The following is a 288,358-nucleotide window of genomic DNA, read 5'->3' as shown; positions in this document are numbered from 1 at the left end:
ACTTTAAACTTATACAGCATTGTATGTCAATTACATCTCAATAAAACTGTAAGAAAAAAAAGAATTAAAGCAACTGGAGAATGGATCATTAATTTACTTCCTGCCATCGCCCAAGTTAAAACATCCAGCCTTCCAGTCTGGGACATGATATTCCAAGTTAGTACATGACAGAATGTTGAAAGTAGCCTTCAATGAAATATCTCCCCATCTTGCTGGGCTCTTCACTGATTTCAATACCCATAATTATCTGACAGAGTCACCAAACACTTGCTCCCATATCTAATGACCTATAATTGTAAATTAGGATTTTTTATTTTCATTTTGTAAAAAAATTAAGAATACAAACCAAGCAGATGTGAAATGTGACCAGCAGCTCAAGGTATATTTATCATAGAGCCAGGTGTCCATGTACTGATACTTTGGTGAAGGATAGAAAACTATATTGTCCATTATACTGATATGAAACAATTATTATGAACTTTTAGTTATTATACTTTATGTACTATTTACCTTATTGAAAAGATGCTTATAGAATGTTATGTATGCACCGATATCCATTAAAAGTTTGTTGATGCTAAGATGAAAAAGACACAGCTTCATTCTGCTTCAACTCTGGATAAACAAAATCACAAGGAATTACACTGAGGTTTGGAATAAAACAGTCCTGGTAATAAAGCAGGTAACTTTGACCTCTGCCTGCAGATCCCTGGGGAATCTCTACAGAGAATGGGAAAGATGGGGGTGGGGCTATAAGAGGTTAGGGTTCAAGGATCCTGGGTTTCTGGCCGTTTCCCCTCCTCCATCATAATTTATTAGGATAATTTTAAATTTTGTTCGTAAATATCAGTATTTTTTGAAAAAATTGTTATCTAAGGGAAGCTTTTGTAGCATTTATGCTAACTAAAAGTCTTTTTTACTCTCGTGTTTTAATATCTAATGTTATTGCTTATTGCAATTTAAATCATGACAATGCTTCTTACTCTCATTGTCTACTGAAAGTTGGAATTTCATAATCATGCAGTTAAATTCTCACAATGATAATAATTGTTATACAATTGTATATTTCTGGGCAGACCATTCTTATTGCATATGTCTTCATTCCAGTAATGCAAGGGTAACCATTTGTTTCCGATAGAGTTGCAAGCTGTTCTTAATGTAAACATCAGTATTCCATCAACCTTACAAATCCACAAGCAATAGCACTTCAGTGAGCATGAGCATTCTTATCTCTATTCCTCCAGGGAATACATTTTCTCTCTGGTAATTTTGCATGTATTTTTAGGATTAATCATATGCTTCTCTCACACTGGAGTGAGGAGAGGCATGCTCATTTATCATTAAGCACGCAGTCTGTCTTCTAACATTTAAAAAAAGAGAGGAGAAAAGGGAAAAAAAAAAAAAGAAAAAGAAAAAGAAAAGACCCTGCTGTCCAACTTCACTTCTTACAAGAAGTTTTCTAGCATTTTGGACCAACCCATGAGGAACAATTTCATCTCTGTCCATGGTAGCACGTTCCAGGCTGTCCTCTTTTAGGTGACAGAATGAAGAGTAGAGAAGAAAGATATTATTTCTCCTGTCAAGTGACCAATCTAGTCCTTGGTCCTACCACTACTTTAGTATCTATAGTCAGCGTTAAGGTGTTAATTTCTAGAATAGGATGGGAATCAAAGGGATTGGCCAGGGCAGGCAGCAGCAGGTGTTAGAATAGAGCCACTTGCTTTCTTTTATTTTGTCTCTGTTTTAAACATTTGAGCCCAATGCTCTTGGGCTCTTTTGTGTGTGTGTGTGAGCCCAAGAGCTCAGCAAACCATGTTACTAACACTACCACTCCCTAATAGTAATTAATAATAATAAAGATAATTTAATAAGAGCATACCATATGCAAACAGCTGTGCTAATTACTTTCATATATTACTTCATCTCAAACAGTGATAACCCCTATGAAGTAGGTGTTACTTCCTCTAATGTTCTGATAAGGTCATCAAGGATGGAGTTAAATAGCTTGCCTGAGACATACAGCAACTAAGTGTGGAACTGTCATCCCAATATGGGTCTTTGAGATTTAAAAGCTTTAAGAAATGTAATGTGATAGACCAGTTTCCTAAGCCTTTATATTATTTGTTACACACACACACACACACAATTTGTGAGTCCTTCAAGAAGAAAAGCTATATAATTTCCTTCAATCAACCTTAACTAAATAAGTTATTTTATTAAGCCCTCTAGGGCATGCATATGTTAAGACATGGATCTTTTCCTCAAGCAACTCAGGATCTAGATGTAGAGATTATACAGATGCAAAAGTAATCATAACCCAGCAAAAAGTAGTAAGTATCACAAAAGAAGTGCAGATGAGGCTTGTTTGGTAGAGAATTAACTTGCAGCTAGGGAGATGAGAGAATTTTTATAATACCGACCAGATATACCCTGATATAGAAATGTAAAAGTGGAGATACATATTGACAGGCAAACATGGATACCCCACACAACTGCACAGTTTAGAAGGTTCCCCCAGCCTCCATCATACACAGGGCTGGCAGATGCTGTGTGTCTTTGAACAAATTATATTCTCTCTCTGATCTTTGTCCTTACCTATAAATTGAAGGGAATGGTCCATAGGACCAACACAAGGCCACATGCTATGGCTCTATATTCAGATGCTGAGTGGATTGGTTGCCAAAGGGAGAAGCAATCCAGGGGAGGGAGGAGAGATCTGTTATGTATTCTTGAACAACTATTGCAAAGGGAGGGCAAGGTGGACTTTGTAGAGCTGAGAGAATATGGAAGCTCTCCAACAAGCCCACAGAAAGGCCTGGTTCTGGGAAGAACCTGCCAATAGTCACGAAAGGATAACGCTTGATGTTCATCTTGTCCTCACCCTTTGGGGAACTGTATTCTTGCCTTTCCTTTCACTTACATGGTTTACATGGTAAAAGAAGTTACAGAGTAGCCTTTGAACTCAGGCTACTTCTTGGAGCTGGTTGGTTGGCTGCTTGGACTCAGATGACCTCCACCATTTCGATTTCTAGCGGGGATTGGGATGATACTAAAATTCAAGGAATATAAATGAAGCACCAAGCACAACACTGGTATGTAGTAGATATCCAATGAATATCTACTGAAAATCAAGAAAGATGTGCTTGAAACAAGAGAAGGGCATTTTCCAAATGATCTATCACCTCTTTTTCTGGTGATAACAATTCAGAGATTTGAGACTTTCTCTCCCATCAGTCACCATTCTTTTCACATATTATTGTATAATTTCCAAAGGGAACTATGCCATAAAAATAGACATTGAATCAATGGACAATTAAGCATCCATTAATAAAAATATGCAGACAATGTTCTTAGAAAATGCAAATGAAATAACATTAAGTGGAAAAGTCAAATAAAAGTTATTCTATACCCTCTATAATTACTATAATGGTTACACGTGGAAAGATTTAAAATAGGCCAAGGAATAATGTAAATGGTTAAGTAAAAAGAATTAAGATAGAATTCCTTATGAAACTGACAATATTAAATTCTTTTTCTAATGAAAATATTATTGTACTTTTTTTCTCATTGCTAAAAACCCGAACCATGCACAGAATGTAAAAATCCCTGAATAATCTCACCCCCCAAAGGGGTAACCACTTTTAGCAGACAGCTGGAATGTGTTCAGATTTTTAATGCATATATAAGCTACTTAAACGTATTTCTCCATGAAGGGAACCATATTCTGCATTCTGTTTTATATATTTTTTATTTTTAATATCAGTAGTTTTTTACGATAGTAAAACAATATAAGCTTATAACGTCTTCAAACAATAAAGGGGAAGTAATCAATTTTGATATAAATAATTCTAGAAGTGCAAACACAAATAACGAGGTGTAGTCTTTTCCTTAATTGGCATCAAGATTCCAATCAGGTGGAGCCCACAGTTCCTAAAGGCAGCAGCCTAGTAATAAGACTGTGTCCTCCAAGGTCGAGAGAGAGGGCAATAGAGGAATTCTGATGGGGTGGGGAAAAGGGAGTGAGACTTTAGCCCCATCTGTCATTTTGTGTCTGACCTGTCAAGACAAGGCTCCACGGACTTCTCCACAATGAGGAAGGAAGGAGAAGTTGCCTCTTTTGTTAATTAAATAGATGTGGAGCCCAGGGAGTTCATAAGTGAACCGCAAAGAGGTAACTGGTGAAAAGCTGCCACATATGTGCCAGTGGAACCCACAGGTTCAGTTTTGATTTTCTGGGTTTACCCCTACTTTCCAAGGAGACCTGCAATCCGTATGCTCCGGATCTCGAGTCTGTGTGCCTTCTCTCCCGAGGGATGTTTCTCAGCTAACAAAGGTTATTATTCATTATCCTCACGTCGTTCTCGCTAATAGGACTGAGGTTTTCCTGAGGTCACATGGCAGAGCTGCTCCGTCTTTGAACCAGCAGGCTGGAAAAATGCCTTCTCCTTCTGTTCTGTAACTACGAGAGTAATGAAGTAACTTGAACTTATGCAGCTCAGCATACGACATTTCCTTGGAGAGCAGATTGCAGGAACAGAGGCCTAGGAAGTTAGTCTTTAGGTAAGACAATCTCACTGAAGCCTCCACGACACACTAGAACTGCTATTTTTAACACAGGCCTTGTGGGTTTGGGGACCTATGAATGCTCACTAGTGTAAGCATTTGCATTTTTTTTTGAGGCAATAGTCTAATGCATGCATCAGACTCTTACAGTGATTTGTGATGCCCTAAAATGTACGACCCCACCCCTTTTTTTAATAAATCCTAGACCTGCCATGCCAGACACTGTTGGTGCTCTGGCCACATTCCCTTGGATTCCTTCTACTGTTTCAGCACACTCTTCCCCTCAGTTCCATTGTGCTTTTGCTTCTAAAGAGTCCCACCTGTGACTCTTTTCAGACATACCTTGCTTACTCATGCAGAAAGCTGAATATCTATAGTTTACATCCCCCTGGGATGGCCCTTGGCCAATGCCAGGCTGGGGAAGAAGTATGAAAGCCAGCTCCCCTGCCCTCAGTGGGACAATCTGATGTGTGTTACCCTCCAGTGTGCCTATGGAATCAGGCTGGGGTTGGACGTGGCCAGAAATTTCTTCGCTTCTTCAGCTTCCACGTCTGAATTCCCTCGCTACCTTGCTAGGTTCTCCTGGGATCACTGTCTTAATAACTCACTTACACACACTCCCGGTCTCAGGGTCTCCTTCTGGGGAACCCACCCTAAGACAGCTGCATACAAAATGCCAGCAGATGGGGGTCAACAGTCTCTTTGCCCCTGAATCTCTTAAAAATCACAGCCTGGAAGTGAGATAAGGTGTCACTGACAAGTTACAGCCATAGTAAGAGGCAAAGAAAGACTATGGATAATCATAGCAATCACCTAGGGAACTTGTTTAAACCAGACCAACCTCCTGAATCAGAATCTTTGAGAACTGGGCCCAGGAATCCTAATATTAACAAATGCTCAAGGGATCTTATGAAGCCAGCCGGGACCTGGTGCAGGTAGAAGCATTTGGGAACCAATGGAAGAGATGATCTCTGTGGTCTGCTCCAGCTCTCAAAATTTGATTTACGAATTTAGTTCGGTGATTCCTATGTTAGTAATAATACAAATAGTCATATAAATAAAATCTTTATGTCAGAATATGCCAGCCCAGATTTTAAAGGGGGCAGTGGGGCAGGGTATCACTAACAATGTAAAGATTGTTTCTCTAACTCTACCCCTTTCTGCTATTGTAGATGCTCCATCCCCCTCTTTCCTGGTATTTTGGGGGTTCGCTGAGGCATACACTCATAAACATCCCATTTCAGTTGCAGTGTTTTTCTGCTCTGCTTCTCAGGTTCTAGCTCCCATGTGCGCTCCTCTTCCCTGGAGTGACGCATGTGTCATCTCTGAAAGCCAAGGATTCCTCTAAGAACTATCACGGAGCTACTGTTCCCACTACAGCCTGCTGATGGCAATTATACTACGTTGTGCCAGCAGTGCCACCCTGAGTCAAAGCCACTAAGCCTGCTGTGAGTGCTGCTGAAAAGGACCAGAGACATCACTAAATTCCAAGTAGGTCAAATGGCCTTCCTCTCATCTGCTAATTCAGATCGATTGCGGTTGATAATTCTGAGGCTGCACCAGAGTTGGGGGAAATGCCATGACCAATCAATGATGTCTGTTACGGGTACAAGAAGGAAAAATGATGGTCTGCCATGGATTTACCATCCAGTCCAAATCCCCTCTTTTATTTTTGACTGTTTGTTTTGTTTTACAGATGAGAAGCCTGAAGCCCAGAGAAAGACTTACCCACATTTCTACAAGTACGGCAGAGACTCTGATTCTCCCAGGCAGAATTTTGGTTGGAGGCAGCTGGCCAGTGTCCAGAACTTGAGGCTTGTGGTATCCTTCTGTGTGTGTGTATGTGTGTGTGTGTGTGTGTGTCCCTTTAGGAATCCAGGCAATAATCCACATTACAATGCAATGCCTCAGCGCATAGTCTGTGTGGACTTTCCAGATATTTATCTATCCTTTCAAAGTTAAAAAAAAAATCTCTATAAGGATTTATCCAGCAGCATAATCCCAGAACAACTACTTACTGCATTTACTAACAGTTGCTATTTCCCCTTTGATAAGGGGGCAGCTATAAAATAACACTTCCTTTGCAGAAAGTCTGTGCTGCTAGACAGATTAGGTAACTCAGGGGATTTGCAGCAGACGGTAGAGCCTTTAACCCCTGGGTCACTCTTTCATCTCTCATGCGGATTAGGCCTGACAGCTGTTCAGGAGCCTCTTTGGAAGGGAATGCCCAGCTGCTTGTCTTCAGACAATCAGCCTCAAGTAATGGAACTTTTTTGAAAGTCTTAAAATACATTTTGTCATCTCTTTTACTCCATTTGTCTGTCGTTCCACAAATCAACAGAGATCCACAATGTCTGGATGAAGTTTAGTGGGCACAGAGCAAGGAGGCCCTGACCGCTAAAGCAGGTACTCATGTCTGGCCCCAAAGCTCTGTCCACGGACCACATGCAAAAAAGTTCACCACATATAATCCTGGGTCCATAGTAGGTGTTAGAAAAGCATCACTTCTTGAATTGAAGAAGAGGTTCCAAGAGAACGCCTTCTTCCCCACTTCCCTGAGTGATGCCCAGTGCAGTTAGCTGCTCTACAACTTGTGGGTTCAAGTTGTTCAATGTCTTGATTGAGTTTGACTCACTCAGAAATATGACAAAGAATTCACTTCAGAAAATATCAGTTTACATGGTGATTACTGTGACTGTTGACTTTATCATAGGAATGGAGACTTAAGTGGAAAAGAATATATCATAAATGAGATTTTTTTAATATTATGGACCTAGAGCAATAATTCACATCTTTTTATGTAAAGGACACTTCATATTCAGAAACCCCTCCACCCAGAGCTGTGGTCATGCTTTAGTATTCATGGAATAGCAAGATCTTTATATACTTACAGATCTCTGGAATCCGTGTCATATCTCTCAGTCTCCCCAGTTCTCCATCCACCTCCTCCAGACTTCTCACAGATCAGGAGGCTCTGAGCGGGAGGATTTGCACATGCGCGTGTTTCTACAGGTTACAGTCTCCGTTCAATAGCTGGTGGAGTCTCTGTTCCTACAATTATGCTTTATTTTCATAAATGTACAACAATCCTAAGAGTAGGGTGTAGAAAAAAAGCAAATCAGTGACAATTTTGCAACCCATAACTGTTCATTTATATTTATTTACAACCCAAATCTTTCCACAGGAGACTTAAGACAGCTCAGATAATCCCCGTGAAATACTTGCTCTCCGATATTGCTGCCGTTGTTATTATTATTATTCCTTCTACTTTTATAAGTATCATTAATAAATTGGGGATAATCATAGACTCTTAGACTCTTCTTTATTGAAGGAAGTATTTTGGAGAATTGTGGTATAATCGAGCAATCATTGGATTAATAGTAGAAGATCCATTCAGATTATTAGGCTGAGTATTTGGCCATGTGACTTAAGCCCTCTAAGCCTCAATTCTGTCATCTATAAATTGAAAAATGTAATTCCTGTTCTTACTTCACAGTATAGTGGCAGAGCTCAAATATAATATGTTAATGTACACGAATGAGCCTGCAAGCTATTCAAGTTTTTTTTGTGTTACTTATAATACATCTTTCGGATTATAAAAATAATGGTAGTTTATTATGGAAAATCTCAAAGCTGTAATAATGTATGAAGTAAATTAATGCAACTCATAGTCTCACAATTCAGAAACATCGCCTGTTAAAATTCTGACATGTAAACGTTCACATTATTTTTTCTCTGCATACATGTTTGTGTGTTTTAAAAATTGAAGTCATATTATAAACATGGTTTTATGATGTACTTTTTTCGCTTAAGATATTTTGGGTGTTATGGAGTGAAATACGTTCCCTCAAAATTCAGAGGTTGAAGCCCTAACCCACAACGTGACTATGCTTAGAGAAAGACCCTTTAAAGAGGTGATTAAGGTTAAATGAGGTCATAAGGGTGGAGCTCTAATCCATGCATGATGGTGTCTTTTATAAAAAGAGGAAGAGACACCAGGGATGCACACACTGAGAAAAGGCCACATGAGGACCCAGGGGGAAGGCAGTTATATGCAAGCCAAGGCCAGAACTGTGAGAAATAAATATCTGTTGTTTTAGCCACTCAGTCTGTGGCACTCTGTATGGCAGCCCTAGCAAACTAATACACTGGGCATTTCCCAGTAAATATTCTTAAAGGATTTGATTTTTAATGGCTACAGATTCATTATTTTGATAACATTGTGTAATAAATTTTCTATTTTGTAATATTTAGGTCATTCCCAATTTTTTGTTATCATAAAGAAATCTTCTGATATCTTTGTACTTTGGCAAATCATTTTTTAGATGCAAAATAGCCTCCAAAATGCTGTAGTATAAATTAATGGGAATAAACTATGGGAATTCTTTGTACTATTTTTACAACTTTTCTGAGTTAAAAGTTATTTTTAAATAAAAGTTAAGAAAAGAGAGAGGGGGAGACAGAGAGAGAGAGGGAGAGCACATAACAAGGCTAGAATAGCTCTAAATATTTATACGAGTATTATTCTGCAGCCAATATTATTTAGGTACAAGACGAGACAAGCTTTCTTGGAGATCAATATTCTGATTGCAAATCCATCAATCAAACAGTGACCCTAACATAAATACTTTCCGTTAGCAGGAATTTGACAATTTGGTACAGAAGTAGGGGTGGGGGAGGGGAGAAGGATGTTCTACAAGAAAAATCTCTCTAAACAGTATCGCTCCTGCACAGAGAAGAGCAAATATAGGAGTGGAGGTAGGGTTCCTGTCTTTGGTGATCTCTTCTTTGATTTTATAAGCAATGACATGGGCACCTGTCTCCCTATGTCCCCCATATTATGAAAAGATTTACCCTGTCTCTATAATCAGGGTGGTGTTTCCTGAGGTTTTCTGGAGTTGTGAAAATTCAATTAAAGTCAAATATTTACTAAGCACCTAACGTATGCAAAGTTTTGTTGGAAGTTACGGAAATTAATAAGGATGAGTTCCTACCCTCTAGGTGGACAAACTAGTGAGACAGAATAACAGAAAGGAAAACAAAGAGCTATCATAAAAACTGAAGGAAATAAGCCCACCGGTGGCTGGGAAAGTACAGAATAAACATTAAAGAGATCAGAGCATCAATTTTTCAGCATCACTAATTTTTAGAGAAATGCAAATCGAAACAACATTCACACTGGTTAGGATGGCTATCACCAAAAGTCTACAAAAAACAAATGTTGGAGACGGTGTGGAGAAAAGGGAACCCTCGTACACTGTGGGTAGGAATGTAGATTGGTGCAGCCACTATGGAAAACAGTATGGAGATTCCTCAGAAAACTAAAAATAGACCTACCATATGATCCAGCAATCCCACTCTTGGGTATATATCCAGAAAAATATGAAAACACTATTTCAAAAAGATACATGCACCCCAATGTTCATAATAGCATTATTTACAATAGCCAAGACATTGAAGCAACCAAAGTGCCCATCAACAGATGATTGGATTAAGAAGACGTTGTATATATATACAATGGAATATTACTCAACCACAAAAAGAATGAAATTCTGCCATTTGCAGCAACATGGATGGACTTAGAGAATATTATGCTTAGTGAAATAGGTCAGACACAGAAAGACAAATACTGTATATCACTTACATGTGCAGTCTATAAAATAATACAAATGAATGTGTATGTGCAACAGAAACAGACTCACAGATATAGAAAACAAACGTGTGGTTACCAAAGGGGAGAGGGAAGGGGAGGAGGGACAAATTAGGAGTATGGGATTAACAGCTACAAACTGCTATGTGTAAAATAGATAAGCAACAGTGATATATTGTATAGCATAGGGAACTGTAGCCATTATCTTGTAATAACCTATAATGGAATATAATCTGAAAAAATACTGAATCACTCTACTGTACACCTAAAACTAATAAAATATTTTAAATAAATTATAATTCAGTTTTTAAATTTTTAAAAAAGACATCAGAGCGTCATTAATGGAGGAGGTGTCATTGAAGGATACATAGGGTTTTTTGCTAAGCTGAGTCAGAGGAAAATTTGCTAAAAATACGTAACATCTGAAAAGGAATGTCCAGGGTCAGATGAGATAGGGTGCATGGGGTGCGTTGTGGGAGATGAACCCTGGTGTGGGAATCATATGGATTTGGGATTACTAGGAAGCCACCAAAAGTTTTTTATTCAGTTTGTATTTAAAGATTGCTGAAAAAACTGTAAGGGATAAAAAGAGTAGAAGAAAACATATCTTGCCTTGTTCAAGTGTGATAGAGGAGAAGGATTTGGTCCCTACTTCACTCCACCAAAACCCAGTTCAGGAGGATACTGTTGTACTGGGCAGAGCCAGAAAGTGAGAGTTATGTGTCCATCACATATTATAAGGCTGTGATATGAGATGATTAGACAAAAGAATCCACACATTTCTGCTGAATGCTTGGCAGCTATGATTAATGTTTGTCAAGGCATGGAATAATAGTTCACTCTTCAATTGTGTTAACATATAATGCATCTTCACTTGTTAGGTTTAATTCCTGCATCTGCCAAACACTCTGTGACTTTTTGAAAGTTACATACCCTCTCTGAACCTCGATTTTTTTTTCTCTGTCTAATATGGGTAATGGTACCTACCTCATAAAGATCTTGTAAGCATTAAATGAGTTAATGCATGTGAAAGTGTTTAACTGTAAAGCTAATACTATTGTTGTTGTAATAATTCTTCCTTTCTTTGTTCTTTTAGTGGAAAGAACAGAAAAAATATTCTGTACTATTTTACCAGAAGGTGGCAGTATGTTGTTTGCTAGGTATATCTTAACCCTAGGGGGGTATGTTTTTAGACACTTCTTCAGGCGACCGTGAAAAACTCATGGGGAGGTATATGAGTTTGAGTCTTCCTTTTTGTCTTATTTTGGTTTGTTTTAGACTTATAGTCTAAATATATAATATATAGAATATATATATAGAACTAATATATAGAAAAAATCACAAGAAGCAAATTCTTCTTAGATGCTCAATTAAGGAGAAAGCATTTGTTCCCTGGACCCACCCCTGCAGGGTATGTGACATTCCAGGCCTCACATTTGTTTGTGGCTTTTTTGAATGCCATCGTCACTGCCTGGTATTGGAAGCATGGACTTGTCCTTTGGTTTTATGGATCTGATTAACACTTTTATCTGATTGCCTTGTTTCCTAACTGCTAATCCACATCAACATACGCAAACATGCGTCAACTGAACACTTTCTGGCTGCAGAAGTGATCTGCAGAGCATTGCAGAAGTGATCTGCAGAACCTTTCGAAAGTGATCATATCCTTCAAGATCTTACAGTCAGTCTTGTTGGGAAGACCAAGTATAAAAGGTCTCGAAAACAGTTACAAAATAGCATAGCAACGTGAAGAAAGGAAGGTGCTACCTGCTGAATATTAGAGGCCTTGTAAATGCAGAAATGGTCAGAGTGAGAAAGGTGACAAGGCTTCTGGAAGAAACGTGGTCTACATATGATTTCAAATCAAAATTTCTTTGCGATGGTTCACAACCTATCCCACCCCACACATACCCCAAACAAACCCAACACACCCTGCACACCACCATTCCCCAAAATGCTCTATTTATGTACATGATGTATATTCTTAGAATAATGTTTTCTTTTGATGTTGTTAAAATATATTATTTCTCATAATAATATAAGACAACTGTATGGATATATTGAAAAACTAAGGCTTCAGAGAACAGAGAACATCTGTCCAAATATCTCTGTAGTATGTCTAATAAAACAAAATAGCTTGGTGGCAAGTAGTTTTGTTGATAATGTAGAGATTTAATATATGTCAAACCTAGGAACAGCTTTAACCATCTTTTAAAAAAATTGCTTTCCAATTCTCAACGTGGATAACCAGTGTTCCCTAGCCTTAGATGTGCTTTCCATCCTGACAACAATGATAGTACAATATTGCTGGTGCTATAAAGAAATCCAAATTGACTATGAAGTATAATTTGATTGATGCTTTTTTTATTAATCAAACGTTGGAACAGTGAAAGATTTTTTTAATTTTAGGAATTATTTACCATGTGGCATGCAGCACATAGTCTTGTGCCTATGAGTCTAAAGTTGACAGTACATTAGATTTGGTTTCATCAGGGAAAGACATAGACCTCATTCATAGTTCAATCTAGGAAATATCCAAGTGTATAAAATTTTTCCTGCAGTACATGAAATGTGTCATTACCAGTGCCACTATTTTCATTTCCAAATTTGTTTAAAAATGTATCTGCTTTTTGCCTAAGATCCAGTTTAAGTGGCCTGATATTGCAAAATAAGGAGCAAAGATTTATTTAGCCAGGCATTTCTCTTGATTGTGAGATTAAACAAATAAGTAAACCATATTGAAAGAGCTAGTTCTAGACCACCTGAGACATTTGCTAATGCACAAATTGACTTGTAAAAGTAATTTCTTTTTCCTGAATCTCATTTTATCCATCTGTACATAAAGGAGATGGCATAGACTATCTCTGAGGTTCCTGCCAGCTCTGACCTTCTGTGATTTTGGGAGAAGTCAAGTTCTGGTACTTGACCTGGTTTCGGTATCGAGCCCCTGAAAGGAGCAGTGAGAGCCTTTTCCATGCAATCCTTTTTGCTGTATGTATTTATATCTGCACCTGAATTAAGCTAGTTGACTGTTCATATTATCTGCAAATAATGACACTTAGTGTTCACTTTCCTTTTCCATAGTTAATACATTGGCTTGGCCCTTTATTTTGTCTTATGCCACTGGGTAAGATCTCTAGCACGGTGCTGAATAAGAGTGGACTGTGGTGTGTGTCTGGAACTTGTTTTGTATTTAACTGGGAATGTTTCTAATGTTATTATAACATTTATCTTTGTTTCCTGGCATATGGTCTTTTTCTAGCTTGGGAAGTTTTTTGGAAGTTTTTTGAAGTATTTTCCGATGGATTTTAATCAGGAATAGCTGTTGAATTTTATCATTATTTTTTTCTCTGAACTAGGTTATTGTCTGTTGAGATTTTCTTATGCTTTAACTTCTTTTCTGTTAATGCAGTGAATTACATGCATGTTGTCTCTATGCCATTTTGTACTCCTTCTATAGACTTATCAGTTGTAACCTTTTTTATGTTACTTTTTTTGCATGCCTGCCACACTCTTGTTCCCCCCCAAACAACCTGAAGTGTCCTTGAAAACCATATCACTTTCTCATTGTGGATTCTCAATTAATGTTGAATTTTATAAATATCACCTTTATCATCATCTTTATACCAGAATAAATCATCTTTATAAAAAAAAATCACATCTCTTATGCCACCTAAGTGAGGAACACTGGAGCCAGTGCAGTTAGGTGTTATTCTTAAATTTTAAATATGTGTAAACCGAAGCTCAGGTTCAAGAGCTAACACCAAGTTAGGACCAGAGCTAGGTCTCAAATTGAAGCTCTATCACTCTAGGGCAAATGTTTTTTTTGCTGACCCATGGGTGATAGTTGCCCTAGCTTGGTGACATCCGTCATCAGAGGCAGCATTCTTTTTTTTGTTGTTTTTTTTTAATACTCATTACTTTTTCTTTTTTTTTTTTAATTTTTAACATGTATTTTTATGTACACGAATACAAGTAAATGCCTAGCAAAAACTGACGTGGTTACCTCAGGGAAAGAGGCATAGGAAGGGATTCAGCTTTTTCTATTCCTAGAATTTTTTTTTAGCAATGTATATTTCTGTGTCACTTGCGAGAGGTATTAATACCAATGAGGAAAATAAGGGGAAAATGAGGGAAAGGAATTTCTTAGAGCAGCTCTTTGAAAGATGAGGAGGAAGTTTTCAACAGGTGGAGACAAGTGGCAAAGCATTCCAGAACGGAGGAAAAGCCACGAGGAAAGGTGTGGGAGCACACACACAAAAGAGCCAGAAGTTTTGCCAACTCCCAATTCATACTGCGCACATTTACAGTTTACAAAGCACATTTCACCCAGCGTCTCTTGTGAGTGGCACTCTAATGTAGAAAAACATCAGTTCTGCTATATTCAGTATCCTATGATAAACCATAATGAAAAAGAATATGAAAAAGAATATATATATGTATAAAGGAGTCACTTTGCTGCACAGCAGAAATTAACACAATGTTGTAAATCAACTATACTTCAATGCAATTTAAAAAAATAAGAAAAACATCTGTTCTGGATTTGGACCCCAACTCTGCCACTAGCTAGCTGTATGACCATGGGCAAGTTACCCAACCCCACTGAGTTTAAATCTTCTCATCTTTAAAGTTGGGCTAATAAATGTACCTGACTTATAGTGACATCCTAACTAGAAAGCCAAAACAGAGAGGAAAACTTGAAGTATAGCTATGTCTTTTAGGGCATTCTACCTCTTTTAGGGCATTCTAACCTTTTCTAGTCTTCTCTGAAATTTTGGATAATTTCTTCCTCCATATGAAAACATCATATTTTCCAATTTTCTATTGTGGAAATCATTATTGTTTTTAATATGAATAATATCTTTACTGGCCTCTTTCCTTTAGAGGCCATGTGATGAAATGGCAATGGACTAGCTGTGTTTTAGAATCTGCACTAGACAAACACACACTGCACTGAGCAGGGCTGTTCCTCTAATGAAGAGGAAACTGGTCACAGAAAATACTATACAGAAGATTCCACAGCATTTCTTTTCTCTCTGACTGTTATAGATCGAGACCTTTCTCTCCTCCGTGAAAGAAATGGTGAAAAGGATACATGAGAATTTGTAAAGCAAGTCAGCTTCCAAAGAAAAAAAAAATCATTCCCAGATATGAAGGTAGACCTCCCCCAGCCCAGCTGCAGGTGAGACAGAAGTCAGTCACCATGTTTAATATTTTAACAAGGACACAAGCATAAATAACATTATGACAAAATGTGATTCCATAAACCAGAGAGGCTGTACCTGTGAGTTTTTGCATGATTAGGCTTTGGGACAATGATGAAGAAAGGAGATAGAAATGCAGTCACAATTTGATCTTTATCATCTCAGAATTACAGGAAAGAAATGGAGAGCCAGTAGAGCATAAGAATTAGTGTTCAGTCTCCCAAAGGAATTCTTTATGTTTGGAAAAAACCATACAGATTGTATACAATTAAGAAAGTACCTTCCATGAATTATGCATGTTGTAACTGAATCTTCCAAAAGCCAAATGGGAGATTCACTGATCTATAAGAACACAGGTTAAGTTCTGAGTCAGCATCAGTTTACTTTTCCCATTGCTGTTCTTATATATTCTGCCACATCCACTCCTAGGTTCAGGAAAAACTTCAGTGTTCTCTACAGCTCCTTTTTAACTTTAAAATCTCCTCAAGGGCCTATCTAGCCATTATATAGATAAGTTGATTAATTTTCAAAGATGTTAGTTAAGAATATTAAATGAGGAGCTGAACGAGTTTACTTTTCTGCTCAAAATCCCCCAAATACATACATCAGGTTGTTCTCTTTGACACTAAACCTTATTGTTAAAAATTTCATATCAAACTCTTATGAAAAAAATAGCATATTATGCACTAGAGTAACAAAAGATCTGTATCTAATACTCTTAGTCAGTCCTTTCACACTTGTCCTGAAACTTTCTCTTTATTCCTCTGCCTCTGCTTTCACAAGCCCGGGAGGTTCTCCAATAGCCTCGAGTTGCTCAGAGGGTACCAGGTTCCAGGAGAGGCTGGAGAACTCTTTCAGACTGTGTCTCATTAGCATCCCTGACTCCTGGCTTCATCCTGTCACAAGGCCCTCTGTGAGAATGCCAGGGCCAAAGCATGAAAGTCCCCCAGAGGCAACGGTTACATTATACATTACACTTAGTGACAAGCTAGTCATGCCATCATCATCAAAAGCATTTTTGAGAGGCTTTTGCCAGAGGCAGTATGTGATACAGAGTGCTTGCTATATTGACCTGTATTTCAATGGCTGGCTTGGGAAATTTTTCTGGAGCAGTAGAGTCCTTAAAGGAGTTGTAGAGTTAGTAGATTATCACAGGTCTGGGTATCACCAAGTTGACTGATGTGATCAATTCTGAGTCCAGCCATAACGTGGAGTGGCTGATGTTCGATCTGTCCAAATCTAGAACTAATATGATAGAGGTCAGGTTTGATCTTGTTGGAATCAGAGAAAAGTTCTACGTAGACTCAGCCGTGCACAGTAACACTGGGTCCAGCTTGTCATTTACAGATGCCTCTTCTCGCTCACAATGGGGATAACTGAGAGTGTACGAGTGGCTTCGTGGAGTCTCCCGTCACTCCTGAAGACAGAAGCAAACAAACTCACAGCATGCACTCTACCAATAATAAGAAAGGAATACCGGGCTTGGAGAGAAAAAACATGAGCTTGAGTTTAGGTTTCATACTGACCTGCATATATCATGGGCAAAACTAATAACCACAACGAATTTCAATTGCTTCAACTGTAAGATGAGAATAATGATAACTACCTACTTCGCAAGGTTATCGGAAAGCTCAAGCTAGGTAATCATTGTGAAAATGCTTCTCATCAAATATAAAAAATTATACACGAATATTTGGAATTATTTGTGTTATATTAACATCTTTATTACTGGTGCTGATCAGCCCACTTAATGTGTCTAGGAACCACCTGGAAAGCTTGTTAAAAAGCAGATTCTAATTCAGCAGGTCTGAAATGGAACCCAAGAGTCTGTATTTCTTTTTTTTTTTTAATATTTATTTATTTATTTATTTTTTGGGTCTTCGTTGCTCCATGCAGGCTTTCTCCAGTTGCGGCGAGCGGGGGCTACTCTTTGTTGCTGTGTGTGGGCTTCTCATTTCGGTGGCTTCTCTTGTTGTGGATCACGGGCTCTAGGCATGCGGGCTTCAGGAGTTGTGGTTGTGGCTCGTGGGCTCTAGAGCGCAGGCTCAGCTGTTGTGGCACACGGGCTTAGTTGCTCCGCGGCATGTGGAATCTTCCCGGAGCAGGAATCGAACCCGTGTCCCCTGCATTGGCAGGCGGATTCTTAACCACTGCACCACCAGGGAAGTCCTGTATTTCTAATAAGCTCCCGGGTGATGCCAATACTGCTGGTCTGGGGACCATACTTGACATTGCAAGGACTCAGGACAACTTAGGACCCTTAAAAATGATGCAAGTCTAAAAAGCTTCCACATACGACTCTAGGAATAAGGATCTGAACATCTTAGGTTATTTATTCTGTTTTGAACATAAAGGCGGTGTTTACTTGCACGGATTGCGTGTGCTGAAGGTGCAGGAGTCTGACACACAACCTCAGTTGTGGACTGTTGGCTTCTATTACTATAACCATTAATGCAATAAACGGAATATTGATGAACAACTTCTATACATTTTTTTCCCGTTAGAGATTTTGCTTGGCCTAAATACTCAGCTACCCTTTAGAGAAAATTCAATTTGGCACCTCGCTCTTGGCAGTCCCAAGAAATTATTTCCAGTAGAGAAGAGCTATGACTGGATGACCTGAGATGGACCTTTCCATTACACGCATCCACCAGGCCCAGCAGCCTCTCAGCAGCTGTGCTCACTGTGAAATTCATCTTTGTCACAAATAGCAAATCACATGCCATGGAATATCACAATCTCATTATGGGATGTCATCTCACAGCACAAATACATTATTTTCACCAGATTTACAGACAGTGCGACCCATGTCATCGCCAGCCTGTGATGCATGGGCTTTCTCTGGACATATCTGGATGCATGATTTACACATGGCAGGACCCTGATGGACGTGGACTGCAGCCAGCCCCAGAAGTGCTCTGGAGAAGGTTCCTCCTTCACGGTCTCTTAAAAACAAAACCTAGTGGTTGGAAAATGTTGTGGCACTGACGTTAAAGGAAAGAAATAGGGAGCACATCAAAAGTCGTGCTGTAACACTTTCCTTTGCTTCTCATGTATTAGAATTTAGACCTCACAACAAGGGGACTTGGTGGAATTCACATGAGACCCCACTGGATGGGCCAGCAAAGAAACATCTGGTACTAAATTCCATTCTGTAGGAAAACTGTTATTTAACAAGGCATCGCGTCTTACACGAGAAGAAGCCTGTGCTATAGCATTTTGGAATTTCTAAAGTGAGCAAGGAATCTTACCAAAGAAAAGACTTAAAGAATTATGTGTAATCTTTTACATGTGGCTACTTTATCTATTTGGAAAGAGAGGACCAAATCTCGAAGATAAATGGAACAGTGTAAATCTCATGATGGAGAATTTCAGTAATAAATGCATCTAACACCCCTTGTATCTTCTATTCAGAGATTTAATCTCTTCCCCACGTTATAGTTGGCTGAACTCTGCTTGAATACCTGGGGTCCTGGGCAGATCATCATCTCCAAAAATTTTTCTTTTTATTTCTGAAATACTTGGACTGTTAGAAAGTTCTTACACGTTGTGAGTCTGTGTCTCCAATTCCCACCCGCCGGTCCTGGTACCAAGTCTGGGTGGCTCACAGAATAGGTTTACCTCATCATCTTCCCAGCCCTCACCTCTCAAGAGTCTGCCTTCCACCAATGAGAGCTCTAACAACTAACATCTCTAATGCTGTTGGTCCCTATGAAAAATTAATTTTATGAAGGCGTAGCATCATGTTCATATTGAATTTTAAATTTTTTTCAAAGTCAGTTGCATGTGCTTATCAGAAAGAGAGACAGAGACAGTGACAGAGACCGCGACAGAGAGAGCAAAACAGAATACCAAGCAAAAAGGATTTACCATCCTAAATAAAGCTAGTGATTGTCTGCCGTTTGCCCCAGTGAATGCACACCCCGGGATAATTTGAGAATCAATTTTCTCTGTTGGCTCAGTTCCCAGGTATCTCCTGCAGCAGAGGCAGCTTACCACAGTGAGCATGCTTTAATTATTTAAGATGACTTGTTTTGGTATAACATGGCAGCTAAACATGAGCCAACTACTTCATCTGGCAAACTACTAATATTTGGCAGGCAAATAATAATTTTAAACTAAGTGTAATAGTTTTCTATTGCTGCTATAACAAATTACCATAAGCGTAATGACTTAACACAAATCTATTATTTTATAGTTCTAGAGGATCAGGAGTCTGAATATGGGTCTTATGAGCTAAAATCCATGTGTCAGCAGGACTTCGTTCATTCTGGAGGCTGTAGGGGGGGAAATCATTCCTTGCTTTTTCCAGCTTCTAGCAGCCGTCTGCAGTGCTTGGCTCACGGCCTCCTTTCAACAATGGTATCATTTCAGCCTCCACCTCCATGGTCAAATCTCCTTCTCTGACTCTGCCTGTCCAGCCTCCCTCTTTTAAGGACTTTTGTGCTCACATTTGGCCTGACTGGAACATTCTAGACTCATCTCCTCATCTCAAAGTCTTTAACTTAATCACATCTGCAAAGTCCCTTCCATGTAAAATAACATAGTCACAGGTTTTGAGGATTAGGATGTAGGTTTCTTTTGGGAGGTGAGGGACATTATTCAGCCTACTACACTAAGTTAAAGAAGAGGCAATTCTGCACTTTGTAATGTGTGTGCATTTCCTGACCTATAAAGATGGTGGGGTGAGGAAATCACAGGTGCCCCAGATTCTGATCTTAACATCTCTCCTCCCACTGCCTAACTGTGTGCATGGGGGTAACTCACTTTCAGAGCCAGGAGTAGAGTGAGATGAGGTACCTAGGGAGCACAACATTACGTGGGATTCACACCCAGGTGCCAACCTGTACTTGCACAACCCTGAGAATGAGGGTCTCCTTCAAGCTCTAGGTGCCTTGTTTGACTCATCATAGGCCCTGCAACCCTTTATCTACCTATGGGGCCTACAACCCTTTATCTATCTATGCCTTAGTTTCCTCACCTGTAAAACTGGAGTATAAAGTTAACAGTCATTACTCTTTTCTATCTCGCTTTCTTTGTTTTGCTTTGTCTCTTAAGAAACAATTGAACTAGTGGACATGAAAGCACTTTGTCAACAGTAAAATGCTATGCATATACTTGTGACAGCTAAGGTTTTTTGAGAGCACGAGGGTAGAATAAGTGATACTTCTTACTTTTCACCCAATTAATGTAAAAGTTAACTCATGCAAACAAAAAGAATTAACATATATGTTTACAAAGATAAATCAGGAATGTCCAAAAGGAACTACATCAATTTAGAACAATGGTTCTTCAACCTTGGCTGCTCACTGGAATCACCCAGGGAGCTTTACAAAGTGCTGATGCCTGGGTCTCGTCCCCAGAGACTCCCATTTAATGTGTGTGGGGTGCAGCCCAGGCACTAGGATTTTTAAAGCTCTGCAGCTGACTCTAATGGGCAGCCAAGGCTGAGAGGCTCTGGTTAATGACTTCTTTAGAAGCCTCAGAAATGTGTTTTGAATTGATTTAAATTTTATGGAGAATAGAGAACATACATTTTCTGTTTGCAGAATGTATTCCATAGAATCAACGTGACAGGCAAAATTCACAAAATCATATTCTGATTCATACACAAAATTTTTCTGTTAATATATAGGAGGCATCTAAACATCAAAATGTGAGTAAATGCTTATTTTTAACAAGAAAAAGTATTGTGGATAAGTTAAAAAACAAACAAACAAACCCAGCCTTCCACAGTGTCTCCTTTAGAGATTAAATCCTGTCTAATAATCAGTTCTTGATCTTGGCCCAGGCAGTAGTTCTAGATTTTGGTGGCACTTTAGAACCAACTAAGGAGGTTTTAAAATCTTAATGCCCTAGCTGCTCATTGGATCAGTTAAGTTAGAATCTCTGAGAGTGAGACCCAGACATCAGATTTCTTCAAAAAATTTCTCCACGTGACTCCCATATGCCAACAAAGCGAGAACTCCTAACCTAATTCACTTAAAATCAGAATCAGTATGACTAGCATTTATTGAGAACAGGCCATTTATTATCAGGAACTGCACAGAGCTTGCTCCCTACCCTCAAGAGGCACCCAGCCTACTGAAGGAGAAAAACATGGCAACACATGGTCATTAAAGGTAAGAACAGATGCAGTGAGAGCATTGAGGAAGGCAAGTATGCCATTGCTTCTTTGACAAGACAGGGGAAAGAGGAATCAAACAGACCACTATGAGGTTCAGCAACGGATTTTGTGAAGGTGAAATCTGAACTGGAGCCAAGGTGAGAAGGGCACTTCTAGGAGATGATGTGGCCTGTGCAGAGGATCAGAAACCCTAAGGAAAGTAATTGACCATATCATATAGGATTCCTAATTTTCTCAGAGTTAGCACAGAATTATCTAAACAATGCCTTCTTCTTGAATAGAGAGCATTTTAGCACTCATCAAATTATTTAAACACAATTCTTGAAATACTTCTCAGCAATAAAAAGGACGCAACTACTGATAAACACACAGAAGGATAGATCTCAAGGGAATTATGTCAAGTGGAAAAAGTCAGTCTCAAAACACTCTATACCGTATGATACCACTTATATAACATGCTTAAAATGACAGAATTATAGAAATAGAGAACAGATTAGCAGTTTCCAGAGGTTAAAGATGGGCAGGAGGAGGAGGTGGGGTGGAGAGGAGAAAGGGGTGTGAATATAAAGGGGTAGAAAGATGGAGATCATTGTGGTGATGGATTAGTTCTGAATCTTGATTGCAGAAGTTATATATCAATCTCAAATGTGATAAAATGGCATAGAACTACACACTCACACGGTACCAATGCCGATGTTCTGGTTCTGATATTGTGCTCTAGTTATAAGATGAAACCATGGAGGAAACTGATGAAGGATGCACTGAACCTTTTCACACTATCTTTGCAACTTCTGGTGAATCTATAATTATTTCAAAATAAAAAGTTTTTTTTAAATGAATTAAGAAACCAAAATAGATTGTTTCAAAAGAAACCCCATAATTCTAATGTTACTATGATTCAGAAAGCAGTGTAGGGCCTTGAAAAGAGAAACAAAACATGTCTTGGTTTTCCTTTTATTCCTTTACTCCATTTCTCTGTCCCTCCTCTTTGTTTTCCTTTTTTTTCTTCCTTCTGTTCTAATACTTTCTTTTCTTTTTTCCTCCTGTCCTAATCTCTTTCCCAAAACTACATCTTGAAAACTACATTCTAAGATTATTCCAAACAATAGAAAGAAGAGAAACAATAACAAAGGGCCTAAATGATAGAGAAAAGTTAGTGATGTTCCAATAAGTCTCAGTTGTTACTGGGCTACAAGCCCATTCTGAAAATTTAGTTTATAGTTTACACAGCAGGACACTCATATGCTGCTTTATTAATATGCTAACTTCGGGCTAAAATAAGAACCAAATAACATCTCAATTACAATCACTTTGGCTTCTTTAATCTAATGGTGACCTATTAACAGCAAAGAACAAACTTTGGGGATGAGAATGAAAAATGCAGCTTAAATTGTAGAGTTTAGAATATTTATATATTTATAAAGGTAATTATAGATTGATATTTAAAACTATGTTTTGCTTAAAATTTGTTCATATAACAAAAATAAAATGGGTTGTTATGGCAAGAATTCCTATACTAACCCCACTAATATATCGAATAAAGATAGGCACCTCTGTTGCAGGTAAGTGCTCTTGAGAAACTACCTATAAAGCAAAGCACATTTTCCTTTTGATTTCCACGTTAACAACAAAATATGTTTTTCTAGCAGTTCTTGCCAGTGGGAAGTGGGGTGATTAGAAGTTCCCCCGAGAATTGGAAGCAGGCTCAGGCCTCAGTCTGAACCCAAGCTCCAAGGTAAGGAGGCCCTGCTACTGACCTTAGACAGATGGTGAAACTCAGAAGTTTTGGCACCTTCTCCGTGAGATACCAGTGCTATCAATAAATCATTCCTTGATCTTTTAATGTCATAGTTTATAGTTCTAAGTAAATAAGAAACATACACCTAAAATAATTCAAAGGGATAAGTGGGTTTTGTTCAAATAACAGAAAGGAAACAGAGCTTTTTCTTTTACAAAGGAAATCACATACTCCATAAAGCCTAAAAATATGTTTTAACTGAAATGCATCTGAATATTCCTTAAGGAAAAAGAAGTAGCTAATTATACTAAGAAATTTAATGAGATTATCACATACCTTAATGGTTCTGGAGTCACTGTAGACTTTTTTTTTAATTGTTAGAGAAATCCATAACTTTGCTGACTTAAAGAAAATGGATAATGGCCCACTGGATTATTGGAAACCATTTTATTAAGTTCTTCCAACTCAAAGCGATCAAATGAAGTCAAGTCATGACAAATCTAGAAAAACAAGTTGTGAATTTAAAGAGGTACTGAGCCTTCCTGAAAGTGAAATATAAAGCAGATGTGCCAAGATCTACGTTCAAAAACTGAAACCGTGGACCAAGTTTCAAATGCTAGGATGCATGGGCAGCCCTTCGTGCCTGAGTCTCTTGCTGACAGCAGTTTAATGTGATGTGATGGGGAGCCAACCTCAGAAGACCCAGAGGATCAATTCTATCACTGGAGATCTTCTGTAACCTGGTGGGGACTTTCCTTCCAGCCTTTTTCTTGTTATCTCCTGCCCAGCTCTCCTCACTCAATTACCCTGGGTTCTCTCTGGTCCAGATCTCTCCCAGAGCCCCCTGTTTTCTGTGCCTTTCCCATAGCAGGTAATACCTCTGCTGGAAAGGCTTCCTCACTCCCTCAGCATCCATTTGTTGAGTATCTGCTATGTGCCCAAAGCAGAGAAAAAGATAGATAGTGTCCTTGCCTTGGTAGAGTTTAACTGTAAGTGGGGTATACAGGTAATAAACAAGTAAACAAAAAAACAAGATAATTTTGGATTCTGATAAGAGCTGTGAAGGAAATCAACAGAGCAATGTGATAGAGAGTAGCTGGTGCAGAGAGGCAGGGTTTCAGGGAAGGCGTCTCTGAAAAGATGACACTAAACCAAGAATTGAAGAATTAAAAGGAGCTTGCAGTGCAAAGAACAGAAATAGAGCTTCCAGGCAGGAGGAGAGAAAATGTGATGGCTCTGTGGTGGGAGTGGAATTGGTAAATTTTGACTCAATTGTCAAAACAAAATGGCCAAAATATAATAAGTGATTCCAAGTGAGGTCGAAGAAGTGGGATTGCATAGGGTCATGTGGGATCTACAAGGCCATGAGAAGGAGGTTATGTTTTATTTTTAGTAAGATGAAAAGTGATTAAAGAATTTTAAACATAGGAATAATATGATCAAATTTATATTTTAAATATATTACTTTGGCTGCAATATAGAGAAAACATTTGAATTGGGGGGGGGGGGAAATAAAAGCAGGAAGATGTTAGGAAATTAGTGCCATAGACCAGGGATCTGTTAGGAAATTAGTGCCATAGACCAGGTAAGAGATAATGTTGCCTTGCACCAAGGTGGTAATGGTGAAGATTGAAGAAAGTGAATGGATTCTAATAATAGTTTGAAGGCAGAACCAACAACACTTACAGAGTGTTTGGTCATGAAAGACAAGAAAAAATAAGCAATACAGGATGCCTTTTGGTTTAGAGACTTAAAAACTGAGATGATGGTGGCACCATCTAATGAAGTGGGGAAGACTGGGAAAGAGAAAGGGTTGGGGAGGAAAATGGAATCATATTTTGGGCATTGAAATACCTGTGGAACACCCACATGTAAATGTCAAGGAGCAGTTTGATGACTGAATCATAAAGCAGAGAGTGAGTTCCAATCACCACTGGTGAAATCCCACCCATTCTGTTTTCTATCTACATTTAAATATTTTTACACTTGGAGCAAAAATTCCACTCTGGGTGTCTCTCCTCCAGGAAATACTTACATAAATGTATAAAGAGGCATGTACTAAGATATTTATTGTAGCATTGTTTGTGATAGCAAAAACCGAGATCAACCTAAATATTCACAAAAAAAGGGAGTGCCTGATAAGCTACAGTATATCCATAACATAAAGTCTCTGACAGTAGTTGATAGAGAGTTCTAGTGTTGTGAAATGAGATCACAGTACTATACTTTCTAGTATAAAAAGAAGTCAAGGGACTTCCCTGGCAGTCCAGTGGTTAAGACTTCACCTTCCAATGTAGGGGGTGTGGGTTCGATCCCTGGTCAGGGAGCTAAGATCCCACATGCCTCGCAGCCAAAAAACCAAAACATACAACAGAAGCAATATTGTAACAAATTCAATAAACACGTTAAAAATGGTCCACATCCAAAAAAATCTTTAATAAAACAGAAGTCAAACTATAGAATTACATATAATATAATCTCATTTATGGGAAACAGTGGTATAGTACAAAGATGAATACATATATAAACAAATCTATAAAAATAAACTTACATCTGGAGTGGAGAAGAGGGTGTGGGTGAGGAACAGGACTTGGGCTCTTTATTCTTCTCAAATATTGTTTGAATTTTTACCAAAAAATGTATAATGCATAATTTTAATATTTTAAATAATACTTAAGCCAGTAAGTCCTACCCACTGACTTCAAAAATAACAGAATCATACTCCCTTATTTTATAGAAGAAACAAGGACCAGAGAAGCTGAAGTATTTTATCAAAATTGCACAGCTGGTTGAGACTGAACTCAGGTTTCCTGATAGACTAGACTAGACTAGACTGCTTGGCTCTTACAGACATTAACTGTGTCTCAGTCAGCTCAGGCTGTCAGGCTGCTATAACAGAATACCGTAGAATAGATGCCTTATAAACAACAGACATTTATTTCTCACAGTTCTGGAGTCTGGAAGTCCAATAGCAGGCTGCCAGCGATGTCAGTTTCTGTGGCGGCACATCTTCCCAGATGCAGACTGCCAATTTCTCATTCTATCCTCACACGGAGGAAAGAGGGTTAGGGAGTTCCCTGGGGTCTCTTTTATAAGGGCACTGATCCCATTCATGAAGGCTCTACTCTCATGACCTAATCAGCTCCCAAACACCCCATCTCCTAATAACATCACATTGGGGGTTAGGACTTCAATGTATGAATTTGGGGGGGACAAACGTTCATCCATCACAACATGTTAGTATATTTTGTTAGCACATGTGCAGGTTTCGTTTCATTTATTAAGCATATATCTAGCTGTAAGCTGTGGATTTTGAGGATAAGGTGTATGCAGGTATTCTATATACAAAGAATAGATGTGTATTGCTCTCTAGCTATAGGAGTAAGAAAGGAGGGATCCAAGGAATTTAAAGTGAACCAGAGAGTTCTTGAATAAGTAGGAATTCCACTAAGAACAGGAAGGGCTGATCAGAACCTGGGATAACACATAACACCAGGTAGAAAGAGAATCTAACAGTTTGGGGTAAACTGATGGACTAGCCTCATACCCCAAGGAAATGATTGACTCTAATGACCCACTTCCCTCTCCATCACGTCCTGAGAGATGATGCCTCGCATGATAACTGCTCATTAAATGAGGACTTGAAGGGGCTTCCCTGGTGGCGCAGTGGTTGAGAATCTGCCTGCCAATGCAGGGGACACGGGTTTGAGCCCTGGTCTGGGAAGATCCCACATGCCGCGGAGCAACTAGGCCCGTGAGCCACAACTACTGAGCCTGCGCGTCTGGAGCCTGTACTCCGCAACAAGAGAGGCCGCGATAGTGAGAGGCCCGCGCACCGCGATGAAGAGTGGCCCCCGCTTGCCACAACTAGAGAAAGCCCTCGCATAGAAACGAAGACCCAACACAGCCAAAAATAAATAAATAAAGAACTATAAAAAATGGTTAAGATGGAAAAAAAAAATTATTAATGAGGACTTGAAGGTATAATGAAGCAAATAGTAAACGGAGGCAGAATTTTCTTGGGACCTTGCTGGGGCATAACCACCTGACACCTGTCTACCAAGAAGTGTTCCAAATCAGAAGAAAATCAGCATACGTTTTAAGGTTTATTGAACAAATGTCACTATAGAAATAAACATTCTGTTATTAGACATTTGTATGCACTTAATGTAATTAAAATATTTTTATTGCAGTGAAAATAAATCTTACTGCCTGGATGGTTTTAAGCCTCAGAAATATATCAGCTCAACCACTGAGTCTTCCTTGCTGTCACCAGCAAGATATGCTTCCTCCTGCCTCAATTCCTAAAATGCATCCTTTATATCATTCAAGCCACTTGCCACAAACAGCCGTCTACGGCAGCAGCTGTGAATACGTCCTCTCTCCCATTTCTGGTGTTGTTAGCTTCTGCAGCCCAGGAACCTTATCTTATTCACGGCTGTGTGCTTCGCAGCATCTATTATAGAGACTCGAAATGTATAGAGAGCAAGGAAATGCAATTTTAAAATGTTTAAAAGCAAGCAGGTCGTAAACTGAAAGGCTTAGAGCTGATGGCAAATCATACCATATACTTATCCTCTCCATAACCATTTAACTACATATTTAAAAATCAATGGACAGCAAGGACAGTCTTGAAAAGGAGAAATTTCTAAAAAGCAGCCTTGGGCAGTTGAGAAAGGGAGAAAGAGGGAGGGGCAGTACCTCTTCATCCTATGTTATTTCATGTTTTTCACTATTTCTTAACCTTAATAACCCATATTTCTCCGTCTCTTACATCTACAAGCGTGATATAGAAACCCACACCCCCTACCAAGTCCTCCCCTCCCCATCACCATTCCCAAACGGGTATCTCACGTGAACCCATAAACATTCCTATCAACGTAGTCCCCTGCCCACAAAGCTCCTTGATTGTCTCGTAGAACCTCCCTCTGCCACAGCTGCCTCAGTCCTTGGCCAAGTCTCCTAAGCCCTTTCTCTTAGGACTCCCAAAGCTGCATTTTCAAGCTACCAGATGCATAAAGAGATAACGGGGTCCTCATAGACGCTGAGGAATCTACCTCATTTCTCCACTACATTAGTTGGATTCAAAGAAATGATGCTTATATTCATTGGTCTCCTGCAGAACTTCAGAAAAGCAGTTCCTTCAGCTTCTACCTGGAGGCCTAACATTTCTCCTCATCCCTCCACCTGCTAGATGCCTGTGCAAACCTCTTCCTCATTTTCTTTCATAAGAAAGAATAATCCCTTATGAAAATTCATGCTTGGAGGACATGCTCTTACCTCAGCTATGCCCAAAAGCTCTTAAGACCTCTCCCTACATCAGCCATTCAATGCTTCAGGTCTTGCCTTATCCTACGCTGATTGGCTAAAGAAGAAGCAAAGAGCCTCAAAATCCTCCAAGAAGTCGTCCCAAATTAACCATACACTTCCTCCAGCTCTGACCCTAAGGGCTGAGAAACTTGCCGCTTCCGGTCCCTTCTCAGTGCTCACGTAGGCAAGTCATCCAGCTCCATCCGCAGTTCAGGCTCAGCCATGTGGAGTGGGGCTTGAGGGGTGTGAGAGTATTGAGAGAACCCTGCATGGCTGCAAACTCCACGGTCCCTCGTTCTTGTTTCAGTTGTGCTGGGAAAGTAAATAACTCCCTAGTAATGCTCCATGCTCCTTGACAGGCTTTCTGACAGGTCTAGGAGTAGCTTTTTTCCCCTAGGCCATATCTTAAACAGCCTTTTCATAGGAGTTCAGGAATTCAAGAAATACCATGGGTTGCCCATGTTCATCTTCTTTCCCCAGCACAATTATTCACACTTTCTTAAAACTTCTCTACGTATCATCCTACTTAGGGGAACACATTTCAGTGGCAGGGAACTCATGACTTCTTCAGTCAATCCCTTTTGTTTTTGGATAGCTTCAATAGTCGGAAAGTTCTTAAGAAGCATGAGTCCAAGGGACTTCCCTGGTGATCCCCTGGTTAAGACTCCATGCTTCCACTGAAAGGGACACAGTTTCAATCCCTGGTCAGGGAAATAAGACGCCGTGTGCTGCACGGCACAGTCAAAAAATAAAAATGAAAAAAATAAGCATGAGTCCAAAATCTGTCTTCCTACCTAGGTTCCAAAACTTTACCTTAACTTATAAACTCTTAGCCTACTTTGTCACATAGTGAATACTTGATAAATAGTAAGTCTGACATGGGTATCATTCTGAAATAGTTCACTAAAGTATATTAAGATCATGGATGTTGAAGGCAGGCAGACCTGAGGTGAAGTGTAACCTGGGGTAAATTATTCCCTATACCTCAATTTCTTCATCCATAAAATGTGGAAAATAATAGCTCTTACCTTACAGTGTTGAGAGGATTAAATGATATTGTGCAAGCCATGCACTTAGTACAGCGGCAACAGTAAGCTCTCACAATATATTGTTATTATTAATATTACCATCAGTAATTTTTTTCTGGCAATCCTCTCTTTGATTGAAAAACTATCAGGCATATCCACTAAAACGAGATGGACAGAAATAATCTGTTGTGAGAATTAACAATAGAAAACCTCCAATTGTTGGCAGGGACTCTATCTTAGTCCAGCTCTTGATCTCTTGTGCATAACATAGTGCTTTTCTACATCCTTTGGGATCTTGGGCCTATTTCACTATTGCTTATGTAGATGGATATCACAACCTATCATTTCTACCAGTCAGTGGTCATAGAGTTGGAAAGGTCTTGGTGACCAAGTCTCTCCTCTATAATTTACGTACATTGAAGCTAAGACTTATAGAGAGGGAATAATATGACCAAGGCCATCTGGGTTTTTATTAAAACTACAACCAAAAAATAACTTCTGACTCCCAAGTTAGGATTCCTTAAATATCAAGAAATGTATAAATATTCAACATCTTTGGATTTCTGAGCTCTGTTCTGTGAGGGTGACTAGATGTGTAGCCTCCCTTTATTTCTGCTAGAGGCATTTAGAGAGATATTGGCTATCCTTTCCTCCCCCTTCCCCACCCTCCCGCAAGTTATTGCCATAGATTTTCTACTGATCACCTTCTTAAATCATATCACTTAACTGAATTGGGCCTCTTTAAATGCAGGTGAAAGAAAACCAATGCAAACTAATGAAGGCAAAGGAAAATTATTAGGAAGATTGGTAAAAGACTTCCAGAACTGAAGGAAGTGTTGACTTTGAATTTATTTATTTATTTATTTATTTATTTATTTATTTATTTTTGGCTGCATTGGGTCTTCGTTGCTGCGCACAGGCTTTTCTCTAGTTGCGTCAAGCGGGGGCTGCTCTTCGTTGAGGTGCGCGGGCTTCTCACTGCAGTGGCTTCTCTTGTGGCGGAGCATGGGCTCTAGGTGCGTGGGCTTTGGTAGCTGTGGCATGTGGGCTCAGTAGTTGTGACTCACGGGCTCTAGAGCACAGGCTCTGTAGTTGTGGCACACGGGCTTAGCTGCTCCGCGGCATGTGGGATCTTCCTGGACAAGGGCTCAAACCCGTGACCCCTGCATTGGCAGGCAGATTCTTAACCACTGCGCCACCAGGGAAGTCCCAGGAAGTGTTGACTTTGGAAAGGAAAGAAACTTCTGGGGTTCATCGACCTTTTGCCCAGAGTACTGCCATTAATGCAATGTGATTACAATGACAGCCAGCCTCTGTTTTTTTTGTTCTTAGCTTTAAATGAGACATTGAAAAAGAGACATACAGACAGAGAGGGAATAGATGGGTCCAGCTTGGATCCAGTGTCTACCCATGGACCAGTTTGCTACTGTGAGAGTTGGAAGGTTACCCACATTGTGTAAAACTCCACTAGAGACCTCCTTCCCCTGGGCATGAGGGGCTCTAAATAAAAAGTATAGAATCATTGTGAGCAAAGCAGCTGCCCCAAGAAGTATGTACTACATTCCACTATGTGTTTCCCCAAGCAGATTGTGAGTTTCTATTAGTCAGGGACTCTGTCAATTTCACCTTTATTCAGTATTTTCAAACACCTTCCTAGCCTGTGTGTAATAAGTATTCAATGAACATTCATGGAATTGAATGTATTAGATCTGCAGTTTTTCTTGATCCAGACATACCAGCCCAAGCTGAGAACACTATGGTCTCCAACTAACAAAAAAGAGGCCTCTGCGTGTTTTTGGTCCCTTGGAAAACATACATCATACCCAAGTACCCAACTAACGCCACCTGGCTCATACATAAGTAATATGTGCATCTTGGCTCTAAGAAAAACTGTCCTGATTGTGCTTCTCTCTCCAGCTTCCTGGAAGGATAGGGCACTTTTTCCTCAGGCTACTTACCTCCTGGAAACGTCTCTTCCTGACAGCCTGGCACTTGCCCACAGTTCTGTCTTCTGTGGTGGAAATGGAGCCCTGCTGTGCTCTGGTCATTAGGATTCTCATCTTCCCTCCTCATATGACAGACATCGGAGGCCATGTTCTCTTCTCCTGAGAAAAAGTCCCAATTAAATATGCTCATTAAAGCCCTGTGATTCTAGGCTTTCTTCAAATGCATAACAAAAATGAATCAATTTCTGCTGACCTGAAGCCTGGCCAGGGAGTGCTTGGCCTTGGCTGAGGTGTGGGCTGACTGCCAGAACCTTGTGGGATGTACTAGGCAGTTTTCACTGTCATATGCCAGACCTTCACTGCTGCCCCTCCAGCTGGTTATTAGATGCTGGCAAGCAACTGCATAAAGAACCCTGAACAGAATATCACAGTTTACCCAGAATCAAAAGATTGATAACAAATTAAGGTGAAATTGAGTGCAAATCTGCCCCTTCTAGCCCCTCACTGGCCACATCTACCATGCCTGGCAGTCTAAGTATAGGCTGTGATGCGGTGTGGTAGGGAGGAGGCATAAGACAGGAGGTCAGAGCCCCCAGCTGGCCCACAAACCCCATCACTAACAAGTTGTATAATCTTTCAGCTTCAGGTGCCTCGTGTGAAAAGAAGATGTCGCTAAGACCTTGCAGTTCACAGGCTTCAACTTAAGGTATGGTCCCAACTGACTTTACTGCCATTGACACCACCACTAGTAGCTAATATATACAAAATATTTACTCTGTGTCAGACACTCTGTACTTAATTACTATGCATAAATTCATTTAATCCTTATAACAACGCTTTGAAGGAATTTAGTAATATTACTGTTCCTATTTTACAGATGAAGAAACTGAGATTTAAAGAGTGAAGTAACTTGGCCAAAGTTACATCAGCTAGTCAATGACAGAGCTCCAGAACTCATGTTCTTCACACCTAGGGTACCCCAATAATGTCTCAGGTACCAAAACCTCTATGGTCATGCTTAGCTTCCTTTTGGTCTCCTCTGCCTCAAACACTTGGTTTCTCGTCCTAAGTACATGATTTCATCTCCTGCAAGTTGGTTCACTATTTTTGGACTCACTGACCATTTCTGGGGAATTTATTCCATTTAAAAATCAGCCCATCTTTGCCTTCTAATAACCACCAAAGTATAGCTAGTCTGTATTTGCTCTGATCTCTATAAATTCACCCATGTATAATTCTCATTGGCAGTGAATGTGTTGCCTCATTAGGTCATTACTTTTATTATTATCATTTATCTCTTGGTCATTTTTGCTATTTATGTCATATCTTACCAATCAGATTGAATACCTTGAAGATGAGGACACGGATCATACTTCTTTGATCTACTCTTAGCCCCTGGCACAACGCCTTGTGCCAATCTTTAAATGTTAATTGGGTTTGCTGCAGCTTCTCTTCCAGCTTCAACTATACTCCTCATTAGGCGGTATCTGTATGGTTGTAGGAGCCCTCTTTGGAAACTATGGTAATGGAATTGTCAGCCAGAATCCTGGTGACTTTCATTGTGCAGGCAAGACTGGGAAAGGGCACCCTGACCTATGCTTATGCCAGCTGAGGTGTGTTACTTGTGCCAGAGCCTCACTATGTCCATATACCTCCGTGTGTCTGATGGGATCAGGGCAAGCTTTTCTGGTGATGCCAGCCAAGAAAAAAACAGCTGGCAAATGTAGAAAAGCTGGTACCAGGCACCTGGCCCACTTAGATCAGCTTTATGTGCCAGCTTCACATTTTGTATCAAGTCCTAAGTTGAGAGTAGGGAGTGACTATATCTTCTCTCCTTGCCAAAAGCTGGTCTGTGGGTGCCAGGTTCATAATGGTCATCTGTTGGGCTGTCTGTCCACAGCACCTGCAGCTAAAACAACCAAATCCAGAGGTTGCCAAGATCTTGGCACTCCCAGGGTATAATAACAATGCCAAGAGTTGAGGGGGTAATGAATGTCCAAATCATCTTGTCCCCTCCTCTTGGAGTTTCCAACACCCTAGTGCTGAAGGAAAGCTGAAAGGTTTTCCAGGTGCATTGTATTTTACAAACGTCATGTATTTCAGCAAACAGAAGAGATACAAAATGATTTGGCAAATTGTGAAGAGCTCAATAATTATCAGGAGGGATGAAGTCCTTTTACTGCTTCTACAATACTGAGTTATAAACAACTCCCAATGTGCTTTGAATAGTCAGCTGTTCCCCAGTTTCATTGACAAGGCAGGATAAGTCAACTCTGGCAACAGCAAGAAGAGAAAATTCTAGCCAAAGTTTTTAAATTCCACTCCTTCTACAACTGCTTTAAGGAGGTGGTGAGAAGGGAGGGCTCTGAACAGGGGAAATGATAACACAAGGAGTAAATATAAAAACATATCTATTATTATTTAAGCCTCTGTAAAGATAATTGACATTTTAAAACAAAAATAATAACAATAAACTGTGTGACCTATAACATATATAGAAATTAAATGTATGACAACAATAGCACAAAGGCCAAGAGGGGAGAAATGGAAGTATACTCTTAAAAGTTTCGAATACCTGATGTGAAATAGTATAATATCATTTGAAGATAGACTGGAAGAAGTTTAAGATAAATACCATAAACCCTAAAGAAGCCACTAAAATAAAACAAGAGTTATAGCTAATTTGGCAAAAAAACATAAAATAAAATGGGATCTTAAAAATAAAATACTCATGTAACCCAAAAGAAGGCAGAAAAAGAAGAAAAGAGGAACAAAGAACAGATGGGACAAATAGAAGTGAAATAGCAAGGTAGATTTAAACCCAATCATGTCAATAATCATATTAAATGTAAATGGTCTAAACACCCTAATTAAAAGGCAGAAATTGTCATACTGGATTTAAAAAGCAAGACCCAATCATATGCTGCCTACAAGGAACAAGTGTAAATATAAATACATTAAAAGTAAAAGCATGGAAAAGATAAACCATGCTAACATTAAATGCAAAAAAAAAAAAAAAAAAAGATGGAGTGGCTTGATTAATAGCAGACCAGGAAGATTTCAAAGCAAAGAATATTACCAGGGATAAAGAGGATCATTTCCCAGTGATAATGAGACCAACCTTTATAAGAGCTAAAAAACGGACAGAACTGAAAGAAGAAATAGACAAACCCATAATTACAGTTTAATCATGGAAAGTGTGTTCTTTGCCCACACTGTAATTAAATTAAAAATCAATAACATAAAATTCTGGAAAGTCTCTAAGTATTAGGAAACTAAATAACATGCACCAAGTTCTTTCTTGCCTTAGTGCCCTTGAACGTATAGTTTCCTCAGTCTCAGATAATTTGCCTTTCACATAACTGACCTTTTCTTCTGTTTCAGGTCACCTCCTCAGAGAAGGCTTCCTAGACCCTTATAAAAAAGGTCACATCCCCACTTCATCCTACTGCACCTCCAGTTACTGTCTATTACATACCTTGATTTTTCCTTTCCTAAAAGTTCATCACAATCTGTAATTACCATTTTTTTATTTGCTTACTTGCCTACTGTCTGTCTTTCTACAGCATATAAACTTTTTAAAGGTATATGAATATTAGATCAAAATTTTTTTTTAATTGTGGTAAAATATACACAATATAAAAGTTACCACTTAACAGCATATAAACTTTCTGAGGGCAGGAACCTTATCAGATTTTTCTGTACCCCAGTGCCAAGAAGAGTATGTGGCAGGTCCTAAGAACTCAAAATCTATTTGTTGAATTAATGAATAGAACATTAAAAGGAGGATAATTCCTACACCACCTACTTCACAGAACTCTTATAAGAGAGAAAAACGACTCTGAAACACTACCCACTTAAAAATAGAAAGGCATTGATGTTTTTATTATTTTCAGTGGGTTGCAGCTCAGAGTTCAATGCTGATTAGATAACGAGCACAGTTGAAATTGGGCTGGACGATCAGGACAGCTTCCTCATAGGGGCAGAGTCTAAATCGCTGCAAAGAATTGTACCTTGCATGCCTGCACATGTCTGGATCTAACTTTGAGCTCTTTCCCCTCGTGGCTTCACAGGTAATAATTTCACTGCCGTCTCTTATTAAGGATGTTCTTTCCCTTCCCCTCAGAAGAGCAGGCGGGGCTGGCATTTCTGACGGAGCAGCCAAGGAGCATAACTCTAGGCACACTGAGAGAATTCTAATGACTTTGTGTCTTTCCTCAAAGGGCTGGCAGTTTTCAGATCTTCTCTGCATTTAAATAATTACAGCATTCAGTTATACATACATACATATTCTTTTTCAGATTCTTTTCCCTTATAGGTTATTACAAAATATTGAGTAGAGTTCTCTGTGCTATACAGTGGGTCCTTGTTGGTTATCTATTTTATATATAGTAGTGTGTATCTGTTAAACCCAAACTCCTAATTTATCCCTCCCCTGCCCCTTTCCCCTTTGGTAAACATAAGTTTGTTTTCTATGTCTGTGGGTCTATTTCTGTACACCTAAAACTAACACAACATTGTAAATCAACTATACTTCAATGAAAAAATTAATTAAATTTTAAATTTAAAAAATTTTTTAAATTAAAAAAAATAAATAATGACAGTATTGAGGCCAAACTAGCAATGAACCTGTGGAAGGAGGAGCCCTCAGTGTTGCTGAGAATAAGGGATCTTGCTCACCGCCTTGCGTCCTTGAGGCTTGCCAGAGAAAACTGGCTTTCTCTTGAAGCCTGAAGAAGGCAAAATACCTTACCTAGGCAAATGCAACTTACAGAGATAGGAATATTGGGGGTGGGGTAGGAGGTTAAGTAAGAACCCTGGATTCGTAGGTGCAAAAGACAGACTCAAACTGAAAAAAAAAAAAAAAAAAGTAAACAAAATGATGTGCTAACCAACGCACAGTTTGGATGGTAAGAAAAATCCTGAAAAGGGTGTCAGAGAGACATGGGTCCCACCTCTGGACCTCACTGTGTGATTCTATACAAGTTATTTCCCATTATAACTGGGTTTGGCCTTCTGAAAAAATGAGAACATTTTTTGGATGAAACTTGGATGAAATCATTTCTCAGTTCCTCTCTGGTTCTGCTGTTCTTATGAAACCCATATTCTCCCTGTGAAAATCACAGAGCAGGAGTCATAGAGAGCCTTTGACCACATCTGTTTAATCACCTTAACCACCTTGAGAAGTTAAGACTTAGGACTCTTCCTGACCTTGTTTAATCCAGCTTTTCAATCAGGGTTCTTATTTGCAGAATTGGGGTGGGGCATCACGTGACAGATTAAGTTAAAAAGGAGCTCATTGAAAAGCTAGTGAGCACAGAATCACGGGAAGCCTGAAGAAGCTGGAGGGGACGCCAGGCCTGGGACCAGTCAGGGCTGCAGCCATCATGTAACCCATCCGGTGCCCTGAGGACCCTACACTCGTGCCATGAGCACTGGATGCCAAGTGGGCACCACCATACCCTTCATGTTTGACATGGGAGATCACAGTGTCAGCCCTGGAAGCTCCAGCAGCTGCTGCCACCACCTGCTTCTGGATTGGACTCTTGGCCGCACCTGAACCAAGCCAAGTCACAAGCTCCCAACTGGGTCTTGGTGGCTGGGACAAATGGCCTTTGCTTCCATCATGTAACCTATTCTAGGCCCAGGAGAAATGGGAAAGTGAATATTTGGATTTTTCAACGTCTGCAGCGGAAGACAAGTTCCATCTCTCACCAAGATTTATGAGGTGGAAAATTCCACCACAGATGCGGAGGTTCAGATATGTTGCAGTCACAAAAAAAGATAAATATTTAAAACATCTGAAGTATTTATCAGTAGGAGAAGAATATGTCTCCATATAGTGCCCCATATCATTTAGAACTCCAACTTCTAAAATCTAGACCTGGAAGATAGACTACAAACCACTTCATCCAGCTCCTTTTGTTTTCCAGATGAGAAAGCAGGGCTTTAGAGAGGGATGGTAACCAGCCCAAGTTCACAGCTGGACCAGAACTCAGGTTTCCTATTTGGGGGGCCAATTGTCTTTCCAGTAGATCAGGCTGCCTTCCAAGACAAAAACCGGAATCCTTTCTTTGTCAGATTAGATTCAATGCCAAATGTTCACAAAACATATTTATTTTTGCACCTTAGCTTGATTTGACTTACTGCAAAGATTTTGAGATTAAACAGATGTAGCCATGATTCCTCCCCCTCAAGTTTCAGATTCAAGTCGTATTTATTAACCACCTATCACAAGGGCAGACATTGAGCTGGTGTTTTCCTTAATGTTGCAGGAAGTTCAGGGATCTGTTTGGGCCTGAGGAACACCTGGTGATGGGAACTAGAGCACTGCAGAGCTTCTCTTGCAATCTGTCACCTCTGCTTCTCTCTAATCATCATTTTATTCTTTTCGATAGATACCTCTGCATCTGGTCCTGTTGGCTGAAAACAAGATCTGCAACAGCTGTGAAGAGTTATGTTACAGCCATAAAAAGGAACGAAATTGAGTCATTTGTTGAGACGTGGATGGATCTAGAGACTGTCATACAGAGTGAAGTAAGTCAGAAAGAGAAAAACAAATATCATATATTAACGCATGTATGTGGAACCTAGAAAAATGGCACAGATGAACCGGTTTGCAGGGCAGAAGTTGAGACACAGATGTAGAGAACAAACGTATGGACACCAAGGGGGAAAAACCACGGTGGGGTGGGGATGGTGGTGTGCTGAATTTGGCAATTGGGATTGACATGTATACACTGATGTGTATAAAATTGATGACTGATTAAAAAAAAAAGTTGTATTAGTGTCTAAGGGCTTAGAATGCTCTGGAGACAGGTGAAGGGAAGTTAAATCCTGGATATTTGGTAATTTGAATACAGGATTCCCAGAAAAAAAAAAAAAAAGAGTTATGTTAAAGTGTCAGTAAATGGCCTGGCTCCCTTGGTCCCAGTACCATATTACCAAGGAAGAGACAATCGGCCCAGGATGTCCATCCCTAGACCATCAACTGTAGCCAGGGGGTCAGAACCACATTGTACAACACAGCTGCTCCCAGAGTAACTAAAGGGACGTGGAGGACACTCCAGGAAAACCTGGGAAATGCTCCGACAAAATATTGACTTCGGGACATACATACGAATTAATTTAACACTCACAGTAGCCCCATTCATTCACTTATTTCATTAAATATTTACTGAATGCTGCCGCTTTCTAGGTCCTATTTTAGATAAGAGGGGTACAGCAGTGAGCAAAATAAGCAAAGAAGACAGAAAAAAAGGATAAACAAGGAACTATACTGTACATCAGACAGGGGTAAGTGCCACATAAAAAATAAAACAGCGTAAGGAATAAAGATGGAGGTGGATGTATGTGCACACATACACTATTTTAAGAAGCATGGACAGAAAAGGCCTCATTTAGAAGAGGATATTTGAGTTGAATTTTGAAGGAAGAGAGAGCAAGTCATGAGGCTATGGGGTAAAAGCATTCCTGGCAGAAAAACAAGTGCAAAACCCTCAGGCTGAAACGTGCCTTGTGTGGTCGAGAAATAGCCAAGAGGTTGAATTGGCTCTATCAGAGAGTGAGAGAAAGAGTGTCAGGAGATGACGTCCATGAGGTGAGAGGGACCAGATGATGCCTGGTCTTGGGCACTTTAAGGACTTTGGCTTTTATTCTGAGTGAAATGGAAAGTCATTCAAAGGTCTGAAGACTAGAAGTAACAGAATCTTGCATATGTCTATTGTGCTGAGAGGGTGCTAGCAAAACAGCATGGTAGGGAGAAGGCAGTCAGATTTTGGATTTATTTTGAAGGTGGAACTGACAAGATGTGTTAATTGATTGGATATGAGAGATGAGAAAAAGAGAAGATTTAACAATGAGCAACTAGAAAGGGAGAGTTGCCATGTACTATGGTGGACAAGACTAGAGGAGAAGCAGGTCAGTGAGGTGAAGGAAATTAAGAGTCCAGCTGGGGTCATGTTAAGCCTGAGATGCTGCTTAGACATCCAGGTGGACCTTGAGGGGGCAGTTAGCTGAACGAATATTGAGTTCATGTGGGAGGTTCTGCTAGAGACACAGATTTTGGAATTGTCAGTACATAGATGGTACTTAAAGCCTTGAAACAGAATGATATCGCCTTGAAAGTGAATATCAGTAGAGAAGAAATGAGGGCAGAGGAGTGATCCCCAGAGCAGTCCTCAGAGTAGGTCAAATCAGAGAATGAAATATGTATGAGATATTGAAATCAAGAGTTATGATTAGGAATAGGCATAAGTTAAATAATTTACCTCCGATCTGGTGAGTGGAGGAGCCAGTTTCCATTCCAGTCTATCTGATTGCAATGACTTGGCCATCATCCACCTTCTCCTGGTTGATGATGCTCATATCTTCTCTGCCTTCTGGCCTTCATTTTTCCTCCCATTACCGTTTTTCTCCTAACTTCCTCATCATAGAACACTTCCTACATTCATAACAGGAAGCTGAGGCTCAGAGAGGCTAAGAGACATCGTCTAAGATCAAAAAACAGCTAGAAAGTGGAATCGTTTGCTACACAAGAAGTAGGATGAGAAACATGCCAAAGAGTCAAATGCCCGAATCAAGACGAAAATGCCTCCTGTGAAGGAAATAATAGTGGTGAAGGATTCAGACAGGCGAGAGCAAGGTTTTATGGCAGCCCAGATGTCTCCGAACCCCTTTTGGTTTCCTCTCATTTATTCACTGAATATTGTGTGATGAGGGGTTGGCAAGGGTGGGAACCTTGAAAGATTTAATAACAGTTTTTTTAAAGGTCATTACAAAGTGCTTTACAATTGTTCATCTTTATCTTTTAATTCCTGATTTTGAGAAACAGGAAGAAAAATAAACAGGAAAAGTACATGAAAATCCCCGACAGGATCCCACTGAATAAAAATAGTGCTGACAGGAAACAAACATCTTAAAACTTTAAAGGGGACAGAGGACGATATGGATTGAGAAATCCTACAGGACTGATTACTTTTCATTGCTATAAAAGTAATCAGTTACTGTTAAATGGAACCATGACCGACATTTTGGCAACCACTTATCACCTACTTGCACCCCTTTCTGCCATGTTAGACATTTCTCCCCAAACTGCTATATGCTGACACCTGTAAAGGAAAGAGAATCAGACTTGGCAGGGCCTCTGTTCTGGTGGCCAAGTTATCCCACCATTTCTTGGCCTAGTAAGCAAGTACCTAAAAATAATAGCTAACATTTATTGAGAGTTGCTGTGTGTGCTAGGCTATGGATTTTACATGTAAGATTTGAAAGGGGTTAGAAAAATTGCCATACCTGAAAAGTTTCTGCTTCATTCAAATTATTTCTACTTTATCAATTCTAAGCCTTGATGAGCTTTTAGTGCCTCAAATGTAAATTAATTAATCAGATTACCCATAATTTATATGAACTTTTATAGGATGCTACTGTATACGGGGTGTCACTGTGAACGCAGAGATGGGCAAGACAGAGCCCCCCAGGAACTGATAATCTGGTTAAATATTGCAGTTAGGATTTGTCAAACCTGTACTATATTGCTGTCTCTCATGTGTTTCTTACTAAAAAGGACACTTGAATGGGAATCAGGAGACTGTATTCCTACTCCCTCTGCCATCGACTTAATCAACTGTGAAGACTACAGGTGAATTACTCCCCTCTTTGGAACACAACTGCATCTCTTAAAAGGAATGCTTTGGCCCCTTGTCCCTATATTCTCCTCCAAAGCTGACAATTTGTGAGTCTAATGCTATTTTAGTTTTATTCATTCAACAAACATATATTTAGCACATGTGCCAGGCACTTCACAAGTATTAACCTACTTATTCCTCACAGCAATCCTATTATGTAGGTACTATTATTATCCCTAATCATATAGTTATATTAACCCTATAATAAAACAATTATCCCCTTTTACAGATGATGAAACTGAGGCACGGAGTCATTTTAAAATACTTAAGGTATATTTTACTCTTAAGACACTTAGAATTTTTTACTTTTGCTTTGCTGAGGGATTTAAAAGAAATCTTTGAAATTTCATCCCAGGTACAATTAGGATATCATTTCTGTTTCCTACTTGTAGAACAACTGCAGTTATCCAGCAGAGACCGTGGAGCAATGAGGAGTCTGTTTCACAGTCACAAACACACGGGAACAACCAGTGGGGAGCCCCTTTTTGTCCTTTCTGTCCTCTAGCACCTACACTCTCTCCTTCCCTCTCTGGAATGAAAGAAAGAATGTGGAAGTGCCTAACAGAAACCAGCTCATTTTACACTAAAAAAAAAAAAAACAAACCCTTGCCTCTTTCCTTTTCTCTCTCCTTCCCTCCCTCCCTCCATCTTTCCTTCCTCTCTCCTGCTCAGCCTTTCAATCCCACCACTTCTATAGTGATGTTCTTTTCTGCCTTTCTAACCATTTCCTACACAAAAGTGATCGCTAATTTCCCCCCTCAAACTATGTACCTGAACCACGTGATTCTAACCTCCTCTCTGCTTCTCCTCCCACCTACTTTCAAAGTCCGTTTATCTACAGTACTACTGCTGTGATCAGCCCGCCACTGGGTCCTCCACCACAGCCCTGAAATCTGATCCCCAGGGCTCCCCTTTCCTGCTACCATAGGCTCCCTCTCCCCACCTCCCTGTCTCAGCCATTCCATCTCTCTATGTTGCTTCTGTGCTTTGAAATTTTTACATAAAAGAACCCTGTAAGCACCAGGCTTGATCTGATCTAAACCTTCTCAACCAATTTGACGGCACAGAGTAGAATTTTATCATTGTGGGTTCATTGATATATTATCAAATGATGGTCAAAAGACAGCAGTTTTAGACACAGCAGCATGTGCAAAGCAACAGTTTTTTACAAGTCACTTGATACTAATAATATTTAAAGTACTGACATTTGCAACTTTTCAAAAATCAAAGAGGAGGCAAGATGATACTTACATGACTGTGACTCTCACTTGCATTATGACATCGTTCTTGAGCGGTAGGGATAGATGACGCTGTACCGCTCTCTCCAGCATTGTAGACAACCTGGCTATGCCCAAGGGAGAGCCTCATTCGGGTGAACATCGTCTATCAAACGTGTCACGGTGGGTTTCAAACTACTGAGGAAGGGGAAGGAGCGTGGACTTCAAGTCAGAAGACTTGGGATTAGACCCAAGTCTAATCTTTTCATGTACATATAGTTTAACTTTGGGCAACTCACTGCTTCCATTTAAATCTTGGTTTTTTCATCTGTAAAATGAAGATTATGGTATATTAATCCCTGAGGTCCCTAATGCATTGAAGTTCTAAGATTGCATGATTCTATGCGTATTGTGAAAAATATCCAAGTATCCAATTTTGTCACATTGTGTTTAACAGCAATAATTTCTAAACTCCCTACGAAGGGACCCTCAGTGATGAGCGTCACTGTACTAGGCAGAGTCTGAGGATATGAAGAGAAATATAAAACATGGGTCCTGCCCTCCAGGTGTTTTGATCTATGTGTGGAGAGAAAGATTGATAAGGATAACTAGCATGAATAAGTGGGAAATAAAAGTATTCTAACAACTGTAGTTAGACCTAATATTCAGAATCATAGTTGAGAACTGGAGTGATCATGATATTGGCTCTAAGCTGAACTTTACAGAGTGGGCAGATTTTCACTGGAGGACAAAAGAAAAGACTTGGGTGGAAGGAAGGCAAATAATGCATGTTTGAAAGGATGCGTGGAAAATATGTTTGGATAGCAAGAGTTGGACTATATTAAGAAGGGTTTAGAGAAAGCTAGGCCAAAAATTTCAGATTTGTTTCCATGAATGATTGGATGCCATTAAAGACTTTTTTGGGGCAGATAAGTAATATAATAAATGTACAAACCAAATAACAAGTAAAAATGACAAAAGATACACCTATCCTGGAAGTCTTAAATTTAGCAGTTTCCAGATGCAAGGGCTTGTTAGAAAATTTTAAATATAATAAAAGAAAGAAAGAAAAGAAGGAGTGAAAACCTCCTGCCTCTCATTTTCTGGTGCTCTGATCTGAGATCCATAAGCTGGAGCATGGGGAGGGAAGTGATTACTAAGGTGACCAGGTCCCAAGCCATATGGGGCATTGCATAGTCATTCCAACTCCTTGAGCTACCCTTGGAAATGAACAGGCAGCCCTGTTAGGCTGGTCAATCCACGGCTGAGAGTCTGCTCCCAACGTTCACCCAAAAGAAGGCAGGACCTTCATGGGTGCCAGCCGACACTTCTGGGTGGTTTTAAAAGAGAAGTTTGATGCTGAAATCTCATCAGGAGATGTGAAAAGATAAATGTGTCTCACTGAGCCTCAATCTCTCTGCTAAAACAAAATTAAGTTAAAATTTTAAACTAGGGCATCCGCGAAATTTTTCAGCAGAAATTTGTAGCCACAAGTGTTAGACCTGGAATTGCTCTTAGATGCCAACACTTTCATTTGTCAGATGGGGAAATCAGTCAAGTGGAGAAAGAAATTTTTCAAGGTCAAATTTTAATTAATGACCCCCCTGGGATTAGACCCCAGTTTTCCCGGCTCCCAAGCAAAGTGTCTTTCCAGTTCATCAGATGGCCTGTCACATTGTTGCTTGTTGAATTAAAGAAGAAATTCCAGGCAATCTTCGAGATCAGTGTGGCAGTTAGTAATAATGAAGGTGGGAGTGGGAGTGGGACCTCTGGTTCCTCGAAGTTCCCGTACCTGTAAGGTACTGTTTGTGAAAAAGACTCTCCAATTCTGCCAGTTCACTACCTATTACTACGAGGTTGAGGAAGACCTTAGCTTTGCTGATTATTCCTTGACAAATCAACCTCTAGACCTCTGGATATTGTGATAAAACCATCCTATTTAAAATCCAATTTTCAAGTTATCCCTCCTTGCTCCCTATCCTCCTTTTACACTGCTTCTTTTCCCCATAGGACTTAGGACTTTATAACTTACTGTGTGACTTTGTTTTTTTTTTTTTTTTTTTTTTAATTATGAATTTTTTCTTTTTATTTGACCTGGAAAAATTTAGGTTTTTTTTTAGTTTAGTTTTAGTTTAGTTTTTTTTTTCATAGAGTGTTTGTAGAAGGTAAGATGGTTCCAGGGCAAAGGCCTGAAGGCTGGGCTGGATCTGTGGCATTAATGCTCTCCTTTGAGAAGAATCATGTTGGATATAAAAATATTGGTCCCCAAAAGCAACTCTGGAAAGAGTGGAGAAATACGCTTTAGGCAGAATCCATCCTTTTCTAAGGCCAGAGGAGTTTAATGATGTGACTTCCTGGCCTTACCGTATTGGTTCTCACTAGCCAGTACTGGGTGGGGTCATCTTTAGTTGGCACAGGTGGGAGGACTTGTTTTGCCATCCTTTCCTCAGAGTAATGGAAAGAGATGAGTCTTGATGCTGGAAGACGTAGGTTCTAGTCTCTGCCAAGACCATCTTACTAAGAGGCCCCGGGTCCATGGCTCGATTTCTCAGAGCCATCATTGTCCTCATGTACATGATGGCAGTAGTGCTTCACAGCGTCTTCCTTCAAGATTTGGTGTCATCCTCAAGCCTTTCCCTTTTTGGTGTTGTAGGTGTGGCCCAACTTGGTTTGGTAAATGAAACCTTACACTGTATGTGATTTCTAGGTCACAGATTCTGAACTTCCTTTTCTTTGTAGCTGAGATTCTGTCTGCGTTCCTCAGAGGCATTCCAGATTGGGTTAGAAATTTTGCTTTCACTTTGCTGGGTCGGGGAGTGCCTCAAGGAAAGGATACCCCTAAATTCTCCAGCATAACAATGGCTTCAGGGAAAGGGTGGAGGTTCTGAATTTCATACTGATATTGACATCCCGGTGTGCTTGAGGTCAAGAATATGTACAGGATCACTGGACACTGGACAGTGCTCTTAGGACTTTGGTAGGAGATCCAGAAGGATGCTTCCATTTTGTTCGAATACAGCACGAAGGTGGAGACTGAATGCACAGACTCTGTGCAGGATCGGGGTGTGTGTGAGCATCCTTTTAGGTCAAGTTCATTCCCTCTTTGTCCCTATCCTCCCTTCTTCAACAAGTCAGTGCGCCCAAAGCCTTCTCTGGTGAGGAGTAAAGGGAATAGCTTCCTTCTAGGCCTTTCTCTTGGGGAAATGACTGGTTAATGATGGATTCACTTCCATTCAATGAACCAAGATTTTAGCTAAGAAGAACACAGGCCATCTTTCCAGCCTCATTGGTCTACTCACTGTGCTCTCTTTGGAAAAGGATCATTTTAATGGCATTGCCAATAACAGAAGTATTGTCATCTTGCCTTTCCAGAGGGCTGACTTCTTTTTCTTTGTGGCCTGCTCCTTTGTTATAACTCCATGTTCTCAGATCTGTCCTTATAATCCAGGTTGATGCTGAGCCTTGTCTTCAGTTTTGGTTTTGCATTCCTTCGTCTGGTTTTAGAACCTTGAAAAAGTCATTTAGCCTCTCTGAGATCCAGTATCCTCATCTGTGTTGATCTGTTTGGTAGTAGAAAGAAAAGCTTGAACATAACGTAGAGGTGCCTTGGGTGTGTGCTGGGGGAAATCACTATTTAGTTTTGTTTTTCTTTTTTTTTTTTTTTTTTTTTTCACACACACACACTGTATTTTATTTTTACAAGAGATAAATAGACTGACACCAAGCATTGTACATGGATGACCACAACAAAAGCAACAATGATTGCAATTACCAAACATGAAACACACTCATACTATGTCATAATATTGACATTCAGTCCAGTAATCCTCCACTGTAACAGCTCCTTTACTTTGCAGTGAAAATTGATTTGTATATTCTTTGCCTCTGAGTCCTTGTGGGATTTTTTTTTTTTTTAATTCAGACAGAAAGTCACAAAAATTATACTCATCCTCATCAGTTCACTCAGTCCCATGTAATTAATTGTTTTTTTTCATCTTGATCTTTTGTTAGCACTTTTATGAGTTCATCAGTTTTTCATCAGAGTTCTGAAAATGCTTATTCATTCAGTTCAGCAGTACAGTCAGTTACCAGAAACCTGTACTTGTCAGAGTCTTTTCCATGAATTTCTTGAAGATGAAACCCTTTTATAGGAACATATTTGCAAAATCATCAGAGTACACCCAGAACTGTCTGTAAATGACAAAAGACTTAAAAATGACCACGGTAAAAGATTTGATGAAAGTTCATAATAATGCAGTTGACAAGAAAATTAGTTATTTCTGAGATATACATTTTAAAGTAATAACTAGGATTATGACTTATAACATTATACCAGAACATATAAGATTTTTAGAAATTTCATGTAATGTCTGAAACGTTTATATTAACATATTTCCATACATATTTCCATACAAATACAAATATAAGATTTTTAGGAATTTCATGTAATGTCTGAAACATTTATATTAACATATTTCCATACAAATAACCCAATGAAAGTTTAGTATTAGTTGTTTTGTTTGTTTTTTTATACTGCAGGTACTTATTAGGCATCAATTTTATACATATCAGTGTATACATGCCAATCCCAATCGCCCAATTCAGCACACCACCATCCCCACCTCACCGCAGTTTTCCCCCCTTGGTGTCCATATGTCCATTCTCTACATCTGTGTCTCAACTTCTGCCCTGCAAACTGGCTCATCTGTATCATTTTTCTAGGTTCCACATACATGCATTAATATATGATATTTGTTTTTCTCTTTCTGACTTACTTCACTCTGTATGACAGTCTCTAGATCCATCCACGTCTCAACAAATGACTCAATTTCGTTCCTTTTTATGGCTGAGTAATATTCCATTGTATATATGTACCACATCTTCTTTATCCATTCGTCTGTTGATGGGCATTTAGGTTGCTTCCATGACCTGGCTATTGTAAATAGTGCTGCAATGAACATTCGGGTGCATGTGTCTTTTTGAATTACGGTTTTCTCTGGGTATATGCCCAGTAGTGGGATTGCTGGGTCATATGGTAATTCTATTTTTAGTTTTTTAAGGAACCTCCATATTGTTCTCCAGAGTGGCTGTATCAATTTACATTCCCACCAACAGTGCAAGAGGGTTCCCTTTTCTCCACACCCTCTCCAGCATTTGTTGTTTGTAGATTTTCTGATGATCCCCATTCTAACAGGAGTGAGGTGATACCTCATTGTAGTTTTGATTTGCATTTCTCTAATAATTAGTGATGTTGAGCAGCTTTTCATGTGCTTCGTGGCCGTCTGTATGTCTTCTTTGGAGAAATGTCTATTTAGGTCTTCTGCCCATTTTTGGATTGGGGTGTTTGTTTCTTTGATATTGAGCTGAATGAGCTGTTTATATATTTTGGAGATTAATCCTTTGTCCGTTGATTCATTTGCAAATATTTTCTCCCATTCTGAGGGTTGTCTTTTCGTCTTGTTTATGGTTTCCTTTGCTGTGCAAAAGCTTTGAAGTTTCATTAGGTCCCACTTGTTTATTTTTGTTTTTATTTCCATTACTCTAGGAGGTGGATCAAAAAAGATCTTGCTGTGATTTATGTCAAAGAGTGTTCTTCCTATGTTTTCCTCTAAGAGTTTTATAGTGTCCAGTCTTATATTTAGGTCTCTAATCCATTTTGAGTTTATTTTTGTGTATGGTGTTAGGGAGTATTCTAATTTCATTCTTTTACATGTAGCTGTCCAGTTTTCCCAGCACCACTTATTGAAGAGACTGTCTTTTCTCCATTGTATATCTTTGCCTCCTTTGTCATAGATTAGTTGACCATAAGTGCGTGCGTTAATCTCTGGGCTTTCTATCTTGTTCCATTGATCTATGTTTCTGTTTTTGTGCCAGTACCATATTGTCTTGATTACTGTAGCTTTGTAGTATAGTCTGAAGTCAGGGAGTCTGATTCCTCCAGCTCCATTTTTTTGCCTCAAGACTGCTTTGGCTATTCGGGGTCTTTTGTGTCTCCATACAAATTTTAAGATGATTTGTTCTAGCTCCGTAAAAAATGCCATTGGTAATTTGATAGGGATTGCATTGAATCTGTAGATTGCTTTGGGTAGTATACTCATTTTCACAATGTTGATTCTTCCAATCCAAGAACATGGTATATCTCTCCATCTGTTGGTATCATCTTTAATTTCTTTCATCAGTGTCTTATAGTTTTCTGCATACAGGTCTTTTGTCTCCCTAGGTAGGTTTATTCCTAGGTATTTTATTCTTTTTGTTGCAATGGTAAATGGGAGTGTTTCCATAATTTCTCTTTCAGATTTTTCATCATTAGTGTATAGGAATGCAAGAGATTTCTGTGCATTAATTTTGTATCCTGCAACTTTACCATATTCATTAATTAGCTCTAGCAGTTTTCTGGTGGCAGTTTTAGGATTCTCTATGTATAGTATCATGTCATCCGCAAACAGTGACAGTTTTACTTCCTCTTTTCCAATTTGTATTCCTTTTATTTCTTTTTCTTCTCTGATTGCCGTGGCTAGGACTTCCAGAACTATGTTGAATAATAGTGGTGAGAGCGGACATCCTTGTCTCGTTCCTGATCTTAGAGGAAATGCTTTCAGTTTTTCACCATTGAGAATGATGTTTGCTGTGGGTTTGTCATATATGGCCTTTATTATGTTGAGGTAGGTTCCCTCTATGCCCACTTTCTGGAGAGTTTTTATCAGAAATGGGTGTTGAATTTTGTCAAAAGCTTTTTCTGCATCTATTGAGATGATCATATGGTTTTTCTTCTTCAATTTGTTAATATGGTGTATCACATTGATTGATTTGCGTATATTGAAGAATCCTTGCATCCCTGGGATAAATCCCACTTGATCGTGGTGTATGATCCTTTTAATGTGTTGTTGGATTCTGTTTGCTAGTATTTTGTTGAGGATTTTTGCATCTATATTCATCAGTGATATTGGTCTGTAATTTTCTTTTTTTGTAGTGTCTTTGTCTGGTTTTGGTATCAGGGTGATGGTGGCCTCATAGAATGAGTTTGGGAGTGTTCCTTCCTCTGCAATTTTTTGGAAGAGTTTGAGAAGGATGGGTGTTAGCTCTTCTCTAAATGTTTGATAGAATTCACCTGTGAAGCCATCTGGTCCTGGACTTTTGTTTGTTGGAAGATTTTTAATCACAGTTTCAATTTCATTACTTGTGATTGGTCTGTTTATATTTTCTGTTTCTTCCTGGTTCAGTCTTGGAAGGTTATACCTTTCTAAGAATTTGTCCATTTCTTCCAGGTTGTCCATTTTATTGGCATAAAGTTGCTTATAGTAGTCTCTTAGGATGTTTTGTATTTCTGCAGTGTCTGTTGTAACTTCTCCTTTTTCATTTCTGATTTTATTGATTTGAGTCCTCTCCCTCTTTTTCTTGATGAGTCTGGCTAATGGCTTATCAATTTTGTTTATCTTCTCAAAGAACCAACTTTTAGTTTTATTGATCTTTGCTATTGTTTTCTTTGTTTCTATCTCATTTATTTCTGCTCTGATCTTTATGATTTCTTTCCTTCTGCTAACTTTGGGTTTTGTTTGTTCTTCTTTCTCTAGTTTCTTTAGGTGTAAGGTTAGATTGTTTACTTGAGATTTTTCTTGTTTCTTTAGGTAGGCTTGTATAGCTATAAACTTCCCTCTTAGAACCGCTTTTGCTGCATCCCATAGGTTTTGGGTCGTCGTGTTTTCATTGTCATTTGTCTCTAGGTATTTTTTTATTTCCTCTTTGATTTCTTCAGTGATCTTTTGGTTATTTAGTAACGTATTGTTTAGCCTCCATGTGTTTGTCTTTTTTACGTTTTTTTCCCTGTAATTCATTTCTAATCTCATAGCGTTGTGGTCAGAAAAGATGCTTGGTATGATTTCAATTTTCTTAAATTTACTGAGGCTTGATTTGTGACCCAAGATGTGATCTATCCTGGAGAATGTTCCGTGCGCACTTGAGAAGAATGTGTAATCTGCTGTTTTTGGATGGAATGTCCTATATATATCAATTAAATCTATCTGGTCTATTGTGTCATTTAAAGCTTCTGTTTCCTTATTTATTTTCATTTTGGATGATCTGTCCATTGGTGTAAGTGAGGTGTTAAAGTCCCCCACTATTATTGTGTTACTGTCGATTTCCTCTTTTATAGCTGTTAGCAGTTGCCTTATGTATTGAGGTGCTCCTATGTTGGGTGCATATATATTTATAATTGTTATATCTTCTTCTTGGATTGATCCCTGGATCATTATGTAGTGTCCTTCCTTGTCTCTTGTAACATTCTTTATTTTAAAGTCTATTTTATCTGATATGAGTATAGCTACTCCAGCTTTCTTTTGATTTCCATTTGCATGGAATATCTTTTTCCATCCCCTAACTTTCAGTCTGTATGTGTCCCTAGGTCTAAAGTGGGTCTCTTGTAGACAGCATATATATGGGTCCTGTTTTTGTATCCATTCAGCCAGTCTATGTCTTTTGGTTGGGGCGTTTAATCCATTCACGTTTAAGGTAATTATCGATATGTATGTTCCTATGACCATTTTCTTAATTGTTTTGGGTTTGTTTTTGTAGGTCCTTTTCTTCTCTTGTGTTTCCCACTTAGAGAAGTTCCTTTAGCATTTGTTGTAGAGCTGGTTTGGTGGTGCTGAATTCTCTTAGCTTTTGCTTGTCTGTAAAGCTTTTGATTTCTCCATCAAATCTAAATGAGATCCTTGCCGGGTAGAGTAATCTTGGTTGTAGGTTCTTCCCTTTCATCACTTTAAGTATATCATGCCACTCCCTTCTGGCTTGCAGAGTTTCTGCTGAGAAATCAGCTGTTAACCTTATGGGAGTTCCCTTGTATGTTATTTGTCGTTTTTCCCTTGCTGCTTTCAATAATTTTTCTTTGTCTTTAATTTTTGCCACTTTGATTACTATGTGTCTCGGCGTGTTTCTCCTTGGGTTTATTCTGTATGGGACTCTCTGCGCTTCCTGGACTTGGGTGGCTATCTCCTTTCCCATGTTAGGGAAGTTTTCGACTATAACCTCTTCAAATATTTTCTCTGGTCCTTTCTCTCTCTCTTCTCCTTCTGGGACCCCTATAATGCGAATGTTGTTGCGTTTAATGTTGTCCCAGAGGTCTCTTAGGCTGTCTTCATTTCTTTTCATTCTTTTTTCTTTAGTCTGTTCCGCAGCAGTGAATTCCACCATTCTGTCTTCCAGGTCACTTATCCGTTCTTCTGCCTCAGTTATTCTGCTATTGATTCCTTCTAGTGTAGTTTTCATTTCAGTTATTGTATTGGTCATCTCTGTTTGTTTGTTCTTTAATTCTTCTAGGTCTTTGTTAATCATTTCTTGCATCTTCTCAATCTTTGCCTCCATTCTTATTCCGAGGTCCTGGATCATCTTCACTATCATTATTCTGAATTCTTTCTCTGGGAGGTTGCCTATCTCCACTTCATTTAGTTGTTTTTCTGGGGTTTTTTCTTGTTCCTTCATCTGGTATATAGCCCTCTGCCTTTTCATCTTGTCTATCTTTCTGTAACTGTGGTTTTTGGTCCGCAGGCTGCAGGATTGTAGTTTTTCTTGCTTCTGCTCTCTGCCCTCTGGTGGTTGAGGCTATCTAAGAGGCTTGATGGTAGGCTCTGGTGGTGGGTAGAGCTGACTGTTGCTGTGGCGGTCAGAGCTCAGTAAAACCTTAATCCCCTTGACTGTTGATGGGTGGGGCTGGGTTCCCTCCCTGTTGCTGTGGCGGTCAGAGCTCAGTAAAACCTTAATCCACTTGACTGTCGATGGGTGGGGCTGGGTTCCCTCCCTGTTGCTTGTTTTGCCTGAGGCAACCCAACACTGGAGCCTACCCGTGCTCTTTGGTGGGGTTAATGGCAGACTCTGGGAGGGCTCACGGCAAGGAGAACTTCCCAGAACCTCGGCTGCCAGTGTCCTTATCCCCCCGGTGAAACAGAGCCACCACTCGCCCCTGCAGGAGACCCCCCAACACCAGCAGGTAGGTCTGGTTCAGTCTCCCCCAGGGTCACTGCTCCTTCCCCTGGGTCCCGATGCACACATTACTTTGTGTGTGCCCTCCAAGAGTGGCGTCTCTGTTTCCCCCAGTCCTGTCAAAGTTCTGCAATCAATTCCCACTAGGCTTCAAAGTCTGATTCTCTAGGAATTCTTCCTCCCGTAGCCGGACCCCCAAGTTGGGAAGCCTGACGTGGGGCTCAGAACCTTCACTCCAGTGGGTGGACTTCTGTGGTATAAGTGTTCGCCAGTCTGTGAGTCACCCACCCAGCAGTTATGGGATTTGATTTTACTCTGATTGCGCCCCTCCTACCGTCTCACTGTGGCTTCTTCTCTGTCCTTGGACGTGGGGTATCCTCCTTGGTGAAGTCCAGGGTCCTCCTGTCAATGATTGTCCAGCAGCCAGTTTTGATTCTGGTGCTCTCGCAAGAGGGAGTGAGAGCACGTCCTTCTACTCCGCCATCTTGGTTAATCCCCCCTGTGTGACTTTGTATTAAGGTTTTTGCATATTGCCTGACTCCTCACACTAGAATATAAGGATCCCCCAAGGATCTTTGTCTGCTTGGTTCACAATGTATCCCAAGGACCTGGAGTGCTCAATAAATATTTTGACCTAGTGACTGAATAACAACTGGATCTACCACTTACTTTGAATAATTAGCATACTGTTAAGTAGTGGTTTCTTATCTGTAAAATGGACAGAATAATTCCCACCTAACCAGGGTGTTATGAGGATCAGTAGGAGAAATATCTTGCACAGTACTAGACCCAAGGCCTAACTCTTTGACTGCTGGTTCTCTTCCACGAGATGTTTGAAATCACGGTCACCCATCTCTCAGCCATCTTACTCCCTCACCAAATCAAACCACACCAAGTACTGTATATCTTCCTGCTAGATGCCTTTACATTCTTCCTGTGGCTTTAGACAGCAGGATGGGGCTTGGTGGCATACTGGGTAGAGGCAGTACTGATACTGTGGGACCAAGGAGGAAGCACTGGCTTTAGAAACAGATCCAGTGTTGAGTCTTGCCTCTGCCACTTTTTAGCTATATGACTTGGAAAGTGATCTCACTTTTCTGAGCCCCAGTTTCCTCCTATGAAGAATGGGGATAATACTTCACAGCGTCAATGAGAATAGCAGAGCATATAATGTTTGTAAATTACCTCTATAATCATAGATGCTTCTGAAAAAAAAATAAATGCACCTATTAGTCCTGGAAAATAGATTGATTTATTAAAAAGCTGTCTTTCAGAAAGATGATATAAATCAGCATATCTGAATTCCTCTGTAATTGTGTGTTGACATATATCTCATCAGGGATTATGTATTAAGGAATTATAGAATTTTACAGCCAGGTTTTCTACTTACATTTCTCATTTTGCAAATAATGAAACATTGCAGAGAATGCTCATTTGAAAAACTCTATTTACTGAGGATTTTTTTTTTAATTGAAGCAATTCATAGATGTGAAAATCCTTATAGTTTTCAAGGCACTTTGTAGTTTACAAAACACTTTCATATCCATTGTCTCAACCAATCATCTTTGCAACCCTGTACATAAGTTAGAACTCTGATTTCATGCCTTCTGCACCATCCTCCCTATTTTACTCACTATATGTCCTTATACTCCAAACATACTGGACTTCGCCCCATTCTCAGATCATGATTTATACTTGGACTCTTTCTTGTTCCATACCTTTGCTCAAGCTGTTCCCTCTGATTGGAATGCCCTCTTTTTTCTAGTCCCCCAAATCTATTCTTTAAAGTCCTATCCATTTATCAAGGCCTAACTTGAGCCCTTTCCCTTCCAAAATCCTCCCCAGTTCCTTTTAGCAAATGTCTACAGAGGACAGCTGTAGCTTTTGCCCTTCTTTCTTTCTTTATTTATTTCTTTCCTTCTTTGTTTCTTTCTTTCTTTCTTTCCTTTCTTTCTTTCTTCTTATGGTATCAATAAACCTTTGCAGAATGGTTTTAGTGGGAAAATAAAATGCAATGCCCACTTTTCCCTCTCTATGCCCTCCTAAGGTCTACATCACCACTACACACAAGCACCAAATTTGGACATGTGGTCCAAGCCAAGCAAAAAGGCTCTCTGCTGAGAATGTGAATTTGAATCATAGGGCAGAGAGCTGTTCAGTTGTGAGCTCTTGAGTCTCCTGTTATTCCAGTAGTAGAATCTTAAAGATATTCCATTTCTGTCTTTCCAAGACCTTGTCATTATCAACTCTTCCTTCCGTTCTGAGAACCATCCAGTTTCCCTCAATAAATTTTCCATCTTATTGATTAAAGTTTCTGTTGTAAGTTACCAAGGAAATGGAACTGGTATGTTTTCTCAAATATTTCTAGAGTTCTTTCTTGGTCACCCTATTCTAACCCTCCCTTTTCTGCTTTAGATATAAGTTGTTGAGACATGCTCCTGCCTCTCCCATTGAATTATATGCTCCTCACTAGGGTCTGTATCTCCTTCAGTTCTTACTACTGTCACTGACACACTTGAGTCCTCCAAAAGTGTCAATTGAATTGAAGTTGAGAAAACGTATATTTTCTTTAGATTGGAAACTGATTCAAATCCTCCTATATTACTTAGTTCCAAAAGAGAAAATTTCTCAAATGCTGGTGTTAATTGAATCTTAGGACTGGGAGAGACCAGTAAGTTTGATAGTTGTGATTTGATTATTTTAGATTTTTAATTTTTAATAAAGTTTGCATTTCTTACTTTCTTTGACAAACATTTTATCATCATAGATAAGCAAGAAAAGTTTATGGAAAATTATATAGTACTTTACAGTATACAAAATGCTTTCATATACATTATTATATGTAATACATCTAACTTCTTACCATGTCAGATGATGGAAGGTCTTATGGGCATTATTTTACAGGTGTGAAAACTGATTATTCATAAAAGTTCACATACAAGGTCACATAGCCATTATGTTGTTAGGATCTGTCCTATAACTCGGGTCTTACAAATCCAAAGCCAGTGCTTTTTCCAGAAGGACCATGTCCTTCTTCCCCTCCAGCTATCATGCATCACAATAATTACCATGCTTATTGTTTGAACAACTAATCACATCTTTTACAGATGTACAGTCTTCTTGGTTTGTTTCACAAGTAGCATAACTATCTTCTCCCTACTTAAAAAATTAAAAGGAAAAAGACCTATGATTACAGCAGTCAGCAGAAAATTATTCAGTTAAGAATACTCATTAAATTCAACTGACTCTTTTTTCCAAGTAAGTTGCTCAAGATTTAAGCTTTTGGGGAAGTGTAAAGTTAAGTTTTTCCAAGAACTGTGAGGTATATTTCATACCTCACCTATTAGAATATTTTGAATATTACATCTTTCCCATTAATGTAGCAATATTAAAGAACTTAAGAATCCATACTTTTTAATGTTTTAAGAAACCAATAATTCAGTACATTATAAACTATACCCACAAATAGTTTTATAGAAATCTTATTATTTTATATTGTTCTGGATGAACTACCTTGGCGTTCACTAAGAAATATTTCCTCAAACACAGTCCTTAATGGAAAACTAACCAAGTTGATTAACTAAGTTTCTCATATATTGCTGGAGTCTAATATACATAGCTACAATTTGATTTTTATGTCCTTATCACCTCATCCATGTGAGGAATGAAGTACAAATAGATACCATTGGAATCATAATGGGCAAAGTGACAGTCATCCCACTCTGGGAGAATTACTCTTTCCCTCCTCCAGTGATCAAGGGCCAGACCAGAGGCAGGATTGGTATAGACAGGAGCAGGGAAGGAATAGAAATTTTCAGTCCCTGGAAGAAGCAGGATAGACCAGAGAAAGTTGTGGAACTGGTAAAGGCACTACCAAGATTTTAACTTGCTTATAGGGTTTTCACTCTCACATACATTTAAAGATTGTTAAAATACATCTCAGCTGTGTGTGAGGGAAAATAAAGAGCAGGGCTAACAGCTTCAGATGGAGCCAAGAGTCTGGAGAACTGGATTCCCCAGAGAGGTCTCTAGTCTTAATGGAGCCTGTCCAGCCTTTGCACCGGGGTAGAAAGCAGGATGCATTTAATGTTTTAATGGGATTTCTCTGTCTTTTCTGCTTTTCTTTACAACTTTATTTCATTTCAAGCTTCAATTATCATCAGATGGCATTTCTTTGTATTTTTCTTGGATTCTCTGTTCTCTTGATATATAAAACCCCAGATGTAGCCAACATACATTTTTCAAACATTGCATTAAAACTTCATTATAACAGAAATAGATCCACAGACATAGAAAACAAACTTATGGTTACCAAAGGGGAAGGGGGGGGGAGGGATAAATTAGGAGTTTGGGGTTAACATATACACGCAACTATATATAAAATAGATAACCAACAAGGACCTACTATATAGCACAGGGAACTATATTCAATATTTTGTGATAACCTATACGGGAAAAGAATCTGAAAAAGAATATATATATATACATATATATATATATATATATATATGTATATATATATATGTCTGAATCACTTTGCTGTATACCTGAAACTAACACAACATTGTAAATCAACTATATTTCAATAAAAAAAGATAACATTTGACAACTAAAAAAAAAAATTACAAAATTTCATAAACTATGTCTCTCAATCTAATAAGTAAATAAATTTGTTAATTGGACTCGAAAATAATCCTTTATATGTAAAATAGATTAAGATATAAAGTGCATTTAATATTTTTAAAATAGGGGTATGCTGTTTTCTAATATATAAAATAGTAAATTTATCCTAAAGCATATCTGACATATGAAATGTAGGAAGGTAGAAAGGAAAGAAAGACAAGGGAAAAAAATCATATTTATTTAGTTTCTGATGTATGTGGTACATCTTTATTTTACAAATGGGGAACTGACCTGCCTTTTATAGGGTGGTTGAATGAAGCCAGCTAACAGATGCTCTCTTACCCAATCATTTTTTTGTTTGTTTTGATGTGGACCATTTTTAAAGTCTTTATTGAATTTGTTACAATATTGCTTCTGCTTTATGTTTTGGTTTTTTGGCCCCGAGGCATGTGGGATCTTAGCTCCCAGACCAGGGATTGAACCTGCACCCCCTGCATTGGAAGGCGAAGTCTTAACCACTGGACCACAAGGGAAGTCCCCCAGTCACATTTTAATTGTTTGTTTGTTTGTTTATCAGGAAAATGCTCATAATCAGCCATGAAACAAGGGAGGGAAACTAACTCCAGGGCATTAATTCAGGAAATGACAACCAAAGGAAAGAAGCAAGTTTCTGGCACAGAATGGTGCAGCTTCTCACTCTGTCCCATTCCCACAAACCAAAAAAGACTGAGGAAGGATGCCAAGCCACAAATCCCTTCTGGTTTGGAAGAAGCAGACTAAGAGGACGAGGATTCTGTCCTGGGAAAATTCATGGAAACATCTTGTAGAGTGCTCCATATACCTCCCATCGCCAGGGGCTCAATCTCTGCACAGGATGGGCTACTGAGGCTTGCAGCCAATCAGAAAGCCCAACATGTGCTGAGTTCCGGTTGTGAGGTGCGGGTTTACAGGGTAGGGCATGCCCCTGACTGGGTGGAGAGGACCCCACACTCCAATTATGAAGAAATGAGGTCAGGAAGGAGAGACTGTCTTCTTTTTGCCACTGCCTGTAGGTATCCAAAACAATGGATAGAACCTCTAATTTTATTAATAAATTAATAGAACCTATGAGTTCATTAATAAATTATCATGTGGAATCATTTACAAAAGAAGGATCCGAATGGGGTTTCTTGTGTGTTTGATCAACAAGAGTTGATCAACAAGGGCAGTTTGTCTCTGCACCCCAAGCCAAACTGCCCTTGTGTGAATGGATTGAGAAAGAAATTACCCACGGGTGTAGCTGAAGATCAGATGCAGGCAGAGGAGAGGCTGATCAGGACACCATAAATCTGTCTTGGTGCACTGCCCATACACCCACAGTTAATCTACCAAATGCTAACAATTCAATCAAAAGTATGGGAATGTCTACTGCCCTTCATCACCCAACTAATACAATGTATTATCAAAAGTTTTGATCTTTGCCTTTTTCGTAGGTGAAATTTTATATATCACTGTGCTTTTAAACTGTATATCCTTATATAAGTACTAGGAAAAAACATGGTGAACTTATAGAAAAAATAATTTTGAGATGGGAAAGTTCTATTTTTTTTTTTATTTTTATTTATTCATTTATTCATTCATTTATGGCTGTGTTGGGTCTTTGTTTCTGTGCGAGGGCTTTCTCTAGTTGCGGCAAGTGGAGGCCACTCTTCATCGCGGTGCGCAGGCCTCTCACTGTAGCGGCCTCTCTTGTTGAGGAGCACAGGCTCCAGACACGCAGACTCAGCAATTGTGGCTCACGGGCCTAGTCGCTCCGTGGCATGTGGGATCCTCCCAGACCAGGACTCGAACCCGTGTCCCCTGCATTGGCAGGCAGATTCTCAACCACTGCGCCACCAGGGAAGCCCGGGAAAGTTCTTTTGAAGCATGAAATGAAACCCAGAATTATAAAAGAGTGACAAATTTAAGTACGTAAAAATTAAAATTTCTGATTGTGGAAAAATAGCATTAAGAAGGTCAAAAACAAATGACAAAGGAAAAATATTAGCAAAGCACATAAAATACAAAAGACTAATTTTATTAATTTAAAGAAAGACTACATAGAAAAATGGGGAGAAGGGAATAAAAATATCTCTGAGTGCGAACTCTGTTTCTCCTCCTTTAACAGTCAAATAATTTCACACCATTCTTGGAATGAAAGTCAGAATCTTTGTGTGGCTTACCATCCCATGCGTGATCTGGCTCCTCTCCAGCTCTCTAATTTCATTTCTTATCATTCTTCCCGTCACTTCCCTGTTCCAGATAGACTGGCCTTCTTCCAGTTTCTTGATTTCTTCAAGCATTCTCTCCTCTTGGGACACACCCTCCTCCTTAAAAAGTAAAAATAAAATAAAATCTTTACCTTCACAGACATTCAAATCTTACCTTAAATGACACTTCCTTAAAGAAGGCTTTTCTGAACATTGCAACCCCCCCATCTCAAACTGGATGAAGTTCCCTGTTATTTGGTCTCACATTTCCCTACCCTTTCCCTTCATTGTACCTATTGTCCACTATCATATATCTGTGCTGATTCGTGTATATCTCCTCCACTAGATGGTAAGTTCTCCAAGGAGTTGATCACTCTATGCCCAGGACTTAGCATACTGCCTGGCACAAAAAGCAGTTAAACAAATACTTGTTAAATTAATGCTTGTTTTAATGTTCTTACTCCTCAGATCAGATTGTTAAACATTCTCTACACAGTTCCTTTCGGTATTATTGCATTATCTCCCACAGTGATCGTCAAAGTATGGTGAATCAGCAGCATCAGCATTACCTGGGAACTTGTTAGAAATGCACATTCTTGGACCCCTACTTAGACCTACTGAATCAGAAACTTTGGACTGGGGCCCAACAATCTGTGTCTTAATAAGCCCTCAGGTGATTCCAATATACCCCCAAGTCTGAGAATCACTGCTCTAGGGTGTCACCAGCTTCAGTAACCAACAAACTGAAATACCAAATGGCTTAATCTTTCTAAAAATTTATTTCTCACTTGTGTTACAGTCTAACATGGGTGGTCCACAAAGTCATTCAGGGACCTAGGCCAACAGAGCTCTGCCAGATTCAACATGTGGCTTCCAGGATTGCCCGGGACATTGTCTCCAATGGAGGCAGAAAGAAAGAGAGCATGGAGATGGTGCACCAGCTTCTTAAGCACCACGGCCTGGAGGAGGTGAGGTTACCCTTCCATTTACACTCCACTGGCCACAACCAGTCACGTGGCCCCATTTCAAGGTAAGGGGGGCTGGGAAATGTAGTCCTCTACTGGGCAGCTGCTTTCAGCAACAGCTCTATACCATGGAGGAGAATACAAATGTCTGAAGGACAGTTGGCCATCTCCACCACAGTTATAGTATAAAGATGTCACTTTTAAAACTTACTTTTATATGACTAGAATTTTTGAAAGGCATATCAGTAACTCCCTGTCTCAGTGAAATCCTTGGAGGGCAGGCTCTAAGTCTCTCATTCTGGTTCTCATGGTGTGACTCACACATGCTAGTAAGAGCCAGGTCAGCCATTTCACCCACATGGTGGTATTTGCTCCATCTCACACGCGATCCTGGCTATAGTTTCGGTTCCTGATGCACTTCTTGTCATCTGGCAAGCTGGATTTTCCATAGCCACTCCCCCATTACATTATAGCCACCATCACGGCAGAAAAGTAGGCTCCTCCAAGCCCCCAAATGTTCCCTTCCCCCAGGCGGAGGAAGAAAATGGTTCATGCTGGTCAAGAAGGAGCAACAAGCAGGACACAGATTTCCTTCCTCTTCACTCTTCTCATCCAGCTCTCCAATCATAGGCCACCAAACAGAGATGCATTTGGTATTTAGGTTTATTGTTTTGAATTTTTGTTTATTTATTTATTGTTTTGTTAAGTAATTTCTAAAGTTCTGACATACATGCCCAAAACACTAGTTTGAAAGATAATCTCAATGACCCATCCTTCTTACTTTTAACTGTTTTCCTCTTATCAAGCTAGTGTAACTGTCCTCTCAGAACAGACTTGTTCCCTCTCAGGTGTCTTATCAGCAGCTGGCAGGGATGGGGAGGAGGGCAAGGGAAGGCCTGTTACCTACCTACCAGTGAGAACCAGACTTTGGTTCTGACCTGCTCAGTCTCTATCTACCCCCATAAAGCTCATTAATCCCTCATTTAAAATTCTCCCATAGCATATATATGTACACAAAACCAAATCCCTGTGGTGAGCTATCCACATGCAAAAGAATAAAGTTGGAACCCCTACCTCATACCAACTACAAAAATTAACTAAAAATGGATTGACAACCTACATATAAGAGCTAAACCCATAAAACTCCTAGAAGAAAACATAGGAGAAGATCTTCAGGACCTTGGATTTGGCAATGGATTCTTAGATATGACACCAAAAGCAGCAAAAGAAAAAATTTTAAAACTGTAGTTCTTAAATTAAAAACTTTTTTGCATCAAAGGACATTGTCAAGACAATGAAGAGACACAGGACAGGATAAGATATTTACAAATCATATATCTGATAAGGGTCTAGTATCCAGAATACATAAAGAATTCTTACAACTCAACAACAACAAGACAACCCAACAACAAGATGGGCAAAGGATTTAAAAAGACATTTCTCAAAAGAAGATATACAAACAGTCAATAAGCACATGAAAAGGTTTGCAACATTATTAGTCAAATGAATTGCAAATCAAAACCACAATGAGATGCCATTTCATACCCACTAAGATGACTATAATTTACAAAAACAACAACAACAACAACAGAAAATAACAAGTCTTAGTGAAGATGCAAAGAAATTGGAACCCTCATACACTGCACGTGGGAATGTAAAATGGTGTAGCTGCTATAGCAAACAGTTTGACAGTTCCTCAAAAAGTAAATATAGAACTGCCTTATGATCCAGCAATTCCCAGGTATATATCCAAAAGAACTGAAAACAGATGCTCGAACAAATACATGCATATTCATAGCAGTACTATTTACAATAGCTAAAAGGTGTAAACAACCCAAATGTCTAGCAACAGATAAATGGATAAACAGATTGTGGTATATACACCAATGGAATATTATTCAGCCATAAAAAGAAATGAAGCACACTGGAACATGCTACAATGTGAATGAACCTAAAAAACATTATGCTAAGTGGAAGAAGCAAGACACAAATGGTTACGTATTGTACAATTCTATTTATATGAAATATCCAGGGTAGGTAAATCCATAGAGACAAGAAACATGTTGGTGGTTGCCAGGAGCTGGGACGAGGAGAGGATGGGGAGTAAGACCTCAGTGTGTACACAGTTTCATTTTGGGGTGATGGTCACACAACAATGTGAATGTACTAAATGCCAACGAAATGTTCCCTTTAAAATGGTTAATTTTATATTATATAAATTTCATCTCAATTAAAAAAATATCTGGGGCCCTCATTCTTAAATCTCAACTACATTTTTATGAGGCCCTATTTAATCATTGGTTTATAAAAACTAACATTCAAACAAAAAAGCATGCCTCTTTTTAAACAAAATTGCTTGTTAGCTGGTGCTATGATCTGAGCTGTTGGAAATAAAAATTCTGGCACTAAAGAGCTGTAAGAAATATTTTCAAACAAAAATAAATAAAAGTATATTAATAAATTTGGATTTTTTAAATCGCGGGTTAAAAAGTTTCCTTTCTTGGGACTTCCCTGGTGGCTTAGTGGTTAAGAATCCGGCTGCCAATGCAGGGGACATGGGTTCGAGCCCTGGTCCAGGAAGATCCCACATGCTGAGGGGCAACTAAGCCCACGTGCCACAACTACTGAAGCCCGCGCGCCTAGAGCCTGTGCTCCGCAACAAGAGAAGCCACCGTGATGAGAAGGCTGCCCAATGCAACGAAGCGTAGCCCCCGCTAGACGCGACTAGAGAAAGCCCACGCACAGCAACGAAGATCCAACGCAGCCAAAAAATTTAAAAAATTTAAAAAATTAAAGTTTCCTTTCTTCTTAATGCATGCTGTAAAAATGTTTAAAAATAAACTTACAACTTATTACAAGATACTGAGATAAGCTGAGACCTTATCTTAACCGTAAGACATAAATTATTACAAAACTATGAAAAACCAAGAAAAATCTATGACGACAGTTGGTGCAGGGCTGTGTTTGGGTATCAGAGGTCTACTATGAGCACAGTGAGAGATCTGAATTAATAGAGGCCTTTTGGATGTCCTGGAAGTGTGTCTGAAGTATATCAAAATCAAAGTCTGTGTTACTGGGAGCAGTTCTGCAATGACTGGGCCCCTGAGCAAAATAACTGACAAATCTGATGCTTACATTGCGGTAGGTAACAGCTAGTCCTCAGCTACACCTGGACTTGTGATTGATCAGACATAATGATACCCACTGACTTGAACTTGAAAGGATGAAATTTACTGAAGATTGATATTTCTCCTCAAATCCTCACTGACTCTGTGGGGACGCAGTGTACTCGGCTTCATCAGAAGTGCTGATATATTATAACATTATCAGCAGCATTCTCCAGGTCATCCTTGTATCCTCCATTTATTTCTGAGCTTAGACTGACAGAATCTTTTTCACGACCTTCATCGCTTACCACTTTCTTCCTCCCCTTTCTCCTTCTTCTCCCTCTAGTTCAACAGATAGTTTTGTTGCCAAGGGTTGAAGAAGGATGTGTTCTAGTTGGTACCCATTGTTCACAAAATCAGACCCGAGTAGGGAGTCAGGACAGATCTTAAAACAATATGGGAACTTTTTTTTTTCCCCACCAAGTTTAAGCTAACTTTTATCCGTCTATGATAATTGATGAAGATAATCTATGATAATGGATAAAAGAAAACCCAAAAGTTACCACTAGAATTTATCTTGGGTTCTCATTTTGATGCACTCTTTCCCAAATATTAAAAGGGATGAATTTTAGAGTTTTGCTCCTTGCAGCATCTGAGAAATATAAATGAGGTGTGAAATGAAAAGGGAGAAAGGTGAGAGAAAAAAAAAATAGCTTTGGTCTAACCACAGGTAGAATAATCAACTTCTGAAAGATTCAGCATGAATATTTTTGAGCTCCTATCTTAAGCCAAGCAGTGACCTAGACCCCTGGAGTGGGTGGGAGAGGGGATGCTAAAATGAATAAAGATAAAGAAATCATGGTCACTACCTTCTAAGAGAATTTGAGCTGGGACTTAAAGTGCATGATTTTTGACAGTTGGCAAGGTAAAGCGTGGTACAGAAGAACAGTAGTAAGCATACAATACCTGGCATAATAGACTCTTAAACATTTAAGTTTGACTCTGGCTCATTTAGAGGCTGAGTACCTAGTCTGTTTATAGTCTTTAGTCATCTTAGAATTTAAGCTTTTCTTTCACTGGGACAGATTTTCACCATTCCAGCTTTGCACATATTTTGGAAATTTTGTACGGTCTTAAGTACTTTGCTGATTACAGCTGAAACTGATTCTTCCAGGCAGAGTAATTCATTCCCTCTTCTGAGTTCCCACAGTGCTCTGTTCACACCTTTATGGAGCAGGGATTACACTGTATATTAATTATCTGTCTCCTTCACAAGAGTGAGAGCTCCTCATGGACCGTATTATATCTTGTTGAGACAGGGAAACATAGCAGTTAGGCATTTGGGTGCTCAGCTCGTTCTGCCCAAATTCAAATCTCTGCGCCTTTTCCTACCTTGCTGTGTAACCTTGGACAAGGTATTAGTTAACCTCTTTAGGTTTCAATTTCTTGCTGCAAATCAAAATGAACCTACCTCATGAGGATGTGTTGTGAGCATTAGATTAGATACATAAGGTACTTTCTACAGTGCTTGGCACACCGGGGGGCAATCAATAAATACAGGCTCTTATCCTGTAACCCACAGTTTCTTGCATGCAGTAAGTACTGAATAAAGTTCGTAGAAATTTGAAATGAATAAATTATTTTCCAAGAGCTGCCTAGATTGGGGAATAGTTTTTAGCCTATTTTTCCTGCCTAATTTCCTTCAGGTGAAAAGAGAAATCCCCTTTCAGACTCCATGTTGCTGGGGTGAATCACTCATTTCCCTTTGGTTTGGTGGGGAAGTGTCAGTCTCTGTTTCTTCCTCATCCTGCCCAGAAACTGCTGGACTCAGCTGAGAACTGAAGAAGAGAGCAATGTCAGAGGTACAGCTGAAATAAAAAACAAAAACAAAAGCGAAAACATCCGTGGCCTTTCAGTTCTCTGAGGGCTGCTTCTGATCATTCTCATGGAAGAACATACTGTGGTCTGGTAAAGAGGTTCCGGATCTCTGCAAGAAGTTTCGCCCACAAGAAAAGTTGTTTCTATACATCTCGATTTTGTGAATAAATGTAGGTCACCACCTGCTCCCGAGATGAGTTAATGCTCCTCTTCTGTGCTCCCTTAATACCTAAAGCATGGCCATTACTAATCTCAATTGAGCCCACACTACATGCTAAGTGCTGTTCTAAACACTTCACATGTATTAACTCATTAAATCCACACACAAATCTATGAGGTTGGCATTACCCCCATTTTACAGGTGAGGAGACTATGATACAGCAAGGTGAAGTAACTTGCTCCAAATGACACAGCAATAAATGGCAGAGCTGGGACGTGAACTGAGGCTGCCAGAGTTTGATGCACACGAACAGTATATGAAACTGCCTCTGCACCTGCTCTGTCACTTATTCCCTTGTTGTGTAGAAATCCTTCAATGGCAGGTTTCCTTATCTGCCTCTATAACCCATGTGAGCCTCTTGAGGGCACAGCCCATATCCCCACTGATTCCCCGGCTCCTGTCACAGTGCCTGATGCACAGTAGGTGTTCAGTATACACTGAGTAAATGAATGAACGATTAAGCACATTGAGGCAGCGTTTTAGGCAGAAGATAATTTGTTGGATTTGAGTAAAGGATGGGAAGCAGAGGAATCGTGCCTGCCTCAGGCTCCTGTAACAGGTTGATATCCCTTCAGAAGAAACCTTAACTCTTCCAGATACAATGGCTCTGAGACGGTGAAACTGGAGCCCTCCTTCTCATACCCTCAGCAAAACATTTCATACAAATCAGTAGATAGGAATTATTTAACTGACCTTTCGCCACATTGGTTTCAGATCTCCATACGGAGCCTTCACTACAGGCTCTGAACGGTCCCTTGGCCTGTTCAGTGCCTCCTGGTTGGTTCCATTTCTACATCTGCCATAGTAACTGAGATGCCAAACATCTGCCAAACTCTTTCAAGGGAAATAGTCCTCAGTGGCTGGAGATACAGTATGTCCAAGAATTTGGCTTCTGACAGTCTCTGAAGAAGGCTTCCTGCACAAGTCTTCCTTCCTTCTTTTTATCCCGAGAATTGAGCTCCTTTTCCTGCCTTTGGTGGCTTCTCTCCACAGATGTCTAAGGGCAGAACTGGGCCCTTCTACTAAGCTGCCCAGCTGGCTACAGATTTCATTAAGAATTTGATGAGGATTCAAGATCCCAAGGTATTATGCTGAAGAATAAATCTTGACTTGTTGCCAGGAGTCCAAGCGTTTACAGCAGGCTTTTCGCGAACTGAAACCACATTTTCTCAACAACCTTCCTCATTTCCCTCTGGGAGATGGTGCCCCACTCGGGTTGAACTTTCATTTCTTTCCAAATTCCTATGACCATACAACTGTTAAACAGAACTCCTTTCCTCCAAACAACACACACACACACACACACACATACACACACACACACACCCCATCATCTGTTCCAAAAACAGCTGCATCCCGGCCTGACTCAAGTGATTTTGATACACATGTAAGTAAAGTGAAGAAGCCTGGCACAACAAGCATCTTTGGGTAGCCATGGGAAACCTTTCTAACATTAACCTTCATAAAACTGAGTTCATTTAATGCAACATTCTCAGAAAGTATCTCAGTGTTATTTAATTTGTAAAGAAAAAAGACAAATTACCAATTCACCTAAAAAAATTTTTTTTACCCTTCTCCTCCATGGTTTACTGACAGTAAAAAATGAAAATGACCCTTTCCGTTCACCTGGTATCATCAACCTCCTTTTGCTCATCAAGTATTTATTGACCCTCAATATGCAAAGCACAGGATACTATAGTGGTTCTTACCCATTGTTCTGAATAGCCAACTTAGAGATAAAACTAAAGATGAGTTCATATTAATAATGGATGATAACTAAAGTTCAGTGGAGAGGTGGTACCCTATCAGGAAAATCTAGAGAAACTCATGAGACCATCTATACCAGTGGTTTTTCTAAAAATTTCTTTAGCTTCAAAAACTCCTCACATAAAATTCTGTTTGGCAGTCTGCTACATCAAATAAAAGTCATTTCCTAATTGAGACAGCTGATGTCCAGAGAGGATTCAAGATTGGCCAGCACCTCCAAACCAGTTCATAGCATTCCATTAGGTCTAGTCCTCTTATCTGTAGTCATGAAAGGTTGTGCTTTCCTGTTGAATTGCAGGCTCCATTATTGCAATAAGCTGAGTCTTACAATGCTGTTAATAGACTCTGGAGACTTTAAACTCTGCATCCTGACTCCTGGATCTTGGCCTCAGTTGCCAATAAAATATCTAATTAGGTTGAGCACTATTCTTCTCAGAATTTAGCAAATGTATCTATGGTTCAGGAAATCTTCTGGATTTAGTGGAAAATATTTAGATCCTAAAGCATTTCAAATGAGACTGGAGTGGAATGGAGGTGAAAGAATGGATTGCTTAGATGGCAGTAGGAAAACTGGAATAGTAGTATTATATGAAGAAATATAAAACTGTAGCCCTACCTTATACCATATTCAAACATGGGCTTCAGGTAGATTAAGGACCTAAATGCTAAAGATAAAACTATAAAGCTGCCAAAAGAATATGTAGGATATTTTTGTGAAAGGTAAAGAAAGTCTTCCAAAGGGACATCCCAAAGGACAAACCATAAAGCTAAAAGTTGATGAATTTGACTCCATCAAAATTAAGAATTTCAGCTCAGTAAAAGACACAATAGACTGAGGACAGACTGGAAGAATGTATTTGTGACATCTGTTAACAGTCAAGGGATGAATATCTAGACTATGTAAGGAACTCCTACAAATCAACAAAAAAAGAAACAGAAAAACAAATAGAAAAGTACTCAGAGGATATGAAACAGTAATTGGTAAAAACGAAAGACCTTAAGTAGGTCATTTAAGAATGAAAGGAAAAGATGTTAATAATCAGAAGAATGCAAACTATAGCAATGCAATTCCACTTTACACCCACCAAAATGGCAAAATAAGAAGGGAAGATACTAGCAAATGTTGACAAGGATTTGAGGAGATGGGAAAAATCAGGAATTGCTGGTTTTAGTGTAAAATGTATGGCCTTGTGGAAAGGAATCTGGCAATGCTTAGTCAAATTAAGAATGATGTATCCTATGACCCTATAATCCCACTAATGGGTGTACCCAGAGAATTTCTCCCATGAGTTCACTAAGGGATACATAAGAGGAGGTTAATTGTTGCGTTGCTTGCAGTATCGAAAATAGAAGTTACCTACAATCCACAGAGGAGAATAGATAATTAAAATGTAGTTAATACTCTGGAATACTAGGCTATGGTCAGAGTTATTTAACCAAATAAATATATAGCCACATAGCCCAAAAGCATAATGTTGAATGAAGATTTATAGCTCAAAATAATTAAGTAAAATACATACATAATACAGTATTTGCATAGCTAAGAAAATAACAAATACAGTAGAATGAGCATCTAAGGGAAAGAAAGGACTAGAAATGACAGCTGTGAATGAAGGAGAAAATGTAGAAAAAAAGAGAGAGCCTTTGCATGGACTAATGATGATAGGTAGTATTCTATGAACCAGTGACTATAAATTAAGTAAATTCTGCAAAACTAGGGTTAAAGAATAGAAAAGAAAACAGGGAGGGCTGTTGTTGGAGAGTTGATGATAGAGCCCACTAGCCCATCTTGTGGGCAGGACACCTGTGTTCCCATCCTGACTCAGCCTGTCACTTGTAGGTCACACGTGCCCACGATGCTCTTCTCTAGAGTTCCGTTTTCCCCATGGATGGAATAAAGATACTAGGCTAGAATTTCTAAGATCTTTTCCAGCTTCGTGCTTCAAGTACTCTGTTCTTCCCTTCCCACCAGTAACCTCCATAATGTCATAAGCAACAATAAAACCATATCACCCATTTCAGAACATTTTTATTAACATTGAAAAATAATCTAACATGAGAAATGTCTTTGGCTGAAGGTGTGTTTTTATACTCCTGGCTGACAGAGTGACTTCATTTCTTTGAATGTGCGGGAGTTATCTCCTTAAAACAACAGTTTCCTTTTTCATAGATCAATGAACAAAGGAAGAAAGTAAAAATAATAATAATTAAAAAAAGACAGGGCTTCCCTGGTGGCGCAGTGGTTGAGAATCTGCCTGCTAATGCAGGGGACACGGGTTCGAGCCCTGGTCTGGGAAGATCCCACATGCCGCGGAGCAACTAGGCCCGTGAGCCACAACTACTGAGCCTGCGCGTCTGGAGCCTGTGCCCCGCAACGGGAGGGGCCGCGATAGTGAAAGGCCCGTGCACCGCGATGAAGAGTGGCCCCCGCTTGCTGCAAGTAGAGAAAGCCCTCGCACGAACTGAAGACCCAACACAGCCAAAAATAAAAAAATAATAAATAAATAAATAAAGTAGCTATAAAATTAAAAAAAAAAAAAAAGACAAATAATATTCAGGAAGATTGGAGGTGCTATAGAACCAAAGAGTGATTTTTTAATAACCTGAGCTTGGCGAGTGATGTTGATGATACGACAGTGATGCCAACAGTAATAATGACTATGAGAGCAACCTAGAAAATCATCAGTCCAGAAGAGTTTCGGCTTGTCTCTGGTCACCTAGCCCATAGAGGCCACTAGGCCCCTCTAGCTGACTCTAGGTTCCTTTGGATCCTACTTTACTTTGAAACACACCCATGAGATGAGATTTGGAAAGTATTATAAAATGAAGGTCACTTTATAGAACTGTGGACTCCATTTGCAAAATAAAATAACAAAATGGAAAAATACAAACTATCAGAAAATCTATTCTGCATTGTGCTAGAAAAATCTTTTTGCCCTTTTAAGAGCTCATTAGAATGCAACAGTGTTCATTTCAACCAATTAATATCTTGGCTATGAATAGGAAAATATGTATGAATGGCCAGTCCAGTACAAACTAGAACATTTGCATAACATCAGCTCTTTCTTTGGTTGCATAATTAATCATTGCAGATTATCCATTTGTAAGCATAATTTTTCACTGTCAGGGGACATTATGTTTTACTTATTGAAACACTCTAAATCATAATTACAGCTATCATTTATTGAGCACCAACTAAGTTCCAGGTATTCTACATATATTAATTGTTATGCTTACCACAATATTATAAAGTGAATATTATTATACTTGTTTTTAGGATTAGGAAGCTGAAGTTCAGAGAGGGTGATTAACTTGTCCAAGATGATAAGTACTTCAGAGCTAAGTCTGACTGTCCACAAAGCTCATGTTCTTTTTACCATGCTGTGCAACATCCTCTAAAGATTTATTTTCTGAAAATTGAGACCCTATATTGACAGCTAATGTTTATTGTGTGCTCACTATAGGGCCACTGCACACACAACTTTATATGCATTGCCTCATTCAGTTCACCAAACACCCCTATGAAACGTGGATACTCATATATGTATTTGAGGTAATGAGAAAACTGGGGTTTAAAGAAAGTACCTGGTCCAATATAGCACACCCAGAAAGCAATGGAATCTGGATTCAAGGTCTCAGTATCAGTTCACATTTTTCTTAATTTAATTTTTTTAACTAACATATAATGAAACTGACCTTCTTGGTGCACAGTTTCATGAATTCCAACACATGCATAGATTCATATAACCACTACCACAGTCAATCAGTATACAGAACAGTTCCATTGCCCTGAAAAACTCCCTCATGTTCGCAGCCATACCCTCTTCCCACGCAGACCTCTGCACTTACTGATTTGGTCTCTGTCACTATAGGCTTGTCTTTTTGAGAATGTGATATAAATGGAATCATGCATCCTAGAAACTTTCAAATGGGCATCTTTCACTCAGTATAATGCTTTTGAGCTTTATCCATGTTGTTGCTTCCCTGTCTGTTTCTTTTTACTGCTGAGTAGTTTTCCATTGTATGGATATATTGCATTTGTTTATCCATTCTTCTGTTGCAAGAAATTAAGATTATGTTCAGTTTGAGGTGGTTATGAATAGAGTTGTTATAAACATTTATGAACAGGTTTTCGTGTGAACATAAGTTTTCATCTCCTTAGGGTAAACACCTAGGAGTGGGGTTGTTGAGTTACATGGTAAGCTTAATCTTATAAGAAACAGCCAAACTATTGTCCAGAATGGCTGCCTCATTTTTGCCTTCTCTCCAACAATGCAAGCGAGTTCCAGTTTTTCTACTTCGTCATCAAGACTTGGTAGTGTTTTTGTAAATTTAAAAAAATTTTAGCCATCCTAATAGGTGTGCAATGGTAAGCTCATGGCGATTTCATTTTCATTTTCCTATTGCATCCTTTTATATGCTTATTTGTCATCCATATTTCCTCTCTAGCAAAGTGTTTGTTCAAGTTTTTTGCCCATTTTTAAAATTAAGTTGTTTGTTTTCCTACATTTGAGTTTTAAGAGTTCTTTACTAGTCTACACAAAAGTATTTTGTCAGGGATAAGATTTACAAATATTTTCGTTCATTCACTTGTCTTTCATTATCTTAATAGTGTCTTTCACAAAGTATGAGTTTTTTATTTTGATGAAGTCCAATTTATTTATGTATTGATTTTTTTTATGGATCGTGCGTTTGGTATCATGTTGACAAATGAACTCTCTGACTGAAGGGGCAGGGGCAGAGAGAAAGAGAGAGAGAGATTGGAAGATGCTACAGTGCTGGCTTTGAGGATGGAGTAAGGGGGTCACAAGCCAAGGAATCTTCTAGAAGCTGGAAAAGGCATGGAAACAGTTTCTTCCCTAGAGCTTCCAGAAGCACTGCAACCCTGCTGACACCTTGATTTCAGCCCAGTGAAACCCAGATTTCGACCTCCAGAAACGTAAGATAACACATTTGTGTTATTTTTAACCACAATAAAAAGGACTCTACCTAACTCCAGGTCAAAAAAAATATCCTGACTTCTTCTAACGGTTTTATAGTTACATGTTTTATATTTAGCTCTACGATTCATTTTGAGTTTTCCTTTGTATAAGGTATGAGGTTTAGGTCAAAGTTCATGTTTCTGCTTATGGATGTGCAATTCTTCCATCATCGTTTGTGGAAAAGACCCATTCTTTCTTCACTGAATTGCCTTTGGAACTTTGTCAAAATCAATTGGCCATATTTGTATGGGTGTTTCTGGGCTCTCTGTTCTGTTCCATTGATGAATGTGCCTGTCCTATCACCAGTCTATACCACACTGTCTGAATTCCTATAGTTTTATAGTAAGTCTTTCTTTAAATCTGGAGCTGTGTGTGATTCTTCAGCCAGTTCCTATTCTGAGCCAACAAACTGCAAGGCACAGGTGGATCAGCCTTGGTGCCCTCCTTTTCTTTGCCACCTGGAAGGTGTTAATAACATATTTTTTGGTGTACAAAGGGGTAGAAAAGCAATGTACCTGGCCTACTTTCCAGCTCAAGAGAGAGAAGAAAGGCTGTCATTTGCAGCTTTTCCTCTGCCTGAACCACCTGGAAATTGCTGCCAAACACACTTACTACGTATTATACATTCAGGCCATATATTTATCGAGTGCGCTGTGTTGGGCACCACTATAGGCTCTGAGGAAGAACAGGAGAACAGGACACACGTGGTTCTCCCTCCTGTGAGGTTTATGCCAAATGGTAAATGAATAACAACACGAGAACAACACTGGATGGCTATTCTCCAAAGAACTGCAATTGGGCCATGCGTAAAAGAGTGACTCAGGTATCTTAGACCACATGGCAGCGGAATGCTTCTCTTGAGAGGTCTGAATGACAAGAGGAAATCGAATGGGTGAACATCGAGGGAAAGAGTATTCTGGGCTCTTAGTCTGAAGAGCCTTAGGTGAAGACAAGCTTGATGCATTTAAGAAACAAAAAAATGACTGGTAGAGCTAGGAGGGGGTGAGCCAGGGAGAGAGGTGTAAAATAAGGACTGAGAGGTAACAGGAGCAGGTTGAGGAAGGGCTTTGTAACTGAGACAAGAAATTGGGTTTAACTCTAAGTGCCTTGGGAAACCATTAAAGAGTTTAAACCAAGATGGGTCATGTGACCAAAGACAGACCTGGGCTCCCAGACAAACAAATGGGGAAAGGGAGTAGAATGAGTCTCCCCAACCCCCATCCCCACAGAAACATGTTCCCTGCTCACATTAACCTGTTCTCTGTGCAAGGGTGATGTGCATGAGATTCTAAAGAAGCCAAGTTCAGGGCTTCAATCCTCATAATTTGCATATCACCATTTCCTAGCCTAGACTGCAAGGGGACTGAGAGGGGAGAAGTCAGTCTCTCGTTGAACTGATGACTTGCCGAGGAACCCACTACGGAGGAGACTGGTCCCTGAGTCGGGGACAGGAGCCTGCTGTGCCACAGCCCTGTGAAAAGTAGAAACAGAGACCCCTGTTCGCGGGTAGTTGTTTCATCACAGCAACTGCCTCATGGTGTCCAATCTTCAGAAACAGTGAATTATAGGAAATTGGCTTGAAACTGCAGTATAAAAAAGAAAAGACCTGCATGGAAGGGTTTTCCAACTATGAGGAGTTATAAGCACTGGATTGAATTTCTGAGCAGAGGTGTGTGCAGAGTCTCCAAGAGACTGTGTCCATTCTGTTTATTTAAACTCCACTTTGGATAAATAACCACCTCTGGGGAAACATAAACATAGCACCTCTTCCCCATTATAGAGTCACAATTCCAACTCCATGTCATCCCTTCTACCATCAGGGGGTATATATAATTTTTATAGAGCTATAATCCATGTGATGCTTTCTTCCTAGTGCGGTTTTTTGCTTACCATTGTTTCACATACATTTTTCCATATAGCAGCACCATCTAAATATTTGCCATTTTACAGAGCTACACAGTGATGCAGTAGATAGAAATAGCTCATACTTACAAAGTAATTACTATAATGTCAGGCAGGGTTCTAAGCACTTTACCTATTTTTACTCATTTAATGTTTCTTCCTTTTAACCCTCCAAGGTGGGTACCATCTATCTTAGCCTGACTTCAAAAGAAAGTAGAGCCTGAAGCCAAGGGTTCCATAGACTACTTTATTCAGGGTGCAATCCCAAGGAAGCAGGGGTGAGGGAAAAGTGAAATGAGGTAAGGAAGTGGGGAGAGTCCATTTGAAGGTGCGTTATCAAGCTGGTTACCATCGAGTGTGATCAATTGCTCCGTCTAACAAGACGGTCTTCCCATGAGACCATCCTGCAAAAAGCTGCACAAATTGCATCTCAGACGGTCATACAGGGGGAGGAAGGAGGAACTGTTTATCCACCAGTTCCCGTCTGTCCCATGAGACTTTTTATTGCAACACACTTTGGGGTTGGCACATGTCACACTTGAGTATCAGCAGGGAAGCCTTGGGGTAGGTGACAAGAGCCAGGCTTAATGCCTCTTGAGGCATTAAGGGCTTAAGGCTAGGTACTCTGAGGGCTTAAGGCTAGGTACTCTGTAGTTTGCCTGCACAAAGTCACGGAGTCAGTCAGAGCCTGCATAAACCTGGTGGGGCAGCAATGGTGGAATATATAAGGGATTCACTTATTGCACTGGTTTGGCTGATGGAACACAGAGATTAAGTACCTGCCCTAAACCACTTAGCCAGTAACTGGTAGAGCCACGATTTGAACCCAGAAAGCCAGGCTCTTAACAATATGTTAAACTAGCTCTTTGATTTGGGGAGATCTGGGTTGTATTTAGCTTTTCACTGAAATGCCTCAGAGCATAACAGAAGGATTCTTGGACTGAAATCTTAGATTCCAACCCTGGCTCAGAACCTTGGATAATCATTTCTCTATGGGTCTCCACTTGCTCACATGATTTTGAAAGAGCTCAGACAGCATAATCTTAGAGGTCTTGAATTCTGAATCACACTTCTAAAAATCTTTGAACAAATAATGTTCATCTTTTAAAATTTACAAATCTTTAGGATGTAAGGATTACACTACTGGGTCACAGGTTAGGACCATTTTTATGACTCATGGTTTAAATTAGCAGATTGCCTTTGAAAAGAATCTTATCAATTTAACACATTTACTATATCTTCAGTGGATGAATGTGCCTCTTTCCTTGCCTGATCATCGAGATAAAATAAAATTATATATAAAATATTGAATTTTTGGTGACTCGATAGATGTGAAGTAGTGTCACTAGATTGCTTTGTTTTCTATTTCTTTAGTGACTAATTAAGCCAAACATGTCTCCAAGTGTTTTTCAGGTCATTTCCTCTTGTGTTAATTTACTTTTAGCCAGTCATTTCCTCTCTCTGGGGGATCAGCTTTAACATCTCTCAAATGAAAAGGTCGACTGAGATCTTTAAGGTTGCTTTGAGAATTAAGTGAGACAATACCTACCAAAGTCCTACTTCAGTTCTCCAAATACATAAGGGAAGGCTTTTCCATCTTCAGTATTTGTACAAGTGTAGAAACCAGTAAGCATGTCCTTTGACCAGACTCTAAGACATGTCTTGGTCAACCAGATCTCTTCTTGCTGGGATGGTTCATATGTTAGTCCTTCCTAAAAGAAGGACAGATGAACTTAAATGACCAGCATGGTGTTTTTTTCCCCCAAATCCGAACAGTTTGTAATATTACTGTATGATAAGAACACATATCATATGCCTTTCCCAAGGTAGTGGTTATCTCCATTGGCTAGGACTTCTAGTTTTTCTCTAAGCCTAAAGCTTCTGAAACACTCGACACATTTGTTATGAACTTGTGGTGACCTACTTATTCTAAGTTTCATTCTTTCAGCAGCTGAGATTAAAATGCTCAAAGCAATGAAGTCATTGTTGTCATTCTTTGGAGATTTAAAAGAAATAGGACAACACTCTCAGACACTAGGGGAGTTTGGGGCCTGGGGATTGGGAATCTGCGAGCAGATGACCATGTTTCTATTTTGGGACAGAATTAAAAGAAAAAAAAAAAAGCAGGGGCTGATTCTTGAAGAGCTCCAGCCTCCTTTTTCTAAGCCTCTTCCTCCATTCTGCCATGCTCCTCCTCTTCGCTTTTCTCTCCCGTGAAAATCCGTCTTCAGAACTAAATTAGGAGGCAGGAGAGATGGGTTCAAGCCCATTACTGCCACTTGATAGCACTGTGGATTTTAGTATATCCGTTCTCTCCACTGAGGGTCAGTTTCTTCATCTGTTCCCATGATTACAGTCTCTTTTTATTGATTATTCACGATCTCCCATCAATTAGTATGTAAGGTTCTTGAGTTAGATGCAATACCTTGTTTATCTCTGTGCTACTGACAAAGGCCCACTATGGAATTTGTCATAGAAAGGTGCTCTCTCCTTGTTAGTACATTGAGTTTTTATAAATCTCTCCTTGACCCTGACGGTGATCACCATCATTTGCTCTAAGGTTTACCAGGTGGATTAATTTCCTAGAGCTGCTGTAACAAATTACCACACAGTTGATGGCTTAAAACAACAGAAATTTATTCTCTCATGGTTCTAGGGGCTAGAAGTCCAAACTCAAGGTGTCCACAGAGCATAGCTCTCTGAAAGCTCTAGGGAAGGATCATTCCTTGCCTCTTCCTAGCTATTGATGGTTGCCAATAATCCTTGGTGTTCTTTGGCATGAAACAACATCACTTTAATCTCTACCTCCATTGTTACATGGCCTTCTTCCCTCTGTGTATCTGTCTTTTCATGTCTCCAAATCTCTCTTGTCCTTGTAAGGGCAACAGTCATTGGATTTAGGACCCCACCTAATCCAATATGACCTCATCTTAACTTAATTGTATCTGCAAAGGCCTTATTCCAAATAAGGTCACAATCATGGGTGCCAGGTGGATGTGAATTTTGGAGGAACACTATTCAACCCAGCACCTCAGGACATCTCTGTATCCTTACTCCTCCCATCCCATAGCTTTGGACCTTGTCTCCTGCCCTCATCATGAAGAATCCTTCCCCCAGAATGACCCCTCTTACTGGAGTCATGATGAGCATGTTCATTGTTCTCCTTGACAATCGGCTCTCCCTCCTTCGATCCGTTTCCACCGGAGCCTGCTGTCAGACTAACCTCATGAAAAGGACAGTTTGGTTGTCTTTGATTCCCAGCTCAAAACCTTTTTCATGGCCTCCATTACCTATAGCATAGAAGCTGCACTTCCTCGGAAAGGCATTCACAGACTTTACCACCTGATGCCAACTCTCCTGTCCAGTCATAACATCACAACTCTCCCCCACGCACAACTCAGATTATCCTTTCGCTCTACCATCTGCCCTTTTCCTCCTCCATCATCATGTCTTTCTCTCCATCTAAAAGCCATTCTCTTGATCACAGGATGTATTATTCCCTTCACTCTTGACAATCTACCTCTTTTCCAAAGTCTACCAAGATCCCCACCCCCCACACCCAGGCAGAATATCACTTCTGCTCCAAACCCCCATAATATTTTGTACGTCAATTGACACTTTTCATCCTTACATTATCTGTGATCATGCTATTTCTCTTTTGATTAAAACATGAGCTCTTAAGAGCAGAGTTCCTTTCTCATTCCCCGAGTTTCTGGTTCTTAGGAGAAGATTGTACATTTTGAAGAGAAGAAGGAAAGATTCTAAAGTAATAATTTTCAGAAGGTGCTTTAGGGGGTGTGCAAATATTTAGTCTTTCATTAATAGTCAAGCTGATAAAAAATTTAAATGCCATCTTTACTCCTAATTTCAAATTTTCATATTTATAAAAACAGCTCATTTCTTTATACTAAGCAAATGCTACACATTTGGATTTACCATATAAATAGACATTAACACAATGTGTTTCTACTTTATAAGTGGGTTCTGGATAAGATTATTTTTGCATTTAAAAAATTATGAAAACCACTGTAGCCTTGGGGTCCTGTATTTCCCTTGGAAATTAAGTATTTGCATTTCCTCTTAGATGCTCTTAGTCCCCGGAGCCATAATGATGCTTGAGATTTTTTTAATCCTACGTGTGAGATTAAAGAAGAAGGATGCTCTAAGGCCAGAGAAGAAACGTAATGGACTTTGGAGTCACAAAGACCGTGACAACTTTGCCATTTAGTAACTGTGTGATTTGTGGGAAATTACTTAACATCCCCAAACCTGGTTTTTTCCTGTTCACATAGAAATGAGCTCTGACTCATAGGGTTGTTGAGAGGATTAAATAATATACCTAAAATGAATAACATATGAAACACTCAATAAATGACATCTACCTTAATGACAAAGATTAGTTCTGGTGAGAGTTGTCTTTTGTTTGCTTGTTTGTTTTTTTGTTTTTTGTTTTTTCTTTGCCTGGTGAAATGCTGCCGTAATTCTAACATCAGCTAAGAGAGTGGATGAGAAGGGCCTCAACCTCTAAATTGCCCTAAGGGAGAGTTAGCTAATGAAAAGCCACAGGAGTGAATTATCTGCTGATTACACCCTTTTGCTGAGGTAAAGAATTACTTTTGTAGAGATATCCGGTTTGCTAATTATCTTTTAAAAATCAAATGAGAGCGCTTTCTAAAGTCCTGGTAGTGACCAAGAAAATGTATTAAAGGAGAAGTATCGAATTTTACCCAAGAATCAAGAAGAACTCATTCTGAAATAAAATAAGGACTCGAATACTTAATGTTTGGACTGGCTCTGGAATAGATAAAATATTTTCTTGATGTGGTCCCCTCCTGTAAGATTTGGGTGGAAAAATTTGACAGATGACTCTGGGAAATAGAAAAACCCACTTCCTGAATTAATTTGGATCTTTAAGAGGAAATCAGTGACTGATTTCTTCTCTTACTAGCTGGGTTTCAGATTGTCTTTTTCTCCTTTCATGAGGCTGCCCTTCTCTATTCTTTTGTGGACATTGGTACCTGTGGATGTTGGAGCCAAGAGTCTGTGTAAGCATATGCTCTGCTCTTTCCTGTAAAGGTCTGTCTTCTTAGTCTCAGAGGCTCTTACCCACACAGCCGGCAACATCCATGTGCCTGTGGATGTACTTTCACTTTTATGACCAGAGTATCTGGGAGAAGTATTCATGCCCTTATAGGGTTTTTCAGGAACCCTCCCCCTGCTACATGTTTTTTTCTCACAGTAAGTCCTCAGACCCAGGATCTTTTTCATCTTCAATGCCTTAGACCTCAAAGAACTACTGTCTCTCCCTTTCTAAAGGTTCCCACCACTTCCCACTCTATCCCTTGGACAAGCCACCAGAGCTCTGATTTTAAATGTTTTACTACCAAAAAAGAATAGGGAACAGATATTAGCTAAGAAAAATTATTCAGGAAAGATGGAAAGTTTCTGGCATCTTGCAAAGTACGCAGAGCTAGTGTCCAGAGTTAGTGTTGATTTCTAACCCTTTGCTTTCTATCCTTTGCTTTCATTATTCCAATAAATCATGATCCAATTTCCACACACGGAAATTACCCTGCCACACTTACATTCACACACACACACACACACACACACACACACACACACACACACAGAAGAAATCAGACAAAATAGATGTTCCTGGCTGCTATGAGTATACCTTTTGTGTCCAAAAACTCCAGATGGGGTGTCTCTAAATTTTCCTAGGAATGGTTGACACAGGGCACTCAGTGCTATGGAGGTGACAAGACTAAAATAACTAGTGGATCAGATTATTTAGAGGGACTTTATTCTGCTCATTCTTATACCCAGATCTCTTACCATCCTGCAAACCCCACCATCAAGTTTGATTTTGAATCAAGCCAGCCCCTCCCTGGTGGTTCTTAAGTTGCCTAGCTTGGTGTCTCTGAGAAGTTTGCTGCTTTTTTCCCACCTTCAAACTGCCAGAGGGTACTCAAATCACCAGCTGAACACGACATACCTTCCTGGTCCATAAATTCTACTCAAAGATAAGGAACTTAAAATTCTATCTTTAGATGAAAATAAACACATGTATGTTGTAAATAGAAAGTAAAATTCTTATATTGGACTTCATGCAATTGCCAATATTCAACCATTTTTGACCTATAAAAATGGCAACTGCATATGGTTTAACCTAACACATTTTAAAGGTAACAAATGTTTTCTTTGGGCTTTATCCTCAGGCCCAGGGATAAAACTTCTCTTTCCATTGACATTAGGGATATTTCAAATAAAAGTTTGAAAAGCAGCATTTTGCACAGCATAATTTATTCAATGATTTTTGGAATATTTAGGGATGGTTGGAATAATTGGCTCTAACTCAGAAATGGCTGTCAAACTAATCAGCACTGGATTCTGAGAGCAAACGGGAAGTGATAGGTTTCACTTTTTGAATTCTCTGAGAAGCATCAGCTTCTTTAGAGTGCTTCCATCTCTCACCCCACACCAACATTTTCCCCTTTTCTCTTTCACGGGCCTTGTTCGTACAGATCTATTCAGCTTCTCTCATTTTTTCCCCATTACCCAGAGCCTAAGAATTGATGAAACAGACAAATCCACATCACATCCGATGTGTCTCCAGGTGAATCTCTCTCTACACTTTCTCCTGGGAGTGAGGCAAACATAGTATTTTCTTAAAGGACTGAGAGGAGAAGCTGTGTTGGAGAAAATAAAATGTCTTTATGAAATGTTGGTGGGGCAGACTGGAGGGTGTGCAGAAAAACCTTCACTTATGATTCAAGTCTGCTTCTCATTTGCATTAAAGTTTTAGTCATGTGATCAGGAATCTCTTTCTCCCCTCTCAACCGCTCTCTTCTTTGTGTGTGTAGAATGTAAGTATTTAACTGAATGAGATAACCCTTCTAGGTTTGGCATTCCAAGACTCTACAACCTAAGAGCATTCACACCTGTTAGTAAAGCCAAGAACAGTGTAAAAATATATCAGGTGGGCTCACCATCAACAGAGGACATCAGTTGTTGTCTTTGGGGTGGTGTCAACACATTCTTTTTCATATTCTGCTGCATATTTGCTTTATGTGCCTAGGTTTCAAGCTGTTTTGCAAAGATTATTAATCCATAATATTCACTAAATGCAAAGGCAAGGAAGGTATTGAAAGTGCTAATAAGAAGAGGCACATGATAATTATGTAAATGAGGTAGAATATATTTAAAATTTTTAAGTGGCATAATTCACGAGACTGCAGAACATTTTCTGAAGACAAAGAGCTATTCACAAAGCAGGTGCAAGGATCTGTGTCTACCTGGGCAATCAGCAAGCATCATTAAGAGCAACAGAAAGTGACTGATGAACAAAATACCACTTGAGCGTAGGACTCTAGTTTCAGTGGCAATGTGTTTATTCAGAACAGAGAAGGCCATGAGTTCGTAAAAGAATTTAAAGGGGAAGCAGGGTAAACTTGCTGATGAGATCTGTTACAAGCTACGAATAGTGTGTGGATGAAGGATCTCAGTGAAGAGGGAGGGAGTGTAGGCACAATAACTGCTGAAAGATTCCCCATACTTAGAGGGATTATCAAGGAAGGAGGTGGCCTGACTCAACAGATTTCCTTCATATGAGATAAATTGGTTATTTTTGGAAACAATGTTGGAGGAAAGGTAAGAAGAAGTGAATACTTGGCTTTAAATTTTGAAGATCACACTCATGATCGTATGTGGTAGAAATGAGGATGTGGACGATAAGTTTAAACCTCTTCTGTATTTGTTAAGGTGAGTTGCTAATTCCTGTTGGTTTAACACAGTAAAGGTATATTCCTCACTCATGTAAGAATTCAATGTGGGTGATGCTTGTGGGATGACATTTCAGGTGCAGAGAGCCAGAAACTCTGTTTCTCATGACTAAGCTCTCCTTTAGATCCTAGAAGCCTCTCCATTCACCTAACAGATACAGACAGGGGCTCTGGAAAAGGCACGCCCGCCTCTTAACCATCCCACCCAGAAGAGACACACATCACTTCCTCACGCTTCCCATTGGCAAGAACTAACCAGATGCCTTCCACTCCAGACGCACAGGAGAAGGAGCAAGAAATATAATCCCAGGCTGGGCATCACTTCCTAGTGACAAACTTACACTATGAAGGAGTCTTTGGGGGTCAATTATCTAGCTTTGCTACACCTACTGATTCAGTTATGAACAAAAGTATTTACAACTAACTTTCAGAACCCAACCTATCTATGTATAGAGAAATAGGAAACTTCTGTGGTAGGTACTCAAAAATAGGAGCTATGACTCACAGCATTGAATACCTATAAAATGAATGAATACAAGTAATTTTTAAAGGAACAAACTACAGTTTAAAGAAAAGAGAGGTGCTCTATTTTAGACTGTAAATGTCTTCAAGTCAAGCTTGGGTGATACCCGTGTGTGTGTGTGTGTGTGTGTGTGTGTGTGTGTGTGTGTGTATGTGGGCACAGTATCTCTTCCTTTGAGAAACTACTCCACCCTCATTCTGTAAATATCTTACTCACTTCTTGCAGTTAAAGGAGGTGGGGCAAGGACTGACCAGAGTCACTTCCCTACCTCCGGGCTTGCACGTGACCCAGTCCTGGCCAATCAAGCAAGTTCATCCCTCTGGTCACAGTGAGTTTTCGGAGATGAGCATGTGACCTAAGCTGGGCCAATCAGAGCTCACTTTGGTGCCTTTTCTGCAGAGGCTCTTTCTCTAGGGCCATAATCTCTAAAACCCATGTAAGCCTGGCAAACATTTTAATATTACATGGAGATAGACTAAGAATGAAGCCAATCGAGAGAGCTGATGACATTATTTGAATGCCTGGACAACCAAGATCAAAGTCCATTACTTGAACTTCCTGTTATATGGGCCAATAAATTTCTCTACTTATACTTTTTCTTACTTTGCTTAATTTGATTTGAGTTATTTCTGATAGTAAAGCCTTCAAAATTAAAAATGTCCTAACTATGACACTTGGTTGGGATTTTTCATATCTTTTCATCATATTACTATTCTAAACCTTTAATGGCCTCATTAATTGCCCACGAAGCCAAATTAAATCTCCTCTGCTTCATTTTCAGAACCTTCCATAAAAAGTGTTCACCTTCCTAATCCAAGAACATAAACCTTAGAATGCCCAAGCACGTCTTTCTCATATTGACATCTGGTTTTGGTCAGGTGTTTTAACCTGTCTCAACCTCTAAAATTCCACTTGTTAGCACAGCTCCTGTGGAAATTATTACAGCTCTGACGTCAGGGACCAGGTCTCACAGACAATGGTAGTCAACATCGCCATCTACACCCTTACCGCTTGCAACAGTTCAATTCTTAGTGTGGTACAGAACCCATAAAACACTCAGCAAATACTTGTTGAACTACTTTTCCACAGTGATATTTATTTGGGATGCAGACATTAAAAGTTTGAACAGTCTACATTTTTTTTTTCTTTCTGAGAAGGAAATAACTATCTAAGTAGACAATTTGGGGAGTAAATTTACAGCTTGAAAAAGGTGCTGAATTGACTGAAGCCTTCTTGGAGGTTAGCATTAGGGTGACCTTTTTCTTTATTTCATTTTGAACACAGTTATAGCTCAGATAGCAATTCAGAGAGGGTTTCCCAGTAACTTATCTAAGCGGTCTTTTAAACATGAAAAAAGAAATCAAGTTCTTCACAGATCAGCTATCCTGAAGCTGTTAAATGCCTGTTCTTCATTATTCTTGATGTGCCATATGGTATAGTGTATAGTATTTGTTCAATGAATAAATGATATCCTCCTTCCATTGGGTTTTTCCCCCCAAACCCAGATCTCATTAATTCCTGAAAAATATTAGAAAAGTGTAAAATTAAGGTATAACAGTTCCTTACATCTTTAAGTATTTTTATAGTTTTTATTCACATCCTATCATTTTTACATGCCCTCTATAAAAACTTTGTAGCTAAGAGGGAAGAATAATATCCATTTTGCAGGGGAGGTAACTGAGGCTCAGAGGTCCTAAAGGTCATACAGCTGGCAAACAACAGACCCAAGGTATCAGGTCTCCCAAGGCAGCTGTATCACTTCCCACCCAGTACCTTATCCACTAGGTCATCACATGTTTTGGGAGGCAACCAGGAAGGCAGCCCAGTGTGGTGGTCAAGACCATAGCGTTTTACTGAAGTAGATACAGGTGAAAGTCCAGGTGTGCTGCTTACACAATGTGGCCTTGGATGAGTTACATGATCAATTCAAACCTCAGTTTTCTACCCTGACAAATGGGAATAATCCAATAACCTTTTATGGAGATCATGAGGCTTGAATGACATGCTGTCTGAGACTCAACAAGAGCTTGGAAATCACTAGCTATTAAGGACAAAGTTGTTGGGGAAATGAAGAGTCACGCAGGTACAGAGAGTGGTTACCACAGGTCTGAAAACTGGACTTCGATCTCCATTTGGATGAAATCAACTAGTTATCGTGTCTATTTAAGGCACTGTAAAGGACTGGACCGCTACTGTGGGAAATGCTCCCTCTCTGGAGAACATCAAGAAGAAGTTGCTGGCATTCACCCTCCCCCTTCCATGACTTTATCATTGAAATATTATCCCTCGGTGAATATGCAAGGGAACCCACCTGAACAAACTCAAAGTAAAGTCTCCCAAGGAGGGCAATGGCAGGATTAGAATCCTGGGGTGGAGGGGCTGGATCTCCACTAACCCCATGCCACCTGAAACTCCCAAAGGAATTGCTTGCTAAAGCACTTGTTGCACTCTCCCCACGTGACAGCACTTCCTCCTTTAATGATCAGCTACATGGGCAGCTTTTCCCACCCAGCTTTGTGGTGTTCTCAAGTCCTGGAAGAAACAGATGCCTCCCCCAGCTGCCACACCCCTGCCCACCCCACAGATGGGAGCCTGACCCATCCGGAAGTGACTTTTGACTTTTCATACTCTTCTACTTCCAATATCAAGCAAGTGAGGCTTCTTATTTTCTACCTACCTCAGCCCTGCCTTTTGTACTTTTCTGAGGCCCTCTACCCTGATGATTGTCTTTGAGAATGTACACTCTTTTCAGGGGATACTCTTCTCTCTATCTGAAGGGATGTGACCTTATCCTGAGACCAGAGTGAAAAACAGTAAGCTAAACCTTGTTACAGTAGATTAATACCCACTCTTGAAGGAGAAATTTTATTTAACAAAGACCGTCAGTTACTTCGTGTGATTACCATTTATCTTCACCAAGATGCTCCATGTCTATCTCTCCACACCAGCCCTTCTGAAATACACACAGGTACCTTCCTAGACACACAGCTAACCAGGTTGTTCACGTGCTGTGGAGGGTTGAACTCTGCCCTCCAAAATGTAATCCAATAGTCTGTGAGGCTATGGTGTGCCTGTCCTACAGGATTGCTGTGGAGATTAGCAATAATATGATATCGTACACAATAAATCTAAAGCATTGTGTAAATTTAAAGTAATGGGATTCTGAATCTTTAGACACTTTCTGATTCTCCCCACCCTTGGAAATAATAGGACCTCGTCACAAGACAAATGTCCAGCTATCCACTGAGGAAGTTGAACTTTGATCCCCCTTGAGCGATCCACACATCTGTGAATATCCACTCCTTGGTGATGTCCATTTATCTAATACCTTTGATTAATAACCTCATTTCCCCCCAGCCTCCCTTTTACTAGCCTCTTTGATAGATTTAATTAAAGTAATGCACTTTATGGAGATATGAAACCAGACACTTGATGATGTCACTTCCTGGTTTGGGTCCTCAGCTTCCGTTTCATAAAGAGGAAAGTAGGAGGGGCACAGGGGGAAGATAGGTCTACTTTGCTTCTGCTCAATTCACCGTGATATGAAACTGAGTAAAGACTTGCTTGACAAATGTCTGGAATCCTCTAATTCCTCTAATTCTCTTAATTTTTTAAAATGTTATACTAGTCTCAAAACCAGGCACATTGTTTTGAGTGCCATAAAACCATCAGTTTGGGGAGCAAACCCATGGCTGGTGAGGTCATTAGTAGAAAACATGAATTCCTAGGTTAGCAAAAAGATGACTGACTTTAATGCAGGGATGGGGGAGGCTGGTAGTGGAGTAAGGCACAGGCAAAATCTATTTCATAGTGACTTGCTAGACCAACAGCTAGTCCTTGAAATAAGGGACGGGCTTGGGGCATGGAAACGTGATGGCTGAAAGGAACCGTAACAAGTGGAATATAAAAAGCACACCACTGTGAAATAACTGGAGTCCTGGGTGAACTTGACTTTCTGGTGAACACGGTGGCTCCTATATGTACTTTCTTTCTGCATACCGTTCCCCTGACCATGGCAATTTAATTATAGCACAAACCAAGAAATACCCTCCACTGAGTGCTAAAAGCAATAAGTTTTAATTTTATGATATATAAATCCCTGACCATCTTGTTCGGGGCATCGATCCCTATGTGCTCATTGAAAGCTAGGACCTAATAAATTTCTTCCGCTTATCAAAGAATAACATGACTTTTTCAAAGATAAGTAAATTGAAATAACAAAGATAAAGTATAGTCTCCTTTCTTAGGGATGGTAAAAATCATTTCTGAAGAGTCAACTGTAGCTTCTGAAAGAAAATGGCACTGACTTGTATGTGAAAGTTTTCTGTGTGACTTTGGAGGAGCCTCTTGATCTCTCTGTTTCATCTGCAAATGTTTGAGTATCTTTGGAATAAGTACTTGAACAAGTACTGGGTAATCACTAGCTAAACAAAAGAGGTTTTGATGAATGCTCTATATTTCCAGCCCAACTGAACCACTCCATGTTTCTATATACATCACACATTTTCCTGACTCTACACTTTTGCTTTTGCCATTTCTTTCACTAGGAAGTCACCCTCCTGTTTTCCTTGTTCTAATTTTACCCATTCTCTAAGGACAAGGTCAACTGTCTTTTGTGTTTTCAGCTTTTCCCAACTTCTTTAACTAAAAGTACTGTTTCTTTTTGCAGACCCTCAAAGTTAGCACTTGTCCTTTATCTCTCTTATAGATGTATAGAGCTTCATATTTTTATGTAAATGGTTTATGCCCTTCTTTCAGAGGGCAGGAACTGTGCATGATGTATGTCAGAGCTTGGAATGTGATCAGCACTTAATAGATTTATAGGGTAGATGTGTGATGGTTAGTGTTATGTGTCAGGTTGGCTGGGCCATAGTACCGAATTCTTTTATCAAACACTAATCTAGCTGTTGCTGAGAAAGTATTTTGTAGAAGTGGTTAATATCTATAATCAGTTGACTTTAAGTAAAGATTACCCTCAATAATGTGGATGGGCCTTATAGAATTAGTTGAAAGGTCTTAAGGACAAAAATGAGGTTTTCTAGAAGAAATTCTGCCTCAAGACTGCAGGATCAACTTTTGCTTGAGCTTCCAGCCTGCCAGGCTGCCCTACAGATTTAGGACTTGCCTGCTGTACAGATTTTGAATTTGTTAGTCCTCACGATTGCATAAGCCAATTCCTTGAAATAAATCTCTTTATGTACATATACACTATTAGCTCCATTTCTCTAGAGAGCCCTGACTGATATAGATAAAGAGGTTACTTGCAGCACAATATATCCAGTTTATCATTTAAATTAAGTGACTTACAAAGAAATCTCATCTAGATCCATATAGACCGTTATTCTCCAAGTAACATTTTCTACTCAACCTGGAAAAAAAATTTAAGTGACTTCCATGAACTGTAAGCTCCAAGGGGACATGAATTTTTGCTTTGTTCAATGCTGTATTCCCAGTGCCTAGAACAGTGCCTGACACATAATAGAAGTTCAAGAAATACTTGCTGAAAGAATGAAGGAATAAAAAAGACAGCTTTATGGAAAATACCACTTTTGGCTATGTAGTAGGTTTCAACTTGTCCTTACATACTTGGGCTCTTGTGCTGACATATATGGCAGAAAAAATCTCAGTCCTGCCATTTGGCGTGTTCCCATAGGCAAGTCACATGCATTCTTTGTATCAATGCATCATGTTTTTATCTGAATGATTAGGATTTTGATCTGGTAGAATTCTGAACTCCCTCCTACCCTTCTTTAATACCTGTGATTTGCATACCTGGCTATAATATCGTTAATTTTGCATCTATTTTTGTTATCATACACATTTGAATATTATTTATTATGTGATGATTGCTGCTTCTTTCATGGCTCATCATGCTATCATCAATTACTACCTGAGATTTAGAAATTTGCTCTTCTCCAAAGTACCTAAGGAAAACTTCAGCCTACATTTCTGGGACCAGACTTCTTTTATATCTTGGTTGTAAAGAAATAAAAAGCCTCCTTAAGGCTTTTTGCCAAAACCACAATTCCTTGTCATCAAGCGCTTTATAAACCCGCTATAAAGACCCATATATACATTCATCCTGCACCTGAGCTTCAGAACATCAAACCTTTGCTTCTCATTTTAGGGTCAGAAAATTATTTTATAACTGTTTTGCAGCCTCTTGTAAATACTTCCTGGGGTACTTTCTTTGGGTACCTTTATTTCCTCTCATCTTTAAGGGAAAATTTCTAGAGTCTGAACCTACCTGCTGAGCCCTGGTTGGTCCCTCAGAGCCCAGAGGCCATCTCTCTGTGCCCCAGGGCCAAGCTGCGGAGTGAGTTTCCACAGCAGGCTTTGCTCTATCCCGCCCCCCAGCAGAGAATAACAGGCTATTAGCCAAGACATGCCAAGGAGGGGTTCTCCATGCACTTACAAATTCTCCTCTCTTGATTTCAGGTTAATTCTTTTAAAGCTAGGAACCTCAACAAAATTCTTAGGACGTCCAACTATGGAGTGTCCAACTGTGCAGGGAAAGACTGGGGAAACATAAACAACCAAAATGTGCTAGAAATTGTACTGAGCACAAGATTGCTTTGCTTGTCTTTTCCTGTCAGAGTCACAGTCTCAGAACGTCACACCTGGATGACACCTTATTCTATTCATTTACACTTGAGGAAAAGGAGTTTCAGAGAAGAGGAGAGGATTTTCCTCTGATAATGGAACTAACTAATGGCAAAATCCAGATTCACATCTGTCTCCTGACTTCTGGCCCTTTGCTTTTATCTGAATGTATTTATCCATAATGTGTATCTATATGGCTCCACCATCCCCCGCAAAAATTCCGAGGCACAATAAGGTGCTCATAACTCACATTCGCAGGGTAGTTTAAATAGACATGATTCATCAGAAATTAAATAGAGAAAGGGGGCTGTGGGGTTTTTTCTGTTCTTTTTTATATTTCTTTCCTTTTTTTCCCTGTTTTCTTTTGTTTTTCCACTAGATGATGTAGAAGCACTGGATAATTATTTAAGAGGTTTGAGGGTTTGTTTTTTTTTCTGCTTAGAAACTACTAACAGAGAAAGTAGAATGAGAAGACATGGTCCAGGAAGTATATTTATGGTTGTGTGTGATAATGTTGTCAGAGCTGAAGGAGTGTCAGCATTTTCCTTAAATGCCCTCTCTCCAGGTTTTGCAACTTGGAATTTAAAATGAGCTTTGGACCACAGCTAAACATGCTGGGTCTCGGACAAGGGGAAACAACTCCTTCTGTTCATGTACTGTGCTGGGCATAGTTGAAGGAAAAAAAAGCCAAGGTTTTCAAATAAACTTGTTACAGTGTAGGGCTTAGAGAATCATTTTTTGACAAGCTTTAGAAAACAAAACAGTCATCATTACCATTCCCTGCTCAATTTTACAGGTCCGCTCAGAGAGCCAGCTTCTATCATTATACGAAGTGTGTAAATAAATGTGTTCAAGGAAATCCCTTTCTTTTCTTTTTACTGAGAGCTTCTCTGAATGTGAATTTGGGTGTGGAATTTGTGTTTGATGTGTGGGACAGGTGTCTATACCAACAGAATTTCTTTGTAGGCAGTGGAATGAAATTGCCTGCTAGATTGGACAGTAGGAAAGCCAGAAACAACAAAATCCATGGATATTTTAAGCCGAGAAAAAGAAAGACACAATCCTTTATTTGGGAACTTATGTGAAAACTGATATAAAACACCTTGTGTTCAGAGTGCAGAATATAGTTCTGTTTTGAGGTGGATCCTTACAGGACACTAGTTCTCAGCTATTGCATTAACTGAAAAAGTATCACAGTATTAGGTTCTCAGAGCTGAAAGGCACCTCAGGGGTCAAAGCCTATGCTCCTTACCAACTCGGTAACCTCTTCTGGTGTAACCCTGACAGATGGGTACAGGGCTCTCTGAACACCACCCATGATGGGGAGTTTACTAATTCAGAAGGCAGCATATCCTGTGCAGAGTGGCTCACATGGATAGAAAATGCTTCTGTATCCTGAGCTGGAGCCTGCATTTCTGTAACTGCCACCCATCTCTCCTGGTTCCATCCTCTGTAGCCACGCAGAAATAATATAAATTAATTTCCCCTGTGACACGCTTCATTTAATTGCTCACAGCAAGCCAAACTGAACATCTCCAGTCTTCACTGATAAGGTATTGTGCACCCTCCCCCCGCCATCAGTACCTGACCCAGCACCCAAGGTACATACAAGACAGGATATGGATTGGCGTAGAGGACCCAGAGCCTGGCCTTTTGGCAAGTTCAAGGGCTAGATGGGGATGGTTCAGTGTCCAGGGATTGCTAAGAGGGGTCCCACAGTTTCCCCAGAGCAGTGGATGAGGTTAAGTCATTTGTAAAGAAATAGGATTTCTAGGGCAATTATTCCATTTGCTTTTTCTTGCCTGATGTGTGGAGGTCAAGGAGGCTTAAGTTTCCCCAAAAGAAGGACATATTGAATATTTAGACTTAATTTTTTGTAAGTTCTTTTGTCATAAAATTTATTCAACAAAGGGCCTTCACTCAGACTTTAAAAGACAGAGAAGAAAAGGTTTTGCTTGCCATGATGGAACTTGAGCTTTGGGAGCCGATTGTGTATGTGAAATGCTAGGTAAAGTGTAAAGCTCTCAAAAGCATAAGAGATGGTTGGTGTTTTTCTGGAGGCTCGGTGGTTGCTGATAACAGAGCCAGGGAGGTTTGATGGAAAGAACCTGGGTTGTAAATCAAAGACCTGAGTTTGGGGCCTGAGCCAGCCACATGGTTCATTCATTTACTTTCTTCTTTATCAAACTTGTATTGAACACTTACTGTGTGCCAGACACATTGGTGATCAAGAGAGACACAGTCTCTGCCCACATAGAACGTACACTTTTGTGAGGGAGACAGACAAGTTATGAGGCAGCTACAACGAAGTGATAGAGTCAAAGGCAATGAGTCTATAAGGAGCCTCCAGGACCTACCCGGGTGTGGGGAGGGGGCGGAAGAGGTTCAGGAAAAGCCCTTTGCAGGAGATGCCGTCTAAATAGAGAGCTGACAGCCAACAATTAGTCAGATGACTCCACAAACATCACCATCTCTCTGAGCCTCAGTTTCTTATCTCTAAAATTGGAATAATAATCACAATCCCGACCAACCTGCTTTATTCAGTAGGAGGTTGTGAGGATAAATAGATTTATGTGATAAGTGTTTTGAACCGGAAAGTGTTGCATCATTGGAAGGAAGACAATTGTTAATAATTGTTATCAGGTATTGTTATCTCCCATCCTAGAGTCCATTTTCTTCTTTCCACAGGTACAGATTTGGCTTCCTGGGGCACAGCAGGAGCAGAGAATAGAAGGACAGATTTGGGTGATTTATATGCAGTTTCTACACAGCTAGACCACCCAGGCCCCCGGGGCTATTAGGGCACAGGGTTCAAGGAGAGGGTGAAACGAGCCCCCATGAACCATGTGAGTGTCAGAGGGGTGGGGCTTCACTCTGGGGTCACCTTGTTAGAACTGAATAGACTAAGTCATGACTTATCCACCCTGCTCTGGGGACCTCACTAACAATTCACTGGCCTAATCTCACAAGAGGTAAAATTAGCAACTTGCCCCAGACGGGGTCATGTGCACCTGAACGACTTTGTGAGATACCCAGGAAATTCAGCTCTAGTCCTGATTACTACCTATTAGTGGCAAAAAGCTGTAGCTAAGTAATTCCAAACGTCAGCAATTCCTGATATATCGAAATTTAAACTTTCAAGATCAATGAGTCCATTTTGCCCAAGGGCCACTCTCCTCTTGTTTTTATTGCGATTCTGGTCCAATTTCCTAGCATTTTCCACACCCCCTCTGGTGGTCTGGAAACACAAGAAATATTTACTGAATTTGAAGTTAGTATGAGAAATAGAACAGCACTGCCTCTACTATGTAGGCAAGCCTCCTCTCCTTTTCTGTGTCCCAGTTCTCCTATCTCAGAGTGAAGGTGGTGGATGGAATTTATCCCCCAAGTCCCTTTTGCTGTCAACATTCCACGTGTCTGTGGTGTTTGCCTCTCTTTTTCCTGACTACGTTTTCAAATCATAAGAAGCTTGGGCTACCTCCCCTGGTTAGACTTTTATTGAAAATGGAACTGCCCAAGGAGGCCAGATCTTGTAGCCTGGGCTGCTCTCAGAGCAGAGAATCTTTGTTTAAAATTAAATTTTGTTAATCCATCATGTGGGTGTGGAGCTTGCTATTTTTAATGCATGGGCTGCACAGCCCAGTTATTCATGGCTGAGAGTTTGCCACAGAACTTGAGAGCCATATTTAAAAACAAACAGCCCCAGAGAAGCAAGCAGTAGGCTTCTCTCACAAGCTCATACAATTTGGGTGCGGGAAAGTAAGGGGCCAAGTTCTGCCTCTAAGTGGGACAGCAGCTTGAAAAGGCAGTGAGTTTCTTTGGTCTGTTTGATGCCACACAAGCAAGTAAAGGAACGACCTACCTTAGTGTTTATTTAGATGGTACGCTCCATTGACCTTTCCTGAGTCATCTGTCAAAACTCTAGAAACCTGCACTTTTATTACAAGTCCGAGACACTCTTTAGTATCTTCTAATAATTTTCTCTTTCTCTTTCTCTTCACCTTCCTCTCCATTTCCCTTCCTTCTCTTAGGCCATATAACATACACAGGGAAAAATAAAAGGCACACAAATAGAAACATTTCATTCAACTTAAGCAGAAATATCTACATTTATAAGAACTCAAGTGATGGTCGGGAAACCATAGATAACTTGCATTGAGAAATTTAATTGCAGCAAAAATCAACTAAATGTTGACTTCCTGGACTTTGAGAGATGGTATTAATTTGTTCATTCATTTATTCATTCAAACACATTAATTAAGGTCATAAGATGAGCCAGGAAATGTATTAAATGTGGTGTTTACAGAGGTGAAGAGACAGCACTCCCCCTTGAGGAGTTCACAGTCTACTAGGACTCGGAGGTTAAAAAGTCTCCCAAAAGGGGAGTCTCACTATGAGAACTGTCCTGTGACTGGTCATCGGCCCTGTTACTACATTAATTTGGAAGGATGTTGGATGGAAGCTGGCCATGTAAAGTGGTCCGGACCTTCTGAGAGCTTTCATTCTGCTATACAGCCTAATGAGGGGAGGCTACCCAGTCAGTGATGGGTTTTTCTTACAGCTTAAGTAATTCCAATTTGGTGGATGAACCAGTCTTTGGCAAAACAAGATACTTCAAAAGAGATCTTTTCTTTTGGTTCTGTGCATTGTGAAGGACATCCCAATCTTTTAAAACTAATTATTTTAAATTAGAAGAGTAATACAAACACATGTAAAGAATTGTAGAAAGGGAGTAATACAAAATAACCAGTCACTCATAGGTGATCACTGTTGAAAGTTTCTCTCTTTAACTCTTATCGTAGTTACCATTACAACTTCTACCTGTTGATTTATCAACTTTGGGTAACATCTATTGACTCCTCACTATGGGATATGAAGTATTAAGTGCAATTGCAATATCCTTCATGTCCCATCTCCCACAACGTTCTCAGTTTTTGTTAGTTATATTTAATTATTACAAAGAATATCTTTGTAATTTTAATACCTCTACTTCTTGATTTATTGAAATTAGACTTCTATTTATTTCCTGCTATGTTTTGTTTTCCTGTTTCCTGTTTTGTTTTATGATTATGATGTTTTTGGTATTTAGTTTGTAATTTGATTTAAAAAAATTTAAAACCAAAAAAAAAAAAGTCTCCCAAAAGACCAATTCAGGAAATTCCGGTCTGATCCTCTTTCCCTATTTTGCTAATTGGACAAGGGATAGTTATATCATCTTATCAGAGTTGTATAAGAGCATATAAAAGGTATTTAGTTTACTATTTAGGACAGTCTCCAAATATATAGACTCACTGAATGTCAATGATTCATAGAATTCGGATCTGGCTGATGGAAAGTAAACAGAAAATGTAGAAGAACAGAGAGACCATTTGTTGACTCCCTCATTCAAAACATCCAAAACCCAGGGCTGAGGCACAATAAGGCACAATTCCTTCTAACTACTTGTTTTATCTCTATGAATATAAGTATCACAAGGGAGAAGCATTGCCTCATTCACACTTTTGGAAATTAACAAAGAAAAAGTGTCTTGACTTTTTTACCTGAATTCTTTCAAACTGTATTAGGTTGGAGGTTGTTGCTTGCATGGGTGAACTAGGATCATTCTGATCCATGAAATGACTGTGCCTCAGCCAGCTGTCTCGCAGATGCCTACCATTGATCATGAGAGAAGCACTGACAGATGGGAGTGGATGGATTTGTGTTGGAGTTCCAACCGCTTGCATAGCTTATCCCACTGCCCAGTTAATGGTAATACCCTCTCAGATGAGAAGTCAGGGCAGCATAGCAGACCTGCAAAAGCCAGAGTTTTAAGTAGCTCCCTCATCAGTGCACCAGCGTTCATGTGGACATGTATCCTCCCTCTTTAATATTGAGTAGGTAAGAAAGCTTGTTTCAAAGAGAAGGAAACCAAAAGCAAAAGAAATTAACTGGTTATGCCAAAGTTCTTCACTCATCACTTGGTTCAATAAACATTGAGTGCCTTCCTGCAGGGACAAATCTGAAGATGAGTAAGATGTAGTTCTTATCCTAGGGAAGCTCATAGTTTGAAACTTGCATTAACAATGATAAAGTAGGGCCAAAATTCATCAGAGGCATATGAAAGTTTCTGAAAGGGTGCAGTGGAGGTTCTAAGGAGGAAAATGTTGCCATCAGCTTGGGGGAGGGTCTTAGGGAAGGCTTTCGAAAAAGGCATGTTATGGAATTGGCTTTGGTATAAAGTTGGGAAGGGAGTAAAGAGGAGAAAAATCCAGGAGGATGTCAATACCCAGATCTGTGTTGTGTAAAAATCACCATGGCAACAATGTGGATAGGTTGGAAAGAGGAAAGAGTTAAGTTTATAACAACAACAATAGTAGCAGCTAACATTTAATTAAATGTTTATTATGTCAGGTATTGCACTTAGTGCTTGACCCACTTTATTTCATGTAATCCTTGAAACAACATATGAGACAGGAATTATCATCTCTATTTTATAGGGAAAGGCACCACAGAGCCTGGATGAACAAAAGAGTTTGTATTATTGGCCATGAGAACCCAGGTAAGAAAAAGCTTTTATCTCATTTCAGGGACTGTGGGATACAGATGAGTTGGATTTTGGAGAATTAGGGAGGAAGATAACGTTTTTTTCTAAGAACAAATAGGCCTCCTTCGTGTCTGAGTCAAAAACCTCATAAACACTGAAAACACCTCTGAGATCCTATTCTGTCTAAAGGACCATGACTTAGTAGAACCTGCCTTGTCAAGTGAGTATGACTCCAGCTCAGGAACCATGTCCTTTGGCTTATCCCTGTCCACTGAGATTCTGGCATTCCGCCTGGCAAACAGTGGGTGCTCAAATTGTATTTGCTGTATGAGAGAATTTTCACCTGTCATTCAACATTCATTGGAACCTGGGGCAATTCATTGTTCTTCCCCCTCCCCCACACCTACCCTTGAGTTTTCCTATCTTTATATTGGAGGGGGCTGAACCGCATTAAGTCATTGTATGTTAAGTTTAATAGGCTGTTATCCAGGAAAAATTAATTACCTCGGGCAAAGGTTGGGATACTTTATTGGCTAATGGGCGTGTCTCTACGGGACGGGGTGGGTACTGTCTCTTTTTTTTTTGATACGCTTAATCTTATCATATTTGGCAATCTGTGCAGAAACGGCAGAAGATTGGTTTATATTCCTTAAGGCAGGTTCCTTCACCACCTAAAGGCTTTGGAGTTCTAGAGATGGAAACGCTCCCATAGGGATGCCCTCGCCCAGGACACCGCCCTTAAAATCAGACAGAGGAAGGCTCCCTTCATGAACGCGCTTGGCAAGCCCTGCCCCCAAAAGGGGTGGAGGTAGAGAAAGAATACGTCTACACCTCTCTCGTCTGCCCGAGTACAGATTGGCAAGTGGCACAGGCGCGCAGACCTCTGTCATTTATTTATTTTTCTTTCCTCTGGGTGCGCTGTCCCTTTAAATGGGGGACGCTGGTGCTGGCTCCGTAACACCGGAGCCGGCAGCTTGTTGATTTCAGAGCTGGTGAATTTCACATTGTTTCCACTTCACTTTCCTCGCCCGGGGGAGGTTCGGGTTGGCTCTACAACCGCTACCGCAGTTGCCAGCTAGGTCCAGGGGAGGGCAGAGACCTGCAGCATCTGGGCCGGTGTGGGGCCGCAGGGAAGGGTGTCGGGGCCACACACGCACTCTCGCTGCAGTCCAGATCCTTCTGAAGCCCGGACGCCCGGAGCGCACCGAGCCGGAACCGCCCGCCTAGACGCCCGCCCGCCAGCCCGCCCACGGGCCGGGGTCACAGCCAGGGAGCCGGCGAGGGGAGGAGGCCCAGGGGGGCTGGGTGGGGGGGCGGGGGTGGGTGCTGCCGCCGCCGCGGAGCTGCTACTCGGCGCGTTTTGTATGAAGATGGCGGCTCCCACCGCCAGCAAGGCAGCCTCCCTGGGCTGTAACAACAAGCCTGCGTTCCCGGAGCTGGATTTCAGGTCGGGAGCTCGGGTGGAGGAATTGAACAAACTCATCCAAGAATTCACGAAGCACGACCAGCGGGAATATGACGACCAGAGAGCACTGGAGATTCACACAGCCAAGGATTTCATCTTTTCCATGCTGGGTAAGGAGGAAAAAGAGGGAGGGATGTGTGTGTGTATGTGTGTGTGTGAGATGGGAAGCGGGGTGAAGAACCCATTCCCCCTTCTCGCGCGCTCTTTCCTTCTTGATTTTCTTCCCGGAGCCGGGTGCCTGGGGTGTAACCCATCTCTGTTCCGCCTCTTCCCTTCTTTCTCCGCGGCAACCTGAGCTGCCTTCCTTCCCCTCCCTACTATACTTTGTGCCGGGTCCCTTTTCCACCCGAGTTCGCTGGCTCTTTTGTTAATTTCTCACCGACGGGAGGCTGGAGCGCAGGTGAACTGTTCGTGGTGAAACGTCTCACTGTTTGGGGGAAGCCCCTGGAAGCCGCGCGGTCCAGGTGAGAACCGGCTGCGCCTTTCAATTAAGGGATTTGTCTCCAGAGACACGGACCTGCTCCTTCCCAACGCCGAGTCTCGGGTCATCTCCAGAGCTCGGGGCGCGGAGACAGCCTGGGGCTCTGGCTCGGCGCCCGAGCGACAAGTTGCTCTCTAGTCTCGCTTGCGGCGCGGCGCTGTCAAGCCGGGCCCCCGGTGGCCAAACTTGTTGGGTGTTCCCTGGTAACCCGCTCAAGTAGGCTGGGCGCAGGGAGTTCCTGCAACTTTGATTTGCAAATAGATTTCCCATTGAAGCGGTCGGAAGCGTTTCCGGTGCTTCTCCGGGCTTTTCGCTGAGCTCGTAATTCCTAATTCCCAGCTCGAAGACGACCACGCTCAGAGCTCTGACCCCGAGGAGCGCCAGCCCCTTCCTCTTTGTGTGCTGTCTATGCACCGGCCGAGAGAGGTGTCCTGGGTTTCGAACCCTGGCGACGTCCGGGTTTAGAATAATGCCGCCCTCCCACCTACAGGCACCTACAGGTCCTTAACAGATTGTTGAATGCTTTGTAAATGAAAATAATTGAGTCAGGCCGGGGAGACCGAACCCCTCCCCACGTGTCCTGTCGTTCGGATTAGTGCTGTGAGTGTCCGCTGCTGGGAGCCTCCCGCGTAGCTTGCGCTCCACCGGTGCAACTCTGGCTGCATGCAGTACGTGGCCTGGCGGTGAACACTCCGCAGAACTGAGACTCCAGTGTAACGCTGCCCTACTGCGTGTCTCTGTGCGCTCGACAAATACATTCTTAGGCAATTTTCCAGGTAGTGGGAAATTTAATTGAAAAAGGTCTTGGACCACAGAGGAAGACTGAGCTTTTGCCTTCCTCCTGCCGTCTACTTGGATTTCAGCCGGCTGTCTGCTGTCCTTGCTGGTTCTATCATCGGATATTACCTCTCGGTTGGCTTCCTCCCCACAGCCCAGGTTGGGGGTGATACAAATTGAACGTGTGCCGGCGGTGGGTAGTAACGCTTTGGGAAGTTGGATGAAGCATGTTAAAACTTGGGGCTGGATTTTACTTTTTGCTCCACAGTCCCTAAGTGTATCCTAGGTTGTGTATGGGGTTGAAAAGCTCTCCGTTGAGAGATTCGACCATTCAACTAATATTCAGATGAATTAAATGTGGGGTGTGTGTGTGTGTGTGTGTGTGTGTGTGTGTTTAAATAACTCCCTAACCTTGCGGTGGGAAGCTTACAAAGCTTTCACATCTGAAAACCAGCACAGTGATTGTCAGAAGGGTGGGGATACACAGAGAAGGCTCAGGGCAGTTATTTAAGTTGCTTAATCATGGCCTTTCTCTTTGACGTATATAATGGAAGTCTGCCATTGTGTTGTTATAGCACCGGCCTCAATTCCGATGTCTCCTGCCCTAGGTCGTTCACTAGGAAAAGGTGCTGGGTCACCATCAGTTGGGATAGTCATGGAACAGAAAATGGGAGGCTGTGGGGAGGGGTAAGTTTAAGTGCCCAGCTCATGAGGAAATCCTGTGCTAACCCCACGGCTGATACACTGATTTCGCAAAGCCTTTACGAAGGGTGAATTATTGCAGGGTGCTTAATTTATTTTGTGTTTAATGTCATGAGTGGCATGGTGTTGACAGGTAAACGAAATTCCCTTTTATTCCTTTTTACCCAGTTGATCTTGCAAGAGAAGTCTTTCTTGCCCCCTGGGAATTTGATGTTTCCACCTGCGGGAGAGAAAAGTCAGGAGCATGTCGTTTAAGCCTCTTGCCCCTCTGGACACTGGAAGGCAGATGGCGAAATGAGCTTGCCTGTCTGTGTGTGGTGCTGCATTCATTTGTGAGTTGCCTGCTTTCCTTTAATGAGGTGCTGGCGGCTCTAGACAAGTGAAGGTTTGGCGACAGCAAGGGTCCCTGTGTGGATTTACTTTTCCTAAAGCGGATTTTCGCTTGGCTTGAAAAAACAAAATCTCTTTTTGTGCACTTTGTTTCACTTGCCGCAGTCCACAGTCTTTCATGAATATGCGAATGATGTGTCTTAATGACCCTCAGCTTGTTAAGGTGTTCACAGGGGTGGCGCCAGGCCCTTATTTCTGGGAGTTTTTGGGGGGCTGGGTGTGAGTCCTCTTGGCTTTGTTCTGCTTCTGTATGAGCGGCACCTGAGGATCGTCAGCAGCCTAAAAACATTATCCCCTCACACAGAACGAAATGGCAGAGGAGTTTGGTGCAAACCTCTTTAAGGGAGCTGTGGATAACGCTACCTCTGTTTTTAGGCAGCTGGCAGGGGCAACCACTTTCTGTATGAGATTGTTAGCCTGGACTAAACGCCCCGCCCACCGGCTTCCCAGGTCCTTTTTGTTTTATCGAGATTGGAGGCAACTTTACGCAGAAGGGCAAAGTTGTGGTAGGCTATTGTCATAAACAATGACCTGTCAGCACCGGGAAACTCCACTGTCCTATCAAAGCAGGGGTCTGCATAGGCTGTGTAGTTGATCTGAGCCTGCTACCGGTCACCCAGCTGTCCATGGTCTGTCCTGACCTCCTCTGCTTGTCCGGAGATTCTGATTCCTTCGGAGGCAGGTATTTGCGGGAGTCATCTAGACTCACTTTTTATTTCTCTACACCTTGGTCTTTTAGGAGAATGATTGCTGGTATTATCTAGTTAATATGTGAGAGCCCAGATTGTGGGAGAGGCTGGCAGTGCATAATAAACACCGTTTATCAAAATTCAGGGAAATTGCCAGAGTTCATTAATATTTTAATAATAATTGGTATTTGCATAATGTCTCTGCCAGCTCTTTTGTTATCTTCATTCCCTGGTGAGGTCAAATGAAGACTGGTTGTGTCCCCATTGAACAGATGCAGAACAGGGGTTATGAAGAAGCTAGAAGAGCCAGGAAGAAATAAGAAGTCGCTTCTCCTTCAGTCCAAATGGTTGGTACCATGGTGTGGTCATTATAGAGTAGTTATCACTTACTGACTGCCTTCTCCGTGCCAGGAACTTCACACAACCTTAGGAGTGGTATTGCTTTCCCATTACCCAGATGAGGATATTGAAATTTACTAGGGTTAAGAATCATCCAGGGTCCCATGGCTAATAAATGGAAGAGATGTTGCTAAAACTCTCTTGGCCCGATTCTAAGTCTTTTGCTATCAAGAATTGATGTATTAAGTCCAGAGGAGGGGCTTTGTTTAAAAAAAAAATATTGTCTCTTCTTTCAGAAATTTGTTTCTGATTTCAGCTGTTTTAGGGTAATCCAGTCAGCATTTGACACGAGTTCTGGAGCAGTCTGAGTTGGAGTATTTTATTCTGTAGAAAGATCATTTGTTTGAATTTCAGGTTAAGAAACTGATGGTCATTAGGATAAAATGTTAAAATCTATAGTTCCTGTCTCAGTCTGCCTCTTGCTGGCTAGGTGGTCTTAGTTTTTTCATCCAGTAAACACAGATAATAGTATTTTCATCTATTAAACATGGAATAATAGTAATGCACTGTTTCAGAATTATGTGTGTGAATATGAAGTGACTTTGTAAACTGAAAAGGAATGTATACATGATTTTATTATTTATTTAAAGAAATGGGCATTGTTAGAAAATCTAGTGAACTTACACTGGAATTTATTTCTGCAGCTTCCTATCAGAAAGACTATAGAGTATAATTAGAGGTGACCTAGGAGAATATAGGCTCTGGCTGGAGAGGGCATGATTAATTCCAACCCACATTGCCATTTGTTAAGTTCATACTGTATGCTGGCCCTTGTGCTAACTACTTTGCATAAATATATTCATGTAATTTTCTTCCAGAAACTTTGTAAGGATAAATACCATCATGCCTGTTTTAGAGGTGAAGTAGGTGGTATTAATCCCCCTTTAAAGATGAAACACTGAGGCTCAAAGAGGTCAAGTACTTATGCCAAGATCATACGGAGTTTGAGTTTGAACCCAAGTATTCCTGACTCGAAAGCTCATGTTCCTTCCACTGTATGGGCAATCAGTTTCTATCGTTCTTGGGCCAGACAACCAAAAAGGCCCCACCCCGTGAGGAATGCTATACTCAGTACCCTGCTTAGCCTGCAGGAGCAGAGATGGTCTCTTTTGGCCTGTCTTTCTTACTTTCATGCGTTCAACAAATATTTACTGAATGTTATACTGTTTGCCAAGCAGTATGCAGGGTCCTAAGGATAAAATAATGAGCAAAAACTTTAATTCATATGGGCCTGTGGAGACCCCTCCCTCTTCTGCTTTGCCCATCAACTTTAAGAGAATAGTTAGCTGACTCTTGTCTCCTTTCAGGCCCGTGGTTGTGGTGTTTCTGAGTGCTGTCGGAACTACCGTATTTTTAGGTACTTTCTATATCTACAGAGTAGGCCATTTTGAAGCCCTGTCTTTCGAGTGTTTGAATGTCACTTTTCCTTAATGAATTCGTCCAGCAATCTTTACTGAGGGAATTTATTGTGAATCTTTGCTTTGTGGGTCTCCAAGTCTTGGTAGGTTCCTTAGTGTTCTAGTCACTAATCTGCTGTGGTATCTGTATAATGGATGTCATCTTTGAAGTCTGTTCCAGCTCTGAAAACATTATGCATCTGGGGCAGGGAAGTCCCTCTGAACATTTATTTTTGCTTCTGGTTTGAGTTGGTTTCAATTCTCCCTCCAGGGTTCTGGGTGTTTGCTGCCCTTCATGACAGAAGAGCCTTGGAACCATTGATGATCCCTGGTCTTCCTATGATGCCTTGTTGGGCCATCCATTGGATAATGCATTGCTTGTGATTAGACTGCGTCCCTTTTGTATTCACAGAAATAGTAGAGTCTCTCATGTCAAACTAGGAACTTGTCCTTGATTGTTAGCTCTTTAGATTCTCCTGGAACTTTTTAACAATTTGGAATCTCTGGTCCCGTTTCAGACCTATTGAATCCGAATCCCTAGAGATCCCAAACTGGCTGCTCAGCACTCTGACATTCTGTCCCGTGTGTTAGGCCTGATGTTGTTCACTTCCTGTCCAGTAGAGCTGCTTGTGCGTACAATGAGCTGATCCCAGTTGACTTTTGAGACTAGAACCGGGCTGCTGTGTCTAATGAGCAGATGTGTCTGCTGGCTTCTGGTAAAGCTGGAGTCCTTCCCCCTGGGACGGAGACAGGGAGGCATAGTGACTGAGATGATTATTAGAATGTTTCCTCTGTGTCAGAGGTTGTAATAGGGTTTCACATCATTGGATCATTTCCCAAGGACACCATAACCCTTTGAAGTAAAGAAGTACGGAGAACTCTAGGATTAGAAAAATTCAGGAATTTATCCAAGTTTACTAGCGAGTAAGTGGTATAGCTGGGACTTAACCAAGGTCAGGCTGATGCAAAACCCTTGCTTTCAACAGTGATACTATTCTGCCTTCTAGAGGGGCAGGAGAACTGGGTTCTAGCCCCAACTCCTCCAGTTAACTTGCTCTGTGATTTTGGGCAAGTCACTTAACAGACTCTTGAGTCTCAGAGTCTGAATATGTAAGTTGGGGCAAATAATTATACCTACCTCCTGTGTTCAGATGCATTCAGTTCTGAAGATGAAGGTACAAAAGAAGGACATTTCTGAGTTCTAGTAAAGCTCTGATTTGAACTGTGTGGAATGTGTGTTACCCTAAGTCACCTAACCTTTTTTGGGCTTCTTTTTTACCCACTTTCCAATTGTAGAAAATGCAAAGAAGAAAGTAAAATCACCTCCAAATTCTAATTACTGTTAATATTTGATGTACATTTTTTCTGGACATCTATGTTTATAAAACACGCTTATACCCACTCATACTTACATGCATACAGTTTTACGTACATAATCCTATTGGATATGTGGGGTTTTTTTAGTAAATTTATCAATGTGCTGTCATCTACTACACATTTGGAAAGGAGCTATTATAACCTGTGTTAAGATGTTTTCTTGCTTCTTTCATTCATCTTTTATTTCAAAAGAAGATACTGTTCTGGAACTTAGAGCACATTCTGTGATTTAATGATTGGGGAATGAAGAACCTTCTTGTTGGTGACTTCTGAGGGTTTGGCCTGCCTTTCAATGCCATCTCCTATTTGTGTCTTTGCATGTTCTACATGGTCTCATAACATTACCCGAATTTCTCACTTTCTTCTTTTACTTGGACTGTTCTCTCTATCAGGATTTCTTAACCTGGGTCCATGGAAACAAAAACTTGGAATCTGTGAACTTGATTGGGGAAAAATTACCTCTTTATTTTTATTGACCGCTAACTGCAATATTGCATTTCCTTTCATTATAAAAGTAGGTAACAAACCATAGTAGTATTAGCAGTACCTATGTTTTTTGCTTTTGTTGCCAATAGAAATCACAGATATTTTCACTTCACATTACAGATATTACAGACGTCTCAAAAAGCCATTCACTGCTGCTTTGAAATTATGGTAGATGTTAGACTTGCTGCTAGACTTTATTGACTGCATTAGTAAAGAATCACATATGGTACTCTATCACAAATTTGTTTTTTAACTGCATTTTGTGTTTTAATACCAATTTTCTTTGAAGTCCTGTGTAATTTTATCATTCATTTAAATATACTTGTTTTTTTTTTAAATTTAATTAATTAATTAATTAATTTATGGCTGTGTTGGGTCTTCGTTTCTGTGCGAGGGCTTTCTCTAGCTGGCGGGGAGCGGGGGCCACTCTTCATCGTGGTGCGCGGGCCTCATCGCGGCCTCTCTTGCTGCGGAGCACAGGCTCCAGACGCGCAGGCTCAGTAGTTGTGGCTCACGGGCTTAGTTGCTCCGCAGCATGTGGGATCTTCCCAGACCAGGGCTCGAACCCGTGTCCCCTGCATTGGCAGGCAGATTCTCAACCACTGCGCCACCAGGGAAGCCCCAATATACTTGTTTTTTTGCAGAGGTCGCTAGACTTTCCAGCCTGTCAAGACATCTGTGTCACAGAAGCAGTTAAGAGTCTCAGCATTCTGACATCTTATCTCTGCTTTGTTTTCTTCTCCCAGCTCAAATGCCGTTTGACTCATGAAGCTTTCTTATATCTCTCCAAGGAGAAAGGAAACTTCCCTTTCCTCTGTGTTCTTCTAACACCTGGTCCCCTTTCATAGCCCTTACCACATCTTTCCCCACGCTGTAGGCTAAATAATCCCTGCTCATTTACCTTTGCAGCGCCCAGTGGGCTTACGTAAACAGTAGGTGCCAACAGAGTATTACGTGACTTGATGCATTTTAAAAGAGCCTTTCCGTGCACAGCTTCTTATTTCAGGCTCTATTTAAGGCATGAGCGCTTTCTGACATTGTCTCTTTATGGTTGCTCCCCTCATTAAGCCATATTCCATCATCTTCTCTGGAGTCAAGAAAATCTTGATCTGATCTCCTCATGTGGTAGGGGAGTTTTTTTCCTAGATTCCAATAATAACATCCTTAAGACTTATCATAGGGCAGTTTAAGAAATGTCCCAATTAATTGCTGTAGCTTGTTGACCAAGAGCGGCAAACCATGACTTGTGGGAAATACCCCTTTCTTGTAGACCGACTTTTCTTCCCTGGGCATCCGGGGTACTTGCGAACCTCCTGCACTCCCACACTTGGGGCTTTAAAGGATGCATAAAAAGCATAAGTCATCTTTCTCATGAAGGTGTTCCTTGTGCTTATCAGTCAACCTCCAGGTGTTTGGATGCCTATTCTGGAATCCTAATTGCAGCAATTATTTATGATTATAAGCTAATTTGCCATCAGTACTTTATCTTTGAGCAGTGCTTTATAGATTACAATACATATTAGCATCTGATATGGTGTGGTATTATTCTTTGGACCAGCCTTTGAGAAAGGAACTAGTAACCCCCATTTACAGATGGGAATACTGAGACTCTGGGAGGTGATATGACTTAGTTGGAGGTTATAGAGTAGGTTGTAGAACAGGACTCAACCCAGATCTCCGGTGTCTTCTGCTCCGGCACATAGCCTGCAAAGAGCTTGTGGCTTTTCTACCCAGATATCTTTCATGGTTGCTGGGGTGAGTCTATGTTCCCAGACCAGGCAAGGGTAGCAGCTTTCATACCTCTCTGGCTTTTCTACTCTCCACTGGGCCAAGGGTACACGGTGGGTAAGGCTGGCTGAGGGCGGCATGGCTCACTACATACCCTGTAAGCATGCACTCTCCATGTCTGTTTGTTAGCCTCGCATATCTGAGGGCCTGTGACAGCATTTACAGTGGACTTGGGTGACTACTTGCCAGCTGAGTGATCTCTTTAAGGGCAGTTCATAATTATGCCATTATGTGAGGCCCTGTCTCCAGGAAACAGCTATCTGTTTTTCGTCCACTTAAGTGCCTTTTCATGAATTCCCTCTGCACGAGATAAAGAGACAGATTACTAGGGACAGTGCTGCTATGAATAAAGCTGGCACGGGGAGCTGTTGTTCAGTTTGTTTATTTTTTATATTGTTTTTCCTCAACACAGGAAGACATGATTAATACTTGTGAGTTAAGTCAGTAGTGGGAGTTGGTGTAAGGCTTGTTGAGGTTTTTGTTTCTTCTAATGAGTATTTGAATATCTACAGTGTGCATAGAATTAAGCATTCATTCATTAATTCATAAAATACATTCAACGTATGCTGGAGTGCCTACCATGAACTAGTGTAATTACTATGGTGAAGTTACTGTATTGTAAGAGCACAGAGTGGTGAATTAGAGAAACAAGGTCACTACCTCCATAGGACTTACGTTCTCTGGGGAATTCAACAAGATTTAAGCACATGAGTAAATAGGGATGTGTACTTAAAAAAAAAAAAAAAGCACAGACCCTTATGATGGAAGGTCACTGGGTAGGATGGAGTGAAGAGTGATAGAGAAGGCCTCTCTGAAGCAGACACATTTGAACTGGAAAGATAAGAAGGACCTGGCCACCTGAAGACTGATGGAAGTGTATTCAAGTAGGTAGAACAGCATGTGCAAAGGCCCTGGGGTAGGTCCATTTGAAAGCAGCTTTCAAGGCTGCTTAAATTATAGCAAGTCTGATTTGGTCTCTACAAGGAGGAATGGTCTGTGTTTGGATTAGGCCCACAGTGGAGGGAATGGGCTGCCTGCCTTGGAATATAGTGAGTTTCCTGCAGGTGGAGGTTTTCCAAGTGGGGCCACCCTTTGGCTAGGCTCTTGTTGATAGCATTCAGGGACTGGAGGAGAGGGGGACAGTGTAGAAAGGCTGGGTTACAGGTCCTCAAAAGGCCCTTTGTAGCCATGTGATTCTCTGATTTCACCTGTGATAGCCCTAAGCTAACAACAGTGAATTCTGTATTAGATGGTTTATGCGTCAAACTGCAGTTTTCATGGGAAAATGATAAACCTGTATTTTTTCATCTGGACTTCCACAGTCTACAAAATACTTTCATAGGCATAATCTAGTTTTGACTTCTCACAACAACCATATAGAGTAGGTATTATTATTGGCTCTATTTTAACATAGGAAGAAACCCATGGTCAAGAGAAGTAACTCACTCAAGGTCACTGAATGGTTGAGGTGGAATCAAATTGAAATCCTTTGAAGTTCACCCCAAATTCTTTGTATTAGGCTGATTCTAGAAACCTCCCTTATCCCACGCCACCTCAGGGTATGGAAGAAGGAGGATTTCTGGTCCAGAGAGAGGCACTGAGGATCGGTAGGAAGAACCAAGCCAATAGACTGCAGGTCTGCATGTGCCCGTTGTCGGTATGCCAACTTGGAAGCACTTTTCTAGGCTGCTTCAGGATCACCCTTTTAGCAGCTGCAGCTGTTCCTAATAGCAGCTGCTTGTACGGATGGTGCTGTGATTAATAAAGAAATCTCAACTGTCTGTTCTCAACTGTGCCCTTGGTGTGCGCAGCCTGCTTTAACACAGGCTGTGTTTCTGATCTGGAACAACAGAATCCTGCTGGCATATGGTGCCCCAGGGACTCATAGCCCAGTTGTGAGAAGGGGCGGTCCCTCTAGATCCGAACCAGGGAGCCAAAGGCCCACCAGGGACTGGGTAGTAAGGAAAGTACGTGCAGTGTGCCGCGTGGTAAATGCCAGCTGGTTCTTGATGTCAGAGTCAGGGATGCCGGGCAGTAGGGGACTGCACTGGTGAAGGAGATCACCTCTCACCTCCCTTGTAGGTCAAACTGTGGCTGCCAGTTTATCACCTCTGATTTGGAATCTGAGGCCCCAGAGAGGGGCCATAGTTCATCCACTACTGTACAGCTAGTTTGGGGACAGAATCATGGTTAGAACCCAGGTTTCCCATCTACCTGCTGTGTGTGTTTGTGTGTGTTGGTGTTACTTCTAGCATGCCATTTCCAAATAAATTTTCCCTTTGAATGAAAAACTATCTGTGTAACTGAAAATAATAATAACCACACTCAAATAATGTCTACCATGTTCCAAGAATAGTTCTAAGTGCTTTATACTTTATGTACATTATCTAAATTAATCCTAGCAACAACCCTATGAGGAAGGTATTCTTCTTATTTACTGATGAGCAATCCAAAGCACAGAGAGATTAAGCAGTTTGCCCAAAGTCACAAAACTAGTGGTAGACTGGCAATTTGAACCCAGGAAACCTAGCTTCAGTCAGAAAATAGCAAATAACTATGGATCTTTTTTTACCTCATTAGGAAAAAAAACCTTTCCTCCTGCAAAGTGGAAATCATTGATGGAATACTACAATTTTTTAAAAAAATTTATTTATTTATTTATTTTTGGCTGCGTTGGGTCTTTGTTGCTGCACGTGGGCTTTCTCTAGTTGCAGGAAGTGGGGACTACTCTTCGTTGTGGTGTGTGGGCTTCTCATTGCAGTGGCTTCTCTTGTTGTGGAGCACGGGCTATAGGCGCACGGGCTTTGGTAGTTGTGGCACGCGGGCTCAGTAGTTGTGGCTCCTGGGCTCTAGAGCGCAGGCTCAGTAGTTGTGGTGCACGGGCTTAGTTGCTCCGTGGCATGTGGGATCTTCCTGGACCAGGGATCGAACCCGTGTCCCCTGCATTGGCAGGCAGATTCTTAACCGCTGTGCCACCAGGGAAGTCCTGGAATACTACAGTTTTAATGCTGTTAGGAAACTTGGAAGTTAGGTGGCCTGAGTTCCTCCCTCCTCCATTTTACAGAAGTGGAAACTGAGGCCCAGAAGGGAAAGGGGACTTGATCATCCTGAACACTGATTTTACTTTTGGGCAGAGTGGAGGTGAGTTAGATGTCTGGCAAGTAACTGCTTCCTGAGAAAGGTGTTTGCACCTAAGACTGTCCACTCAGTAGCATGTGCTCCCTGGGGAGCATCTGCCTGGGTTTAAAGTGAAGGGGAATCACCTTGAGAGGGCTGTGCTTCTAGATAGGGAACATTTCCCTGCTACAGAGCTGCCTTGTAGTTTGACGTTTTTTTAAGCTATTAGGTGAAGAATGCTGAATAAATAACCTGGTGGGCACAGTGTATTTCTGGTGTGTCACGTTTGCTTTTTGTCTTTTGATTGTTCCTTGTCTTTCTCTCCGGTTCCCCCTGCTGCCCACCCCGTGACATGTGTCATTTTCTCACATCTCTGCTGTCTACACGGCTTTGAGTATCACAATGAATATTTTTGTCTCTGAACAGTCTGTATCTACAGTAAGGAAGGGAGCTGGCTGAGTAGACTGTGGGGCGCTGGGTCCAGCCTATGTTTGGGAGGAGTTGAAGCTCCATGGGCTAGTAAGACGCCTGGCAATGGACCTTCCCTCTCTGCTGCTGGTCTGAGAGCTCAGAGCCTTAGGAGGATTTAGAGAGTTGTAATAGGATTCAAAGAATGATAGAGGAGTTAAGCTAGTGGGGATCTTCCTGAGATCAGTTCATCCACCCCCGTCATGTCACTGGTGGGGAAATTTAACCCCACGGTGGACGGTAACTTGCTCAAGGTCAAGCTGGTGGTGGCGATGACAATGACTGTATTGGGAAACTCTTCCCTGCTGTTTATCAGGCATTGTTCCAAGTGCTTTGTAATCAGTAACCCATTTAATCCTCACAACAATACTGCGATGGGGGTGCTGCTACCATCCCCCTGCTTTACCTGTAAAGCAATTACAGCAGTTAAGTCACTTGCTCAAGCTGGTGAGAGGCTGGATTCAAATCTAGGCAGTTGAGCTCTTAACCCCGTGTACCTTTCCATAACATGAGCGCCGTCACCATGGCAGGCCCTGTGCTCGTTGCTGGCATAAAACATGAGGTGATGCTGAACATTGAGGGAGAGGATGGAAGTGAGGGAATAGTGGGCAGAGCGGAGAAGAGGTTGGTTTGATTGTCCGGCGAGCCAGTTGCTAATTTGATTCTTCTGGCTCCTGGTCCAGACTCTTTTCATTCTATCATTTGGCCTTTCTTGGCAGCCCTCAGGACAAACATTCTTTTGATGCTTGTGGTTTATGTTTATTGAAAGTTCTTTGTGTGAAATACCATCTTATCCATGCCATCTCTTCATTTTGAAAGTAAGAAGGTGTGTCTCAGCTAATTGATTGATTTAAGGCTCTATAAAGGTCACCTGGGCCCTTGATGCTAAGTAAATTAGGGCAAGTCTTATGAAGGTACAGGCTCTGCCCCCCTCTTTCCCCCCATGTCATTCCAGATTTAGAACATTTAATTAGGACATAGTTAATGTAGTCTATCATTGTGGGGGGAATGGGAGCTCATCTTTTTTCAGTGAAAGGCAGATGCCAAACGTACTCTTAAGACAGTTACTGTGAAATCAAAATTTATAAATCGAATTGGGTTTTAAGTGAACTAAGGGATCTGACTCTTTAGTGCAGTAAGTGACTACTTTTGGAAAGGGAATAATTCTTTAAGTAAAAACTGGATCTAGTTGCCCTGCTTTGTAAGGGCAGATGTTTGTACGTTGACTTGACTTGAAACACTGAAGCACATTGGCTTCATGCTACAAAATCAGTCTTTGGGATGAAATCACTTGAAAATCTGGTGCTCATGATGCAGAGGATTGGAACTGGAATCCTCAGAGAAGCCTCATCCCCAACCTACTTACTCATTTTTTCCTGGAATAAAATCTCAGGGGAATGGAGCATCCGGGATGGGCGAGCCCATCTGGACAGTGTAGAAACTCATGGGAGAGAATTTTATCGTCTCTGGTTCTTGGGGAAGAGGATGGATGGGAAATGAGCTTTCTGAGTATCTTTGTGTCATTCAGGACCAACCTACCTCTGTTCCCGTCTCCTGGGTCCCATCCTCTCTACCGGCCCAGCCTTCTTCCCTGGGGATTATTTCTGCCCCTTTTATCTGCAGTTTCTCCTTCATTACTGATTCCTTCTTAAACACTCACACGTGCATTCTCCATATTCCTTCAACAGCGATCTTTGAGAATTTCTGTGCAACAAGCCCTCTGTGAACAGTAGGAGTACGGTGGGGAACAAACCTTCATATTGTTGGTTACACGTCTTAGATAGGAGATGGACAGTGAAAAAAAAATGTAGGTTATGATTAATGCCCTGAAGGAAACACCAACCAGAACAGAACATGGTGCTGTGATTTGTCTTTCCTTCTCCAACTTGACCTTGTTGACCATTCTCTCCTAAACTCTCTTCCCTTGGCTTCCATCCAGCATACTCTTGCTGGTTTTCTCCTTTTCCTCAATCTCCATGTAAGGGACAGATTTGTATTTCTTTGTCCAGCCCTTGGTGATCCTTCTGTCTTTTCTCCCCTCACACTCTCTCTGATCCTCCCGTAGTATCATTTTCCATCTCTCTTGCTGCTTTCCGAGCCTGTGCCCCAGCCTGGACTTGACTGCCTCTTGCACAAGTCCACTTGGTTGACCCAGAGGTGCCACGAATTGAGTGTCCAAAGTGAATCTGTCTGTGCTTCAAGCCTGGATCAGCCACACCACCTTTCACCAGAGTCATAAGATGGGAACTCGGGAATCATCCTGAGCCCCTCTCTCGTCCTCCTACCCCGAAGCTGAAAAGAAACTGAGGCCTGTCCATTCTGCCTCATCCTTTAGGCTCTGTTTTCTTCTCTCCATTCCCACTGTCACCACCTTAGTTAGGGTCCCTACTGTCAGTTTCCTGGGTTACTGCGATCATCTCCCTGGGTTTTCTGCTTCCAATCCCTTAAATCCATTCTCCACGCTGAGTCACCTTTTAAATAGGCCTAAGCCCTCAGGGACAACCCATCATTCTTCACAGTAAAGTTAAACTCCTTAGTGTATTTTACAGTCTTTGGAGACCCAGCTCCTGCTCACATCTCTGGCTTCACCTCCTGCCACCCCTTCAGTTTCACTGTATGTTTCTTACACACCTGCTTTGAGATGGGCGCTCTGTGAGGTACTGACACTGCAATCTCTCTTGAAGTAAAAGCCTAAACGTTCTGAACAGGATTAGAAGGACTCAGTGCTCTGTTTCCTAAGGCCTTTTCAAGCCCCATCTCAAACCTCAGCTGTCCTCACTCTCTTGGTTTCAGCCACACTGGCCTTTCAGTTCTTTGGAAATACCATATCCCCACCACTGAGGCCCTTTGCTGGAATGCCCCATCCCTCCTCCCACACACCCATGCAACCAACGCCTTAACTTCTACTTCCCTAGATGATCTCAGCTCAATCCAAATGTCACTCCTCGAGGAGGCCTTTCAGGCTAGCCCAGGACAGGTCACACTCTCCTAAACCTGCATTCTACCTTCATAGGTGTCTTAGTTGCACTGATCCGTTATGAGTTTGCTGATGTCTGATGTTTCCCATTGTCATGAAGGCTCAATGATAGCTTATCTCAGACCTATTCTTGCTTGTCTTTTTCTACTTGCCTGAAACACGGTTGTTCAATAAACATTGCTAGTGTGGTTGGCTACTTTGCTTTTGTTCTTGAACAGTTAGGTAGAACACAGTTCACAACAGGCATTGAGTTAGTCATTGTGTGCCGAGTTTTAAGGACATACCTTGGTGTGTTCAGGAGACTTCTCTTCCTAGACTCCCACCTCTCTGCAGCTTATAGCCATGGAATTATAAAAATGTACACTTTAGAAATTATCTAGTTCAGTCATTTCCAACCTTTTCTAAACATGAGGGTCTTTTTTTTTTTTTCAATTAAAAAATGATGAGAATTCAAATGGTAGTGGTTATATTTTTACTATCAGTTTATTGGAGAAAAATGAGTAGTTATAGAAAGCTACTATGAATTTAGCTAACCATGTGAATTACTTTGAATTTTTTCATAATAGCATCTATATATTCTTGAAAAATAGTAGTATGTAGGCTTGAGAGGTAGTGCTTGGTGGACACGTGGATTTATAGCACCAATAACTCCATGCCCTTGTGGTCCCTTGGTTAGGAAATAGCCGCTTGGTCTTGCCCTTTATTATGCAAATTTACATCAGATTTAGAACTGGTTACCTGTGGGTTTGGTTTCCCCTATATGTGTTTGATTTGACCAACATGGTGTTTTTAAATATTTAGAGCAAACATTTAAAAGTTGGGAGATTTTTCACAAAACCAGATTTCCAGCTTGAAAAATGAGAAGGACTGCCTTTATTTCCTGTATGGCCATAATCTCCTGGGACTGAATAGCAGCTGTGTCCTTTCGAGGCACCACACTTTCTCCAGTTTGTCACAGTCCTCACTCTGTCTCTGTCGCTGTATAGCAAGTTCATGGTAGAATGGGGACTAGAAACCCAGTGCCTTCACCCGACATGAGCGAGTGAGGCCATCTCCATCTCCGCAGAGGCTTATGGGCAGAGAGAGCCCTGGGCCCAGAGTTAGGAAACCTGAATCCTTGTCTCCTCGCTGTTACTGACTAGCTTGGTGACCTTGAAAAAGCTACGTAACTTCTCTGAACCTCAGTTTTGTCATTTGTCATTTTGTAGTAAATACCTCTTATGGCTCACAGAGTTGTTGGATGTCTGGACAGAAAGTTGTTTAGTCTAATGGAACATGTTTGTTATTAACTCCCTCATCTTCTCTTTCCTTGTCTTTTTTTTTCCCTCTCACTGTTATAGAGGAATCTACCATTTATTGTTGCACCTCGATGTTCATTTTAGAAATATGAGAAGGGAGCTATTGATTTCTCTCCCCAACCCTTTCTTATCCACATCATGCCTGGAGGCAGCTCTAATCCTTTCATCCCATGCTGTCTGCTCCTGCTGGGGGTCCCATGGCCATAAGCAAGCTCCTGCAGTGACTTCCAAGACACCCCAAAGTTGAACTCCAAATATCAAAGAATTGGAGCTCACTGATTGCCTGTGGAGATGCTCAGTAACTAGCCAGCTCTGTCATTGCTCACATGTATGAAATACGACCAGGATACCAGGCTAACATGGAGGATTTCGTTTTTAGTGGCAATGTCCTTGTAGCCAGATTTGTGGAACAAACAAATTTCATTGTTTCAGAGGAACCATACTGGTTATTTTTGTCCTTCTGGATCTGGAAGGGAGAGTAGGCATCAGTACCACAAAAGAGGAAATAAATAGGAGTGTCAGCCTCGGAGATTACAAGAAGCAGGGTGGATCCTGGAAAACAAAAATGGGGACTTTGGAGTCAGGCAGACCTGAGTCTGTTACTGCATAGCTGTGTGACCTTGACTAGCTTGTGTGACCTTGAGCCAACTAGCCTTTTTGATGCTTTTCTTCATTCATAAACCAGGGATAAAAGAATGTATTTCATCTTTTAATTTTATACTCAGTTTTAGTTTTTAAGGATGTTGAAGAGAATGCCAACTTCATAGGGTTGTTTTAAGGATGAAATTAGTGCATGTTTAATATGTTAAATGAGCAATACAGTACACGAAACTGCCCTTCTCTTCCAACTTTTGGCTGAAAATCCTTTTTTACTTCCTTTAAATAGGATTAATAGGTCAGCCTGTGAACAGGGAAGCAGAACATAAAGTTGCCTGAATAAAGGTCTAGTGTAATTCTTCGTGCAAACCTTTTGGTTTAACATTTTACGGAGCAGGTAGAGTGGAGCTCCTACTGATTTTTTTTTTTTTTTTTAAGTTTTGTAAATAAAAAGCTAGGTTTTCCAGGAAACTAAAAGGAATTTCTTCTGCCTTTATTAGTTTCCCAGACATTTCCAAAAGTGAGGATGCTTACTGTAGCCACCCTGTGAACCCAGCCCGAGCGGCCTTTGGAAGGGGAACAGAACACCTCTTGCTTGGCTGGATTAAAGTAATTGAAGTAGAGCTGAGGTTTTCAATCTGATGCTTATATGAATAATGTTCACTTAGAAGAGAAGGAGATAGTTTAGGGGAGACCTGACTTGGAGATGGTTGGGCTGTGTATTCAGCTGTGGGAGAATGTGAAACTCTCACTCAAAAGTCTGCATATGGAGTTTAAGGTTACACTAATCCTTTTGAGAATTTAGGGTAGTGCTGGAGATTGCGCACCTGCTGGTGAAATGAAGAAGGTGGGCACTGGACCGGAAGTAAAGGTATTAAGAAAAGACGTCCCCACCTGCACGTCCCTTGAGAAGTGAGGGCCATGGCAAGATTCCCTAGCAGGTCCCCCAGTCCCTCACCCACCCCCCAGTTCTCTTCATTTCCTGCATCTGTAGGAAACCCCTGTGACCAGCTGGTTGTGTGGAGTGGGTTGATGAAATCAGAGTTGATCATGAGTTGGATACCGAGAAGAATCTGTTTTTCTTTTTTTACTTGAAGTATACTTGATTTATGATGTTGTGTTAGTTTCAGGTGTACAGCAAAAGTGATTCAGTTATACATATACATACATACATATATTTTTTTTCAGACTCTTTTCCATTATAGGTTATTACAAGATACTGAATATAGTTCCCTGTGCTATACAGTAGATCCTTGTTGTTTATTTTATATATATTAGTGTGTATCTGTTAATCCCAAACTCCAGTTTATTCCTCCCCGCCCCTTTCCCCTTTGATAACCATAAATTTGTTTTCTATGTCTGTGAGTCTGTTTTGTAAATAAGTTCATTTGTATCGTTTTTTTTTTTTTTTAGATTCTACATATAAGTGATGTGATACTTGCTTTTCTTCGTCTGACTTACTTCACTTAGTATGATAATCTCTAGGTCCATCCATGTTGCTGCAAGAGGCATTATTTTACTCTTTTTTAAGGCTGAGTAATATTCCATTGTATGTATATACCACATCTTCTTTATCTGTTCATCTGTCGATGGACGCTTAGGCTGCTTCCATGTCTTGGCTATTGTAAATAGTGCTGCTGTGAACATTGGGGTGCATGTATCTTTTCACATTAGGGTTTTCATTTTTTCTGGGTATATGCCCAGGAATGGGATTGCTGGGTCACATGGTAAGTCTATTTTTAGTTTTCTAAGGATACCAAGAAGAATCTTGAAGAGACTGAGAAGGGCTTGGGAATGTGCTCCGAGATTTCAGACAAAGAAGAGATTGCTTACCAATCCTTATCTTTCTTATTAGTCTTACCTTTTTGCATTGTGGTTGGATGAGAAGCCTAAGGGAGTCTTCCCCTTGAAGGAGAGCTGCCTCATGAAATGGGGGCATCTCTGGTCAGAATGCTTGCTCCTGTTGCTCAGGTGGGAGATGGAGGGGTGGGGTGCTGGTGGGGGGGAGGAGAAGAGGGCTTCTTAAAGAACGGAGAGGTGGAGCTTCATCTCCAGTTTGAGGAATAGAAGGGGAAACTCTAACAATGTTCTCAGGAAAAAAATTAGACTGTACTTTATGGACCATGGGCAACAAGTTTATAAGATTCTGGCAGCTTTTAAATGTTCTTGGGTTTGGTGTTCTATTTACCTGTTGTCTCTCTGTTGTGATGAGAGGTTGAGATCTTCCAGGATGAAAAAGGTCATGTATTTGTCTTCAGGGAAGCCGGGTAGAGGGTTGGTCAGAAAGCTGGGCGGCACTATGCTGTACTCCACAATCAGCTGGGGAGAGAAGAGCCTGGGCTGGGTTCTGAGAGATGGTCAGCGAAGCCTGCCTCAACAAGGCTAAGGATTGTTAAGAACGTTTCCCAAGCATTGCAGGGAATGGAGTATGGTTTTATATGACCAGCGTTGGATACCTCATTCTGTTACTGTATATCTTCATCTTCAGCAAAGCACTTCCTCTCTCCAACCCTGACTTTCCCCAACTGTCAAATGAAGAAATTGGGTTACCCTAGTCTGTGATGCTAGGATTCCATAAGTAGAATCATCTCTCTCTTAACTGATACCAAAACTTACATCAGATAGCTCTACTTTTGAATCCTGGGATAGACATGGAGATTTGCTGCAGTGGTTGGTTTGGGGGCAGTTATTTATTTTTCGAGGGAGTGTCTGGAGGGCAGTTTCTGTTCTCATTTGAGGCAGTCCTGGTGTCATGTCACAGGACACATGGGGAAGCCCAGATCCCCTCCTGTGGCTCTCAGAAGAGTCACTCATAGATTCCAGGGGAGTTTGGCCCCTGTCAGGGTTTGTTCACTTGGCCCCTTCTGCTGTCAGTGGTACGAAAGCTCAGGGCTTTCTCCTGAGCAGCCTGTGTCGTTGCTATGGAAGGCCCCAAGGAGGCAGTTTACACTGAAGGTGACAGCCAAATCTTTTTGTGCAAAGTAAGTAGGACACCAAATGGGAAATTCATCTTAATCTTCTTTAAATACTTCCTGCTCACGTGCCAAGGTTCTAAGTAATACAATTTCAAAGGTTCAGAGGTGTCTAATATAATTTCCCCCCCTCTGTACATAATTCTGTGCCCATTGTGTAGCTCTATTGGAAGCATTAGGGTCATTATAGAGCAACTTTCTGCTTTTCAATTGCTGTAACATTAGCCCCGAGTCTGCCCAGACTGGCCGTATTAATAAGCAATGACTGCAAATTAAAAGAATTCAATAGAATTTTCTGAGGCTTTTTCCCTCAGAATGTGCTACTACAGGCAGGCAGTGTGGTCCATGGGGATGCACTTTGGGTGAGGAGTTCAGAGGCTCAGTTTCTAAATCTTCATCTGTAAAATGGAGACAGAAGTCTCTGAACTCCGAGTCACTGGTGGGTGTGAGGACCAGCGAGCCTGTTGGGTGTGAAGGTAGGTACTTTGGAAGCTCATGATGGATCATACACGTGATAAGCAGTGGGGGTTGTCTGAGCAACAAGGAGCTGCCACTTTCTCATGTGCTTATGTGTGTATTTTGTGGAATAGAAATTTTATATTTCATATTTGGGCTAATAATTGTAATATTTGTTTGGCACGGAATAGTGTACAAAGTGCTTTTACCCCCAAACCCTGTGAGGTAAGTGGTTTTGTTTTTTCCCCTCCTACCAACCCAGCAATTAAGGTGTAGATGGGTTAAATAATATGCCTAAAATCAGATTAAACTATTGGAAAGTAATTTGTTAAAACTTCTGCCTTGCGTTCACAGCTTTTGGAGCTTTTCTTTTCTCATGTAGCGCATTTTTACTTTGGGAAGGGCTTCCCATCACCTCTGTAACAATAACAATAGCTGACATTTCCCCCATTTTACAGATGGGGAAGGTGAGGCACAGAGAGGTTAACTAGCTTGCCAAAGGTGACACAGCTCATGTGGAAGACCAATTCGAGCTTTTTCTATACTATCACTACAACTACTAAAAACATTAACATTGACATTTCTCGTTAACTCCTGTCTTTGCCCCTCTCTCACAGTCGATTTGATTTTCAAAATCCCTCTTTTGCTTTTCTCTTACTGATTTGGAAACAGGAAAAGTCAGTGCTTTTCTGACTCTCCTATTAGATTTGTTATTCTAATCCAGATGTTATATGTCAGCTGTCTGCAGCCTGAATTTTGGTTGTTAGACCTATTGTGTTTGGCCCTGATTGTATTAAAAACAAACACGCAGTTGAGTTAGATGACAACATCTTCAGGCGACTGTTTAAAACAAATCTAGTAGCTAGTGGGAAGCAGCACAGGGAGGAGATCAGCTTGGTGCTTTGTGACCACGTAGAGGGGTGGGATAGGGAGGGTGGGAGGGAGACGCAAGAGGGAGGAGATATGGGGAGATATATGTATACATACAGCTGATTCACTTTGCTATAAAGCAGAAACTAACACACCACTGTAAAGCATTTATACTCCAATAAAGATGTTAAAAAAAGTTAATAAACAATATAAGGAGAATCCAGAATTCAAAGGTGTAAATTCAAGCATAGAGGTAAAATAAAGGGAGCGAATTGGATAAATTTATTGCTACTGCCTAAATGACCTGCCTTCTATTACCAAAGTCAAAGATTATGTAATAAATCTTTTGTGTAACTAAAAAAATAAATAAATAAAGCAAATCTAGATGTCTGGTTTCTCATGTAAAATTGTGGCAATATGGGATCTGCTTATCCACACACTACAAAGGGAGTAGCATCAAACTACTCTCTTTAGCCTGGAAATGATCTTCATTTTTTTCTCCCTATCTCCTTTCTCCATCCCTCACCTAACTACTAGACTGAGATCCCTAGGAGTATATACTTTATGTAAGGGAAAAAATAAGTAAATTTTGGCATAGAGATGAAATTCAGTAAGTGTATGTTGAGTTGAATTAAAGTGGGTGGCTTAAGAAATAGGCCTAGTTTGGTAACAGAACATTTGCTATTTGTTAGGTGACTTGTTCTTATGGTACTTTTTGCGCAGGTGGGCATATAGGGCTTAATCTGTTATGTAAGGGAATAAGGGCTCTATCCCTCTTCTTGAAGGTCTGTGACTCATCAAAAGGTGATATACTCAGACCTGTTTTTAATTGAATGCAGACTAAGACCACTTGACTGTTACTGAAATGAATAGCCCAGTTTGCTTTTTTTTTTTTTTAAAGAAATTCACGGTCTTTTATTTATTTATTTATTTATTTATGACTGTGTTGAGTCTTCGTTTCTGTGCGAGGGCTTTCTCTAGTTGTGGCAAGTGGGGACCACTCTTCATCACGGTGCGCGGGCCTCTCACCATCGCGGCCTCTCTTGTTGCGGAGCACAGGCTCCAGACGCGCAGGCTCAGTAATTGTGGCTCACGGGCCTAGTTGCTCCGTGGCATGTGGGATCTTCCTGGACCAGGGCTCGAACCCGTGTCCCCTGCATTGGCAGGCAGATTCTCAACCACTGCGCCACCAGGGAAGCCCCAGACCTGTTTTTAATAAAAGTACTTGATTATACTGCCCAGTATTTTGGAAATATGAGGAAACTTTTCCTTAAAACAAACGGTAGAATTGATGAGTTAAATGAGATAACATATGTGAGAGCCCTTTCTATATTGTTGGGTATGAAGCCAATAAGTTATTGGAGATGTTTGGAGAGCATTATCCCCTTATTACCATTTCAAGCTCAAGATAGCCTTTGAAGTCTGCTCACTGCCACTTTGTCCCTGGCTCAACAAGCCACTTAACCTCTCTGAGCCATTTCCACAAATGTATGTAAATGTGGCTAATGCTATCTCCCTCCTACCTTTGCCAGTGCCCGGCAAAGAGAAAGTGTTCAGTATAGATGCTGAATAAGTGAATGAATAAATAAATAAATATGGTGATTTTTGAGACCGAGCTAATGCACATAAAGCATCAAGCAGAGTGTCAGCGTATATTAGACAGCTTGCAGTTTTTAGTTTAGGTTGGTTTTTAAACCTTTCTCCTGCATGCAGGCTTGAAAATGATCTAAATTCTTGGATGCAGGGAGCTGAGGGCTGGCAGGTATGCTGACAGGCAGGTGACAGGAACCACAGAGCCCCAGCTACGTGAGAGACATTGGATAGAGAGAAGCAAACTCATACCAGTGCCAGAGCTGCCCTTGATGCTCTGATCCGTGTCTTCTCCCATCCAGAGCATGCTGCAGGCAAATAATTAGGCACGGGCAAGATGAGTTCAGACGTATGGAAATCTGGACCTGGAGATGAAGACTATTGGAAATAAAATGTCAGATCTGGAAGGGCCCTTCACAGTCATCAGGCTGAACACTTTGTTTTTATGAAAGCTGTGTAGAGATGTGGAAAGAACAAAGAGCAAGGACTTTGGAGTTGGACAGTCCTTGGTCTAAATTTCTGTTTTGCCTTTTCCTATCTAAATGTTAGCATGAGTCTTAACTTCCATGACCCTCATGGCAATTCACTGGATGTTTGTGAGGTTGAATTAAGTATAAAACATTCTTAGCCCAACGCCTGATGTGTAGTTGGTACCTAAGAAAAATGGCCACCATCCTTGTTATGGAAAAGAAATGGAAGCCCAGAGAGATAGGACTCATTGGTCAAAGGTACCAGCCATGCGGGGTGGAGCTGGTGCTGACACTTCCTGATGTGGGAGTGTGGTGGGAAAGGACAGGGTGAAGGGGAGGGGGGAGGAGACGTGGACTTACTGTGACCAAGATTGAGTTGCCTCTTTTGGGGAGGGAGCTAAGACAGTAAGTTCAGTACCATCAAGGCAGGACCTTACTCGCCTGTTTGAAATAAAATGGCTCAGCCAATTAATTTGAGCAGGAAGCTTCCAGTGGAACTTTCTATGAGTCAGAAGATGATGTGTGTTTTTTAGTCTAAATAAATCTTTTGTTTCATCTTCCCCTGAGTGGTGTTCTTTTTCTTTGAGATAAGCTGTTAAGAAATGATGAGAAAATGACCTCTAAAAGTACAACTTTGAGCATGTCACCATCATTTTTCCTCCACTGAAGACAGTCTTTGAATTTTTATTACTAGTATGTTAAAATCTCCATTCTTCCTCTCGCCATTGCTCTGCCTGGATCTGATATTTCTGAGAGGCCTGCACATTCTACAACATAACCACCTGCCATGGGAGATGTGAGGGCGGCCGTTATGACTTCACGCCATGTTCTCATGTCATATATCATTTTTGCTGAAATGCACTTGTTTCAGAGGTTTTTACAAGATAGCACAATCACTGAGCTTCATGGCTTTCAGAATTTATGATCCTATGCCGTCAGGAAGAGGCATGGTTTGCCAACTGTTAACTTTATAGGTAAGGTTTTTTCTCTAATCATTTCTTACAAAACAGATTTTTCAATACCTAGAAAATTATCTTGCAGGAAGCTCAGGTTGTTTTCCTCCTTCATGTATTATAAGTACCCGTATTTCAGGGCCCAGCCTGAAAACCATCTTAATGGAGACCTCCTTAATCCTCTTGTCAGAAGGATTCCCTCTGCCTCCTCTGAACAGAATTATAGGATGTGAGTGTGTGAGGGGGGAGTGAATAAATAATATTTTAATTTTTCTGCTGGTGACTTTCCACTCGTCTGTTTGTTGAAGGCAGGGACGGTGTGGGTTTCTTCCATACCCTTCCTGTGGCTGGTCCCTTCTCTGCCTGTGTGAATGGTGAGGGAGGGGCGTATTCTGAGTCCTTCCGCTAGACTTTGGATCGCTTGGATCTGGAGTTCAAAGGGCAGAGAGCTAGTGCCTTTTGTGCAACATCATTCCCTGCTGAGAAAAGCAAGAATGAACCTTTTAGGAAAAATATTTGCAAAGAGGCGAGGGATTTAGAAGCTTGTAATTAGATTGCAAAAGACAATGAGTGAAGACAAAGCATTTTAAGTGAAATAATTCATATAAACTGCTCAGTGCTTGCCTGGCACTTAGCAAGCTCTCAGGGAGCTGTGAGATCATATGGTAATGGCTTAATCACATATCATACTAGCTAAAGGAGGGAATTCTCCATTATAAATTATAATCCCTGCCCTCTGGGCATGCCTAGTCTAACAGATAATAGAATAGTCTCTGAGGACCAAAGACTTTGTCCTCAAGTTTACCTGATGACCATAAAACATTAGACAAACTAATTGGATTTTGTGGTAGGATTTTTACAGGTAGAAATTCTTTTCTTTTTTTGGTTCTTGAGAGATTGATGGTTGTTTAGGAACCCGCACGCTTAAATGGATTTTTGTTTCTTTTATCAGATGGAATTTACTAGGGTTTCTAAGATATTTTGCTCTTTTAACCTCACGGCTTGTTAATGATTCCCAAGTCTTGCCTGGGCCTCTGAGCTTTGACTTCTAGACACGTTTCTTTGGTTTAGTCATTACTTAATAGATTTAAAAGCAGAAACCTATCAGGGCAGGACTTTTTCATTGTTATTTAATGAATTTAGGTGTACAGGACTGGCCCTGAAAAAAACAAACTTGATTCCTGAGATTCTTCTGTTTTTGTCCTGTCCGTTTTGGTGGTTACCACTGGATGAGTAGTGGTGCCTGGTGCTGGGGTGCAAAGGAGTGGGGAGACCTTTCTCCAGAACAGGGCAGTAGTGTTGGTGCCCTTCTACTCCCCAGAGAAGCAATCTAAACAAAGCTTTGCTGACTTCTCCCCTTGCAAACGCTTGCTGCCTATAAGCCTTGCTACTCCAGGTGTGACCCTTGGACCGGCAGCATCACCTGGGAACTTGTTAGAAATGCAGAATTTCAGGCCCTACCCTGGTCCTGCTGAACAGAAACCACATTTTAACAAGTTCTCAGGGTGAACCATATACACATGCATTCAACTTTGAGAAGCACTGTCCATTCTAGAACTACAACAGGTGAAAAAGGTCTCAGAACCATTAGCATTTGAAAAATATGCTGCTTTTTATTTCTACCTAAAAGCAAAACAACTGGTTAAGCAAGTTGTGGGGGGGTTGTGGTTGGGCTAAACCCTTATTTAAATTTTCTTATTTTGGAGAACTTCAAAGATATAAAAGCAGGGAGACTAGTAAAATGAATCCCCATTTACCTATCACCTAGCTTCAGTTGTTATCAACTCGGCTGATTTTGTTTCATCAGTAACCCCCATCCTACCCTGGCTTATTTTAAAGCAAATCCCAGACATATAATTCTCCCCTAAGGATTTCTTTTTCCTTTTTCAAAATTGGTGGTAAAATATATAGAAAATAAAATTTACTAACTTAACCATTCACAGTTCAGTGGTGTTCAGTACTGCATTCATGTTTCTGTACAACCAATCTCGAGAACTCTTTCCATCTTGCAAAACTGAAACTTTGTAAACATTAAGCAACATCTTTTGCCTTTTTAATATAGCCACAGTACCATCATACCTCAAAAGATGTTCCATTAATTCCTTAATAACATCAAATACTACCCCAGCAGTGTTCAAATTTCCCAGAGTGTAGTTTATCTTAAAGAAATCAAAGGCATTCAGTTTGGCATCTTCTCTGCATGAAGTTGGTGGCCTAGTTTGTTCAGTGAAGAATCTCGAGACAATGGTGAGAGTGGAGGTTTTTCTCCTTTCCCAACCTGAAGCTGGGTAGGATTTTGTGTGAAGACTCTGTAATTTCTAATCTTATTCTATTTTCAGGTATCAAGAATTTTGCAGTAAAAAGAGCATGGGACTTTTGAATAAGAAGAATTAAGTCAGAGTCAATCACTGCTTCGTAGAATTGGGCAAAATATTTACCCTGTTATCATTTCAGGCACAAGATGACTATGAAAATCGAATTAAATTCTAATACCGTATAGCAATCAGAATGTATGAACTAGAGTCATATTTTCAACATACGACAATGTCAAAATCATTAAGTTTAGAATAGAAAGTTGCAGAACGGTTTGTACAACAACACTGTTTATTTAATGTTCAACAAAAACCAATACTATGCATTGTTTATGATTACACACGGAGTAAAAGCACATGAACACATGCTTGAGAATGACACCTGCACATTTCAGGGTAGGAATCAGCACTCTAAATGGAATGGAATAATCGTATCTGTATTCTCGATTCAAAAATCTGAAGGAAATGTGTCAAAGTATCAAGATTTGCCTGATGAATACATGGGTATTCATGGTATTACCTCTGTTACGTACGTTTGGAAATATTGTAAAAGACTTTTAAAAAGCTGGTCAATTTATATACACATATTTTGTAAACTCACGTACTCAAAAATGTTCGTGTGATTTATTGATGCACCCAGCTCATCACAAAAAATTGGATGCTGTGGACAAAAATTATGAGAATGATTTAACTGGTGGGGTTCAAGACAAAAAAAGTGAAAAGGGACCACCGTGAAGTGTGGGAAATTTGTCTCAAATTTCCGCTGGTCTTCTGTGCCCTGCCCACCTTGTCTACGTAGATTCTGGTGACGTTCCAAAGAGTTATAATGGTGGGCCAGGGCCATTTTGATTTTATTGGAATTTATAGCTCTGCTGCTTCTGAGGAAGCTTTGAGGTGGCAAAGTCCCAGCTCTGCCGTGGCCTTGAAAGCATTTTACACGCCCAGAACCTGCACATTGCTCTCACTTTCATCTGTTGCTGTCCCAGCCCTAGATAGCACTACTTCTGAGTCCTCTGAGACAGATGGTGTTTTTAAAGATCACTGAGAAAGGGGGCTTCTCGGAGGACTGTTTCATGTTTAATCACCTCTCCCTTCGGAATGGCCTTCCTCACATCCGGGTTTTCCTGCTGTGCGAGTGCAGACCACTGATCAGTGGTCTCATTATAATAATCCTTGCCCAGAGGATGTGATAAAGGTCACAAACTTGATATTTATTCATGAGCAGAGTATAGAACTGAAACTGATCATAGTGGATCTTCTTTCTGGCAAAAAGGAGGAGGATTTGGGCTTTTAAACCAAAATACGTTTGCTGGGGGTGGGAGCAGACACGTTGTTAATTGAGCCACATTGACAAAAATGATAGAATATGTCTTCCCAAGAGTGTAAATACGGTGCTATTTCTGAGGTTGTCTAGCGGCAAGATCCCTTCGTTGTGGATGTTTTATTGTTAGTAATTAAATGGAGCTCACAACTGTAGTCACATTGGTATCTGAAGACAGCCCGAAGGTCTGCCTCTGGTCTGATGTAACCCTTGCTACTATGATTTTATTTGCCTCACAGAACCGATTTTTTCCTCTTAATCATATTTATTGCTCTTATCTCAACTCTCAAATATGTCTAATCTTCCAGAAACATATATAATTATCTTTTAAGGGTCTGAATCGTGCCAGACGTAGCAGAAGAATTGCTTCTCGGCTCTCGCGTGTCACTAAATCTTTCTGTACCAGGTTTTACCTCTTTGGAGTAGGAATGATACTCTGTCCTTTCCCATCTCGAAGTGACTCATGGATTTGTCCTCTTATTTAAGTATTCATCAGATGTTTTTTGAGCTCAGAAACATTCATTTGTTCATTTATTTAATAATTATTGAACGTCAGTTTTGTGCCGAGCAGTAGGGTAGGCGCTAGAGACGTGTAACTGGATGAGGCAGATGATCGTTGCTCTCAGGGACCTCAGAGGCTACTCCAATAACATCCTAAAAGGGAGGCAGGGAGTTCTTTTCAGGAATTAGAAGCAATGGGAATGATCTTTGTTGGCTCTCAGTCCCTTGAGGTCTCAGTGCTTACAAGGCTAGGATAAAGGGCAAATATCACAGAGAATGACAACCAGAGCTCAGTACATTTGGGGACAAGAGCAGATAACACTGATGCCACTTCTTTTTGTCCACATCACATTTATACCTTTCTAGTGATAAAATTCCACAGGATCAAGGTTTTGTCATCTGACTCGGAGGGCTCCCACTGGCCCGTCCTGCCAAGTTTCTCCAGAGGCTTCCCTCTGTTTGCCTCCAGAGGTACAGATATGCTTATTAAGTTAACCAGTTTGTGACATAAACTTCAGCAATTTCTGTAGCAAAGACCTGCTGGAGAGCCTGCTTTTTCCCAGCAGGGTTTTGGTAACTGACAGCTCAGATTTCATGACTGTCAGTACAGTTTTCTTGCAGCAAAGATATGCATTTATTTAGGGTATTTGGAGGGTTTGTCAGTTAAATTTAATTTTTCATTTCAAAAAATAGTGGGGTGGGGGAGTGGCTGACATTTCTCTTACAACCATAATACACTGTCCTGAAAGGACCTGTAGAGATCTTCCAGCTTCCCTCTTCCCCAGCTATAACAGGTGGGGAAACCAAGGTCCAGAGTGGCTGGAAATTAGCCTTTGTTCTCCTGGTGAGTCACTACTGGATCTAGGACTTTTCTCTAGTCTTGGGTTCCTTCTTCTATTATGGTGGTTCTCACTTGGATTCATGGGTGGGATATAGAAGTCCAGAAAGGATGCTTTTGTTTTGAGTTTGCATCTTTGTATCTGTTTACAAAGACAGATGCTTGTTACAGAAAAATTCAATTAATACTGAAAGATATTAAGAAGAAAGCAAAAATCCTCTGAAATCCCAGCACCCAGAGATAATTATATTGAACATTTTGGAGATGTTCATATTGGGGAACATCCCTCCAGGCAATCCTCTATATAATTTTATACATTTATATCTGTCTTAGTATACAGTTACAGATGTATATAACTCTTTATAATTTTCAGTAAATGGGAAGAGCAACATTTTCTTGCAATTATTTTTCCTTTAATCTGAAAAATGATTATCAACTTATTTTAAGTACAGATGGAAATATTCTCCTATTGATTTGTATTTTACTCATATTAATATATCCCCAGTAATGTAAATTATATTCTTACTATTCTTAAGTTTAATCATAAATATCAAGGCAGGTTATGTCTTTGAAGAGGTGGCTGTGAAGAGATGAGCCACTCAGGTCCCCTTTGAGGGAAGAGGGGGCTGACAGTTGCACAGAGCGTGGTCTGCAGACAGCCTTGTGCTAGCTGTCAGCTCTGTGAGGGTCCCCCTGGCTGGGCTGTGCAGAGAGCTGCTCACCCTAGGACATGTCTTCCTGGGGCCACCTGCATTGGGGTAATATCTGGTGACATCAGGCGATAAGGAAAGGAGTATGAAGGCTCCCCAGAAACCAGAACACCCCCTGATAGACTGAGGCTTTGGATGCTTTGCTGCCTCCTCTTCTGCCCAATCCTGCTTCCTCCTCCTCCCCTTACAAGGGTTGACCCCTAATTAACATCTTGAACCCCAAACTCCATCTCAGCTTCTGCTTCTGGAGAATCCAACTTGCAACTGTGGATATTGTCCTCGTAGTAATCCTTGATGCAGCAGGAATGCCTACTGCAGCCCCTCCTGGGAGCCAGTGGAATCCTAGGGAGCTCAGGAATCTCCTCATCCTTTTCTCCTCTCCGAGTGAGCTCACCCTCTCACCCCTACTCAGAGGTTTGGCATTTGAAGAATTTGGCCTTGGGCAAGCTCACTGCTCTGTGGGTTTAAGGGAAAGCTTAAAGGCTTTCTTGCTATGAGGTATTCTCTGCAATACAGATCTATTTTAATTGTTTATGACATTAGTCAGTTAAAGATTCATCTACTTTGGGGACTTCCCTGGCAGCCCAGTAGTTAGGACTCCCCCTTCCAATGCAGGGGGTGCGGGTTTGATCCCTGGTCGGGGAGCTAGGATCCCACATGCCTCGTGGCCAAAAAACCAAAACATAAAACAGAAGCAGTATTGTAACAAATTCAATAAAGACTTTAAAAAAAAAAAGATTCATCTGCTTTGGGAGAAATTTCTCTAGAACTGTTGAAAGCTCCTGCCTAAGAGTTGATTAAGAAGGGTTTGTTGTTGTTTTTGGTTTTTTTTTTTGCCTCCAGCAGATACCCCTTTCTTTAGCTCTCCCCCTTCTTCCAACCTGCTGCACGGTGATCGGCTTCCTGTCTTGAGGTTTCCTATTTGCATAATCTCTCCGATCATTCTTTCATTTCCGGGAGAAATTAATAATCTCACTAAGCAGCTAGAAAGGAATACGGAGATGGAGGAAGCAGTGAATGCCGTTTCGAGGCCCGATGGGGGTCTGTTCCAGTCACTGCCTTTGCTCAAATGCTGTGTCGTCTTGGTTATTGTTGGGAGCATCCGTGGGCCCCGCCTCTCCATCTTCTTGAGGTCCCCTTGGAGACTTTAATTTCAAGGCTGTTTGTGCTGCCAGCCCTTGTGCTGGCGGCATCTGGTTTAAAAAGAGCCACATGTGCTCTGTGGTCCCTTGGAATCTCTCCTTTCTCTTTATTAAATACTATTGGGGGCAGAGAGAGCCTTTCTTGATATCTCCCCTCCTAACCCCCAAGATGCAGTTTCTTTGGTGCTTTTAATCTTCAGCCTTAGCCAGCAACTGCTGTGTGCATTTTGGAATCTGTGCATTTTAGGGAGATAAGGAATGCTTGCTGAAGGTTTGGTCATTGCTTCTTTACTACCTATTCTGTCTCTTTTTTTCCCCGGGGGTGGGGGGCTGGGGCGGTGTCCTTTCGTATTTTGCTGACACGGTGATCCTGTTCTTCAGCACAAAGTGCCCACCACGTGATCAGCATGCGTGTAGCTTGGGCTGAAGAGTGGAATTGGGATTCTCACAGTAAGGTCTGCAAGACACAGTTCATATAAATGCAGGCATTCAAAAGCCTCATTTGCTTAACGGATGTTTTTTAAGGCTATCAAAAAGTTAGTTTTTCATGAAAGGGCAAACTAGACCAGAAGATGCTGCTGAATAAGTCTTTATTCTATAGAAGGTAAATAGGCAAAAATCTGGTTTCAAAGAAGTTGTTAAGCTTTTCATTTCTTGTCCAGTTTTCTCTATAGGGGGAGAAAGGTCTATAAAGGCACTCACCTGTGTCCACCTTTTTAATAACTTAGTCCTGCCACTGAATTTGCCTGGGGGAAGAGAAGTAGAGTAGTTCACATTAGTTCACATTCACCATTTTGGATGTTGAGAGATGGGAAAAAGGGGATGGTAAACATTTGGTTGGGGGATAGACCCTACCTAATTCCAGGTTTTTTTCCTCCACCATTGTGCTGCTTGTCTGCGGTTTTATTCTTTTGCAACAGTTAGGTTTGTGTGAAAAGGACGTTATGATTTACTTGGGAACCCTGAATTCCCAACAACTGGTATCTTTGGTCCTTCCAAGTTCTGACAGCAAAAATGCCCATCAGAATTTTGACATGGAAACCCCTGGAGAGAAAGGTGTGTAAAACCTGTGCATCAGTCTGTAATACTTGCATATGAGTAACTTGGTGTCACTCAGTTGTCACTTACTCTTGTTAATAAAGATGCATTGGCTAGGAGTTTGAGCAAGTATTTGAATAACTACAGATAAATGTTGTAAACTATGTATGTATAATATGTAACTACAAATAAACAGTGAATATATGAGTAATTTCAGATGAACCGTGTGGACCATGGGAAGATCTCTGTATGAAGCCTTGTGGGAGGACGGTGAGGTAAACTCTACCTTTATTCTCACTGACGTGGATGGTCGGGGAAGCCTTTGCGGATGAGTTTATATTTGAGATGGGCAGAGCTTGGAGTAGAGAACTGGGAATGGCACTGAAGAAAGGTTCAGATACTGAAAAAGTACATAACATCACCTGTTTGGTGGAGAGTACCTAGTTTGAAATGGTTCTGAACACTCAGAATAGTTGTCAGACTTCCTTACTTTGAAAGCTTAATTTCAGATTTAAAAAAAAAAAAATTATGACCTAGATAGTTATGAGTGTTACTTTAAAGATGAGCTTGGAATCATCTGGAATGATTTGAGGGTAATACAGCTTGAGCACAAAATAATAGATGTAGTAATCTCTGAGAATTCATTCCATCTCCTAAGTTAGAACTCTGAGAAAATGTTAAGTGTGCAGCCAAGGCCTTTATGGAATCTGTGGGGTCCTGGCTAACATGGTACAGGGTCTTAGACTTGCCTACAAATCAGTTGCTTTTCATCTCCTACTTCTTTCTTCTTTCTCCCTCTTTCTCTTTCATGCATTCATCCATAATCATTTTTAATTACTGTGGGCAGACATAGTTCTTGATTCTGGAAATAAGTGATGAGAAAGCCTCTGCCCTCAAGTTTCACTCAGAAAACAGACTATTGTAATTCTGAATAATAAGCATAAGGTGCTCCCTCTCTCAGCATAGGGAGAGCACCTAACCCAGATTGGAGCCCTAAGGAAGTTTATGGAGAAAGCTGGAGCCTTAGGGACCAGGAGTAGGAAGTAGCCAGACCAACATGTAGGAAAAATGTGGAAAGGAAGACCGTTCTAACCAGAGGGCGTGTTGTGTTCAGAGGCCATGAGCCCAAGGAAAACGTGGTCCCTGGGGGAGCTGCAAATAGCTTAGAATGACTGACAATGAAGGGACAGGAGGAAGGGGCCGGAAGTGAGGCTGTGAGTCAACAGGGGCTAGATAATGTAGAGCCTGTGAGCCGACCTCGAAATATAGGGCATTATCTTCAAGATATAGGGCAATTGAAGGGTTTTTTTTAGCAGGGGCGTGAACTGCTCTTTAGGAAGACCACCGTGGCTACCATGTTGATAACAGATTGAATAGACTAACTGAAGAAGACCGGTTAGATGTGTGTTGCAATGGTCCAGGAGAGGGATGACGAGAGCCTGAGCTGGAGTAGGAGCAGCAATTATGGTGAAAACAAGAGAGAGGGTCAAGAGACTGTTAGGGGACTTCCTGGTGGCTCAGTGGTTAAGAATCCGCCTGTCAATGCAGGGGACATGGGTTCGAGCCGTGGTCCAGGAATATCCCACATGCCGTGGAGCAACTAAGCCTGGGTGCCACAACTACTGAGCCCTCGCTTTAGAGCCCACGAGCCACACCTACTGAGCCTGCGTGCCACAGCTACTGAAGTCTGCAAGCCTAGAGCCTGTGCTCCGCAACAAGAGAAGCCCCCACAATGAGAAGCCCCCGCACCACATCAACGAAGACCCCACGCAGCCAAAAATAAAATAAGTAAATAAATTTATTTAAAAAAAAAAGGGAAGGTGAAACTGATCAGTTGAGGGGGTTTGATGTGGGTGGTAAAGGAGAGGCAGAAATCTAAGGTGATGGCCAGGTTGCTCTCTTGGGCACAAGAACACATGGTGGAGGCATTCACAGCAAATAAAGACAGAGAGCAAAGGGGAGCAAGGTTTTGTGTGAGATAGAGAGGTTGGCATTGATCCTATTGAGTTGGCAGTGCCTCGGGAATGTCCTAGTAATTGTATTGACATTCCACCTTTGCCATCAGGTGTCCTAACACTCCAGGTAGTGAGCGTAGAATGTCAGAAGTATAGGGACTTCCAAGTTTGGCATGGATCCTCTGATTTTCCACGTGAGGGAAGTGGAGTCCAGAGTGGTAGAACGACTTGCTGAGGGTTGGTCACACAGCTACTTACTGTTTGATCTGGGCCTAGTGTCTAAGTCTCCAGCATCTGTGTAGAAGTATTTCCACTCTGACTGTAGCATCTGAAAAATGTATAGAAGTAAATAAATGCATATAACCATGTAGTCCCTCGCTTGGGAAGAACTGCTGGCAGTAAAAATGTGGGCCATAAATCCATGTGGGGACTATGCCCTGTTTGCATCTCATTTGCTTCCATCTGCCTTGACTTAACATGATTATGGCACTTTGTTAGGCAAGTGGTTGCTTAACACAGTGGAAAGTCTTAATTCCTCTTTAATGCTATGTGTGGAGGGAAAGTCAACTTTCATGTTTAATCATTTGGCTGTCTCTTGACAAAGTTTATTTTAGTATTCCATTTGTGTACCCATAAAATATATAAATGCATATTTTTTTACATTTCCCTTCTCATTCCAGATTTCAGTGACACAAAAATATTTTCTTTTTAAAGTATTATTGCTATATAAACACTGCGACTTTAATGAAAAATTAAAAATTAAAAATCCACCCACAGTCTTTCCATAATAACAACAACAAAAAATCAAGCTTTATGTTCTTTTACTTCTTTTCTCTCTACATCCATATGGTAATTCTAATTCATATTCAGTTTTCTGACTTTTTTCTTCCATCAGATATTTTACCATATTGTTCGTTTGTCCATCCATCCATTCATTCATTCATTCATTCATTCATCCATCCATCTATCTCTTTGGCAAGCATCTGAGTATCTTCTAAATGCCGGGTCCTCCGCATGGTATTAGGGGATACAGCAGCAGCAGTCCTCGCAAAGCTGACATTTGGAGAATAGGGGAATGGTTGGTGGGTAACATATTAATAAGTAACAAAACCTAATAGAAAAAAAACTTACAATTGAGTTACTGAACATGGTGCAGGCTGTTGTTTTCATGTTGTAGATGTAACATAACTACTTTCTTGTTGTTCAACATGGTATCAGTCAGTGTCTCAGGAGGAAACGGGTGGCACACCCAAATTAGGGAAAACAGAGGAGCGGTTCCTAGAGGGAAGTTTACAAAGGTGTGGTCAGCGTGTAGGAAACCCCCAGGATGGTGCAGTACTCCAGGGCTGGGGACCATAAAGCACATGTTTGCCTGAAGGGGCCATAGGAGGAGACATTTTAAATGTAAACATTTAAAAAGCATCTTCCAGTATTGTGCCCAGTGCTGAAGAGAAGGGAGGGAATGTTCTAGGGGAGTCTTCTGCTTCCAGGGAGTGGAGCTCACAGAGCAGGACAGCAGATCAGAGAGCGGTAAGGGAGGGATAACAGGGGAGAGGCACTAAGAGGCTGCTTGGTTTCTTCAGCTCTGAAATTGGTTGAATGGTGGGCGTGGGGGTATGGGAAGAGAAGGGAGGGAAGACTGGGTTGACCTCAGTGGTTCCTTCAGGCAGAGCTTTTCAGATTGGGGCAATGGACGGGTTATAGATGAGGAGGGGGAATGGGCATGGAGGCCTCCTGGGACTGGTGACTTCCAGTCCTGGAAGCCTCTTCCCCTTCACCCCGGTATCATACTCACTCTCTTCTGTGTGCTGTGACATGGTGAAGCTGGGAAATGTCCAGGGGCTCTTTGAGTTATTAAGTACTGTCATTCTAGAAATTCTCCCTGTGGTGTCTGAACTTACACCCTTGAGTGCTCGTAACCATTACTCAACTCTAATGGAATCATATCAATAGTTACTTCCTGTACAGTGGCTTTCCATTGTCAAGGTGGGGGGAGGCAGATGGTGCCAGGGGGAAGGGCTTCATTTTGGAGCAAAGCGCATAAGCACTGCCCCCCACTCTTGGTGTATAGGACAGGGGTCGGGGGTTGCTTCCTTGGGGTTTGTGTCTTCTACACTGGTGAATTTCATGCTTGGTGCTTTGCTGAGCATTGCCCGTTTGGGGATCTGCTGGGCTTGGGGAGCTAATCACTTAGGCTGAGCCTCAAGGAAAAGGCAATAGAGGTCAGGATCCAATGGCATGTTTAATAGCTGTGCCCGTGTGTGTGTGTGTGTGTGTGTGTGTGTGTGTGTGTACGTGCGCGCGCGTGTGTGTGTGTGCGCGCGCGCACGTACCTTTGTGTTTCTGAGAGGGAAAACTTGGCTGTGGCCTCTGTTTTCAAAGATGTAGTGTGGGGTCTTTAGTGTTATCAAGTTATTTATTCGTCCATTATTTTGTTCTCTTTGGCTCTTCTGAAGGAGGGAGAGGGGTTTGTCCAGACATGAGCCTGAAAAGAACCTGAAACTGATTCTGGGTCTTCATTTCAGCCATCCCTTGACCCACGATTCTTTTCTGTCTATTGAAATGTTTGGCCCTAAAGTCAGAGCTTTGCCCTTTTGATCCAGAGGCCTCCAGGGGTGGTGCAGAAGGTTAGCAGTGAGCTCCCCTTTACCTTGGGATACATTTTGGTTTTTTGGTCTCTCTCTATCTTTTTTTATTATTGCCTCAAATCCTTTTTGGAAACAGGTTGAGCAATAAATGAGTAAATGTTCCTTTATCGAAATCTAAGCAGCCAAAAAGCAAGGCAAGCATTATTTCCATACTTCAGTATTGTGAGACACAAACTTGGATCATGATTATCAAAAAGTGGGTGAAATGTCTAGGATATGTCACAAGATTAGGTCAGCTCTTTGTTTTTCTTTATATCTTAGTACCTTATTATGTCTCTGTTTAGTACCCAAAGGTATTTCTAGTTACTAAAATGCCTTTTGAACCATCCAGTAGAGTCTAACTAATTGCTCTCCCCATAGAGCTTTGCCCCCACCATGTCACTCCTCTACTTGAAACCTTCCATGGCTCCCATTATCATGAAATTGAAAGTCATCCCTGTCAACGTGTCTTTAGGGACCTCCTGGCCTCTGCCCACTCCCCCAACCTCATCTCATGCCTCTAGCCTCTTCGTGCTCTCCACTCTGGGTTCCTTCAAGGTCCTTTAACCCGACTCACTTCCTCTTGACTTCAGACCTTGGAACATACTCTCTCTGCCCTCTCTCTCTCTCTCCTATTCTTCAGGTCTTTCCCTGACCCCATAGATGAGGCTAGATTTTTCGGTTCTATTCCCACATCTGTACCTGTACTTGTCAGCTCTTCTCCATAGAAGATGCTCCCCATGAGGACAGGTTTTGTGTTGTTCTTGGCACCATTGAATGCCTAGCTTCCTGCACAGTGTCTTTTTGTTGAGAAAAAGGAGGCATGTTTTACAGTAGTCAGGTTTTTTCTGACATTATTAATCCATGTTTAGTAGGTCCCATCACCTCCTAGATAACCATAATTTTTAATAAGTTAGTACCCTTCCTTTTCCAAAGAACCTGGGTACGTTCAATCTACAAATGGTTGTAACTTTCCACGCTAGGCGACTGTCAGCATGGGTGGCATGGGCAGAAGGTGGATTGTGTATAGAAGTGACTGACCCATGAGCATGCTTGCCTTCCATGTGAATTAAAGCTTTAGAACTGGAAATTCTTATTTGTATAATATCCATTGGTGGCCTCATAATAACCTCTGAAAGTTCTTTATCCACATCTTACAACTAAGAGATGTTCCTGGTAACTGAGTAGTGTCTGGTCGAGCAGTCGCATTGGATATTTGCTCTGGGGATGGAGATGACCAATTAGGCCATGTTGATTAGAAAGAGAGCAGTATGGAGTTATAGAAGGAGACCATTCTCTTCGGAAGTAATATATTTTAACCTAAACAAGGCATGTGATAAGAAGCTATCTCTGGACCTGCCTGTTTCAATGTGGGTTTTGTATTTTTAAATTTAAGGGTAGCATGGTCAAAACACCCAACTGATCTAGGGCACTCACTCATTGCCCTCACTGTGCTGTAAATGTTCTGGTTTATTTACCCATTTTACAGATAAGAAGCTGAGAGTCAGAGGATATCATTTCCCAGGGAGACTCAGTTGGGGGGATGGAGTTGAGGTTCAGATCCAGGTTTCCTGACTCACGTTGGGGAAATCCTCTCTGGGCACTTGAGAGTAAAGGGCAGCCCTGATTGCGTGGTTTGGGGATCATTGTGTGCCTGAGCAGTTCTGGGCCAAGCTCATCAGATTTGGTTGTATTGATGTATTTCATGATGGTTGTTAATCGGCCTCCTCCAGAAAGTCATTCTGACAAATCTCAGGCCCTTGTTCTACTCGAGCATCATCCATCCAAGTACTATTGCTGTACAATTTATTTTCCTCTGGGAATTGCTTCGCATGCCTCTAATAGAACGTGAGTGCTGCAGCCGCCCTGTTTCTTGCCGTTCAGTTCCCTTTCCTTGCTCAGTTCGGCAGCTGTAGACAGTGCTGGTGGCTGCCCAGAGAGCCGTGGTCTTTTCCATTATTCATGATGTTAGTGGCAGGTCGCTTGCTTTGGCCTGTGCAGGCTGGAAGAGACTCATTGATGGCAGGGGGTGCAGCTACTGCTCTTTCCTGTGGAACTGGCCATCACCCCAAGTGCAAGCCGAGGTCTAGGGCTATTGGGGTGGGGTTTGCAGAGTGAAGTGGCTCATCTGGGTAATTGGCAGCCTTCACTCTCCTTTGGCACAGCCAGGAAACCCAACTGTGATTAGAGTCTGGGCAGTGTGAACCACGTACTACGTTGTGCTTGGGGTTTATTCTAGTGATGTGGGAAACAGGATTTGAGCATCAGACCTCAGCTGGAGCCGGCTTTCGGATTCTGGATCTCTTCCTTCACTGTGTCTGTCTCCTTCACCACCCAATCCAGCCACGTTATTTTTCCTCCTCTTATCTCATTACTAAATACAGTACACTTATTTTAACAGCTAGTCTGTGGCCTGCTGAATCAGTTAGTGTTTTATTAGATGGACACATTTTCAGTTAGTAACATAGTCCCCAAACTCTCTGTTTCATTGCCTCTGTCATTTCCCACTGTGCTTTCTATGGTAGTTTGCTTAGCTAGCCACTAATACCAGTCTGCTGGGTTACCTTCAGTTTTTCATGATTATATGAGGTAGTGAATAGCATGGAAGAGTTGCCCTCACAGAATCCCAGGGATGTTCTTCCTAGGATTATTCTTTCCTAAGAAAGAAAGAATCCTTCCTTCCCTCAACATAGCTCAGTCCAATCTTTCATTTTAAAGACCAGAAAGCGAGGCCCTGATGTGTTTTAAAATGTTGCCTGTATGTCTCCCCCTACTTCGTCCACCTCCAAGATGATGTCTTTCTCTGCTCCTGATGCCTGATTGGCTAGGAATAGAAGAAAGCAAGGGCCGGCGATACCCCTTTCTCCATTAACTGGCAGTTAGGAATTTCAGCAGCAGCAGTGTCAGAAAACTCAACACAAAGTTGCTTAAGCAAAATGTGAATTTATTGACATGCATCACTGACAAGTCCAGGGGTAGGTTTGCTCTACCTGCCTCTTCTGTTTCAAGTTCATGGGGGGAACCTCTGCCTTATTTATGTCTCATTGGCTCTGAGTGAATCAGTTACCCACTCCTGAAGCAATCACCGTGCTCAGAGGGATGATCAGGCTGATGGGCAGAGACGGGGTGGGATTACCCCTGGAGCAATGGAAGGTGAATCCCTTCCTTTTATGTGGACTGAGAGTGGGGAAGGGGTGGTTCCTCAAATGAAAATCTTGTTCCTGGGCTATGGGGAGGATGGACGCAGACAGTGATGGTTCACCATAAACATGCACCCAACCCTTTCACCTTCCGGATTTGGCTGCCCTAGCGAGGATGGAGTAAGAAGTGGAGGACCACCAGGATGCATAATGGTCACAGAATCAGAGTTGTTCGAGCTGGAAGGGCTTTTATAGGTCCCTGTTTCAGGTACTGATTGCTGCATGAAAAACTACCCTAAAACCTAGTAGCTTAAAGTAACGACTTTTGTATTAGACGAACCTGTGAGACAGGAATTCAGACAGTGTACATAGGGGATGGCTCATAATTGCTCTATGATTTCTGTACCTCAGTTGAGAGCTGGCCAGACACCTCTCTCCCTTGCTCCTTCCAACCTCTCCCCCACCTCTAGTCTTTCTTTTTTTTTTTTAATTTATTTATTATTTTTTGGCTGTGTTGGGTCTTCATTTCTGTGCGAGGGCTTTCTCTAGTTGTGGCAAGCGGGGGCCACTCTTCATCGCGGTGCGCGGGCCTCTCACTATCGCGGCCTCTCTTGTTGTGGAGCACAGGCTCCAGACGCGCAGGCTCAGTAGTTGTGGCTCACGGGCCTAGTTGCTCTGCAGCATGTGGGATCTTCCCAGACCGGGGCTCGAACCTGTGTCCCCTGCATTGGCAGGCAGATTCTCAACAACTGCGCCACCAGGGAAGCCCCTCTAGTCTTTCTTTGTGACTAGTTTGGCTTATGTCATAGCATGACAGCCTCCGTGTAAGTCAGACTTCTTATGCGGAAGATGAAGGTTCCCAGAGAGAATGCTCCAAGAGGCTGAAAGTGGAAGCCGCTAGCTTCCTAAGGCCTGGGCCTGAAAGCCCGCAAAGCATTCTTCCATGGTATTCTGTTGATCAAGTGGTGGCAGAGTCAGCTTAGATTCCAGGGGAGAGGTCCTCTTCCATTCATAGATAAAATAAAAGCACCTGAAGCCCTAAAGGAAGCAGTGATTGACCTCATTTCTCGAGAACCCTCTTTCCAGAAATAACATGGAAACAAACAACAACCAGGACCAAGTCCACACCCTCTCCAGCCAGAATGCCTGCCCTCACCACCTTTTGCTGCCTCTCCTTGTGCCATCTGTGAGCCATGGAGCCCAGAGCAGCGGAAGCCAGGGCGTAGGGTTTCCTCTCTGCACATGAGATGCTGACAAGATGCCGCTTGTTGGTCTGGGGAGCCACTTTGCATCAGCCTTAGGCCGCTTGGCTCTGCTGGGACTCCTTCCTCAGCCAGGAGCCAGGAGCATGCGCCCGTGAGCCCATTTGAATTGTGCTGCAGAGGATTCCTTGTTGCGTTTTTCCTCCCTGCAGGGGTTGTGGGCGTCGGGTGTGAGGGACCGAGGGTTCCACAGCTTGGCTTATCTGAGCTGCCTTTTCCTCCTTTCACCCCAGCGCTGCTCCCACTAATTAGTGAGGCACTGACATTCCTGTTTGAAAGTTAGTCACTTCATAACCTAATATTTCAATAGTTTCTGGGTTTATTGTCTCCCTCCGAACCCTGGCTTCACACCATCTTGTGTGTACGCGCTCGGGAGAGGAGATGAGGGGGAAGGGAAATGGGTTTCTCCAATCTCTCTGTGTTCTCCCTTCTCTTCCGGGAGGAGGGAAAATGTGCAACCTTTCCACACACAGGGTGAGACATCTATTTCTAGGTCTGTGGAGCTGGAGGAGAAAGATGGTCAGAAAACATGGTTGTGCTTAGTATTTGAGCAACTTCCCAGGAAACCAGTGGGCTCCTCTAAAGATGAGAACTATCTTCTCTCCTTCTGAATTATCTCATACCTAGTATGAGGACAGGTTGTTTTTTTTATATCCTTATGTTTCATGCGATCACCCAAGTGCGTCAAAAGCAGGCGCTGCCTTCATGGAAATGCAAGACAATTAAGTTAGTTCAGAATGCATTTACAACCTGGGGCACCTGGAAAAGAATACATAACAATTCAGAATGATATGAGCATGTGTGTGTGTGCGTGTGTATATGTGCATGCGTGCATGTATGCGGAGATGCACTGTGTCTTTAGCATTATAGATTAGGCAGAAATAAATCCCTGAAACACACATACTGGGCTATGGGATAGGATGAAGTAAGGAGATTAATTAAATGTAAACTTCATTTATTTCCTTGCATTAATTCCCTTTTTAATCAGAGAGACATCTTAAAACCAGAAGATGAGATCGAATTGATGTTCTTTTTGTTTTTTTAATCCTCATGAAGAGACAGCACCAGTAGTATTCTCAGTTCTTTCAGGAAGAATGTGATTCTGGTTTACACTTGTATGTTGCAGCTTTAGTCTGTATTTAAATTTTTCAGTTACTTTCTTAACTTGAGCATTTGGGAGAAATTCTGAGCCCTGGAAATGAACAATTAGCTTAATAGAGTGATACTTCAGGAAAAGTCCATGGGCACGAGGGTCAATGACTTTGTTCTCAGTTTCTGATGAGTTGATTTCCTCATTACCATTGGTATCAGCAACTTCAAGCAACCTCCCTTGCTTTTTAAAGGAGGCAGATATAGTCATATATTGGACACAGAAGTCACATATTGAACATAGGAGCATGGCAGGGGTGGCAGGTCAGGGAAGGGGTTAGAGGGGTCTGCTGGACCAGATCTGCTCCCTGAGCTCTGTCGCAGCTACATGCATCCCACATCTTCAATTCCTACTTTACCCTCAACTCGTTTCTTAAGACACCCACATTCAGAATGTGGAGATGTAGTTATTTTGATGGTATGCATGAAATCTCTCTCACTTATAAGATGGAGGAAAGCAGGACTTGCTCTTTTTGCCCTTCCAGTAGACTCTTCGTGTAAGTTGAGTAGTTTCCGTTTACTCCTGCTGAACCATTTTCCCAGTATACCATCCTAGGAGTCCTTTTACATGCTTCGAAGGACAAATACACAGAGCTATGAAGGCAGGAGCACCCTGGGGTCAGGAGACCGAGATCTAACCTTGGGGGAGCCTCCAACCTGCAGTTCACCTAACCCCTGGGCTACCTCTTAACCTCATAGATGCTACTCGGCTCCCATGGTTGTTATAAGAATAAAACCCAGTGACACGTGAGAGTGCTCTGGAGGGGGGGAAGCTCTCTACACCAGAGGTTGTATAATTATGTTCTGAGAGGGCTCACAGCTGTCATGTGTGACACACTGACATCTTCTCATGCTCCTCCACTATTGAGAAGCAGCTGTTAGTTTCATTTCTGCTTCTCCCATCTCCATATGCCAGAGTGAGGAGAAATGAATGGATTCAAAATCTGGTGGGGGAAACCATCTGATGCATCTGGCTTTTCATCCATGAGTATTTTAAGTGTTGACATCCCCATTAGAACTACAAGGTGGACATGTATATGTATGGCAGAGTCGCTTTGCTGTGCACCTGAAACTATCACAACATTGTTAATTGGCTATACTCCAATATAAAAGAAAAAGTTAAAAAAAATAAAACCCTGAAAAAGAGGGGAAAAAAATAAAAAAAGAACTACAAGGTGGTATATAGCCAGCCATGGGGGAAGGAATCTAGCACTCCAGTTACTCTAAAATGAAACAATAAACATGACACAGTGTTCTGGGTGTGAGGGGGGTAATTGAATAGGACTCTTAAAAATTGGAGTCAGGGTTGTCCAAGCACTTGTGAGGTTTCCTAGACTATTTCCTGTACAGGTTAAGCTGCTTCCCCATAGCTCTTATTTTTTGTCCCTTCTTAGGCCCTAATCTACCCATATCTGGAGGAGTTAGTCCAAGGCCTTTGTACTAGGCTGTCATGTCTAGAAAGTACTTCCTTATCTGGTTCACCTGGAGGACACCTACTTTTTAAAGATCTAGTGCAGATGTAACCTTTGCAAAAAGTCTTCCCTGCCGCCCACTGTCGCGGATGACATTCTACTCTTTTGCTTACCTCTGTGTTTATAAATGCCTCTGTTACAGCACCCATCACTGATGTAAACGCATCTGTCAAGTTATGGTAGAAGGTGGATGGTGAGCTCTCTGAGGGCAGGAATCATGTCTCCTTTATCCTGTGTCCTCAGGGCTTAGCAGAATTTTTGTCACATGTTAAGCACTCAGTGACTGAGTTTTAAAAAAAACCCAACTAAACCAGTTTCCTGCCATTCCTTCCGATTCGAAAGTTAATGTTATTACTCCATCAAAATTCCTGCTTGGAAAACAACTTTCATTTCCTAAGACACAGAATGTCACCAGGTTTAGGGATTGCTACGTTTATCAATTCTGAAGGGCTGCAGTAACACTTTGTCGCAAATTGGGTGGCTTCAAACCAATTTATTCCCTCACAGCTCTGGAGGCTAGAATTCTGACATCAAGGAGCTGGCAGGGCCGTGCTCCCTCTGAAGGCCCTAAGGAAAAATCTTTTCCTTGCCTCTTCCTAGCTTCTGGTGGTTGCTGGCCATCTAGCATTCCTTGTCTTGCAGCTGCATGATTTCAGTGTGTGCCTCCATCTTAACATGCCGTCTTCTCTGTGTGTGTCTGTGTCCAGCTTTCCCTCTGGTCATTGGATTTAGGGCTCACCCTAATTCATAAGGACCTCCTCTTCACTTGATTACATCTGCAATGACCCTATTTCCAAATAAGGGCATGCTCATAGATAAGGGAGTTGGGGGGTTAGGACCTGATCTTTTTTGCAGGACACAATTCATCCCAAATTGCACTTTGACCTCTTATGGAATCATGACTCCTTAACTCCTCAGCCTCTTTTCTCAATGGTTGTCCAGCCCCTGCTTCAGTGCCTCTAGCACTGGGGAGTGACTCTTCCAGAGGCAAATTTTCTATATTTGGGTGGCAGTTTTTGGGGAATTTCTTTCTCTAATGGGGGCCCACTCTCCCTCCCGCCATCTCCATCATTCAACAATCAGGGTGAACATTGAGTAATAAGCGTCCTCCTCTCGAGGGAGGAGGGAGGGCTTTCAGGCTTTGAAGATGGTGCTCCTGGCTTCCAAGGCTTCTCCTCTCTAAATCTTCCCAGTTTCTTCAAGTCTTCGTCCAGGTATAGTTTCATCACCAAGCTTCCTCCACACTAATGGAACTTCCTATTTGTCAGTGCGTTGGGTGAAATGAAATGAGAATCTTCCAGGTGTAGTGTGGGCACAAGTCAAAGCAGACACATCTACTTCCAGAGAATCCACTTCTGTTCATGCAGCTTCAGTCACACAATCTTAGTGGTCAACACACACACTTGAAACATTTAAATTATTCTCGGTTGCATGTGGTGCTGCTAAGCTCCGTTCTTCTCATTTAGCATTTTGCCCCCTAGAGCAGGGCCTGGCCCTAGTGTGATTATACTTTTCTCTGCTGCACTTGGCCTGTGGCCCCAGCCTATGAAAACAACTGTTATCACAGAGTTGTCGTTGCACGTTGGATGATAATGTCGGATGATAACGGACTGTGATGGGGGAGGGTGATAGGAGGGGCTGTCACTAGAAATGGGTCTTTGTTAGAGGTCATGGTACTGCTTCTCTGTCCCCACACAGCTAATCAGAACAGAACCCAGATATGATCTGGGGCTTTAAGGAGCTTTTCACTGCTTCTCTGATTTGCTACTGAGGTGGAAAACACCTTTCATACCATTAGGTGGGAGGTCTCCTCCCATACTTGGGTGCTATTTGAATGCAAGTAGACTCTGGTGGCCTCAACCCTTCCTATTTGAATGAATTTACGCAGATGAATAAATGAGAGCCTTAGATGGTCAGAACCAGAAGGGGCTTGGAGATGATAACTTGAGGGCAGTATAGGGTTTGGATTAAGGACCTGAGACTGGGAATCAGGCGGATTCGCAGTCCTGGCTCAGTTAGCAGATAATTGATCCTGTCCAAAATGCTCATAAGACATTTGGTCCATAAAACATTTGGTCCATGCCAAAAGGTTTTTGATATTCGGTCATATTTGGTCCTGTCCAAAATGTCCACTGAGATGGAGACAGTTGATCCACACCCAAAGGTTCTTGATATTTGTTCCTGTCCAAAACCTTTTGGCGTGGAACAAACATGCTCATGGACATTTTGGATAGGACCAGCTTTTTTTTTTTTTTTTTTTTATAACTATGTTTATTCTTTTTAAATTAAATTTATTTATTTTATTTATTTATTTTTGGCTGCGTTGGGTCTTCGCTGCTGCGCGCGGGCTCTCTCCAGCTGCGGCGAGCGAGGGCCACTCCCCGTTGCAGTGCGCGGGCCTCTCACTGCTGTGGCCCCTCCTGTTGCAGAGCACGGGCTCTAGGCGTGCGGACTTCAGTAGTTGTGGCACGTGGGCTCAGCAGTTGTGGCTCATGGGCTCTAGAGCGCAGGCTCAGTAGTTGTGGCGCAGGAGCCCAGCTGCTCTGCGGCACGTGGGATCCTCCCGGACCAGGGCCCGAACCCGCATCCCCCGCATTGGCAGGCGGACTCCCAACCACTGCGCCACCAAGGAAGCCCAGGACCAGCTTTTAAGGACCTTTTGGTGTGGACCTAATGTCTTATGGATGTTTTGGACAGGGCCGAATGTCCAGAGAGGCCCAGCTCTTCCTCTTGCCTGTGAGTTTTGGAAAAATTATTTTGTTAAATGGGGTTAATAATAGTATCAACTCAGAGGGTTGTTACAATTCAATGAACTAATAGCATCCATTTAATTCTCAGTAAGATGCAGTCAGGAAGGGAAGCTGAGGCCCAAGGAAGCCTAATGATTCGCCCAAGGTCACTTGGTGTGCGCTGCCCCAAAGCAGGAACGAAGTTTAACCTTTTGGTTAAAAGTTCAAAGCACTTTCCTCTAAACCACTCCAGCGCTTCAGAAATCATCAGCTTACGTTATTTATTTACCAATCTGCTTTTGTTTACAGAATAAAGAAAGAGAATAAAATTGGTATTTAAAACCTTCCTCACTAGAACGTCGATTGTATCCCTCTGAGTGTCTATGGATTTATTTCAGATGTGTTTAGATTACTTGTGGGAAATGGCTGCCTTCTGAGTCAGGGACATAAGTGAAAAAGTGGCCGTAGACGTTGGTAATGTCGCCTGCTTGTCCTGGGTGGCTCTGGCAGTGCTGGCCCCTGGGGTGGGCAGGCAGACAGGGCACAGAGGCTGTCTGTGCCCACTCAGCAACTGCCTGAATCCTGAGGCCATGCTCTCTCCATTTTATATGCAATGTGGACTATATTTTCTCTCAATTTCCTGTGAATTGGAGAGGTACATTGTGCCAGCTTTCCTAAATTGCCACAATCAATATTCTACTGCCTTTATTTTTTATGCATGCTAATGACTTTTCTCCTTTTCAGATTTACTTGTTTCCCAAATCAGTCTTTGCAGCGTTAAAAAATATATAAATAAAATAACTAGAAAAGAAAAGAAAAAAAAAGCCCTTTGCATCCCCGTGAGTTTCTGCCCAGTTTTGTGGCATGAACCTGAAATGGGGGTGGAAAACAATGCCGGAGAGACCCTGGCTGGCCTTTCGGGGCTGGCCAAGGCAGAGTGAAGGGCGGGGCAGCGCTTTGGCTCAGGGAAGCACTTGGCCTCGTGAACAACAGCTTGAAAGCCTGTGCTACACTCAGTGGCTTCAAGCATCATTCTCTCCCCTTACCCTCCCCGCCTCCCCAGCTGAATTGCTTTTTAACAGGGTCTGTGTGAGACTGGGGCTACCAAAGTGGCCTCCTGAGATTGGGTGGTAGCCCTCCAGCTCTATCTATACAGAATTATGTGTATACACTGTCCCAGACATTTGGGGTTTCCTTGTACGGTATCTCTGCTTTAGTTTTCTTTAATCATCTTGCATTTAGGACAAGGAACCCCTCACTGGTGTGACACTGCTTCCTCCACCTGTAATGTCTACTCTGACACCTACTCATGTCAGCATCTGTTTTTTGGTGTTTTTTTTTTTTTCCTGAATACCATCCATCATTTCAGGATGAGGGCAAATGATGTTTTCTTCATGAAGTCTCTGATTTCTGCGTTTATTCATTGTTTTCAGTAAACATTTCATTGGGTGTCTAATACACGCTTGGTGCTGTGGATGAAGCTCTGAGGAAAACGGACAGAGATCACTGCCCATGGCCCTTCCATCCTATGCAGGGGAGAGAGAGAAAAAATGTATGCATAGGGTGTCAGATGGTGGAGCAGGGATGGGGTTGTTCTTAGTCAAATGGTCCAGGAGAGAGGGCCTCACTGGGAAGGTGATACTTGAGTTGGGACATGAAGATGGAAATTCTGCCTTCTTCTCTGACTGACCTTCAGGCACTCTCTTAGCTCTGTTGTGGGCAAGGAATCCTTTTGGGGGGGGGTGGAGGGAGGAGGAAGAAAGAAAGAAACACGAGAGAGCGTGTGTATGTGTCCGTGTATGCACACACTTGCCACACTGTCTAGCATGTTGTCTCATGGTGCTTAATAAGTGACTTTGGAGTAAAGATTGATGGCCAGACTTGTTTTACTGCTGGTCCCAGTGAGGTGAAGTGAGACCTATTCTGTATTGTGCAGTATTGTTCAGCGAGGGTCCATGGTCTTTGGTGGTGGTGCTGCCATTGCTGTGTGAGCCCACTACCCAAGAGCCCCTTCCAAAAGCTTAGTTTTCTCAACCTTAAAATAATGGAGTTGAATAACTGACTTTTTAAGAGCTCTCCCAGATCCACAGTCCATCCATTTTGTGTTATGAAATCCTGGTTCAAGTGTCATCCTGTGTAGGATCCTGTGCGGGTGAGTCCAGCTCACAAATTTCTCCCCTGCCTATGCTGTGGTCTGTATCCTGGAAGTAGCATCTGCAGGTGTATCGTCTTCAGCCCTGTGTGTCCTGAGAGCGTGTCTTCTCCAGCTAGATTGTGAGTACTTACGAGATAGGTCCAGGAACATATCTTGTCCCATTTATAACCTGCAATAGATGATACTAAATTGAGGGTTAGCTGATTCATAACTTTATCCATTGATCTCCATTATTTATTGAGTGCCTGGAAAATCTGTCAGCCTCTGTGTTAGATCCTGGAAATACTCCTCCGTGAGTCCACTGGAAGTTCACAACATATGAGATGAATAATATTACTGTAAAGCACTTGGTTGTTTTCACAGTGCTTTCACGTCTCTTTTACCCTCTTGGTCTTCAGACATCGCTCTGATCGAGGCAGGACTTACAATATGATGTTATATTTTGTGCCCTTTAATTACAGAAGTGTAATAATACGACTTGGAAAAAAATAGAAAGAGGGCAAGCAGTTTAAAGGGTGCTGATGACTTGGAGTCCCACCAGGAGGCAGTGTCCTCAGGGGCAGGAGGTGGCAGAAGGAGACAGAAGTGTGCGCTCTCCTTTGGCCTCAGGTCCCATGTGCCCTCATGGTATATGCATTAAAACATGTTGACCCTACCATCTGGGTGAGTGTAGGATATCCAGGGCTGCTTTTTTTTTCAGTTTTAATATTTTTTTAATTCTTTTTTTAGTTTTAATATTTTTTAAATTGAAGTATAGTTGAGTTAAAATATTGTGTTAGTTTCTGCTATACAGCAAAGTGATTCAGTTATACATAATATATATATATATTCTTTTTTAAATATTCTTTTCCATTACGGTTTATCATAGGATATTGAATATAGGTCTCTGTACTATACAGTAGGACCTTGTTATTTATCCATTCTGTATATAAAAGTTTGCATCTGCTAACTCCAACCTCCCACTCCATCCCTCCTCCAACCCCCTCTGACTTGGCAACCACCAGTCTGTTCTCTATGTCTGTGATTCTGTTTCTGTTTCATAGATAGGTTCATTTGTGTCATATTTTAGATTCCACATATAAGTGATATCATATGGCAGTTGTCTTTCTCTTTCTGACTTACTTCACATAGTATGATAATCTTTAGTTGCATCCATGTTGCTGGAAATGGTATTATTTCGTTCCTTTTTATGGCTGAGTAGTATTCCATTGTATACGCCACATCTTCGTTATCCATCTGTCGATGGGCATTTAGGTTGTTTCCATGTCTTGGCTATTGTGAATAATGCTGTTATGAACACAGGGGTGTATGTATCTTTTTCAGTTATAGTTTTGTCTGTATATGTGCAGGGCTGCTTTTAACATATTTGATTTTTGCCCATTGACTTAGGAACCGATATCCTGATGTGATGTATTCCTCCCACCTTTTCCCACATCACAGGTGAGGAAACTGTCTCAGAGGGAGGACTTTCCCTCCTCTCTCTGCATGAGGGGCAGAGTGAGAATTGATCTCATGCCCTCCTAACTGCAGCCGGGCTTTTTCCTCTTTAGCCACATTTCTGTAGTTCCTCAGCGATACTGGACATGTAGACTGGCAATGCCTATGGGAGGAAAGGAGCCCAGGAGCTGGGTAAGATGCACAGGCTGGATGGATTCATCACAGAGTGGTTTTCCTTTGAGTCTTCAGCCAGCTCTGGGCTGCCTCGGGCTCCTCCTGGCCTGGGCTGGAGAGGCCTGTTCAGAAATCTGCGGCTGCTTCTCCTCTGGCGTCTAATGAATTCCAACTCACTTTGAATGCTCCCTCGGCTCAACTGCAGTTCTTTAAAGCCCGTCTTCCACGTGGAATTGGCAGGTTCATTTAATCGTTTGGGAGCCAGATAAAAACGCTTTGTTCTTTGTTCCTAGGTTATGCCATTTCAGAATATCTTTTCTCCCACAAATTGCTGAGGCTGCTCAATTTGGGCTTTCAATCGGTTCTCTCTGAGCAGATCTTTCAATTTATATTCCAAGGCCTGTTCTTTTTGATTACACGTTTTAGGATATCCGTTAGATTTCTTTATTTATTCATATTTCTTTTGGCCTTTCTCTTTTCTTCCTTTATATCTCTTCCATTGTGAAAAGTGTGCAGTCATGGTAGCTGTAACGAAATGCAAATACTTCTTTTTCCTGTTTGCCTGCTGTAGGATATTATTTTTTAATTTATTTTTGCTTAATTTTTTTTTCCTTATGTTTTAGGGTGGTGGTAATAATAATGATGATGACGATGATGTCTTCATTATTTTTAGATATCACGTAGGCAGCAGGTTATTAGTGGACAAGAGATTCAGGCTTCAGAAAATGTGCCAAGTGCAGTGCCAGGGGCAGGGGTAGAGCTGTGAAAAAGATAAACTGGATCTCTTTCCTTGTGGTGCTTAGGGTCTGGATTCCCTCATGTTTCTTCATTTCTCCTGTGAGATAGGCATTGCGATTCTCACTGAACCCGTGACGTAGCTGAGACGCAGAGTGCTGAAGTGGTCTGCACCAGCTCACAGTGTTAAAAAGTCTGGAAGCTGGGGGTTAAAGCCAAGTGCGGAGGCTCCAGGGCTTGTGCTAAAGGAAGGTATCCCACATCTCACTTCCTCAAACCTGCCCTCTGATAAGACGTGGTGGGGGCAGCCCCGCCTGAGTACAGTCAGAAGCTCTTCTGATTTCTTTTATTCTGAGCATAGTTCTCTGGCGTTTTTGTCTTGCTTTACAACTTCTCCAAAGCTCCATTTTCTATCCCTTAAATGGTAGGCGGTGGGGAAGGGGGAGGGCAAGAGGGAGAGGAGTTTAATGTTCAAGAGAATGAGTTCTAGAATCAACAGACCTCGCACAGAATCCTGGCACTGCTGCGTTTTGACTCTGATCTTAGAAGCTGGAACCCCAGTTTCCTTATTTGTAAAATGGAAATGATGGTACTTACCTGAGAGGTCATTTGAGGATTTAATTAAAACGCGCACATACACACACACACACACAACCAGAAACGTAGTTGAAGCATTTAGTATAATGCCTGTCATTTAGCATAGTGCAAAATAAATGTCTGCAGACATCCTATTTCTGTTGGAGTCCCTTATACATTGACATAGTCAGTGGGTATTTATTGAACGGCGCTCAGGTTGTAACCCCAATACTATTGTTGTAACCCCTGTGTTGGCCCATCATAGGTACTCAGTAAGGAATTGTAAATAAGACATGGTTACATTTGTGGTGAACTGAAACTTGGTGAGCATCAAATGATAAAAGTCACATGGCATTAAATGCTACCTTAGTGTGAAAAACCACTTGGCACAGAAGTGCCCTGCAGAGAAAGGAGTGTTGAGTTCTGACAGGGTCATGATGGAATAGAACGGCTGTGGAATGGTGTGGAGGTGAGGAGTCAAGTGGCCTTAAGTGGGAGAGGAGCGGATGTGGGTGTGATTGGTCTAAAGGTCAGGCTGAGGACTTCAGGCTTCACTCATGTACGCACACATGTGTTTATTCATTTGCTTATTTGTTCATTTATTTATAAATATTGGGGTATGGGAAGATGGATCAAAGAGCTATACAGTAAGATAAACCAGGTCAATGGCGATTCAGATAGTCTCAGGGGGAGGGAGATGTTGAGGGCTGGATTCAGGGTGATAATGGGAAAGAAAAGTAGCTGAGAGAAATCAGAGACAATGAGACGGAAGCACTTTTAAGAATCTGGATTTCTGAGTGCTCTGGAAAATAGAAACAGGCAAACCCAGAGAAATTTGGAAATGAAATAAGATTGCTACAGGCAGAGAAAATGGGCATCTTGATGAAAGTGACCTGGAGAGACTGTCCAGAGAGTCTATGGTGAGGAGTTAATTCTGAAAATTCTAAGGCACAGCTTGAGGATTTGCTGGATGACTGGGCTTCACCTGTTTCTTTATCCATCTTCTAATTATGTCGGCCATATTGACACATTTTCTTTGTTCTAATTGTTTTAAATTTCCTATATGTAGAGCCTTTGGAGTCTGGAAAATGCAAGAAAGAACATTTCTTTTTTCTCTCCATCATAAAATAAAAACACTATTTTCCTTTTCTTATTTGAGACTATAGCACATTTCCCCTTCCTCTGTTTTTGTCCTCCTTAAAAAATTTCTGTGGGGAAAATGACCTCTAGAACGTGTGTATGGGGCAGGTGGCAAGGATGGTTCAGCTGAGTGCTAGAATATATTTAAGAATTCTTCACTGCCCGCCGGTTCCAGAAAAGAAACTGTTGCTTTGAAATACGTGCCGGTTTGTTTCCTGTGCATTCTGTCCTTACCACCCTCCTTTCCAGTTCATTTATTCTTGTAGTCATTACATTGATTAAAGGGAGGCGGTGTAAATAGGTCTGCATGTTGAAAATTGAGGCTGGGCATGCTGATGGAGGACTCTGATTATGACCCCAGCTGAAAGGATGAGATAGGCTCCCCCTCCGCACCCCCTTTTTAATCCTGAACTGATGCGTCCAAGTTCTGTTGTTTGATCGTTTCCCCTGTTGGCACAACCTGCTTTGACCCTCAGCCTCAGTGAATGAGTGTGTGCTGGCCTGACTCCAAATGCCTGGGGGACCAAACTTGGCCCAAGTTGGCCAATCATTCCTTGTAGCTGCTCAGTTGTTCTAGTCTTTGTTGATGTTTCCTAGAAAATTTTGGCTCCGCATTTGTCATTGGTTACTTAGTTTATCTGATGTTTAGTTTGTCTTGCTTTTTGTTGGGGACTTTGAGGGATACAATGATAAGACTTGGGCATAGTTCTGGAGGCCGTAGAGGAGGAAGAGGAGGGATAATGCCCTTTTTCTTTAAAGTGTGCAATTTAGTGGTTTTAGTCTACTTAACAGCGTTGTACAGCGATCACCACTCTCTAATTCGAGAACATTTTCATCACCTTGAAAGAAAGCCCATACCCATGAGCAGTCATTTTCCTTTCCCTCCTCCATAGCAACCCCTGGCAACCACTAAATCTACTTTTTGAATATAGATTTGCCTATCCTAGACATTGCATATAAATGGTATCATATAACATGTGGCCTTTTGTGTCTGGCTTCTTTCATTTAGCAGGTTTTCAAGGTTCATCCATTTTGTAGCATGTATCAGAACTTCATTTCTTTTTATAGCCAAATAATATTCCATTGTGTAGATATACTCCATTTCGTTTATGGGAGTAATATCTTGAGTATTTGCTTGGGGTGTTTCTATGTTCACTGTTCCATGAGCTTTGCCTTCTTAAGTTTGTCTGTCCTCACACTTAACCTACGGTAGGTGCACTTGCAATCACCATTGTAAACCTAGTAATTGGCACAGCTAGTAACTGGCAGAGCAGGCTTGTTTTAACTACAGTCTGTGCTCTTAACCCCCACCCGCATTACAAGTCAGAGGATATGAAGCATTTAAAAGTGATTATAAACATGGAAGAAGGTTGCAAAATTCTTAAACTGCTGTATGGGTCAGTAGCTCAGAGGCCGGGGTGGCTCGTGGTTCGAGGGTGGCTGATACAATGTGTGTTGTACTCTGAATCGTTCTTACATGCCCTTTGGATGATGGTGCACTGTGGATTTAGGTCAGCAAAAGTGATCCAGGCCAATGGCTGACTCAGGCAATGGGCGGGGCTGAGCCTGAGGTTCCCAGACAGTCTGTGCATGTGGGTGGGGCTGGGGGCAGGCAGGGACAAGCAGCTCTTTCGGTGGCATGTAGAGGAGCACATGCAGGGCTGAGATTGGTGGCTGGTTCACCACACATGTGATGAGTGACGGAGTGAATGAGATACCACGCTGGGTGCCAGATTGGAGAGCCTTGAACTGAAACCTCGAATTGAAGAGTCCATGCAGTAGGGTGCCTTGGAAGGTGCTGAACCCTGCAGGGATGAGATGCTTGCTTTTTGGGCGGTGTACGTCTTGTCCGAGTCTGTCCATCTTTCGGTTACTCTGCTTGAGCTTTTGTCCAGCATCTGCCTGGGGTCCTTTCCAGAAGTCCTGTCCAGGTCCTTTCCTGTGGCACTGTAGAGTGAACGCCCTAGGAGATGGAATCTTCAGGCCTAGTCAGAGCCCCAGGGAGTCATTCTGTCATAAAGCACTTACGTCTCTGGCAGTTCAGTTATTCATTCAGCCAGTATTTGAGGCCCTACTATGCATCAGGAAGTGTTCTAGGCACTTGAGACACACATCATTGAATGAAATGGAGAAGGACTCCCACTTTCTTGGAACTTAAACATTCCAGCAGGGGAAAACAGACAATAAACAATTGACATGATAATAACTTATCATTTTGTTTTTTATTTATTTAAAATTTTTATTAAAAAATTTTTTGGCTGTGTTGGGTCTTCGTTGCTGCACACAGGCTATCTCTAGTTGCGGTGAGTGGGGGCTACTCTTCGTGGTGGTGCACAGGCTTCTCATTGCAGTGGCTTCTCTTGTTGTGCAGCATGGGCTCTAGGTGCGCGGCCTTCAGTAGTTGCAGCACGTGGGCTCAGTAGTTGTGGCTCTCAGGCTTAGTTGCTCCGCAGCATGTGGGATCTTCCCAGACCAGGGATCGAACCTGTGTCCCCTGCATTGGCAGGTGGGTTCTTAACCACTGTGCCACCAGGGAAGTCCCATTTTATTTTTTATTGAATGCAGTAAGTGTCATGAAAAAAAAGGAAAAGTAGATCAGGGTAAAAGGCAATGGGAAGAGGTTGCAATTTTGAATAGAGTAAGATGGTGATACTAAAGCAAAAACTTGCAGACAGAGATGAGCTTTGAGAACATTGGAGAAGGGTCTTCCAGCCAGGGCAGAATTCTAAAGATGGTCAAGGAACAGCAAGGGGGCAAGTGTAGCTGGTGTGAGCACAGCAGAGGAAAGTGGTGGGAAAGCAAGGCTTGTCACCCCTCTGGCCATTGGGAGGACTCCAGCCTTTCCTCTAAGTGGGATGGCATTTCAGGACTGAACAGGGGAGTGACACATTTGCACGTGTGCTTTAAAATGATCTCTCTGGCTGCAGCATTGAGAATCTTATAATGGTATTGAATCTGTAATACGTTAAGTACACTTCTTTGTGTAGACAGATTAACTCCTCAAGAAATAAAAAAATCATAACTGTGGTGGATCCAAAAGTTGTGGAATTCCAGAGTTCTCTGTTAGGCTCCCAGGGGCCCTCTGAATACATTTGCTTTTCCTTGTCTGTGGTCAATCAGAGCCTCAAGGGGAAATAACACTTTGTATAGCAGAAGCTTATCCAATGCCATGGTCATGGGGATGGGTTTTCCTGCTGCTGGCTGTACGTGACCAGGCTTTGGATTTTATTCTAGGAAGATTTGGCAATTAGTACTGAATCATTTGTATACCTTAAGTGTATACTTTAAGAAATAGAGATGTGTGTGTGTGTATATATATATATATATATATATATATATATATGTATACACACACACACACACACACACATACACACAGTACGTAGCTCCTGGATACTAGTGTATTAAACTGTTGTAGGTTGGTTTATTCCATTTTACAAGGTTTTGTTCAGGTTAGAAATATGAACTCAGAAGTATACTTTTAGTCTGCAAAATAGTGGGTCTGTCACAATCTCAACTTACTTTGTTTGGAGTAGGAAGTGGGTCAGGAATTATCTCCTATATGAATGGACAGCCTCTTGTGGCATAAATGTATAATAATATTAAAGTACTGATGTCACTTTTAAAAGTCTGGCTTGATGTTGGGCCTTCTCTGGGCCAGAATATTTTTGAAGACACCTCCAGTGTTTGAAATTTGTGTATAATTGTTGTATTCCCTTCTCCCCTCCCCGTTAGGGATTTGTGGGATAACTCTTTGGCAAAATGTCAATGCAAACGTTTGTAGAGGTGGGTGAATGAATGAGAAAGCAGAGCAGGCATTTAACTGGCAGGTTGAAAGGAAAATGTCAGTTTTTGTGGGTTAAGCAGTATCTTTGCAGCATATTTGCACTTGACTTCTTCCAGATTTGTCTACATGAAATAACCTCTGTGTTTTCATATAGGAAATATTTGCATAACTTTAAAATATGTGTGTAATGCTGGGTATGTGACCAGATGGACGAGCATTTCTTGGCTGAGACATGTAAACAAGCTGCCGCTAATGTTAATGTCACAGCTGTAGACATAAATATATTTTGGTTGCTTATATTTTATTTTTGAGAGTGTACAGTACTTTGAAACTAAGCCCAAATGGAGTTTCTATTTGAATCTGGTTGATGGAATTTTCATTTTTGTTTATCAATTTTGCCTGCTCTGATTCAGCTAGAGTATTTCAACCCCATGTTAAATGGATGCAACTGTTTACATTTTTCAGATAGTGTCCAAATAATCATTTCCATCTCTAGATCCCTGGAAGACAGTGCTCTGCAAACAGCTTTAGGGTGTTGTAGTCAGTGAAAAGTAAGTTGTCGACTAGGTTGATGGGGTACTGAGTCTGTAAAAAGTCTGAGCAACTGATTTGCTGCTGTGTTGAATTGGGAATTGTTTGTCCTGCAAGAACTCTGATTTGGGGTGTGACGGTGTTCCATTGTTGTATAACCTGGGAATGAAGGAAGATGAAGTACCTACTATGTATCAAGAGACATCCTGTCATGTGCTATCTCATTTAATCCCAACTCTTCATGAAAATTGTTATTCTTTCTATTTCATAATGAGGAAAATTACCCTTTGAGAGACACCATTCCCAAGATGCCTAACTACTAGTTAGTGGCAGAGCCAAGATTTAGAATCAGTTTTAGTCTACTCAAAAGCCCCTGTTCTTTTTAGTGTCTTTGGTTGACTTTAGGGAGGGAGCAATCTGATGTTTGTCAAGCATTTCCCAAAAGATTGGGTCTGACAGGTCTAATGTTTCTTAATCTCTGGATAATTAAATGGAGAACCTATGCCTTTGCCTGATTGTGAGTTTATTTTCAACCCTTAATCAGCAAAGTAATATTGGGTCTCTGAGACCCCAATCATCTGGATCTTGTTTTGACAAATAATTGTGCGATTGTCTTGGGGACTAATAAAGCCTTAGATTCCTTCCAACTCTGTGACCCTGAGACCATGAAGACTCAGGAATGGCTTCTCCCAGGGGATTCCTGGAGACTCTGCTTCCATGTGGTTAGTTTTCCCTGCATCTGGGCTCTGGTTATTACCTCCAAATAAAGGGGTTCAGGGAACCCTGAAATCAGGTCATCTGGGAGAGCTTAAATTAACTGGCATTTAACAAAAATGTTTGCAGGAATCAAGGTCCCATGCACACAGCTGCCCGTACCATAGTCTCACAGGCCATTGCCTGAGTTAGGGATGGTGTAATGTTCTTCCTGAGACTAGTAACGAATGAAGTGGTTGGAGTTGCTTTTTCCCTGGCTCTTAATTACATATGGAAAAAAAAAAACCCCTTACTCAGTAAATTATGTCATTTGAAGAAAGCGCCAGTCACCCTATAATCCTTCTTTTACAATTCTTTAGGCTTCTCATCACTGAAGTCTGCAACTTCTGAGCTTCCCAAGGAAGTAGGACAATGAATACATGTGTTTCTTTTACTTTTGAATCCAATTTACTTAGCAGTCAAATCTTTGGTGAGTAGAGGATCACTCTTGTTAAGAGGCTGTTAATCATCCATTGTAAAAGTTCCAAGTGAGAACTAAAGGGCCAGAGCTTTAATCTTGTCGCCCTCCCTCTGGAGGAAATGAGGGAAGACGTTGCCAACCGTCTGGCTGAGGGATGGGAGGCTTGGAGGTAGACTTTCTCCTGCAGATCAAAGAGGGGCTCTTTACTTATTCAGGCTTCTCTTTTTTAAGGCAAAACATGGGCCGTGTGTGAATGGTGTCCTTGTGAAGGAAGAGGCTGGAATGGGGCCCTGGGGGTTAACGTGGGGAAGGGGTCATGCGCGGGGAAGGGTGTTGAAGCATTTCATCTCCCTCTGGGGTCCCCAGCCTGTCGGAACGTGGGAGCTTTGTCACAGAGGCACTTAAACCTCCACCCCGTCTCCCTCAGGGGGTTTTGCTGGCTCCACTTGCCAGAGGAGAGAAATGACAGGGGAGAGATCTGCTGGGGAACAGAAGTGGGTGCTGCCATTTTGTTTACCTCATCACCTGTGTTTCTGGATTGCATGGGCGCTTTGGCATCATGTTAGCAGTGTGGTGTATCTGCCCATCAGTCTTTGAAAGGGCAGGAAAGGGCAAGGCGAGCAGCACCGCGGTGGGGAGAGGTGAATGGAGATTGCCAAAGGTTTTAGGGAAAAGGTGCTGATGTCTCTGAAGTAACCACATGATTGAGGGCATCCACTCACACCAAGGCAAGGAATGTAGAGAGAGTTAATCACATGAGCACTAACTAGCCTTCTGGGGTAACAAAAATTGTCTAAACCCATTCCTTCCAAGGGTAAAATAAACTTGAATGTCGATGGGCATTGTGTATCCAGGCCCGACCATCGCAGAGATTGGGACGAGGTAAAATGTCTCCTGAGACTTGGCCGGTGGGGAGGACCCCATTCAGGTGGTTTCAGTGTAGGTTTCTGACCAAAGGAGGCACAACTAGAAGGAACACAACTGAGCAGAAATCAAAACCTGGACAACAGCAGCATATTTCATAATCAGCAATGGAGAGTGGTCGCTCCAGAGCTGGGAGGGCAAGAGCTCTGGTCCAAAGCTGGCGGTTTGGGACTCAGTCTGCAAAGGGGGAGTCCATTTCAGGAGGCTGCTTGTCCGACTCTGCTAGGAGGGTAGCTCTGGCTGCTTACATCCTGGGCTGGGCACTGCGTGAGCACCTCAGGCTTCTTGACATGTGGACAAAGAAGAGGGCATTTATTTCTGTTTAACGGATGAGGAAACCAAGGCTCAGGAAAGTGAAATAACCTGCAGGTTAGGCGGCTGGTAAGTCGCAGAGCCAGGATGGAAATACAGGCGTTCCCTTCCAACGTCTGGAGCTCTTTCTTCCCTGACCCAGCTGTAGTTGTTTATATGTACGTACTGTACACGTGCCCTTTGGCAGATTTCACTGTTTCTCAAATAGAGAGATGCTTCTCTTTCTGTGACTTTATCAAGTCCAATTTTCAGGAGCAAACGTCCCTACCTCTACTGCTTTTGAGCCGAGTAGGATGCTTGGCATCTCTTCCGTCCCGATACGGCATGGTGTTAGCAGAGCTGTCCCGAAGTGGTAATGACAGTCCTGTGCCATCACAGCAGGCGGAGAAGCACGGTTCCTGAAGCTGGGTGCTTCGCACCTTCACTCCCTGGAAGGCTAATCGGCATTCTGCTAGGACATGTCAGACACAGGAAGGAGCTTGCTTTCAGTCCTTGTCTTTTGTAGTTCCCCCGAAAGGACAGCCTTAGTGACAGACGATCTTCCGTTTAGCAAGGTACAGATGGGGCTGATGGAGCCCCTTCCTGTCTGGGGTGGAATCGCGTTACTCCCTTTGTAAAAGCGTCCATGTCTCCCCATTGCCTGAGAGATAAAGTTCACATTTCTCTTGGAATTCCAAGCCTCCCTGTGCGCCATAGCCTCCCAGTCTTCTCCTTCTCAGGCCTCCCTAGAGCCAGCCTTCCAGCATGCGCCGTGGCCTCCCAGTCTTCTCCTTCTCAGGCCTCTCTAGAGCCAGCCTTCCAGAGTGCGCCACGGCCTTCCCAGACTTTCTGAATGGCCTCTGCCACCACCTCCCCGTTAGGACCCTAGCTGCACTCTGAATGTCACCTTCTTCTCCAGTAAGTCTGCTCTCCCCTCGCCCTTGATAGTCAGCCTTCGGTTAGTCAGCTATGACCATCTTCTGCCTCCACGAAAGTGCCCCAATCCCTGCTTCCATTTGCTCACAGACTCATCTCTACCTCACAGGACCTGGCAGAGTGCTGGGTGCAGGGTAGATGCTCAAAGTGTGCTGAACTGAAGGGTTCCGGTTTTGCTTCCGGGTGGAAGTGAATGTCAGAGCACAGTGCGTTCCCTGGAGGCTCAGAGAATCTGCCTTCATCTTCTTCTTGCTGACCACCATGGGGTGGAAGGAAACGAGAAGAGTGCTGGGCTGGGGGTTAGAGAAACCAGGATGTAGTCCCAGTCGACTCTCTAGGCTGCGCGACCTGGGCCAGTAGCTTTAAGTCTCTCTTAAGTCTCTCTCAGCCTCAGTTTCCCTAGCTGTCAAATGGGTGTGGGCCAGACGACCTCCCGCACATGGGCGCTAGCCTTGTAGGTCTGGGAAGGGATGGCCACGTGTGCTCTTCCCACCATGTGTGGCACGCTGCTCCCTCTCCCCGGGGCCCTTGGAGACTCTGTGAGTCAAGGACAGTCAGCCAAAGGGTGGGGCCCCTTTTGTCAGCCGTCCTGCTGTAATTTCACCAGAATGGCCCTCACCGCTCTCAACATTAGCAGCAGCTTCTGGCAGCCTCTGAGTAATTGGATGGTGTCACTTACCAGAGAACCCCAGGGATCCCACAGTGTAAATGTTGTCTGCATCTCCATTGGCATTTTGGTGATTTTTCTCCTGTTACATAGATGACTGGGAGAGATTGATAGTACTAATATTGTTTCTTAGGGCTTTCCTCCTCCGACCTACCGCTGGCGTGAAGGATTGTTTTTGAATTTTCTGAGTGTCACTTACACAGTGTCCTCTTTTATTAGTATTTGACATTATTAAGGATAACAGTGTAATTTGGAGTCCATTCTTGCAGTCGAGGTGATTTAAGAGGAAACAAAGCTTACACATTCACTCTAATTTTGTGTCTAAATCATCTCCGATATTTATGGCATTAATTTCGTAGTGCAATGTGTCGTATGCCAGAAGAGCATGTTATATGAATGACTGAAGGATGTGTCGCGTGGTAGTTGGGTCCTCAGGCATGTAACTGACTCTGCACACAGATTAAATGACCAAGTGGAGATTCAGATACCTCAGGCTCTGGCAGACGGCCATGCTCGACATGGTGGACCATGTTCGTGATGTATCTCACATTCATTTCTTCTCTCCATTCTTACTTCAGCTGCACTCTAGGTCAGCTCCTTATTTCCTCCCCTGGGGCATTATGGAAGACTCCTGCTTGACTTCCTTGCCTCTGGTTTTGTGTGGCTAATGCATCTTCTACTACATGCCCCCCAGTGGGAACTCTCAGCCCTAGTTACTGCCTAGGCATCTCCTTACTCAAGGATCTGTACTCACCCTCCACGGTCTGAATTAGAAGTGGCAGATGCCCTGGCTGGCGTCCTGTCTCTCTCCGCACCGCCCGTTGAACCTGTGTGATGCTTTCCTGCCTCTCTGCCTCATTCACTCATGTCTGCAACCCAGTGCTGCTCCCTCACCTGTCAAACTCATCCTTCCGTCCAAACTTACTTCTTTGACAAACAACTCCCAGCCTTCAGGTATTTCTTCCTCTTCCAAACCTTGCAACTTTCATTGTACCCTACTGCGTTAGTGATTTATTGTGGTGTAACAGGTTCCTCCACAACTTAAAACAACAAACATCTGTTATCTCCCACAATTTCAGAGGGTCAAGCATCTGGGAGTGGCTTAGGTAGGTGCGTGGCTCTGGCTCAGGGTTTCTCAACCAGGGCTGTGGTCATTTGAAGGCTTGACTGAGGTTGGAGGATCCATTTCTAAGCTCAATTATGAGGCTTTTGGCCAGAGACCTGAGTTCTTCTCCACTTGGTCCTCTCCAGAGGGCTGTGCGATGATATGACAGCTGGCTTTCCCAAAGTGAGTGATCAGAGAGAGAGAGAGAGGAACACCAACTTAGATGGAAGCTGAAATGCCTTTTTGTTACCTAATCTTGGAAGTGAAAACTATCACTTCCGTTGGTCACATTGACCCGCCTTGGTACATTGTGAGAGGTGACCACTCAAAGATGTGACTACCAGAAGGTGAGATCATCAGGGGCCACCCTGGAGGCTGGTTACTGTACCTGCCTTGTCTTTTGCATTCATATACTCTGTTTTTCCAGCTAGCCTGGGAACTGTGGAGGATCAGAAGCTGGTGTCATTCACTGTTGTGGCGTCATTACTTCATTCAAAGTACTTTTTCGTGGAGAAGCTTATTTTGTCTTCACAATAAACTGTTGGCTTTAAAAAAAAAGCGGGGGGCGGGGGGAAGGAAATGCAAGAAACTAAGGCCCAGGGGGTTTAGCTATCTAAATCAAATCAATCAGCTACTATGAGGCAGAGCTTGTGAATTCAGCCCTAGGTCCTTCAGATCTAAAACCTGTTTTCTTTCCATTATACATGTGGTTTGCTGATTCTGATTTCTGTAAAATATTTTCTACAACCTGCTTCCTGTCTGTAAGCTCTGGTGAAAATTAAGAGACAACTCAGCAGCACCCAGTGATTGCAGGAAATATTTGTATGCAACAATCCCAAATTGTATATGAAAGTTTCTAAGAGGTTGTGCTAATCAACTGAAACCTGGTCTTCTAGGCCTTCATTTATTCAGCAATTGCTTCATCAAAGCCTCTGATATCTGGCTGTTCTACTGGACAAGGTCGCTTGACAGGCCCTTACCAGTGCCGTCTTTCAGCAGGATTTTTCTTATTTGGTCATCTGGGGAGATCCCGCCTGTCATCTCCCACCACAAGAAACTTCCTACCTCAAAACCTTGCTCATCTGTTTCAAACAACGAAGGCTTTTGAGAACAAACTCTAGATTTTTTAGGTTTGGTAGGATTGGGCTATAATTTAAATGGGAATAACTCCTGATCAATTGCCCTAGATACTGTGACTTAACTTCACAGGGAGGGTGGAGGGTTTGTGGGGAGGGAAGAAAAGCAAAAAAGCAAAAAGGAAAAGTCCTTGCTGTACCCTCAAGCACAAAGTTATGGTGGTTGAATTAAAAGAGCTTTGATTTTCTTTTTCATTTCGAACAAACTCTGTCCCCCTTAGTTGACTTTGAAACTGTGGGATGAGTATAAGCGTTTCTAATTTCAGCCCTTCTCCCTTTATTCTCTGCAAAAAGGGGAGCGCGGCAGGTGGCTTTCTAAAACTTGAACACCTCCAGTTTTTGTGTTCCCTCTCATGATCGCCTTTTATGTCCGCAGGGGACCTTTACACTTATTCTTGTAATGCTCCTTGAATTTTTGACTTATTAACTAAAGATACATTAAAAAAAATACTTTTGATTTAGGTATGTCCTCCAGGCCTCAGTGCTTGGAAGAGTTTTGAGTATTGTTTTTCAAGCTCTTCTCTTATCTCTGCGTGGGTATGCTTTTTGTTTTTTATTTTTTTCAAGGCCACGGGGTGGTTTAATATTACATGCCTTACCACAGTGATTTTCCCCCAAACGGTGGAATTTCTTGGATCTCTTTAAAGAGTCTGAAAACCCTGGGGAGGAAGAGAAAGAGATTTGAAAAAGAATTGGGAATGAGCTTTCTCAGATGCGTTCCTACACCTCGGTGGTTATAAGTTTGTTTTCTTTGTAGATTGACGTTTCCTTTGGCAGCCGTGCTCTGAATCAGATTCTTCAGAGCTCCAAGGAAGTTCCCATTCTGATTACAGTAGAATTCTGTCTCACTATTTTGTTTTATTTTTGCATATAGCAGGTTTAGATAAATAATACTTAAATATGTATATATAGACATACCCACAAGCACAAAATATTTCCAGATGTGTCCATATTTATTTGCAGTCCTTCTCACTCTCGCCTTCAATATGAATGGGCATGTACAAATTCAGGGGCACAGTTATAAGTCCTTGAGAGGCGTTACCTGATCAGGTAGCGTTAAGCAGTTTAGATACATTTTTCAGGGCCTGTGCAGACATAATTGCTAGGAACAGCACAGGTAGGATGTGTCCGCCAGAAAGAATTGAGAGCAGGGAGATGAGTGTCCCTGTGGGTGGGATTTCCTTAGAGAGTGCTAAGGGGCTGCTTTGCACCTAGAAGGAAGGTATACAGGTCCAGAGAGGGCCTATGCAAAAGGAATTAAGGTGACCTGGGTATATTGGCCTCATCACCTTCTGGTGTGCATACCTTTGCTTATAATAAACATGCTAGTAATCATAATGATTAATATGTCTAGCACTTTGCTGTTTGTCCCGCACTGTCATGGATTTTATCTTCTTTGCCTTTGTAGAGTCTCTGCCCCTTCACCACTAGTGAGTAATAAATAATTTTCATTTTGTAAAGAAAGAGGGTGTTAGCTCAGTGGCTAAGTGAGGTACAAAGCTAAAGCTGGGCAAGTCGGGTCTCACACCCAAGTCTTTTTGCCTTCTAATTTATTACATTTGTGTGCCTCTGCCCCTAACCTAACTGACTGTTCGCTAGCTTGACTTCATAAAAGGAGAATAATGTATTGGGTACCCTGGTCCTTTCTTCTACCCCTGCTTCCAGATTCCATGAGGGCAGTGTCAAGACCAGAGATGCTTCTGTATTTCTAATTTCTATTCCATTCTCAGAGTATGACATATATTGGAAACTGTAGTAGTTTAAAATATGTCCACAAATTCTTTGACACTTCCTTTAAAAGATGAGGCCTATTCTCCATGAATGTGAGTTGGACTTAGTGACTCATTTCTAATGAATAGAAAAAAGTGAAAGTGATAATGTGTAACTTCAGGGACTGGATCATGAAAGGCACTGTGGCTTCCTCCTTTCTCTCTCTGTTGGATTACTTGCTCCTAGGGCAGGTACCTGCCATGTCATGAGGACACATAGGATGTCTTATGTAGAAGCCTAGGTGGGGAGGAACTAAGGCCTCTGCCAGCAGTCAGTGAGAAACTGAGGCCTCAGTTTGGAAGTGGATTATTCGGCCTCAGTCAAGCCTTCAGATGACTGCAGCCCCAGCCAGTGACTTAATGGCAACCTCGTGAAAACCCTTGAGCCAGAAATACCCAGCCCCACCACACCTGAATTCCCAACTTACAGAAACTGAAAGATAAGAAATGTTTGTTGTTACAAGTCACTAAGTTTTGGGATGTTCTGTTATCTAACAATGGATAAGCTAATATAGAAATAGATGGATGGTACCTCAAAGAACTCCAGGATGTTTGTGATAGTTAATGATAATGACTCAATGATATAAACTATGATTTATAGACACCAGCTACTTCTCAGTTGTTTTCTTTCAACTCTGAAAAGTGTAGAGCAGTTTTGAGTATTTCCCAAATTTTATACTCACCCGAGGATCACCTAAAAATACACAGTCCAGAGCCCCACCCTAGACCCGTGAAATAGCACAGCCTAAGGATGAGGTTTTGAAGTTTATATTTTTTAAAAAAACCAAATCCTTTTGAGATGATTCAGATGCAGACAGCCCTGAACATGTCCATTTAGGAACCAGTGAACTAGAACCTTTCCCTTTTTCCTTAAGCCAGTTTTGATAATCAAGGTTTGCTATGGATAATTTCATCTGAGTTCTCTTTCAGGGCCTCCGTCTTCTGTGGTGAGGGAACATGCAGCTAGGTCCCCCCCGGAGCCTCTTCTCAGGCTTGGCATGGAGCCCGTGTCAGCCCAGGGACCCGGGGACTGCCTGGTCAGGTCTTGTGTGTGACCAGGAGTGGAGAATGGAGATGGGTTCCAGTGCAAATGTTGAGTCTCATGCCTGGTATTAGTCTCAAAAACAGTCATGCTTATGTTTGAGTGTCTCTCCCTGTACACAGACTTCAGGAGGCTCCTTTGGGAAAGAATAGAGCACAAAGGAAAGTCAGTAGCTAAGGTGAGCAGTCCCTGGAGGAAAGTTGTTAGCCTTCTAGAGTAGAAGTCCTAATACCTCCTGGATGCTGACAGAGTTCTGGGTAAAACAGGGCATGTTTTAAACATGCGTTTTCAGTTCATTGAAATACCATAATTTATAATTGGTCACTCAAGCATATTATGACTGTACACTGGGTATGAGTTTTTTGATGCATATGTCTATGCCAAGTTTCAGTGTTTTATTGTATGACATGGATTGTTTTTAAGGAAAAAGTCCAGGCTGTTGAATATACCTATTTCCCTCTATAAGCTCTGTTCTAGTGTCTCTTCAGGCACTAAGTACCTGTGTGACCTTGGGAAAGTTACTTTCCTGCTTTAGAACTGAAGTCTTTTCATTGGAGAAAGGAGAGATATAGACAAGAAGATCCAAGTTCTTATCTAAACAGGTGAATCAGTTCAGCATTGTATTAGTTGACAAGGGCTGCTGTAACAAAATACCACAGACTGGGTGGCTTAAACAACAGACATTTATTTTCTCACAGTTCTGGAGGCTGGAAGTCCAAGATCAAGTGGTCAGCAGATTTGGTTTCTCCTGAGACCCCTCTTCTTGGCTTCTCAATGTGTCCTCACATGGCCTTTCCTCTGGGTCTCTTTGTGTCCAGTCTCCTGTTCCTATAAGGACATCAGTCTGCTGGGATTAGGGTCAAAAAGAGTCACATTTGGAGGTACTGGGGGGTTAGAGCTTCAAAATATGAATTTGAGGGGAGCACACTTCAGCCCATAACAAGCATCCAGATTACCTTTGGGTGTTAGAGGTCCACTGTGAAGCAGTGGCCGGGGTTAGGTGCAGAGCACGCGTGGGCATCTATAGCAGAGGCAGAACAGACAGTAAACCCCCCTCTAGATATCTGGTCCTTTCTCTGCTTTCCCAGAAACAAGCTCTGAGCTTTTCTCTCTGTGTTAGTAGGGTCAAAGTTAGAGTCACAGGATGCTAGTGATAACCGGGACCTTTGAGTAATGCCCTTTATTTAATAATAGAAGAAGCTGAGGTCCAGGGAAGGATGGTGCTATGTTTATAATTAGGTCTCTTGATTTATGCCTCAAGTCTATTCACTCAAAGCCAAATCAGAGCATATAACCACACTCTCTGACATCACTGTTGCCTCACTCCAACACCTCTGAGATACCCCAGCTTAGGAGAGGTAGGACATTTTTTTCAAGCTCCAAGGAGGGGAAGATATAATGGTTTTTCATAGGGAATGTGCTAAGAACATTCCAAAAATAGTGACATCCTGTAATCAAAGCTTTTTGTCCAAGGGAGGGCTTTTCTCACCACTTTGTTCTTGGTCTTCCAAAGGAGGGCAGGTTTTTCACCATGAGTTGTAGGATCAAGGCTAGTAAACCTTCAAACTGACAAGAGTTTTGTTATATTTAAACAGGTGAAGAAGAGAGAGAAACAGAAGTGAGCCATTTACTTCTTTAGTTTAATTCCAGAGTTAGAACTGGAAACGATTTTTGATATCTAATGAAACTGTTTTAGACCCAACAGATTGTCAAAATATTCTAAGCAATTACATCAAATTGTCATATTTCTTTCTGGAATCTGTAAGTGACTTGGGGATCAGAGATGTGACCTGGCCCTTTCTCTGGGTTAAGTGGAAAAAAATTGCAAATATTGCTACATGCTTTTAAGAAACTTTTTAAAGATGCAGGGGCAAATTGAATTAGAATAATCCTCTCAAATATCCATACCTGTTGTAGAAAGCAGTTGTCTACATAATCCAGATATTTCCGTCTCTCCTGGGAAAGAAATTCTGTGAGCATCACACTGCTGGTCCCAGTTTGTCTTAATCTCATGCTAAAATAACTAGCATTTCATTGTGAACCCATTGAAAGAAGAAGGCTGCCCAGGTTTTTCCCAGATTCTGAAACAGGGACATCCGAGTTTAAGCATCAGTTACATGTTATCTATAAAGTGAATTATCTGAACGCAAAAATAGAGATGTCTTTTAACATTGTACAGGAAGGGTGAGTTGCTTTGGTTGTATCTCTGCTATTCATGAGACAGAATATTTGTACGACTGACCCACTCCTTATTTTTGGAGAGTTTTTAAATGATTTATTCATTCAACAAATAATTAGTCGAGTGAGGCTTTCTGCACTAGGGATATAGCAGTGAGCGGCAGCAACAAATACATGTTTCTGCTCTCAGGGAGTTTCGTGAGAAAGCTGGACCTTCATAAAATAGTTTCACTTTTTTTTTTTTTTTTTAAGTTATTTATTTTATTTATTTTTGGCTGCGTTGGGTCTTCGCTGTGCGCGGGCTTTCTCTAATTGCAGCGAGCAGGGGCTGCTCTTCATCATGGTGCGCGGGCTTCTCATTGCGGTGGCTTCTCTTGCTACAGCGCACAGGCTCTAAGCGCCTGGGCTTCAGTAGTTGCAGCACGTGGGCTCAGTAGTTGTGGCACACCGGCTTAGTTGCTCCCCAGCATGTGGGATCTTCCTGGACCAGGGCTCGAACCCGTGTCCCCTGCACCGGCAGGCGGATTCTTAACCACTGCGCCACCAGGGAAGCCCAGTAGTTTCACTTTTGAAAGTAAAATTGCAGGCTGGCATACATTCTCCACAGGAAAGAAGCATGATTCGAGGAGGTATGGGAGCAGATAATGAAGGAGCCTGCCCCAGGCTGGAAGGTTTCTCCCTGAGGACCTGACTCTGGGTTGAGAAATGATGGATGAGGGAGAGACTAACTAAATTGGAAGGTCCAAGAAGTGGTGGCAGAAGACAGGGGTCTGGCAAATAGGTCAGAGGTCGTGTAATATGTCAAGTAAAGGAGAATCAGTGGGTTGGGAATGAGAAAATTTGGATTTTTGTCTGTCTTGTTTCCTTTTTTTGGTGTAACTCTGGGAAAGATGGGTTCTTTGGGCCTAATGTCCTTATTTGCATAACGACTGAATTTGAATCAGAGAATCTGAGGGACCTCAGAGTCCCTGAACTAGATTCTTTCATTCATACAAATTGACCAAGCACCTGATGTGTACCAGGTAATCTGATTGGTCCTGCAGTTCAAAGAGGAATTAACTGGGATCACTGACCTCAAGCAACTTGGTCCAGCAGCGGAGACAAATAGATAAGGCAATCCATTGTGTTGTCATGTTGTGAGTGTCATGGGAAGACAGATGAGAATGGGATTAACCCTGATGGGAGGAGAGGGGCAGTTGGGAAGACTTCACAGAGCAGAGGATCTTTGACCGAAAAAACAGGGTGAAGTCAGCTTGGATAGCCAGATGGTATGAGGAAATTCGTGGAGATTGGAAATATTCATTGGAACATCAATGAGTTAACACTACTCCATACTCTATATCGATAACTTAGTCACGTCCTTTTGAGCCTCTACGTGCACCTCAGACTCCAAGGTTGATTATGAAAATCCTTGCCCTGAGTCTCCTTGCTCCATAAGGCTGGGGAAGAGTAGAAGCAATTTCCATGTTCTGTCTTGGTATCCCATCTGTCAGAAAATGCCCTTTACACAGCAGGGTTGTAGTGACTTAATTATTGTTTGGGAGATATTTAGACATTCAGGTCAAGGATGAAATTCTGTTGCAAAACTGAAAGCACATGAGTAAGATGTTGGAAAATGAAGTGGAAGATTTTTTTGTGTGTTTTGTTCTTATAGGGAAAGATTTTAATGGCCTGACTCTGCTGCCATAGTTGGGTCAGATTGTCAGAAAATTATGTTATGCACCAGAGAAAACAAGAAGAGGCTTTTGAGGAGGTGCTCTAAAATTATTTTCTGTTTATTTGCATAAGTATTTGGCTTGAATAGGAAATCGACATTCCTTGCCAAGATGGGGTTAACATTCCTATGATGTTTTAAAAGCTGGCCAAGGGATTGGCATGAGAGGAGACAACCCACGTAACTCAGCGAAGAGTTGCTAGAAATTGCGTTGTGGTCATTTAGTCTAAACGTGATTAGAAACAGAACAAAACAGTATTCATTTTAAAATCTGTTTCTTGCCTACTTCCAAAAAGACGTGAGTATTAAGGAAAAGCACATGACTATAACATGACCATTAAAATACACAACAAACTCAAAACCTCCCAAGAAGCTTTGTGCAGCAGCAACTATGTTTTTGACCAAAAATATTAATTATTTTTAATGTTATTATCATTTGGGGGGCATGGATTTTAGGTGAAAGATTCCTGGCAGTCTAAGCAAAAAAGGAAAATATGGTTGCTTAGCAACTCTTATTGACTGATAAAAAAGGAAACAGGTCACAAACTACTATGTATAAAATAAATAAGTGACAAGGATATATTGTACAGCGCAGAGAATATAGATAATATTTTATAATTATAAATGGAGTTTAACCTTTAAAAATTGTGAAGCACTATGTTGTACACCTGAAACTTATATAATATTGTACGTCAGCTATACCTCAATTTTTAAAAAAGGAAACAGATCAGCCTGTTAGGAGATACATTCTTTAATATATCTCCTCTAATATTATACAGATTTTTATACTATAAGCATTGAATAGTATAATTTTCCATGACTTCAGTAAGTTTTCTAGTGATGGCAAATTCCTTTGTAAGACAGTTTGTTTTTTTTTACGTTGACCTTCAGTAAAATCTTATACCAGATCGAAGGCCTTTTTTATATGGGGACATAGCTAAGGCAATCCAGACTTATACTTTCCTATTATGTTTGATGCAAGGAAAAATATTAATAAGGGATGGATATTGTTTTGATCAGTGTTTTAAATCTTGTGTGTTCATAAGAACTGCCTGGGGCCCTTGGTAAAATATAGATTCCAACGCTCACTCCAGATTTACTGAATCAAAGTCTCTAGCAAGGGGCCTGGGTGTATATTTAAAAAATGCACTAAGTCATTTCTTATGCTCCAGCAAGTTTAGGGAGCACTGCCATAGATGGTTTTCCTTAACTATTTTTCCCTCTCAGTTGGGCTTTGTAGCAGTCATTTTGAGCATAAATTGTGATAGGAGCCCGAGGCAAGAGCATTAAAAGTGAAATGATGAAGCCCAGCAGAGCCAGTTTAATTAGCTGGTCTGGAACCATAGTGTCATTTCCCTTTCTCAAGCAGTGGTGCTTCCGAATGCTGCCCATCACTTCCCGCCTTCTCATCTGTTGTGCCATTGATCCTTTTACCATCTCCATGTGGCAGGCAGAACAAACATCATACTGTATTTCATCAATTTTAAGATGCACATCTTCCCACAATTTTACATCTCTAAAATTTGTATGCATTTGAGGACCTAAGATGTACTAATTTGATGACATCTTCTTTTCCTGTCTTAGTGATATATAAAGTCATGGTGCATCTGTATATTCAAAGGGGTTGAAGATTGGATGAACTGTGGTTGTTCCTTTTGTAGATGAGGCATCTGAGGCACTAAGAGGATGATGTGAGCATGGAAAACCACTCCTAGTAGGCGGAGCCCAGTCTCAGACCCAGCTCTCTGTCCTTGTACTAGTCATTTGTCAATGAATAAGCAATACTGCAAAATTCAGTGGCTTAAAACAGCATTAAACATTGATTCGCTCACACGGCCTCTTGGGATCAGGCATTTGGGAGTGGCTTAGTTGGGTGTTCCTGGCTTGGGGTCTCTCATGAAGTAGCAGGTAAGGCGTTGACTGGATCTGCAGTCACCTGAAAGCTTGGCTGGGCCTGGAGGTTCCACCGACAAGCTGGCTTGTTCACGTGACTGGCAGTTGGTGCTGGGAGGCCCCAATTTATCCCCATGTGGGCCTCTCCACCAGGTCTTGAAAGAGCCCCCCACATAGTGATGGGCTTTCCACCCCGCTCCCCTCCCCACCCCACCCCAGCAAGTGATCCAAAGGACCAAGCCAGGAAAATGTTGCAGTGCCTGTTATGACCTTGCCCCGGAAGTCTCATGCTCTCACTTCTACACATTCGATTTGCCACACAGACCAACCCTGACTCCGTGTTCGCGGGAACTACACAAGGGCATGAATATCAGGAAGTGAGGGTCTTTGGGGCTGGCTGTTTCCTTCGCTCCACATTGCCTTTCCAACATAGTTTTGTCTCGATCTGCTTGGCCATCTTATATGCTTAGGTCAGGCTCTCTGGGGTTTATATCCCATTCTAGCACTCCTGAAACTTTAATGTGCCTACACATACTTGGGGTCCCCTGATTCAGTAGGTCTAGAGTCCGGCCTGAGATCCTGCATTCTAATGAACATTCTAATGTAATGCCCTTGCTCCTGGTCCATGAACCACGCTCTTAGTAGGAAAGTGAGCTGAGCCAGGCAGGCCTCCAGTGGCCCTCTGCAGGACTGCCCTGCAACCGGAACGCCTCTCTCCTCAAGGGGTACTTGCCCCCTCCTCTTATTTTGGCCGAGAGACTAATGGTTTAGGGGAAGGAACTAGGGAGACCAACCCACTTCACTAAGTTGGTTAAGGGAACGAGACGCATGAAGCCGATAAGAACCCAGGCATTACTAGGTAGACAGCTTGCTGCAGCTGTGAGCCTCTTCACAGTGAAGGTCAGGTTTCAGACAGCAACAGCTGGGTGCTCAAAACAGCAAGGCAATTAGCTTGCAGGGGGGTGGGGTGGGTGGGATGGAACACAAACAGTGCTTAAAATGAAACGTGTTGATGCATTATTCAGAGCTCAGATGCCCATCAGTGGAATCCCCATCCACACACACACACACACACACACACACACACACACACAAAAACACACACACACACACACACACACACACACACTAGCATTCAGGAAACCTTTAGACCTACAGTATATTTCCCTGAATAAAATGGAAGTTAGAGCTGCAGCAATCCCATAAATGCTGCCACACTTTAAGCTGCTTGGCTGACATCTAGAATGCTGGCCCTGGCACTCTGCCTTTTTCCTTGCCCATGGCAAAACTTCTGTCCTGTGTCTTTCTACACATCAGTTAAAAGGAACACATTAGACTCTAAGCTCAACAAGAGAGGAACTCTTTCTTTTGTTCATTTCTCTCTCTCTCTCGCTGTATGTACGTATTTAATACATACACGTATACACACATGTATACATTATAAATAAGGAGAAGAATAAATACACCAACATAATACGTGGAGAGAGGGAACTCTTGAACCATTTGAATCTCTCAGGAAAACATGGTGAGGTCTGTGCAGTGGAACACAGGGCACTCCGTTTTCACATTCTAGTTGTTGTTGGGGACTTTTGGAAGGGGGTCAAGTTTATCACCTACCATTTCTTTATCAGCCATGCCAGTCTATAACTGCAGAAGCGAAAAATTGCTATTTACCGGGCACTTACTGTGGGTTGAGCACACATAATTACATCATTTAATCTTCCGACAACCTGCGCGGAAGGTAATGATCACCTCCAGTTTGCAGAAGAGGAAATCAAGCCTGTGAGAGGTGAAAGTATTTACCTTACACAGCTAGTAGGTGGTAGTTTTGCAGGCCGTCCCAGACCGATTTCAGCCTAAAGCCAGTGTTTACTCTCCACTGTCACAGAACAAGGTGTCCAGAGAAGGAAAAAAAGAGAATGATAGTGCTATCGGAGCCAGAAGGGCTCCCGACACTGAGTCCGTGCACTTACTTTGCATCTGTCCTTGGTGCTGTGAAGGCTACTGAGATGCATTTCAGGGGACCTCTGCTCTGGAAGAGTCGATATATTCATGGGACATTGATAGGAATCGCAGTCATTATCTAAGGCTACCCATTAAATAGCAACCAGTCCGCATACATGGCTGGTGGGAACGCACAATGGCACAGCCACTTTGGAAAACAGTGAGACACTTTATAAGAAAGTTAAACACACACCCCACACTTAACAAATGGCACAGCTATCATACAGCTGAGTATTTACCTAAGAGAAATGGAATTTATGTTAACACAGAGGCATACAGTTTTATTCATATTAGCAAAAAACTAGACACAATCCAACTGTGCATCACCTGGTGAGTAGATAAACAAAGTGCATCATATCCATACAGGGAAATACTGCTCAACAATAAGAAGAAGCCAGCTATTGATTTGATGAATTCAACAACATGAATGAATATTTAAAGTTCCATGCTAAGTAAAAGAAGCCAGCCATGAAAGGCTATATACTTTGTCACCTATGTGCCCTTCAGGAAATGGTAAAACTACAGGGATAGAAATCAGATCTGAGATTGCCTGGGGCTTGGAAAGGAGATTGACTGCAAAAGGGCATGAGGACATTTTGGGGGGTGATGGAAGTCTTCTGTATCTCAATTGTGGCTATAGTTATCAAACTGTATACCTGTGTCAGACTCATCAAACTGTATCTGTCAAAGGGGTGAGTTTTATTGTAGATAAGTTATACCTCAATAGACTTGACTTTAAAAAATACATCAGTCGGTCCAAACCCACCATTTTCCAGATGGGGAAACAGGCCCCAGATGAGGGGAATGACTTGCTACAGTTGTGAGTTGGGAATACAGGTTTCTCGGCCCCAGTACTGAGGCAGAAGCAAGCTGGAACCTTGGCCTCCTGTCTGGGTCCATGGCACATTCCAGGGAGGACTGGAGCATTGACCCTCAGCTCTGAATGCAGCTCCGTGGGTGGCTTTTTAAAAACTCACACTCCACTGTGCCGCTCATCAGGCTGTTGACCTGCAATTTGGCTAGAGGTCTCCTCATTAGAGAATAAAGTAAATTAGCATTCAGCCAGAACGAAAGCACATAAAGCTCCGATGATGAACTTCTGTGTACATATTCCATTGACTCTGTTGGGAAGAAAAGGCCTCAGTGTAGTACCATTAATTTATTCGGAAGAGTGCCTTGCAAGGCTTTGTCATCCAGTCTAGAAAGAACAAAATATCCCAGAGATTCACACCAACATCTTGTTGCAGAAAGCTGGTGAGATTTGGAGTGAGCCAGACCTGGTTTTAGTTCCTAAATTTCTTACTTCCTCACTTAATGCCCTTGAGTAACCACTTCTCTGTCTGCAAAATAGTAATCCTAATACCTACCTCTTATAGTTTCTTCAAGGTTTAGGTAGGAGATTGGGAAATTAAGCACCTAGCCCGGCTATGATAGACTTCAGCGTAGCCAGCCGTGGGCTTGTGCTTGACACATATTAACTATGGTCCCGCCCATTGTGGAAAAGATCAAGCCCAGGGTAAGTAATCTGTCAGCCATTGTACCACCTGGCCAGAACCACTGGGCTATGTGTAGACTTCAGTAAATGATTATGGATCTGAGTCAAGTCCTATTTATAAAATAATTGATTACAGTGTTTGGAAAGGAGTGGAATTTTTCTTCTTAATTTGAGAGAAAGCCTTACTTTAACTTTTTTGCTTTTTAAGAAAGAATGGGAAACCATTGAAAACAAAATTAGGGTCCTGAGTGAGTGCCAAACTCCCAGATGAAGGGAGGGTATTTTTCCCACTCAGACTCTTCTATCTTTGCCCAGAAAAAAATACCCCAACCACACAAGAGACCTTGAGCTATTCAGGGCCCAGGGAGACTTCCCTCCCACCCCTCAGCAGGGTGGCTCTCTGGGGACGTTCTCTGTAATCACAAATCATTTTGCCTTCTAAGATTGAGTCGAATTTAACACTAACAGAAATAGGGTCAACTAGGCTTAGGGTTGACTTTTCTTAAACTTAATTGTTTTTCCTCTTTTACAATTGTAATAATATACCAAGTAAGTTTTTCATCTTCACTTGAAAATATGTCTCATTCTGTCACACAGCCAGATTTACAAAACACCAACTAGTTTTAATAACCCAGGACAACTGGCAAAATACCAACTGGCAAACTTACCAAAGACAGTAGAATTAGTTTCTTTTTTTTTTTTTTTTTTTAATTTTTATTGGAGTAGAGTTGATTTACACTGTTGTGTTTCAGGTGTGCAGCAAAGTGAATCAGTTATACACATACATGTATCCACTCTTTTTTAGATTCTTTTCCCATAGAGGTCATTACAGAGTATTGAGTAGAGTTCCCTGTATTATACAGCAGGTTCTTATACGCTATGTCTGTTTAAATCTCTCCATTATATGCTTCATGTGTGTGGACTCAATTTTCCTTTCCTGACTACTGTCTTCCAGTATGAAGTGGTCAGTTACAGATTCTAGTGCATTCTCTGAAGCACAGTAACAACCATGGTTTAGGTGCCAGAGATTTCTCTGCTGCTCAGGGCAGAATTATCCTCTTAGGTAGTTAGGAGCCTGAGGACTAGAAAAACTGAAGTCAAGGCTAGTGGTCAAAGTGGGACGGTCTCCCAACACCAGCTCAGAGCTGTTTCCACTAGCCCACACCACATTCCCTTTGTGTAGGTTATTTAATAAATTCATTTCACAACCCGTAGAGCACAGTAGGAAACAACGCAATTACTGAACCATAGGAACACAGCTGCCAACATCTTGTTGATTCAGAATTGTCCAAACACTTCCATGTGTGGGCGGGACTGATGCAATTTGCTGGTTCAACAGTTGACATTGATAAATTGAAGTTTCGTTTCCTCAGCCTTCTGTTGGAGGTGCTAATGAGCATGAAAAGCTGGAGAAACACAGGCGGGAGAGGAAGAGAGGATCTTGCCTGATCTACATACTAAGTAATTGAGCCTGGATGATGTAGACTTGACACTGCCAGGTAATAGATGGACACTTTTGAAGGCACTAATAGAAGCCAGATAAAATTAGCACTGTGAACATTTTAATTAAGTTCTGCTTGCAGATTGTGTGGGCTGGTATCTTCCTTCATTAGAGAGAATGTTTGCTTTTCCTAATATTCTTTCATATGTTTTCTGAAATATTCTTTTATAGTTCATGCAGCACTAAGCCAAGATTACTTGGCTTCTGGAAAATGAGGAGGTTGGGCCAGATGATCTCTGAGGTCTTTTCTACGCGCCATGTTTTTACTCGCTTGGCAAGAGAATTTGTCTGAAATGAATTGCATTCCCCCCACACACATTCGTCCAGGCCTCTGTTCTCCTCATTCATTGTTTCCATTCATTCAGTAAGCACTTGGATGCTTCCTCTGTGCCGGTTACTGTGCTAGGTGCTAGAAGTAAAGAAGGGAATAGGCCAGAAGGCCACCAGGCCCCTACACCCAGGAGATGACATTCTAATTGGGAGCTAGGTAAGTAAGTAGAGTGTATCAGGGATATGCCTGGGGCAACACATGGCAGCAACTAGGCAGAATCAAGGAAGGCTGCTCAGAGGATGTAATATTTTAAGTTGCTCCTTGAAATAAGGTGGAGACTTGGGCGGGGGGGAAGAGTGTTTGGATGGACTTTCCTCTGTGTACCTCCCAGGACTTTTTGCCATAAAGATCATTTGGCTCTCTGTGGGATGTCCTTCCAGTAGAAGTATTTCTGTTAATGCTTCGGCATAGGAGCCAATGGTTACTTCCATGACTTTTATATTTTCTCAACCTCTTAATCTTAATTTTATTCAGAAAAAAATTGATTGGAATAAAATGGGTTGGCAAAAGTACTGAACTTTTGAAATGAACCTTTTACGTATACATATGTGAAGTCCAAACCAGCCATGAGTAATCTTTTTCCTATCCTTTCAGCTCTCAGCCAGGAGAGTACACTTATCTTGGAGAGATGCATTTTGTTAAGCCGTGATCACAACCCAGTTAGGAATCCTCCAGCTACAAGTCATTTTAGAGAATATCAGACATTTGTTGACTCAGTGTTTTTAAAGCAAATTGGATGCATTTTTGTATGGCATTAGTCAAAATTAAATCTGTTCTAAACAGAATTTCTTTGCAGGTAATCCTGATTTTTAAAAAAATGTTAAATGTGTTTGGTTAAAGTTACCTATAAATAGAGAACTCAGGATATTCAGTGTGAAAATAATGTTTTAAAAAAATGCCAATTTAACTTTGAACGAATACTATAGTAGCTTCTAAATGTGTCACAAACAACTTCTATCATATTATTATATTCTGTCATAGCTGTTTGGTAGAAACCAGAGAAATCAAATGTTAACTGATTATTGGCATTAGTGCGATGGCCGGGCTGTCCTGTAAAGGATTTAGGTTTGTATATTTATAGCCCATCTCAGCAACTCTGTGTGGTCATACTTGACTGTTATACCAGAGTGTCAGTGCTGATGCAAGAATTAGGAGACCTTGACCCACTCCAGGCTCTGACACTCACTAGCTTTGTGGGTTTTAAGTACTTGCAGCCCTGCTTTGGCGTTCTTGTCCGTAAGTGTTCTCATCCCTCCAATGAAGTGGTGAGACTAGATTCTCTAAGGACCCTGGCACTTTTGAGATGGATGAATGCGAGTGATGAATGCTTCCTTCCCATTTGCACGCAGAGAAGCAAAGCCATGAAAGAGAAAATGATCCACTCGTGGCTGTGGGGAGCGTCACTGGCTCAATAAGAATAGGTCAGGGGGCTTCCCTGGTGGCGCAGTGGTTGAGAGTCCGCCTGCCAATGCAGGGGACACGGGTTCGAGCCCTGGTCTGGGAAGATCCCACATGCCGCGGAGCGACTGGGCCCGTGAGCCACAACTACTGAGCCTGCGCGTCTGGAGCCTGTGCTCCGCAACAAGAGAGGCCGCAATAGTGAGAGGCCCGCGCACCGCGATGAAGAGTGGCCCCCGCTTGCCACAACTAGAGAAAGCCCTCACACAGAAGCGAAGACCCAACACAGCCAAAAATTAATAATAAATTAATTAATTAAAAAAAAAAAAAGAATAGGTCAGGCTCTCACCTTTTTTAGTCCTCTCTGTCCCTTTGGATCTCATGCTCCCTTCTAATCACCCTGATAACACTTACTTGATATTGGATTTTATGGTTCACAAAGCCCAGTGATTTGCATTTGCTCTTATGTTTGTGGGATAACTTCTAGGTGGATATTTAAAGGGCACGAGAGTAATAAAGTTAGTTGGCAAGATCTTGTTTTAATAGTGAATTCTATCCCACCATGCCTATCAAAATGGGTGTCTGAAATGAACTAATATTACTTTTTTTATTGAATCTTATTTCGAGGAGAAATGAATAATTAAAGTGAAAGAGTAAGAGTTACTCTCCAGGGTATCACAGGTTCTCCTCTTCAACCACATTTAGAAACAACTTCCTGTAGGAGTGAAGAATTGAAGCAGATTCCCCCACTCCCCATTGCCTTTGGATTGATTCTGTTAAGCTTGTTTGTGCTCGTGTAATTAGCTTCTGTATGACTTGCTGTGAATAATGTCTCTTGGTAGCCTCACATTTAGAAATATGATGAATATATATTTGTTTGTTTGGAATCAGATCACATATTTCCATGTAAAAACACCCCAAATAATGCCTGGGTTCATCGGTGCCATTTTAACTCAGTCATCAGCTGAGCCCTAATACTTGTCTTCTTAGCGTGGGTTGGGGGTAGGAGTCCGTGTAGTAGGAAGGAAGAGCAGTTTTGAAACCGACACCTCATTTCCTTGGCCCGGCCTCTGGAGGCCTCCCTGTCTCTGACGTCTGTCCTCAGGGCCTTCCAGCACAAATCACAATCCACTGAATCAAAGCTCCCATCCCAGCCAGGCAGGTGGTCTCCACTGTGGTGAGAATGTCTCACTTCGATTGAACACATTTATCCTAAGGAGTAAATGGTAATTAGCACCTTAACTTCCAAGAAGCGATTTCCATTTTCTCTTTCTAATTGTGAAAATGAACCTAATGGGTAGAATTTCAGGCAAGAGGAGAGGGAAAAGACAGAAAATCCAGGCCTGAAAATCTGTCTCCAGGTTCAATTCTCCCTAGATTTCCCAGCTTCTTTCATTTCTGGACCCCTAGTATTTGAAGGCTTTAGTCCCTTTGCCATCTCCATGGAGCTGTGAGAAGGAACTTAAGAAAAGGGGGAAACGGGATGTGGCTAGTTGTTCGCACTGACCTGTGTGAGTTGTTTGTAAGTCAACTGTCTTCTTCTTTATATATATATATATTGGTGACACTGCTTGGCATGCAGGGATCCCAATTCCCTGACCAGGGATCAGACCTGTGTCCCCTGCCTGCAGTGGAAGACCAGAGTCCTAACCACTGAGCCGCCAGGGAATTCCCAAGTTAATTGTCTTCTGAATCAGACACCTGGGTTCAAAGGTCAGATCCACAGACTTTGGGTAATTATTTAACCTAAGACTCTCCCTTTCTTCATACCACTCAGAGGCAGCGTAAAGATGAACAGTAATACATTAAAAAATCCTTGGCTCAAAGTAGATGCTCAATAAATGGGCTATGTTATTAAGAGGCTAGGAGTGGTTGGATGATGGCATTAGCAATATCTGGAAGACAGCAGCATCAAGGAGAATTTTAAAATCAGTGACATGGACATTGTTATTTGAAGGAGGCATAATGTCAGACTCTTCTGTGTGTGTGTTTGAAATAGATTTCTGGGCATGGAAAACAGGTGGTGAGGCTGCAGTGTAGGTACCCCAGGGGTGGTACCTCCAGATGTGTGCAGGTGAGGCCAGCTGAGCTGCTCCCACAGGGAGGGGGATGGGCCTTTGCAGTGAGAGCCCGGGTACGGGGTGTGCGGGGGCCAGGATGCTGGGGAAGCTTTCAGACACAGGCTGAGCAGTCACCGAGGCATGCGTGCTTTCATCTGCAATCACTTGTTGTCTGTCTGAGGCGAGAATCAATACCAGAAGGAGATGGTGACGAATCATTCATTGCCCAGAGACTGGCTGTAGATCCAGCGCCCGTTGTTTTCTTTCTAACCACTTTAAAGAAACTTCCCCGCACGTCCTTTCCCTGAAACATGGAGCCTCACCGCTGGACGCCGAGAGGTCCTTGGAAAGATCTGAAACGACCTTTTGTGTTGTTAGGCATTATTCTCTTGGGGGGGAATTAAAGATAGATGTATTCTGTCCCATTCTGCTTCAGTTATATCAGCACTCATCATATTTCGCTTTCTTTCTTCGCATCTGTTCCTTACTAGTCACGAAGTTTAGAGAAACAACCCATCCGAAAGGTCTGTATTTGCCTCTGCGTGTGTCTGTGGGGCATGTGCTTTACACCCATTGCACCCATTACACCCATTTGCTTGCTATAAACTCACTGTTAAAACATCTCCCCCTCCTTCCCTCAGCTCAGAAACACACTCTTTTCAGTCAGGAAGAATGTTAAAGAGCGTCTTGTCCAACCAGCTCTCTTGGTGGCAAGGAGCCCGCCTTCCTTAGGAAGCACCAGGACTGGCCCTGGGGGTCCTGCTCGGGTTCAGATCCACCTTCTCCCTAGGGCGTTAGCTGGAGGGTCTGCCCTCCAGGCTCCTGCACCTCTGCCAGCCCCCAACCTGCCTTGCGGTGTCTGGAAAGGGGTAGAGAGGGTCAAATGAGCGAGTAAAGTGGGCGTAAAGTGAAGTCTTTTTAGAGCTTTGGAATGATTAGAGCAGGGAATTTGGGGGACCCCCCCCCAATCCCACAACAGCATTCTGTATAGAGTAGATCTTTTGTAAGCAACTGATTTATTTTTCTGCTGAAGGCCAGCCTCAGGCAGAATTGGGAAATAGCCAGCTTGATAGGATGCAGTGATTTTCAACCCTTTTTATTCCTCCCTTTTAAAACTGTAGGACTCTTACTTCACATAGAAGCATCAGAGGAAGCCCAATATGTAAAACAGATAAGAGTGGTTCTAGCGGGGGCGGGAGGCCCAGGGGCTGCCCATCTGGCGCAGGTGCAGTCTCCCTTACCCTTCACACGCCCTCACCCTCCACTCGCTACAGGACCTGAGAGGAGCGCTCGGCCCTTGGCACTCAGTTTGGAAGCCACCATAGCAGTGAGAAGCCCACGTGTGGGGCTCGGGCAACCCTGTGTGAGTCACCACAGCAAAACCCTTAACCACTGAGTCTGACTCTTTTCTTGTAAATTGAGGGTAGAATGTCAGACTGAAAGATTTTGCATATAAGTAGTGAGATATAACATATAATATACTTGGTTCGTAGCAGACACTCAGAAAACAACAGGGCTTGTGGGGAAAACAGGGTTAGGAGCAGATCACTCCAAACCTATTTGACCTTGTAACCAGGAAATTAACAAAAGCAGTAGCAGTACTGAACAAATAAAGACAGAATACTCTAATACAGGAGTTTACCGTTGAAAAAAGGTTGAAAGTGGCTTTATGAAAAGGGTTTTAGGGGGGACAAAAAGGGGGTAAAGTTGTTGAATTGTGGAGACAAAGATGAAATGCACTAAAGTCATACAAAAGCATTTCCATGACAGATCACATGCCAATTTGAGTCTCGAAGAATTTGAGCGTCATTCGTTCTGTGGATTGATGCATTCTGCTGTGTTTGAGCATGTTTTGTTTGATGGCTATTCCTTGGTTGTACAAAATATTAACATTCTTGGAAAATTGCGTATGAACTAACACTACTTTTATTGTGGTGACATAATTTCGCTATTTGCAGTCCGAGCTAGTTCATGTTATAAGGACATATTCTGTATCAGGATGGACTGTTGCTAGATCTCAGTAGCCTAACCCCCAGGACTCAGGGGGACACGGGTAAGTCCGCAAAAAACTTATCTTGTGTGAGACTTGGGAATGAATTCAGATAGCTGTAATACAAGTCACCTCATAAATCTCATAAAATATCAGGTTAATCAAAGAGATTGTAAAAAGAAAGAAAGGAAATAACATGTGTGAACGTGAGGGGTTAGGAGGCAGAAGCTTTTAGATGGAGTTGGCCGGATTTCAACAGGCAAGGATGGAGGGTCAAAAGGAGAGAATGAGCAAAGGCTTGGGAGCTGGAAAGCAAGGACATAGTTAGGGGACCAGTAGAGCTTGGGGGATCCACTTTGGGGCTGGAGCCACTGAGGAAGATAAGGGAGCAGTAAGACCCATGTTGAAATGGAAGTTGGCCTCAGAATGTGGGAGGCCCTTTTTTCTATCTATCGATCTATCTATCTATCTATCTATCTATTTATTTATGGCTGTGCTGGGTCTTCGTTTCTGTGCGAGGGCTTTCTCTAGTTGCGGCAAGTGGGGGCCACTCTTCATCGCGGTGCGCGGGCCTCTCATTATCGCGGCCTCTCTTGTTGCGGAGCACAGGCTCCAGACGCGCAGGCTCAGTAATTGTGGCTCACGGGCCCAGTTGCTGCGCGGCATGTGGGATCTTCCCAGACCAGGGCTCAAACCCGTGTCCCCTGCATTGGCAGGCAGATTCTCAACCACTGCGCCACCAGGGAAGCCCCCTTTTTTAAAAAAATTAATTATTTTTATCAGTATTTTTTGTCTGTGCCTCATGTCATGTGGTATCTTAGTTCCCTGACCAGGGATCGAACCCGTGCCCCCTGCAGTGAAAGGACCAAGTCTTAACCACTGGACTGCCAGGGAAGTCCCCTGGGAGGCCTTGGCTACAGGGATGGTGGCCACCCTATAGGATTTGGAGCAGGTGAGTGATGCGATCAGATCCGACCTTGAAGGAGCTCCTTTTGGCAGCTTATGCTGGGTGGTGGTGAAGGGGAGTGGAGTCCAATTAAGAGGGGTTGCAGTTGTCCTTGTGAGAGACATGAGGGCTTAAACTCAACTGTGACAGTGACATACGGTGGCAATAGGATGTCTGGGGAGGGCATGACACAGCAGACATTTTAGAGACAGAATCTCAAGCATTTGTTAACTGAATGGATGGTGTAGGGCTCTGGTGATCTAATGATGACAAATTTACTGTTTCAGTAATGATAGCCAATACGGAGCTTGGTTTTGGAATGTTTGAGAGCTCAGGCTGAGGGCTGGCAGGGCTATGGCACACCTGGGTTCTGGGACTGGTCTACACTGAAGTGTGGGCCAAGGTTGTGGCCCTTAGGTTACTGCTGGGTGATCCATGCAGACAGAATAAAAGAACTTGCCCTCAGCTCTGGGAGGGGAGATGGTGTTCTCTAGATTGAGACCTGCCCGAGCCCCAATCACTGCTCACGTTCTGACCCTAGGACCATAGCATTTTTACATTTGAAAGACCTTAGGGATCATCTTTTCTCTAAACCTCTTGCTAGATGGAAAACTATGACCCCTAAGGGTCAAGTGTGTGTCCAGGGTAAGTCAGAGGCAGAACCAGACTAGAACCCAGGACTGTCACTTTCCAGTCTTTCAAGGAAATCTTTTAAGTAATGGCTGTGTATTAGAGTTCTCCAAAGAAACAGAACCAGCAGGATATAAAAGGAGATTTATTATGAAGGATCGACTCATGCAATTATGGAGGCTGAGAATTCTCACTATCTGCCGACTGCAAGCTGGAGACCAGGAAAGTTGGTGCTGTAATTCAGTCTGAGTCTGAAGGCCTGGAATGAGGGGAGCCAGTGGTGTAAATCCCAGTCTGAGGATGGGAGGAGGCGAGATGAGATGTGCCAGCTCAAGCAGTGAGGAAGGAAAAAGAGGGTGAATCCTTCCTTCCTGCACTTTTTGTTGTATTCAGGCCCTTGACAGATCAGATGATGCCCACCCACATTGGGGAGGGCCATCTACCTTACTGAGTCTACCAGTTCAAATGCTAACCTCATCTGGAAACACCCTGCAGACACACCCCCAGATCTGCACATCCCCTGATGTAGTCAAGTTGGCATCTCAGATGAACTCTCATAGGCTGTTAGAATTGTTGATCCGTTACTTTGTTCCTCCAGAGTAGTTTCTAATTTTTCAAAGTTTTAATTTACGCATTTCTTCTTTTGACCCTCATTTGATCTCATCAGTAGAGAGACATTGTTCCTCTTTCCAGGTAAGCAAATTGGGCATGACAGGTAATGAACCTTCCTCACCACACAGTGAATTCATGGAAGATCAGGATTAGAGCCTAGATTCCTTAAACTGATTCCATTTTCTTTCCTGTAGTTGGATTGTAAATTTTGTGACGGTGCTAAACCAGTTCTAACCAGCATCAGCATCAACCGGGAACTTGTTAGAAATGCACATTCCCAGGTCTTCCACCAGAACCACTGAATCAGCAGCTCTGGTGGCCGAGGCCCAACAATCTGTGTTTTAATAATTTCTCCAGATGATTATTCTACATGCTCATTAGAGAACCACTGTAGTTACAAGACAGAATCTATTCAGTATCAAGGATTTTACTACATTTTGTTCATATACCAAATTCACAGAGAACAAAAAAGATGGTATTAAGCTAAAACTGACCATAAAAATCAGTACATCTGTCTTTTCCTGTTCGTCCCGTTTCCCTCTCTGCATCACTCCTACCAACCAGGTACTTTGTGCTGACTTTTCATTAAAAATGCTTTTCTGTCCCCTACAAAGATGGCAGAGTTGTCATGAGCTTTGATTCATTCAACCCACATTACTTGACAAACGTGGGGAAACTAAAATCAAAAGAAAAAAACAAGAAGGGAGGGACAGAGATGATTGAACAGATAGGCAAATACTGGAACATTTCCTTAAAAAAAAAAAAAAAAAATCACATGCCCAAACAGCAAGGTAAAAGCCAGTAATATTAATTGACCCAGAGAAGTGTGAACAGAATGCTATTTTAAAAAGAAAAGTACAGTTTCTCAGCATCTGCAAAGTTCCGGAAATTGTATTGGGAGCTTTATGTAACTGTTTCAGGCAAGTCTCATAATAACCTTGTGAAAGAGGTAGTATTATCCTCATTTTTTTTTTTTTAAATGGGGAAACTAAAGTTTCAAAAAGTTCAGTACACTTACCCAAATGTCACAAAGGTAATAAATCATGAAGCTAGGGTTCACATTCAAGCTTTTCTATATCCTAAAATTATGATCTCTCCATCACATCATCCACATTATCTCTTAGGGTATCTTCCTTTTCCATATGCCTTCTTTACCTTAAAGCTGTGGAAATTTATCAGTGAACGTATGACATCCATCCCACTATTTCAGAAGACTTGCTGCCAGCAGCGTGCGGACACTGGGGGTTCACCGGTAAGAAACACTGTATCTGAAACCCAAATCCATTTCAGACTCACTTAGAAAGCATATCAGTAAAATCAGGTATGAATTTTAAAAATTTATATCCAACCTTCAGGCCTTTCTCCAGTCCTTTGACTTGGAGCCTGTCCGAAACCTTAAAGAAAAAGGAAGGCACGACCTCTAGTGGAAACATAGAAAATGTCCTATGGTTTTGCTCGAGGGTTTCTCCCCAAACCACCCTTCCCCCCTTTTAAAATGAATTTATGGAATTTTTCATCTGAAAGGTACTCTCATGACAAGACTTGGGTCAGTACACAAATGTCATTTTTGTAACGACCTTAAAATGAGATTTCTACATCTCACAGTCACATCACACTTTGGTTTGAGTCCTTTAATGACTTCTCTCAAGCTGGCACTACTTTTTAAAAGAATGCTTGTCATTTAGTCTTTTTCCCGCTTCACTATAAAACCTAATCTCACTGGATTTTTGGAAGGGACACAGTATGCAAATGGGTGTCTGTATTAAATCCACCGTGTCTAAATTCACCTCCCAGGCAGTCGATAGCTTTGGAGATTGTACACTTCTGTCTAAACGGTGTGATCTTTGATTTCAAGGACTGAGCTGTGATTGTGCCCATGGCCACAGGTGTATGGCTGGGCTGCCAAGTCAGCCCTACAGTCGATACCCCCCCACCCACATACTGCTCCCGAGCGAGGGTGGTTCTTGGGCAAAGTACCCTTAAGGATTTCGGTTGATTCCACAGTTGCTTTGTCCAAGCTTAAGATTGAACAGAAGACAAAAATCAGCCACTGTCTGATGGGTAGAGGGAGTTAGAGGGGTTGAAAAAATAATTGGCAGGAATCTAACAAAAATATCTTTTTCATTCAAAGCAAACTGAATAACTTGGAGGTTGGAGATGTAAATGAGCTCCCCAGGTGTGAGGCATGAGAGATGTCTCGTCTTTCCTGAATCTCAATTACTGGCATGTTTCCCAATGTCCCACCAATCTCTCCTGATTTGAAGGGTGGTTAATCTCAGCTCTTGAAGATTTTAGAGAATCACTGGTCCAGTGAACCCCTTCCTCTACCCAGACAGCTCTGCCTTTTCTTGAGTCCATGTAACAAAACTTCCTGCTTTGAAATTTAGGGAGGGAGCAGGCAGTCTCCATTTTTAAAAGCATTTAAAAATTTGCTAGTTTAAAACACATATGTCTCCTTAGAGATTATGCTTCAGTCCTTCTGGGGTGGGATGGGGGGACCCATATTTTCCCACTGTTTGGTTAGTGACCCCGGCATGGAGTGGAGAGAGCCCTTGCCTGAGGGTCAGGACTTTGCGTTTGCTTCTCAGTACCTGTGCCAGGTGCTGTGCTGTGTCACCCTTGCCCTTTGGGCCTTAGCAACATGTTCTGTCCCATGACAGTTGGAGTACAGAACTTTGGAATTCATTTCTGTCCCCAGTAATCTATGATTCATTCCCATTCTTTGTGCAGGGTACACACAAGTTCAGTTTTATCCCCTGGAGTCCAAGAGTTACCAAACTGGCAACTGATTCAAACAACATCCTTCAACAGTATAAAGCTTAAAAAAAAAAAAAAAAAATCCAAACCCTTTTGTATCTTTCTTAGCCACCATTGTAGTTTACAGTCTCTGGCTAGAATATTGATTTTCCCTTTTCATCCTCATACCACTGACTCTTGCTCTAGCTTTGGATGGTTGGAGGAAAAGTAGGCGAAAGAAGCCATTTTCAAAGTATCACTTGCAGTTGCCAGCATGAAGAGACTCCCTTTTTGACTTTCTCTTCGGCTTTTTTTTTTTTATTGTGCCAGCCTGGATTTAAAAACACTGCAACAATTTGACCCTCTTTCAAATGATCTACTCATGCTCTTAAACTGCAAATGTCAACCTCCTGCACAGAGCTTTTTGACTAGTTGTTTTTTAAGTCTGACTTCTTTTGATGTGAACATTTTCAAGCTCAAACAATAAAGTATGGTTTTATCCAGTCATTGAAAGTAATTATCAGGTAGACAGTTGTGGCTCAGAAGTAGATTCTGCTCTTTATTAGTGTGTCAGGCTGTCAATACTTTTTTCCAGGTCTGTTTTCCTTGGAAATATTTATTTGATCCCCTCGTCCCTCCTTAAATTTTAGGTACGGGTGTAATTGTACTAATCTGAACTTTTGTATGGAATGTTCCAGCTTTATACAGTGGAAAAACTTTTAAGACTTGTTAACTGAGATTCTATTTTTTGAAGTAGCAGATTTTTAGGTTGTTACTACTTTGTTGTTTGGAAACTTGATTGAGGGTATTAGTACAATGAAATAACATTTTTTTTTCAAATTAAATGAAGATGAAGACAATATAGACAAGGGGGTCATGGCTAATATAGGTGTTATAACAATATGTGGAAAATTACTAATTTTAGGTATCTCATTATTTGAAACTTAAAGACGAATTATTTTCTAGGAATGATGTGTGTTTGTTTAGCAGGTGTAGTTAAGGAAAGAGGGGCATTTTGTCAGTAACCCAGTCAGTCTAGGCGTAACCCAGACCTCTAGGTTTATCATCCATAGATTGCCTCTGACAGAGCAAGCTTTACATTTTCAGCCCTTTCTTTCTCTTTCTGCTCACCCTGTAAGAAACAAATTGATAACCTGGTAAAGAACCCAAATAACACCCCCTTCCTTCTTTCAAAATAATTGTATGTGATCAGACTAGTTTTTTTTTTTTTTTAATATATATGTATATATATATTTTTTAAGTATTATTTTATTTATTTATTTATTTATTTATCTATGGCTGTGTTGGGTCTTCGTTTCTGTGCGAGGGCCCTCTCCAGTTGCGGCAAGTGGGGGCCACTCTTCTCTTCATCGCGGTGCGCGGGCCTCTCACCATCGCGGCCTCTCTTGTTGCGGAGCACAGGCTCCAGACGCGCAGGCTCAGCAACTGTGGCCCACGGGCCCAGCCGCTCTGCGGCATGCGGGATCCTCCCAGACCAGGGCTCGAACCCGTGTCCCCTGCACCGGCAGGCAGACTCCCAACCACTGCGCCACCAGGGAAGCCCAATCAGACTAGTTTTTAATCTTGTTCAGGCCAAAGAACTCTGTGGATATTTTGTACACTTATCTTGGCTAGTCACTTAGCTGTCAAGAGCCAGCTTCCATGCCTGTACAATGAAAACTCTAGTGTTCTTCACAGCATCATTGCTGGGAACTAATGAGGAAAGGATCTGGGAACTGCAAAGCATCACACAAAGTAAGGCAGTGTTTATTTGGATTATTTATTGATTGAAGCCAGGTTTAAAAAAATCAATTCCATCTTGGCTCCTGAAATCTTTGAGTGTGTTATTTGTAGTCAGAATGAAACAGCGTTGCAGAAAGAGCGGTGCCTTAAACCTCATACCATCAAAAACTGTTTACTCTGCCTTCTGTCTCCCTTATTCCTGGCACCTGAAGCTTTATTCATGGTTTTTTTGTTTTGTTTTCATCTCAGCTGCAACCGATGAGAGCTGAAACTGTACTTTGCAACAAGGTCTTCAATATACTCTTTTTTTTTTTTTTAATAAATTTATTTATTTATTTATTTATTTGACTGTGTTGGGTCTTCATTTCTGTGCGAGGGCTTTCTCCAGTTGCGGAGAGCGGGGGCCACTCTTCATCGCGGTGCGCGGGCCTCTCACTGTCACAGCCTCTCCCGTTGCGGAGCACAGGCTCCAGACGCGCAGGCTCAGTAGTTGTGGCTCACGGGCTTAGTTGCTCCGCGGCATGTGGGATCTTCCCAGAACAGGGCTCGAACCCGTGTGCCCTGCATTGGCAGGCAGATTCTTAAACCACTGCGCCGCCAGGGAAGCCCCAATATACTCTGAAGAATCGTTTGCCAACCGTGTTGCCTGCCCAGACAAAGCATCTTTCAGCCTGGGCTCCACCTAGATGGAGCACGTCAGCTCCCGAATAACCAGGTTTCCTCTGGGAGACCAAAAGACAAGGTTTTGAGTCGCTGAGGGCAAATAGGCCCCGAAGTGGTGCTTTAATATAGTCTTACCAAGTCTTAGCCCTTTGCTAAGCCTGTTTCCCTAGAGCTTTCTTTGGAGGATTTTTATGACTTCGGTTCCAAAAACTCTTAGTAAATGAATGGAGTGTGGGCGCCACCTCCTGGCAGTTATTGGGAATTGCTTTATAAGACGGAATCCGTTTATTTACCTGGTCTGTTCTTGGGCATCAAAGGAAAAATGCACTGTTATAATCTTTTTTAAAAATCAGGTATCAGACTATGATCTTAGCTCACACTGTAATTATATAGTAGCTTTTTAAAAATCTCTGGCTAAGGTTGTTGGCTGCAAATTGGTGCTTTGGAAAATGTCCTAGAGTTAAATTATTCTCAGAGGACAAGAGGAGATGCCTTTAGGTAGTTACCCATGTAGTTTATAGTCAGCTTATTAACGGGCTCCTAGTTTCTCCCTTCCATCTCTTCTGAGTAAGTAATAGGAGTCCCTTGGTTGCAGATATAGTGGCTCTGGGGTCTCTCATCATGTCAGGAAATAACAGTGTCAGACTGACAGTGTCAATCCAAGTATATCACTGAAAATTTTCACCCTTGAAGGTTCCAGTAAACTCTTGATGTGATAGCTCACTTGGGAGGTGATTGTGAGAAGCACGAGGGAGGGAGTAGAGCCGTTGAGATGGAGAAGGGAGAAAAACCAATTAAGGGACTGTTCATGAGCAGATTCATCTTTTGGGACCCTCTGGGAAGTTGTGTAGGACTCAGAATTGTCCCACCAGAGTCTGGGGAAGCGGGGCACTTGTCTGCTGATTCCTGCCCTCCCGTTCTGCTGGATTAAAGTAAGTTCTCCTGCATGAACTCCCCTGCACTTCCCAGTGGTGCCAGAGCAGAGATAACCCTCAGGCCAAGGAGCAGAATCATTGGCCTTAAGGAGGGAAGTTGCCATCTCACAGGAAACCCCCTACCAATGGCTGCAGGTGCAGGGCATCAACAGCCTGTCCTACATGTGCACACTCATATATTCACGCATATTAGGAAAAAGGTAAAATCAGTGAAGTCAATAATAGTAATAATAAGTAATCATTTTAAATCTTCTTTAGATATGAAAATGGTGGTTACAGTTTTTTTTAAATTAATTAATTTATTTATTTATTTATTTATTTTTGGCAGTGTTGGGTCTTAGTTTCTGTGCGAGGGCTTTCTCCAGTTGCGGCGAGCGGGGGCCAATCTTCATCGCTGTGCGCGGGCCTCTCACTGTCACGGCCTCTCTTGTTGCGGAGCACAGGCTCCAGATGCACAGGCTCAGTAGTTGTGGTTCACGGGCCCAATTGCTCCGCGGCATGTGGGATCTTCCCGGACCAGGGCTCGAACCCACATCCCCCGCATCGGCAGGCAGACTGTCAACCACTGCGCCACCAGGGAAGCCCGTGGTTACAGTTTTAAAAGGTTTTGTCAGACAAATATTTTGATGTGTTTTATGGGTGAAATGGTATAATATCTGGGCTTTGCTTTAAAGAACTACAGCCAAAAATCTGTGAATAAATGAAAAAAGAATGGCAAGCATAATTGTTGAAGCTGAGTAGTGGGTATATGGTGATTCATTATACTATTATCTCTACATTTCTGTATGAACATTTCCAAAGTAAACTAATTTTAAGGCAGGACTTTTGCTAGCCAATGAAGTTTTAAAATCCTTTAGCTGGGTCTTTATATAAATTGCAACCATTTTTGAGCTAATGTAGCAACTCTGAGTGTGTCGTGTAGACCACAGCTACACTACTCTACACTGTGGAGTCCCTTTTTATTTTTTATTTATTTATTTTTTTTTTTCTTTTTTTTTTTTTTAATTTTTTTATTTATTTATTTATTTATTTATTTTTAATTTATGGCTATGTTGGGTCTTCGTTTCTGTGCGAGGGCTTTCTCTAGTTGTGGCAAGTGGGGGCCACTCTTCATTGCTGTGCGCGGGCCTCTCACTATCGCGGCCTCTCTTGTTGCGGAGCACAGGCTCCAGACACGCAGGCTCAGTAATTGTGGCTCACGGGCCCAGCTGCTCCGCGGCATGTGGGATCTTCCCAGACCAGGGCTGGAACCCGTGTCCTCTGCATTAGCAGGCAGATTCTCAACCACTGCGCCACCAGGGAAGCCCTGGAGTCCCTTTTTAATCAACAGTGACATAGTTTCTCAGGCTGCTGAGTCACAAGGGGCATATCTCTTATTGAGACTCAGGATAACAGGTTGTTTAGGTTTGATTTGGGTTTGGGTTGCTTTTTTTTTTTTTTTTTTTTTAGAGAAGGCACAGAATTCGTCATGTTTCTCTCCCCATGGCTCAGTGTGCCTGAGCTGAGTTTTGCACAGAGGAAAAAAGTGACGGTGGTAGATACTGCTGTGTCCACAAATGAAAAAGATTTAGAACTCAGTAACAGCTTCTGACTTTGTGGTTAGTATTTCCCTTGGTAATGATGTTCTCGGCCACTCTCTGTCCCCCCCAGTCTAGTAGTAAAAACTTAGGGGATAGGACTTTAAAATTTAGGCTTTGCTGTTGGATTAAAGTAAGCAAATTAAACTACGCATCTGAATACATAGGAACATTTTCAGAGTTTGTCTTGGGGGCCTGAAAGAGTTCCAAGGATGCCCTTGGAATTAAAATACTTGTGGAATGCTCTTTCAGAATTGTCTGAGTTAAGTATGCAGTACACACACGTGCATGCACACATGGCTGTGTGTCACAGCACTAGATACTCACTTTTTTTTTTTTAAGTCATTTGTAATCTTGTCTTTCCTATAATCCTTGACCCATTTTGCTTATAATACTTCATTTCCCAGGGATGGCTAAAATGAGCTTTTAATCTGCTTTAAAAATCGTTTTACTCCAAAATAGAATTTGTTTTATTTTTGGACAGAGAAATAAGCTTCCACTAACTGTTTCTTACAGTGTTTCATGTGGCAATTTTAAAGATCCACAGATATTAAATTCTTTATCCTCTCAGGAGAGCCCATTTAATGCTGGAAAGCATCACTGGGATAGTGAAGAGAGTATGGAATGAACCTGAATTTTCATCCCATTTCCGTTTTTATGGCCATGAACAATTTACTCGACTGTTACTTATCTTGATTTCCTCATCCGTAAAATGGGGACAGGATGACCTACTTCGAAGTGCCAAGAGGATAGAAGGAAATGACATAGGTGAGACATTCCGCCTATGCCTTAATGCATAGTAGAGCCAATCAATGTTTGTGCCCTTCTCAGAGAACCCTTGACATGAGATGTACATACTTTGAAAGTGTGCTTTGTAAAGTCAGTCCTTCTTTTGTTCTGATGTGTGTTATTGCTACTCCTGTGATCTCTTCTTGTAAAATCGGTGGAGTTGGTTGGAGGATTGTGATAGCAGCTGGGTTGCAGATTAGAAATGACAGAGTAAAACAGATGAGAGGGAAGAGCAGCCTCCTCCACTGGAACATAATAAATGCTCCCCTGGGTTTCTTCCTGCACCTGTTATGGGGCCCACGTTGCACGGCCGTCGGTGGCTACAGCAGTCTACGTGGTACCTTCAGCAGGAGGAGGCTTTGGTGACGGGCAGCCACCTTGAAGGACACCTATACTCAAGACTCCATCGCATGTTAGTATTTTTAGTCGTCACCCCTGCTGAAAATGCTGATTGGTCATTTCTTGGGACAGGAAATGTACTCCCTCCACAGGCAGCCTTGCTAGAAGATTCTACTAGATAGACGAGCCTTTCATTTACAGATTAGACTGATTTTTTTTTTTTCTCTGTATACACCTTCTACTTATTGGAATCCTAAAGTCCATTTCTCCTTTACCAGGATAACTCATCACATATTTGAAGATGGATCTCATGGTCTTCTTGAATTTTTCATTCTCCAGGCAAAACAATTTGCAGTCCTCCTCATCCTCTTCTGTGTTTCGGCTAGGACCTTTATTCACTTCCTTCAGAGTTATTATCTCAGCTTATAATTATATGTCCATTAGTGTGTGCTTATTTGATTAGTGTGGGAGTTGTTCATGCCGCTTATCAAATATTTCTGGCTCTCTGCTTTCCCAGCATGAGGTAGAACTGCAGTTTCTTCCCTAGGGTTGGGTGGGACTAGTTTTGGCCAGTGATGTGTGAATGAAAATGACATATGTCCTTCACAGGCCAAGGCATTTAGCTGCCGAAAAGAGATCCCCCAGGGCTTCCTTTTCCTCCAGTAGAGGGCCTGTGAGCTTCTAGATGAGGGGTACTGTAGCCACCTGGGTCCTGGATGAAGGAAAGAAGAGCCCTAGCCAGCAACCTCGTATGGTCACGTTGCCTGAATGAAAAATAAGACTTTGTTGTTTGAAGTCATTGAGGTTTTAGGTTTGTTACTCAGCATAATCACATCTCTCCTGATTGATACAAATGTAACTGGCTTTCTCACTCCACATAAGGACCATGCAGTGGGGACAGTGTGTTTCTTTTCACTGTTGTGTCTTCAGTATCTGGCATAGTACTGGCTCAGAGGAGGCACTGATACTTATGGGTCACATGCATGAATAAATCAAACCCAAGTTTTGAATCCTACCACCATCCTTGCAATTTCCCAGACTTGGCCTCCTTCATTATTCCTCTTCTAAAATCTAGAGCCTCCCCCCCACCCATCAAACCCAGCCTTCCAGTTTCAGAGTAATTAAGCAGTTGGCATATACATCCCCAAATGAGAAAGGAATACAAACCAGACTCAGCTGGGTCACAGGCTGAAGGAGAGTACATTTGACTTAATGCTGATCATCTCCATTAGAAGCTTCTTGCTGCTTCTGAAGATCAGGAGAGAGGTAATCTGGTCATCACTGGTATGTTTCTGTATCCTTAGGTAGCCTTATGATACCGTATTGGCACCACTCTTACTTTTCACTTGCTACTGTTTTTATCTTTCAGGAATGAGCCTTCTAAAATGATCACTCCTTTTCTAAACTAACAACCTATCTTTCATGCCCTGTTGTAGCTGTAGGTGGCTGCTAGGTAGGGCTAATGAGACACTCCTTTGAGTCTTGCCAATAAGTCTTGATTGGCAGAAACCATGAGTTTTTAAACTATCCTAAGAACTAAAAGGAGGAAAAGGGCAAGACTTATTGTATGGGAAAAATATTTTGCTAATGTGAGCACATGTCCAGAACCCTCTGTTTATTGACTGCCAAGTGAGTACCAGACCACACACCTAAGTAATTTGGTGTGCATTTTCTTGTTTTATCCCCATGGCCACCCAGCAAACTTTTAATTGTTATTCCCCAATGTCATTTAAGGAAACCTAGGCCCACAGTGTTTAATTAGGTTGGTCCTGGATGAATCGGACTTGAGTCCAGGTCTAACTCATGTTCATTCTGTTCAAAATAGCTTAGTAAACTTTGCCAAAGCCCACCAATTTTTAGAACTTGAGTTTTAATTGTTAAGAAAGAAAATAATGAAAGATTCGAGAGGCTTTTTTTTTTCCAACCTGACTTTTGGATGATTTTATAGAGATATGCTGATAGTATTTTCTATTACATTATATGGCAAATCTCATGATTCCCAGTTTGTGATTGATGATGTAGTCAAGTTGACTGAGCCAAATGATGCACCCGACCCACAGTTGCTGTCTAATCCCGAAGTCTGTATTAGCCCCTGCAGTAGTAAAACCTTGACTGCAGGAGCTCATAGACTATTGACTGTGAGAGCATCTTTCATTTACTGACGCTCTTTGCCAATTACTGTGCCAAATGCTTTATGTTGTTATCTCATTAAGGAGGGACAATAAGCCACGAATACAACCCACTATGATTATAGGTGTAGAAAGTGCTAGGGTAAGAATTCAGATCAAGGTCCTTCACAGGGGTGTATAGGTTGTTCCTTTTTCAGGGCACTTGTTCTGAGGGAACACGAAAGGGCTGGAATCCAGCCCGCCTTCTACTGGCCAGGCTGTGCACCATGCTACCCAATGGCAGCCGCCAGAGGAGGCATCCCTGGCCTAGCTTCAGTCTGGGTGCGGCTGGAGGAGAGGATGCTGCATTCATTTCCCTTCATCTAACGTGTTCTGTAGGCCTTACACATGCTTAGAGGCTTCAGATAAATTATCAACTCTGTGGAATAGGAGTTGTTTGGCCAAGCCAGTGTTATAGGTGGTGGAGAAAGGGAAGACTATATGGGGAAAATGAACTAAATATCTGCAGTGTGCTTAGACATTTCATATCAACCCTAGAAGTGCAGTTTTATGGTTTTATTTGTTCATTTTGAATAAATGAGGAATTGGAAGCTCAGAGAGGTTAAATAACTTGTCAGGCTTACTTAAGTAGTAAATGACAAAACTAGGGTTCAAACCTAAGCCTGTCTTGCTCTGACTCTATTGTTCTTGCAGACATTATTAGTGTCAAGATGGGAAAAGATCAAGGAAGACTTCTTTGAGGAGGCATCTTTTTTTTTTTTTTTTTTTTTTATGGTGGCTGCAGCAGCAGCCTTAGCGTTTCATACCCATCTCTGGGGTCCAAGCTGATAACCATGGCTCACGCCCGTCTCTGGAGCTCATTTAGGCAGTGCTCTGCCTTCTGTGGGCAGACAGGGAAGGAATCCCCTTGAGGAGACATCTTTTGAATCAGTCCTATTACTATATATATTTGATCAATAGGTTATTACCATACGTGAATTAATCAGGTCTCTAAAAAGTTTAAATAAAATTACCTGCAGTTGTCTCAGAAGTTATGCCAAATAAAACAGACTCTTTGACTTATAAAACATACTATAAAATTGTTAATATTAATGATCACTCAGCAGGTAATTGAAAAGCTAGGAAGCTCCCCTGGTGTCTTATTTCTGTATTTCCTGTGTCTTATAGTGTATTTATTTGGGAATAGGGGTAGCTTCTTGTAAGACAGATCAGGTGCATTCTTCCTTCTGATAAATGTGCATGATGGGGCATGTTCTGCTGACGGTCCAAGGTCACACGAAAGCTTTGACCAACAAAAGTGCAAAGTTGGCACTTTGCCTTGAGACCTCTGCTACTTTCCTTCCCAGACATTCTACATTCATGTCAAGTCGGGTCATTGTCATAGGGAGAACCGTATGCATTTGCCACTCTGACCTTCACAACAACTGTGGGAATTAAAGGCAATGCTGTTAATCTGTCCCCAGGGCTGTGTGACCTTGAATGAGTTATTTCTCCTCTCTGAACTCAGTTTTCACCTATAAAGTGAGGGACTTCATATAGATGATTTCTGGCTGTGAATAAAGAAAATGAAAAAACTTTCCCCAATTTGAAGTCATTAAAAATCTCATAGATTGGTGACTTTTTTAGAAGAAGATGGCCATGCCTACTTTTTAGAATGTTGCTCAGAATATCAAATAAGTTTGACAAAAATATTTGAAACATAGATTATAATATTTTTACAGGAAAGTTTATATTGTTTATTAACAGCTAAGGAGGCTGCTACCCTAAGGGAATGTATCAAAATCACAGAAGGACTTTGCAAAATCATCCCATCTGTACCCTTCCTACTATTAAGGATCAGTGCCATAAAGGCACCGTTACTGGTGTTTCACATGAGTTGAGGTGAAAAAGGTAACACTTTTTTTATGAAACAATGAATATTATTGAGCTATTCAGGTCTTTTTTATCTACATAGAAATCTTTTTTATATACATAGTCAAAGATATAGAGAGAGATAAAATGTATTCTGTAGTTTTAATGACAAGATGTAAAAGTTTTATCTCTTTGATCTTTATCTCTTCAACATAGTTAAGAATTCTTTCTTTTAAAGGAATCTATATAAGTACAAATTTCACTTATCTATTTACTAATTGAGTTCTCATAGATGTACTCGAGGGAAGCTATGAAGATGGGAGAAGACAAATGATACTTAGTTCTTGTGCTCTGGTGTCAACCAGCTGGCATTATATGTTTGAGTGATGGGAATTCGTAATCTGAATTCAACAGAATGTGATAAAGTTTTGTTCACTAGAATACAAGGGAGTCCAGGACAGACTTCAGTTTTTCACTTGATATTCTAAAGGCAGTCAGCAAAGAACTAAGTGGATGATAGGGAACTCGTTCCTTAAACTTGGGGCCCCAGAACCTAAAACAGTCGTTTTAAGGTCTTCATAAGCAGATACTACGAAATAAACTGAAATCAAGGAATCAATTACAGGAAGGGAGGCTGGGAGGCACTTTTGCTTTGTGTTTTTAAGAGCAAACATATGCCAGTGCTTCCCTGAAAAGAAGAGAGCCACCCAGGGGAATAAGCTACTTCTCCATCTCTCCTTTTCTCTGCTGCTAACAAGCTCAGTGGTGTGTGTTCAGCCTTTCTTTTGTTCCCACTCACGGTTTCCGGTAATTTACTAATAGCTAAACAGCCAAAGGCACCTGATATCACAAAAATCTCCTGTAATTACACAAAAAACCTTGGATCAGTTCAGTGATGGCACTTGTTGGAACTAATGCCTACAGCCAAAGTGTACAGTAGAATTTTTTTCCCCTCTCAGACCCTGCCTGTGTTTTAGTTGCCTGGCAACCCATCTGGGATGATAGCTAATGTCAGCTGATTTTTACTTAAACTTAGTCCAGGAAAGTTTTCAAGGAGGGCCTTTGAGTTTGTGTAGTTCTGGGGAAGGCTCCAATTTGTGCTACCAGATAATCTGTAAAACTGCAGACTAATGGGCTCAGGCAGGCTAAATGTAAATGTGGAGGTCTCAGGAGATCAGCTTCCGGAACAGTGTGGCCTTAGGGATTTTGTTTCTAACTCCTAGGAGCTTAGCAAATGAGCTTCAGCTATATTCTCACTACTACTCAAGTTCTGTCTGCCCTTTTTAAAGGAATAAGAAATGTCCAACATTATCCTAACCCCTGAATATTAGAATTTAGCCAAATACTTTATACGGCTCTTTTGAAAGAAGGGCCAACATTTTAGGTGCATAAGCAGCAATTGGGAGGAAAGAGGAATATTCTAACAAGTGAAAATATGTTAAAACTTCTTCTTTAATCCAGTAGAGGGCAGAAAGGAATTTTAGCTTTTTTCTCACCCATAATTATCTGAACAAAACTGTGGCAATCCAAGGCAAAGTTCAGTGACACGTTTGTAAACAAGTTATCCCCAGCCCATTACTACACATGTTATTCTGGTTGTGTAGACAGGTTCTGGCTAGCATGCTCAGAGCCAGTTGGATCCTGTCTAGGACAAAAAGATGTATATAATTTTGAGTTATTTATGCCTAAGAGGGGACAATAATGTAGTGTCCATATAACAATACTACTAATCAATTCAGATCTTATTTACTACTTACAACCCAGCATGTCACGGTTTTCCCCATGTATGTTTGGGACGCTCCAGATGGTGGAATGAAACAATATATGAAATGATGAGTAAATTATTTCAAGATCAAATGTTTCCTTTTGAAAGTATCTGTACCTCCCTGTGAGCCTGTAAAATAGTAAAAGTGATTTTCACCACCTACTCGGGATTCTGAAAGTTCCACCTTATCCTTTTAGAGCTACAGCCAAAACTTGTGGTGGTAGTAGCTATGACTTTGTAAAGGTGAGGTTAATACTGAAACATGATGACAACTGAGCAATGAATCTTTTTCTCGGTGTTACAATTTCCACACTGGTTGCTGTCTGGCTTTTAAAAACCACTTTTAAAAGGAAAATAAATTGTTCACTGCTGATTTGTAGTGAAGGCTGCTTGGGTTGGTCTGTAGTGCTTCAGATTGGGTTCCTCAGGAAGCAGCCCCTGAGCTGGAGTGAGGATATTTACAAAGGAGCACGCTTGGGATCTGCACCTGTGCAGGGGAGGGGGCGGAAGCAGGATCAGGCGGGGAGAAGTGTGGTGTCCTTCTCAGCGGGCCCCAGTGGGAACTCTGGGTGCCGGGGACTTGTCAGAGTACCCTGAGCTGGGGCTCTTCCACACCGATTGGTTACGGGATGTTTACCTCCTACCCTAACCCTAACCACAGCCCACGGTCTTGGTTGAGGTGGCTCTTTGCGGTCAGACCATCCTTAAGGGACAGCACTGACAGCCTCAGCAGCTGAGACAAGAAGTCTTTACTGAAGAGGGATCTGGGTGCCACATCGCAGCGCAGGGAGTGTGAGAAACAGCACCATCCCCCCCCCCCCACCCCAAAAAAAATCAGGTACACGGAATTCTCTTTCTGATGAATTGTTGACTCTTTAATGCTGGATAACTTACTGATTGCTTTAAAAAGAAAGTGATCGTTCGCTATTTGTTGTTTGGAAAATAGGATTTTAAAGAATGAAAAAGCACATTTTTCTAAAAGAGTGTCAGATTCTGAAATATAGTGGTAGCATAGACATATACCTGGTTTATTTATTTGCATTGGTATTGCCTTATGAATAAAAAACTATGCTGATTAAAAGTAACCACAATGACTAATGGAATCATAGTTTGTGGTCATTCTTTTCGATCTTTCAGGAAAAGTTGTTAAATAAGTCACAGAGTGATGCTGGTAGATTGTCAGATAATGAAGCACAGGTAGATCCATAATAAAAAGACAGGAAGCAGGGAAGGTAAATTTGTATGTTGGTCCTGGAACAGTCATTTCCGTCTCGCCTTTATGTATTTCATATTTAAGCCTATTAATTTCATCTATTTGTTCCTTTGTCATTCAGTCAGAGCTTCAATTGTGTGCCTGCTGGGAGCAGACCCCTGTGGCTGCTTCATACATCTTTGAGACATGGTTCTCACTCTCAAAGAGCTCATAATATCATCCCTAAAAGTCACATTTGTTCTATCACCACCAATCTCATTAGAAAAGTATACAATTTGGGAAGATGTTAAGTTTATGGTGCAGGAGATAAGTTTTCTAAAATAATGGTTTTTTTCCTGAAAGGTCTGATATTTTCATTGGCAATAAATACTTCAGTCGTTTTTGTGAAATCAATCTTAATCTGTTCAGTTTTTAAGAAAATGTCTATTACATACTGAAGTCTAAATACCCATAGTTTATATGTAATTCTTTAAATTAAAAATGGTGTTCCATGAAGAAAGCAGCTCATTTAGCCTCCAACTCAAACACGAGTGCTTTTCTTGAAGACAGAGTTTGTATTTCAGTATGCAGCAGAAGTGCTTTATGGTTACTTCCTATTTTGTCACATAAAAAGGAGATTTGAAAGTTGGGATTCAACAAAATTCATCCAGTTTTCTTTTCCATTAAGGATTTTAAGTGAAGCTGGATTATTACAAATTTTTAAATGCTAGTGCACGCCAATAAAAAAGAATCAAATGACTGTTAGTACGGTTGGTGCCACTGTCTTGACTAATGCTAAGGCACCAGCAATTTTGCCCTCCTTTACTTTTGTACCATTAAATGTCAGCTCAGGTGTCAACACAGTGAAAAAGGCAAATAATGTATTAGTATTATGAAAGGAGTCATGACCTCACTGTCCTCTGAAAGTGTCTTACTTTCAGTGTCCACAGCCCACATTGAGAATCATCGGAACAGAGGAAAGTTTAAGCAGGGGGAGGGTGTTGGGGAGGGAGACAGCTTTGGCAAGAGATGGAAGAGCCAGGCGTTATATGATGGCAGCAGAGATGGAGAACAGGGAAGGAACAAGAAATGTTGCAGAGGTTATATAGATAAGATTTGGCAGTAGAAAGGCAAGTAAGACTTGAAACTTACTAAGGTTTTTCAGCCTGGGTGACTGAGTGGATGGCAGTGCCATTAACCGAGGTGATGACTGGGGGAAGAGGAGCCCTGGTTTATGATTGAAAACGATACTGCTTTCACCATGAGAGAAGAATCTGCATAATTCTCCCATTTGGAAAAGGATGGATTCTAGCACCGATGAAAATGAACAATGTACTGTTGGCTGGGTCCGTGCAGCAGCCTAAGATCTGGTTTTGTATTGATAACGAACAGTGGCTCTTGGAAGCTCAGCACATTCTCGATTGATGCATAAGACTCTGGTATCTGTGCTTCCTGTAATAGTGTTTTCTCCTTCTGTTTCTAGGAATGGTGCAAAAGCTGGACCAAAAACTTCCAGTGGCCAATGAGTATCTATTGCTTTCTGGAGGAGTCCGGGAAGGCGTGGTAGACCTGGACTTAGATGAGCTTAATGTCTATGCCCGAGGGACCGACTATGATATGGACTTCACTCTTCTGGTGCCAGCCCTGAAGCTTCATGACCGTAATCAGCCTGTGACACTGGATATGCGCCATTCAGCCTTGTGCCACTCTTGGCTGAGCCTTCGGCTCTTTGATGAGGGGACGATCAGTAAGTGGAAAGACTGTTGCACCATCGTAGATCACATCAATGGTGCCACCAACTACTTCTTCTCCCCAACCAAAGTGGCTGACTGGTTCTATGACTCCATCAGCATTGTCCTATCAGAGATACAGAAGAAACCCCAGCGAGGGATGCCAAAGGTGGAAAAGGTAGAAAAGAATGGGACCATCATCTCCATCATTCTGGGTGTGGGGAGCAGTCGCATGTTGTACGATATTGTCCCGGTGGTCTCTTTCAAGGGTTGGCCGGCAGTGGCCCAGAGCTGGCTCATGGAGAACCACTTTTGGGATGGAAAGATCACTGAGGAAGAAGTCATCAGTGGGTTTTACCTGGTGCCTGCTTGCTCCTACAAGGGAAAGAAGGACAACGAGTGGCGGCTGTCCTTTGCCAGGAGTGAGGTGCAGTTGAAGAAGTGCATCTCCAGCAGCCTCATGCAGGCCTACCAGGCCTGCAAAGCCATCATCATTAAACTCCTGTCCCGGCCCAAGGCTATCAGCCCCTATCACCTGCGGAGCATGATGCTCTGGGCCTGCGACAGACTTCCTGCCAACTATTTGGCCCAAGAAGACTATGCAGCCCACTTTTTGCTGGGCCTCATTGATGACCTGCAACACTGTCTGGTCAACAAGATGTGTCCCAATTACTTCATCCCGCAGTGCAACATGCTGGAGCACCTGTCCGAGGAGACGGTCATGCTCCACGCACGGAAGCTCTCCTCCGTCCGCTCAGACCCGGCGGAGCACTTGCGCACCGCCATCGAGCACGTCAAGGCAGCCAACCGGCTGACACTGGAGCTCCAGAGACGAGGGAGCACCACTAGCATCCCCTCCCCGCAGTCCGACGGAGGGGACCCCAACCAGCCCGATGACCGTCTGGCCAAAAAACTGCAGCAACTAGTGACTGAGAACCCGGGGAAGTCGATCTCCGTCTTCATTAACCCTGATGATGTGACAAGGCCCCATTTCAGAATTGATGATAAATTTTTCTGAGCGTTTTTGCTGCCTTTTTTTCCCCTCGGGTTCTAAAACTCTCATAATATGTAGTGTGGTTTGTGATGCCGTCTTTCCGTTTTTTACATATCCAGCCTAGATTGGATCTGTTAAGAACACATTTTAAGTTTCCTGGTTCTGCAGGATGGTGCAGGCTCTGAAACAGTATATTACTATTTCATATTCTGCCTCTGATTTTGTTGTTTACTTTTTGTAGTTATTACACATTGTTTTGGTGTTTGGTTTTGTTTTTGTTTTTTTTAAGGAGAACTTGAGCCATAGATGAAAATACCCATGAATTCTCTCACTTTTTTCTGTTTCATACTTTGTGCTTTCATACTTTTGTTCATGGGAGTGGGGAAACAAATCTCTTTCTCATGCTTCAGGATTCTCTTATTTTTTTGTTTTCCTTTTTTTGTCTTTATTTTTTTTAATGAGCGTTCATCACCACAGGTATTTGAAAATCATCTGAACCTGGGAACTACCTGGTACGTTAGTTGGATTTATTTCTTTCGACCAGTGGCCAGGGTATTTTCTCCCTCTCTGCCAAACAACGTAGACTTTGAAAGTGATAATGCTACAAATTGTGTTTGAAGCAACTTCATTGAATGTAATTGTCCTTAAATCAGAACTTTGGATGGTTTGGAAGGGTGTCTTTGACAACTTTCCAGATAGAATTAAGGTTTCCAAATGGTAGTTTTAGTGTGTGTAATTATTTGAAGCCTTATTTAAATCCTATTAAAGAATATACCATTATAATTGTTATTTGCACTAATGAGATTTTTGCCATTGTCGGAGTTCCAATGCGTGTATTTCAATATAAATTGACATCCACTGTTGAAATGCTATCATTTCTTCATTTAGCCCATTTGTCTTAATCAATAGAATGATTCTTTGTTTAGTTCTTTAATTGTGGGGTCCTGTTTTGCCCTCCTTGATATTCCTGGTTCCTATCTTACTGAGAAATTTTTAAAGCTTTATATCTGCTAAGTGACTTTATCTGAAGCTGGGGAAAGTACATACTTGACAAAGTAGTTGTCTTTGTATGTACAGTTGATCCTTGAACAACACGGGTTTAAACTGCATGGGTTCACTTATACACGGATTTTTTCCACTAAATGTGTTAGTTGAATATATGGATTTGGACCCGTGAATAGAAGGTCAACTGTAAAGTTATATATGTATATTCAACCTCACAGGGGTCGGTGCCGCTGACCCCCGCATTATTCATGGGTCAACTGTATTTCTTTTGACATTATAGAGGTAGGCTTTTTTGTGAAGTCTCTTTGCTTCTACTGAGAGTTTTGAGGAAAACTGGAAGGAAAAATTAATATCAGTCCCCAAATAGAAGATACCATGCCTGTTCAAAAGCAGGTTTTTCTATAGAGCAGGAACCAGGAGATAACTGTGGGTGGCAGCCTTGGTGTAGAGGTGTCCTGTCTTCATGAATGAAATTACTTGCCAGGTTTAGGTGCTGCAAGGCATCGATCGGCTCCCTGTTTTGGTATGAACTCATGGCAAACTGTAGTGTGTGGGAGGTCAGGGGCCTGCCGATCTCTCAAAGGATGACCGTGATGTCTACTACTGGAAAGGTCAAGCAACATTTTGATTTTGATCTTGAATGTCCAGTCTCACGGGTTAGATTTTGGCCGATTGAAATTAGGCATATACGGTCTTGGTTTTTGCATGGGAATTATTGTAATGCTTATAAATGAAAATGAAATCATTCAGCCATCTTAAGTCAAAACAAAAATAATAATAATAAAAGAAACATACTGGCCTTGGAATCTTGTTGTTGTTTGTTAGTTTGTAATCTGGAAACTATTTTCTTATTAGTAATCCCAACAGTAATTTTCAGTAGATATAGCCCTGGGCTTGCTGTTGTCTTTCAGGCCAGATGTCTATGTAGCGAACAACCAGTATTCATTCTTCCCTTTCTCCAGTTTTCCTACTAGTATCTACCTATCCTCCATATAATCTGTGTCCTTCTTGGGAAATGACTTCATCCCCAGCTTCAGACATGCACCCTGATTGGTGTAGGCCAATCAAAATAACCATTTTCCTGGCCACAATCATTAGTTAGGCATTGGGCATACAATGTCAGCTGCTCCATTCAGGGACATGCTCAGGATTCTAGCTTGGGACGCTGGGGCAGCAGCATGCACCCTGGATATGGAAGAGGAAGTACTTGGGTTTGCTATCAGTACTGTAGACCTAGGGCTGGTAAGTCAGACATTGTTGAAGGTGAGTAGAAATGAGATGTAGTCTGATACCTTTTCTTGTCTGAAACATAAGCAAATCATTGACCTGCTAACCCTCTGTCCTTCTGAAGCCCAGAAGATTGGTTAAAATAATGTTTCAAGTACAATATAAAATGCCTCAAGGCAGCGGTCATCATTTTAATGTTACTTACATATACTTTGGGTTGTGGGAATTCATAAGCTATAACTCAACAGGATTCCAGTGCTCTGATGGGACATGTTTTTACATATTTCAAGAGTAGATTATTCTGGACTGTATGGCTTTCTCATCTGAAATGGAAGATCCAAAGATGCAAGTAAAGGTTGGTTTCAGAGCGGATGGAGCCAAATGGGACCAGACATTTTCAAAATAAGAATGTCCCTGAAATTACCGTGCAAAGTTATTTCAGAGAAAATGAGAGGCAGGTATATGTGGCTAATTTAACTTCCAGGTGGAGATGTGAGCAAACAGGGAGGAGGCTTTGGGGGCTCGTTGAAGAGCCCCTAGTGACTTCTTCACCAACCCCTTATAAACATACACACACACACACACACACACACTTGCTTTCACATCATGAATTGGAGGTTTCGTTAGGGTGTTTTGTTAACACTTCCTGGAAGAATTAAGCTCATTGGCTGGTCACAGCTAAGTGATTATTTTGGATCAGATCATTACCTTGCTGAGAACAATTTCCTGACTTGGAGTTCAGCCTTGGACAGTATGGCCGGGAAGGAAAAGGAAGGCTGTGCTTAGCAGCAGCTGCTGGGTCAGGGAGCTTCCTACTGTGCCATACCTCAGCGGTGGTCTTCGGGGAAGGTACTGAATTCCATCCTTATAAGCTCTCTCCAGAACCTCTTCCTTTGAGTCACCCAAGGGACTGCTTGTGAGGCTATTCCACTTCCCATCTGGTCATTACTGGGGGTCAAGGAAAGACTCCCCATATTCTTATCTGCAGGTAAACCTTTTTACCATGAAATGGAGCACTAACTACTACCTATACTAAAGGAAGGGGATGGACATTATTTCCTGTTCCTGTTATTTTATTAATATCAGGTAAATATGTATATAGTTTTAAACTGATTGAATCGATGTAGTTAATGCTCCTCTCTGAGAAAAATAGCCAGTTTTGAAAATGTACCTCTTATGCTGTAATTTTCATTAGGTAAACAAAAAATGTATGATCTAAACCTTGTTTAGAATAAATATTCGCCAATGGAGAATTATTTGCAATATGTCTAAAGTTCTCTAAAGTTCTACCTTCTGTTAATTAACTGGAAAAATCTCTTTTTTTCATTTTTTAAGAAAATACACATTATACATGGTAGAAATCAAGCTATAAAAATTTTAACTAATTCTGTTTCTTTCTCTATGCCCATTTTATAATGCTACCCTATTAGCAGTAAGTTCAAAAGCAGCATGTTTAATAAACTGGGGCATTTGCCATATGGCACTGAACTCATACTAATGTAGTGTGACCCTGGCTTTCTAAGTGTGGGCTGGCAGTTTTCAATCCACACTTGGGTCCTGACATTCATCAAACTTCAGGGAGTCCATATGCCTGGGTCTGTGTGGTTTAGGGTAATGAAGAAATTTCAGAAAACTCAAATATTAATCTCCCATATAAAAGCATTGATTTTCAAAGATCTTTAAAGACACATTTAGCCTTCATTTGGCATGGCAGCTGAGATGAAAATATTTGCATTTCTAGACCACATTCCCTCTCTTTTCAGGACGAATGGATTCTTAATGTGGCTTGGGAAGGGAAGGCACATTTTTCATCTGCCATCTTCTGTTCCACCAATTTATCACAGATGCTTAAGGGGGGGCTAAGTGTGGGTAGAAGCAAAACCTTGTTTCTTTGACTTTACATTCTTATCTGTAAAATGCAGAATCGAGGCTGTTCCCTGCCTTTCTGGCTTTCACAATCTAAGATTAATTACCTCTGTTTCCAAAATAATCTCAGTTTTAGATTTATAAATCCATCTATTTACACACACAGAGTATTCATTTCTGCAGAATGTCATTTTAAAAAATCTTATTTATTGCACTGGCATATGTGGGGAGCCCAGCAAACATTTATTGAATACTTGCTGGTGCAGATCTTCTTGCTAGATGCTTTTACTCATGAACCTGTTTATGCCTCACAATAACTCTAAACATTTAAGGAAACCACAATTCAGACATTAGATAACTTGTTCAAAGTTCCAAAGACAATTAAGTGGTAGGGCAGGGCCAACATTTGAAACCATTTGTCAGTTTCCAAAATTAAGAACTTTTTGCTATGCCACTCTGCCTCTGATATTAGTATCTATTCTTATTATTTAGATTCAATTCTGTGCTTTATACAGGATCTTCATTTAGTTAAAAGGTAAACCATAAATAACAGAACCTGGCATAAACTTTTCTTCAGAGCTTTTCATCAGCAGAGTAGATGGATCATTTAGAGAAAGTTAATTTTCTGTCACTGACAGATCCTGGGAGAAGAGATATAACCATTGTGGGAAAGTTGCCGGCTGTGATAGGAAATGGACCAAATATGAAGTAGCAGTATCACCTATGAAGTATTCTTGCCAGTAGTGAGTTTATTCAAATTTTTGTTACACCTTCTACTTCATACAGAATTCAGAAACTAGACAAACAACTAGCACCACAAGGAAATAAACAAATCTAGGAGGCAGGTCATCTTGTAAACAACTGGTCTGGACTTTTCAACAATTAATACCATGGTACAAAAAGAGTGGGGAGGAGGTGTTTTAGAGTTACATAATGAGCAAATGCTATCCATGATCCTTCAGAGGATACTTATTTGAACAAACCAGCTATAAAAAAATTTTTTGGAGCAATTTGGGATTTTTTTTTTAAACCATTCCTAATGAGCTTTTTTTTTTTAATTTAATTTTTTAAATTTTTGGCTGTGTTGGGTCTTCATTTCTGTGCGAGGACTTTCTCCAGGTGCGGTGAGTGGGGGCCACTCTTCATCGCGATGCGCGGGCCTTTCACTATCGCGGCCTCTCTTGTTGCGGAGCACGGGCTCCAGACGCGCAAGCTCAGTGATTGTGGCTCACAGGCCCAGCTGCTCCGCGGCATGTGGGATCTTCCTGGACCAGGACTCGAACCTGTGTGCCCTGCATTGGCAGGCAGACTCTCAACCACTGCGCCACCAGGGAAGCTCCAATTTGAGATTTTTGAGTATGGTATTAAAGAATTACTAATAAGATTTGTCAGGTATGATAATGGTATTGTGATTATATAAGAAAATATCCTTATTTAAAAACGCATGCTGAAGTATTAGGGAGTAAAATATGTCTGTAACTTATGTTAAAATATTTCAACAAAAAATTAAAGCAAATACGGCAAAATGCTAAAGAAATTTATTTTAATCCCTGAGCTCAAAGGAATGGGCAGTAGGAGAACTACTACTATTAGCAAAACACTACTCATTTTTCAAGATGTAGGGAGAGAGGTATTGTCTTTGAAAGAAAAAAAATGTGCCGTTGGGAACTTAGTTACATTTAAAAATTAACTACTGATGATAGGTAACCAACAACTGTAATAGATCTTTCAGAGGCATTGATGTAAAAGTGAAATACATGTAAATAGAACAGCTTGTATTTTTAGAACTGTATTTTTTTAATTTAGGTTTTTTTGTAATGTGATGGTATTTTAAAAATTTTCTGGTCATTGGTTAAAACTTTGACTAAACCTCTATAAAATCTTACCATTTACATTTTATAAACCTATACATTTATTAGTTACATTCATAAATCTTTTCATAGAAATCACACTCTTAAACCAGGTTTTGTAAAACCAGCTATCAGTAAATTAAAGACATGATTTTAGTGATGACTTAAGGGCTGGCCCCAAGGGGCAAGATGGCATTTCTTGGTTATGACTGTCAAAGCTATCTTGAAATAAACAGGTTCGTTTGTGCTCCTTGCTTCTTCCAGCCTCAACACAGGCTGTGCTTGGAAGACTGAAGCAAATATCTGTCATCATGAGCCAAGCTCTTCCTTATTTATGGGAATGAATAAATGCAAAGAAGCTTTCCATTTCATGTGATAATAAGAATTATTAAAAATAAAATAAAACACTTGGTTCACAACCAGGGCAACTTCCCGAGTGAAATCTGAAATTCGCCCCTGTACACAGAGGGCAAGAGGCTGAAGAAAGGGCCAGACGACTCCAGGTTGGTAGGTGGCAGACTTAATAAGCAAGAGAACTTATATTTGAGGGTAGGCTTGTCTTGGGTGGCTGCAGGAGGAGTAGATCTCCGTACCTGCCCCCCAGAATCTTTAAGTTTCCATTGAGGCCTTCACAGGGTTCAGTCAGTATCCAGTCCAGATGGTCTCAGCAACACTTTACTCTCTCAAGGCTGCATCCTTGCTCCTAGTGTGGGAATGGTGGGCGGAGCATACATTACCTGGACGAGAGGAGGGGTGAAGAGCCTCCGACTGCCAGGGTCCAGCTCTTGGGTCAGCTGGAGGTTTCATCCTCTTGATAATCTCCTCCAGAAAACACACCAGATCTTCTACGGTGATTGGCAGGTACTTTCTATAATGCTTATTGAAATTCACCGAATGACTGTCCTCTTCCCTTTTCTAGGTCTTGTTTGCTCTTGTCATTTATAAATTGAGGAGTGAGATTTGTGACCTCTAAGGACCCCTCCATGAAGAGTTGTTGGCTGTAGAGGGAGAATAAACACAAAGATAGGAGCTGGACCCGAGGGAAGATTAATTGATGACACGTTATGACTGGTAGATGGAATTTGCAGACCCCGGCGGGCGCTCCAAATGAACTGAGGTGGATGGACATTTGGGGCAGTGCTCCGATAGGCTAGGTTAATGAGAAGACATCGCTTTTGCTTATCCCATCCTTCCCCTCCTCCCCTTCCCCCTCCCCTCCCCCTTGTTTTAAAAATTTCACTCCAGGGTGGCATCATTGTTCTGAAAGTTCCCCAAGGCCAGTCTCGTGCTCATAGGTACAAATCTCTCTGTGCCCTCCACACAGCTGTGTTTGTGACATTTTATAAAGCTATTGCTTACAAAAGGATTTTACTGGAAAGTTGAAACTGTTTTTGCTCTCAAGTTGCTAAATATAGCATTGACCCTGGCTAACTCACACATCAGTTTTGTTCGGCTTCTTTATACAAGAATTCTAAGAGGAAAAAAGCCGTTTGGGGGTTTGTGTGGCATGAAGGTAGATTGTGTGTATAATCCACTTAAATATGATCTCTGACTACTATGTGTTCACCTCGTGGTAGAAACCTTTGGGGCAATGTCTTCCATCATAATCCTGCGACTCTGACAAGATCACAGCATGACTCCAGCCTCATACTGACATTCCAGTCATTTTGTGTTTTTCTATGCTGATAGTGTGGGAAAGAATCATAACAGAAGTATAGCAGAGAGCCCAGGAATGGTTTCCTTATCTTCACAGTAAAGGTCCTGGCCTACATCTCTGGCCTTTGGCATTGGCCGCTTCATTTTCCAAACGTTTGATGCCCAGACTCAATCCTCTTTCGATTGTTTTTAACACCAGCTACGTAGAACGTTGAAAGGTCCCAGGTCATTACATGAAATTCCCTGTATTCTACCTCCCACTTTTAAATATCCTGCAGTCTTCTGATAAACACAAAACCTCATACTGCAACCTCTCCTTGTGAGATTCTCTTAGACATCCCTTTTCTACTTTCCTATTGTTTGTTAGAGAATCACTACCTTCTAAGTATTCCCACCCGCCAGCCAAAAATATTTTGACAAGCTTTCTGAGGTATGTATTACAAAAATTATAGGTATTAGGGGGGGTTAAAAATAAATTTACAGGCTATGCTTTTTCAGACTACACATTCTCCTAATTCCAAAATCCCATTATGCAACAACACTCCCCCCCATTAAGAATCATTTATTTACATAGAAGGGCAAGTGGGTGTTAAAGAACTTTAAAATTTTTTTTCCTGTCTAAATTGATCTCACAGAAGTACCTGTCTCACTAGAAAGAAGGATTCATAATGAAATGTCTCTATAGCTAGTTGATCCACAGATTTTGTTCGTCTTGAATTTCCATGGTGGTGAGGGGCCTCATGGAGTTTTTAGGAGGTGAATGTGGTAGTGGGGTAATCAGCCCTAGTTGCTCAGATATAAACACACACACATATATTAGCATAGTATAATATTAGGTTAGTTCAACATAATAGGAACCTTTGTTCTGCACCTGTCTTTCAGGGTGCTTAATGAATGAACACAGCTTCAGTTAGTGACCTACCACTATCTAGCCTTCTGACTTTATTCTAGTTACTTTCACTTTCTACTTCAGTTTTCCTGATTGTTATTTGAGTGTAATTTGAGTGGGTTGGTTCTCAATGTCCACCTTAGGGATGGACTGGCCGTTGGGCTCTGGATCCCTCACCTTGACTCAATGGAGCACCTCTATTTTTATCTGCCTTCCATGTTAGAATTTCCCATAGGAAGTTATTTGAAGAAAAGTTGCCACTGTCTTGAATATTAAAAAGCACATGATGCACTTATCTCTGAAGGTCCTTCTAGATTGTTGAAGGGTCAGTCGTTCTAGAAAGCAAGTGTTAAACAAATGTGTTGGGAAGAATGGATAATATTTCAATACTTCATTATCCATTTAACACTTACTGAGCACCTCAAAGAGGAGGGCCAGTTTCCAGCCTCATGAACGTGTTAGTCTAGTGAAGTGGGGGTAAATGGGAGGGGAGAACATCAGCCCTAGATTGGCAGATATAGAAAATAAGTCAGATGAAACTGTCATAACTTAGAAGATGAAAACAAATACTGAGAACTATTTTTATATATCTCAGCCCACATTGGCACAGAAAATTACAGTTTCTCAACCTTGGTACTATTGACATTTTGAGCCAGATAATTCTTTGTTGTGGACGGCTGCCCTGTGCATTGCAGGGTGCCTAACAACATCTTTGGGTTCTATTCACTCTATGCCGATAGCATCCTGCACCTCCTAGTTGCCACAAACAAAAATGTCTTCAGGTAGTGCTAAGTGTCCCCTGGGGAGCAAAACTTCCTCTAGCTGAGAGCCACTGCAGGAAATAATTCTACCTTACCTTTTATTTTCTGGGAGTAGAGACAATTTCAGGTTTATTTCTATGACTAGCCAAAAGTAAATAAATACCTAGGAAATGTTAATTCAATTAAATTTGTAAGAGCAAAGTGTGGATGAGTCTTTCCATAGTCCTTAATTTATTACTCTTGTGTTTGCAACTAAAAATACCTGCTCAAGCAGTTATTCAACCAACATTTTCCAGTGTTTCAAGTATTGCCAGCAGGGGCTGTGGATTGTACTCTAAGATGTAACTTTTTCCCTCAAGAAATTTACAGCATATATGGGGAGATATTGATTGTGTAGGTGGATATATACTAAGCAAGAAAACATCAATACACAAAGGGTCAAATGAAAGACCAGATGATAGTTATTACAGGAGTTGAGCTTAGGGAGAAATCTTGGGCTGGGATGTTTAGGGAAGCCTTTGAAGGTTAAGAGGATTTATAAAATTATGAGGATGGTTGGGAAAGTGTTGTAGAGGGATAATTACTTGAGTTGTACGAGCTGTTTGTGTATTTTGGAAATTAAGCCCTTGTCAGTTAAAGCGGGAGGTATGGCAGGGCCATATATGGGAGTAAAAGATAAGAAACACAGATAGTTCCATTCTTTCATACACTGAGGTCTGGAAAATACTCCTGGAACTGTAGTTTGAACTTGGGAAATATATCTGCTGCAAATTTGTGTGGAAATGGCATTTCATTTCTTGTTTTATCTTTGGCCAACATGGGAAGTGTATAAAGCAGTTTGAATGTACTTGAGATTCAAATATTAGTTGTCAATGAAATGACTTTAGTATTGAATAAGTTACACACATTAGCACTGTTTTGCCCTGTTATTTTTGGTTGAATTCATTAAGAAACATTATCAATTTTGTAGTAACAGCTTATTTCCAAAGCCATTAAAAGTTTAACAATAGCCAATGAGGGCAGTTCTTATTCAAAAAAATTTCAATCTCAGTCCTGTGCCCAAAAATGTCACCAAAAAAGTTTACTAGTGTCAGGTTGTTAACGTTCTATATGGTTGGCTAATTAAAGCTATTCAACTATTTCTGAACAAAAATTATCAGAATTGCCAGTGATTAAGTCTATAAGAGCACACAAAGTTCACTGTTGATGCCACTGTGTTCATAACACACGATTGATTCAAATATCATCCTCAAAGTCCCTGTTGATGAATCGTACAATGAACAATAAAGGGTTTAAACATTACATTTTTCACAAGTTTTGCAAATTTGTCAATCTAAGCTTTTGTTCTGCTCCACATGTATTTATGCCACCATCAGTTGTAATACATGTTGGCAGATTCCACACTTCAGGTTGTACAGAATTAGTGTTTTTCTTAACTTTGAAAATGTTCTCACCGGTAATTCTTCAGTCACATCAAACTCTGCATTGATTCCTCAAACAAACAACAACTCAGCAGTATTGATAAACCTATGAACACATCAAGAGTCAAGGAAAACCACTCAAAATCCTTTTCTTATTTTTCACTGTTGGCTTTGCTCCCAATGTCATTTTCTCTTCTGTTATGATTATCCCTCCCATGTTTTTTTTTTAAATTTTCTCTAACATTGAAATTCCACATTAGAATAGGTTTTGGTTTGACCACTCTGAGAAATATTTACCAGTTCCCTGGAGTTTTACTTCAGCTTACATATTCAATATTTTTTTTTAATTTTAGAAAACTTTCTTAAGATATAGTTTTAAATATTTATTTTTGTTTTGATTTTTCTTCTTCTGAGATTCATTAGTATCCATATTCCATTTCCCTGTTAGTCTTCCATATCTGTCATTGTCTTAAAATCTTTTTGTTTCTAATTTTTAAAATTTATTTTAATTTCTTAACCATTTTTCATTTTCTTTGCTCTGTTTTCTGTATCTATCTATTCTTATCTTCCTTCTAATTTACTCTTTTCTTTTTTTTGAAACAATGTCAAATTTACATAAAATTTGAAAGTACAACACAAAGACATTTTCCCTTGAAACTTTTGAGAGTAAAATGTAGATATGATGCCCCATCACCACCAAATGCTTATGTGCATTTCCTACTAACAAGGAAATTTTTCCACATAACTACAACTGTCAAATTTAGAGAATTGACATTGATATATTGTTACTATTTAATATTCAGCCTCAATTCAAGTTGGACCAATATCTCTAGCAATGTCCTTTACAGCAAAGAGGATCCAGCTCAGATTCTTACATTGCATTTAATTGTCACATTTCTTTAGTCTTCTTAGCTATCTACAACCATTTCTCAGTCTTTTCTTAGTTTTTAGGGCCTTGATGCTTTTGAAGATTACAAGGTAGTTAATTTAGACAAGTCAGTTTAGACTTGTCAGTTTTTCCTACATGTTTATAATTCATTTTTGCATCATTGACTGTAAAAACAAACTCAGTGCTGTTGTGTATATATATCTATATCTATATCTCTATATCTATCTATATATATATATATATCACATCTTCTTTATCCATTCATCTGTTGATGGACACATAGGTTGCTTCCATGTCTTGGCTATTGTAAACAGTGTTACTATGAACATTGGGGTACATGTATCTTTTCAAATTAGAGTTTTTGTCTTTTCCAGATATATGCCCAGGAGTGGGATTGCTGTATCTTTTTTTTAGATTTTAAGGAACCTACCTACTGTTTTTCATAGTAGCTGCACAAGTTTACATTCCCACAGTGTAGGAGGGTTCCCTTTTCTCCACACCCTCTCCAGCATTTATTATTTGTAGATTTTTTGATGATAGCCATTCTGACTGGTGTAAGATGATACCTCATTTTGGTTTTGGTTTGCATTTCTCTAATAATTAGCGATGTTGAACATGTTTTCATGTGCCTGTTGGCCATCTGTATGTCTTCTTTGGAGAAAAGACGTATTTAGGTCTTCTGCCAATTTTTTGATTTTTTTTTTCAATTGAGTTGTACAAGCTATTTGTATATTTTAGAAATTAAGCCCTTGTCAGTCACATCATTTGCAAATATTTTCTCCCATTCCATATGTTGTCTTTTTGTTTTGTTTATGGTTTCCTTTGCTGTTACACTGAGTTCGCAATGCATCCCATGGTATATTATTTAGATTTTCCTATTACTGGTAATGTTAACTTGGCTACTTGATTACAATGTTGTCTTCCAGGTTCCTCTACTAATTTTTTTCTCATAAGTATTTTGTAAAGAGTTACTTTCAAACTATGTAAATATTCTATTCCTCAACATGTTATTACTTAGTTCATTTATTTAAATTAGGATGGACTTGTGGATTTTTAAGGTCTTATAATCCATTATTATCATTGTTTATTGTAATGTTCAAATTGTCCCAGATTTGGCTAGTGGGAATCCCTTAAGGATGGCTTCTGTGTCCTCTTGAATTGACCCTATTACTTCTTTATTTTCATGCACAACAAGATATTCCAGACTTATTTTGTACTTTCCCTGCCCTAGGCCTGGAATTATTCATTTTTCCAAGGAACTCTGGTTTCTTTTAGTAGAAAATGGTATCTAAAAACCAAGATCTGGGTTCTGAGTGTGCTAATTGCTACTGGTATGTCACTTCTCCCAGGCCCTCCCAGTGGGGACATGAAGCAAGAACCAAGAGATCTCTGGGAATAATTAAGAAATAAAAAAAAAACCCTCTTTTTAAACAATTTGGTCCAAAACTATTAGATGAAGCCAAACATGGTAGAGATTCACATGACGTATGTGTGTTTGTGTGTGTGTGGTGCATATTAGCTTGAAGAACTAATTTCTGAGATTTTCTATTTCTGATTTGTGCTTTTCTCTCAAAGGTGCAATAATTTAATGTGTTTTAGTTCATTTTGTAATCTCAGTTTTCATCTGCTTTGTCAGCCATTTTTCTGTGTTCTCATAGTCAGAATATTATGAGGTTCATTTTAATATTTTTTCTTATAATTTGTAATTTATGGGGTTAAATTGTATCCTTTGTGTTACCCATGTTTAAATAAGGTGTTTTTTTGGGCTATTAGGAGTTTCCTGCTGAATGGGAAGGATGGAGTAGGATATATTTCCTAGCTGCTCTGTTATTACCATAGAAAACTTAAAATATGGTCTCTCTTTGTAGCCTTGTTGGATTCACTAACATCGGATTCAAGAGCCAAGTTGGATTCAATAACATTTTCTGCCTCTAGCCCTGTGTGCTCCAGCTTCCACCCTACAGGCCTTGCTGCCAGGTTGGTGCTCTCCGCTTTAGACTGTGTTTTGCTGTTGCACTACTTTCTGGGATCTGCTTCCTCAGAGCCTTTTTTCTTTTAGTCTTTGTTGTCCTTGCTCTGCTCAATTTGGTATGTTTACAATATTTTCTCTCAAGATAGAGCTTTGTCCTTCTGGAAAATAATTCTTGGTGGTTATTTCTGAGATTCTCAAAGGCCCAGACAGCCTTAGCACTTTTTCATCCATATGACTTTTGCTGCTGCTGCTGTTGTTGTAGTTACCAAAACTTGGACCTCATGAAAGTCTTTCCCTTTTGCTGTTTATCAAGTCCATACTGGTTTTCCATCAGGATGGTGTTTCCCTTCTTGTGGATGAGCACTTATTGGTAATTTTTTAGTTTTGATATCTTTTAGGATACAGTAGTGAACTTCCACCACACAACAGTTATTTCATGCAGATCCTACTGCTATTGATGGTTTGGCCACAGATGCTTTTGGGGGGATCTTGCTGAAAATGTTGTCCATGTCTTTTCCTCTCCTATACTGGTGGATGTATTTTCTTTTCAGGAAATTTTGGTAAAATTAAAAACTACACATGCGGTGCCAACCCACAGCAAGCGCCTTGGATTTTGAATGAGGTAAATTCTTCCTTGGCTAGTTATCTGCAACAGGAGGATAGTGTGGAAAACCCAGGAATTCTCTCTAACTCAGAATGAAGCTCATGTGAAACAGGGGCTGTGGTTATAAGGGGTTAAGTCCTGTTCATTTTGGCTGAGAAAGATTAGCAACTGCAGAGCTTCTTGCTCATCAAAATTCTTTCCAACCCTGGCACATGGTAGCAGATGTGGCATGTTGGAAGCTTCTTTTCTTCTGTCTCTTTCCTCATTTGTCCTTACTTCCTTTGCCTCTCTGTGATATTAAAGGGGATTCAACGAGGCTCTCAGATGCTGCTTCCTCATCTGCAAACAAAAGTTCGTTGATTTTGCCCTCTTTCATGTCCCTCATATTTTAGAATCAGCTGCTTCCATTTGCGCTCTGTAGTGAGCATGCTCCCTCCACATTCTCCCTTCCCTGGTCCAATTTTCACCATTCCTGGCAGGAATTCTTCAAATATATGTGACTAGGGGCATGGGTGTTTCCTAGTTTTATCTCAGAAAGGATTTTTTTTTCCCACTTCAATTGTTGCTTTCAATTGATTGCTTAAAAAAGTTAGCAAGGGGCTTCCCTGGTGGCGCAGTGGTTGAGAATCTGCCTGCTAATGCAGGGGACACGGGTTCGAGCCCTGGTCTGGGAAGATCCCACATGCCGCGGAGCAACTAGGCCCGTGACCCACAACTACTGCGCCTGCGCGTCTGGAGCCTGTGCTCCGCAACAAGAGAGGCCGCGATAGTGAGAGGCCCGCGCACCGTGATGAGGAGTGGCCCCAGCTCGCCGCAACTAGAGAAAGCCCTCGCACAGAAACGAAGACCCAACACAGCCAAAATAAGTTAATTAATTAATTAAAAATAAATAAATAAATAAATAGCACCACAAAATTAAATTTATAAAAAAAAAGCAAAGATATCTTTACTACACCATTTTACAGCTCTTTAGCTGTTATTTATTGTCTTTTCATACACAGAAGTATTGAGTTTTTCTTTACCTAAAACCTACCGATGTTTTCATTTATGATTACTGAAGTTATTTTTAGAAAGGCCTTTAATTATTAAGAATGCTCATGTATATTTTCTTTTCGTGTTTTATTTTGTATAGTTTTAGAGATTTAATTCCCTAATCCTACTGGAGTTTATTTTTGTATAAGGTTATTGTAAACGTTTAATTTACTTATTTTTTAAAATAAAATTTTTTATTTTTGGCTGAGTTGCGTCTTTGTTGCTGTGCGCGGGCTTTCTCTAGTTGCAGCGAGTGGGGGCTACTCTTCGTTGCAGTGCGCGGGCTCTTCCTTGCAGTGGCTTCTTTTGTTGTAAGGCACGGGCTCTAGGTGCGCAGGCTTCAGTAGTTGTGGCGCACGGGCTTAGTTGCTCCTCTGCATGTGGGATCTTCCTAGACCAGGGCTCGAACCCGTGTCCCCTGCATTGGCAGGTGGATTCTTAACCACTGTGCCACCAGGGAAGCCCTAAATTACTTATTTTTATGAATGGTTAGTCTGTTTACCTCCTAGCATTTGTTTATATCTGTCCTTTCCCCACTGTTACGTAATGCCACAAAATGTATTAAATTATGATGTAGACTTTCTGGAGCTCAATGTGCTATTTAACCCAAGCATCTGTCATTCTGTTTCTGTTTCAGATCCACAGTGTCTTAATTATTGTATCTTGAATATGTGGTTTATTATATGAAAGAGTAAGTCTATCTCTTTTTTTCCCCCCAAAATTTGTCCTAGCTATTCCAGCTATTTTTGAGGCATTTTGTTAAATTGATTAATTGGTACTTTGCACCCTCGAAGTCCCTTTCAGAAATATGGAATTTATTTCCATTATGTCAGTATATCAGTAAAGTTTTCTGATTTTCTTCACAGATCCCATTCCTGCAAATGTGATTTCCACTCTTATTCCATTATGCAGTTTCTTAATAGTGACTACAGTAATAGAGACAAATTTAATATCAAGTTGAGACTGGACCTGTGAAATTCATTGGAAAGATTGCCATTAAAAGTCCATTTATAGTGTTTAAATATTAAGAATGGTCTATTCCTTGAATATTTATAGAAATTCCATTAAAACCAGCTAGGACTGATGCCATGCTGTGGGAGGGCTACATTTGCATTTTTTAAAGTTTTTAATAGATTTAATGGCATAAGAGAGACAAAACCATCCACTTAATTCAGTCATTTAATAAACATCACATGCCAGGCATTGTGCAGTGTTGGGGATATTAAAGTAAGACATGTTTTTTGCTTCCTAGTTTCTCAAGAATTTATTATAACTGAATAAAGTGGCAAATATTCAGATATTAAATAATGATTAAACTGGCAAAATAATCTGAGTTAAAGTTCTTTTGACAAGTCCTTCTTTTGAGGTTATCACTTCTTAAAGTAATTCTGGAAGGTTGACTGCTATAATCTTCAAATGAGTCATTGATTAGCTTTCTATCTGAGCTCCCACTATAACTTCTAGAGCAGCAGTTGTCAGTCTTATCTCTATCCCAACCGGCACTCCCAAGGGATATTATGCAATACTACTGATGCCAGTGATTCATTGGGTTAGTTTGAATTGTTTGAACAAACCCCATGCTGATTTCCCACCACGCACTCCACACATGTGAAATCACCTTTTTAGAGCTTACAAAACTCACATGTGTTTATCCTTTTGTTACACATAAAATGAATTCACAATTATTTTTTCATTTCCTTCTCAGTACATTCTATGGGGTAGTTAGGGTAAAGATTATTTCCTTCATTTTTCAATTGACAAAACTGAGGCTTAAACAGAATGATTTTTCCTAGGCTACACAGCTAGTGAGAGATGGCTAAAAGGCATGTTGGAAGAGGTCATTAAAAGCAAGTAACCACTAGTTGACCAGTGAGCTTGACCCAGGTATTCGGAGGCTCCTTACTCCCTCCCCTGCCCTTGAAATATATGTCTACCCACCATTCCCACAGTGGGAGTCATTTTCAAGGACGCAGCCCTGAGGGAGTAATGTGGCGTTGAGACCATCTGGACTGAATACATGACAACCCTATTAAGACCTCTGTATAAACTTTTAAGATTCTGGTGGTCGGGGTAGAGATGCACTCATCTTGACAAGCCTCGTAAGTTAAAACTGCCACCCAGTCTGCTGTGGTCTTCCCCTTTCTCCTGTCTCTCCCTGCCTTCTTTGTATGGGGGCCACTCTGTGAACCAACAGGCATAGATCCAGACTCCTCACTGCAAATGTCTGTGAAGAAAGTAGTTTTTAACTTACATAGTTTCTACTACAGACAGTGATGACTGTTTGGATCTAAATTCTGTAGTGACTAAATTTCCTTTTGAATTATCTTGTAACTGGATAACTGGATAGTTCTTCCTCTGTGCCTGGCAACGGCCCCTACCCTTTCTTTTATTTGGCCACACCGCTTGGCATGCAGGATCTTAGTTCCCCGACCAGGGATTGAACCCATACCCGCTGCAGTGGAAGCACGTAGTCTTAACCACTGCACTGCCAAGGAAGTCCCAGCTTCTACCCTTCCTTTTTAACAAGGAGCTGAAAAGCTCCATTGTGTCAGCCTTCTAACTTGGCATGTGTGTCCTGACTAAATTATAGGAGTTGCTTCTTCATGAAGACAACTTTTTTTTATCTTGCTAACCTTCCAGCTTTGTCCAATTTTATTCCAATTTGTTATCTGTAATTTTTTTTTCCTGAGAGAAAAACAGGCTGTGTAATGAGACTAGTAGGGAGATATAATTTTATTGAAATATAATTTTCTGTCCTGTTTTGTATTTCATAATGAAAGAAGAACCTTAAAATTATTTCCTACCTTTGGGATTAGAGTCTTTAAGTGAGTGAGATAATATTTCCAAGAGTAAGCATGTAATTATAAACAGATAATGAAAAAAGTTTTTTCACACCTTTTTTTGTGAAACGTAATATCGTTCAGAAAAAGGCATAAAATGTAAATACACAACTTAACTTTAACAAATTTTTAGAAAACTGAACACCCATTTAACCACCACCCAGATCAAGAAATAGAACATCGCCAGCCCCCTGGAAATCTACCTGTGCTTCTTCCCAATTACAACCCCCTTTTGCCCTAACAAATGTAACTTTGTTAAACTTTATAATAATCTCTTCTTTGCCTTTCTTTGTAGCCTTTCTGTATGCCGCTGCAGCTTTAGATGATGTAGTTTAGTTTGTGTTTTTGAATTTTGTATAAATGGAATCATTCTTTTGTGTCTGATTTCCTCCACTTACTTTTATGTTTGAGATTTGTCCATGTAATTTCAGGAAGTTGTAGTTTGTTAATTTCCAATGCTATCCGATATTCCATTACAGAAATACACCACTATTTATTTCACTATATATTGTTGGTGAATATGAAACCATAGGTAATCATTAGTTAAATCATTATACCTGTAACCTGCCCTCGCTAATCAAAGTCGTTTTAATGGTTGCTACAAAAAAACTTGCAGGTCCTCCGAGCGGCAAGAACCCTAAACAAGATGTTCGCCGGAGCTGTTTTCCAGGAACCTGGAGTCAGATGAGTCTAGTTCCAGCTGAGCTGGTTAAGACTAGATAGGACCAACTAACACAACATTGTAAATAAAATATACTCCAATAAAAAATTTAATTAAAAAAAAAAGCTTGGATAGGACCATTGACCCTCCAACTGGGCATGCGCAAATGTCCTCCTGGCTTTTTGAGGCCTATAGCTTAGTTACGTCTGCGCAGAATGACTACTGTCGCACCTTTTCCCAATCACCTTTCCTCACGCCCCCCACGCCCCCCACGCCCCCCACGCCCCCCACGCCCCACACGCCCCTCACGCCCCCCACGCCCCACACGCCCCTCATACTCCTCACGCCCCCCACGTCCCACACGCCCCTCACGCCCCTCACGCCCTCTACGCCCCTCACGCCCCTCACGCCCCACACGCCCCTCACGCCCCTCACGCCCTCCATGCCCCACACGCTCCTCACGCTCCTCACGCCCCCCACGCCCCCCACGACCCCACGCCCCTCACGCCCTCCACGCTCCTCACGCCCCCCACGCCCCTCACGCCCCACGCACCCCACGCGCCCCTCATGCCCCCCACGCCCCCCACGCCCCCCACGCCCCTCACGCCCCTCACGCCCGTCACGCCTCTGAGCACCCTGCTTCTTTATCCCATAAATACCCGAGTTGCTCGCCTTCCTTTAAAGGATGTGGGTCTGAGATTTGTCTCCTTGCTTGGCTGCTTGGTGAATAAACCGTCTCTTTGCTGCAGACCTCGGCGTCTTCTTGGCTTGGCTGGCTGCGCATCAGGTAAAATGAACTTGTTTCGGTAACAAATATTTGACTCCGTTCTAACTTTTTAGTTATTATCAATAATACTGTTACAAACATTCTTATCCATGTCTTCTCGTATTCATATGCACACCTTTTTTTTGCACATAAATCCTGGAATAGAATAGTTTTAAATATTTCAAATATCTTCTCCCACTCTGTGACTTGTGTTTTCATCCACTTAGTGGTATCTTTTGATAAGTAGTTCTTAATTTTATAGTAAAATAAAATTTATCAATCGTTTCATCCTGTTTAGAAATTTCTTTGACCTGATGGTCGAAGCCATTTTCCTATATTATCTTCTAAAGGGTTTATAGTTTTTCATTTCAAATTTATGTTTATAATCCACCTGGTAACATTAGGGTTGTTTCCAAATTTTGCCTATTCTTAATGGCTTTTAATGGTTAGGAATAAAACTTCTATGTATATTTTGTACATGTCTTTTTATTGAACATATGTACTTGTTCCTCTTGGGTATATATACTGTATAGGAGTAGAATTTCTGATGCAGATGATAGTAGATAATTCCAAACAGATATCTAAAGTGTTGGCCAATTTATATCTCCACAGCAATATATGAGATTTCCAGTTTTTTCACATCTTTGCCAGCACATGATATTGCCAAGGCTTTTTATTTGTGGTCATTTTGGTGGGTGTATACTGGTATCTCATTGCCATTCTAATTTGCATGTTCTAATATTAATGATGTTGAATAATTTGTCTTATGCTGAAATCTTCTTTGGTAAACTGCCTGTTTTAAGTTATTTGCCCATTTTTGCCATTGTTTTGTTTTTTGGTTTTTCCTTATTAATATATGAATTCTGTATGTATTTCAGAAACAGGTGCTTTACCATGTAAATGTAAACACTTTTCTCACTACATATCTTTTTTTTTTAATATAAATTTATTTATTTATTTTTATTTTTGGCTGCTTTGGGTCTTCGTTGCTGTGCGCGGGCTTTCTCTGGTTGCGGCGAGCGGGGGCCACTCTTCATTGCGGTGTGCAGACTTCTCACCGCAGTGGCCTCTCTAATTGTGGAGCACAGACTCCAGGGGTGCGGGCTTCAGTAGTTGTGACACGCGGGCCCAGGAGTTGTGGCTCGCGAGCTCTAGAGCGCAGGCTCAGTAGTTGTGGTGCACAGGCCTAGTTGCGCCGTGGCATGTGGGATCCTCCCAGGCCAGGGCTCGAACCCATGTCCCCTGCACTGGCAGGCAGATTCCCAACCACTACGCCACCAGGGAAGCCCCTCACTATGTAGCTTTTCACTCTCCTAATAATGTCTTTGATAAATAGAAGCTTAATTGTAACAAAGTCCAATTTCTCTAATTCTTTTCTTTTATGATTATTGTTATTTGTGTTCTGTTAAAAAAAAATCTTTGCCTACCCCACGTGTCATAGAGATATTCTCAATTGTTTCTTTTAGAAGTTTTGTTTCATCTTTGCCACTTAGATTTATAATGTATCTCAAATTAAAATTTACATGTGAGGTGGGGGTCAAGGTTTATTTTTTCCCTGTGACTATCCAACTGACCCAGTGCCGTTCTATTAAAAGCTCGTCCTATCTCCTGTGAATTGCAAAGATACCTTTGTTGAAAATCGAGTGACTATACAGACACACACATATTTCTGGATACTTTATTCTGTCTTATGGTTGATTTCTCTATCCTATGGCCAGTGCTATTACCTACCTTTTGTTCGGTTCTTTCTCTACCTGGTTATTGTTCTCATCAATAAGGCGAAATTACTTTTTGTAGCAGCAAACAGAAACCTTATTCATTGGCCAAGGAATGGAGAAGGGAGAGCTCATCCTCTGAAAGCACCTTCTCCCTGATTACAAGTGAGAACAAGCTTTTTATAGACAAGGGTTTAGGAGGTTATGGGGGGCAAGGGTGTATTGTCATCCTGATTAGTTGAAATGGGTGGCGATTTCCCATAGTGCAGTTTTCACTTCTTTTCTGCCCTTGTATGGTCCTCTGGTGTCTGGGTCAGAAGCAGATCCAACAACCTTGGTGCAGGCGGTGGAGATCTTATTATTACAATGAACTGTAAAAATGTAAGGAACTGTAGAGCTGTAAGGAACTGTAGAGCAACCTTTGTCCCAGTTTTGAAGTTCAGCCAACTTATGCCAGTTTCTTGTGGTTAAAGCCTCTTGTTTCCTGTCATGTAAACACAGCTAGAAGATACAGTCAGCTTTGGTTTTCTGCAGGTCTGCCCGGAGGGAGGTTTTTATTAGAAATGGGGAATGGCGTTTCTCGCCTCTTTGCCTCAAGACAGGTGCACTTGTTTCTCGCCTCTTTGCCTCAAGACAGGTGCACTTGTATACTACTATACAGAGAGAGTTTAGGTATGGATTAAGGACCCTGGGGTTCCCCCGGGTGACAGTGCCACACTGTGTGAATTACTGTGGCTTTAAAGTAAGTCCTGAAATCTGGAGATGTAAAACTTTTAAATTTTCTCTTCAAAGACTATTCTAGGTTTTATGCATTTCCATATAAATTTGAGAATCCTTTGTCAGTTTTCACACACACACAAAGCTTGCTGGGATTGATTGGGATGGTGTTGAATCTACAAATTAATTTGTGAAGAAGGACACAATAATTTAGGGAGAAGTTACAATTTAAAATATTGCATCTTTCAATCTATAAATATGGTTTAACTCTGCATTTATAAGGTTGTCTTTAATTTCTCTCAATCATATTTGATAGTTTTAATTAGAGATCTTGTACATTTTATTAGATTTATTCCTAGATATTAGACTTTTTTGATGTTATTGTAAAAGGTATTTTTTTAAAATGTAATTGTCCAGTTATGATTTTCTTATTATGTTTTCAGTTAAATCTAATCCTTTGGACACCTGTAATATGATGTTACTTTGAGAAGATTGTGTCTTTTCTAATCTTTCCTAGCTTCAGTTCACTTTTGTTTCACAGTTTCACTGTTTCTTGTTTACTTCCATTCTGGGTTTTTTAATTTCTGAATTGAAATGCCCTTTCATATCTGCAAATTCTTGTTTAATTGTTTTGAACTCAGAGCATTTAGGTACAGTTTTCTTAGTGATTGTTGTTTTGTAGACAGTTATCATTAGCTAAATATTTTCATTCTTAAATCCTGTTTTATTCTTGTAATCGCTTTTGCATGCAAAATTTTATTGGGGAGTACTCTCATTAAAAACACTTGTGGGAACCAACAAGGACTCTCAGTGCTGTACTTGGAGAGAAGTTAAAATGGACAATCACTTAGAATGTTTAGAGAACTCAGAGGAAATAAGCTTTTGAATGAATCATTGACCCAAATAAGAAAAGCTTCTATATTATTTTAAATGCATCAGAAACCCTAAAATAATTAGTAGCAAATATGAGTACAGTGGAACAAGCCTAGATCTTTGCTCCAGGAGCAAAATGGTGAATCATCCTTCTGGGGCCCATCTAAAATTAACATTCTTCAAGACTCCCTTCATAGCATTTACTGTAGGTACGTTTCACTTCATCAGAGAAGAGTATGCATAAACTGGTGTTAAAATACGCAATCTAGCCCGAAAAAAATTATTCCTTACAATTTTCTGTTTTTCTATGAAATGCCACTTTTTGATATCACTATCCAAACAACTCCACTAAAAAAGTAATAAAAATTAAAATGCTAATCGGCTATTGTCTCTAGTCTGTCAATAATAATATATCTGCTTGAAAGATCTATTTTTACACTTCTTCTTGAAATTAGTAATATCTGTGAATACCAAAAAAAAATTGTATTTCCTGATCTGGATAGTGGTTACAAAAGTGTCTTACCTTAAAAAAAAAATCGTGAATTTAAGTATGTTTTGTGTGTATGTTATACTTCAATAAAATGTTTTTTTTTAAAAAAAAAACAAAACAAACACTTGTGGGAACCAACAAGGACCTACTGTGTAACACAGGAGACTCTACTCAATATTCTGTAATAACCTATATGGGAAAAGAATCTGAAAAAGAATGAATACATGAATATGTATAGCTGAATCACTTTGCCGTACACCTGAAACCAACACGACATTGCAAGTCAACCATACTCCAATAAAATCAAAATTAAGAAAAAAAACCGAAAAACACTTGTGGGAGGAAAAGAAGGAAGCAGGTTTGGGCAGAAGGAGAAGATGGTGCAGTCGTAACAAGCCCTTAACCTACCCTTTAGGGAGCCCTGAAGTTGGGATGGCCCATTAGAGTTACCCCATTTGGAGTGAAGAGGTTATGCCTTGATTCCCCGTAACAACCAGTCACTGGATGCAGGCTTCCCTGGGAAGGGAGTATTACTCTAAGCTAGGCAGCTCTCTTTAGCCAACAACTTTCCCAGAAGCTGAAGGAATAAGTCCTTTGGTGCTGAAGGGGAATCTGAGTGATACAGCACCCCATCCCGACAGTAGCCTTCACCAAGATTGGCCCGCCAAATTCTGTTCATTTTTAAATGTCTTAGGTTTTCCTACCCCAGCCATGGCAAGTGTTTCTGTGAAGGAGGTGTATGAGGGTTTTCGTTCTTGCTGTGTTACTTACGTATGTTTCTTTCAAGTGTACTTTTGTGTCAGTTCAGTGACGTATAGTTTTATTAATAGATGATCTTTGTGGGGACCAAGAGATGCATTATTATGACTTATGATTTTGTGATATTCTCATTTTAATTAAAAAACCTATAATCTTGGATTTGACCAATGATTTCAGAATGTCTTTACCTATATCTGTTTCTTCAATGACTGCTACCTATACTAATTCAAAATTTAGATAACATCAAATTTAAGGGTAAAAAATTTTCTCAGTTCTAGACCTTTAAACACTACAAAAATCTATTCAACTTATTCCTTTGCAGGCTTTATTGTGAAGCTCTAGTAAAATGTAAATGTCACCACTCTATCTATATTCAGTTCCTTGGTTGCTGTTCTTTCTGTGATGGTTATTGGAATGCATTTACTTAAAGCTTCTAGTCCCCTTTATGGTAATATAGAAAACATTTTGCATTTCTGTACAGTGGTTACTTTCATTAGAGACTTTCAGAGCACTTTACTCACATTGAACGGTGGATAATTTTATTAGAAAGGATACCCAACAATTTAGATTCTTTCTACGTAACTTTATTGTGCTTTTCTTTTGGCTAATAGGAATAGAAGAAGAAACTGAAGTCTTAGGAAGGCTGAGAGACCGATCCTAGTGTTTTATCATTTATGCTTCTTCTGGGATCAAACATTTTGAAAGTGTTGAAGATTAACCAGAAAGAAAATATCCAGATAGTGAGGAAGCCCAACTGACACCAATTTATCTCAATACCATCTTCAGAGTCTGAGATGCTAAGAGAATAGCTCCATATTATGGAAGACAGTTTCAACCCCGAGGCTTAATTACTATTCTATCTATTGCTTGCAATTGTTCACAGAGATAAACATTTTTTCTCATAGGTCCATCAATAGCTTGGATGCTTCCCTTCATGAAGTTCATTTCATCACCAGTAGAACAAAGCCTCTCTCTGATGGCCAAGGTCCCCTAGGGGCAGCAGAGTAGCAGGTGCCATCTACTTGGCAGTTACTGAAGGAGTCTGGAGGAGTCCTGGGACTGTGGGGAAGCCCCAGTCTGCGAGAAAGACCAGAAGACAAGAGCAGAAAAGTGTCAGGACGTCAGGATCAAGAAAATACATACAAGTGTGCCCTGGGGGCAGAACTGTAACTGAGCTAGAAATGAGAGCTGGGTTTGTGGCAGTTAAATAGAGAATGTAATGTGTACATTTTCAGCCAGTGTTTCTTGAGTACTTGACCTGGGACAGGCCCTTAAGGAGCGTAATAAGGAGTTCTCTGCTCAGTGTGGTACTAAGACCCATAAGCAAGTAATTAAAGTACAATGTGTTAAGTGCCTCAAAGAAATGCAAAAGTGCTGTAGGATTTGAAGAAGGTGACTACGGGGGTGGTGGTGTGGTGGTGAGGAAGGGCTTCAAGGGTGGGTGACATTGATACCAAGTCTTAGAGAATAAGTAGTAAGAGAACAGGGAGAGGTTAAAGTACGTACTGCACATCTGGGCAGTGGTGAGCCTTTGGTTGAGCTGCAACATAATGTCCACATGAGGAAGTGGGAAGATGAGACGATCAGCTTTGCCATCTGTGCAACTGTCCTCAAAAGCATATAATCTCTGTTAATATACTCTGAAGATAAGGTCCAGGAACCCCATTCATCAATATTTCATGGATCTTTGGGGTTCTTAAGAGAATGAAGACTAACTTGGTTTGTGGAAAGTTGGGAGGTTTTATTATTTGGTCAAAGCCTGAAAGCCCCAAGGAAAATAAGCACCTGTGAGCCCTTCCTCAGCTACAATGTTGTGAGCCTAGGACATGGGGGTGGGGAGGAGGGACTTTACCAACAAAGATAAAATAGGTCAACTCATCACACAACCTTTGTTCATTATTCCCCTTGCAGCTTCTCTTTGTGAGAGCTAGACATCATGAAATTCTAGGGCTTAAGTATTAAAGGATCCAGGTTTTTAAGATGTCTTGACAGTTGGGTGCTTTCCCTCACTTAGTATTGATATATGACATCCAGAAAAATATAGGTCTTGAAAATCAACTAGTGGAGGGAATTCCCTGGCGGTCCAGTGGTTAGGACTCTGAGTTTTCACTGCCAAGGGCCCAGGTTCAATTCCTGGTAGGGGAACTAAGATCCCACAAGCTGAGCAGTGTGGTTAAAAAAAAAAAATCAACTAGTGGAGAGGTAACATATATCCTGTGAAAAGTGAGTGTGGGTAATCACTGGTTAGCTTGTTTGATGTTTGATGTGATGTGGGATGTGGTAGTACCATTGCTTTGTCTGGAGTTAAGATTCCAGACTCTCAGTGCCTAAGTAAGGGCTCCCAGAATGTCTGCTCAATTCCATTTGCAACAATATTTAGACTAACATTAGTGCCTGGACAGAATAAGCACTTGGTCAGTAGTTGTCAAATAGATGGATGAAGTCATCAATCAATCAGCTGAACTGTATGAAAACAAAGATGTTTGTGAGAGTTCCTAGTCCTGAATTTGCTGCTCTCTAGCTCTTGCCTAAGAAAATTCGAGAACATTGAAACCTGTGAAAGAAAGTCGTAGAGACATGCTAATTTTTCTCTGAAGCAGAGCTTCCCAACCAGCGTACTGGGGATGGTTTAATGCATGAGCAGTGAGAAACTGATCAACTTACAGCTGATGAGGTTCTCCCACACTAAGGCCCTTATGCTAGTTCCTCAGGACATATACAGCCTCATCTGAGGGTCCTCAGAGGGTAGCATGATTGGAGAAGAATTTGAGGGTATGCCCCATGGTGCCCACAAACTCAGAGAATGAAAGTTGGTGTTCTCTGCTTGGTGACCAGAGACCGAGTGTCCAGGAGGTGCTCTTCCACCTAGATTTCTATCTCAGCTGCCAAGTACAGAGTGTGGCTGACCATTTTGGAAAAGAGATGTGCGATGATATAGGAGTTCCTGTTCCAGTTGACCAGAAAGCATTGCCGATGTAGCTCAAGGTGCAGCTGGTAAGGGTTGGCGGAGGGCTGACTGTGGGCTCCTGGTGACACACTTTTCAAATCTGTCTTTACTAATAGGGGATACTTTTGTCACTTTTGTGGCCGATGTACCCTTTAAGTGGAGTCCGAACTAGCCCCAGGGGGACTGTTCTAACAATGCAGGTACCATCTGCAAGTTAAAGCATTATCACTATTTTGAAATATTCGATATTGAAAATTTTTATTGCAGTCAAACCCCACTTAAAAGTCACATGAAAATTCACCATTGAATCTGTTAATAAAAGTTAAGGAAAAGTTGTTAGATTCTTTAAATGTTATTTCAAAAGTTTTAAATATTTAGATGGTTGTAAAAAAAAAAGTGGCTTTAAATTTTTTATCATTTACTTTTGTAAATGGTTTCTCATCACCGATGACTGGAGAATTTGAAAAGTTCACTAAGAAACTTTGTCAGGAATAGCCATTTCAAGTATAAAACCTGAATTAAAACTTACATTGACAAATTTTGTCATTGACAAAATTTCAACTTTCCCTTCAAATTTTGGAAAATATTTTATAAGTTTTATCAAATTTAATATTTCCCATAATATATGATTTTATTTATCTTATATATTAAAAAGAAAATCTAATAATTTTTTTTAACCAAACCCTCTAGAGAGTCTCCAGAACAACTCAGTTTTCTTCAGTGTGCCATACAAATACTATCACTTACCGTGAGAACCAAGATGTGCACAGACACCCCTCCACGAACACACAAAAGGGAGAAAACATGATCTAAGCCTCTGAGACTGGTTAGGACACTTACCTTGACTTTTTTTTTTTTTTTTTGGTCCCCTTGAGAACTGCCTTTAGGTCTTATGATTTAATTCTTTATGCTTGGCTTATGTCAAAGATCAGAAAATTGCTGCATTTTTAGTGTTTTAGATACTGCTTATCAAAATACCCAGATTGCATGTGATAGGAATCTTTTTGAATGTCTTTTTCTCCTAATGGACTGGTATGATCTGATGTGGATTTGTTTTATCCTCCATTGAGAACTGAGCAACCTATTGGATTTCCTTTTTCCATGGCTTCCAGTACAGTAATTCCCAACTGCAGCAACAGTTATTGTTAAGACATAATAGAACTATTGCAGTTTGATATTAAAATAGAATAAATTATGCAGACAAATAGGCAAGAGTTATAATCCCCTTTCATTGCAAAAACTTGATGTTATCTGAAGATAAAAAGCTTAATCACCCAATTTTTTTTTGCTATAGATTAATCACCCAAATTGATCTACATAACAGATTTTCCTTTTATTTTCCTGTTTTTTTCTCCCAACATTTAAAATAATATCTTTGCTGATGCCTACACATCATTCTTTTTATTTTTAATTTTTTTAAGGTTGTCTTGCCTCCTCTCATTTATTTATTTTTTATTATACAACAGGTTCTTATTAGTTATCTATTTTATACATATTAGTGTACACATGTCAATCCCCATCTCCCAGTTCATCTCACCACACCTCTCCACCCCCCTTCCCGCCCTGGCTTCCCACCTTGGTGTCCATTACCTTTGTTCTCTGTATCTGTCTCTGTTTCTGCCCTGCAAACCAGTTTATCTGTACCATTTTTCTAGATTCCACATATATGCGTTAATATATGATATTTGTTTTTCTCTTTCTGACTTACTTCACTCTGTATGACAGTCTCTAGGTCCATCCTCATCTCTACAAATGACCCAATTTTGTTCCTTTTTATGGCTGGGTAATATTCCATTGTATATATGTACCACATCTTCTTTATCCATTCGTCTGTCGATGGGCATTTAGGTAGCTTCCAGGACCTGGCTGTTGTAAATAGTGCTGCAAGGAACATTGGGGTGCATGTGTCTTTTTGAATTATGGTTTTCTCTGGGTATATGCCCAGTAGTGGGATTGCTGGATCCTATGGTAATTCTATTTTTAGTTTTTTAAGGAACCTCCATACTGTTCTCCATAGTGGCTGTATCAATTTACATTCCCACCAACAGTGCAAGAGGGTTCCCTTTTCTCCACACTCTCTCCAGCATTTGTTGTTTGTAGATTTTCTGATGATGCCCATTCTGACTGGTGGGAGGTGATACCTCATTGTAGTTTTGATTTGTAGTTCTCTAATAATTAGTGATGTGGAGCAGCTTTTCATGTGCTTCTTGGCCATTGGTATATCTTTTTTGGAGAAACGTCTATTTAGGTCTTCTGCACATTTTTTGATCGGGTTATTTGTTTTTTTTTGATATTGAGCTGCACAAGCTGTTTATGTATTTTGGAGATTAATCCTTTGTCTGTTGATTCGTTTGCAAATATTTTCTCCCATTATGAGGGTTGTCCTTTTGTCTTGTTTATAGTTTCCTTTGCTGTGCAAAAGCTTTTAAGTTTCATTAGGTCCCATTTGTTTGCTTTTGTTTTTATTTCCATTACTCTAGGAGGTGGGTCAAAAAAGATCTTGTTGTGATTTATGTCAGAGAGTGTTCTTCCTAAGTTTTCCTCTAAGAGTTTTATAGTTTCCGGTCTTACATTTAGATCTTTAATCCATTTTGAGTTTATTTTTGTGTATGGTGTTAGGGAGTGTTCTAATTTCATTCTTTTACATGTAGCTGCCCGGTTTTCCCAGCACCACTTATTGAAGAGACTGTCTTTTCTCCATTGTATAACCTTGCCTCCTCTGTCATAGATTAGTTGACCATAGGTGCGTGGGTTTATCTCTGGGCTTTCTATCCTGTTCCATTGATCTATATTTCTGGTTTTTTGTTCCAGTACCATATTGCCTCCAGGGAAGTCCCTGGCCCTGATATAATTCTTGATAGCAGTACATACCACTCCCCTGCCCTCAATGTATATAAAAGTCAGGCAACTTAGGATCTGGCCAGCCAAGCTGCTGATTATGACCTACGAGGGCTGAAATATTGTAATCTCCTTTAGCATCATTTCTTCTCTAGGAAGGAATAAGATCAAGCCCTGGGAAGTAAAGACGTCAAAAGTCACGTCTCCTGGACTTCCCTGGTGGTGCAGTGGTTAAGAATCTGCCTGCCAATGCCGGGGACACGGGTTCGAGCCCTGGGCCGGGAAGATCCCACATGCCGCGGAGCAGCTAAGCCCGTGTGCCACAACTACTGAGCCTGCGCTCTAGAGCCCCCGAGCCACAACTACTGAAGCCCGTACACCCAGAGCCAGTGCTCCATAACATGAGAAGCCACCGCAATGAGAAACCCGTGCACCACGACGAAGAGTAGCCCCCGCTCGCTGCAACTAGAGAAAGCCTGCACGCGGCAACGAAGACCCAATGCAGCCAAAATAAATAAATAAAATAAATTTATTAAAAAAAAAAAAAAGTCACGTCTCCTGCCACACGTCAGGAAGCATTTTTAAATGATTTTATAAATGTGGGTCAAATTACACATCTGAGATGTGCTAAAGGTATCATATTGTCACGTCGTTTCTTCCACAGTGCCTTTTATTATACGACCATCACAATATTTTCTAATACCTATGAACCAGCTTTGTCTTTTCTAGGTTGTTCTCAGAACCATTGGTTCTTCGTGTCTTTCCGCTTCTTCTAAATTGTGTCCAGTATATCTGTCCTTTTCTCTGTGTGGTATTTAGTAAAAGAGTTCTCAACTTTTGAGGAAGGATAGAAATCAGCAGGGGCTCTTATATATTTTTTTCAAGATTATATTTGTTTTAGATAAGTGCACCACTGTTTCCTTCTGTTAATCTAAATTATTAGAAATAAACTGCATTTTATTTTATCTTTCACATGTATCTACTTGAGCTCTTCTGTCAGATTACATTCTCTTTGAGGACAGAATTTACATCTTTTAAAAATCTAGCAACCAGTGTATCTAGTATATTCTGACGAAAACAATAGTTGCCTCTCCCACTCAGCACTGCTTTGCCTAAAGAAACATTACTTTAAAGAAGTCTGGGCAGGTCAAGACTCACTGGTCTGGGAATCAGGAGAGCCCTGAATCCCCAAGTTAAACTCTGGTGCTAATTTGCTCTGATTTTTGGTAGAGTTTTCCATTTTCCAGTATTGTTTTCTTTATCTGTAAAATTCAAGGATTTGGGTTAGATGTTCTCTAAAATTTCTGTCATTCATCAGTTCTGATGAAATTCTATAGTTCTGTGGAAATACATTATTATAGATCTTAAAATATATTTGAGTTAGCCTGGATTAAAATGAAATTTGAAATCTGAGGCTGTACGTTATTTTTTTTCAAAGCAGGAAACTTGAGGGCCTGATAAGCTGTTGACACAAGTGCTTTTCAAAAGGGAAGTTGGAGTAATTATTAGCTTATTCTTAAATAGACAAAGGAAAAGGTTGGTAAATGTTTACATATCATCATTTATCACAAAATTAAAGTAAGTCTATACTTGTGTCTAGTCATTAAAGAAAAACAACGGAGTTTATATCTCAATTTACTAAAAGGGAGAGAGAAACTTTCCTACAACATTAAAATTTTTAATAGTTCCAAAGGCAGTTGGCTTATACATTTGAGATTATATTTATTATAATTGTATTTGATAAAATTATTTGTAGAAAATTATATTTATTTAAAATCATGAACTGTTTATCAGGGGAGATTGTGCATGCTCAAAAACTCTGATAATTAACCTGCGATGACCTCACCAGTTTTCCTTAATTCACTCAACCAGTACCAAAAGCATATTCTTAGAATGAGAACACACCTGAGGTGCTATTCCCAATAAATAGTCATCTTGCAAGTAAAATAAATGTCTCTAACAGGTGAATTTTAAAACATAAGATAGAATATAGTTACAGTTGTTACTAAGGAATCTAATAATCATCTCAACCCGTTGTTGAAAATGGAATAAGCTTATGCTCTTCATTTTATTAAAAGTTTCACATTTGATCTCGTATGATGTGGAGCATCTTTCCATATGCTTATTTGTCATTTGTATATCTTCTTTGGTGGTGTCTGTTAAGGTCTTTAGCCCATTTTTAGTCATTTTATTTGTTTCCTTATTGTTGAGTTTTAAAGTTCTTTGTATAGTTCAGATAACAGTCTTTATCAGATATGACTTTTGCAAATATGTTCTCCCAGTTTGTGGCTTTTCTCTTTATTCTCTTGACTGTCTTTCACAAAGCAGACAATTTTAATTTTAATGAAATCCAGCTCATCAATTCTTTCTTTCATGGATAATGCTTTTGGTGTCATACTTAAAAAGTCATCATCAAACTCAAGTCCATCTAGATTTTCTTCTATGTATTCATCTGGGATTGGTATAGTTTTGCATTTAACATTTAGGTCTGTGATCCATTTTTTCTTTTAATAAATTTATTTATTTTATTTATTTGTGTTTGGCTGTGTTGGGTCTTTGTTGCTGCATGCGGACTTTCTCTAGTTGTGGCGAGTGGGGGCTACTCTTGTTGCAGAGCGTGGGCTCTAGGCACGCGGGCTTCAGTAGTTGTGGCTCATGGGCTCTAGAGCGCAGGCTCAGTAGTTGTGGTGCACGGGCTTAGTTGCTCCACGGCATGTGGGATCTTCCCGGACCAGGGCTCGAACCCGTGTCCCCTGCATTGGCAGGTGGATTCTTAACCGCTGTGCCACCAGGGAAGTCCCTGTGATCCACTTTGAGTTACTTTTTGTGAAGACTGTAATGTCTGTGTCTAGATACATTTCTTGCATGTGGATGTCCAATTGTTCCAACACCATTTGTTGAAAGACTGTCTTTTCTCCATCGTATTGCCTTTACTCTTTTGTCAAAGATTAGTTGACTATATTTTTGTAGGTCTATTTCTGGACTCTCTATTCTGTGCCATTGATCTTTTTTTCTAATGCAAATTAAAACAACAATGAGATACCACTATACACCTATTAGAATGCCCAAAATCCAGAACACTGACCACACCAAAAGCTGGCAAAGATATGGAGCAACAGGAATTCTCATTCACTGCTGGTGGGAATGTAAAATGGTACCTCTGTTTTGTAAGATGGTTAGGTGGCTTCTTGGTATTTACTCAAAGGCGCTTAAAACGTATATTCACACAAAACCTGCACATGGATGTTTGTAGTAGCTTTATTCGTAAATTTTTTATACCAAAATTTGGAAGCAACCAAGATGTCTTTCAGTAGGTGAATAGATAAATAAACTGTGGTACATCCAGATAATGGAATATTATTCAGTGCTAAAAAGAAATGTGCTATCAAGCCATAAACAGACATGGAGGAAACTTAAATGCGTATTACTAAGTGAAAGAAAGCAATCTGAAAGGGCTACATGTTGTATAATTCCAGCTGTAAGACATTCTGGAAAAGGCAAAACTATGGCGATAGTAAAAACTATGGAGATAGTGGTTGCCAGGGTTTGGTGGGGAGGGAGGAATGAATAAGCAGAGCACAGGGGATTTTTATGGTAGTGTGGATACTATAATGGTGGATATGTGTTGTTTATACATTTATTCAAACCTGTAGAAGGTACAGTACTGAGAGTGAACCCTACTGTTAACTCTGGACTTCGGGTGAAAATAGTGTCTCTATGTAGATTCAGTAATTGTAACAAATGTACCACTGTGGTGGGGGAAGTTGATAATGGGGGAGGCTATGTGTGTGTTGAGGGGGGCAGGGAATATATGGATATCTCTGTACCTTTTTCTCAGTTTTACTGTGAACTAAAAGCTATCCTAAAATTTTTAGAAAAAGAAATCCCACACCCAGAATATCTTTAATGAATTTATTGCATTTCCCAAAAAGTAAAAGAAATCTCATGTTTAGTTTATGGTAATTCAAAACAACTGTTAAAGATTCATGCAAGGGAGCTTCCCTGGTGGCGCAGTGGTTGAGAATCTGCCTGCCAATGCAGGGGACACGGGTTCGAGCCCTGGCCTGGGAGGATCCCACATGCCGCAGAGCAACTAGGCCTGTGAGCCACAACTACTGAGCCTGCGCGTCTGGAGCCTGTGCTCCGCAACAAGAGAGGCCGCGATAGTGAGGGACCCGCGCACCGCGATGAAGAGTGGCCCCCGCTTGCCACAACTAGAGAAAGCCCTCGCACAGAAACGAAGACCCAACACAGCCATAAATAAAAATAAATAAATAAATTTAAATAGCACTTGGCAAAACAAAGAGAGGGAAGAAAAATATAGTTTAAAAAAAAAAAGATTCATGCAAACCTCCTTCCTCCTCACTCAGCTCCTGGAGAACAATATAGATAAGACTCTTGGCACAAGGGAAGTAGTGCTGGTGTCCTCATCCCATCTTCACGCTATCTTGGATGCTGGTTGGTAGCTTCTCCGACCCCCGCAACTCAGGAGAAGGGTTAAGTATTACTGGACAGCATGGATGCTCGGGTTCCAGGAACAGCACGTGCCCCCCTGTTGTCGTTGGCTGGTCTTTTAAGTCCAGCTGGGTAGTGGGTAAGAAGTTGAAAAAGTAAGAGAAAGCTTAGATAAACTGTGAGGGAGTATGTGAAATATATAGTTAGTAATGACATTTTCTAGAATAATCATTTTGAAATACCAACCTTGTACTCTTGGAACCCAGAACTTGATTTTTGGAGTGGAAACCTAGGGATGGTCTCCTAAGGACTCCTTTCTGTAACCTCCCTTTCTCTCATCAACTTGCTTATTAAGAGAATCACTGCATTAATGCTGCATGACCCTAACCACTGACTCCAGTTGTTTGTCTCAGGAGTGGGCATACATAGCGCAAGCCTGGTCAGAGTCACTTCTCTCTGAGATTTTTTGATCTTCGGGCTAAGGGTAGGGTCAGTGTCTTTCTATGGGCTAAAAGGTTAGCATGTAAAATGTCATTGGTGTTGGCAGATGTGTTTCCTAAAGTGTGGGGACGGGTGATCTATTGCAAGAGAATAATGAAGCCATTTTTAGAGAGAAGCAGTGAAGAGAGGGGGAGGGCATCCTGAGGAGTCTCATGTCCCTGACTCCAGGTGTGCCTGAAGCCAGTTATGGCTTTGCTGTTCAGTTATTTTATAAGATACTTATCTACTCTTCCAATACATTGCCATTTTGCTTCAACCTGCTGGCATTTTGTCGCTTATGCCAAATAGAATCTAACTAACACAGCTTCTTTTTATTGCCCTGTGTTCTGATTATCAACAGTATCTAAGGGAACTAGACTGAAATTCCATGTTCCTAGAAAATTATATAAAATCCATGGTCTTTTCAGAATGGGTTGAGTTTGAAGCTAAAAATTATGAAAACTGGTCTACCAATAATTCTCTATTAGTTCATAATTTTGAATATCAAGTGAACTTGGAATAGTGGATATGAATACTCAAGCATAAGAAGAAATATAGATATGGATGTGAGTATATGTTTCATATAGTTGCATATTCCTTTATGGGAGAGAAAAATGAAGAAAAAATACTTTAGAGGTGGAAGTTCTCTTAGAGGTCATCTAATGCATTCTTCTCATCTTTTTCAGATGGGTAAACTGAGGTAAGAATGGGGAATTGATTTATAGTACTTAACAATGTGACTGCATTTTAAAACTTCTAGATCAGTGTTCTCTATAGAATTATCTGTGGATAGAAGAATACAAACTTGCTGAATAACCTTTTCTTTCTTGGTCTCAGTTTGTGTTTTATAAACTGAGTGGTTTATATCAGATAATCACTAAGATTCACTCTGGCTCCAATATTCTAGGATTCAATGACTTTATGATGTATAAAATCATTATACAATGTTTATAAAATGTCAGAGGACTTTGATTTTGTTTGAAAATCTGGATTGAAATTCTGCTCTAAAAGAGAAAGAAAAGACTGAGAGAGAAGAGAAGAGCTAGGCGAGAGGACAAAAAATCCCGGAAGTGACACAAACTAAGATCAAAATTTAATTGATTGATTTGTTGGCAATTTACAAGTTGAATCTATATAGGCTTTTTAGGAATCATCTTGTGTTTTACATCTGGCTTACAAACAGATTTTGCCATTGACTTTTTTGCATTTAGTCTGAGCACAGTGTTTTTCATTTAAAAATACATCAGAATCAGGTTCAGGGAATAATTCAGTAGAGAACACTTACGGTTTCAGCCTTGAGGCTGAAATGTGTTATTTTAAAAGGCTTAGCTAAAATGATACTATTGAATTAGTCATATCTTAAAGCAACTTATAGGGAGGCTACTAACAATAATGTGTTTCTGGGTAATGTAGAAATTTCCATGATATCTTAAGAAAGACATTCGAACATACTCATTTCATTGAGAGACTTTGGTTTGAATCTAGGTTCTATCACTTATTATCTGTGTCCTTGGGCAAGTTACCCAGCACTTTTCTAAGACTCAACTTCCTCTTGTAAATGGAGATATTACTTGTACCTCATTCAAAGGATTGTTGTCTGTATTAAATGAGATAATGTGGGTAAAGAGCTTAGCATGGTGCTTGGCATATGGTGGGTTTTTAGAACTGCTCCCAGAAGTAGGCTGTATTGAAGTATGACGTTTAAGCTGTAGATAACTTGGATAAAAGGGAAAATCGTCAAACAAGGTAGACTCTGTGTTTCTATTTGTATTCCCATAAATAAGTAACCTTATTAAATTAGGCACATGAGTCTTTAACAATTAATGGGAAGGTTTCAGTTCAAACGTATATTTAAGTAAGATCATTGAAAAATTGTACTTTATAGAGTTGTTCGTGGTTTCCAATACTTATAAAAGTGTGTGTGTATAATTTTGAATTTTTTCTGTCCACCAAATAACCATATAGTTATTTTCACTCTTTAGATTAAGAAACTGATTTAGAGAGATGATGTTTACGTAGATAGTTGGGATTGGTACTGGCACTTGGAATCAGATCTTCTGACTACCTCTGGCCCAGGGGTCTAATTAATGAATGTTTTTTAAGCATTTATTAGGAACAAAACACCATGATGAGCACTAAGAGATATATTGGAGGGTGTGCCCGTTGTTTTGCTTACTCAGCATTGCTCCCTCCATCTGTCCTTTATAGGAACTTCTCGATTTTCTGAGAACTGTGGCTACCCATCAATCTCTAACCATAGGGTGACTGACAGCTTCCGTGTCAACCTCACCCCAGCCCTAGTAACCAGCCAAAGAAACCACCTGATACAAAAATGTGAGATTCAGAAATCATTTAATAGACTCTGCGTCATAGTTATAGAAGAGAGAGAGAAAGAATGAATATGTGTATTAAGTATGTTGTGTGTGTTTATTTTAGGGAGAGTGGAACCTGATACCTTCCGGGCCAATTCAGATCATCTCCTTGAGAATTTCGACTTCTAGAAGAGAAAGTTATCTGGGTGTATATGGATTAAAAAAATGCGGCACTTTGGAAATGATGGCAGTTACATCCTGCCACTGAGGAGAGGAAGAAGCCTATCTGAGGTGAGATAGGAAAACCAAGTAGATATCCAGAAGCCAGTCAAGATGTGAGACAGAAAGAGTTCTAACTTTCTCGTTGTTCTCGAGCCCAACTGCATACTTTCTTGCTGTTTCATGATCCACTCCAGTGTCCTTAAAATAAATCCTCCCTTTTTGGTTAAATTAGTTAGAATTATATTTTCATTACATGCAGAAAAGGTTTAATACCAACATCAGGATTAAAAACATGAGCTCTCTGCTTCTGTGAGTAAGAAACCAACATTAGTATTTCCCAGATGACTAATATTAGGCTAACTGCTTAGGAAGGACTGGAGAACCTTGTTAAAATGCTGATTCTAAGGCACACTTTACAAGTTCCAGTTCAGGATGTCTGCAATTTAGCCTGGAAATCTATATTTTTAACAAGATTTTCAAGTGATTCTGATCACAGCCAGAATGGGAAATCTCTGGAAGAAATACTTTTGTAAATGTTTGAGGAACATGGCAGTATAACTCAAAGATGGTGCAGGTCATGTCAATTATAATACATCAGCTATATTGCAGTTTGAGTACTGATTAGAGGGTAAAATTAAGCTTTTCCTCTTATAGGGTTACTATCCCTTTAATGTGTTAGGGTAAGGAGAAGAGAAAAGGCAATGCAGTCAGACCTGGGGACAAAGGGTTTGGTAGAAAAGAGGGAAGAACTGAACATCAGAATGGAAGACCTTACTTAGGAAAGGAGGAAGAAGTGATGGGTGGGCAGAGGAAGTGGTCACTTGTCTGCCTGACTCTTAAGGGCAATAATCACAGCATTAGGCATCTCTGGCCAGAAGCAAGGGGAAAAGCAAAGCAGAACAGAAAACTCTTTGGGTGGAAGAAGTCATTTCCATGTCTTTGTGTCTCCTTCCTTGACCTGGCCTCTGCTGGGAACGTAGTTCATAGATGTAGAGGGTATTTCCCTGATGTTTGCTTCCTCACCTCATGGGCTTTTGCCAGGTGGGCATCTTGGGCACCATGGGCTTTTGCCAGATGGGCATCTTGGGTACTTCCTACCCGCAAATTGACCCTGCTGTAATTTACATTTATCCTAGCATCTTTCAGAAATGCTGGTCATCAGCAATATATGGAGCAGCTGTAACCACAATCAAACTTACAAGGACACTCATGAGACATTTTTCATTTGAGCAACACAAACAACTCTATCGATCTTACTGACACCCTAGAGGTAAGTGTGAGAACAATCAAAGTGGTCTTGGGGTTGGAGTGAGGAGAAGGGATGCCGTAATGATTCTTGAGTTGTTTGCTGACTTTACCAAAAAGCATTGCTGGAAAATGGAAACTGGGTGTGGTTAAATTCTCAGTAGTATCTTAGAATGTCATTGCAGGAAGGGAACTTAGAGATTATCCAGTCCACAACTCTCTGAGCCCCAGAGAAAGGAAGTGACCTGTCTAGATTCACACATCTAGTTGGTGGCAGAGCCAAGTCTAAAATTTTAGATCTTCTAACACCGAGTTCAGTGTTCAATAAATGCCCTACAGATAGTAAAGCCTTGTACTATGTACCCCAAACAAACTTACTATGAGTAAAACTCATGACTGTGTATAAGGCATGAGAAGATAGTCAGTATGAGAAGCAGAATTATAACAATGATTGTATTAGTTAATCTAGGCTGCCATAGCAAAATACCACAGTCTGGGTGGCTTAAACAACAGAAATTTATTCCTCACAGTTCTAGAGGCTGGGAAGTCCAAGATCAAGGTTCTAGTGAATCCAGTTCCTGGTGAGGACTTTCTTCCTGGCTGCTAGGCAGGCAGCCACCTTCCTGCTGTGTCCTAACATGGCTGGGGATGGGGTGGGGGCAGGGTGGAGAGAGGTGAGCACAAGTGAGAGAGCTCTGGTGTCTGTTCTAACAAGGACATTAATCCCATTGGATTAGGGCCCTACCCCTTATAACCTCATCTCACCTAATTACCTCCTGATCGACCTTATCTCCATACAGTTGCATTGGGGGTTAGGGCTTCAACATACAAATTTTGGAGGGACGTAATTTAGTCTATAGCGGAATCATCTTCAGACTAGCCCTCAGCCTCTGTCTTTCTGTTTATCCCATGGCCGCACTGATAATTTAGATGAAGGCAGGTACTTGCTCTCACTGCCACCAACAAAGATGCTGCTTTTGAAAGGAAAGAGGAGGCAAAATAATGACACCTTACCTTATGTCTATTTTATTTTCTGTGGTGTTTCCTTATGAAGAGAGAAAAGGTCCACAGGAAAAATCAACCCAGTACAAGACCACTAACACTGACTCTCTTAGAGAGACAGACAGAAACATCAATGTTGGTTGACTTGAACTGAGTAGTTGTACAAACTGAGAAATTGTGCAGATCCACATCCCTTATCTGCAATTCCAAAATCCAGAAAGCTCTGACATCTGATTGCTTTTCTGTAAATGTGCAGCAAACTCACTTTGTGGCAGACCCTGGCCTGTCATGATGGAAGGCTGTTTATAGTCCTTCCTTTGCCCACTTATTGAGAACATTCAAATATTTTGTCAAAGAAATAGTAAAGCATTTGATTATGGGATCCCTGCTGGGATATTTGTAGTATATAAAGAAAAGTACTGAACTGTCTTTCTAAAATCCAAATAAATATGAATTCTTGAAACACATGTGGCCCCAAAGGTTTTGGATAGGGAAATTAGAGTTTGTACTAAAGTGAATCTTCTGTTCCAAGGGCTGAAATTACATGGGATATCGTGGGGGGAGGGGGGAGGGAGAAGCAAGCTTAAGCAAAGATGATTGTTTGCCCAGAGCTCTCAGGAAATGAGCTTTTGCCAGCGTCATCAGAACAGGCATGGGTGAGAAGGTGACTAAGTTGTGTAGAATTGGCAGTCCTACATCTCCTTGACTCCAGTTACTGTGAGTGGGGTCATGGGATTCTTCAAATGAAATGTTTAGGTCAAAACACATGCATCTGTATTGTGCAGGCTTCTGGGGAGGAGAGCCATGGTGATTTGAAGCAGCAAAAGAATGTAGTCGTTTCAGGAATTTTGGTGATGCTGTCTCATCTGGCAGGTTGACCTGCAGGGAGAAGCTGACTTTCTGCTGTTTCCTTCTTATTCATCTCTTCTTGTTGGAACTTTGCCAATCAGTTGATCTCTGTGCCTCCCTTTTAAATTTAAGTGTAGATGGTGTGAATAGCTTCCCTTACCATGTTCTGAATCAACACATAAAGTCTTTTCAAGTGATATTTTAAGTTCCACACAGGCCTTGTTTGGAAGGTTACTTGATAGCACAGCCATTGGTTCTAGTACAGTGACCTCTGGGTTGGGGGTTGGGAGTCATGACTTTAGTTTCATCCTTGATATTTCCAGTGTGACCTTGAGCATGTCACTTCCCCTTTCTCTAGACTTGTTTCCTCATCTAGAAAACAAGAGGCTTGGAACTGATGATCTTTGAGGTCTCTTTTATGGTTAATACTGAACCTGTAAATAACAAGATGAGCAATGATAATTATAACAGGACCCCAGTTTGTTTAGCAATTTATAGCTTATAGACAACTTTCATATCCATTAAACCATTGGATACTTAAGACAAACCTGTTATATGCTGGGCAACTAGATATTATTATTCTCTTCTAAAGAAATTCAGAGAGAAGGGAAGTTACTTGACCAAGGTAACAGCAAACTAGTGTCTGTAAAGAAAGGACCAGACCAGGTCTTCTGACTACCTAACTGCCTAGCCTGTGTCCTTTCAACTCTGCCTCACTCCTTCGCTGGTTTCAGAGTTGCCTTGCTCAACAGCATCATGAAAGTGCACGCACACTTGTGTGTTCACAAGAAAGGAGCATTACGTATGGCCAGTTGTAGGCAGACAAATTACTTATACCTTGTTTTGGACTGCAAGAGTTGCTGGCGCCAGGCTTGGAGCAGGGGCTTGGGTTGTTACAGGAGATGTGAAGCAGCGAGTGTGACAGGGCCAATGAAGTGCTTAACCCAAGCACACTGGGAGAAGCAGAAGGAGGCGAGAAAGCTCAGCATGGGATGAGGCACCATGGTCAAGTGCAGATAGCTGGAGGGTTCCCGGAGAAAACACACTTGTGACTTGCCTCATGTCCAAAAATTTTCTAAAGTCTAATGTGTGGGCCTACATTGAATAGTATTTTCTACCTTTCTTTTTTTAAAATTTTTATTGGAGTATAGTTAATTTACAATGTTGTGTTAGTTTCTGCTGTACAGCAAAGTCAGTCCATTATACACATATATATATCCACTCTTTTTTAGATTCTGTTCCCATATAGGTCATTACAGAGTATTGAGTAGAGTTCCCTGTGCTATACAGTAGGTCCTTATTAGTTATCTATTTTATATATAGTAGTGTGTATAAGTATCTCCCAATTTATCCCCCCCCCTACCTCCTGGTAACCATAAGTTTGTTTTCTACATCTGTAACTCTATTTCTGTTTTGTAGATAAGTTTATTTGTACCCTTATTTTATATTCCACATATAAGCAATGTCATATGATATATTTTTTTTTTTTAACATCTTTATTGAGGTATAATTGCCTTACAATGGTGTGTTAGCTTCTGCTTTATAACAAAGTGAATCAGTTATACATATACCATATGTTCCCATTTCTCTTCCCTCTTGCATCTCCCTCCCTCCCACCCTCCCCATCCCATCCCTCTAGGTGGTCACAAAGCACCGAGCTGATCTCCCTGTGCTATGCGGCTGCTTCCCACTAGTTATCTATTTTACATTTGGTAGTGTATATATGTCCATGACACTCTCTTACCCTGTCACATCTCACCCCACCCCCTCCCCATATCCTCAAGTCCATTCTCTAGTAGGTCTGTGTCTTTATTCCCGTCTTGCCACTAGGTTCTTCATGACCTTTTTTTTTTTTTTCCCCTTAGATTCCGTATATATGTGTTAGCATACTGTATTTGTTTTTCTCTTTCTGACTTACTTCACTCTGTATGACAGACTCTAACTCCATCCACCTCATTACAAATACCTCCATTTCATTTCTTTTTATGGCTGAGTAATATTCCATTGTATATATGTGCCACATCTTCTTTATCCATTCATCTGTCGATGGACATTTAGATTGCTTCCATGTCCTGGCTATTGTAAATAGAGCTGCAATGAACATTTTGGTACATGACTCTTTTTGACCTATGGTTTTCTCAGGGTATATGCCCAGTAGTGGGATTGCTGGGTCGTATGGTAGTTCTATTTGTAGTTTTTTAAGGAACCTCCATACTGTTCTCCATAGTGGCTGTATCAATTTACATTCCCACCAACAGTGCAAGAGTGTTCCCTTTCCTCCACACCCTCTCCAGCATTTATTGTTTCTAGATTTTTTGATGATGGCCATTCTGACCGGTGTGAGATGATATCTCATTGTAGTTTTGATTTGCATTTCTCTAATGATTAATGATGTTGAGCATTCTTTCATGTGTCTGTAGGCCATCTGTATATCTTCTTTGGAGAAATGTTTATTTAGGTCTTCGGCCCATTTTTGGATTGGGTTGTTCGTTTTTTTGTTATTGAGCTGCATGAGCTGCTTGTAAATCTTGGAGATTAATCCTTTGTCAGTTGCTTCATTTGCAAATATTTTCTCCCATTCTGATGGTTGTCTTTTGGTCTTGTTTATGGTTTCCTTTGCTGTGCCAAAGCTTTTAAGTTTCATTAGGTCCCATTTGTTTATTTGTGTTCTTATTTCCATTTCTCTGGGAGCTGGGTCAAAAAGAATCTTGCTGTGATGTATGTCATAGAGTGTTCTGCCTATGTTTTCCTCTAAGAGTTTGATAGTGTCTGCCCTTACACTTAGGTCTTTAATCCATTTTGAGTTTATTTTTGTGCATGGTGTCAGGGAGTGTTCTATTTTCATACTTGTACATGTACCTGTCCAATTTTCCCAGCACCACTTATTGAAGAGGCTGTCTTTTCTCCACTGTATATGCTTGCCTCCTTTATCAAAAATAAGGTGCCCATATGTGTGTGGGTTTATCTCTGGGCTTTCTATCCTGTTCCATTGATCTATATTTCTGTTTTTGTGCCAGTACCAAACTGTCTTGATTACTGAAGCTTTGTAATATAGTCTGAAGTCAGGGAGCCTGATTCCCCCAACTCCATTTTTCGTTCTCAAGATTGCTTTGGCTATTCGGGGTCTTTTGTGTTTCCATACAAATTGTGAAATTTTTTGTTCTAGTTCTGTGAAAAATGCCCGTGGTAGTTTGATAGGGATTGCATTGAATCTGTAGATTGCTTTGGGTAGTAGAGTCATTTTCACAATGTTGATTCTTCCAATCCAGGAACATGGTATATCTCTCCATCTATTTGTATCATCTTTAATTTCTTTCATCAGTGTCTTATAATTTTCTGCATACAGGTCTTTTGTCTCCTTAGGTAGGTTTATTCCTAGATATTTTATTCTTTTTGTTGCAATGGTAAATGGGAGTGTTTTCTTAATTTCACTTTCAGATTTTTCGTCATTAGTGTATAGAAATGCAAGAGATTTCTGTGCATTAATTTTGTATCCTGCTACTTTACCAAATTCATTGATTAGCTCTAGGAGTTTTCTGGTAGCATCTTTAGGATTCTCTATGTATAGTATCATGTCATCTGCAAATAGTGACAGCTTTACTTCTTCTTTTCCGATTTGGATTCCTTTTATTTCTTGTCATATGATATTTGTCTTTCGGGTGTTTGGGGAGAAAATAACCACGAAGTGTTTTAGCTTTTATTAGTCAAGACATTGGTTTTCCTTGTTAGTTGAGAAGGTATTGGCAGATGCAGTTTCAGAAATGTATGAGAGAAAAGGACAAAAAGAGGACAGTCAGATCTCTCTGGGCCTTGGTTTTTTCATCTGTAAATGAATCTGGCATTCAAGGCCCTCTGCCATCTGGCTCCACCCTTCTATAACACCACTTCTCTGTATACAGATATTCTTTGGTATATTCAGGGGATTGGTTCCAGGACCCCCTGCGATACCAAAATCTGCTTATGCTCAAGTCCCGTATATAAAATGGTGCAATATTTGCATATAACCTGTGAACATCCTCCTGTATACTTTCAGTCATCCCTGGGTTACTTGTAATACCTAATACAATGTAAATACTATGTAAATAGTTGCCAGTGTGGCAAATTCGAATTTTGCTTATGGAACTTTCTGGAATTTTAAAATCTTTTAGTTCTGTCATTGGTTGGATGTGGAACCTGTGGGTATGGTGGCCACCTGTACTCTACTCCAGAAATCCCAACTTCTCTCCCTTGCCCACGAGGCAACCCGACTCTTCTTTTGCTTCTCTAAGCCACTCTCTCCTTGATTTGTTCTCACTGTTGTAATTCTCCCTGTTTTTAATGCCATGAAGCTTTCCCTGAATGTTCTAACTGGAAGCTGGCACTCCTTCCTAACCTACCAGTCACTTGTTTGGCTTGCAGGTGCTGCTTGTCAATTTCCACCTTGTTTGTTTCATATCCTGTGCTGTTGCTCACCTGGGATCCTTGATGACAAACGTCACTGTGTCCTGTCCCCTCCCCAGCGCTGTGTATTTACTTCATAGTGACATAGGAACTTAATAAATACCTGAATGGATACATGAGATCTGAGGTCTCTTCTAACCCTAATTCTCTTATGATTTAAAAGCAACATAATATGTGTTCTGAAGCAAGGTTAACAAGAATCCATTTTATGAGTAGGACACTTTTTACAGTGTTATTGTTGAGACTTGTCCAGTCAAAAACTAACCTGCTTTGGCTGAATTATTCTTGTTTCTTTAAAAAGAAATCCATTCAAAGGTAGGTTCCATGTGGTAGAGGAAGTACTGCCTGGGGAAAGTTAATGTTGAGATCCTGTTTTGTTTCTTACTAGCGGGTGTGACAAATCATGTCTCCCTTCTGAGCCCAATTTCTTCAACCTGACAATGATGAGATCTGTTCTACAGGGTTGTTGGGAGGGGTTAATGTGATAATCATGTGAAAGTGCTTTGCAAACTGTAAAGAACTCCACATAAAAGGGGTTATTGTTATCATTATTATTATTTTAGAAGTCATTTCCATGGAATGTAAATGCAGTCTCTAGAGCTCCTTTGGGCCTCTGAGTGTGCAGACTGTATTTAGAAGTTTATATCATACCCAATATGGGGTTGAACAACAGCCAACTAATGCTAACAGCCCTGGGTCCTTATTTACAGAGTGCCTTTCCTCTGAGCTCAAGAGCTGTTAAAAGCTGGATCCATCGTTCCGCAATCAATTTCCATTCAGTCATTCACTCAACGAATGTTTACTTTATGTGTCAGGAAGTATTTTTGATGGTGGGTGTGTTGCTGATATCGTTAATGTCCTGTTACATTAGGGGAAACTGCAGATCCATAGAGGAGAGGGGACTTCTACAAGCCACACGCACAGACAGGATGCAGCTCAAGAGTTTAGGGGAGGTAGTGGCCAACACTGTGCTAAGAATAATCGTTTCAGGAACTGAAGCTGGGCACCTTTGGTTGGAGTCATATGTATTCATCTACAGCAAACTGTGCCTTTGCCTTATTTGCCCATAATAAGAAATGATGTCAGTGGCTGAAAGGCACATTGTGTGACCCAAGTCACAGGGGTTAGGATTCTGAATTGCTTTGGTCAGCTCAGTTTCAGACACTTTGTAGAGAAAAGGTTCAAAGTAGCTTATTGATGGAGAGAGTTGTGAGTCTGTCCCAGAGCTGACTCCTGCAGAGTCCCGCACCTGGCTGAGGCACATTGCACACCGTTGCAATTTCACTTTTATCCTCCAGAGAGAACAGGCTCTTTCTTCCAAGTGGAGGGTTTTTAAGATGCTGGGATAAAAGCTCCCTTTTCATGTGTGGGTGACTCAGAGAGCAAGGAGTCAGCAAGATGTGGTCTTCCAGCCCAAGGTGCTACAAAGGAGCATGAGGCATGTTTCTCATTTTCAGCCTTGTAGGCTCTCAGAGACACTTCCTACCAAGGGTTCTGAGTGAGCTTCCACAGCTTTAGCCAGAAGAGGGAACTAACAGATCATCTGTACCATTTTCAATGGTATGATTGTTAACCGTGAATTGACACAGTTGCTGAGGGATTACGGACCTAGAGAAAGACACAGAGATGACAAGACCTCCTTCTGAAAGCTCACTATGGGGTGATTAAGAACATACAGAAATAATCAGAAGGGGCCACTTATTCAACAAATAGCTCTTGACAGAATTTGTTTACCTGGATCATAACTCTTCAAAGAGTAAAAAGAATTTGGTGGACCAGGGAAGTTTTTCTGTTTTGTTTTATTTGTAGAACATGGTATTTGGGATAGTTTTGTAGGTAACTGAGAAGAATTTGGGCAAAGAAAGATTGTTCAATTTGATATAAAGTTTCAGTTATGAAAGATGAATAACTTCTAGAGATCTACTGTACAACATAGTGTCTATAGTATATAAGGTGTAGTATAGTAACAATGTTATGTTCTGCGGCTAAACATTTGTTAAGAAGGTAGATCTCATGTTAAGTGTTCTTTCCATGTGTATGTGCACACACACAAAGACAAAACAACCACCACCACCAACAATGAAAATAAAGGGACACAGGGAATTCCCTGGTGGTCCAGTGGTTAGGAGTCCATGATTCAACTGCAGGGGGCCTGGGTTTGATTCCTGGTCGGGAACTAAGATTCTGTAAGCTGTGTGGCACAGCCAAAAAAAAAAAATCAAGGGAACAAAGAAACTTTTGGCGGTAATGGATATGTTTATTACCTTGATTGTGGTGATGCTTTCAAGGGTGTATGCATAGGTCCAAACTCATCAAATAATATACATTAAATATGTGACTTTCTTTTTTTTGTATATCAATTATACCTCAATAAAGTTGTTAAAAAATTGAATAGGAAGGGTGCATTCCAGAGGTGAACAATGTCCTAGAGACAGGGGAATCAGAAGCCGTTCCTGGGTACCTAGAGTGGTCCTATTAGGACAGAGTGAAGGGTACAATAGGCAAGTGCTGTGGGAGAAGGTTCCTTTGGGTCACCTTGACAGCAAGCTTAACTTCTGCCTAACTGGATGCACAATACTGTGGAAGTGCAATTTGGAAGAATTCAATGATTGCCCATGTACAACCTAAATCTTTGGTCTGTAGTTACTATTTTACGATTCACCCAGCCTCTTGTGTGCTATAGATTGCTCTGCGCAACTGGAAATCTGGCTTCTTCTCAAATAATAAATGATATTGAAATTTCTGATAAATGAGGGCTCATAAAGATCTATCACAATGGCTTTTCTGACCACTACTTTGGTTGGGATTTGGTGTGAATACCACAGATACTTTGCTTGCTTTTGGCAAAATGGCTCTAGAAATTCAATAACCATAATAGGTCATTAGTTTTATTTTGATAAATAATATTTTGGCTTGGATGAGACAAAAAAAAGAAACTTCTCCTACCTTCATTTTGACTGTATTCATTTGAATTACAGCATCACCTTTCTCCTTGGTTTAAATATAGGTAAATATATAGATATAGATTTTTGGAAGTAGTTTCTTCTTGTTCTTAATTGTTAAGATTACAATAGATTGCAGTGTTGTCAGTGATTTAGCAATCGGTATATTTATCTGGTTTTCTGGTTTTTGTCAAACTAATGTATTCTCTTTAAGTATTTCTGTTTCAAATTCCTTACGTTTATCAAATGAATACATATGAGTGTGTTTCTATAGCTTCACTCTTTCTGAAGTACCCAGAGGCCCAAACTAGTGATAGAGCGGTGTAGAATAGTGGATTGGACCTGGCCCCAGGATGCAGGTGGAGTGAATTCTACGGGGACTCTGCCACTTACCAGCTCTGTGATGTTGGGCAAATCACATACCTGCTGTGGGCCTTGATTTTTTTTCCTTCAGGAAAATCGCCTTTCCTGCCTTCAACTAATATTTATTGGTGTCTGTTAAATGTGATGCACTGTGCTAGATATTGTATGTATGATTCTGTGGTGTTTTCCCTCTTAAAGCTTAAACTCTGAAAGGGGAGACCTAAGGTCACCATGCAGTTTAAGGCATGGAGGAGGAATGTATGGGGTCCTATGAGAGCCCAGGGTGAGGAGCATTGAATTACACTGGAGGATATGAGGAAGCTTCCTGGAGGGGCTGTCGCTTCTGCTGAATTTTGAGTGAGCTAGAAAGAAAAGGGAGCCTGGAGTGTTCACAGGCAGGGAGGGCAGCACAGATGAATGCACAGAAGCAGGACACAGTATAATGCACTTGGGGGGAACAGCAGGAGGCACATGGTTGGAGAGAAGGATAAGCATGGGGAGAGGTGGAACATGAGCTGGAAGTGTAGTGGTGAAGGCTCTTTTAGGCTAAGCTGAGAATAAATAATAATAGTAATAGTATATAATAATAAAAGAAAAATCTGCTAATAATAACTACCTTTTGTTGGCAGAATTGAAAATAGAAGTTAAGTATATCTGTAGATTTTAAAGATTGGCAAAATTAGTATTGCAGAGTGCCTAGCTTTGTACCAAATAGTCATTTCATATACATGTCACACCATTTCACGAATGTAAACAAGTTCATTTAAATATTCACCAGAGTGCTTTGATAAACTAGTACAAATATTAGCATATTCTGGAGAATAATAAGAGTTCAACTACTCAGTAGTATTTATCCTGCTTTAGTTCTGAGCATGTCTATTCAGGGTATTTTTCACTTCTCGGCATAATTTTATGAGCATTCAAATTAGAACAATTTCTCATGTTTATTGTAGCAGTAACATATTAAACACTAAACAGGAAAAGGTTAAAGTTAGAAGTTGCAGTGGGAGAGAAGTGCTGAAATCCAGTTCACCAGTGATTACTGATTTCAACCACCTGTGAGGTCTAGCCGCTCTAGCCAGCTTTAGTGACTTATCGCCTTGTGAGCCGTAGGAAAAATCATTCACAAACTTGAAGAATTGTAAGCATTGGAAATAATATATACAAAGCTCATAGGACTTGGAGTAAGTGGCTGATAAATTGTGCTGTCCCTTTTCAGGCCCTGTGCCAAGTGTCCTCTTCATCCCCTGGCCCGGGGAAGGGCAGATGGGAGAGGTGAGCCAGTGGGACTTATGTGGGAGCAGACGCCCTGGGAGATGTAGCTGTGGAAGGGCTGCTGTCCTCAAGGTTGTTCTAGAACTCAGAGTTAAGGAAGAGAGGGAAAACACAGCTGAAAGTATCATGCTGATTAGGGAGGTAAGGTAAATGCAATTCAGCTGCAAAGCTGGTGGTCAAAGAGAGAGAGAATCCCAGATCAAATTGCTGAGGGGGTGAGGGCAAAGGAAGAAGATCTAAATTTGCATGTGGCCCAGATTTCTTTCATGCAGTCTCAACAACTTGGAAACTCAAGGCGGGACCCTCAAAGGAGCCGTGCAGGAAAGGGTAGGTCTGGAGGAAGACTCATGTGCGAGATTCAGTCTTTGCAATCAAAGAGCTAATTTGCTAGGACAAATAAACTTGAAAACAGTCAAGGGAGAGCATGCCCAAGGCTTTAGTAGAGGTAGATAAGTACCCAGGAAGGCACTTCCATGCAGGCAACTCCACTGATCCAACACTGTAACAACTACCTGAAATGGCCAAAGCCGTTAGAGCAGGAACTAAAATTGGCCCCTCAGATATGGTAATGGCCGTTTCCCTAATGAGAATCCTGGGAGTGTTAAGGTCTTTTTCTCAGTTCAGCACCTTTTTCCTCTTTATCCCCTCACCACTCCAGGAGCATCAGACTATTTGCTTCACCTCAAATCCACCCTACACTCCCTCTCCACTTAAGAGTTTAATGCTGAAACTTCTGTTAGAAATGGCTTTCGCTTCTTCACTGGAAAGGCGTTTTCATCTTTCAAGGTTCCTTGCCCCTTCTCAGACTGGTAAAGAAATGCACTGTCTTTCTTGGGCTCCTATAGCACTAGTTCATCCAAATACTAGTGGTGGAAGATGTCTTATCTACCAAGTATATGTCTTTGAGTCATGTGCAAAGCCCAAAGATTTAAATTCTGGAAGTGACTGGTTGGATTTCTAACTCTACAGCTCACTTTCTGTGTATTTTGGGCAAATAATATACCTTCTTGGAGTCTCAGTTTCTTATCAGTGTTTTTATGGGGATTTAATAAGATAGTGGATACAAAGCACCCAGAATGATGTCAGACAAAAATTAAGATGTTAAAATTCAACGTATGGAATTCACAATATACATGAATATAAATATAAGCTAGTCAAGTACCTTATCTTGGGTTTTAGGGGCTTGAGAAAGTTGTTTGATTTCGTACATTATCACACTGTCCTTTTGAAAAATCCTCTGATGCTATACAAGAACAAGTCATTCTCTTCTCTTGATTTTACTGGTGATAAACTGGTGATGTTTTAATCTTATTAGATATATAACCCACAAAGAAAGATGCTTAAGTTAATTTCATAAACTTAGATTTTTTATGTTGATTTCTCTTCTGAATTCTGATTTTCAGTATATCAATAAGATGGATGAACTATTCCATTTTTTTTTTTTGTTCTTTTGGCTGCACTGCCTGGCTTGTGAAATCTTAGTTCCCTGACAAGGGATTGAACCTGGGCCCTTGGCAGTGAAAGCACACAGTCCTAATGACTGGACCACCAGGGAATTCCTCCATTTCCTGTTCTTTTTCATTTCCTTTCAGCTTGATTGCATTCAGACTCCCGTGGTCCTCTGTTTAGAAGCCTGGGTGACACCTGTTACGTGATCTCCATTCTTTAAAATAATTAAAAAACAAAACTAAAGTGTAACAAGGCACCATTCCATTAGCGATTCTCCCATCTCCATCTGTGCTGCCCAAAAATGTCTGCTTTCTGTACTTAAAAGACATTAATCTTTTGGCACTATTATCCAGAGCAAATAATGCTGGATGTAATAATAGCAAATGATTTGGCATGTGCATCAATGTGGAAATAGTGTTTACAAATGCACATTAATGTATTCTGCAAGAATACATCATGTTTTAAAATGTGCTTCTTGAGCATACATATGTCAAATTGAGAAACACCACATCCATTATTAGAAAGGTAAAGTGGCTTTTTGTATTCAGGGAGGATTCTTTTTTTTTTTAATTTTTATTTTATATTGGAGTCTAGTTGATTAACAATGTTGTGTTAGTGTCAGGTGTACAGCGAAGTGATTCAGTTATACATGTATCTATTCTTTTTCAAATTCTTTTCCCATTTAGGTTATTACAGAATATTGAACAGAGTTCCCTGTGCTATACAGTAGGTCCTTGTTGGTTATCCATTTTTTTTTTTTTTTTTTGGCCACATCATGTGGCCTGTGGAACTTCCCCCACCAGGGATCGAACCTGCACCCTCTGCAGTTGAAGCGCTGAGTCTTAACCACTGGACCACCTGGGAAGTCCTGGTGATCTGTTTTAAATATAGCAGTGTGTACATGTCAGTCCCAGACTCCCAATCTATCCCTCCCCACCACCCGTTCCCGCTGGTAGCCATAAGTTCGTTCTCTGAGAGTCTTTCTGTTTTGTAAAAAAGTTGATTTGTATTTTTTTTTTTTAGATTCCACATATAGGCAATATCATATGATATTTGTCTTTCTCTGTCTGACTTACTTCACTTAGTATGATAATCTCCAGGTTGTTGTTTCTTAATCAGAGCAAACTTTGAGAGATGTTCGTACAAGGATTTTTCCACATTTCAAATTATTTCTTACAATTGAAATTATTGAAATTACTGGGTGTGAACATGTTTTAGAGTTCTCGATACATATTTCCAAATTGTTCTCCAGAAAGGTTCTATTAATTTATAACCTCAACAGTATGTAGTAATGCTTACTTCAGCTCAGGTTTGGGCAGCACTGCATAGTAGTGTTTACAGTTTTTTTCTAATTTAATTGGCAGCAAATAGTTTCTCTGATTTCGTACGTGTTTAAAGATACTTGTATTTTTTCTTTTTTATTGATATATGGTTGTTTTTTTTTAACATCTTTAGTAGAGTATAATTGCTTTACAATGTTGTTAGTTTCTGCTGTATAACAAAGTGAATCAACTATATGTATACATATATCCCCATATCTCCTCCTTCTTGCACCTCCCTCCCTCTCCCCTTATCCCACCCCTCTAGGTGGTCACAAAGCACTGAGCTGATCTCCCTGTGCTATTCAGCTGTTTCCCACTAGCTATCTGTTTTACATTTGGTAGTGTATATATGTCCATATGTACACTACCACTCTCTCACTTTGTCCCAGCTTACCCTTCCCCCTCCCCGTGTCCTCAAGTCCATTCTCTAGTAGGTCTGCGTCTTTATTCCCGTCTTGCCCCTAGGTTCTTCATGACCTTTTTTTTTTTTTTTTAAGATTCCATATATATGTGTTAGCATACAGTATTTGTTTTTCTCTTTCTGACTTACTTCACTCTGTATGACAGACTCTAGGTCCATCCACCTCACTACAAATAACTTAATTTCGTCTCTTTTTATGGCTGAGTAATATTCCATTGTATATATGTGCCACATCTTCTTTATCCATTCATCTGTCGATGGACAGTTAAGTTGCTTCCATATCCTGGCTATTGTAAATAGAGCTGCAATGAACATTGTGGTACATGAATCTTTTTGAATTATGGTTTTCTTGGGGTATATGCCCAGTAGTGGGATTGCTGGGTCGTATGGTAGTTCTTTTCTTAGTTTTTTGAGGAACCTTCATACTGTTCTCCATAGTGGCTGTATCAATCTACATTCCCACCAACAGTGCAAGACTGTTCCCTTTTCTCCACAGCCTCTCCAGCATTTATTGTTTGTAGATTTTTTTTTTTTTAGAAATTCACGTTCTTTTATTTATTTATTCATTTATTTATGACTGTGTTGAGTCTTCGTTTCTGTGCGAGGGCTTTCTCTAGCTGCGGCAAGTGGGGACCACTCTTCATCGCGGTGCGCGGGCCTCTCACCATCGCAGCCTCTCTTGTTGTGGAGCACAGGCTCCAGACGCGCAGGCTCAGTAATTGTGGCTCACGGGCCCAGTTGCTCCGCGGCATGTGGGATCCTCCCAGACCAGGGCTCGAACCCGTGTCCCCTGCATTGGCAGGCAGATTCCCAACCACTGCGCCACCAGGGAAGCCCCAATTGTTTGTAGATTTTTTGATGATGGCCATTGTGACTGGTGTGAGGTGATACCTCATTGTAGTTTTGATTTGTATTTCTCTAATGATTAGTGATGTTGAGCATCCTTTCATGTGTTTGTTGGCAAACTTTATATCTTTGGAGAAATGTCTGTTTAGGTCTAGTGCCCAATTTTTGATTGGGTTGTTTGTTTTTTTGATACTGAGCTGCATGAGCTGCCTGTATATTTTGGAGATTAATCCTTTGTCAGTTGCTTCGTTTGCAAATATTTTCTCCCATTCTGAGGGTTGTCTTTTCATCTTGTTTATGGTTTCCTTTGCTGTGCAAAAGCTTTTAAGTTTCATTAGGTCCCATTTGTTTATTTTTGTTCTTATTTCCATTTCTCTAGGAGGTGGGTCAAAAAGGATCTTGCTGTGATTTATGTGATAGAGTGTTCTGCTTATGTTTTCCTCTAAGAGTTTGATAGTGTCTGGCCTTACATTTAGGTCTTTAATCCATTTTGAGTTTATTTTTGTGTATGGTGTTAGGGAGTGTTCTAATTTCATTCTTTTACATGTAGCTGTCCAGTTTTCCCAGCACCACTTATTGAAGAGACTGTCTTTTCTCCATTGTATATTCTTGCCTCGCTTATGAAAGATAAGGTGACCATATGTGCCTGGGTTTATCTCTGGGCTTTCTATCCTGTTCCATTGATCTATATTTCTGTTTTTGTGCCAGTACCATACTATCTTGACTACTGTAGCTTTGTAGTATAGTCTGAAGCCAGGGAACCTGATTCCTCCAGCTCCATTTTTCTTTCTCAAGATAACTTTGGCTATTCGGGGTCTTTTGTGTTTCCATACAATTTGCGAAATTTTTTCTTCTAATTTTGTGAAAAATGCCATTGGTAGTTTGATAGAGATTGCATTGAATCTGTAGATTTCTTTGGGTGGTATGGTCATTTTCACAATGTTGATTCTTCCAGTCCAAGAACATGGTATATCTCTCCATCTGTTTGTATCATCTTTAATTTCTTTCATCAGTGTCTTATAGTTTTCTGCATACAGGTCTTCTGTCTCCTTTGGTAGGTTTATTCCTAGGTATTTTATTCTTTTTGTTGCAGTGGTAAATGGGAGTGTTTCCTTAATTTCTCTTTCAGATTTTTTGTCACTAGTGTAGAGGAATGCAAGAGAATTCTGTGCATTAATTTTGTATCCTGCTACTTTACCAAATTCATTGATTAGTTCTAGTAGTTTTCTGGTAGCATCTTTAGCATTCTCTATGTATACTGTCATGTCATTTGAAAACAGTGACCGTTTTACTTCTTTTCCAATTTGGATTCCTTTTATTCCTTTTTCTTCTCTGATTGCTGTGGCTAAAACTTCCAAAACTATGTTGAATAATAGTGGTGAGAGTGGGCAACGTTGTCTTGTTCCTTATCTTAGAGGAAATGGTTTCAGTTTTTCACCATTGAGAACGATGTTGGCTGTGGGTTTGTCATATATGGCCTTTATTATGTTGAGGTAGGTTCCCTCTGTAGCTACTTTCTGCAGAGTTTTTGTCATAAATGGGTGTTGAATTTTGTCAAAAGCTTTTTCTGCATCTAGTGAGATGATTATATGGTTTTTATTCTTCAGTTTGTTAATATGGCTTATCACATTGATTGATTTGCGTATATTGAAGAATCCTTGCATTCCTGGGATAAATCCCACTTGATCATGGTGTATGATCCTTTTAATGTGATGTTGGATTCTGTTTGCTAGTATTTTGTTGAGGATTTTTGCCTCTGTGTTCATTAGTGATATTGGCCTTTAGTTTTCTTTTTGTGTGACATCTTTGGTTTTGGTATCAGGGTGATGGTGGCCTCATGGAATGTGTTTGGGAGTTTTCCTCCCTCTGCTATATTTTGGAAGAGTTTGAGAAGGGTAGGTGTTAGCTCTTCTCTAAATGTTGGGTAGAATTCACCTGTGAAGCCATCTGGCCCTGGGCTTTTGTTTGTGGGAAGATTTTTTTATCACAGTTTCAATTTCAGTGCTTGTGATGGTCTGTTCGTATTTTCTATATCTTCCTGGTTCAGTCTTGGAAGGTTGTGCTTTTCTAAGAATTTGTACATTTCTTCCATGTTGTCCATTTTATTGGCATATAGTTGTTTGTAGTAATCTCTCATGAGCCTTTGTATTTCAGCATGGCAGTTGTTACTTCTTTTTCATTTCTTATTCTATTGATTTGAGTCTTCTCCTTTTTTTTCTTGATGAGTCTGGCTAATGGTTTATCAGTTTTTGTTTATCTTCTCAAAGAACCAGCTTTTAGTTTTATTGATCTTTGCTATTGTTTCCTTTATTTCTTTTACATTTATATCTGATCTGATCTTTATGATTTTTTTCCATCTGCTAACTTTGGGGTTTTTTTGTTCTTCTTTCTCTAATTGCTTTAGGTGTAAGGTTAGGTTGTTAATTTGAGATGTTTCTTGTTTCTTGAGGTAAGATTGTATTGCCATAAACTTCCCTCTTAGAACTGCTTTTGCTGCATCCCATAGGTTTTGGATCGTCATGTTTTCATTGTCATTTGTTTCTAGGTATTTTTTATTTCCTCTTTGATTTCTTCAGTGATCTCTTGGTTATTAAGTAGTGTATTGTTTAGCCTCTATGATTTGTATTTTTTACAGATTTTTTCCTGGAGTTGATACCTAGTCTCATAGTGTTGTGGTCTGAAAAGATACTTGATACGATTTCGCTTTTCTTAAATTTACCATCGCCTGATTTGTGACCCAAGATGTGATCTATCCTGGAGAATGTTCCGTGCACACTTGAGAAGAAAGTGTAATCTGCTGTTTTGGGATGGAATGTCCTATAGATATCAATTAAATCTATCTGGTCTATTGTGTCATTTAAAGGTTCTGTTTCCTTATTTATTTTCATTTTGGATGATCTGTCCATTGGTGTAGGTGAGGTGTTAAAGTCACCCACTATTATTGTGTTACTGTTGATTTCCTCTTTTATAGCTGTTAGTAGTTGCTTTATGTATTGAGGTGCTCCTATTTTGGGTACATATATATTTATAATTGTTATATCTTCTTCTTGGATTGATCCCTTGATCATTACGTAGTGTCCTTCCTTGCCTCTTGTAACATTCTTTATTTTAAAGTCTATTTTATCTGATATGAGTATAGCTACTCCAGCTTTCTTTTGATTTCCATTTGTATGGAATATCTTTTTCCATCCCCTCACTTTCAGTCTGTATGTGTCCCTAGGTCTGAAGTGGGTGTCTTGTAGACAGCATATATATGGTTCTTGTTTTTGTATCCATTTAGCAAGCCTGTGTCTTTTGGTTGGAGCATTTAATCCATTCACTTTTAAGGTAATTATCGATATGTATGTTTCTATGACCATTTTCTTAATTGTTTTGGGTTTGTTTTTGTAGGTCCTTTTCTTCTCTTGTGTTTCGCATTCAGAGAAGTTCCTTTAGCATTTGTTGTAGAGCTGGTTTGGTGGTGTTGAATTCTCTTAGCTTTTGCTTGTCTGTAAAGCTTTTGATTTCTCCATGGAATCTGAATGAGATCCTTGACAGGTAGAGTAATCTTGGTTGTAGATTTTTCCTTTTCATCACTTTAAGTACATCGTGCCACTCCCTTCTGGCTTGTAGAGTTTCTGCTGAGAAATCAGCTGTTAACCTTATGGGAGTTCCCTTGTATGTTATTTATCATTTTCCCCTTGCTGCTTTCAATAATTTTTCTTTGTCTTTAATTTTTGCCAATTTGATTACTACATGTCTCGGTGTGTTTCTCCTTGGGTTTATCCTGTATGGGACTCGCTGTGCTTCCTGGACTTGGGTGGCAATTCCTTTCCCATGTTAGGGAAGTTTTCGACTATAATCTCTTCAAATATTTTCTCGGATCCTTTCTCTCTCTCTTCTCCTTCTGGGACCCTTATAATGCGAATATTGTTGCATTTAATGTTGTCCCAGAGGTCTCTTAGGCTGTCTTCATTTCTTTTCATTCTTTTTTCTTTATTCTGTTCTGCAGCAGTGAATTCCACCATTCTGTCTTCCAGGTCACTTATCCGTTCTTCTGCCTCAGTTATTCTGCTATTGATTCCTTCTAGTGTAGTTTTCATTTCAGTTATTGTATTGTTCATCTCTGTTTGTTTGTTCTTTAATTCTTCTAGGTCTTTGTTAAACATTTCTTGCATCTTCTCGATCTTTGCCTCCGTTCTTTTTCCGAGGTCCTGGATCATCTTCACTATCATTATTCTCAATTCTTTTTCTGGAAGGTTGCCTATCTCCATTTCATTTAGTTGTTTTTCTGGGGTTTTATCTTGTTCCTTCATCTGGTACATAGCCCTCTGCCTTTTCATCTTGTCTATTTTTCTGTGATATGGTTTTTGTTCCACAGGCTGCAGGATTGTAGTTCTTCTTGCTTCTGCTGTCTGCCCTCTGTTCGATGAGGCTATCTAAGAGGCTTATGCTAGCTTCCTGATGGGAGGGACTGGTGGTGGGTAGAACTGACTGTGGCTCTGGTGGGCAGAGCTCAGTAAAACTTTAATCTGCTTGACTGCTTATGGGTGGGGCTGGGTTCCCTTCCTGTTGGTTGTTTGGCCTGAGGCAACACAACATTGGAGCCTACCCTGGCTCTTTGGTGGGGCTAATGGCAGACTCTGGGAGGGCTCATGCCAAGGAGTACTTCCCAGAACTTCTGCTGCCAGTGTCCTTGTCCCCATGGTGAGCCACAGCCACCCTCCGCCTCTGCAGGAGACTCTCCAACACTAGCAGGTAGGTCTGGTTCAGTCTCCTATGGGGTCACTGCTCCTTCCCCTGGATTCCAACGTGCACACTACTTTGTGTGTGCCCTCCAAGAGTGGAGTCTCTGTTTCCCCTAGTCCTGTCGAAATCCTGCAATCAAATCCCTGTAGCCTTCAAAGTCTGAATCTCTACGAATTCCTCCTCTTACTGCTGGACCCCCAGGTTGGGAAGCCTGACGTGGGGCTCAGAACCTTCACTCCAGTGGGTGGACTTCTGTGGTATAAGTGTTCTCCAGTCTGTGAGTCACCCACCCAGCAGTTATGGGATTTGATTTTACTGTGATTGCGTCCTTCCTACCATCTCGCATTGTGGCTTCTCCTTTGTCTTTGGATGTTGGGTATCTTTTTTTGGTGAGTTCCAGTGTCTTCCTGTTGATGATTGTCCAGCAGCTAGTTGTGATTCTGGTGTTCTCACAAGAGGGAGTGAGAGCATGTCCTTCTACTCCGCCATCTTGGTTCAGGGCCTATCACTTGCCATTTTCTTCTTAGGGAGACTGTCGTTTTACCTTCACCCAAGGAAGAGAATGAAAACTTCCACACATAGTAGATAAGCAAGTTATGTTTGCTCTTTGAGGGACAGTTCCCAGTCTCTACAGCATTGTCATTCTTATATGTGGCTTTCTCACATTGACTCATCATCTCTTTGTCCTTCGAAATTTTTGTTATTTACTTTATTCTTCCTTCCTGTATAACTAATTTCTTCCAGCCTCCTAGACTCTTTGTGAAGGCATGGCCCTACTCTTAGCCTGCCTAAGAGATTCGTGAATCTGTGCCTTATTATTTATGGTCTTTGTCCAAGAGCAGACAGTGAGCACATTCATTAACTGCTTGTGATCATCTTTCTGCTCTTGCAGGTCACTTATGATCCTGTTTATGCCATTAGGATTGCTGACTGATGGCTCCCATTTGCCAAATGAACTGGCTTTGTGGCTGTGGATAAAGCTTTATTTCATCAAACTCTCATTTACTCATCAGATATTAAATAAAACCTTCTAAGTTCCACACACTGTTCTAGATGCTGGAGATACAATAGTGAACACATGGACATGGTTTTTGTCCTTGTGGAGCTCACACTTGGGTGACAGTTTAGAGTGATCCCCTCAATAGAGACTTTCAGCTGTTCCATCTTACAGTGAATATTCATTTGTAGTCATGAGTTGATCTTATTATCATCACCAAAATGAGTTCTAAATGGTCAACTGTAATTTAAAAAAATTTTTAAGGCAGATCTTCAATTATAAAAGATGAATAGTAGGAAAATAATTGGATGAAAAGAAAAGGTCACATATTCCTCCTAGTTTATATTCAGCACTTCCAGAAGAGCATAGTAAATATGTGAGGAAAAAAATCTCTGTGGACTGGTAATTGATCTGACATATTAGCAAGGCTCTTTGAATTGTTAATTATAATTTAATAAGCTGATGTTAATTAATCCCAGTAATATATATTGTTTCTGTACATTCTAGTAGAGAATAGAAAAGCTAGAGATTCTGAATATGCCCACATAACCAATCAGTTACATGGGTTAACCAGAATTAGGCTGGCATGTCAGTGTTGGTGGTGCTAGTCTCATTCAATTTTGTAATATAAATACTATGCCTGTATGATTTATTGTTCAAACTAGGGCAGTTTTTAATGGTGAAAGGAGGTACCCCGAGTACAAGGGATCTAGGCCCACCTAATTCTTGGCATGTTGAAATAGCAAATTACCAGGCTACTAGACTATTTTCCCTTTTCCAAATTCATCATCAAGCAAGTTCATCATAACCAGGTGAAATGATTTCTTATTAACACTTTTATGAAGAAATTGTGCCCTTAAATCCTCTCCCATTTGTGGGGTGAGTAGACCCTTCCCTTTTTTTAAAAAAATGGGGAAGACCTTGAAGGTTTCCAGCCTCTAATTCCTAAAACCTACAGGCTGGCTAACTGCCCAACTTTTGTGCTCCCACTCTACCTATGACAATCTCTATCTTATACCTTACCATGTATTTTAAAATCATTTATGTTTCTATCACCTTTAATAAGCTTTATGTTTCTCTAGGGCAGAGATTGTATTTTATTCATACTTGAACCTCTCTGTGTCTCTGATTGCTCATCTTTAAAATACAGATAACAGTACTAAAGTCACAAAGTTTTATGAAGATAAAATTAATTAAAACATTTGGAAACCTTATAATAGTGCCTGGCACATAGTAAGTTCTTAGTAGTGTCAGCTCAATATTATTATCCTCACTATTTGTTATCACAGTGCAAGTAGTCAATGTCATGTACGCAAAACAGGTATACTAAATATTAATTCATCAAACATTTATTAGTGTTTTCTATATTCAAGTCAGTCTATACGAAGATGAATCAGGAGCCTAGTTTTAAGTAAGGATGGGGAACAGGAATGAGATATGTACATAAAGATAATACAAAATAGAAAGTAACAGGTGATGTAAGAGACGTAAATATATAGCAACATTGCTCTTACTATTAGAGAATATTTTCAGACTGAAAGGATCAGGGAAGACTGTAGGAGTGAGAAAGAATATTAGCTGAATCTTGAGGAAAATATAAGATTTAGATACGTAGACATCTGTGTTAGTGGTGTAAGGAGTTGAAGATATCCCAAAAATGACTATGTAAGTAAAGGTACACAAAAGGAGAATCTTGAAGTCTGCTTAGGATAATGGCAAGTATTGTCTAGGGATTAAGCTTGGAGAAGACCTGAAAGGTAGTTTGGATCCAGATAATAGAAAGGTCTTGAATGTCACACCACAGATTTTGCATTAAATTTGATTTATTTTTCTATTTAATAAAGCATCTGGGTTTTAAAAATTATGAATAAAAATAATGAAAATTCATGAACTTGGAGGTTCTCCCTGTTCCCCTTCACTGTAGATAATGGGGAGGTGGTAGTATGAGAAATCATCTTGGAGTCCATGCCAGGACCCTTAGGTTGTGAGCCTGGTTCTGCTCCACTGTGTGACTCTTATCAAGTCAAGTGCCCTGCTTGCCTCTCCATTTGTAAAATAATAAATATTAAGGGTTTACATAGAGGACTCTAAAGGTAACTCCTTTTCTAAAACTTTTGAGAGGAAAAGAACATGTAATGGGTGCAGTGTTAGGAGCAGAAGTTATTTATCCCAATGATATAGGCTATTATTCTTCAGGGTCTTCTCTCACTCTTAGCCTACTTCCAGAAACTATCAAAATTTAAAGAAACACTGAGTTTTGTGATTCCCCCCCAATATATATTTTTAATTAATTAATTAATTTTTGGCTGCATTGGGTCTTTGTTGCTGCGCACGGGCTTTCTCTAGTTGCGGTGAGCGGGGGCTACTCTTTGTTGCAGTGCATGGGCTTCTCATTGCGGTGGCTTCTCTTGTTGCAGAGCACGGGCTCTAGGCGTTCACGGGCTTCTCTAGTTGTGGCATATGGGCTCAGTAGCTGTGGCTCACAGGCTCTAGAGCGCAGGCTCAGTAGTTGTGGCACATGGGCTTAGTTGCTCCGCGGCACGTGGGATCTTCCCAGACCAGGGCTCGAACCCGTGTCCCCTGCATTGGCAGGCAGATTCTTAACCACTGCACCACCAGGGAAATCCTCCTCCAACTATTTACTTGTGCATGTGATAGGAGAGCCGAAAGGTTGGTAGACCCTAGGCTGTGGCCTCTGTAATCCCATTCTCAAGCGTTTTGATTCCTCAGTGCTGAACGGAGGCAGGATTTGCTGAGCCACAGCAGTTGATCAACAGGAGTCCTCCACCAATAGATGTCCATGTCTGGCTGAGCCATAATGATTAATATTTGTAATCATAGCCCTAAGGCATTGGAGAAATCCCAAGATATCTTCTGACTCACCAGAGGAAGATGGTATTATAGTCCACCTCAGGTTTCTTGTTGGGAGTACATTTTATTGTATTTCAATATTTTGAAAATTGGGATTAGACGTCTACTGTGGAGGGATCTTTGTGTAACCTGGGGTGTTTGATTAATTGGCACAGCTCTTCCATTAGCCATTCCAGATATTAGTTTTCTAGATTTGTTTTTATGCCTGAGAATAAGACTGTTTTTCTCAAGGAGAGACTGACTGTTCTCTCAGGACAGTTTGTTCTATTAAAAAAAAAAAAAGGGGCTTCCCTGGTGGTGCAGTGGTTGGGAGTCTGCCTGCTAGTGCAGGGGACACGGGTTCGAGCCCTGGTCTGGGAAGATCCCACATGCCGCAGGGCAGCTGGGCCCGTGAGCCACAATTACTGAGCCTGCGCGTCTGGAGCCTGTGCTCCGCGGCAGGAGAGGCCGCGATAGTGAGAGGCCCGCGCACCGCGATGAAGAGTGGCCTCCGCTTGCCACAGCTAGGGAGGGCCCTCGCACAGAGGCGAAGACCCAACCCAGCCATAAATAAGTTAATTAATTAAAAAAAAAAAAAAAGAGTGCTTTCTTAAAAAAAAAAAAAGTAGTAAATACACTCTTGCCCTATTAAATATGTTGCAGATAAACTAAGTATAGTGTGGGCTTTTAAAATGTTGTGATATGGGGGCTTCCCTGGTGGCGCAGTGGTTGAGAATCTGCCTGCTAATGCAGGGCACACGGGTTCGAGCCCTGGTCTGGGAAGATCCCACATGCCGTGGAGCAACTAGGCCTGTGAGCCACAACTGCTGAGCCTGCGCGTCTGGAGCCTGTGCCCCGCAACAAGAGAGGCCGCGATAGTGAGAGGTCCATGCACCGTGATGAAGAGTGGCCGCCGATCGCCCCAGCTAGAGGAAAGCCCTCGCACAGAAACGAAGGCCCAACACAGCCAAAAATAAATAAATAAACAAATGCGGGGTTTAAAATGTTCTAATATGAAAAGAGTACTTTAAGGGATTTTTGGCTTTGAGACCTTCCCTAGAACCTTATACAAGAAAAACACTCTTCCTCTGCATCTTTATAAAAATGATTATTTATACAGCTTTAAAGCAGTTTTTATCGATAAAGGGCCTCCCCACCTGTGGGGACTCTGCTTCTTGGTAGACTGTTGGAAAGAAGCTAAAGCACTACAGAATGTCCTCGGTGTCTTTGTTCAGAGAACTTTAGAAGCCCTGGAGCCTGTTCATGGAACAGTTTTGAGGTGGAGGCCAAAGGGATCTCGGGGAGGTAAGAAAACTCAGTCGGAGTAGCAACGAAGTGGGAGAGTATTCATCTTTGGTAGCTCCAGGGCTACTCCCACTCTATCCCTGAGGAAAAAAGCAAAACAAACATGGGAATGCAAAGAGAAACGTAAAGTCAGTGGGGGAAGTGGGTAGAAGAGGAGGAAGTGTTCACCTGAAAAGTTACTGCAGCAACTAGGAAGAGAACCCCAAATTGTGACCATTAAATGGGATTTGTAAATACACTCCTCTTTTCTCCTTTCTGCTGAATAAAACCATACCCAGCTCGGAGACCCCAGTTTCCTCCAAGGCTTCAGTAATCCATCCTGGAAAATCGTATTGGATTGATAACACAATCCCAATCCAATCCATTTTCTAGTTTGCAAAGGAAAATCCGGTCCGGCGTTTAGTTTTAGCAGCGCTCCCTGTGACCGAAAGCTACAGCTCTTCAGCGGGGATAACTGAGGACCGTATTGGGGAGAGAAGCGAAGAAGGGCGGGGGAGCGGGAGGCGGCCGAAAGGGACGCCCTGCGCATGCGTGCCAGCGCCCATGCAAATCTGCTGTACATCCAGAGAGCAAAGTGGGATGATCTGTCACTACACCTGCAGCACCACGTTCGGAGGACAGCTCCTGCTTGCAGCTTCCAGACCCAGGTAAAAAAAAACAAACAAACTGAGCGGGCACCGTGCATGCATATCAATACCAGGTCTCAACCTATCCCCTGAAGAGGCAATCTGCTGCTGCTGCTAAGGGTCCTTTGGTGGCTGATTGCAGCTTCAAGGTTTAAGAAATCCCATCTTTCAGGAAGCCTGAGGGGAAGAAAGGAAGTACGGGCGAAATCATCACATTGGCTTCCTGGATTTGGTAATCTGAAGCGGGCCCACATCTTCCGGCCAACTTCCATTGAACTTCCCAGCACTCGAAAGGGACCGAAATGGAGAGCAAAGGTATGAGGCTGTCCCCATCGGGGGACTTCCCGCTGCATGTGCCTGTGGCCAGGGCAGCCCTCGGCGAGGGGACTGCAGTGCTTGGGGAGTGAGCATCATACTAGGTCGATAGGAGGAGATGCTATGTCCGTTGCAGCACCAGGGAAGTGTGGCAGGAAGGCGACTTCTTTTTAACTCCCACAGCTTGGAAGACAGTGTTTAATACTCCATCAGTTGCGTAGTGAAGTGTGATTTTTTTTCTTTTTTTTTTTCGTTTTAGGTAGGGGGGTGGGAAGAGTCTTTAGAAGGTGGGGGAGGTGAGATGTGTTGATAAAACAGTTTGTTTTCTGTAGAATGGATGGGTTCAAATAAATATATTTCATTTGCTGTAGGATTGCTGACAGGCACGTTTGTATCTGATATCCAATAATGCATTGCTATAGGAAAAATGTTTGGATTTCTCCACCCCCACCCCCACGAAGATGGTATTTCTGGGTGTGTATGACCACATCCTACTGCATTTTGAAAATATATTAGCAGAGAAATTGGGTCTATTTGGAACAGTGTGCGTTAGAACTGACCTCTAAGAAGAACAGTGCATCGGAGTACTGCTTGGCTCCAGGCATGATGCATATACTAGTTCTGGATATGTATATATTAATATTCTCCTCATAGCAAATCTGCATAATATACACATACTAACTGGTAAATGAACTGTAAAAATCAACTTCTGATGGCATATTTAACTCATAAACAAAATGACTATTAAAATTGTAAGATTGGATAGCCTTTGGGTTTAACTCCATCTATGCAGGTCTCCTCCTCCTCCTCTTTAAAACGCCCACCAGCTTGCAAGAGTCTTGAGTAATGTGGTCAGATATCCAGTAGGAATACTGGATGTATTTAATTGTGGTGAAATCAGAAGAAATGATGTCAACTTTTATGAAACTATATTCATTACCCAGAACTCGAGAAGCTATATTTGAAACAAGGTTTTATTTTTAAACCAAGAATGTCAGTCATTGTGGTAGTGTGCTCAGGATCAGGGAGTGGTGGTGGGTTACCTATTTCTGGGCTGATTAATAAAATTGAAGCGTCAAATGATAGCAGGTACCTGTTCAATAAAGTATCTAATTAGAGGAGTTAAGTATTTCAACCTAGGTAAGCATTTTCAGTATGAAAATAACTGAGTCAACATGGATTCAGACAAGCTGGCAAATTTTAATTGAGATAATTTTATTCTGATGGTTTGCTGATGGGCATTTCCTTGATTAACAATGATGTACATATATGAGAGATCCCGTGTCAATAAGTATACATGAGGCATATATTTATTAACTGTATTGTAGAATCCATTTTAAAATGAGAAGCCAAGTCTTAACTCATAGAGGTCTGTAATATTCCAGCTGATTAAGTATTTCTGGAACATGAGATTAAACAAAAGACAGTATCATTTTACTAAGAAGCATTTTTTTTTGTATTTAGAGGACACCTGCTGTTTGATTATTAAACTTGGTTATTTGGCAGAGGTTCTTGGTAACATTTTTGCCTCCAATTTATACACTAGTTCCTGGCCCATCATAAAAAGAGGATGTATCTCTAGTAATAATTTTTTATTTCTCCTCGTTTCCCATAAAATACGCTACATGTTATGCAGAGTTCCAGGTGGTTTATATCTCATGCTGATAACAGTAGCATTCTAGCTGTTCTGCCAGTCTTGGGATTTTGGAAAGGAGAAAGAATCTCAGAAGTTTATCTGGGAAGAATCAGGCCAGAAGTTCTATAGAAATCCAGATAGCAGTGATACAGGCGTGAATCACAGCACTCACCCAAAGGCAATTAATAATTTTGCCCCAAACCAATACTGTGGTCATTTTGCAGAGGTACCATAATTGCTTCAGGCAAGAGACATGGTGAAAGTCCTTATACATGTTAGTTCTCAGACTTCCTTTGCAAAACTGAATTAGCCAGGTACTGATCATATGAAGAATGGCTAATTATTTACACATTGGTCTCACTTTCTGAGTTGATGCAAATGGCACAGCTGAAAATGGTAGCTAACTTGAAATTTTGTTATAGAAGAAAAAAATGTGTATTAAGAAGAATGTATCCGTATCCCATTTGAATTGGTGCATCTTAAGTACTTTATGCTGCCATGTACAAACGTCTTCCCTCAACAGATTCAAATTTAATTCCAGGAAGACATTTTCAAATGTAAGCATATATATTTTTTTCTACTAGAAACTCTTTCAATACTCAGAGTATTATTACATGATTCAGTTGAAAGTTCAAGAGTTCTCCATCCCAGAAAAAAGGCTAATGGCCCAATTAGTCTTGACTCTTGTTGCCAGCATTTGACAACCTTCATATTACCTCCAGCATTTGAAAACCTTTCTTAGAGCGCTTGTCCAGAGTCTCCAGCAAGTTGAGCATCAGTTATTTACAAATAAGGTCAATTTTTTTTGCTTCCTTACTTACTGCTTTGCATCACTTCCTGTTATCAGGGTAAAGAGGAGAGGAAAATAAATCAATTGACCTAGCAATCAGTTTACGGTGTAATTTCAGTGATCCTTATGTACCATGGTAATTAATATTGCCTCAGAGATTTGGGTTGGTGCACAGTCTGAACAGCTTTGACAGAATTTGTGCCTTGCAGTGGTTCACAAACTTTGATGCACATTAGAATCATCTGGCATGCTTTTAGACCTCCTCATGCCTGGTCAAACCCTTTCTTAGTTATGTCAGAATGTTAGGGTAGGAGAGAGGCATAGGTGTTTTTTTTGAAGATCTCAGGTGTAACTGTGTTCGGGAATAACTCATTTAGACTCTTGATAATCAAAATGTGGTTTGATTTAGAATTGCAGAACCTTGACCTTTACTCCAGGCTTGCTGTATCAGAATCTGATTTTTACCGAAATCCCCAGGTTATTTGTATGCACATTAGTTTGAGAAGCATTGATTTACAGTGAGGAAAGAACTTTCCCTCTCCAAATCTCTCGTTCTCTCTCTCTCTCTCTCTCTCTCCCGATCTTCTCTTTTTTTTTTTTTTCCCTCTCCTGTACCACATCTTATCTTGGTCCAGCTAGGTTCTCAGTCTTAGGCTGGTCTATTAGAAATACCTGTGGAGCTTTTGAAGCGTAAAGATGCTTAGGCCACACCTCGACATTCTGGTTTAATGGGTTCTGGAGTAGAACCTGGGCATAGGTATTTTTAAAAAGCTCCCCAAGTGATGCAAATTGATAGTCAAAGTTAAACATTGGTCTAGGATCTCGCTACTCAAGGTGTAATCCATAGACAAGCAGTATTAACATCACCTGGAAACTTGTTAGAAATTCAGAATCTCAGGCCCTACTCCAGACATACTGAACCAAATCTGCATTTCAGCAGCATCTGCTTGTCATTTGTATGCATACTAAAGTTTAAGAAGCAGTGGTTTAGACCTTACGGGACTGATTGTATCTACGAATGAACCACTCTGGGGACCTCAGTGTAGAAGATTTGAAATTAACTAATCAATATGGAAGCTTCTGCATATGTGATCATGTTATAAGTTTTTGGTTGCTTTGGGAAAGAATGGAAATGAAATGCAGAAGAAATTGCTTGCCTCACGGTTATATCAGAAAATGGACTCATTTAAAATACCGTCTCTGTTCTTCCTCCAGCCGTTTAATTTCAACCCCTTGATTATCTTTTTTTAAAAATAAATTTATTTATTTATTTATTTATTTTTAAATTTTTGGCTGTGTTGGGACATTGTTGCTGTGCGCGGGCTTTCTTTAGTTGCGGAGCACAGGCTCTAGGCGCGCAGGCTTCAGTAGTTGTGGCGCGTGGGCTCAGTAGTTGTGGCTTGCGGGCTCTAGAGCGCAGGCTCAGTAGTTGTGGTGCACAGGCTTAGTTGCTCCGTGGCATGTGGGATCTTACCGGGCCAGGGCTCGAACCTGTGTCCCTGCATTGGCAGGCAGATTCTTAACCACTGCGCCACCAGGGAAGCCCCCCCCCCCCGATTATCTTTAAATGCTTATTCTATAGGTTTATTTTGAGTTCCTTAAAATGTCCTGGTATTTACCCATGGTAGTGTGATATTAGACTGCTTAAATTGAGGCCCGTCTTAGAGTGAATATAGCATTACCTTCTTCTCATTGTCACGTGCCTCTGTTCAGTTCTTTTGAGTTCATTTGCCATCCCCCTTGCTGTGTAAGATCTTCCCTGACCTCCCTTACATCTAATTAATATTTACTAGTATACTTGATATGACCTAAAGTCCTTGTTTGTCCCTCATATACTGCATTTCTTACAATCAACATAATAATTTTTGTGTTCTTTATTTAAACAAACATTTATTGAGCATCTGCTATGTTCCCAATGTGCTTAGTTCTGAGAATGTAAAAGAAAACTGAGATGCAGTCTCTGATCTTAAACATCTCACTCTCAAATCTCCATTCATAGATAACTTTTTTTGTGGGCATAATATGAATCTCTAATATTCATGTAGCTACTCAGGTGCCTGCATCAGATAAAACATTTTCATTTACATAGTAGGGACTCAGATTACATATGTTGAATTGGATAGCCTTCATTAGTTAATCATGCCATGTTCATGCATCCAGGAGATTGTAAATTGGGAGAGGTGAAAGAAGTTTGGCTACCAGAAACATCAGTTAGATTCCAGAACATAGAAGGCAGTAACATGACCTGCTTTCTTTATAGAGAACTACACATGTGTTCCCAGTGAAGATTCAACTGTGTTCTGAGTTTCACACCAGCATTAGAGGCAAGCCAGGGGCATGAACCAACGTAGGTAAGGTACAGAGTACTCATTTCTCTGAAATCAGAATGGTTCACCCTGCAGGAGACAAAGGAAATGTCTATGCAGTAACTAGTTTATCAGAGCTGGGAAGTGATTTTTAGAAAAGCTACTTTGTGGTTAAAAAACAAACAACCAAATCTCCAAGACCATTGTAGGATAAGTAAAATATAACATGGTACAAAACATAACAGAATACACATTGGGCATAGGAGATCACTGTTCTTATCCCAGCTCTAATGGTGTAACATTGGACAAATCACTTTTCCTGTCTGAGTCTTAAAGATTCTTAAATTTCAAAGGGAGTTCATTTCATTTAATTCAAAATATTTAATGAGTTGCCACATTATTCCAGGCACATTGTTAAATGTAGGGGATGGTGATATGAATAGTGCATTGGGTTGCCTTCCAGGAGCTTACAGTCTGGGGCTACATCGACAGGCTCAAGAGCTGCCGATTTCTAACATCATATGTCTCTTCTCCATTCATCTTTCAGATTTCTAGTAGGTTACCCAGGAGGCTAGAATCTAAAGTCATAGTGATTAATGACCTCTGCGGAGGCACTTAACATTCCACAACAATAATGCCTGCCTTTTGTTCCACTTTTGGTTTCTTTAAACAGAATTTTTGTGTGGGAGAACATTTGAACTCTTGCTAAGTACCTACTCTAAAAGCTGTTCCAACTGACTAGCTACCTGGCTAGTAACCTATTGTCTGAGTCAGGTGGTTATTATGAGGCTTGTTAGTATTAGTAATGAGTCTGGAGGTGGCCAGTTAGTTTTCTCTGTCATTCCCTTATCCCTGTTCTTTTATGCCTTTAAGCTTTTGACCCTATTAGGTGTGGTGTTTTGTGCTTACTGAATGACTAATAATTATGTTATACTGGATTTGTTAATATTGGGTTTCCTGATTTGTCACATTCATGAGACACTCTGTATTTTTTTAAAGGGCTTTTAATATATGTCATCGCCCTTAAAACCTTGTGATTAGATATTTTAACTTCATTTTGTAGATAACAAAACAGTGGCTGAGAAAGACGAAGTGACTTAGGCAATCCATCTTCTCTTTATTTCTCTGTAAAACAAGAATTATTGTGCCTACCTTAAGCCCCATACCCCCTATATCATGATTATGAAATTAAACTCGTACCAATAAACCATTTAGAGTTTAGAATCATAGTCTTTCATTATTATTAGCTGTGTTTGTCTTTTCATTAGGATCTCATCCTAGAGGGGAGAAATTAATCCTTTGCCATTTTTGTAGTTTTAGCAGCAAGCATACTGCATACACACTCAACAAGTTATCTCCTTTGACTTCTGCAAAGGCTTTAATTTACCAAAAGGGATTTCATTTGTTCTTATTCTATGTATTTTTTTTTGCAGTAACTCCTCAAAAACGTGAATTTATCTCTGTGTTGCTCAGATGTAGTTTCAAGGCAGTTATATAACACCTTGTGGGTTTGGGGATGGAGATGCATTGGGCCAAGCATTATACCTTGGTTGGGTTTAAAACATAGACTGTGTAAAATCTGGCCGCTAACAGGATTTTCAATCAGGGGTGCACATCTGAATCACGGGGCACCCCATGGTACATGGGACTTGGATCTTTAAGAAGCACCTCACGTGATTAGGATGTGCACTCTCAATTAGGAATCAGTAGATAAGCTACAGGGTGATTAATATGAAACGTTAACAGATACGTGTGTCGTTTGTCAGAAACGCTACAGGACTCCTGCTGCCTGGACCTTGATTTTTATTATTGCCTTCTTTAGTGTTAAGAGAGCAAACATGTAGAAGAGAGAAACTAATTCTTGTCCTACAGGCTTGGGTTAGAAAATAGACATGTAAATAGATGGTGTGTGTCTGAGACCAAGAAGACCCATGACTTCCCCCAATGTCTTCATCCTCTTTGGCATCCCTGCCTGCAGAATATGGTGGATTTTGTTCCAGGATCGATATCTATAGTTCTAATTTTAGTTTGCTGTTCTCTCCAGTTACTCTTTGAAACAGTCTCTGTCTCCCTGTCTTTGGGAACGTGGGACTCCCACCCAGGGAGGCCATGGTATTTTGCTGCTGTGATGCACTGATGGTACGTTGGCAGGTATCCCAGGGGACACCTGTTGCCTCTCCACAGAGCTTTTCTTTTTCATTTTTTTAAGCATATACTCTGCCTGGCTTTTTACCTGAAACAAATCCCACCACCAGTGATTCAGAGAGCACAGATAATTGAAAGTGGGCTGTAAACACTGTAGAAGAAAAAAAAGGAATGGTAAGCCGCTATTCTGAGGTCAGGGTTTTGTTTCTCTACTAATTGTGGACTGGCATTAGCCTGAGAAGCAGTCCAAAGGGACTAGACTGCAGGAAAAAATCTGGAAGCTTTCAGAGGCCATTCAGAAGGTAACTAAACACATGAAAGATTCCCTTAACTAGCAGGCAGGAGGAAGCAGCAAGCCAGTCTGCCAATAGCAGTCTCTCTCTCTACCCCATTCGTTCCTACAGATATCGCCCATGTGAAACAATCGGGTTTTTCTCAGTTCCTCAAATACTGATACCAAACATGCGGAGCAAACCTCATCCCAAGACAAATTGGAAATTCTTTTTTAACTTTTTGCAAACAAAAAATCTAGATGATTCTGACTTCAAAAAAACAATGTTGAGGTGCTTTTGCCCTTAGTCTCATTCACCTACTAAATTGGGTTTAGATGTTCTACGAATTAGAGAATTTCACAAGACTTATTACATGATCATTCTAATTGTTAAAAATCTGGAAAGTTTAAAATTAGATTATTTAAGCAGTTTTTCCAAAGGTACTTCTTTCATTTCAAGATATTTTTAACATTTCCAGCACTACTTAAAATTGAATTTGGTTTACTTTTTTTCTCTTCCAGGATTTAAAAGAGAAATATTTGCTATATGTCAAGAGAAAGGTTGTCATGTAAATCATGCTTTATTTGCAAGCCTACAAATAATTCAAAATGAGATGACATGGACTTTGCATCAGCATAAAAAGCAAACTGATAATGCAAGTATAGCAATACCCTCAATAATACTGAGGTGAGGGAGACAACCAAAGCAATTTTAAAACAATATGATTGGTTGATTTATTTAATAAGAATTATTTATTGAGTGCCTACTATGTGTTAGGTTCTCTAAGGGTAAGGTTTTTAAACTGGAGTCAACATACTGGTGGGATTATGAGATTGTGTACTAGGGTGATTCGCTGAGGCATGGAAAACATGCTGCATGTTCTGATGAAATAAAACTAATATTAGACTAGATGCTAGAAAACCTGGGTTCTGGTTCTACTTCTGCTCGCACTATTCAGTGGAGGAACTTTGGGAAAAATCTTTATTCTCCTCTCTCGAGCTCAGTGTCCTAAGCCTTTTTTTAAAAAGAAATATATATAACTCTATTTGCCTATTGATTTCTACTTTCTTATTACAAAGAAACTGCCTTTTCAGCTTGTTTGCATTCTTCCTTTACTTGATCCTTTTTAGACTTGATGTCTACAGAAAATAAAACAGGGTGGTCCTAATTACCACATTAATTTTTAAGGTGCCCCTGTAGGTTTGAGCTAGCTTTTTCATGCTGTGAGTTGTGTGACTGAATTTGTTCGGTCTATAACTGGTTTGAGCAATTGAACTGGGTTGAGCAATTAACTTGGTTCCATGTGAGAAAGCACTAAGACTGGGGGAAAATGGCTACTTGGCCGGAGTTTGTAGATTGCATGATAGTGACCACATATAGACCCAGGTATGTCTCAACCAGTGGGTGGTTGCAGTGGCCTTGAGGAAAAAATCTTGACTTGAGAGTCTGGAGACTTGGATTTGAATCCTGATTTCTGCCCCAACTCCTTGTGTGAGTTTGAGCTGGTCACTTCCTTTCTCTGTCCATATTTCTTCTTCTGTGAAACAAGGGTGGATCAGAGGCAAGTTTCTTTTCATCTTTGGGATTGTAAGAACCAGCATTTGTGAGGTGTTTATGTAGGGACTACAGTGATTATGTTTTGTTTAAGGATTTATGGTTGGTGCCTTGGTCTCTACTATTTCTTTAGTGAACTCAGTGGCATTTTTGCTCATCAGATTGTACATTATGTTTTTGTAATATTTTTTTTCCACTTATGTGTCTTTACAAATAAGATTAGTTTAGTTATACATCAGCCATATGTGAAGTTGATTTGGTGGGTATGGTTTTCTCCTCTCTCCCAACCCTAATCAGCACATATTCCCTAATAAAAATAAAAAAAAAGAATAATGCCAAGGAGTCCAAGTGCTGAGTGTTTTACTCACATTATAGAAAGAGATTTGATTTTCTTTTAGTTCTCAATCATTAGTAACATACTATTCAAAAATAATTGCACTCAGTCCTTCATTGTCTTCAATTTAAAAACCTTTTCTGTCTTCTGATGTTTGATTGGCTACTGATCATTTTGGATAGAAGAAGCCTTTTTTATTTCCAGATAAAAGTTATCTAAAGTCTAAGGGTGTCATGATTAATAAGATGAATTTCTTGATTGTGCAGAGAATAAAATTTAGTGATGGGATGGATTATTTAACAGACATTAACATGTTTATAAACATGAGTTATAATCAGAAATACTTGTGATATGATGGTAACTGTAAAAAGCAGTGATGTGGATATATGTACTGATTACAATAATGTGAAAGTTGTATGTCCGTGGACAAAGAATAATAGATGGTAGTGTGTAAAAAGAGGCAATATTTGGGTAATGATGATTGGATTGTGGATTGGACATTGAAAGGACATTTGAGGAGATAACAGTCTTTTGAAATTGTGCTTATATATTTTTTTTACTATGTATAGGGCACTGTGCTTTACATATAGTGACTCTAATCCTCATAACAATTCAGTGAGGCAAGCGGTATTGTTATCCCTATTTTAGGGAGTAGAAAACCCCAGCATAGAGACGTTAAGTAATTTGACCAAGTCACATAGCTAGTACATAGCAGACAAGCTTCGGAGTCTGTGAGCTTAACTACAACTGAACATCTGAGGCATTACTTTGCTCTGGTCTGGTACTTCCTTTGCTGAAAACTAGGCCAGCTGTGTACACACACATACGATGTTTACAGTTCATTAGCCTTCAGGATGGTGATCTCTGCAGGCTCAGGCTCACCGAAACCCTGGGCCCATCAGAGCCAGACTTGGGGAAGCATGAGGAGTGTTCCTGCCTGCTGTCAGGTGGCTATGAGAGAGCACCCGCTGCTCATATGCCTGAGGTGGCTTCCAACCCCAGGGGCTTAAGTAAGCGTGGGGTTGCACCTTCCTTCTCTCACATCACCTGCAGTAGCTGTCCTGCTTACCTGGGAAGCTCAGTGGTGTTGTAGAAAGATTGCAAGACTTGAAATCAGACACACAGCTAGCAACTTGTTAGTCCCTGTGACTTGGGCAAGATACCTCTCTGTGTCTTCGCTTCCTTATTTGTACAATGGCTCTTTCAAGATGAATGAGACAAATAATATATATTAATGTGTAATATATAATAAATATATAATATATAACAAATATAATAAATAAATATTTTATATTTATGTAATGAACCAAACGTAAAATCAGTACTCAGTGTTAACAGCTGCTGCTGTTGCGATTATCCTCTGACCCTTAGGCTTACTATTAATACTTCCTGTCTTCCTGTATGGGGCTGGATTCCTGCCTTAAACTCCTCACTATCACGTTAGCCCCTTGCATGGAGCCAGACGCAACTTTCAGTATCCTTCAGTCCATCTCATGTGAACATTCCTGATGCAAGATGAGATTCCTACCTGACGCTGATGCTGGCCGCTGCCACCATTCTTACTCTCATAGAACCATACTCTTTTCTTCCCCTGGTATTGCCCACCCTCCCTACTTTGATACCAGCTGTGATTGGTCTAGATTGGTTCATACTTTTCTTTAGACTGCTGACCCTTGCTGCTTCGCTAGTTTTCCCTTCATTCTGTCTAGTTCTAGTTCACTCATTTTTTTCCCCCTTAGGTTGGAACAAGCAGAATGCCATGCAGCTGTGGTATATGGCTTAAAATGATAGTTTTTAAGACCTACTGGTCTAAGTCGTGCTAAAAAATTAAAGAATAGTGACAAAAATGAAAGAAATCCACTAATCTTTTTGATCAGAATTTTACTTATTCCCATTGTCTGGCCTAAGATGAAGTTGAGTTTCCTCAGAAGAGAGAACTTGACCGTTGTGATAGGAATGTTGACATTGTTGCTTAGGTCCAGGCACCATTCCATTGTTCAGGGAAGAATAGTGAGAACAGCTTTCTGCCCAGTTGTACCTGGTCAGGGGTTTTCAACTGTAAGTATGGATTATAATAACTTGTAGGCTTGTTAAAACATATTTCTCGGTCTCCTATAGTCTCTGACTCAGTGGGTCTGGGGTGGGCCTGAGAGTTTACATTTTCTAACAGGTTCCCAGGGGATGCTGATGCTGCTAGTTAGGGGATCACACTTTGAGAACCCCTGGTGTAAACAATGTAGTCTATGATTCTCTTGTATTTGGGTATTGTATCTAGACATAAATGTACATTTGGCTGATCATTGATGAATATCAGAATAAGGGATCATGGGGTAGCATTCTCATGATAGAACTCCATAGCTTAAAAGAGTAAATAAGATCACATCTACAAAATCACCCCAGTATTACCCATACCCACACACTGGTTAATTAGTACAAAGATGTTATTAATGGTGTATACAAATAATACATGTTTTCATTTATAAAATGAATACATGTATTTATCTGTGCCAGGAACATTGCTTATCATCAAGATTAGCAATGAAAAGAGACACAGTTTCTGACTTCACGATTTGGTTTTGAAGATAGACACAAACAGAAGCCTAGGAAGAGCTGACAGTGGGGTATGCATGTGAAAATTTAGATTAAATTTAAAATTTACTCTTAATATCATATCTTCTATGTGGATTACTCTGCCTAGGTGTTATAGACCAGGAACCAATGAATAATACAAGATTTATACCCTCTGCTGTTACACCAGATTCAGAACTATAATCTGTGGGAATACAGAGAAGGGAGTTTGAGCTTGGTCTTGCAGAAGGGATGGAATTGAAACATTGGAAAAATATTCCAAGCTGATGCAATAGTATGAGCAACTAGGAAAGATTAAGTGATTGGTTAATTCATTAATCTGGCAAATATTTGATAAGCTGGGCACTGTTCTAGGTGCTGAATATAGTAGTGAGAAGACAAAGTCACTGCCCCCATGAAGCAGGTAGGGTTAGGGACAGGATACAGTGAATGATGAATCCTGATGATGAAATGAAAGATTAGAAGAAAATTGTGGTGGCCTGTTACAAATTACATAATGTAGATAATGATAACTTATATTTCAAAAATATTAATATCAATTGTCTTTTTTAAAAATTAGATTCCAGGGCGTTTAGAGTATAATTCCATTTGCAAAGCTTTAATTATTCCCTAGATTTTCAAGAAAATATCGATCGCGCAAAGCAAGGTATACCTGTAAGCACAGTTCCACCGCCAGAGAAAATGCTGTGATCCAGTATTGCACTCTGTGACTTTTGCCAACCTCTGCTGCTGACACACTTCCCTTGCTTAATGGAACAGTGAGTTTCATTTCTATTCACTTTTGGCTCTCAATCCCCTGAAATTTTTGCATTGAAACTTACAGATTGGTATTTTAGGGGGAAGATCCAAAAAATATTTTTGAAATGTGTCAGGCTCAAATATTGCTCTTCAGTGATCTATAAATTATTATCAACTCTCAGAATTACAATAACAGGACAAACACTATACAGGTACTAATATGCATGTATTTTGCAACTATGCTATATGAAGTTCTTCAAATTCTCCTTAAGTATATGAAGATTCATGTAAGATATATGTTCTTTTTCAACCTACCGTCACTCTTTCAATGGTGTATTTTGATATTTTGGCTGTCTTTCTTTAGAGAAGATGAAGAAATTAGAGCAGTTTTTAACCCAATTCTGGTTTTGATTTTTGTCTGTCTAGTTCCTAGCAGAAGATATTGGGCAAGATTCCTAATCTTCCTAACTCTAGATTTTCTCACTTATATGATAGAGATAATAATAGTATTTATTCTCAGAGTTGTTTTGAGGATTAAATGAGATAGTATATAGTATATGAAAGTGTTTGCCACACTGCCTGGCAAATAGTAAGCACTCAACAAAATGTAGCTATCATTAAGTATCTCAAAACTGCCTCATTATAACTTGTGGTACAAAATCATAGCCATGGCTTTTGCTGAGTCTGATGGATTCAGTTTGCTTAAAGGTTTAAATGAATTCCAAGCATAATACTTCCAGTCTGAGCCTTTAGTTGTAACTCAACATAGAGCTGTTTTGGATCAAAGTCTTAAAACTGTTTCAGGAAGACACTTCCTGCCAAACTGGACAGCCGTAATCAGTGGTTGAAATCTAGAATACCACCTTGTATAGAGAAGGTCTCATCTTGGCTGGTGAAAGATTTATGAACAAGATTTTGAAAATGAAGGTCAGCAGATGATTTTCATCAAATAACCATAAGGAGCGGTTAGACAGATGGCAAGGACAGCCTTGTCTTTTCTCTGCGCAACCTCTTTTGATCTCTACTCCCCATTGAATCATGCAGGTCTTAGTAAAGGTGTGAGGGTGCTGGGGAACACACTGCAGCCTCGGATGCTACTCATTCCTTCAGAAATGCTTCTAGAGCAAGAGAGGTGTAATGATGATCCCTCATGAATAACATTTGAGGTGATGTCTTCCTTTTCTTTTTTGTGCACTTGCCATTTTTGTCACAGTTATGGAAAGTGTATTATCAAAGAAAGCACTTCCTTGTCCCTCCCTCCCACTTCCTTGTCCCCTCCCTCAAATTTTTTCCTCTCCAGAGACATCACTCTCAATTCTTTTTGCTATTTACCTCTGTGTTCTAAATGACATTCTCTTCTTACCTCCTTTCAATTTCTCAGCTCTATTTTTGATGTCCCGTTGTAGAAATGAAGTTTTCATCTCTCTCTCATCGTCGCACTCTCACAACAGGCATTCCTCCTGTCCTACCATCTCCCCAGGGCTGTTACATTATTGTTTTGGTTAGCTCAGTATTTATTAGTTACACTTTTATGACTATGTAAATGCTTTTCATGACTGTGATTACTCTTCCTTTCTCTTATGATTTTGTTTTTTTCTGTGGTTGATAGTTGTCTTGTTTTTTGTTTGTTCAGCTTTCTATACATACTTTTCACTATTTAACTCCAAGCCTCTGCCAGCTTTCTGAATTTCAGCTCCAGCCATTCTTATGCACAGATATCTTATCAAGTTCATCTTCTTGAAGTAATCTCTCTTGGAACCTTCTGACTTGGTTCTATATGTGCGCTTTTCCTTTTATGCCCTATGCACTGGTTTGATCCTGGAATCTCCCTTTCCATCACCCTGGAAAATCTCTGCAGGTCTCTTTGCTTGGTTCTCTTGTTTTCTTGTATCCTCTGTATTCTTCTTTCTTAATTCACTTCCTTATTTTGGTAGAATCAATTTTCCAGCAGCTTCCTGAAAAAAAGGATACACAGTTAAATTTTCTGGACTTTTGCATATCTGAAAATATATTCCTTCTTTCCTCATATTTGGACAATAACTTGGCTAGGTAGAAAATAATTTTCCTTCAGAATTTAAATAGCACCACTATAATGTCTTCTGCCTTCAGTTTTGTTGTTCTTGTCTGATGACATTCTGATTCATCATTTTTTGAATATGACTTATTTTTTTCTCTTTGAAAAACTTTTTTCCCAGAGTTCTGAAAATTTATGAAGATTTGCCTTCTTATGGTTTTATTTTCACCCATTATACTGGGTACTTAGTTGGCTTCTTTAATGTGGAAACTTACATTCTTTGCATCTAGAAAATTTTCCTTAATTTTTTTCTTGATGATTTCCTATTCTCTGTTTCTTTTTTGTTGTTACTGTTGTTTGGCTCCAGCTTTTTTGAAATCTTGTTACTTAGACACTGATATCCTGAAATTTTTTTTTTAATAGATTTTTTGACATGGACCATTTTTAAAGTCTTCATTGAATTTGTTACAATATTACTTCTGTTTTATGTTTTGGTTTTTTGGCCCTGCTTCATTGAATTTGTTACAATATTGCTTCTGTTTTATGTTTTGGTTTTTTGGCCCCGAGGCATGTGGGATCTTAGCTCCCCCACCAGGGATCAAACCCAAACCCCCTGCATTGGAAGGTGAAGTCTTAACCACTGGACTGCCAGGGAAGTTCCTGATATCCTGAATTTTAAAACATTTTTATTATTAATATGTTTTATTTCCTGTTTTCACCTCCTTTGCATTTTTTCACCTGTTTTCTAGGTGATAGGCTCATTTTTATCTTCTACTCTTTCTGTTAGGTTTTATTTTTAATTTCTGATATCAGACTTTTAGTTTCCAAGATTCTTACTTGTTGTTTTTCTTTGAATGTTTGATTTTATATTGTGCTATCTTTTTTCACTGAGGCAATATTTCTAATACCTTGTTAGGAATATTAATAATATAGTTTTTAGAAGTTTTCATCTCCTTCCATAGCCTTTGTTTCCAGTTAGCTTTTATTTAATTACTTGTTTTGATTTCTGTCTTTCATGTTAGAGACTTTGTACAGATATTTTTATATTTGTTGCCTGTTCATGTTTAAGAGTGGGCTAAAGAGGCGACTGGAAGCTCTGTACACGTGGGTGGGGCTTATTGGTAATGATCTTAGTTATAGGGTCACCTTCGTGGGCTTTTCACTGTGGAACTCCTGATATCAGTATCTTTAGGTCTTGCTTCTTACTGTTTATAAGTTCCTCAGAGAAGACTTTCTCCTGCCTGTATGATAAAGACGTGGCTGCCAGGATTCTGTGGGTCTCAGTGATCAGCATGTAAATTCACTTAATCTCTTAGTTTTCAATGTGGTACTTGGCCCACTGCACAGAGAGCCTCTCTTCTGTCCTCTACAAAGAACACATCTGCAGTCTTCTGCTGAGATTGGGGAGGGCAGTTGTCTAGATGTTCAACGTTTAGGAGAGGGTTTGAGGTTATAATACCTTCTTGAGAACAAACTGTCCACCAGTTCTGTGTATTTTCTCCTTTTCCCCTTTACCCTATTTCTAGACAAGCTTGGTGCTACCGCTGTCTAAACTTTTGAAGATTCTGCAGTCCAAGTTAGATTGCTTATTGTCTTTCCCCACTACTGACTTAGAATTCAGTTTTCTCACGTCTGCTAAATCCTTTATATCTTCACCAGCTGGCTTCCTATTTCTAAAATTTGACAGTTGTTGTCTTCTCTCCCTTTTGCTGCATCTTTATGGATTTAGCACACATACACACACACACCTTTATTGTACTTTTAATGGTGTTTCAGGTAGGAATGAAAGTAAAAGCCTGTGTTCAACTTTCCCATCTTTACTTAGAAGTCTTTACTTTCAAAAGATACTGAATAATCTTGTGGAAAGATAATCTCAGCTCAGAGGTCCTGGAGATAGCATTTTGTGGAATTCTCAGCAGTGTCCTGGCTGGTTTCCTCTGTTCATCCAGCATAGTTAGGGTGTCAGACATCAGGGTCATTAAAGTAGTCTTCCCATGAGGACACACCATGTAAATACCTTAAAAGAGTTACAGGGTTAAGAGAACTACCAAGATCATGTCCAGACAATTTTTTTAAATTGCCCTGACATACTAATTTATTCATTCTTCCACTACTTGGGCGTCCATTGGACACTTACCCTTCGTCATGCATTGTTGGGCATTGGCAAACATTGAACAAGACACAGTTCTGACCTCGTGAACCTTCCACGCTAGCGTGGAAGACAGACAGCACTGCTCAAGATGCAATATGGTGAATGCCATAATGGAGATGTTAACAAGTGCTAGAGGCTCTATGGGATGGGAGTGATTAAGTCTGCCTTCAAATTCATGATGGGAAATGTGTCTTAGCTCTCACAGTTCAAGCAATAATTTCCCAGAAAAATCGCTTTGCCAATTCATAACTGGCAAAGTTACTAGCTTCCCAGCACTGTGATAGCATCTTTATGGTCAGAAGAGATTTTAGAAGTCATTTTTATGTTTGTTATTTTACCTGGAAAAACTGAGGCCCAGGGAAAAAGGGGCTCAATCCTGGTAAAGTAAAGAATGAAAACCAGTTTCTTGAATCCCATAGTACTTTCTATCTATTAAATCATATTAAGTCCCCACCCTAAAGCCCACTTATCAATAAATATGATTAAAAATTTTAATCAGTGGCTTTGAGTCTCAGAGATCTGGAAGTACCAGTTTTGAAACCTCTGAGGATTTCTTTAAAAACAGTAATTCGAATGAAAGAGCTTTGCTTTGGACATAGGTACAGGACTTGAAACTTATGCAATGTCAGAAAGAGAAAATGGCTTAGAGTTCTCATTACTTATTTTGAAAGCAGGGCCAGTTCTTAAACTGGAAGAATAGGACTCTCTTTATTTGCACAGGTTAATATTGATTGAATTTCAGTTCACCCAGCAAATTCAGGGGAGAGCTTCCCAAATGCAGCTTTGGTTTTACTATTTTACAATATATTTTTCAGATTTTCCCATGTTTGCATTGTCTTGAAAACACACAACAGATGTACAAACGTAGAATTTAAACATTTTGGAGAGGCAGAGAATGTTGTCTTCAGTGAACATTTAAGAATGTAATGTGTTCTGTTAAATTTATGGTTTCATGACTTAATTAACTATTAGCAAATGGTATATTATGGGGAAGCTAGGAACTATAAATAACATATTGTTCAATAGTCAGTTCTTCATCAGTAATAAAATACTAGCAATAATTACATTATTCATTAAAAGCAAAACACAGCTTGAAATCTCATAATATCTTCCCCAAGTACATTAACTTTTTATATCCACAAATAATGAGATTATAACTTTTTAACTGAAGATTTTCTTGGTCCTTCTCTGCTGAGAAAAGTCTTTCTGTCCCCTGGCCCTTTGAACCCTCCTGCCATGTTGATTTCTTTCTTCACTATAGTACAAGGGTCCCCAACCCCCCGGGCTGCGGACCGGTATGGCTCTGCGGTGTGTTAGGACTCGGGCCGCACAGCAGGAGGTGAGCGGTAAGCAAGCGAAGTTTCATCTGCTGCTCCCCATTGCTCCCCATCGCTCCCCATCGCTCGCGTTACCGCCTGAACCCTCCTGTCCCCAACCCCCCCACCCCCCACCCCCGTCCGTGGAAAAATTGTCTTCCATGAAACTGGTCCCTGCTACCAAAAGGTTGGGGACCGCTGCTATAGTATACGTGGTTCCTTGGTTGCATGTCAGGCTTGTCTTCTAGGCTATGAGCATCAAGAAGGCAAAGACTATGTCTTCTTTGTAATCCCAGTAACTTGGCCATATTAAGGTCATTTGAGTTAACAAAAGAGAGTTAATTGAGTGAATAAAATATAAGGTACTTGACGTATAATAATATTTACTTGTTTGGTTTTCGTAGCACTTTTCATTATATCCTTGGGTATAAAGTAGCTGAAGACTCGGGGTTGACACACATGTAGTACACAGCCTCCACTTCCCTTTCCTTCTTGTTTGAACAGCACTCAGGTCTCACCCTGAGCTCAGATATAGCTCTCTAAGTAATGGATCGTATTCACTGTGACTTAACTTCTTGTTGCCCATGGAAGAGAACTATTGATCTTCCTCCCTGTGAAATCTGGCTAGGCGTGAACACTTCCTCCTCCTCCTTGTTAGAAGCAGTTTCTCTCCTGTTTCTGAAAATGAGAAACAAAACAGTCTCTTCTGTGTTGTTCTCATCCTGTCCCATGGGGAGTGGCATGATCCTTCATCATCATCTGCGCATGTGCCTTGTCCCCAGTCTCCTGGTCCTCTTCCCTCCCATCAGAGCCTGGATGCTCCACTCCCTGTCCACTCACGTGAAGACTGCTCTGCACGCCTCACATCCTAATTCTTGTCTTTGGATACATCTCTGACCCCAGCGACTCTGGGGAACAGACTGTACTGCTCAGGACCTTTGGTGAGTGCCAACAAAAAGACTGCTGTATCAGTGCAAAGGGGTGGCATTTCCAGAGTCACGACTATCATAACTTTTGTTCTTCAAGAAACCCTGGGATTTCTACATTTTAGGGTTGGGAGATAGAGGAGTTTTAGTTCCCTCAGCTCAAAAGTGGGGGCTGAAATAAGCAGATAATGAAGACCTTTCTTGTCGTTGATGTCTAAATCAATTTGCTGGACCTGCATTTTGGTGGCTGTCCTGCTCTTTTTCTCAGTTCATCTGTTACTTTTGCATAGTTTATGCATCTGGTTAAAGATCTTTCAAAATCAGCCTTTCTACTTATAAACCCTTCACAAAGTTAGTGGGGCAGGCCCCTTAGAATCTTGGCTTAATAGGATGCAAATGAGGGTTATGGTGGAAGAATTTTTTTCTTTGTATCTCTGAAAGAGAGGTTGCTGTGGATTTATGTACACAGACTTAAATTCATGGTGATAAAGTCTGGGTTCAAATTTGGCTCTGTGACCTTGGATATATCACTTTACCTTTCTAGGCCTTAGTTTATTGTAAATGGAGGTAAATTGTCTGCTCTCTGGGGTTTTGGGAAGGAATCAAGGAGAGAGAGAGTATATGGAAAGTGCTTTGTAAACTATATGGTACTATATAAAAGCAAGTTGTTATTAATAGAGGTCTGACTATTCCCAGTTGTTTCTGCTTGGTCAGTTAGTTCTGGATGAATATATCGGAGAGGACAGGCAGGAAGGAAACAGCACTGGGCTAGGAGTCGGGTGATCTGGAGTCTATCCTGGTGCTGCTCAGCACTCACTCACTGACTTGATGTGACCTTGGCAAAGTCACTTTACCTCATGCGCTTCTGTTGCGTCATTGGTAATATGAGGTGGGCTAAAGAAATGATGATATAGAGATTCTCTTCCACTTAAAAAAAACTAATGTTTTTTGAGTCTAGCTGACAAGAGATTATTATTTATTTAAGGGTGTCATTATGTTTAGATTACTGAATCAGAAGTCTTACCAATTATGCGCCCAAATAATATATATATATATTTTTTGATTTTGTTTTTTTTTTTTCGATTTTATGTTTTATTTTTTTTCTTGATGGAAATTTATGTTCTTCATACGAAAGTTTAAAGTTATAGGGAAAATTGCAGCATACACTTAAAGACAATCACTCCTAATATTGCTTCCGAATTCCTTCACATCCATGTAGCTTTGATTTCTTATAACGTGCATTTTTTCATTAACATTAGTCCAATCATACTCTATATATTTGATTTAAAAAAATTTTATTTTTATACAATTTTTAAAGGTTACCTTCCATGTACAGTTATTACAAAATATTGGCTATATTCCTCGTGTTATACAGTACATCCTTGAGCCTAGTTTGTACCTCCCACTCCCCCACTCCTGATACTACTCCTCCCCCAAATAAGACATTTTGAATACATGATTTTAAGGAATTATTTTAAAGAAGACGCCAAGGCTTAATCCTTCAAACACTGAAAAGGAACTAATGGACTCTGCTATCCACTGAATTTTTCTATTTTCTCTGGGAGGAATGTGTATATTTAAAAAGGAGGCTAAGTACTAACAACAGATGAAATTCTGTATAAGAAATTATGGCTATGACACCTAAAGCACATTTTGTAATATATTCTCTAGTAACTTGAATTCTTTTTTTCGTCAAAAAACTATTGAGTATTTGTTACAAATCTCACACTATGCTAAGCCCTATAGATGCTCAAGTGAGTAAGATAATTCCTATTAGAAGGGATGGTTGATCTAGTGTAGAAAAGAGCATAGATTAAAAATTTATAAGAGAGGTGAAACAAAGTTCTAATAGTACAGGATAAGGAGAGATTAATTTTGCTGAGGAGATAGAAGGAAGGTAAAAAATGTAGCATCTTTAAAATGCTTTATAGATTGTAAATGTTTTCCCATATACTATCCTGTTTAAATATAGCACAGACTCTGACAGGTATAGAGCAAGATACTGTCTTTTGGAAATCAGTTTGAAATCCCTGAAACCCCTGAGGCGCAAGCAATGTAGAGAAAATACCAATAAGACATACTGTTATTTTAAAAACTAAGGTGGGTGCCTATAATCAACTCGCAAATTTCTGAGAGTTTTGCCCAAGGTGACATGGACTATTTTTTATATTTGAGCCTGCATATCATCCTATTAACTATCCCTTTTTTAAATGAGAAGGCTATAAGAAATGCCCCAACTTACATAATGCGTTTAATTCCGTGTATATTTTTAAGGTGAATTTATCTAATACTTATAGCACATTGGTTTATGATCACAAAGCTAGAAGAAACCTCAATTCAATTACCTAACTTGTTAGATAATGAATACAATATGCCCTTTTTCCACACACACAAAAAAAAGTTATCTCACAGAAGAAGTGTCCTGCCCAAGTACAAAATCAAGACTATAATCGTGGTCTCCTGGACCAGGTTTTCACCACCACATCACAGCCCAGAGTCTGTTAAAGATTGCAGCAAGTATACGTTCATTTGATATTAAAGATTCCTAAAGCGGCCTCCATCTCCTTTTTGCCGTTCACACAGTATTTTTCCATGAACGTCTTTTAAAATAATTAATGCTGTATCCAAAATTGTTAGAACTGTGCAATGCTGATATTTGAAGAAACGTGACTCTTGTGACACTAAATGCTTTTAATAATGTATCTACTCGAATATGGTAAGTGACTTCCACTCATAAAACAAGGAAATACGGTGCTGAGAAGTCATTGCTTCATCGCTGCCTCATTTTCAGTGACAAATCTTTTGAAAGAGGAAATGTATCTTTTTATTATGATGCTGCAGGGCTTTATTTAGGTTTTTTTCATTGCAAAATAAAATTCTAATTTTATCTGAGCACATTAAATATAGCAAATCTTAAGTTTCAGTAACTGTGGCTACAATTTATTTAAAGACACATAATTTTCTGGGTATGTGAATGTGATCTTTGGTTATAGTCTATATTATTCAGATGTTTTTAAAGCTTTGTGTCCATTTTCAGACTCTGCAGTTTAGAAGAACCTAGTAAAAATAGAGTATGCCTGTAAAATGAGCACTTTAATGATAGGCTAAGGAATTAAAGTTGCTTAACCTGAAGAAGGGAGAGCTCAGGAAATGAGCTAATTACCACCCTCAGGCTTCTAAGTGATGTTATGAGGAGCACTGTAGTTTCCCCTTCCAGCGCAGAGAGGTTTTGGTCTTTGTTAGTGGTGACGGAGCATAGCAGGAATTCAGCAAGGAGGGACTCATGCTGAGTCTTGGTTCACCTTTTAAGACAAGAATAGATGACCATCGGGTTTTTAAGTGATCTCTTCTTGTGTCTGAATAAAATGATCTCACAAGTTATTTTTAAGTTCTGTTGTTACCTTTGGGGCAGAGAGATTCAACAAGTTTCTTTTGCAATGAAAATGATTAGGTACAATGAAATGACTGACTCAGAAGACCTGGGAATTGTCTCACCAACGCCTCATCCTACAGCTGAGGAACCAGAAGCTCAGAGAGAGCAGTGGAGAGAGACCTTGCAGGAAGGGCTATTGACGCTTTTCCATCCCTCTGCCCTGCTTCTTGAGTACCTGACTTTGTGAACTAATGTGCAGTGGATTTGATTGGTCACTACACAAAATTAAAGTAATGATTGGGGTGGAAGGTCAAGCTCAGTATAAACTGGGAAATGTACCTCTTTCCAAGTATTGCAGGTAATGGCTTATTCTGTTAGATCTGTGGCTTTCTGCCAGTGTGGCCAAGGACAAATAGATTTGTTGATTATAGATGATTAGCAGTTAGAAATTATGAAATTTTTGTGTTCTAGATCATTGTGCTCTTCTCTCAAGAGCTGGAAATAAATGTGTAGGAATGGGTATCTTGCACCCCACCACAACTGAACAGTTATTACTTGGAATTTTTCATACCCAGCAGTAATGTTAGTGTCCCAGCAGGTATTGCTTTCCGAGATACATGACTTACCGCTGACTTACTCCTTTTCCGTGACTTCAAATTGTGTAGGAAAGGCAAGGGCAGAGAGGTCCAAACAGATTTCCTTGTTGTGGAAAACACTAAGTACAGCAAAATACTAGAGTTGGAAAGGGCATGGATGCTGTTTTGCCCAACCTCTCATCTGACAGATGTAAAACCTGAATCTAGAAAAAAAGATGTGGCTGGTATTTGGTGAGATTTGGAACCAGAAATGAGAAGAAAAAAAGCATTTGAAAGCTACCTAGTGTGTTATGTGTCCTCCTTGGGAAATGGTGATGGCAGCTTTTTAAGGACTTAAGACAAAGTTATCATACACATCTTTAGACAGGATGAGGGAAGACATCTCATCACACGTAATTCTCTTAATAGCATTAACGTAAAAGAGTTTTTCTGAAAGGGACAAAGGAGTTAATATTTAAAAAGGAGAAGAACAGTCTGATGAGCACTTGGAGAGGCTGAGGGGCCGTTGACAACTAGGTCTTCTCACCAGGGTTGTGTGGTTTCTCTTTGAAAAATAGGAGTGATCATCACCTTTTGGGAGAAGATAAAAAAAATAGTAAGCTCTCTGTTGCTATTTGATCATCTTTGGCAAGTATCTAACCCTTTCAAATCTCCAGAGAACCAAAGGTCAATTATAGAGCTGGCAGGAATATCAGAATTCATTGTTCCTGCTCAATGTAGGAATCTAATCTATCTTTTGGATTAATATTTAAATTTTCATTAAATTTTTGTCTTTTCTCTTCTTGCTCTTGGTAGTAAGTAAGCTATATTGGACCCAAAATCTATGTTTGGCCACCTTTATAGCCTTCGAGCCTCAAGGATAGTGTCCTATACACAGTTAATACTCAGTAAATCTTTTTGTTGTTATTGCTGTGTATGAAACCCTGCTACTCTTACTTTTAGTATTATATCAGGCTGGTGTTTGGAAGAGACTTAAGAATCTGGTGTAATTCCTACATTTTACGGTAGAGACTGAGACTAGGAGAGGGGCCTATATGAATTTATATAGCTACATAGCCGCAGACCATAAACAGAATTTAGATATACCAGCTTTTTTTTTTTTTTTTTTTGATCTCCCAGTCCGGAACACTAAAATTTTTTTTTTTTCTGACATGTTTAATTTT

At 40.9% G+C, this 288,358-nt stretch overlaps 2 protein-coding genes across 4 annotated transcripts in view; both read left to right on the top strand.

Moving 5' to 3' along the window:
- The first annotated feature begins 85,152 nt into the window (after positions 1-85,152).
- On the top strand, positions 85,153-202,043 carry MB21D2 (Mab-21 domain containing 2). 2 transcript variants are annotated; one of them, XM_082461529.1, is made up of 3 exons: positions 97,007-97,118; positions 173,695-173,820; positions 198,992-202,043. In XM_082461529.1, exon 3 carries the CDS (start codon positions 198,994-198,996, stop codon positions 200,254-200,256), a length of 1,263 nt encoding a protein of 420 aa, XP_082317655.1. In that variant the 5' UTR covers positions 97,007-97,118; positions 173,695-173,820; positions 198,992-198,993; the 3' UTR covers positions 200,257-202,043. The 2 variants fall into 2 exon arrangements, with proteins under 2 accessions (XP_082317654.1, XP_082317655.1); XM_082461528.1 differs by lacking the exon at positions 173,695-173,820 and having other exon boundaries at positions 85,153-97,118.
- A 61,963-nt stretch (positions 202,044-264,006) lies between these two features.
- The window catches only part of FGF12 (fibroblast growth factor 12), a 538,421-nt gene continuing 514,069 nt past the window's right edge, over positions 264,007-288,358 (top strand). The window contains exons 1-3 of one of the 2 annotated variants that reach the window (XM_082461586.1): positions 264,007-264,160; positions 264,312-264,454; positions 276,694-276,838. Coding sequence is in view for 1 of the 2 variants with exons in the window: in XM_082461585.1 (XP_082317711.1) it covers positions 264,442-264,454 (13 nt within the window). In the remaining variant the exon portion in view is untranslated. The remainder of the gene's footprint in view (positions 264,161-264,311; positions 264,455-276,693; positions 276,839-288,358) is intronic. The other variant, XM_082461585.1, reaches the window with a different exon arrangement.

The sequence above is a fragment of the Balaenoptera physalus genome (assembly GCF_965194825.1).
Source record: "Balaenoptera physalus genome assembly, chromosome: 4".
Taxonomy (NCBI): Eukaryota; Metazoa; Chordata; class Mammalia; order Artiodactyla; family Balaenopteridae; genus Balaenoptera; species Balaenoptera physalus.
Note: the sequence above shows the minus strand (reverse complement) of the source record. Positions and strands in the feature narration are given on the sequence as shown.

Coding starts and splice junctions, on each gene's coding strand:
- MB21D2 (XM_082461528.1), top strand. CDS start 96,908: ATGAAGATGGCGGCTCCCACCGCCAGCAAGGCAGCCTCCCTGGGCTGT. Junction 97,119..198,991: donor TTTCATCTTTTCCATGCTGG/GTAAGGAGGAAA, acceptor TTCTGTTTCTAG/GAATGGTGCAAAAGCTGGAC.